This window comes from Bos grunniens, chromosome 8, assembly GCF_055505025.1.
Source record: "Bos grunniens cultivar Pamir isolate PY7600 chromosome 8, Bosgru_T2T1.0, whole genome shotgun sequence".
NCBI classification, from domain to species: domain Eukaryota; kingdom Metazoa; phylum Chordata; class Mammalia; order Artiodactyla; family Bovidae; genus Bos; species Bos grunniens.
In genome coordinates, this window is record NC_141172.1 from 107503335 (window position 1) to 107791692 (window position 288358).

General features: G+C 40.4%; 1 long non-coding RNA gene and 1 pseudogene across 2 annotated transcripts; both read left to right on the forward strand.

Moving 5' to 3' along the window:
* The first annotated feature begins 68343 nt into the window (after positions 1–68343).
* LOC147367887 (uncharacterized) lies at positions 68344–209334 on the forward strand. Of its 2 annotated transcripts, XR_015169342.1 has the most exons (3): positions 68344–68864; positions 166092–166546; positions 206339–209334. It is a non-coding gene; the product is annotated as an uncharacterized LOC147367887 (long non-coding RNA). The 2 variants fall into 2 exon arrangements; XR_015169341.1 differs by lacking the exons at positions 166092–166546; positions 206339–209334 and adding an exon at positions 91788–93646.
* LOC147367888 (5S ribosomal RNA) lies at positions 70460–70578 on the forward strand (annotated as a pseudogene).
* Positions 209335–288358: the final 79024 nt, after the last annotated feature.

A 288358-nucleotide genomic window follows, 5' to 3' on the forward strand; every position in this document is an offset into this window, starting at 1 on the left:
ATCAAGGAGTTTTCTATCCTTGGCCTCTAGCTGCTGCCTCCATCCCTCTCCCCTTGTGCCCTGGCCTTCAAGGAAAACATCAAGTTTAGCATGATAATGTAATTAAGGTCATAGTCTGCCTTCAGTCATCAATGTGCAAACGCTGTATGACTAATGAGATAGTACTAACAGAGTCTCCTAACCTGTATCCTCCAATGAAGCTGAATAGGCATGGTATCCTCAGCCCCTTTTTGACAAGAATGAAAATCTGTCCTCCCCTTCGGGCTTCTGCAGAGTCAGAAGAGTAAATAGCATCCGTGTGATAATAATGGGCATTTTCAGAACACGGATTTTAAGAAAAATGAACTTCATCCCTCCTGCCTCTTTCTTCAGCTGCACGGCCGTTTCCTTTCTGGAAGCTGCACTGGAGGATCAGGATGGGGATTCGGGCACCAAAAGGATACTGTGGGCTCAGAGGACGTGTAACCATTCATAAAGAATAGAGAGAGCAGATGCGCTGTTCCAGGGTATCTGGGTGGAGGGGAACCAGCCAGAGTCGGGAGACGGGAGCAGAGTTACAGTTCAACTGTGGTTCTGGGCTTGAATTCTCTCCATCTCCTGAAACATAGTCCTGTCTGCTTTCCACAGGGTGTTTTTTAACCTTGTGTGTGTGTGTGTGTGTGTGTGTTTAATCCCTTCTATGGACTGGAGATTAGAGTAATGACCACTTAGTAATGACCTTTAGCTGGCTCATGACATGCCATAACACAATACCTGAAGTAAGTAGTAAATAAATATTCGTTTTTGTCAACATCTTAAAATCATAGACCTGATCCTTTTGTGACTAATTCTGGGTAACAGGTTTTCTGCTAATTTTCACCCATAAGCCATATCATTGGTCTAATCATAACAATGATGTAACTTCATTCACCCTTTATACTACTGGAGAAAAACAAACTTAAAAACAGTTTCCTCTTCTGCCCTCACCAATATTCCATCTATAAATACTGTGAGTGTAGTATTTTAAAAAATGTGTATCATATCATATTTATCTCCTGCTTACAATCTTTCAAAGCATTTCCAGTGTTCTTAGAAAAAAGCAGACTCTTACACCTGACACAAGATGTCCTACACGATCCAGCTCCTCAGCTCATGCTGTTTTTCTTCCCTCTTGAGCCTCTAGCCATGCTTGTCTTTCTTTCTGAAACAAGTCACTCACACAAGCATCAATGAAGCTTCTTTCCCTAGCTAACTAGTGTGTTTACAGCATTTAAACATCAGTTATTCCAGGAAAGTTGAGTGGATACTCCCCTATCTGCTCTACCTCAGATAGTAAAGAATCTCATTTTTATACGATTCATTTATTGCATGTGTTTTTCCTTTACAGTGCTTGCCTAAGTTAAAAGTCACATATTGGTGTGATTATTTTGACCACCTTCAGTCCTTCTTGAGTGCATGAACCTTGTCTGTTAAACATGTTCTTACCTCTCTGGACCTGAAATTGCCTAGGAGGCACTGGATAACTGGTTGTTAAGGCAATATGCTTTAGCACCATTTTAAATATTCTGAAAATTGAAATTAAAATGTTTCAATCATCTGCTCAGGGTTATCCAGCCATCAGATGCTAGGATGTTAAATTGGTAACAGTGCTTTTTTTTTTTTTTTTTTCTTTGAAGGTTTAAAAGGAGAACTGAAATAGGAATGCAATCAAGCTAGAGATGAAGAGAAGGCAGAAGGGCTTCATATCCTGTATCTTTCACGGCAGACATTTTTAGTCACTCCTAACTGTTTCCCACTACACACAGATTGGTCCTTCTCAACACAACTAACTCTCCAACAACTAGTTGAAGCCCATTTGCTAATTCTAGCAAATATGTCACTGAGGTCTTTTTAATGGTGAACAATGATGCATAATTATTACACTACCCATGTGGCAGTGGAAACAGAAAGTAATGGATTAAATTTTGCAGATGCATTTGGATTCATTAGTTTTCCTTAAAACCCTCAAACCCGTATTATCTAGTACACCCATATGAATACATAACTCATCTTGGATAAGTAATTGAATACATTAGCAGTGAATGAATGAATGAATATAATTGGGTCATATGGAAATAATAGCAGTTTCACTCTTAATTTTGACATGAAATCTAAAATTCCAAGTGATATCAGCATCTGTTTTCTGATTCACGCTATAGTCAGTTGAGGGTCTGATGACACTTGGACGCCTATATAAAAATAGGACAGGGAATACAGAACGTTACAACTTCCCACTGATTCATTGGGGTTCTTTTTCAGGACCTTGTTCCAGGTCAGATTCCCCAACTGTTTTTAATGTCCTGATATAACACTGAATGGGGCTTGCCTCATAGCTCAGTTGGTATAGACAATCTGCCGAAAATGCAAGAGACCCAGGTTCAATTCTTGGGTCAGCAAGATCCCGTGGAGAAGGAAGTGGCAACCAAGTCCAGTCCTCTTGCCTAGAGAATCCCATGGACAGAGGAGCCTGGCAGGCTACAGTCCATGGGGTTACAAAGAGTCGGACACAGCTTAGTGACTAAACCACCACATAACACTGAACATGAGGGAAATTAAATGTGATGCTGTTACCTGGTCTTCCTGGATGTCCCAGGACACTCTGACTCTAACCACTGGACTCTACCCCTATTCCACTAGGATTTGCCTCCTCCCATCAAACAGAAACACTTCTGATCCACAGCTTAGCTCCTGCAATGTTTTTGACAGGTTATCCACTACTCGAGTTTAATCTGCCCCAGGTAGATCAAAAAGAATTGATATGAATTTTTTGATTGGATGCCTGTCTTTTCACTCTCCATCTCTTTACTTTTCGGCAGCTGAGGGGGATCCATCATGATAATTTCCTGTTATTAGGTTTGAAGTGTTTTGAATGTGAAATGCCTTTTCACTTAGAAAGAATTGATGCCTATAACTTGTAATGTGTTAGCAGTCTGGTAGAGTGCTTGACAGCCCAAACTGCATTACAGGTAGCTAATCCCATGGCTGAGCTCCATTAAAGAATAGATTGTATCTGTTAATACAGCCATAGAGTGTGGGTCATTGTGCTGAAAGGCAGTCTAGCTGCTGGGAGAAAGATTATTATGTGACTTTATTCTATTTTAAACTTGGAGAATGTATGGAAGATATACTAGTCATGATTGATTAAAGATACCAGAGGGGATTTTATGACTCTCCTAGTATGTGCCGGGCTTATAATTCCCACCAGGAAGAAAAATGTCCCCAATGGCTTAAACAAGACCAATAGCGAATATCAAGCTATGGACAGCTACCTAGTTGCTGTACATCCTTCACTTTGACTTCTCCCATATTTCATACTGTTCTTTAGAATACGACCCTGGTATCCTCTGATCCTTAACGCTTATTGATAGTGACCCCGAAGAAAAATAGACTTTCTGTTCCAGTATTGTGGCCCTGGTCTGATATGGGTTACTAACATTTTTTTCTAAAAGCCTAGAAAAGTAAGTACTTTTCAGTTCAGTACTGTCTGTAATCTATAGGCAGTGAGAATGTTGTGGTTCTTTACTGAGGCCTAAGAGCCGTGATAATGTGTCTGTGCTATGATTCATTAAAAATGCCCACCTTCAGCACCAGATGGGAGAGAGAGTGCCAGCATACAACATATTTGTCATCCTTGGTGTAGACAAACTCAGGCAGAGCTTAGTAACCACAATCTTTGGAGTAATTAAAAATATAGTCAGATTTATGGCTCTTGCTAAGTCATATAATCTATCAGAAAGTGTTATAGACTGAATGTCTGTATGCCCTTCAAATTCATTGCGGTCTAATCCTCAGTGTGATGGTATTTGGAGGTGGGGCCTTTGGGGGGTGATTAGGTCATGAGGTGCGGCCCTCATGAATGGGATTTGTGCCCTTATCAAAGACAACCCAGAGAGCTGTCTTGTCCCCTTCCACTATGTGAGGACTCCAATGACCGTGAGCCATGAAGCAAACACTCTCTAGCCACCAGATCTGCCAGTGCCTTAATCTTGAACTCCCCAGCTCCAGAACTGTGAAAAATAAATGTATGTCGTTTACCTCATCAGGTCTACAGTATCTTTGTTATAGCAGCCCAAGCAGACCAACACAGAAGGCCAGCTAGAGTATCTGAAGTCTGTATTATGAGGTAGGTCCCATTTTATTATGTTAAATGCAGTTTTTAGTAAACAGAATATTATTAAATGAAATTCAAAAGATAGCCCATTCAGCAGTCAGTCTTTCATTGAACAGGCATTTGTCTATTAATTCCAAAATTCCATAAGAGGAAAAAGAAGTGCTGACGAGATACCTAACCTTAAAGAACATATACATCATGGTGTGACACTAAATGCAGATGTATGGAATCATTTAATAAGCAGTCAAATGGCATTCAATTACCAGAATGTGAGTAATCTATGATTTCAAAAATTGCTTTATTATATCACCCACGCAAAATGGCTTCAAAGTGAACTCAGAGTTCCTTCAGGTGGAAAGGATGCTTCTCAAGGTCTATAAAGTACTTATTTCTTGTAAACGAGAGACTGTACCTTAGAATTTATCTAGCCCACATCTGATTTGTAGGGAAACTGTGTGGTCAGTGGAGATTATCATGTTTATCAAAAGTCCGCAGTTTTGACGGCAGATCAGATATCTGAATTCCTAGTCTAGTGCTGGCACTGGAAAATTTTTGTATTTTATTAAACAATTTTTAAAAACAAAATGTATCCAACTTTAGGCTTGTCCAGTTACTGAATAATCTGTTATTTAGTATTTTATCCTTTCAGATAGCCTGGTGTAGTAGATAAGAATAGAGGATAAGGATTAACATAAATGTAGCACTTCCATTTCATAGCCAAATAACTTTGGAGGAGTTCTCTGTTTTCCCACCTGTAAAACAGAGAAAACAGTACCTACTAGATAAAGTAATAGTGAAGTTTAAATGTAATAATGTATATGAAACCAATGTACTGAACACTAAATATCTTAACCTCTACATGCCATTATATCTCGTCAATTACAGAAAAGGTATGAAACATCATTGGTTAATTTTTTCTTCTCCAGTATGGAGTTTAAGCTGCTAGAATGATTGAAACTACAATTAAGATACAAATTGGAAGGGACTGTAATGTATCTTTATGTCCATTAAGTCTAAAGAGCAGGCTAATAAAAAAAATCATTCATTTTGCATTCATTATTAATTAGCAAGTATTGAGTGAGCATATTTTAAATAAAATTTAGTTCTGTTAGCTATAAGTTTTCTCAGAAAATCTTGCCTGTTAGCAATAGCTCAAGATAATTGTATTCTTGATCTTAAATGAAAATGACTCAAATGTTTGTTTCTAAACCAACTTAAAGCTGGGTATGATGATAACCAGCTTCTTTAAGTTGATCCATTATAGTCTGTTTAGTGTGATAAGAGAACCCAGTAGCTCTTCATCGTGTTTTCCCACTGCTCAGATGTCTTTCTCTGTCCTTGTCTCTCCCTAGCCTCCCTACACAAATACTGACAAGCCAATAATTAAGGTCCTCTAAGGACCTGGGTGTTCTTTGGAAAGAATGATGATAAAGCTGAAATTCCAATATTTTGGCCACCTCTTGTGAAAAGTTGACTTACTGGAAAAGACTCTGATGCTGGGAGGGGTTGGGGGCAGGAGGAGAAGGGGACGACAGAGGATGAGATGGCTGGATGGCATCACTGACTCGATGGACATGAGTCTGAGTGAACTCCGGGAGTTGGTGGTAGACAGGGAGGCCTGGTGTGCTGTGATTCATGGGGTCGCTAAGAGTCCGACACGACTGAGTGACTGAACTGAACTGAACTGAAGGACCCATTTCTTGCTTATGGGGCAAGGAACAAAAGTGAGAAGTGACCTGAACACAAATGAAACCAAAACACCTCATATTCAAACCATGCAATGAAAATCTAAGCATGGGGTTCTCAGACCAGTATTTTACAGGCTCAAAATTATAGCCATTGCTTTGTAATCCCAACAAAGAACCTTCCAATATGAAAGGAAACAAGTGGACACAAGTACTTGGATGTGGTAGGTAAATATTAAGACAGTGCAATGATTACACTCATAGTTTTTCTGTGTTTTGATTTTCTACTTTGATTATTTTTTTCTGTATTTCACAAATGCATAAAAATAGAACTATAGTTTTTATTTCATAGTTTAAGCTTTTGATCAAATGTATTTTCAGTATTTCTGGAGTATTTTCAACAGTTAGACATTAATCCCTGGAGAAGGGAATGGCAACCCACTCCAGTATTCTTGCCTAGAAAATCCTATGGACAGAGGAGCCACAGTCCATGGGGTCACAGAGTTGGACACAAACGAGCAACTAACACATTCAGACATTTATTGCGTTTTAGAATTCAATGTGATGTGCTTTTCTCCTGCACTTACTTTTTTTGCACTATTCATATTTGTCCTTCTGAGAGAAGGTTCACCTCTTCCTTTTGTAAGTTTTGTATCCAGGTGCCAGAAATTTGCTCTGAATCCTGCTCTAGATGTGCTCTGAAACTTGCATGCAGATAGACAAATAGCTCCAAGGTCAAATATTTGCCTCTATATCTGATTTTCTAAGGAAACACTCTGGAGTCTCCAAGGTTATGCTCCATCTGTTTTTCTGCCTGAATATTCTCCTCATCAGTGTGTCACTGTCCAAGCTGGAGATTATTTTCATTTGTTATCCTGGGCTTACTTTCATTGTCTGTGCCTGAGTCACCACTCCTGAAACATCCCTACTTTGAGGATTAATCCTCCACACTATTTCAGTTAGTCATTGTCTTCATATTATATATATATATATATAATATTTTTAAAAATCCCATTTCAATCATGTTTTCCTTTTTACTCTTTTCCCATTAATCATAATGAGGCTTAATTTCCATTTTTTAAAAAGGAAGTAAATAGTCATATCCCTTAAAGATTATACTAAAAGCTAGCTGATCCTAACTTTAATAATTATTAATAAAATGTATTGAGTGCTTATCTTTTTAACTTTATATTTTTCATTCTGGCTGCACTGAGTCTTCACTGCTACACGCAGACTTCTTCTGGTTGCAGTGATCAGGGGCTCGCGGGCTCCTCACTGGGGTGGCTTCAGGCTCAGAGGGCGCAGGCTTCAGTTGAGGTGCGTTGACTCAGTTGCTCCTTGGCGTGTGGAATCTTCCCAGACCTGGAATCGAACCTGTGACCCCCGCATTGGCAGGTGGATTCTTAGCCACTGGACCACCAGGGAAGTCCGTGAGCACTAATGACAAACACTGTACTAAGTGCTTTATGGCTTTTATGTCTTCTGATTCAAAATAACCGTAGGAAGTACATTTTTACCCCTATTTTTTTCAGATTAAAACAAAACAAACATATAAAAATTGAGTCTTAGAAATATCAGATCAGCTGCTCAAATTCATACTCTGAATAAACAGAAGAAACAGAACTGGAGTCCAGGTGTGTTGATGTTACAGCCTGGATGCCTTTCCACCAAACGTCCCCCCTTTTTGACCAATTTTTGTGGAATATGTATTTAAACACATGCTTACATTGAGTCAGTGAGACACAGTGATTTCTAGAGCAGAAGAATAAACAAAGAATAGTGGATGAAAAAGATCTCTTGTCCCCTGCGGGCATCAACTAGACAACCCCACCCATACTCACTTGGCCAAAAAGTCCATTACCCAACACAGAAAACGCTTTAGTCACCCCAGTATAATGATGTTAATGACATGAAAATGACACCAACCTAATGGCAGAAAGCAAAGAGGAATTAAAGAGCCTCCTGATGAAGGTGAAATAGGAGAGTGAAAAAGCTGGCTTAAAACTCATATTCAAAAAACTAAGATCATGGCATCCAATCCCATCCCATCCCTTCATGGCAAATAGATAGGAAAAGAATGGAAACAGTGAGAGAGTTTATTTTCTTGGGCTCCAAAATCACTGCGCATGGTGTTGCAGACACGAAATTAAAAGACTCTTGCTCCTTGGAAGAATAGCTATGACAAACTTAAACAGCATATTAAAAAGCAGAGACACCACTTTGCCTACAAAAGTCCGTATAGTCAAAGCTATGGTTTCCCCACTAGTCATGTACAGACGTGAGAGCTGAACAACAAAAAAGACTGAGCACCAAAGAATTGATGCTTTCAAACTGTGATGTTGGAGCAGACTCTTGAGAGTCCTGTGGACTGCAAGGAGATCCAGCCAGTCAATCTTAAAGGAAATCAACCCTGAATATTCATTGGAAGGACTGATGCGGAAGCTCCAATACTTCCTTCGGCCACTTGATGTGAAGTGCAGACTCTTTGGAAAAGCCTTGATGCTGGGAAGGATTGAAGGCAGGAGGAGAAGGGGATGACAGAGGATGAGATGGTTGCATGGCATCACTGACTCAATGGACATGGGTTTGAGCAAGCTCCGGGAGGTGAAAGACAAGGAAGCCTGGAGTGTTGCAGTCCATGGGGTCACAAAGAGTTGGACATGACTGAGCAATGGCAACAACAAGAACAATGTACTAGGAATTGTTAGAAGTTGCACACTTCAGAAATTTTTAAAAAAATAAACTGAGAACTTTACATGGCATCCTTCCTTTCTTGCATGTGAGAACTAATAGCTGTGCACATCTGGGATCTAATATTCTGTCTCAAGTGGCATCTTAGATCTGGAGATAGTGAATAGTGAAGTCACTCAGTCGTGTCCGACTCTTTGTGACCCCATGGACAGTAGCCAAGCAAGCTTCTCCGTCCATGGGATTTTCCAGGCAAGAATACTGGAGTGGTTTGCCATTTCCTTCTCCAGGGGATCTTCCCGACCCAGGGATCGAACCCGGGTCTCCCACATTGTAGGCAGACGCTTTACCATCTGAGCCACCAGGGAAGGCCAGATCTGGAGACTTAGCAGCAATCCTGAAGGGGAAGTCGTGGGGAGGCTCCTATGGGGACACTCAATGATTTCTTGGTCCATTCTGCCCCTGTTCTTTGTCCTCATCTCTTCTCATATCTTTGGCTTTGCTGGGCCCCCTTTTCAGAAGCTCCCTCACTGTACAGTTTGCAAACTTGCAATTTCACACTGCATTTGTCACCATAGCAACAAAAAAACCTACAGAGTGGAAAATGTGTCGAATCAGCCACCAGACTTGTGTCTTGCTGGTGTCAAGTCAAACGCATGGCTGCATCTTGGGTAATCTGTGCAATGGACTGGCATATTTCCGGAGGGTGTTAGACCCTGACCTCCAATTTCCAGCTGTCGCAATCTCTCCTTCCCTGACCTTGTTTGCTTCTGACCCTGGCTTGGTAGTTGGCCAAGAAGACTTTTTCCCCATCCACACTTCAAGTTCTGGTTTCAATAAACCTTCCTCTGGTGTACAAAATGAACCTAGGCTGAATTAATCAAGGCTTAAGAAGTAGTGTTTATCATCGTCTTGGTGTTGGTTGAACAGCATGTAAATAATTACATCTACATCTAAATAGAACTTAAGAGAGATATATATGCTAATTTTAATCAGGTTCTGAGAATGGGTGTCAAGAGCCAACTAGTTAGTCTGTATTAAAGGCCAAAGTCTGATGTAAAGCTACAGTGAGGTGTGGTGGCCACAGTCTAAGAAAGAAGGCCAATCTGACAGACAATTGTTCAAAATATCAGCCTCAGGTAAGGAGACAAAGTGCTCATGTTGGCACAGGGTTTCAAACTCAGGAAACAGGGAGAGCAGGCCCCTGTAGATGAGTAAGGCTCTCTCGTTTTACAATGCCCAGTGAGCTCCCATTACCTCAGGCCAACTTTGGGCCAGAGGCTAGGAGGATAATGGAAAGTAAAGGCTTTTCTCTGCAAGCATCCCTTCCGTCCACAGAACCAGATGTGACACTGCTCTCAGTTTCTGCAAGAATTTCCCCTTTTGCTCTACCTCTAAATCCCCTTTTCTCCATTTAGCTGAGTATGTAAATCCTATCATCCTTCAAAAAATCAGTTAATGATACATCTACTCTTGAATTCTTTCTTTACATCACTCCCAAAATTAAACAGAATGCCTGCCTCTTCTGAGCAACTGTAATAGTCAATCCCTATTTCTCTTCATATGTTGCTTGCTTTATTCTTTGTATTCAAGTTAGTACTCTGGTTGATGTGTGTGTGTGTGTGTGTGTGTGTGAGGGGGTGGTGTAATACAAACTTACACCCTGTGTGAGGGTGCATGTGTGTTCAGCTGCTAAATCGTGTCCAACTCTTTGAGACCCCATGGCCTGTAGCCCACCAGGCTGCTCTGTCCATGGGATTTCCCAGGCAAGAATACTCGAATGGATTGCCATTTCATTCTCCAGGGTATCTTTCCAACCCAGGGATCAAACCTGTGTCTCCTCCTTGGCAGGCAGATTCTTTACTGTCTGAGCCACCAGGGAAGCCCCTTCAAAGGGAGGGATGATATTCAGTTCACTCTTACTCCTATAGCTAGAGAAGTTCTAGTTGATTTTATTTGTATATGCACAGATGAAAACACACAGGTTTATACCAATGTTTAGAGTGTACTCTGGTGCAAATTATCTGGGCAGGATTTGTGTCTAATTTTCATTATTATGATGCTTTGAACACAGTAGATTCTTTGCAGATCTTTGTTAAATAAATGCTCTCAAATGTATGAACGAGATATTTTCCAGTGCATCTGAAGAAATCAGACATGTGTCCTGCTTATGTAGATAAATGCAAATAATTATGCAAATATTACTGAAAGGATTCAGAGAAGATGGACCACCACTGACAGAAACGACTCACAAATGTCCCCATTACTACTCTTTCCCAGAATCCTTCAGCCCACACTTGCCCAGTGGAAGCTCCATTGCTCTTTCCTGGAACAAAGATGATGGAGTGGCACACTACCTCTGGGGCTCCCTAAGGCCTTCTATCTAACTCTCTGCAGTGACCATGGCAGGAGGGACCTGTGCAGCCCCTAAAGGAGACCCTCCCAGCCAAGCACTGCTGACACTACTTCGTTATGAAGATGCATGGGTTGGCTGCTAGCTAATGAATGCCAGTGCTTGGAAGGATAAACTCGGCTTCTCCCTGATACAATTTAACATCGTATTTCCCTAATTTGAGCCTGATTTAGTCGCTGGGGTATTTGGATGCTTCTTCTATGGTGCCGATAGTTAATTAAACAGATGTTGCAGAGGGAATCATTAATTTTAGTGCCGCAGATGGGAGCGAAATGACTTTGTGAAGTTAATGTTTCAGCAAAACAATGGGCTTCTGTCATCAATTGGTATAAACTGAGTAAATTAAGAGAACAAGTAGAATAGGGTAGGTCGCTCAGAAGAAATATCAATTATTCATTTGAAGAATTATGCTTCTTTTTTGTCTCTGCCTTCCCATAAGGATAGAAAAGTGATGTCTGCAGGGAGTGGGTGTGATAGCAGGAGGAAAGCAGGTTGAAAAAGTCTAAAGCTTTAGCTAAGCAAAGATTTTTAACTTTGTCGGGTTTATTTTGTGTATGAGAGTGGATGGTTTAGGAATATGAACTGAGTCAGGTAAACCAAGAACATTTGTAACAAGATACGTTAGGGGAACACATCCCTGGAAGACAGACAAACAGTCTTATCTATTGCACCAATAATTATTCATTATTTCAGCAAATATTTATTGTTGAGAGGCACTTTGGGACAGAATACATGGCAATGAACATCAAAGAGCTATTTGCAAATCTTATAGTCATTCAGGAAAAAATGTATAGGTGCAAACTCCATGTCCTAGAATAGTTCCTCACACAAATTCATGTCTGTTTATCACACACATATGTGGGAAAGAAAAATAGCATTCATTGGCCAGCCTCCATGTGCCAGGAACATGTTTGTGTTGAATATCATTGTGAGGAAATTTGATAAATATATGAGAAAACTGAAAACTTGCATTCAGTAAGCAGAATGTCTTCCCAAAGTCACATGGTTATCATGAAGAAATTATATGTTAATATTGGTTCGGAAGTAAATCTTGCCCTTTAGAAACTTACATTCAATGAGAAAAGACACATTATGCAAGTAGATCTATCCATTACACAAGATTTAAAGTGACGCTCTATATAAATAAAACTCAGTGGAAATTCAAGGAGGAAGAGATGAACCAAGGACAATCACAGAAGGAATCATGAAAGAAGCAGCATTTAAGGTAACTGTTGAAGGATGAGTTTCATGTCAACATGACAGCAGAGGAAGAGGGCTTATGGGGGACATGAATTTCACCACGCTGTTTCACGATCAGGCACTTTCTTCTCATACAACATGCTGAAATTTGCATTTATCAGTCTAGTTTCCAGTGGTAGTCAGAATAACAGCCCTACAAAGATGTCCCTGTCCTAATCTCCAGAATGTGTATCTATGTGATGTTGCTTGGCAAAGAGGAATTACGATTACTTGACTGGCCATTGCTGCCTTTGAAGGTGGAAGTGTGCTGACAGCCAAAGAATGTGGGCACCCTCTAGAAGCCAGAAAGCAAGAAAATGGATTATGAATGCAGCCCCACCAACACTTTGAACTCAGCCCAGACTTCTGACTTTCAAAACTATGAGATAATAAACACATATTGTCTTAGGCCACCGAGTTTGTGGTATTTATTACAGCAGTGGTAGGAAACTGATACATTGACAGAAGAGGCTTATTTATTTTTTGGCTTTATTTCTATCAGATAAAACCTAGCTCCTTGTCTTTTCTGATCCAGCTTTTTTGTTAATGAAAGTACATATTACATGCAGCAGACCCATACAGTCCATTAATTTTTTTTCATATCTTGATCATTCATTCATTCCACAAATTTATCTTAGATTGCAAATGTATCTTATCTTAGATTTCCAGCAATAAGATGGTAAATGAAGTAGATGGACTCCCTTTCCTCCTGAAGCTTACATAGTGAAGAAAAAGATGGAGTTTAGATTCGAAACAAGGTGGATAGGCCTGTCATTTGCTGTGCCAGGGAAAATGGGAGCAAAAACCAGGCATGGGACACCAGCATATTAGTTTAATTTTATCTGTGATATATGAGATTCTAAGGTGCTACTGTAGATGCGTGTTTATGCATCAAAAGGGAGAAACGCACTGGAGACATAAATCATTGTACTTTGTCAGCTTCCATCCCAATTGCATTTTTAGCACAGATTGCGCCAACAGAACGGTACCATACATGACACCTGATGACCTCTTCTGTGGTCTGTGGGGTTGGCTCACACACATGATTCCTGGCTCCCTGAGCTTCACTGGCCAAGATGGGCATTATAGGGAAAGAATGATGGAAAGAGCCCAATGGTACAACATGATTACTTTGCTCTATCTCAGCGTGATGCTGAGCACACCAGCTGTGCAGGACCCATTCATGTGCCATGTCTCCAAGTGTGCTGATTAAACCATATGCTCGTTGATCTCGGGGGGCTCTGTTCTGTCATGGCACTAACCCAGCTGCGTAAAGAGGATTTGTTGCTGCTTAGTGTCTCGTGATGGGCCCACCTTATTATTCTTAATCCACTCTCTGTAATAATTGGTTCCAGGAATATACCAAACCTCAACTTAGATTGTGTTTTCTTTCTGTCTCTGATGGGTACACTGTCTATATGCATTTAATGGCAAATTTAACCAAACACCCAGTATTGCATAATGGCTTAAGTGTTGAACCCTGTGTCTCCCTGAAATTTTCAAGCTTTCCTCTAAAAGCATTTGGTCTAACTGGACCAATCTACAAAATCAGTCATATAAATGTACATAGAGATAGGATATATTTTTAGAGTCTATATAATACTGGGAATCAAAGAATGTAAGAATTCAAGTCTTGAAAAATGAAAATTGAGGCTGGTGCACTATTATAATCATTGCCAGCTATTTTTGTTTGTATGTGTTTGTTTTTTCTTTTTATATGGTAATTGTAGGATTAATTCACAGACAAGCTGCTACACATAAACTGGGAAGAGAGCTTAAAGGAGACAAATCATAAAGCAAAACACGGTAAAGTCCTTAATTAATTAGAGCAACCATGCAAAAAAGTATTGAAAACAATCTACAGGGTATCTTCTATTCCCTGAGGTAATTTCTAAATTATCAAAATTTATTTTCTTACCATAACTACTAAATTATGTTTTCATCATTACTTCTTTCATTGTGCAGTTCAGTTCAGTTCAGTCGCTCAGTTGTGTCCAACTCTTTGCTACTATTAGTCAAATAATTTTGGAAATATAAGATACTAATTAAATCCTCTAATTTTCCTCTTGAGGTTACTGAGACCCTAAAAGGGCATATAACTTGTCTGGCTCTTGTCTTCCAACAACATGGTAGACAAGATGTTCTGAGGGACCCTTCTCGTTTAGAAAAAGAAGGGAAATAAAACATAAGTTACATTAATAAAACTGGCTTAAAACACAACATTCAAAAAACTAAGATTATGACATCTAGTCCCATCATTTCATGGCAAATAGATGGGGAAACAATGAAAACAGTGACAGACTTTATTTTCTTGGGCTCCAAAATCACTGCAGATGGTGACCGTAGCCATGAAATTAAAAGACACTTGCTCCTTGGAAGAAAAGCTATGGCCAATCTAGATAGAATATTAAAAAGCAGAGAGATTACTTTGCCACCAAAGGTCAATTTAGTCAAAGCTATGGTCCAGTAGTCATGTATGGATGTGAGAGTTGGACAATAAAGAAAGCTGAGCATCTAAGAATTGATGCTTTTGAACTGTGTGTTGGAGAAGACTCTTGAGAGTCCCTTGGATTACAAGGAGATGCAACCAGTCCATCCTAAAAGAAATCAGTCCTGAATATTCACTGGAAGGAGTGATGCTGAAGCTGAAACTCCAATACTTTGGCCACCTGATGAGAAGAGCTCATTGGAAAAGACCCTGATGCTACAGAGGATGAGATGGTTGGATGGCATCACCGACTCAATGGACATGAGTTTGAGCAAGCTCTGGGAGTTGGTGAAGGATAAGGAAGGCTGGCGTGCTGCCATGGGGTAGCAAAGAGTCGGACATGACTGAGTGACAGAACTGAACTGAGGACAGAATTTGGATGCAGTGTTAGTGTTTTTTTGTTTTTGTTTTTCCAAAAGGTGGGTAATCCTTCCACAAATGTCCTGCTCCCCAGGACATATATAGCTGTAATCTGGTGGGAGGTGAGGAAAATGGGTCAAAGAGAGAAGTATCAAGTGTTTGAAGGCAGGTATCTAGAGAAATCCTATATTAGAATTACCAAAACTTGAATCAGCAGAGTGGTAGAAAGTTGACTCTGTCTTCCCATCAGTGGTGACTCTCAGTGGGAGAACAAATGTGCCCAGTTTGGGGCATACATAGGGTTGAGGAGAAGCAGATTTATACCTTCATCTGAAAGTCTTTTCAACACAAACACAACCAATAGCCTAATACTCTGGCAGTAGAAACAGGCTGTTCATGACAACCATTGCTAAGGGTCGTTTAGAGCCGTTTTATGACAAGACACCAACCACAAGTGAGGTTTCTAGGTCAGGATGAACTTTTGCCCAGGGGAATGTGAGCCCCTGTGAGAGAAGGTCTTTTCTCTGTGCACACTAAAGATCCACTCTCTGGTGAAGAAGAGGATACTCTATGATGATTATTTCCAATAACGTAGCAATACGTCTTGTTATAGTGCTTCTGCGAAGTTCCTGACATGTGCTAATGAGGACACGGGATGATGGACAAAGGGGTGAGTTCATTTCAGTCCTGCCACCAATACTTTGGTGAGTACTACTGCTCAGGAGGACCGCAGACATTAGAAGTGCTGCTGGCTGCAGTTAACCCGTCACTCTTAGGGTTACACTCCACGGTACAGGAGTCAGCAAGAAAGTTCGGCATCAAAATAGATTTATTTCTCATCAAAATAAATTTCATGAAGACACAGGTTAAGTTGGTCTCATTCATTACGTATCTTGCATGTTTAGCTGAGAATTTGGTGCATAGAAGGTAATCCTTTATTTTTAGACGTATAACATTGTAATCAGTTTACGAAATATTGGATGAAGTACACTGGAGGGAGTCCCAGCCTTAGCACAATGGGAAGACCAGGCTATGTTTGCAGACTCTCCCATAAATGTGTCTGTGGAAGGTGGTTAACCTTTTAGCACCTCACCATATTTTTCACTTATAAACTGGAGACTGGATACATAGTTCACCAGATTGCTTTATGAGTTTAGGAACCATAAAGTTCTCTACAGATATTAGGTACTCATAAGTTTAGCACTTATGCAGCACTGATTAAAGAAATAAAAATGAATAAATAAATTAAAAAGTAGATAATTTTTGAGTAGCCTCCAATAATACACTAGACACTTTTAAATATGCTTTACTACTTAAGCAGTAGCATTTCAAAATAAGTATTAATATCTCTTAATTATCAGGAGGAAAACAAAAGGCTCAGGCAGAGGTTGTGTTTACCTGGTTTCAAATGACTATGATGATTTCTTTCTCTTTACTCTATCTCACTGCCTCCCATCACATGTGAAAGGGCAGAGAACAATAATATGTCAGAGTGGACTTAATGGCTTAATTACATAGTACAAAATATAATGCTGGAGTTTGGAGATGAGGAAGAAGCATGATGCCAGGAAATGCAATAGGCAGTAAGATCTTAATGAATCTTTGCAAGATGGGTGCAGTTTGTTTGTTTTTTTAATGATTTAAAAGAGAAAGCCAGATTAGTATACATGAAGGCACCCATGAAAAACAGAGGCTGGCTTAAGTACTGGGAGAAATTCCATTTTCAGGCTTGAGTAAAGCCATTGCAGGAGGGTAAGAGAAATCGAATTTAATTGCTTTGCTTCCCCCAGATTATACACAGAAGGATTGAGTCGTTTGTGCACCAAGTGTGATTACTTTTCTGGGTTCCCTGATCTTGACCTTGAACAGGCAGGTGCTAGGGATGAACGTCAAAACTTATTCTTGAAGAAGCTGGAAGAAGCAGAGCCCACCACAGACTTTCTCACCACCACTGCTGTTGCTGCTGCTAAGTTGCTTCAGTCATGTCCAACTCTGTGCGATACCATAGATGACAGCCCACCAGGCTCCCCCATCCCTGGGATTCTCCAGGCAAGAACACTGGAGTGGGTTGCCATTTCCTTCTCCAATGCATGAAAGTGAAAAGTGAAAGTGAAGTTGCTCAATCGTGTCTGACTCTTAGCAACCCCATGGACTGCAGCCCACCAGGCTCCTCCGTCCATGGGATTTTCCAGGCAAGAGTACTGGAGTGGGGTGCCATTGCCTCCTCCAACAGCCCAGAGCAATTCATACAAATACTGGTGGCAGTGATGAAAGAGATGCTGGAATTCCAACAGTTGGAGTCACTTTCATATGTTTCTGAGTCAAGTCACTAAGCCATGTCCAACTGTTTGCGACCCCATGGACTGTAGCCCACCAGGTTCCTCTGTCCACAGAATTTTCCAGGCAAGACTACTAGAGTGGGTTGCCATTTCCTTCTCTAATTTTATATGGGTATTAAATAAAAATATTTCCACAGAATACCATAGAATTTGGGATATTCAGAAAGTACAAATGAGAGTTACACTGGACACAAGTTTTAGTGGCAGTTGTTAATATACTTGAACTCATGGACATTGTTATTACTATAATAGTTGATTGTCTGAATCTTCTCTTTATCCCTTAAATTAAACTTGCATTTTAGTAACTGTCAATTTTGGTTGTAGTAGTATATCAGAGTTACTTGAAGATACTTTTAAAAAACTATATAGACCATGTCTCACCCCTTGAGATTGTGGTTGAATGGATTTAGGGAGTCACGGAATCTAGAGATTGAAATTTCTCTCCTAAAATCCTAATGCAAGACCAAAGTTCACATCCAGTGGCATAGATCATACAAACACCATGATCCAGGTGGTCCATGAACTAATAACATTCTTTAGAGTTGAGAGGGCTTTTCTATCTCTTTTCTACAAGTCCTATCTCTGGCTCCACTCATAATTACATGAGTTTTTTTCAAAAACAAGTTCTTAGGCTTCATGCCCATTCCTATAAAGAAACATGGATTCTATATTACTAATAAACTTACTTTTTCATAATTTTATATCTATAAAAAAGTCATATAGCTAAAGAAGCACCCTTATACCCTTTACCCCAGCTTCTCCTAAATCTTAACATCTTACATAACTATGTTAAGTTGACAAAACAAGAAATGAAGACTGACATATCACTATCAGCTAAAATACAGACTTTATTCACATGTCACTCGTTTCTTCACTCATGTTCTTTTTCTGTTCCATTCAGTCCAAGACACAATAATTCATTTAGTGTACTCTATATTTTAAAGACAACTTTAAAGGTGATTTTGATGTAGTCTGTCCTCATACCAGTGTCTGTTACTTTCAACTTTATCCAAGCTATTCAATTTGGAGACAACTGAGCACATCCAGAGAGGACTCAGCGTTGCCTCAGTTAACCCATCTACGTGACAAAAGTGGCAAGGCTTATGAGCTCCCAGCTGTACCACCATTCCAGATGACCATGAAGAATTTCAAGGAATTTCAAGGGAATTTCAAGGAAGTCAGTGAAACCTTGTGAAAATAAAAGCAGTCACAAATCTCAGTAGAAGGGAAGAGCCTCAAAGACCTCAAAGAGCTTAGTGAGTCTTTATCTCCTTGGTAATCGGTTTGAGGAAAATTGCTTACCTTAGCTCTTTTACTAAATTACTGTATGAATGAATGAATAATCTAAGATTATGTCTGTGATCAAAGACTTAACCACACAAACACAAGACATGCTCTGTGCTGAACACAGCACTGGCCAAATCTATTTTCCACTGATTTTTAGAAGTGATCAGTGGTATAGCCTCTGCAAGCACAACAAGTGTCAATACCTAGAAAGTAATTTTAAAGATAGAAATCCTAATTTAGAACAAATTTCTCATGAAGTGAATTTTCCTTTCTCTGTAAATAGCAGTTTAATTTCAAAAAGCTATACAAATAATGTAAGGAGCTAGAAAATGGTGAAAGCACACCCTCAAAGATGCACATGTGCACACATACACTTACAAGCATGCAGCCTCTCAACCCTGAATAACAGATGACTGGAGGTGAGGGCCTTGTGTTCTCTGCTTATGATGCCTTAACATACCATGGCTGTATTTCATACTTGAACTTAATGTCTTTAGAACTCAGCTGGTCTAAATGATTGCACCTTGATGAAAATGTGTTTAATTTTCTTTTTTTCAAGGTATTGGACTTCTAACATTCAGCTGCTCAGCATAGCAATCAATGTTTCAAGCTATTTTAGGTATTAAATTCTGACCATTGTTAAGCAAGTATAATATAGCAAGGCAAAGAAGATAGAACATTATCAGAGGAAATTATATGTAACCACATCACCTAAATTTTATCTATCCAAGGTTTCTGTAGTTGGCAAAACATCTCCTGAGTTTTATAAGAAACTTGAGAAATTCTGTGGTACTTCCATTCTCCCCATGTCTGGCCTCATGTTTTCTAGAATCATACAGTTTCTTTGGAGTGGTAAAATAAAAAACCAAGAAAGATTTCTCCATTGCATCTACAAAAGTCCACTGACTGCTTATCATGTGCCAATCATCATGAGTCAGTCATCAGTTCAGTTCAGTTCAGTTCAGTCGCTCAGTCGTGTCCGACTCTACGACCTCATGAACCGCAGCACACCAGGCCTCCCTGTCCATCACCAACTCCCGGGGTCTACCCAAACCCAAGTCCATCTAGTCGGTGATATCATCCAACCATCTCATCCTCTATCTTCCCCTTCTCAGTGTCGTGCCAATCATTGTACTGAATTATTTTAATAAAGAGACATTTCTTTACCTACCTTTTGGAAACCTTTGGTAAACATATGTAACATCTCCCTGAATCTACAGAAGTTCTTAAAGGCTCTTTATATGAAATAAGAGGAGTCCACATATTGAAGGTCACCTCTCTTGACTTCCCAATTGACTTTTCACTCATACAAAGAAGAGCAAGAGGGTGTCTTGTTACAGGATTCAGAACAGGAATGATGCACGAGCCAAATACTGTCTTTGAACAAAAAGGTTAGTGGATATTAAGGCAGGGCCAGATTTAAGATTAGCTAGAAGGCAGGGTTGTCAATATGCTATGATTTGTTGTGCTTGAAACTTCTCCACTAATCCATGACCTGCTAAACTATTTTTCACCTTGACATTGAAAAAGTGTCTAATATCCTTATATTAATCACCAGGTAGTTAAAGTGTTTAGGGATAGATGGTAGATTAAAGACCTTCTAACCCAGCTCATTGATTTTACAGATGGGGAAATTGAGATCCAGAGAAAGGAAATGGCTTATACAAGATTATAAACTATTTGTTTGTGAGTTCAAACTATAACATAGCTCTCTCTATATTCATGATCAGTTTCTCTTTATACTCTCCAAGGTTATAGCTACTGAATAGCTGTTTTTACACTGATAATGAAAACTGATAAAGAAACTGATAATGAAAACCTTATAAATTTTTTAGGACTATAGTCTTGTAGTTCACCACAGAATCTTTATTTTAATAAATTATCCCAGGTGATTCTAACACAGTTGCCCTGATACAGGCCCACAACCAAGGGTGGGAAATGCCAACTCCAGTCTCCCTTATCAGATACTGGGTGTTGCAATCCTTTTAGGAATATTTTTTTGCATTTATAAATGTTTCACTGTGTACCAGAACTTAATTATGGTTACTCTGTTCCGTCACTCAAGAGTGTCCTACTCTGCAACCCCGTGGACTGTAGCCCACCAGGCTTTTCTGTCCATGGAATTTTCCAGGCAAGAATACTGGAGTGGGTTGCCATTTCTTACTCCAATGATTAGCATATCATTATTAGGATTCAAGATAGCTTTGAATGTTTGAGTTAGATGTCCAACTCTCCCTAAAAAGACCAGAACTAGAAAAGGCAAAAGGCACACCTAAAAATACAAGATCATGGAAATGAAATCAAGAAGACAAGTATTTTAGTTCAATCCTTTCTTTGACATGTGTCTCAAAGGAAATAAGAGACTTGTTCAAGATCACATAGTGATATTGTCAGATGTTGTATGTTTCTGCTAGACCTTCCATAACAAAATACCACAGACTGGGTACCTGAAATAATAGACATTTAATTTTCTCACAGTTTTGGAGACTTGACTTCAATGATCAAGGTGCTGGAAAACTCCATTGCTGGCAGAGTTAGCTTCCTGGCTTGGAGACAGATGCATTATCGCCATGTTTTTACATGACTTTCCTCAAGTATGTGCATGGAGATAGAGAGAGAGAGGAGGGAAAGGAGAGAGCGGGCTCTCTGCTGTATCTTCTTGTAAAGAGTCTAATCCTATTGGATCAGGACTCCATCATTATGACTTCATTTAACCTTAATTACCTCCATCTATTTCTGCTTTATTGACTATGCCAAAGCCTTTGACTGTGTGGATCACAATCAACTGTGGAAAATTCTGAAAGAGATGGGAATACCAGACCACCTGATCTGTCTCTTGAGAAATCTGTATGAAGGTCAGGAAGCAACAGTTAGAACTGGACATGGAACAACAGACTGGTTCCAAATAGGAAAAGGAGTACGTCAAGGCTGTATATTGTCACCCTGCTTATTTAACTTATGTGCAGAGTACATCATGAGAAACGTTGGACTGGAAGAAACACAAGCTGGAATGAAGATTGCCGGGAGAAATATCAATAACCTCAGATATGTAGATGACACCACCCTTATGGCAGAAAGTGAAGAGGAACTCAAAAGCCTCTTGATGAAAGTGAAAGTGGAGAGTGAAAAAGTTGGCTTAAAGCTCAACATTCAGAAAACGAAGATCATGGCATCCAGTCCCATCACTTCATGGGAAATATATGGGGAAACAGTGGAAACAGTGTCAGACTTTATTTTGGGGGGCTCCAAAGTCACTTCAGATGGTGATTACAGCCATGAAATTAAAAGACACTTACTCCTTGGAAGGAAAGTTATGAACAACCTAGACAGCATATTCAAAAACAAAGACATTATTTTGCCAACAAAGGTTCGTCTAGTCAAGGCTATGGTTTTTCCAGTGGTCATGTATGGATGTGAGAGTTGGACTGTGAAGAAGGCTGAGTGCCAAAGAATTGATGCTTTTGAACTGTGGTGCTGGAGAAGACTCTTGAGAGTCCCTTGGACTGCAAGGAGATCTAACCAGTCCATCCTGAAGGAGATCAGCCCTGGGATTTCTTTAGAAGGAATGATGCTGAAGCTGAAACTCCAGTACTTTGGCCACCTCATGTGAAGAGTTGACTCATTGGAAAAGACTCTGATGCTGGGAGGGATTGGGAACAGAAGGAGAAGGGGACGACAGAGGATGAGATGGCTGGATGTCATCACTGACTTGATGCACGTGAGTCTGTGTGAACTCTGGGAGTTCGTGATGGACAGGGAGGCCTGGCGTGCTGCGATTCATGGCGTGCAAAGAGTCGGACAGGACTGAGCGACTGAACTGGACTGAAACTCCTTAGAGGCGCCACCTCCAAATACAGCTCCTTCGAGAGTTATGGCTTCAACATAGGAACTTTAAGGAGACACAAACATTCAATCCATTACAAATGCAAATGCCAGTTTTATATTGGTATGAAAAAAGATAAGGATCTAGAAGTGAGAAAGCACTCCTTTATAATCATTCTTTACAGTATAATTCACAATGCAGTCCTCATTTGAGTCTGGGCTTGGAGTATTTCCTAGGTTAAAGCTACAAGTAAAGATCCTTCTGTTCTAAGAATTTAGGTGTATGGTAGAAATGAGAGTAAATGTGGAGGAGGAGGATACATGTTACTTATACTAACTTATGCAAACTTATGCAAACTGGTAGCACCACCTTCAGAGTCTATTCAGATAATGTCACATTCAGTTCAGTTCAGTTCAGTTGCTCAGTCTTGTCCGACTCTTTGCGACCCGATGAATCGCAGCACGCCAGGCTTCCCTGTCCATCACAAACTCCCTGAGTTCACTGAGACTCATGTCCATCGAGTCAGTGATGCCATCCAGCCATCTCATCCTCTGTCGTCCCCTTCTCCTCCTGCCCCCAATCCCTCTCAGCATCAGAGTCTTTTCCAATGAGTCAACTCTTCACATGAGTTGGCCAAAGTACTGGAGTTTCAGCTTTAGCATCATTCCCTCCAAAGAAATCCCAGGGCTGATTTCCTTCAGAATGGACTGGTTGGATCTCCTTGCAGTCCAAGGGACTCTCAAGAGTCTTCTCCAGCACCACAGTTCAAAAGCATCAATTCTTTGGTGCTCAGCCTTCTTCACAGTCCAACTCTTACATCCATACATGACCACTGGAAAAACCATAGCCTTGACTAGACGAACCTTTGTTGGCAAAGTAATGTCTCTGCTCTTGAACATGCTATCTAGGTTGGTCAAACTTTCCTTCCAAGGAGTAAGTGTCTTTTAATTTCATGGCTGCAATCACCATCTGCAATGATTTTGGAGCCCCCCAAAATAAAGACTGACACTTTTTCCACTGTTTCCCCATCTATTTCCCATGAAGTGATGGGACTGGATGCCATGATCTTCGTTTTCTGAATGTTGAGCTTTAAGCCAAATTTTTCACTCTCCACTTTCACTTTCATCAAGAGGCTTTTGAGTTCCTCTTCACTTTCTGCCATAAGGGTGGTGTCATCTGCATATCTGAGGTTATTGATATTTCTCCCGGCAATCTTGATTCCAGCTTGTGTTTCTTCCAGTCCGGAGTTTATCATGATATACTCTGCACATAAGTTAAATAAACAGGGTGACAATATACAGCCTTGACGTACTCCTTTTCCTATTTGGAACCAGTCTGTTGTTCCATGTCCAGTTCTAACTGTTGCTTCCTGACCTTCATACAGATTTCTCAAGAGACAGATCAGGTGGTCTGATATTCCCATCTCTTTCAGAATTTTCCACAGTTGATTGTGATCCACACAGTCAAAGGCTTTGGCATAGTCAATAAAGCAGAAATAGATGTTTTTCTGGAACTCTCTTGCTTTTTCCATGATCTAGCGGATGTTGGCAATTTGATCTCTGGTTCCTCTGCCTTTTCTAAATCCAGCTTGAACATCTGGAAGTTCACGGTTAACATATTGCTGAAGCCTGGCTTGGAGAATTTTGAGCATTACTTTACTAGCATATGAGATGAGTGCAATTGTGTGGTGGTTTAAGCATTCATTGGCATTGCCTTTCTTTGAGATTGGAATGAAAACTGACCTTTTCCAGTCCTGTGGCCACTGCTGAGTTTTCCAAATTTGCTGGCATATTGAGTGCAGCACTTTCACAGCATCATCTTTCAGGATTTGGAATAGCTCAACTAGAATTCCATCACCTCCACTAGCTTTGTTCGTAGTGATGCTTTCTAAGGCCCACTTGACTTCACATTCCAAGATGTCTGGCTCTAGGTGAGTGATCACACCATCGTGATTATCTGGGTTGTGGGGGATATAGCATAAAACAAATTTCATGGTACAGATGGACAGTGGGGAAATCACTCATCCTTGATGATTCTAAATTCTTACATCTATAACAGGAAATGTTTCTATTCTTTAGATTAGAACATGGCATTAGAAGTGACTTTCTATATGTATAGATTTCTGAGAAGATATTGTATAGTGATTAGAAAAATAGAGTTTTGGGGAAAATTTAATATGGGGTCAGGGCCAGTGACTTAATAGCAATGTGACATTTTGTGAGTCACTTAGTCTCTTAGTCCTATATTTTTGCCTATAAAATAGACTTATATCACTTCTTCACTGGATTATTGTGAAGGGTAATCAGATCATGTAAAGGGCTTAGCACACTTCCTGGCATCTAAATAGACAACCTGTATTACTGCTACTACTTCTACTATTACCACTGGTACTACCACTACTAATACTACTACTGTTATTACTAATGAACTTCCTCACTTTACCAAGTGCAATGCAGGATTTGGGAGGTTACAGCTACTTCTGGCTCTGTGTAATCAATATTCTTTTTACTACAGAGCAATAGAATTGATGCTCCCTGCCACTAGTTTGGCACCTTTTCTATGCCAACAAGCTTGGAATTACAAAATCCAAATGTACAAGAGCTTATATCTGAGCAGAGAATTAACAGCAATTAAATAGTTTTCATTGTGACACCTCAGTGGAAATCTGTCTCTCCAATTGATTTCTTCTGACAATTGGCAATGGTTGGGAGACTAAATGAGAATTTGCAGGGAAGGAGACAAGGTTACTCTTGGAACTCAGAGCAATATTTGAAGTTGGCAAGATATGAAACCGGCATATTTAAACCGGGTTGAGAAGTTGAGGAAGACTCCTGCAGGCAAAACCTATGACTGTCACATTTTAAACAAAAAGTGGAGAGATCTTTAGGGATACATTTAGATGTGAAGGAGTAAGCTACATAGATAAGAACTAAGGCTTTGGAGGACCTTTCTACATAATTTAGGCTAAGATGAGGTATGGATTTCTCATTTGTAATAGTGGGCTATTACTGTGCACTCCTTAAAGGGCTCTTGCAAGCATTAAACTATGCAGTCTATGCAAACCACAGGTCATAATGCCTAGAACTTTGTACAAGCTCAGTAAAGTGAACTCACTGAGTTTATTTTTACTCACATTATTGTTTTCTCTTTCTCCTCTTCTGTCTTCTTGCATTCCCACTCTCCTTCCTTCTCAATGTCTTTTTTTGAAAACCACAGTTGCTGGCATCCATATGGTGATAATCCTCATCTCATCCTCCTCACCAACCTTTAACATGTGTGGAGTCCGTTCATAGGCTGGACATGCTTCCTATTTAATGTTTATTATATTTCTTTAATATAGATATTCCACTGACACTGTTTTAAAGATTAATAAATAGAAACACAGAGAAGTGAAGTTACCAACACATATAACCAGTTAATAGTAAAATGTAGTTATTTAATAGCCATCTTGTCTTTAGAGCTCACACAGGTCTACATTTATTTATTTGTTAATGATTGCAAAAAGGTAAATTTACTATAAAGTTCTTTCTTAAAATCATTGCCTTGAAGGGTCTAGTTTCAATGTTGTCATCTAGCTATTTGGGTGATAAATTGAATATAATCATCACTAAGGTTCTAATAACCTATTTTTAAAAACTCTGACTATCTGATAGCCTAAAAATGCTACACAGAAGAACTATACAAAAAAGATCTTAATGATGCAGATAACCATGATGATGAGATCACTCACCTAGAGCCAGACATCCTGGAGTATGAAGCGAAGTGGGCCTTATGAAGCATCACTACGAACAAAGCTAGTGGAGGTGATGGAATTCCAACTAAACTATTTCAAATCCTAAAAGATGGTGTTGTTAAAGTGCTGCATGCAATATGCCAGAAAATATGGAAAAGTCAGCAGTGGCCACAAGACTGAAAAAGGTCAGTTTTCATTCCAATCTCAAAGAAGAGCAATGCCAAAGAATGTTCAAACTACCGCACAGTTGCACTCATTTCACATGCTAGCAAAGTAATGCTCAAAATTCTCGAAGCTAGGCTTCAACAAGTATGTGAACTGAGAAATTCCAGAAATTCAAGCTGGATTTAGAAAAGGCAGAAGAACCAGAGATCAATTGCCAGCATCTGTTGGATCAAAGAAACAGCAAGAGAATTCTAGACAAACATCTACTTTTGTTTCATTGACTACACTAAAGCCTTTGTGTGGATCACAATAAACTGTGGAAAATTCCTAAAGAGATAGGAATACCAGACTACCTGACCTGCCTCCTGTGAAACCTGTATGCAGGTCAAGAAGCAACAGTTATAACCAGACATGGAACAACTGACAGGTTTCAAATTGGGGAAGGAGTACATCAAGGATGTATATTGTCACCTGGCTTATTTAACTTATATGCAGAGTACATCATATGAAATGCTGGACTGGATGAAGCACAAGCTGGAATCAAGATTGCTGGGAGAAATATCAATAACCTCAGATATCCAGATGGTAACACTTGTATGGCAGAAAGCAAAGAGGAACTAAAGAGCCTCTTTTTGAAAGTGAAAGAGGAGAGTGAAAAAGCTGGCTTAAAACTCAACATTCATAAAACAAAGATTTTGGCATCCACTCCCATCACTTCATGGCAAATAGGTGGGAAAACAATGGAAATCATGACAGACTTTATATTGGGGGGCTCCAAAATCACTGCAGATCGTGACTACAGCCATGAAATTAAAAGACACTTGCTCCTTGGAAGAAAATTTATGACAAACTTAGATAGCATATTAAAAAGAAGAGACATTACTTTGCTGACAAAGTTCTGTATAATCAAAGCTACAATTTTTTCCAGTAGTATGGATGTGAGAGTTGGACCATAAAGCAGGCTGAGCACTGAAGAATTGATGCTTTTGAACTGCAGTGCTGGAGAAGACTCTTGAGAGTCCCTTGGACTGCAAGGAGATTAAACCAGTCAACCCTAAGGGAAATCAATCCTGAATATTCATTGGAAGGACTAATGCTGAAGCTGAAGCTCCGATACTTTGACCACCTGATGGCAAAGAATCGACTCATTGGAAAAGACCCTGATGCTGGGAAAGATTGAAGGCAAGAGGAGAAGGGGTGACAGAGGATGAGATGGTTGGATGGCATCACTGACTCGATGGACATGAGTTTGAGCAATCTCTGGAAGTTGGTGATGGACAGGGAAGCCTGGCGTGCTGCAGCCATGGGGTCACAGAAAGTTGGACACAACTGAGCAACTGAACAGCAAAAATGATGCTAACAATTTAAGATCAGGGCTTCAGTTCAGTTTAGTTCAGTTCAGTCACTCAGTCCTGAATAAGATCAGGGCTTATTCATTTACAAATATTTAAAGGAAGCTTACCATATGCTGGGCTTCCCTGGTGGGTCAGACGGTAAAGAGTCTGCCTGCAATGTGGGACACCAGGGTTTTATTCCTGGGTCGGGAAGATGCCCTAGAGATGGAAATTGCACCCCACTCTGGTACTCTTGCCTGGAATATCCCATGGACGGAGGATGCTTGTAGGCTACAATCCATGGTGTCCCAAAGAGTTGGACATGACTGAGTGACTTCTTTCTTTCTTTTTTAATTTTTTAAATTTTATTTTATTTTTAAACTTTACAATATTGTATTAGTTTTGCCAAATATCGAAATGAATCCACCACAGGTATACCCGCGTTCCCCATCCTGAACCCTCCTCCCTCCTCCCTCCCCTACCCTCCCTCTGGGTCGTCCCAGTGCACCAGCCCCAAGCATCCAGTACCGTGCATCGAACCTGGACTGGCGACTCGTTTCATCCATGATATTATATATGTTTCAATGCTATTTTCCCAAATCTCCCCACCTTCTCCCTCTCCCACAGAGTCCATAAGACTGATCTATACATCGGTGTCTCTTTTGCTGTCTCGTACACAGGGTTATTGTTACCATCTTTCTAAATTCCATATATATGTGTTAGTATACTGTATTGGTGTTTTTCTTTCTGGCTTACTTCACTCTGTATAATAGGTTCCAGTTTCATCCATCTCATTAGAACTGATTCAAATGTATTCTTTTTAATGGCTGAGTAATACTCCATTGTGTATATGTACCACACCTTTCTTATCCATTCATCTGCTGATGGACATCTAGGTTGCTTCCATGTCCTGGCTATTATAAACAGTGCTGCGATGAACATTGGGGTACACGTGTCTCTTTCTTTTCTGGTTTCCTCGGTGTGTATGCCCAGCAGTGGGATTGCTGGATCATAAGGCAGTTCTATTTCCAGTTTTTTAAGGAATCTCCACACTGTTCTCCATAGTGGCTGTACTAGTTTGCATTCCCACCAACAGTGTAAAAGAATTCCCTTTTCTCCACACCCTCTCCAGCATTTATTGCCTGTAGACTTTTGGATCACAGCCATTCTGACTGGCGTGAAATGGTACCTCATAGTGGTTTTGATTTGCATTTATCTGATAATGAGTGATGTTGAGCATCTTTTCATGTGTTTGTTAGCCATCTGTGTGTCTTCTTTGTAGAAATGTCTATTTAGTTCTTTGGCCCATTTTTTGATTGGGTCATTTATTTTTCTGGAGTTGAGCTGTAGGAGTTGCTTGTATATTTTTGAGATTAGTTGTTTGTCCATTGCTTCATTTGCTATTATTTTCTCCCATTCTGAAGGCTGCCTTTTCACCTTGCTAATAGTTTCCTTTGTTGTGCAGAAGCTTTTAAGTTTAATTAGGTCCCATTTGTTTATTTTTGCTTTTATTTCCAATATTCTGGGAGGTGGGTCATAGAGGATCCTGCTGTGATGTATGTCGGAGAGTGTTTTGCCTATGTTCTCCTCTAGGAGTTTTATAGTTTCTGGTCTTATGTTTAGATCTTTAATCCATTTTGAGTTTATTTTTGTGTATCCACAGCAAACATTATCCTCAATGGTGAAAAATTGAAAGCATTTCCTCTAAAGTCAGGAACAAGACAAGGGTGCCCACTTTTACCATTACTATTCAACATAGTTTTGGAAGTTTTGGCCACAGCAATCAGAGCAGAAAAAGAAATAAAAGGAATCCAAATTGGAAAAGAAGAAGTAAAACTCTCACTGTTTGCAGATGACATGATCCTTTACATAGAAAACCCTAAAGACTCCACCAGAAAATTACTAGAACTAATCAATGATTATAGTAAAGTTGCAGGATATAAAATCAACACACAGAAATCCCTTGCATTCCTATACACTAATAATGAGAAAACTGAAAGAGAAATTAAGGAAACAATTCCATTCACCATTGCAACAGAAAGAATAAAATACTTAGGAATATATCTACCTAAAGAAACTAAAGACCTATATATAGAAAACTATAAAACACTGGTGAAAGAAATCAAAGAGGACACTAATAGATGGAGAAATATACCATGTTCATGGATTGGAAGAATCAATATAGTGAAAATGAGTATACTACCCAAAGCAATTTATAGATTCAATGCAATCCCTATCAAGCTACCAACGGTATTCTTCACAGAGCTAGAACAAATAATTTCACAATTTGTATGAAAATACAAAAAACCTCGAATAACCAAAGCTATCTTGAGAAAGAAGAATGGAATTGGAGGAATCAACCTACCTGACTTCAGGCTCTATTACAAAGCCACAGTTATCAAGACAGTATGGTACTGGCACAAAGACAGAAATATTGATCAATGGAACAAAATAGAAAGCCCAGAGATAAATCCACGCACATATGGACACCTTATCTTTGACAAAGGAGGCAAGAATATACAATGGATTAAAGACAATCTCTTTAACAAGTGGTGCTGGGAAAACTGGTCAACCACTTGTAAAAGAATGAAACTAGAACACTTTCTTTCTTTCTTTACCGTATGCTAGCTACTCCTCTTGTTGAGGAGGATAAAGTAGGGAAAATAGAGACAACACACACATTACTATTGAACTTACATTCTAGTGGGAGGAAACAATGTACTAACAAGAAAGTTGGCAAACTCTTTTCTGTAAATGACCCAATAGTTTATGTTCTTTGAGTCATATGGTCTCTCATGCAACTACTATAGAGCAAAAGCTGTCATAGAAAAAAAATGGCTGTGTTCCAATAAAGATTTATTTATAAAACTTGGTGGCCAGCCAGATTTGACTTTGAGGCTATAGTATACTGATTCTTGAATTGATACAGAAATGAATACACAAAGTAAAGCAATATTAGTGCTAAGTAAATAATCACTGTTGGTAATGTCATAGACAGTGACTTATGGTGTCTTCTTTAGGTTGTAAGGATGGAGAGGATCTCTTAGAAACGTAAGCTGAAATTTTAAAAAATGAGAGAAGCAAACGTTAAAATTAGAAGGAAGAACATACAAGGAGAATGCAAAGTGTCTAGAGGAGAAAGTCCCAGAACCTCATAAGGAAGGAGAGTGAAAGAGATAAGGTTATACATGTAAATAGTAGACATAATAAATCCATAGGCTAGGTCAATAAATTATAATTTTATTATAAATTGATTGAGAGATCATGGAGGATTCTAAGAAGATGGTAGTGGTAGCATAGTCTTTCATTCTCTGTCAGTCATCACCTAAACCCCACTCCAGTACTCTTGCCTGGACAATCCCATGGACAGAGAAGCCTGGTAGACTGCAGTCCATGGGGTCGCTAAGAGTCAGACACAACTAAGTGACTTCACTTTCACTTTCATGCATTGGAGAAGGAAATGGCAACCCACTCCAGAGTTCTTGCCTGGAGAATCCCAGGGATGGCGGAGCCTGGTGGGCTGCCGACTATGGGGTCACATAGAGTCGGACACAACTGAAGCATCTTAGCAACAGCAGCAGCATCACCTAAAACAAAGAAACTAGATGGAAAAACAAAAATCACTGGACTATATTTTCAACAAAACTAAATGACAAGATATTCCCAGGTGTGCCAATCTATAAGCAAATTGCCAGAATCCATAGGACCTGTATAATATCAACATTTGTGTGGCAGAAAATGGGAAGCAACAGAGAACCAAAACCCAAAATAGTTGACAGATATTCATTAGGAACACAACAGGCCAGTCTGAGAATAGCAACTGAAGGTATTTTGGTCAAATGAAGACAAGGGGTCTTCAGAGCTTGAGCAAGTAATCAATGCTGAATTATTCACCAGCAGTTACATGCTTGAGTATAGTGACCAAAAGAGACCATGCCAAGACATATTGTAAAATTACTAGACTTTAAAAAAAATTCTTTGAATATCTAGACAAAGATATCAAGTGACTTATAAGAGGAAAAAAGTCATATTCAGACTTCCAACAGTAATGCTTTACTTCAGAAGAAAATGGGGTGATATTTAGTATTTGAAGATAGAAAAAGTGAGTTAAGAATTGTTATCCAGCAAAACTGACTCTCTCACGTAAAGAATGCAAACCATTATCAAGATGCAAGAACCAAGTAAATGCTGTTCTGTTGAGCTCTTCTTAAGGAATCTGCTAGAGAGTGAACTTCTGAGGACCAAAATAATTGGAAACACATTGGCATAGGTACTAGTGTGGAGCATAAAACATATACAGTTCACATTTGAATGACATGGCTTTCAACTGTGCAGATTCACTTTATGTGGATTTTTTTTTTCAATTAGTACATACTGTAGAAATATACAATCTGTAGTTGGTTGAATGCACAGATGCCAAACCTGGATAGGGAGGGTTGACTGTAAGATTTTCAACTATGTGGAGGGTCAGAGCACCTTACTTCCACTCTATTCAAGAGTCAGCTGTAATTACTTATAGACTTAAAATTATATGAGGTTTAGAATAATGGACTGCAGTATGTAATAGCTATATACTCAGACAGTGAAAGTATAACAATAAAAATTGAGGAGGTGGATGTGAAGAGAAAAAAATGTGACTTTTTTTAACCCTTAGTCATGGTGGTATTGTTATTTGAAGAACATTATACAGGTTATATGGGATAAACTAAATGAGAATAAATGAACTATTTTAATTATGTTATTTTATATATCCTTAAGGATCACGATTCTTGCTGTGCCAAAGGAGTGATGCAGATGCTATATGGAAGAAGTTAAGCTTTTAAAATGAAGCAAGCAGAAAAACAAAAAGGCCTATAATTTTAAATAGGATTGTAAATACTAGCAGCATTTTTATCCATGTCTATAAATACCAACATCTTTATATATATACCTATATCTTTTTTTTTCTTCAAGTTCTATCTAAAGAAAAGATATTACCAATGACCAGACTGTTCGTGATGAGCACAGAGAAAGCACTGACTGTGGTCTTGAAATATCACATTTCACTCAAAATATTTATTTACTTTTTGGCTGTCTCAGGCCTCAGTTGGGCACTTGAAATTTAAGTGGTACGTGAGTACAGTTGCCCCACGGCATGTGGGATCTTAGTTCCCAGACCAGGGATCAAACTTGCATCCGCCATTGGAAGGCAGATTCTCAACCACTGACTACCAGAGAAGACCCTAAAAATATATAGTAAGAAAATCTGGGGCAGCAAATTTTCTAGATGAACCTAGAACACCTTGCCACTCCAGGTATCCATGAAGCAGTCAAAGATCACTAAAGTCTCGTCAAACAGGGGCACGACTCATCACAAGTAAGATTTCATTGCCAAGCATGAGACAATTGAGCTTCAAAATGATAAGTAATTGCAAGTAATTGACAACTATCAAATATGTTTAAATCCAGGAGTTACAGGTGATATTTAAAACAAAACCAAACAACAGCAAAATGCAACTGGTCAAATCTGGCCATAATAGGGCACCAAATCTTTATGTAGAAAACTGGTAACTAAAGGGAAAAATTCAAATATTTATCTTACTTGTCTCTATAGTTCCCCTAAGAACTCTACCAATGGCTAACCACACAGTGAACAAGGGAGCATTTCTTTATGAAAGTACACTGACTATTAAATAAAGATGGAAATGAAATAATTTTAATATTAACATTTGGAAGCTCCTAGTGCATGTAAGGAGAAGGCAATGGCACCCCACTCCAGTACGCTTGCCTGGACAATCCCATGGATGGAGGAGCCTGGTAGGCTGCAGTCCATGGGGTCGCTAAGAGTCGGACACAACTGAGCGACTTCACTTTCACTTTTCACTTTCATACATTGGAGAAGGAAATGGCAACCCACTCCAGTGTTCTTGCCTGGAGAAGCCCAGGGACGGAGGAACCTGGTGGGCTGCAGTCTATGGGGTCGCACAGAGTCCGACACTACTGAAGCGACTTAGCAGCAGCTGCAGCAGCAGTGCATTTAAGGATCTAGACACTGAGCTGTAACAGCTGAGAACTTCTTAGAAAGAGAGATAGTAAGAGTGATGCCCCCTCCTGATGAAAGCACACATCACATCTTCTAGTTCTGCCAAAGGAACCAACAATGAACATGACCGGGATTGTGGATCCAGCTGCCAAAGTGAAGGGTGAAAGAATGGGTGACCTGTAACATGGATACGTGGTCAACAAAAGCCGGACTGTGGGGAGTTCTACAAGTTAAATTCCTTGGGTGATTGAATAGGTAAACTGTAAAGGAAAAAAAAAAAAAAAAAGAGTAGATGGTTGTGGTGATTATAGAGGATAGGCAAGACTAATCAAGGAAATATGATGAGAGAATATTAAACACATACACGTATAAGAGGTTTCTGTAAAACTCAGGAGAGTGGTTGCTTTTGGTTGAACGATTTATTCGAGTTAGAAACAGCCAGACTCAGAAAAGGAGTTCTGAGGTGGATGGCAAAGTTCTGTTTATGTCTTTGGTAGTAGTTATAAGTGTTTGCCTTACGATAATCCCTTAACCTTTATTTTTTGGGGGGTTGGTGGGGGAGGGGGGAGTTGGTTTGCATCTATTTTGTTTTACATGAAAAATATTTAAATGTAATATTTGTTCTTCTGAAAAGAGATTACTTTGAAGGGGAGCAAGGATTAAAAACAGGAACCCAGGTTAGGGAGCTATTAAAGTATTCGAGACTACTGCACGTGATGATGGAGAAGGAGTTTAGCAGCTTTCCCTGTAGCATTTCAGAGAAAGAGAGAAATTATTCGGGCTGCTTTCTTCTTCCTTGTAGAAAAACACTCAAGACATTGAAATGGGTGTGGAGACAGATGTACCAATAAGAGTTTGGGTCTTAAAGCTAAACACCTATATACCTAACTGATGCACCAGACCATGCCACTGGGGATTCTGCACACATTACGAGAAATGAGATAGCTACTTTTTCTTTTTTTTTTTTTTTTAATGAATAAGCACACTCTGATAAAAATCTTCACCAATCGGCACTGCTTTAACATGACATTTGAAAGTCATAATGGCCAGATTACAATATAATACTTTCAGGTATCACCTGCTCAGTTTTAAACCACTATTTATTAATTCATATTTGGGCAAGACCATTTCAATTTGGGGGAAAAGAGTTGGAAAAGACAGTACTTGTGGCTATTCCACAAATCTGTTAAGATAACACATATCTTAGGTTGTTCGCTACTAGAGAAGGAACTTGTCTTATTTACCAGCACTGCTTTGTAAGTACATGATAAATCGAATCAAAACATTAAATGCAAAAATCAATTGAATTATTACAAAATTATTATCTCCAAAGAAATGGCATTAATAACTCACACACCAAACTCACACATACTCATTTTTTCTCTGTAAGTGACAATGGAGCTTTATGATTACTATAGAGGCCAGGAAGGATGGGATGTGTTAAGGGTTAGGATGGGGAACTGAGAGGATAATAAAAATAAATGGGATACGAACCTAGTGGGGAAGGGAACAGAACTGAGTGCGACGCCATTAGGGAAAGTTACTTATCACTACTCGACCTTAACTTCCATGTTTGTAAAAGGGTGTAAAGCAGGCACGGTAATTGTGAGTGCTGAACTCAGAGTCTAGGACTCCACATTCCTTTGCCGCATAAAAGTTGCTCAGTAAAAGTTATCTTTTTTTCTTCTTTAGGGGTGATTTTATATGGCTGCCAGCTCTGAACCTAGCTGCCTTTTACATGTTGGCTAAGCCCTGAGGCATCACACGCTGCTGAGTGCTTTTCATTCAATGGGTCACTGTTGACATCGGGACTGACATTTCCCAGCACATCCTGTGTAACTGCCATGCTGATACCAACGTGACCTGAGTGGCTTCTGTAGTAATCCCTTTCCTCTACACAGCCACCTGCTGTCAGGAGCTGCCTGTGCAGAAGGAAACGATTCCCAGTCCCATCAGAGCCCTAATTAAAAGTGCGCTGAATTAAACTTGAATGCATGGAGAACAATTAGCTCTCTCTTTTGTCTCTCTATTCAAATCCATAATGCAGAGCAGCCAGGTGTCATGTTCAACAAATCTCCATCACTTGATGGCTAGAGAAAGGAATGGTGTTGGAAAAGCTCCAGAATTTTCCCCCGGAGGCCTATTCTGGCCTTCCTATCTTTGCAGGAACTCAATTGTCATGATGCTTCTGTTTGAATCCCTCTTTCTAAATGTCCCCTTCTCCCATCTCCAGCTTTCTTCTAAGAAAACAAACCTCAATTTAAGTCTCTTTATCACCACGTTCTTTATCAGGAGGTTTGCAAAATGTTTTCAACAAAATACCAAACATGCTTGACTGGGATTTCTTTCTTTCTTTCTTTTTTTTTTTTATGAAAACAGGATTGAAGAATCAAGCACAGACACCAGTTCACTGTATTGTTGTTTTAACTTTACATACATGCCTTAGTAGAAGGCATCCCTGATCTCTGCCATGGTAAACATAGTCAGCCTCTGTGTAGGCTGTGATATTATTTCTCCATGCACGCAAGCATGCATGCATATGTGCTAAGTTGCTTCAGTTGTGTCTGACTCTCTGCGACTCTATGGACTGTAGCTGGCCAGGCTCTTCTGTCCATGGGATTTTCCAGGAAAGAATACTGGAGTGGGTTGCTGTGCCCTTCTCCAGGGGATCTTCCCGACCCAGGGATTGAATCTGCATCTCTTGTGTCTCCTGCATTGGCAGGCAGGTTCTTTACTGCTAGTGCCACCGGGGAATCCCCTTTCTCCTTATATATACATCAATTATTCTACTTAAAATTCTTTCTGGCAACTGAGTGATCCTTCACCTTATACTAATTCCAGTAACTAGAATACCCCCATATGTGCAGGGGAACTAAATAAACTTCTCAATTCCCCAGTCCCTTTCAGACTGAGGTCCTTACTCAATCCCCCATCTCTCTCCATCCCCAAGGCCTGGAAAATTATTATTACTCTGGAAACTCCTGAGGAAAATGATCAGGAATTTAAAATTAAATCATAATTGCTAACAAATTTATTATCCCTTTGGAAAATAAGATCTTTGGAAAGAGAGACCCATAAGCTAGTGAAAAAGAAAAAGTACAGAGTTTTGACTATATAACATTCTGAGTTCAAGTTTTATGACTTATTATCCATATGAACTTTGGCATGTAACTTCTCTGTGTCTTAGTTCTTCTGCTTATAAAATTGTGAAAATAAATCACTATCGATACATGTGGCTGTTTTGAGGATTACTAATGACTAAAAAGCCTCTTGATGAAAGTGAAAGAAGAGAGTGAAAAAGTTGGCTTAAAGCTCAACATTCAGAAAACTAAGATTGTGGCATCTGGTCCCATCACTTCATGGGAAATAGATGGGGAAACAGTGGAAACAGTGGCTGGCTTTATTTTGGGGGGCTCCAAAATCACTGCAGATGGTGATTGCAGCCGTGAAATTAAAAGACACTTACTCCTTGGAAGGAAAGTTATGACCAACCTAGACAGCATATTGAAAAGGAGAGACATTATTTTGCCAACAAAGGTCTGTCTAGTCAAGGCTATGGTTTTTCCAGTGGTCATGTATGGATATGAGAGTTGGACTGTGAAGAAGGCTGAGTGCTGAAGAATTGATGCTTTTGAACTGTGGTTTTGGAGAAGACTCTTGAGAGTCCCTTGGACTGCAAGGAGATCCAACCAGTCCATCCTAAAGGAGACCAGTCCTGGGTGTTCACTGGAAGGACTGATGCTAAAGCTGAAACTCCAATACTTTGGCCACCTGATGCAAAGAGTTGACTCATTGGAAAAGACTCTGATGCTGGGAGGGATTGAGGGCAGGAGGAGAACAGGATGACAGAGGATGAGATGCCTGGATGGCATCACCGACTCGGTGGACATGAGTTTGGGTAAACTCCGGGAGTTGGTGATGGACAGGGAGGCCTGGGGTGCTGTGGTTCATGGGTTCACAAAGAGTTGGACACGACTGAGCAACTGAACTGAACTGAACTGAACTGAATGATTTATATGATGTCTTAGCTCGGTGTCTTAAGTGTATGAGAAGATGGTATTGCCAATGTGAAGGAGGTCAATCCGGCTAGAACCAAATATTCACACTGAGCTATTGTCTGGGAACAGACCTGAGGGGAGGACACATTACAGAATGAAGTAGAATGAAATGTGCAGTTTCTAACGGTGATACCGTGACTATAATAGTCTAATTTAATAACAACCTGGTAATATAAGTTTGTGGGAAGGTCATAGAAGTATTGGGATAAATGCAAGTTCTCTTAGAAATATTTTGTGTGTGTGCATGCTCAGTTGTGTCTGACTCTTTGCAACCCCGTGGATTGTAGCCTGCCAGGCTCCTCTATCCATGACATTTTCCAGGCAAAATACTGGGGTGGATTGCCATTTCCTTCTCTCAGGGATCTTCCTGACCCAGGGACTGAACTCATGTCCCCAGTGCATCCCCTGCCATTGCAGGTGATTCTTTACTGCTGAGCCACGTGGGAATCCCCAGAAATATTTAGTGCACTGTGCACAGAGCCCGGTTGCCACCACTCACCTTCGCATCACCCTAGTAGACTCTGCCATTTGATCTCAGGGCTCTCTCTCAGAGATTTCAGCGTATTTTCAGAATTCTTTCCAATTATGTAAATGGTCTATTACAGCCTCTCACCCACAAAGCCTCTCGTAGTAAAAATGTGCTCAGTTTTCCTGCTTCCAAGTTTCCTTGATCTGGAAATGTCATCTGCAGACCCTCAGCCACGCACACATCTTCCTGCTGATATGAATGACAGTTATGATGAACAGACAACCCTGCTTAAATCCACACAGCAGTGGTGAGAAACGTTTGTGCTTGGCAGCACACATTCAAACACTAGAATTTCTGTTGTCTCACTTGAAGGCACAAAAGGACTCAAAACAACACTAAACCAGTCAGTAACAATTACAGCATAATCACTACCATAGTATAACAATGCCTCACAGATTCATCCTAGAAAAGCATCCTCAGTTATTGCGCCATTCACTTGGTCACCCCTTGGCTCTGTTCTGTTATCTGAGGAGAACTTTACAGCTCTGCAGAACTTTCTTACAATCTTGAGACTTTAGCACATGCCGACCATTCTTTTTGCTGGTCTGGTGTTTTATTGCACCTCCTACCTCTTACTGGTAGCAAAAGGTGAACACTGCACAAACCTCTCAGCTCAGGGCTCCATCAGACAACCATCACCTTCATGATCTGTTTCTGCTGTTGAAGTCAAAGAGAACTGGAAATCAGCATCTGGAGATTCATCTGGGATGGACTTGCCATACACTGTGTGTTGTAGGGTACCATTTTTTACAAAAAAAAACAAAAAACAAAAGTCACCACTGTAAATCATGAAGGAAAGTTGGAGTGCTTAAGAGGGAACCATGCTTCAGGGAGCACTTCTGGGACCCAACAAACAAGAATAAAGCCTCAGAAGATTGTCAGGAAAATCGTAGCTATATGGGATTGAAGGAAAATTCCCCTTATCTTCAGTATTCATGAGAAAGAGGTAAAGAAACTTTCTAGGACAATTATGTAATTGTACACCTTGAAAAAGTGGTTAAAACTCTGCCTTCTAATCCAGGAAGTATGGGTTCAATCCCTGGTCAGGGAACTAAGATCCCGTATGCCACAGGGTGTGGCCAAAGAGAAAAAAGAAAGGTATTCCCAACACATGGTTTTCAGTGCGAAAGGGAATAATACAAGTGAAAAATGAAATACCTCCCTGAAAGAGTTAAAACGGAGGGGGAGGCCTTTCATGCTTTGCCTTCTAAGTACCATTAACCATTTTCTCCCATCAACTCCCTAAGACCCAACCACTCTACCTGTTTTCCAGGGAAAGTCCTTCTGTCTTATTCTTATTAGTGCGACACACACCTCGTGTCTTGGGTTGTTATGTCGTAAGAGTCAGCAGCCAGAGAGCATATAATACCCTTATTTATTCTACCTGTGTTCATCCAGCTTCAGTTATCATTAGGATGCTCTTCATTGCTGCAAACTCTGCATGCACTTTAGAGATGTTGCATAAGTGATGTCATGTTACTGGTCTGTTGCCTTATCTTCTCCCTGGAGCGTAGAGAGTCCTTTAGCTTCATATGTTCCTCAGTTAGTCTGGTGGTTTTCATATATTCATGAAATTTCTATCACTTTTACTCCCTTCTTGCTCTCTTATGTTCTTTTTTTATTTACTAATTTTTACTTTTGTTTTAATTTTCTTCATTGGTTATTATCATATAACCTTGTTATATGTTTAAGGTTGTCATTGTAATCACAGCTTCTCTATTAGTCAGTCAGTTTAGCCACTCAGTCATGTCCGACTCTTTGCGACCCCATGGACTGCAGCATGCCAGGTCTCCCTGTCCATCATCAACACCTGGAGCTTGCTCAAACTCATGTCCATCGAGTTGGTGATGCCATCCAGCCATCTCATCCTCTGTGATCCCCTTCTTCTCCCACCTTCAATCTTTCCCAGCAACAGGGTATTTTGCAATGAGTCAGTTCTTTGCATCAGGTGGCTAAAGTATTAGAGTTTCAGCTTCAGTATCAGTCCTTCCAATGAATATTAAAAACTGATTTCCTTTAGGATTGACTGGTTTGATCTCCTTGCAGTCCAAGGGACTCTCAAGAGTCTTCTCCAACACCAGAGTTCAAAAGCATCAATTCTTAGATACGCAGCTTTCTTTGTGGTCCAACTTTCACATCCATGAATGACTACTGAAAAAACCATAGCTTTGACAAGACAGACCTTTGTTGGCAACTTCTTTATAGTATAGGGCTTCCCTGGTGGATCAGAGGTAAAACCTCTGCCTGCAATGCAGAAGACCCAGGTTTGATCCCTGTATCAGGAAGATCCCCTAGAGAAATGGCAATCTATGCCAGTACTCTTGCCTGGAAAATTCCATGGGCTACAATCCATGGGGTCGTGAAGAGTTGGATGCGACTGAGTGACTTCACTTTCACTTTTCTCTGTAGTGTATCATGTACTGGGATATTCAAAGCACTTGCCTTAGAAAAAAAGAATCTTATTTTTGATTCTGCAGGATCTCACCCCTGGTATGAACTAGCTACCTGGATCTCTGTACATCACTTCCTAACTGAGCCCTGAATATAATCATCTTCCTGTGTCCTCTCAAATGCCTGCATGCCTGGTGAGTTTTCTTTCGGTCCTCAGCTGTTTTCTCATTATCATGTAAATTAAAGATATCAGAACCTAACCCCATGTCTCAAACTTGCAGTGCCTTGAAGATCATTCATAAAAGAAAAAAAAATTATTCTGGTTATCAAAATATGAAGTTATTTTATTCGTGCTATTATGACTGTGACATTATGAAGCAAGACTCTGAACGGCTTGCAGCTTGGTCCAAATACCAAAATCCTTCTTCCAAACATAAATCCCTTCTTCCATACAGCTCCCTCTCCCTGACCCATTCTTACCTCACCACTATTACCTAAGCAGCCTATATCTGCTGTGGTTCCCCAGAGGGAAGAAATTACCAGAAGATAATAATTTTTAAAAATCCCTCAAATCTTGGGTTTTCTTTTACTTTGGAGACCTTGTGGCATGCAACCTCTACCTTTTAATTTTAATACTTTTCTAGATTTGGGCATTATTCAACCTATCAGGACCTACAGTGTCTCTTAAGTCTTCTATATTGAGCATCAAACATCAGCCAACTATCAGAGTTGCTTGAACCCCACACATCAATTAAAGGAAAAACTAAAGGAGACTTAGGGTCTTACTGAGTTTAAGTTGCAAAATGAGGGAATGTGGGATAAAAGATGCTGCAGGAGAACTTCATGCTGAAAATGAGAGTACAAGAAATGTTAGGCAGAATTCTATTCCAATTTTTAAGTATTTAAGCAGTATATTCAGAGTAACGCTTTCAGTTCATTAGGGAAGTTGACCTTAATAAAGCCAGTTTCTAGCACTGACTCTTCCAGTGCATTCTGAGTTCAAGACTCTATTGTGAGCCTCTGGCCTTTGGCTGATTCCTAACCATGGGCTGCCTGATTCGGAAATGTACTTCATACCGAGTCTCTTGGAACAAGAATCATTCTTCTCCCCTGATACTTGTATTCTGTTTTTATTTAAATGCATATTGCTTTTCTTTTGTACACATTTTACTGCAGTCTTTAATACTCATCTTGCCTTTTTCTAGTTTATTTTCCCCAAGGCAGGATCTCTACTGGGTACCTCCTCATAGCGATGGATTTTGGGGTCCACTGAGAAGTAGAAGTCTAGAAGGAATGATTAAGACCTTTCTGGTGGAGGGAGCAGGAGATGACAGCCTTCGGACTGTGATACGTGCCTGATTCCTGGGGAAGGAGAAGGGAAAGAAAGGAAGACAGGAGTGGCAGGAGTTTTAAATTGCCCCATGGTTCCAGGAAAGATTCATCCAGGTCAACAGGAAGACCTTGAGCCACATCACGCACTTGATTAGTCTCTGTCTTACTAGCGTGGACCTTGTTTAATGCCCTTACTGCTCTCGGTCACTGGTGGGGATCAGCCCATGGCAAGCACGGTGGATCCTTGGGTCAGTGGCTGGGAGCATCAGTCTGTTATACTCCTTGTGCTAGGAGATCTGAAAGTTGCATTTTCCTATCTGCTACACTAGGTCAAAGAACAATAGTGGGATTTAAGGCATCATTATGAGATATTTTTCGCCCAAGGTCTTTTCTCATGACTTTTCCTATGCGATAGTCAATTTTATTCTGCCTCCTTTTCTTATTTAAATCTTAACTCAAATATCAATTTTCCAGGGGAGCTTCTCTGACCAGATCATTCATTGCTGTTCTCACTCTTGAACAGCTCAATACCCCATTATCCTGTTTTATTTTTCTCGTTGTCTGAATTGCTATTGGATATTATCCTATATATTTGAGTGGCTGTTTATTCTGTGTCTCCCCCACCCCAATAGAGCAGGAGTCTAGTCTGAATTGTTCCTTATTCTATTGCCAAAGCTTGGAAAGAGTTCAATAGCAATGCCTAGAAAAAATAAGGTGCCCTTTAAATACCGGGTTGGCCAAAATGCTTTTCCATAAGGTCATACAGAGAAACCCAGACAAACTTTTTGGCCAACCCAATATTATTGTTATTAAAATTCTTTTTTCTTCTAACTCTATTATTCATTGTGAATTTTTCTTCTTTAGACCATCTAAAACGCTGCAATCATCTCCAGTATTACACAACATTGTAGCCAGTATAATCAGGTCTCCTTCTCTTACTAGTGTGAACTAAGAAGGTTGCCTGCCATTATCAGTAGACAAAGGATGTGGCCATCAAGCCATCAGCTACTGAAGAGGCCCCCAGTTTTGCCCCCTGAGGGGATTCAGGGTGGGACAGAACCAAATACTGGCCTTAGATAGCTAAGGTGCACCTCAAAGGAATGATTTCAGTGAGCCCAGACTCTTGCATCTTCCCACACATAGAAAAGTTCTCAAACATTCATTTGAGATGTCTGGTTTTCTTTAACTAACAGTAATCTTTTGATACTCCAATTACCTGGCTTTTGTTGCAAAACTCCTATATATCCTGGTTCCTCCCTTACCTCTCCGAGGCAGTTTCTCAGAACTATCTGAGAGGCTGTCTTCTGGCTTAAGCTCTCAGGGTTATAAAGGATAATTCTCAACTTTAAGGTTGTTCACTTTTTTTTTTCCAGTCCACACTAGTCTTTGAACATCTTGAAAGTAAAGGTCATGTTTTATACTCCATATAACAGTGCATGGGGTATCCAGTAGTGCTGTTAAACAAGTGTTGATAAATGGCAGAAGGAACAAGGGAAGGTTCCAGGGTATGCAGCTTTCTCAGTCCATGCCATGTGCATAACGGCCCGTGAGCTAGTGCAGTACAACATGTACATTTGAGTATACACATGACTGTGGAAGAAACACAGCAGGAAAAGATGGGAAATGGACCTGAGAATGAGCAGAACAACTGTGAGCAAAGCCTGCAAGATGCCTTTTCTCTTTGCAGGAGGCGCATCCATTCCGTGATCAAACAGGAAGTACACAGTCAGGTGCGGAGAGGAAACCTGGTGTTTGTCTTTGTACTGGAGACAGGCCCCGAGGCCGCTGCCTGATCCTGGGGCCAGGGCTGGCAGCTGAAGGCTCCGGTATCCTTTCTGTGAGCACAACTGCTTTGTGCAGCGATCAAAGGCCCTCCCATCCCACATCCCACGCTTCAGTCACATGCCCCTGGAGAGAGAGCTTCCCCCTCTTCTTTCAGTCACTTGTGTTTCCTAGCAAACCAGGAGCAGTTGAGCCTGGCGGTTGAGATCCATCCTGCCACAATTTGTTGTTGACATTGTTCTCAGTTTTACGTTCCCTGATTTAACAACTATTGGCTTTCATTTTTTTTTAAAGGAGGGATGAACTGGGGCTCTGTGTTGATAAGGAGGAAGATTTGAGCCCCCGTATTTTCTAACTGCACTGTCATAGGCCAGTTACTTAACTTCTTGGTGCATCAGTTCTTATAGCCCCAGAGTTTGAATTGTAATACCCATCTCTTAAGATTTTCCTGATGGATATACAAGATTGTGTATGCTTTTGCAAACACAGTTTAAAGCCCATCCTCTGCTCAACATACTGGGATCCCCTGCACTGTCTCTGGAACAGCTCTCCCATAACCTTTATAGTTACCCGACAAAATGAATGTCCCTTTAGTGGAGGAGGAAGACAAGTGTCACAGCCCCACCCCAACCCCAATGCTGGTGCTTTTGTGCCACTGGAGAATACTCTAGGTTCTCTGTCCTAGTTGAGGTATTGCTTACGGAGGCAGTTATGAAGCAAAGAAAACCTTTCAATCTGTTTATCAAAAGAGCCTTGCAAGCTTCTGCTTCAAGGTAGGTGAATCAATTAGGTGGTATTGAGCGGGGAAAGTTAATCTGCATCCAAAGCATTTTACTGCACAAACAAGTTAAATAAAAAATCAAGTGCAGGCCAATTGACTTACTCCACTGTGGTTGGAACTGAAGGAAGAGGAACCATTCCGTCTTAACCTCTCCTAATTCTTTCTTACCTCTGCCTTAGAGAAGAAGCAGATGTCTTGTGGTAATAAGAGACTGGAGGGTCCTGACCTGTGACAAACAGGCAATGTGACTGATGCTTATTAGCTTAAAGAATTAAAGGCTCTTGTGGGTATTATTGGTCTTTTAGTGACTTGGAAGCACTTTTATCCAGAAGAAAGTGTGGGCCAGTGAGTTTATGTTACAGGGAAACTAATATTTCTTCCAAAGAGATTTTCTTCTCTCTGCATACACAGTCATCCCTTGGTATCCGTTGGGGACTGGCTCCAGGACCTCCATGGATACCAAAATCCACAGATGCTCATACCCCATATATAAAATGGCATAGTATTTGTATATGATTTATGCAATCTTCCCATTTACTTTGAATCATCTCTAGACTGCTTATAATATCTAATACAATGTAAATGCTATGTAAATAGTTGTAAATACAATGTAAATGCTATGTAAATAGTTTCTGGCTGTGGCAAATTCTAATTTTGCTTTTTGGAACATTCTGGAATGATTTTTCTGATAATTTTTGATCCTTGGTTGGTTGAATCTGTAGATGCAGAAACCAGAGATACAGAGGGCTGACTGCACTCTCATTAACTGGGGTTGCATCTTAGTGTTATCTCTGACAGCTCTCTCTTTGCACCCTACACCCAAACAGGCAATAATCCTGAAAGAGTGTGTTTTAACATATTAGTCACGTTTTCCCATTCTAAAGGCCTCCCCCATATCTACATTCTCATGAACTCTTACTCAGAATGTTCTGGGATTTTAGTTTAACTGTCTACTCCTTTTTCAATCTGACTCTCATCTCTAGCTCATTTTGTAGACTAAAACCTGAATTAGTCCTCGGCATGACATGCTGGAAAGAATACACAGCTTGGTGTCACAGACACTCCACGTTTTACCTCCACTTAGCTATTTACTGACATTGGGCAAGTTACTCAATCTTCCTGAGCATCTACTCATCTGTAAAGTGGGAATAATCACAACCCTACATCACAAAACACTTATGACAAATAAAAACGGCAGTTCATGGAAAACATTTAGTATAATGCTTGACAACCTAGTAAACACTCAATAAATGGAAGCTATTAAACCATTGTAGGAATTCATTGAAAAATGGCTTTTTTTGATTATGTCATTGTTCTTCTAAAACTCTAGCTTCCTTGTGAGCAGAAAACATTTCTGAATCATCTGTGTTTCAACACAAGCATGTGCAATGCAACACATAGGCAAGTATTCTTAACAATTCTGGGCTTCTCTGGTGGTTCAGATGGCTAAGAAGCTCCCTGCAATGTGGGAGATCTGGGTTTGATCCCTGAGTTGAGAAGATCCCCTGGAGAAGGTTACCCACCCCAGTATTCTTGCCTGGAGAATTCCCATGGTCATAGGATACTAACAGGTTAGAGGCCATGGGAGTCACAAAGAGTTGGACATGACTAAGTGACTAACACTTTTACTTTTTACAATTCTACCTGTTATAATTAAGGCAAAATCTCAACTTTACTGTTTATTTTGTAGCAAAATATAAATAGAGGAGGCATTATTTCTAGATGGGACAATATTGTAAACAAAGATGTGGAAATAGAGATCAGTGAGTAAAACATAGTGAACGTCTATGCAAAACATCCTGTGCAAAAACAGCCTGATGACCCCCAAATGATAATTTATGTAAGGAATCAATAAGATAGATATACTTTGGAAAGGGGTTTCAGGGAGGCTCCTAGAGGCCCCGGAATGCTAGGATATGAACACATGAGCACTGGGTGCTATGCAGAGTTTTGAGCAGGGAGAGTGATGAGATGCACTGGGCAAGAGAAACTGTCCACCCATTTAGGTCGGAGAAGGACAAGGCACAGTGCCTTTAGAGCTCAGAACAAATCACCCAATTCTATTTCCTGAATTGTTCATCTTCTATGAGGCATGATGAATGCTGACTTTAGACTCCTTCCCTTGGTTCTGCCAGCAATTCAGTAGCTTAATCTTTTTTCCAATCTCAGCTGTTGCCTAATAATCTGTTCCAGGCACAGAAATTTCATTAACTCCTCAATGATGTCCACAGGCTTTGACCATGGATTTCATCTGTTAAGCTGCTTTTATTTCAGCTACTATACAAATTACCCTCTGCCTGGGAAAAAAACAAGAAGAAGCAGCACACTGTTGGGCGGGTGGGGGAGCTACAAGAAAAAAAGAATGGCTGAAGCCCTTCTGTATTTCTCAAACAACTTTCCTCTCCATGAAAATAGATGTCCAGGGAAGAAATTGAATTTCAAAAGCAAGGACTCGATAATAGAGTGACCCCAAATTTTCTCACCGGTAGCTTAAGAGGGGGCCACTGTCACAACCAGCATGATATGTGATTGTCTTATCATCCCCAGAAAACTGTATTATATTTGGTAGAAATGGAACTGTGGCTGGTGCTGGAAATGTGCTGAATGCACACTGATTCCTACTAAGTCTGAGAAACCAGGAGATGAAGGGGTGGAGATGGAAAAGTGAGAGGGGGAATGGGAGGGCGAAAGGAGAGTTCTACTGAAGATCTTCTGCTTAAAAGTCTCACCATGTTGCTGCGCATGAGACTGGGATTTCAGGCATCAGTGGAAAAGGTATTTTTGGACAGGAGTCATACTTCATAACTTTCCCTCTGCGAAGCTTCTTCTAACTTGTAGAGCGGTTGCAACTTCTCCTGAATTCCTATGACATATTTACTTTTCTTGTGTGTCCCTTATCAAAATGCATCAGTTCATTTCAATTCATTCGCTCAGTCATGTCCAACTCTTTGTGACCCCATGAACCACAGCATGCCAGGCCTCCCTGTCCATCACCAACTCCTGGAGTTTACCTAAACTCATGCCCATTGAGTCGGAGATGCCATCCAACCATCTCATCCTCTGTCATCCACTTCTCTTCCTACCTTCAATCTTTCCCAAGCATCAGGGTCTTTTCAAATGAGTTAGCTCTCTGCATCAGGTGGCCAAAGTATTGGAGTTTCAGCTTCAACATCAGAACACTCAGGACTGATCTCCTTTAGAATGGACTGGTTTGATCTCCTTGCAGTCCAAGGGACTCTCAAGAGTCTTCTTCAACACCACAGTTCAAAAGCATCAATTCATCAGTGCTCAGCTTTCTTTATAGTCCAACTCTCACATCCATACATAACTACTGGAAAAATGCATCAAACCATTTGATTTACATACTTGTTTTTTCCTTCACCTTGGAATTCTTTGAGGGCAAAGGTCATGTTATATGAGGCTAATGCCAGTACTCAGGGACCAGAAATTCTCTAGGTATCAGCAGCCGTATAGCCAAGGACAGAAGTTCCTAATTGGTAACCAAGGAAACCAGAACAGTAAAAGATGGAGCCAATTTTGGATTAAATAGAATGATGTGTGTAAACTGAATATTACAGGATCTAGACATAGTACCTGGTGATGTGTAAGTAGAGCTGGGGTGTTTACTCTGTCACTTCAGTTAACACATTTGTATATAATTATTTCTGTTATTCTGCCATGTAGAAATTTAGCTAGACACTCAGAAGCTTCTAGGGGAAGAGACAGTGATTTAGGGTGGAGTGGGTATTCTTAATGGTTGTTTTCTTATTTGTCTGTGTTGAGAATCTGGTTGCAACTTTACTATCTCCCTCTAGGACCTGACTATATTATAATACACAAGAAGGGTAAAGATGCCAAGGAAAGACCGTAGGAGGTCCTCTCTAATTCTGGGTGATGTTTCCACATAGGCATTTAAAAGAGGCTGACCATGCATGACCTAATTTTTGCCTTGTTGACATGCCTTCAAAATATTTTTCATAACTAGTTTTTGGATCAGTGTATTATCTTAAAATGAAATGGCAGGCTACAAACATTTTCAAACAGGTGGTTTCTAAATTCTGTACTCAGTATCTTATACAAAAAAAAGATGTTCACCCTTTGATTATGTTGCATTTAAAACACTTTTTATATTTTGAAAGATACTTTTTATTTATAAGCTATAAGAATGTTTTCTAATGTATATAATGATCAATGTAGAGATGGATTAATTTAGTAAAGTTATGAATTGAGGGATTTCTCTATTGGATGGCTTTAATTTTATTTTCTTTGAAAAACATGGAGTCAGTTTCACATCTCCTATTTCTCCATATTTCTCTACAAAATACATAGGCTGGCACTCTTATTTCATAAATGGAAAAGTTTGAGGACCAGAAATATCAATCGACATGCTCAACATCATGAGATACCTATGATAAAATCAGAATTTGAAGATCCATTCTTTGTTTGAAAATGACTAGACCCCCAAACTAACATAATATTGTAGATCAATTATATTAAAAAAAAAAAAAAAAACTGTGGCAAAAAAAAAAAAAAGAGGCTAGAATCTAGGTCAGTTTTCTCAAAGACAGGTAAGAGAATGCCCTGGGAATTTTTTTTTTCAAGTATAACTTTCTACCCTAAACTACTACACCAGAATGTCTGGAGATGAATACGGAAATTTGTTTCTTTAGTATGCACAGAATGTGATTCTTCCACACATTAGAGATTCGGAAACATCCAAAAAAAGACAATAGCCAAAAAATTCTTTAGGGATATATTCTCCTTTTCTCTTAAAAAAAAAAAAAAGAAATTTTATTGGTGAGTAATTGAAAAATATAATTTTACATACATTTAAAGTGTACAGCATGATGATTTGATAAGCATATACATTGTAGAATGATCACCAAGATCAAGATAATTAATGCATCTATCACCTCACACAGTTAACATTTGCTAAATCTTGTGTGTGTGTGCGCACGTGTGGTACGAATACTTAAGATCTCCCAGCAACTTTCTACTATGCAGTCCTGTAGTCACCATGTATACGTCAGATCCTCAGAACTGCTACTTCTTTTTTTAATGAGTTTTTATTGGGGTGTAGTTGCTTTACAGTGTTGTGCTAGTTTCTTCTGTACAGCTACGTGAGTCAGCTATGCATCACATATATCCCCTCCTTTTTGGATTTCCTTCCTATTTAGGTCACCACAGAGCATTGAGTAGAGTTCCCCATGCTGTACAACAGGTTCTCATTCAGTTCAGTTCAGTTCAGTTCAGTCACTCAGTCGTGTCTGACTCTGTGTGACCCCATGGACTGCAGCACTCCAGGCTTCCCTGTGTACCACCAACTCCTGGAGTCTACTCACACTGATGTCCATCATGTCGGTGATGCCATCTAACCATCTCATCCTTTGCCACCCCCTTCTCCTCCTCCCCTCAATCTTTCCCAGCATCAAGGTCTTTTCCAATGAGCCAGCTCTTCGTATCAGGTGGTCAAAGTATTGGAGTTTCAGCTTCAGCATCAGTCCTTCCAATATTCAGGACTGATTTCCTTTAGGACTGACTGGTTGGATCTCCTTGCAGTCCAAGGGACTCTCAAGAGTTTTCATTAGTTCTCTGTTTTATATATAGTCGTGTATACATGTCAATCCCAATCTCCTAATTCATCCTACTCTGCCTTCCCCTCTTGACTTTCATAGGTCCATTCCCTATGTCTATGTCTCTTTTTCTGCTTTGCAGATAAGTTCATTTGTATCATTTTTCTAGATTCCACATATAAGCGATAGATATTATGTGATGTTTGTTTTTCTCTTTCTGATTTACTTCACCCTGTATGACCTACATGACTCTATTTCTGCCCTCTCCCATTCTCTGGCAACTACTATTCTAATGTTATGCTCCATTTCTATTACATTGACTTTTTAAAAAAAATTCATATATATGTGATACCATACAGTATTGTATCTTTTTCTGTATGGCTTATTTCACTTTGTGTATGTATTTGCATTGATTTATTTGCATTGATCGTCCATCTTGTGCTAAATGGAAGAATTTTATTCTCTTTTATGGCAGAATAATATTCAGTAATATTCCAATGTGTGTGTGTGTAACATTTTCTTTATTCATTAATCCATCCAAAGACAATTAGATTATTTTCATCTCTTGGCTATTGTAAATAAATGCTGTGTGAACATAGATATGCAAATGTCTCTTAAAGATACTTATTTTAATCCCAAGAATAAGATTGCTGGATCATATGGTAGAGTTTTTATTTGTTTGAGGAACCTCCATATTATTTTCCATAATGAAGTGAAAAGTGTTAGTCTCTCAGTTGTGTCTGACTTTTTGCAACCCATGGATTGCAGTCTGCCAGGCTCCTCTGTACATGGAATTCTCCAGGCAAGAACACTGGAGTAGGTAGCCATTCTCTCCTGTGGAGGATCTTCCCAACTTAGAGGTTAAACTTGGGTCTTCTGCATTGCAGGCAGATTCTTTACCTTCTGAGCCATCATATAATTTTACATTCCCACCAGTAGTGTATAAAAGTTCCCTTTTCTCCGTATCTTTGCTAATAATTATTATCTCTTGTCTTTTTGATAATAGCCATCTCACTGTGGTTTTGATTTGCATTTCCTGGATGATTATTGACCTTGAACATTTTTTCATATACATTTTGCTGTCTTCAGAAAAAGTCTATTCAGGTCTTTTGCCCATTTTGGTAGAATTATTTGTTTCTTTTCTATTGAGTTGTATGAGTTCTTTATATATATTGGATATTAACTCCTTATCAGATATATGACTTGTAAACATTTTCTCCCTTTCTGTATGTTGCCTTTTTAATTTTTTGATCATTTGCTATGCATAAGCTCTTTAATTTGATGTACTTTCACTTATTTATTTTAGCTTTTATTACCTGTGTTTTTGGTATCTTATCCAGAACTCTCTACTTTTGTAACTGCTTAACTTCTTTTTGTAAGAAAAGTCCTTAGCACCATTCCTGTTTCCACTCATCTGTGATACTAAGACTGATCCCAATTAGGATCTCTGCAAAACCCTACAATCCCAAATATTTTAGACTTGAGTTACTTCTCATTCTATTACCTCTATACCTTCTTCTCTTAAGGAAGTAGCATATAGCATAATGGTAAAACTCAGTTTCTGTAGTCAGCCAGAACCCCCACCTCTTCTACTTACTGAGAAAATGATAAACATATTAACACTGAACTCTTCTTCTAGATGTGAGATATGCCATAACTCATGGAAAGTGTACCATAATGGGGTGGTATGATTGGATAGATATGATTAACATTGAGATAAATAATATCAGTCAGACCCAGTGGTCACATTCATCTCTGAGCCTGAATTTTGTCAGATGGATTCTTGTTTTCATTTCAGTACTTGAAATCAGCTACATGAGTGTCCTCATTTTTCTCTAGTGCAATGGTCTTTCAAAATGTGGTGGTTAGAATACCTACATCAGAATCAGAATTGCTTAAAATGGGATCCCTGAGACTCACCCCATGCTATTGAATTTCTCTGGTGAAGTTCAAGAATCTAATTGCAAAAAGCTCCCAGTTTATCCTGATGCACACCATGATTTGAGAAGCCTTTCCTGTTCCAGAACTGAAGTCTATTGGGATCGTACAAGGTATTCCATCCCTCCACGATTTTAATGGGACTGTTTTTAGTTGTCTGGGTGTCTGAAACTCTCCTGCCTTTGCTTTCATTTTGTGTTTAACATAATTACCTAGCATCTTCTTTACTCAAAGTTGAAACCTTCAAAGCCGACTCTTCTCCTGAATTCCATCCTTTATTTACTGTCATTCATTTAAAATAGCATGTTTGCCTCCTAGACCATTCTTCATTGTATCACTTCCCCTCAGCATGCACAGCTCCTGGCTGGATGTGTCTGTTTCCTCCCGTTTTCATCAGTACATGTATTTCACTGTTTTGTTTTTTTCCTTCTTTTTCCTAGACGATGTCACTCATAATTTTAGAGGAACCTCTTTACTTCATTAGCACCCATGCCTTTCTGGTGGAACTTGACTCCACCTTTGGTGTCTGAGATGAGCCTGAATAGCTTGAGTGGATTAAGACATGCCATCTCCCTGGTGACTAGCTCAGGAATGACCACTGACCAAACCTGATCAGTGAGGAAAAAAAGAAGACACTGGGAGTGGGGAGAAGATTGATTTCAAAAAAGAAGCATATTCTTTTTTTGTGAAAATTATTGGAAGACATGCTATTTTTCCCTATGCCAGTGGCTTGCAATCCTGCCTGTATGTTAAAATTGCCTGATCAGGTTAATCTGCAGTGTTCAAAGAAATGGTTGCGCTTGTTACTTTTTTCCCTTCAGTGTGGTTATGCTATTCATTTCAAATTCAATAGGGACATTTTTTTTTGTTTGTATTCTATTTCACCTTTCTTCTCCATCCTTGTTAATAATTTTTGAGTATATGGTATATGAATGAATCCAGTACCAAAGGTGAAACTATACAGAAAGTTATCCCTAGAGAAATGCTACTACATCCACATTATGTTCCCCCAACTCTCACTCAGGCCCATTGGGAACCAATCTTATTAGTCTCTAAGTTCTCTCTCCTCTGATTTTTTTATGTACAGACAAGTAGAAATTTTTATTTCTCTTTCTTACACAAGGGGAACGTCTATAGCTATCTTTTTTTATTTTTGCATTTTGCTTTCTGTAAATGACAATATATCCTGAAAATATTTTCACTTCAGTCCATGGAGATTGCCCTCATTCCTTCTCAGCTGTGCATTATATCATTCTACCTGTAGATGTACCAAGGTTTATTCACCTCTTCTACTGTGTGACTTTTTAATATTTTATTACCAATATTTTAAAATTACAAACAATGTTCCAATGAACCAATGTATATCTACATATTTTATATATCTGGAGGATAAAATTCAGAATAAATTATTGGTTCAAATATTAAATGTCTCTTTTTTAGATATTGCCAAATTCCCATCCAAAAATGATTGTCCCAGTCTGCACTCTGATCAGCAATGTATGAGAGCATCAGCTTGCCCACAGCCTGGCCAAAAGAATGTGTTATCACACTTATGTCCACTTGATAGGTAAGAAATAGTTTCAAGGGCTTTCCTGGTAGCACAACAATAAAGCACTACCTGCCAATGCAGGAGATGCAGGGTTAACCACTTGGTCAGGAAGGTCCCCTGGAGAAGGAAATGGCAACCCACTCCAGTATTCTTGCTTGGAAAATCCCATGGACAGAGGAGCCTGGCGGGCTAGAGTCCAAGTAGTTTTTAAAGAGTCGTACACAACTCAGCGACTAAACGGCAATAATGATGAGAGGAAGTAAATATCCACACACAGCATTTTCATATATTTTTCTCTATGTCTGTAGTTATAATCTGTGAATACACATTAGAATTGCTGTGTGTGTGAGTTTGGTGTGCACATATGTCTTCTAACCTAGGAGCTCTTCATTGTATTTAGAAAGAACTGCTGGTAATTCTAATACACAGCCAATAGTGTAAACTGCTGCTCTGGATGATGCAGAATGAAGACATGGGTACAGAACTGCCACAGTCACCATCATCATAAGATGAAAAATCACTTGGAAAAGAAGCTGAGAGGGGAGAGAAGAGAATATTGACCCAAGAGAGTAACCTACGCATGAGTATGTGCTCAGTCACTTCAGTCGTGTCGGACTCTTTGCAACACTATGGACTACAGCCTGCCAGACTCCCCAGTCCAAAGGGTTCCCAGGCGCCACTGCTGGACGGGGCTGCCATGCCCTTCTGCAGGAGATCTTCCCGACCCAGGGACCGAACCCCCATTTCCAGTATTATAGGTGGATTCCTTACCAACTGAGCTACCAGGGAAGCCCCAACCTACACATACAGCCAGTCCCATCTCTATCCTTCATTTGCATAATTCAGTGGATTTTCCCCCAGAAGTCTATATATATATGTTTAATGTGTGATCAATAGTTTCATTTCCTTGCTTCAGTAGTTTTTCTTGCCTATAATGTTCCATGCCCTCTCCACTCTGCCTCCCACCGCATTTCTTTAATGTGTCTTAGGCGCTGAATAATCCATTATTGCTTCAGTTTAGAAACCCCTGCTCTAGAAACCCTTCTCTGCTATCCTCATCACCCTCTTCATCCTCTGTTGGGTTCTGTATTTCTTCCTTGCACTCTACCTACTAAAACTTGTACACGTGTGCTAAGTTGCTTCAGTCGTGTCAGACTCTACAATCCTACGGACTGAAGCCCTCCAGGCTCCTCTGTCCACTGGATTCTCCAGGCAAAAATACTGGATTGGGTTGCCATGCCCTTCTCCAGTGGTGTTCCCAACCCAGGGATGGAACGTGTGTCTTTTACTATGTCTCCTGCATTGTAGGTGGGTTCTTTACCACTAGCGCCACCAGATAGTAAGGATAGAGCAGAGCCATGTTGCTTTGCTACATCTCTTCATCTGTATTGTAAGTCCCTTGCATGCTTGAACTATTTTTTACCCATCTATGTAATAGAGGGAGGAAGGACTCAAGCTGTCATAATTTTGAAATAAGAAAATCTTGCCTAAAATAAGAAAATAGGTGTACCCATGGCTGATTCTTCTTGATATTTGACAGAAAACAATAAAATTCTGTAAAACAATTATCCTTCAGTTAAAAAGTAAAGTGGAAAAAAACCAATAGAAAAAAAAAAACCTAAGTAAAAATCTCTCTTTAAATATATATTTGATGATTATTAGTACATGGATACATCCATGTAACCATCACTGTAAGATAAGCAAGAGAAATATTTTTCAGTTCGTAGGTTCCCCCTGTGCCCTTTCTTTGTCAATCACCCCACCTTCTGCCGCTCTGGCCCCAAAGCAACCAGAGGCCTGTTTTGTGTCACTATAGATTAGATGTAACTTTTTTGGTTTAAATTTCTCAGAACCTGTCAAAATATTATCTGAGGAGGTTGTGCCACTTTCCATTTCTGCTGGCATGTGTGAGCATTCTAGTCGTTCCACAAATCGTCAGCAATTGCTATTGTCAGTCTTTTTTAATTTTAGTCATTTTAGCTAGTGTATTTCTTTGTGTCTTTAATTCTAGGACTTTACAAAAGTTAAAGGGACTAATTCAGGTGATTAAAAAATTGATCAAGTCTCTTTAGATGACCCAACCATCCTTTCTGTCTATATATGTGCAAGCTATTCTTTCTATCAAGACATCTAGCTTATTTCCTCTCCTCTTTAATCTGGGATGGCATTTGAACTGGTTTTGACCAACACATGGAGCAGAAGTGCTGCTCTTGTAATTCTGAAACCAAGACTTAAAAGGATTGGCAGCTGGAATTCCAGTTGAGCTATTTCAAATCCTGAAAGATGATGCTGTGAAAGTGCTGCACTCAATATGCCAGCAAATTTGGACAACTCAGCAGTGGCCACAGGACTGGAAAAGGTCAGTTTTCATTCCAATCCCAAAGAAAAGCAATGCCAAAGAATGCTCAAACTACTGCACAATTGCACTCATCTCACATGCTAGTAAAATAATGCTCAAAATTCTCCAAGCCAGGCTTCAGCAATACGTGAACTGTGAACTTCCAGATGTTCAAGCTGGTTTTAGAAAAGGCAGAGGAACCAGGGATCAAATTGCCAACATCTGCTGGATCATGGAAAAAGCAAGAGAGTTTCAGAAAAACATCTATTTCTGCTTTATTGACTATGCCAAAGCCTTTGACTGTGTGGATCACAAGAAACTGTGGAAAATTCTGAAAGAGATGGGAATATCAGAGCACCTGACCTGCCTCTTGAGAAACCTATATGCAGATCAGGAAGCAACAGTTAGAACTGGACATGGAACAACAGACTGGTTCCAAATGGGAAAAGGAATATGTCAAGGCTGTATATTGTCACCCTGCTTATTTAACTTATATGCAGAGTACATCATGAGAAACGCTGGGCTGGAAGGACAAGCTGGGATCAAGATTGCTGGGAGAAATATCAATAGCCTCAGATATGCAGATGACACCACCCTTATGGCAGAAAGTAAAGAGGAACTAAAAAGCCTCTTGATGAAAGTGAAAGTGGAGAGTGAAAAATTTGGCTTAAAACTCAACTTTCAGAAAACGAAGATCATGGCATCCGGTCCCATCACTTCATGGGAAATAGATGGGGAAACAGTGGAAACAGTGGCAGACTTTATTTTTCTGGGCTCCAAAGTCACTGCAGATGGTGACTGCAGCCATGAAATTAAAAGACACTTACTCCTTGGAAGGAAAGTTATGACCAACCTAGATAGCACATTGAAAAGCAGAGACATTACTTTGCCAACAAAGGTTCATCTAGTCAAGGCTATGGTTTTTCCAGTGGTCATGTATGGATGTGAGAGTTGGACTGTGAAGAAGGCTGAGCTCCGAAAAATTGATGCTTTTGAACTGTGGTGTTGGAGAAGACTCTTGAGAGTCCCTTGAACAGCAAGGAGATCCAACCAGTCCATTCTGAAGGAGATCAGCCCTGGGATTTCTTTGGAAGGAATGATGCTAAAGCTGAAACTCCAGTACTTTGGCCACCTCATGCAAAGAGTTGACTCATTGGAAAAGACTCTGATGCTGGGAGGGATTGGGGGCAGGAGGAGAAGGGGACAACAGAGAATGAGATGGCTGGATGACATCACTGACTCGATGGACGTGAGTTTGAGTGAACTCCGGGAGTTGGTGATAGACAGGGAGGCCTGGCGTGCTGCAATTCATGGGGTCGCAAAGGTTGGATACGTCTGAGTGACTGAACCGAACCGAACTTACTGGAGCTAGAAATTCACATGCTTTGCTGTTAGAAGCCCAACCCATATGGAAGTTACATCATGATTGACCAGATAACAGAACTCTCAACTAGCAAATAGCCAGCTCCACATCAGTAGGACTTCTCAGACATTCTTGCCCTGCTAAGTCTCCACTTGGCCAGACCCTGTGAACCATCCTACTGAATCCACTCAACTCATGGTTGTGAGAGATAATAAAATGACTGTTTTAAGCCACTGAGCTTGATGGTGTTAATGGGCTGTTTTAAGCCACTGAGTTTGATAGTGTTTTGCTAAGTAGCAATAGATAACCAAAATATTAGTATACAAAATGCTTAACCTAAGACTCATTTAATATTTGCCAAACGTTAATACACCCATTCATTCAAAAGGCATTCTTTGTATACTAAGCACTGTGCTAAATGTTACAGCACTGCCACGTGTCTTGAGAAAAATAAAAGGAGATTACTTTCTCCATTCACAAATGATAGCATTTAGTTATAACATTTAGGAATCTTTTGACTATAAGTCATGACCCTCATTTGGCCTTGATCAAGAGTCTCTTTATCCCAATCAGGCCTCTCTGAGAGCCTGGAATAATTTCCCTAGGCACCGACTACCATGAACCTTCCACACTCCCTCCTCTAGTGTAACCCTGGTAGGACCCAGGCTACAACAACACCTGCTGCTTAAGAAACAGTGGAAACATGACCTACTTCAGTCATGTCAGCAGAGATTTTGTCTTGCAACAGTTCATTCTTTGAGTAAATGAGGTGCAGTCCTGAATAGCTGAAGGATAGTAGATTGATTGCTGATGGAGCCCATTCAAGCAGCCCCATTCCCCACCACTCAGATCACCCACCATTCAGATCCCCCACCGCTCAGATCCCCCACCACTCAGCCACAGTTCACAGGCAGCTGTGACAGACTGAGTTCAGAAAGAGCACAGCAATTGCAGCTGCCTTGATGCCCAGAGCACAGAATGCCCTTTTGCCTCTTTGGAGAATGAAAGAGACAGAATGACCCACCATACCGCACTCTGGCTCTGACAATGCTCCTGTCCATCCTGTTCTCACAGCAAGGGACATGAGAGGCTCATTGATGGTTTGAGCTGGATGAGACCTACTGCAGCCCAAACTCACATTTACCAGATCCAAGGAAAAGGAGGCCCCAGGAGGTTAAGAGATGCTCTACTAAATCATACAGGAATTCGAAGCATGGCTCAGACCACATGTCAGGTCACTAGAATCTTAATCATAGGTCTTTCCTATTTGAGTATCCTGTCTCTCTGCTTCACTGGTGCTTGGGACTTTTTTTTTCCCCCTCCAATAACTGCTAATCCTTTGGAATAAATCTACGGTTTCCTCCAGAGTATAGATCTTAGAGACCAGGATATGTGCCAGGACCGTATCTAAAATCTCATCACCTTCCTGTCACTAGTAACCTCTCACCTAAATAAAATTCATAGTTTATTAATTCAGCAGAGTTTCCTGGGTGACTAATATATAGAAAATTCCATATCTACAGTAAAAATCAGTATGTGACAACTTTGTGTATGATAATCACTTAATTAAACATTCCAATGAAATGAATCCTGATTGTTTTCACGAAGCAGCATTAATTCATACAAATATTACAGAAGTCAGACAAAGTGACCTTAGTCTACAGCCTTGCTCTGGTACAATAGCATCAGCAAACAGCTGGCAGGTTGCTAGAAATGCAGGTTCTCAGGCTGTGCCCCAGGCCTGCTGAATCAGAAGATGAAGACGTTAATCATTCAGTTGTGCCCAATTCTTTGCAATTCCATGGACTGTAGCCCGCCAGGCTCCTTTGTCCACGGAATTTTCCAAGCAAGAATAGTAGAGTGGGTAGCATTCCCTTCTCCAGGAGATAGGAGATCTTCCCAACTCAGAGATTGAACCCACGTGTCCAGCATTGCAGGCAAGTTCTTTACCATCAGTCAGAATCTGCACTTTAATCAGATCCTCAGGAAGTTTGTACTCACATTGACATTTGAGAAATCTGAAACAGTACAGAGAAGCAGAGGAAGGAGGAATTATTCTGACTGATGTGATTAAGGAGGATCCTACAGCAGAGGGCAGCAGACTGATATGCTTATCAAGGCCCTTGGATCAGACAGACCTGGATTAAGCTGGAGGAAGTCGGCAAGTTACTTAAATGATGGGCATGGCATTAGTGCCTGTCTCCTAGGGAGCAAGAAAATACTTGTTATGTGGAAATAAGGTGGCTGTGGGAAATGAAGAAGTGGACAAGGGAAGGAGGGGCATTAGAATTAAATAATCCACAGCACTGTGGCAACGGAAGAGAATAGGTTTGAGTTTATTGTTGGCCAGGGGAAGCGATAATGCCATTAGCAAAGACAGAGAAGAAATTTCATCAAGTGGAAGATGAGAAGAAGGAGCTAGCATGTCTAGTCTTTTCTCTGGGAATTTTGACCCTCGAGTTTCACTTCAACATGTCAGTCTCTGAACTCCAGACAATGCGCAAAATTGAATTCAGTGGAAGTGGAGGTGGATTTCTTCCTCTCAGTTGCATTCCTCCACTGTGCTCCCCAGGGGTCCCTGAATATTTCCCTGAAATAGATACAGAGCAGCCCTTTAACTTCACTGTAAAAAGACTCCCTAAATGCAGCTCGATTTTTCACTCCACATAACATTTTGCTTTATGCACATAGTCATCTAATGTAAAGGGTAATTCGGGGTTGATAAATTAGCAGACAGGAAAGAGGCCTACCCAGAGCTCCAGTGAGCCGTTTAGCATTTGGTGAGCTCTGTAGAACTTCGGTCACTTCCCACACACAGAGGTAGTAAATATCCCTCTCCGGATGGTACTTGCGGAGAACGCCTCTGCATTTTGCTACTCTGTGAAGCGTATTCCTGTGAGCAGCAATCATTTCATGTCCTAGATTAGAACTTCGGAGCCATACTTCTGGGGGTCCTTTTAGTTCAGTGGGGAAACTATACTCCAGGGAGATGTCATGACTTCCTGGGATCCTTATTCAGCTAGTGATCTAAGTGAGTTATTTAGGTGCTTTTCTTTCTTTGTTTCTTTCTTTCCCGCATCCCTCTCTCCCCACTGCCTTCTCTGTCTCTGTTCCTCTCTCTCCTTCCATGACTTTTCACTGCTGGTGAAAAGTTAGTGATGTTGGATAAAAGTGAATGTGTTAGTCACTCAGTTGTCTCCGACTCTTTGAGACACCATGGACTATATATAGCCCACCAGGTTCCTCTGTCCATGGAATTCTTCAGGCAAGAATACTAGGGTGGGTTGCCATTCCTTTCTCCAGGGGATCTTTCCAACCCAGGGAAAGAACCCAGGTCTTCTACATTGCAGGCAGATTCTTTACTGTCTCAACCATTGGGGTTAGATAAATATAACTACAAAATTAAATCAAGTCAGGCTTAAACATGAAGCATGCATTGAGATAATTCTGTTTCATTCATTATTGAGATGCAGTAGTCTTTTTTAGTTGGAGAAGGCAATGGCACCCCATTCCAGTACTCTTGCCTGGAAAATCCCATGGATGGAGGAGCCTGGAAGGCTGAAGTCCATGGGGTCGCTGAGGGTCGGACATGACTGAGTGACTTCACTTTCACTTTTCACTTTCATGCATTGGAGAAGGCAATGGCAACTCACTCCAGTACTCTTGCCTGGAGAATCTCAGGGACGGGGGAGCCTGGTGGGCTGCTGTCTCTGGGGTCGCACAGAGTCGGACACGACTGAAGCTACTTAGCAGCAGCAGTCTTTTTTAGTATAGTTGATTTACAATGTCATGTTAGTTTCAAATGTATAGCAAAGATATATATATATACACATATACACACATATATATATGATATAGAATATTATATATATATATAATTATACCAGTTATAACTATATCAGTTATAGATATAGATCTATAATTGTCTTTTCAGATTCTTTTTCCTTATAGGTTATTATAAAATATCCAAAATAGTTCCCTGTGCTATACAGTAGGTCCTTACTGGTTATCTATTTTATATATAGTAGTGTGTGCATGTTAATCCACAATTCCTAACTTATCCCTCCCTTTCCTTTCCTTTTTGCTAACCATAAGTTTGTTTTGTATAACTGTTTAGGTCTATTTCTGTTTTCTGTATAAGTTCAGTTGTGAGATGCAATTGTCCAATTGTGACCCTACGTAATAGCTCATCTGGCTTAGGAACCGAGACTCCTACTCAGGGTTCAACTCAATATGAATCTATAGTATGATGTGTCTGGTCAAAAAAAAAAGAAAGAAAAAATAAAAAGGATCTCATATAAATATCATCTCAGATGAAGCTCAAGCTGCTGAGGGTGAAGGTTATACGCATTCCAAAGGACCTGGGTATTATGATATTAAAGTTTCTCCTGACTCCAGAAGTTCACTCCTCTGGGAAAATTGTTTCACTAAATTTAGCAGCGTCAAGCTGGTAAGTTGAGAAGAAACAGGAGATAAGGTGAGCTTTTTTAAAACTTGAAAATTGCATATGTGAGCTCTAAACTCAGCATCTTCATTCCTTTGTAAGGAGCTGGCTTTTGCATTAGGGCTCCCTGTGGGCCTGAGCTCTGAGGAAGGAAGCAGCTGCCTTTGAGGTGGCAATGGACTGCAGGTAGAGGAGGTCCGCCTGCCTTGCGGGGCCTGTGCTGGTGGACTGTTTATTGGATTCGTGATTGTTTTTTTACTTTTGATAACCTGTACAATCATTTTGCTGCCAAATTCCCCTTGTTTCAGGTTAACATACTCTGGTCTTTAGGTAATGCAGTGAGGATGCCAGACAAGATCGCAACAAGCCCGGCTTCATTTCTTTTTTAAAAACTTTTATTTATTTCCTTATTTTTGTCTGGGTTGGACCTTCATTGCTGGGTGCGGGATTTTCTCTCGCTGCGACAAGCAGGGTCTGCTCTCTACTTGAGGTGAGCAGGCTTCTCATTGCAGTGGCGTCTCTCGTGAGCATGGGCTTCAGTAGGTATGGCATGCAGGCTTAGCTGCCCCACAGCATGTGGAATCTTCCCTGAGCAAGAATCGAACCGGTGTCCCCTGTATTGGCAGGCACATTCTCAACCACTGCTGCTGCTAAGTCGCTTCAGTCGTGTCCGACTCTGTGCGACCCCATAGATGGCAGCCCACCAGGCTCCCTCATCCCTGGGATTCTCCAGGCAAGAACACTGGAGTGGGTTGCCATTTCTTTCTCCATCTCAACCACTAGACCACCAGGAAAGACGCTAGCTACATTTCTGTCTCCAACAAATTGCTGACAATGAGCCACTTATATTCTCTGCCTCTACTTTACTACTCACTGAATCGAGTCATTCCAGTCCCTGGCATTTGTGTAGAAGCTGACAGTTTTAAGTCACCTTTATGGTCATTTTTTTCTTCATTAGAATCTCCGAATTACCCAATGAAGAGATCAGGGTAATACTGATATAGATTTTTAAAAATCGTTTTACTGAAGAGGAAACCCACAGGATGATAAATCAAGTGCTTGCTGAAGGTTAGACTGCAATAAATGAGGAAGAATGTCCTTGAACTCAGAGTTTTTGACTTTCATCAAAAGATACAAAGTTTGAAAATATAACGTTATGCCTCTCATGCAAATATAAAGTGAACATATTATTTTATTTAACTTGTTAATAAGGGTGACAGTCAGATATTACAACTGGTTCAAAGGAAAACTCAAAAATATCACACATTATAATGCGATCAGAAATGCTGCAATCAATGTACAAGTGAATTTTTCAATAATTTCCCCCCCAAATGTTCAATAACCATAGCATGATAATCCATTGCATTCCATGGAGATAATTTCTATTTCTATAAACAAAAATTATTTGTATTACTGTTAGTTGTCTACAACTTGCAGGATTGTAAAATAACTCAAAGACAATGTGAGGCAGAGACAACTTTAATGGGTGAGCATCTTACAAAATGTTTAACAATAGCTTCCTAAACTCAAAATGTAATGTTCTCATTGTACAAATCCACACCCTAAAGAATAATCTTTTTTTTTCTCTCTGACCCTACAACTGATCATCCATATTTGTTATATAGATATCAATATTTTAGAGTTGTTAGCATTCAGGAATAGATGCGAAAATACTCAGGTAATTATCATATGGTAAAAAAATTTTAAAACATAATGATTAGCATTTATTGGGCACTTACTATGTACTGAGAGCCAATAGCATCTATTAATAAATGACTTTGTTTTTCTTATGTCATATAATCATCAAAGCAATCTTATGACATAGCAGCCCATTTTTCAGACAAGAAAACAATCATGAATACAGAACTTATACCAAGTATCCATTTAATATTCAGTAGAATAAGATCCTAGATTTTAATATTTTTGTAGTACTTAAATGAATCACATTATGCATAAAATACTTAACTGCCCTGTACTTGAATTTGACCATCTAAAACGGAGGTGATAATATAAAAATATAGTGCTATTAATGCCAGGAGGGATTCAAGAAATTTAGGAACAAAAATATTATATCAGCCTAAGAGTATATCACTAAGAATTATCTGTGAAATCTCCATGTGAAGTAAATGGTTTTCATCAATGCCTCTCATAGGACTCCTACCGAGAGACTGTTCTGGAAGAGAGGGGTAGGGAGTATATATCTCTATTTATAACATAAAAAGCACTCTCAATTAAATCATGGTCTTCAGAACTGGACAAAGATAACACTTCCTCTGAGCAATTTACAAGATTTATTTAAGCTATCTGAGCCTCAGTTTCTTCGTCTTAAAATGGATAAAGTACCATTACAGATCTCAGATGGCCTTGTGGGTTAAATGAGATAAAGTACTTAGGATTATGCTTGGCACGTGGTAGAATTCAACAAACGGAAATTTATATGATTTATTGTTATTGTTAGGCCCCCTGTGTTCAAATTCAGCATCCGCCTTTAATATTAATATTACTTTACATTTTAAATAATGACTTTGTCTGGAAACAATTTTCAGTAATAGATATTTGAGAGAGCATATTTCCTGACCCTGCCATCTCTCTGAGGATTCTCTTATATGCCCTCGGGGAGCTGTGCTTTCTCCATTGAGAATATGAGACTAGCTCTTCAAGGTCCCTTTGAATTTCATCTTATAAGGCAGGCTATGCATCTTGCCTCTGACATCAGAATACGGAAAGGGACAGGGCACAGTTTAATTCTGCTGCAGTAGGAGTAATTCTTAGCTTTTGTTGGGATGAGCAACTTGAGACAACTACTTTCTTGATTTGGAAAAGATGACTTTTAAATTGTTTAAATCAAATCTCTCACTTCCAAAAGTACCATTTATAAAGCATTATGAATTTAACCCGATTCAGCCCTTCATCTACCTTGTTTCAGGTTGTCATTGAACTATGGAGGGCATAGTTCAATGTGTCCAGGAAGGATGACGTCCGTCTCCTCCAGGGGCTCAATGTCTAGCTGGGAAGCCCAACAGTCACAAGGAAACAATTCATGCTAGATTCAGAAAGTTAACATTAGAAATTAAATCCAGAGGTTAAAAACTATTGGCCAGTAGGCCGGCTTGACCTGCATATATGTATATTTGATTTGAATTCTGTTGCAATCTTTCCAAGTTTAAATATAAAAATCGCAATTTTCTAAATTAAAATAAAAGTAGATCTCATAAGAAATTCAGAATTTCAGGTATCTCCCTAACATGGAGTTTAAAATCCTATCCAGCAACCATGAGTTATCTGTGAGCAGTAATAGTCACTTCTAAAAGGCTCTAGGGCTCTCTAGTTCACCATATCCAGTTTAAATTACTGATTTATCCTAACTACTCAGTCCCTGAGTATATTTGATCACGTGACCCTGGAAATAGTGACCCCTAAGGAGTATAATGTGTCCAGGAGAAGAGATAAATTCATTTCAACAGGGTAATGAAGCTGGGAAATTAGCAAAGTAAAATCTGAGCATCTCCTGTGTTTCTCATATGTCACATACATTTTCTCAATTAATTTTGCAATGACTGTCTTAAGTAGGTGGCACTATAACACTTTCAGAGATTATTTAAAAATAGCCTAATTTGCAGAGCTAAGATGTAACTCCAGTATAGCAGACAGAAAATAACCCAAGAAGATTTTATTTTTCAGTGGATATATTTGCTTTGTAGTTTATGTTAATCAGGACAGAGTAAGCTCTGCTGTAGTAATAAAACCAATATATCAATGACTCAACATACAGTAGTGGGCTCAGCAAACTCTAGGGCAATAAGCTCCTTACCTGAGGCAACCAGTGAACTCAGCGGTTTCTGTCTTGTGGCTTCATCATGGCAACAAGAGTTTCCCACAATTGCTACTGCAAGAGGAAAGGGGAGCTCAACCGTTTTGCATGGCTTTCACTGTCTCAACCTAGACATGTTACTTCTGTTCACAGTCCGTTGTTCAAAATTAATGGAATAGCCCTGTTAAAAAGCAAAGAGCCTGACAAGTCTGTGTGCCCAGGAAGGAGAGGAGGCTACATGTAAGTGAACATGAGTAATGTTTATCACGATCACCTTTAGCGAGTTACAGAAACTCTTGTCTCACCTTTGTTTCTAGGACAGGATAATAAAATCTTTCTCACAAGATTTTAGTGATGGTTTGAGATGTTCTTCATAAAGTCCTGTGTACAGTGGATGACTTCTAACAACTGATAAAGGCATCTTTTTGATTTGCTCAATCTGATAAACAGAATGAGAGATCCCAGTGCTTTTTCTGTGTGGAATTAGGCGGCTGAGTTGTAGCCTCAGTTCCAATACTGATGGTTAGTAGCTGTGGGAAAATCTCTGAAGTTTCATCCAAAGGGTGCAGGTATGCGTGCTAAGTCACTACAGCCGTATCCAACTCTTTGCAACCCTATGGACTATAACCCTCCAGGCTTCTCTATCCATAGGATTCTCCAGGCAAGAATACTGGAGTGGGTTGCCATGCCCTCCTCCGGGGAAGCTTCCCGACCCGGGGATGAAACCAGGTCTCTTACATCTCCTGGCATTGGCAGGCTGGTTCTTTACCTCTAGCACCACCTGGGCAGCCCTTATCTGAAGGGTTAGAGGGTGAAAATAGGCGATCACTGGGCTCCCCTCTGCTCCTATAGTCTGGGTCTCTCTATAGTTTCCTTCAGAACAACTGTAAATGTTGTCTACCAGCACCTTGCACAATCCTCTGACCCAGAGTTGTTCCATTGGCGGAAATAGAGACCAAAAACAATTTTCCATTTGAGGATTCTACCATGTAGGGTGTCCAGCACTGTTAGATAAAATAAAAATAAATATTTGAGGAAATAAGTGACTCCCTGTATTAGACAGCTCAGGCTGACATAAAAAATCCCATGGACTGGGTGGCTTGAACCGCAGATTGTTTTGTCATAATTCTGGAGGCCAGAATTTCAAGATTAAGTTGCTGTCAGGGTTGGTTCAGAGAAGGCAATGGCACCCCACTCCAGTACTCTTGCGAAAATCCCATGGACAGAGGAGCCCGATAGGCTGCAGTCCATGGGGTCGCTAAGAGTCAGACGTGACTGAGCGACTTCACTTTCATGCATTGGAGAAAGAAATGGCAGCCCACTCCAGTGTTCTTGCCTGGAGAATCCCAGGGAGGGCGGAGCCTGGCGGGCTGCCCTCTCTGGGGTCGCATGGAGTCGGACATGACTGCAGCGACTTAGCGGGGTCGGTTTCTGACGAGCGTGGCCTTCCTGGCTCGCCGACAGCTGCCTTCTTGCTGTCCTGACACGGCCTTTACACCATGTGCACACATGCCTGCTGTCTCTCCGTGTCCTTAGAAAGCCATCAGTCCTATTGGAGGCGGGCTTCACCCTTGTGATGTTAATTAACCTTTATTACCTCCTAATAGACTCTATCTTCAAATACACTTACATTAAGAGATAAGGCTTCAACATATGAATTCACAGGGGACATTATTCAGTCCATAATACCACCATAAACCATGATGATTGAAAATATGGCCCTAGAATCTGGACCATAAAAAATGCTTTAAAAGGATTCCCTTTTCTACAGGATACAGTGATTTTCAACAAAAAAGGCTCTACTTTGGGAGCACTTTCTTATCAAATTCTTATCGCTTCTCTTGGTCTCTGCTTCTTATCTGTGATATTAAGGTAGTAACGAACCAATGTATATGTTTTATCTCTAATCCAATCCAAAAGATTAATGGTGAAAACAAAAGAACTCAGATCATGTCTGGGATCAGCAAGAAAGTATTGTATGATTAACTACAGATGCTTTTATGGGCACAGAAAGTGACAAAATGATATTCACAAAAGTTATGTTTCTGAAATTTTTGTTTGAGTAAATTTTAAAGGGCCTACTGGCTCTAACATTATCACTCTATCAATGAGCACAGTCCCTTTTAGAAAGAGAGTCACTTAGACTTAGAAAATCAGAAAGTAAACAGTATTTGGTCACTTTTTCAAGTCAAGACCTAAAAGCAAATTGGAAGTAAATACTGGGGTCCTGATGCCCAAGGGGAGACCTTTGTCAGACTGAGTAGGAGACACGGTGAAGTGAAGTGAAAGTAACTCAGTCGCGTCCGACTCTGTGATCCCATGGACTGTAGCCTGCCAGGCTCCTCTTTCTGTGGGATTCTCCAGGCAAGAATACTGGAGGGGTTGTCATTCCCTTCTCCAGGGGATCTTCCTCACCCAAAGACTGAACCCAGATCTCCCGCATTGCAGGCAGATTCTTTACCATCTCAGCATGGTGATAACCTCTTAGTTAGATAACCTGAGCAGAGACCCTGCTGTGCGTTCACCAAAAGTTCAGCAAAGTAGGCCAGAAGAACTGCGCTGGGCCCACAGCCGCTGCTCTCCGTTAGATGCCAGTTACCAGGAGAACGCATGAGGGGGGAAAGCCTGATGCTTAAATGACAGAGCAGGAGTGATTTTTTTTTTTTTTTTTTTGCCAAGGAGCACTTGTACCATGTGGAGAGAAAACTATGGCTTTCCATTTGCTTTTAAATCATTCCCCTCATTACTGACCCGGACCAGCACTTTCACCCTAAGTAGGAATAGCAAATTGCACGTCTTTTGTTGACCTGGGAGGGCTGGGGCAGAGCGCCTGGCGATTCTCATTGCAACCCCCTGCCAGTGTTTATTCCTATCTCTTGGAGGAAAAAGGCTTGTTAGGGAGGACAATTAACTCATCAGCTACTATTAGCAGGGCCTAATGACTGCCAGGTTTTTCTGGGAAATCGCAATCCTCTCGCTGCCCTTCCCAGAAAGGACTTCCTCCTTCCGGGAGGCTGTTTAATCAGAACCACAAACAATCGTGAATCAGGGGAAAGTAGTGGTATGAAGCAGTGTCTCTCCTGTGGGGAACCCAGTGATTGCAGAGGAAAAGCCGAACAAAGCCTGCTTTCATCTCCCCGGGGCGTAGAGACTGACTTCCTTCCGTAGCGTGTGAACAAGCTGCTCTTCGTTTTCCAGATGACCTCTAGCGATGCTGATCTTGATTCTGCTGCCCATCCTCTTAGTAGTTATACATTCAGTCCACATTACGTAAGTATGCTTATATCCTTTATATTTAAGAATTGAGCGGGTATTTGTTCTGGCCATACATGCTAAACATTCTCCCCTCCCCTTATATTGCTTTCTCCAAGACTACCCCAGTAACCTAATTGAGTTCTTTTTTTTTTTTTCCCCAATTCTTACCTCTTTCAATCCATTCATCACAATGATAGCCAGAGTGATTTTCAAAGAACATTGCTTTGTCAGATCATGATCAGCAACTCTCTTGGAAATTTCCAGTGGTTTCTCACTGCATTTATAGTGAATTCTCAACTGCTTACCATGACCTCCCATGCCAGGCTTGGTAGGCTTGGTAGTGGAGCCTGCCCATTCTTCAACCCCGCTTCAAGATACCATTCCCCATACTCATTCTGTTCCGTGTGCCTTTTAAATCCTGGACGATAGAAAGTGTCTTCCTTTCTCAGTGCCTTGGTACATCCTTGCTTTGTTGAGAATCTTCTCCACCTGCTCCTTACTTAGATTCTACCCATTTTTCAAGCCTAAGCTTCAATGGCTCTTTTTCCATAAATGTCTTTTCTGATCTTCGTAGAGGTTGTAACAGTCATTTAGGGCTGTCATAGCAAAATACCACACCTTGGATGCCTTCAACAAGAGAAATTAATCTTCTTGCAGTTTTTGGAGTACAGACGGTCAGGGTCAAGGTGCTGATATGGTTGGTTTTTCCTAAGGTTTCTCTCCATATCTTGCAGCCAAAGCTTAGCCCATGTTTTCTCCTTCTCTCAGTGTCTTCATATATATACACATATTCTATTTCTGCATTTCTGTTATTTCTTCCTCTTTTTGTAAAATATTTATCTATGTATTTATTTGACTGTGCTGGGTTTTTAGTTGTGTCTTTGTGGGATCTTTAGTTGCAGCTTGGGGGATCTAGTTCCCTGACCAGGGATCAAATCCAGGCTTCCTGCATTGGGAGCATAGAGCCTTAACCACTGGACCACCAGGGAAGTCTCCTTTTTCTCTTTTTATAAAGACACCCATTATATTGGATTAGACCCTCATTCTTATGCCCTCATCTAATTAGTTCTATAAAGAGCCTATTCTCTAAATATTGTCACATTTGGAGTTAGGGCTTCAATACATGAATTGGAGGGGGACACAATTCAATCCATAATAGAGATCTTTCCTTATCTACATTCCCTATGAGATTATCTGTTATAGTACCCAGAGCTTTTCATTCAGAATTTTCTATCTATGTACTTTAAATTTTGTCATTATTTTACAGCTTACATTTAATTGTCTGTTTCTTATAAATTCCGCTAGATCGGTAAACTTAATACCCTTGTCACCGTTCTACCTCCAGCACCTGGGATAGTGCCTAGAACACAACATGCACCCAAATATTGATTAAATGGAAGAATAATTTGACTGTTCAGTCACTGGGCAGAGCCTAGGTCTGCTTGTTCATCGCCTAATCACCAATATTACAGCTGAGGCTATTACCTGTATCAACTTGAATGAAAGAGCAACTCGTTACGGGAAGCAGGCCCTCAATACTAGCACTCCTAACATAGTGTATTGATCAGGGTCCAGTCCGGAGATGAAATGAATTCTTAAATTGAAAGGGAGTCCACGGCTGTACCACCCTGAATGGGCCCGATCTTATCTGATCTCAGAAGCTAAGCAGGGTCAGGCCTGGTTAATACTTAGATGGGAGACTGCCTGGGAATACCGGGTGCTGTAGGCTTCAAAAAAAGAAAAAAAAAAAAAAATTGAAGGGTAAACTTTCAATATAAAAATTTATTAACTAGTAAATAAGGATTAGGGCTTCCCAAGCGCTGTTAGTAGTAAAGAACCTTCCTGCCAGTGCAGGAGATTTAAGACACATGTGTTTGATCTCTGGGTCAGGAAGATCCCCTGGAGGAGGGCATGGCAACCCACTCCAGTATTCTTGCCTGGAGAATCCCATGGACAGAGGAGACTGGCACATCTGAAGTGACAGCATGCAAATAGGGATTAACTGCTAAGAGGGGAAAAGAGAACTCTGAAGAATATAGTAATTGCAGAAAGAGGTGTCTTTGCAAAGCTCACCTCCAGTATCACAAAACCATGTTGAGAAAGGTGGGTTTGGAGTTGAAATAATTTGATAAATGTAATACTTACTGCTTAAGAACAGAGACCTGAGTATAGGAATATCTGGGTAAAAATTCAATGTAGGACCATAGATTTTGATTTCTAAATTTGGAGGGGCAGCGAACTCTTCAAAGGAGAGGTAGAATTAGAACTAGACTTTGGTAATCACATCAGTCTATAAGATGAATGGTTGCTGCTCTTAGTCACTGAGTCATGTCCAACTCTTTTGCAACCCCATGGACTATAGCCCACCAGACTCCTCTGTCCATGGGATTTTCCAAATAAGAATACTGGAGTGGATTGACATTTCATTCTATAGGGGTTCTTCCTGAACCAGAGATGGAACCCATGTATCCCACATAGCAGGGAATTATTTACCACTGAGCCACTGCGAGAGCTTTTTTATAAGAAAAATACATATGATAATAATGTTATGTGAAGAAAAATTTGATATAGATTTTAAAAACTAAAGACCTAATTCAAAGTAACTTAATTAGAACTTTTTTCCCACTAAAAACTGTTTAAGATAGGTCTTGTGTTAGTTAACTCAATGGCTCAATAAATTATCAAGGACACAGATCTTTTAACATATTTCCCCTTGGCCACATCCAACATGTAAACCTGTCTCCTTATAAAATTTATGTCCTGGATGCATTTTGTTTGCAGTTGTTCAAGTGATCATGTTGACTGACCGACCACTCCCAAAGACGGAAAAGGAATTGTCCTTTGCATGAACTTCTTTTTAAGAGCAATGATTTTTTTTTTTTTCCCCAGAACCTCTGCTTATGATCTTCTTGGCCAGCACCAAGCTCAAGGCTGTATTTAAACTAATAATTATTAAGGGTAATAGGACAGCCATATTGACTTAGACCCAACATGATTCAATCTTCATGGTGAGGTTGAGCATAATATTTATGGAACCACAAATGGGATTATTTTAGGAAATACAGGGATGCCTGTTGAATAGAAAATCAATAACATCCCTGCAATAGAAGAAGATTTGCCCAAGGAATAGAACTTGGTAAGGGCAATTGTGCCCAAAAGAAGAGTTGATGAGAAGACACAGGTATTGGAAGCTATTAGACTTAATGAGGGAGTGGTTGACCCTTGAACAACATAGGTTTGAACTGTGCAGGTCCACATAGATCAGGTCAGTGCCCCTAACCCTCGTGTTGTTCAAGAGTCAGCAGTATTTCAAATCACCCCACTTAGCTGGACTATAGGTTGTGAAAGGGGAGAGTGAAGCACAAGACTGGTAAGTCATTTGGAACATGCTTACAGTACCGCTGATGCCAAGCAGTGGTTTTGGATGAATGAGAAAACTTTGGAAAACAGATGTTCAATTTGCAGTTATAATTACTGTACATGTTAAAAGTATGATTTTTCAAGTCCTGAACATGTTAAAACAGATACAATCTCTTTTACTAAATTTGTAATTTTACAGAACCATACAAAGATCTATATGGGCTTTCCAGTGATTAAGTGGTAAAGAATCCACCTGCAATACACAAGCCACAGGAGACTCGGGTTCAATCCCTGGGTCGGGAAGATCCCCTGGAGGAGGGCATGGCAACCCACTTCAGTATTCTTGCCTAGAGAATCCCATGGGCAGAGGAGCCTGGTGGATTAGAGTCCATAGGGTTGCAAAGAGTCAGACACAACTGAAGTGACTTAGCATACATGCACCCATAAAGGTCTATATATAAATAAATAATAAAGTAAATATCAAGAAAATAAAAGAAAAAGCATTTAAATATTAAGACAAAAACATAATTTCACAACACTATAAAACTTGGGCCTGGGAATTTCCTGGAAATTCAGTGGTTAGGACTCTGCTTTTCCCCTGCAGGGGACACTGGTTCCATCCCTGGTTGGGGAACTAAGATCCATCGTGCTGTGCTGTGCTGTGCATGATGCAACCAAAATAAAAAAAAAAAACTGAGGCTAAAAAGAATACAATGATTTATTTTCCAAGCCAGTAAAAGAGAATTTTAATCAATGAATCATTATTTGATGAACATTCACTATAATTTTTCCAAAATTATACTCACTAGCATTTTAGCTTCTGTGTACGTTTCCTGATAAATGATACAGCTGAACTGTAGCCTGCCCTCCAATAAAAGATATAAACACATTGAATCAGTAAATGGGGCCTTATTTTGAAAAGGGATCTTTGAAGATGTAATTAATGTAAAGATCTTGGGAAGAGACCATGCTGGCCTGAAATCCAATGACAAGCGTCCTTATAAGAGAAAGACAGAGGGTGATTGGACACATGGACACATGGGCGAGGGAAAAAGTCATGTGGGATTGGAGGCAGAGATTAGAGTAATGGGTTTATAACCCAAGGAAGGACAAAGCTTACTAGTAGCCTCCCGAAGCTGGTAAAGAAGCATGGACTAAGCTCTTCCTCAGAACTTCAAAGAAACCAACTTTACTGACACCTTGATTTTAGACTTCTTGCCTCCAAAACTGTGAGAGAATAAATTCTTATCATTTCAAGACACCAAATTTTTGGTAATGTATTATGACAGCCTTAGAAAATTTTAATGACTTCATTACCCATTCATCTATTGATGAACACCTAGGCTGTTTCCCTACATTGGCAATCGTAAATAATGCTGCAATAAACATAGGGATGCACTATCTTCTAAAATTAATGTTTTTGTGTTCTTCAAATACCCAGAAGTAGAATAGCTGAGTCATAGGATAGTTCTATTTCTAATATTTTGAGGAATCTCCATACTGTTTTTACATCATGACTATGCCAATTCATAGTCCCACCAATAATATATGACAATTCCCTGAACTCTACATCCTCTCCAACATTTGTTGTTTCTCATCTTTGGGGTAAATAGCTATTCTAATAGGTGTAAAAGGATATCTCATTGTAGTTTATATTTATATTTTCCTAATTATTAGAGGGGCTTCCCAGATGGCTTAGTGGTAAAGCATATGCCTGCCAAGCAGGAGATGCAGGAGATGTGGGTTCAATCCCTGGGTTGGGAAGATCCCCTGGCATAGGAAGTGGCAACCAATTCTGGGATTCCCAATTGCCTGGGAAATCCCTTTGAGAGAGGAGCCTGGTGGTCTACAGTCCAAGGGGTCACAATAGTCAGACACGACTTAGTGACTAAACAACAACAAAAAACAATGAGACAGTGAACATCTTTTCATGCGCCTATTTGCTGTCTGCATGTCTTCTTTGAAAAAATGCTTACTCAGATCCTCTGTCCATTTTTTCAAATTGAGTTTCCCATTGTTGAGTTGTACGAGTACATTATACGTCTTGAATATTGACCCCATAAGGGATATAAGATTTGCAAATATTTTCTCAATTCCAGTACACTAACTTTTAGTTTTAATTATTATTTTTTTTCACTATGAAGAGCAGAAACTTCTTTTTGTTGTTCAATCCCTCAGTCATGTCCAACTCTTTGTGACTCCATGGACCGCACCTTCATCATTTCCTGGATCTTGCTCAGACTCATGTCCATTGAGTTGGTGATGTCATCTAACCGTCTTGTCCTCCATTGTCCCCTTCTCCTCCTGCCTTCAATCTTTCCCAGGATCAGGGTCTTTTCTAATGAGTCAGTTCTTCACATCAGGTAGCCAAAGTATTGGAGCTTCAGCTTCAGCATCAGTCCTTCCAATAAATACTCAGATTTCCTTTAGTTTTTCTAAAGTCAATCCTAAAGGATGACTTTTTTCCTTTAGGAAAAAACATATTTTCAACTTCACAGACCTTTGTTGGCAAAGTAATGTCTCTGCTTTTTAACATGCTGTCTAGGTTGATCACAGCTTTTCTTTCAAGGAGCAAGCGTCTTTTCATTCCATGCCTGCAGTCACCATCTTCAGTGATTTTGGAGCCCAAGAAAATAATGTCTGTTTCCTTTGTTTTCCCGTCTATTTGCCAGGAAGTGCTGGGACAAGATGCCATGATCTTAGATTTTGAATGTTGAGTTTTAAGTCAGCTTTTTCACTCACCTCTTTCACCTTCATCAGGAGGCTCTTTAGTTCCTCTTTGCTTTCTTCCATAAGGGTGGGGTCATCTGCATATCTTATCTTTGATGTATATATCTTTGAGGTAATCCCATTTGTTCATTTTTCATGTTGTTTCCCTTGCCATTGGGATCAGTTCCAAAATGACATTGATAAGATCAATGTCAATGATTTTACCACTTATATTTTCTTCAAGGAATAATATTATATCAGGTCTTGAATTCAAGTTTTAATCAATTTTGGGTTAATTTTTGTGTATGGTATAAAATAGTGGGCTAAAATCATTCTTTTGCATACAGCTGCCCAGCTTTCCCAACATCATTTATTGAAGAGCCTACTTTTTCTCAATTGCATATTCTTTGCTTCTTTGCCATAAGTCAATTGTCATAAATAAATATTAATTTTCCACATATGTGTGGCTTTATTCCTGGTTTCTCAAATCTTTTCCACTGATCTGTGTGTATGTTTCTCCGTAGGCACCATACTGTTCTGATTATTATAGTTTTACAGTATCGTTTGAAATCAGGGTGCATTATTTCTACAGCTTTGTTCTTAAGATTATTTTGGTTATTGGGGTCACTTGTGGTTTCACACAAATTTTAGAATTATTTGTTCTAGTTCTGTGAAAGATGGCATTGGATTGTTGATAAGAATTGCACTGAATTTGCAGATTGCTTTGGGTAGTGTGGACATTTAATAATATGAATTCTTCCAACCCCTGAACACAGAACATGTTTTCACTCATTTGTGTCTTCTTAGGTTTCATCAGCATCTTACTGTTTTCAGTGTACAGGTCTTTAATTTCCTTGGTTAAATTTATTTGTAGTTATTTTATCGTCTTTTATGAAATTGTAAATGAAATTGTTCTCTTACTTTTTATTTCTGATAGTCTGTTTAGTGTGTAGAAACACCATAGCTTTCTGTATATAGATTCTATATCCTGCGACTTCGCTGAATGTATCAGTTGTGAGAGTGGTTCGCTGGAGCGTTCAGGGTTTTCTATATATAGTATCTTGTCTCTGCATATAGTGACAGTTTTGCTTCTTCCCTTCCAATTTGGATTACTTTCATCTCTTTTTCTTGCTTAATTGCTATGGCTAAGACTTCCAACACCATGTCAAATAGTAGTGGAAAGAGTGAGAATCCTTGTCTTATCCTCAGAGGAAAAGGTTTCAGCTTTTTACTGTTAAGTATGATATTAGCTTCAGGCTTGTCACATGTGACCTTCATTAAGTTGAGGTATGTTCCCTCTGTGCCCACTTTGTCTTTTAGTTACTAGGGACTCATCAAAACTTTTATCTAAAGGAACCACACTGAGTACCTAACATGTATCTGATTGAACACTTACAGTTTAGGGACAGGATATACTACTTTTCATGAACACAATCTATTATTTTTCACAACAAAGTTACAATGCATGAACAATTTAATATAAGTGGGGACGTGTATCGCACTAGCATTCCAAGGATGTCTGTGTGAACGTACTTGAGAACGTATGGAGCACTGGGAATCGCAGTCTTTCTGTGCAGCTCCAAATATGCTATTACATATTTTCCGATTTTCTTTTTTTCCCCAGAGCAGAGTTAGTTTCTCCCATATGTGTCACTGCAACCTAATGAACAGGCCTCTGTGGCAAACATTATTAAATGTTAAAAAAAAGAAAAAGAAAAAAATTGTTGGAAGAAAGGGACCAGTCTCTCTCTTACTGGTTAGCTGTCAATTCTCCAGGGTTTCTTTCTCTTCTTTATAAGACTAAATATGACATAGCTAAGGACCCCTGCAGAGAGTAGGGGAAAAAAACAGATGGTATAGTTGGCCTAGGAAAGCAGGTACCACAGAAAATTTGAGCAGACTCTTGTAGTGTGAAAGAAATGATAAAACATGAAAGGCATGAATTTTAGAGAGACAGAATTCAGGCTCTGAAAGTTATTTAGTATTGGATAATCTTGACCAGGTGCTTTAATATAGCAGGCCTCACTGTTTCTATCTTTAAAATGGACATAATACCCACCCTCACAGGAGTATGCTGAGAATTAAATGATATGAAGATATGATTCTCTTGGTATATACTTCATCTATCTATGAAGAGGTTGGAGGTAGGAAAAAAAATAGAAAGGACACATTAGTGGTAACTCTTTCTATGTTTGGGTTTTTAAAATACAGTCACGTATCCCCGGACTCAGGGAACGCTACATCTTTTTAAAACTCACAAGGTCTTCTCCAGTCACACTTATACGAAACTAGAAGCAAACAAGACGGAACTGGAATCCCTAATTTACTAGTTTACAATAAAAGCTTAAGAAAGTCATTTTCTGTAGCTGAGCTGTGGTTTCTTTGTCTAAAAGGAGAAAGAGAATCCTTTAAGACTAAAATATTTTAATCATATTTAAGCTCATTGTGAAATCTCCCTCCTCCTCCTCCTGGCACTTAGAATTAAAAGTATGTATTAGTTCATAATAACTTTTTCAATATTTTCAGTTCTTTTTTGCACAGATGTGGTTCATCTTCCCATTCTGTTTTGAACACTTACTGTGTGTTCAACTGAACAAGTGAGTTTAATGTTTATAGTGACCTGATAAGGGAAAATTATTATCCTTACATTTCAAATGAGGAAACTGAGGCTTGAAGACAGAAAGTAGCTTTCTGAAGGTTTTGTAAGTAATAAATTGGAGTTAAGATTTGAAACCATTACTGTTCTCTGACTTAAAATCCTACACTTATTAGATCTGCATTCAATTTCTTTGATCCTTGAGGGCAGGCGCGCAGGGTCCCTCTTCTGTTTACCCTTGAATAGACAGACTGTGTCTTCCCATGAGGGCTTCCCAGATACTCAGTGGTAAGGAATCCGCCTGCCAATGTAGGAGACATGGATTGCATCCCTGGTTCAGGAAGATCCTCTGGAGGAGGAATCGGCAACCACTATAGTATTCTTGCCTGGAAAATTCCATGGACAGAGGAGCCTGGTGGGCTACAGTTCATGGGGTCGCAAAGAGTCAGACATGACTGAGCACATATGCACAACACCCCATGAGGAGAGGTGGAGGAGAAAAAATGCAGTAAGTAGCCTGATTCTACTCTTTTTTTTTTTTTTATAAACTGGGCTATGGTGGGAACTCAACATTCAGAAAACTAAGATCATGGCATCTGGTCCTATCACTTCATGGCAAATAGATGGGGAAACAGTGGAAACAGTGACAGACTTTATTTTTCTGGGCTCCTTTTTTTGGCTCTTTTTTTTTTTGGCTCTAAAACCACTGCAAATGGTGACTGCAGCCATGAAATTAAAAGACACTTACTCCTTGGAAGAAAAGTTATGACCAACCTAGGTAGCATATTAAAGAACAGAGATATTACTTTGCCAAAGCTATAGTTTTTCCAGGAATTGTGTATGGATGTGAGAGTTGGACTATAAAGAAAACTGACTGCCAAAGATTTGATGCTTTTGAACCATGGTGTTGGAGAAGACTCTTGAGAGTCCCTTGAACTGAAGGGAGATCTAACCAGTGCATCCTAAAGGAGATCAGTCCTGAGTGTTCATTGGAAGGACTGATGTTGAAGCTGAAACTTTAATACTTTGGCCACCTGATGCAGAGAGCTGACTCACTGGAAAAGACCCTGGTGCTGGGAAAGATTGAAGGCAGGAGGAGAAGGGATGACAGAGGATGAGATGGTTGGATGGCATCACTGACTTAATGGACATGACTTTGAGTAAACTTTGGGAGTTGGTGATGGACAGCGAGGCCTGGTATGCTGCTGTCCATGGGATCACAGAGTCAGACATGACTGAGCAACTGAACTGAACTAAACTGATGGTGGGAAGACTTTTAATAATTGGAATCATAAGAATATTGGGTTTGAATTCTGACTCTGACCTTGAATAAGTGACTCAGCTACTCTGAGCCTTTCTAAAATGAAGGAGGTAGCACCACATAGAACTTTGGAATCCTCATCAATAAAATAGGGTTGTGACAGTCCCTATCCTATAGACTTGTCTCCAAGATTTTTGTGTCAAAAACTTTTGATGTAAAAATCTTGGGAATGTGTCTGGAGTGTGGGAAGTGCTCAATAAATAAGTCCCAGATATTGTCACTGTTCATGGAAGCCTGGCGTGCTACAGTCCATGGGATCGCAAAGAGTTAGACATGACTGAGCCACTGAACAACAAGATATTGTTCCTAATGATTGTGAACGATACTTTGAACCTTCCAGACCCTTTAGTGTCTTGGGTTTCATGTCTTTTGATGTGTTTCAAAGCACTGCAGTACTTACGTTGTCTAGAGATTTTCAGCAGGGAAAGGAGGACTATTAATCTATGCCTGAAGAAATTGCATTTGTAGCAAAAAGCACAAATTCTGTCATCACCAGAGCTGGAGCTAACTCAGTAGCATATTGTCAGAGTGGAAGAAGATCAGCCATGTGGGGAAGTGTGTATTGCTCAGTGGTGTTGATCGCTGAGGACTTTGTGGTGGGTGAAACAATCAACTAGAATCAGAAGATGTTGGCCCGATTTTGTTCCTGGTGTTAACCAACTGTTCAGCCTTAGGCAAGTCTCCACCTCTTTGAGCTTTGGTCTTCTCATGGTGAAATGAAGGTATTAATATTAATTTCATAGGGCTTTTGTAAGACTATGTGAGAAGGTAGATAATACAGAGCCTGGCATACGTTAGGAATTTAAGTACTTATGGGAAATCAGTTTGCGATCTTTTATTTGCACTTAAGCAACTTCTGACACCTTTCCGAGAAGTCGAGACAATATGTTCACAGAAAAATAGAATTTTCAATTTGAGCAGCACTCTCAAGATAATGTTATCCCACCTTCCCCCATACTTTTCATTTACCTGTGTTTGTTCAGTCAAACATAGAATGTCTGTTCTGTATAAAACAGGGGAAGGGGAAGCAGAGCAGGGAGCATTCACCTTCTCTTTGTCTACCTGTTCTTCATTCCTTCCCAAGGGAAGGAAGCAGAAATCTTTCAGATTGCAAGAGACACGTAGGACCGTGTTCACAGCTAGACAGAAATGCTGTATATTAAACCATTATGCTCCATTTTACGCTCTTCTACCGTCTCCCCACCCCAGATTTATGTGATTGGTGTTATTTAAAAGGACGGATAATTTTATGTGGGGTCCAGGCAAGCAGGTTGTGCCCACTCTTAGCAAAACCACATAAGTTGACTGATCATAGCTTAGGTTCCTGTACTATGATGCTAGTCATATCATGATAAAGTTTCAAGATCTAGTGATTGGCTTACAGTCAGAACCCTATGGCCTTCAACCCGGCTCTATAGGAGCCCCATGTTGGAATGAACATGGCATGAACAGTTCCTTTAAAAAAATATGATTCTTATTTGATTGATCTTTATCTTATAACTTTCTTGAAATGAAAACTATTTGGCAACAAAAAGAATTAGGTATTTCTATATCCTCTAATCCACTGGTCCTCACTTGGGAGAAGGGTGGCATTTTCCAGTGTGTGATGATATTTTGGTTATCACAATTGGATGGGAGATACTATTGGAATCTAGTAGGTAGAGACTAGGGATGTTGTTGAACTATCTACATTACATAAGAGAAGATCCTTCAAATAGAGAATTGTTGAGTTGGCCAAAAATTTTGTTCAGGTTTTCCTGTAACATCTTCCAGAAGATATTACAGACAAACCCGAGTGAACTGTTTGGCCAATGCAGTATATACCTCAGAGGGTGCTACAAACTAACACAGAAACTTTACTAACAAATATCATGGATCCTACTTACCAGACATTTACAGTCTAGACCAGTCAAAGTTCTCAGAGTGTGGTCTCTAAGGACCACAGGAAAGTAGCCTTGGCATTCACCAGAAAGTCATTAGAAGTGCAAATTCTTGGTCCCTACCTCAGACCTGCTGAATCCTAGAATGTGCCGCAGAAATCTGTGGTTTATAAGCCCTCCATGTGCTTCTAATGTTTCTTAAAATGTGAAAACCACTCATTCAGGCCCTGATAAGTATGTAATGGTAAGTATGAGCAATGGGTAGTAACATTAAGAGGAGGAGTGGTAGGAAAAACTGGGATCAAATGGGTTATGGATTTAAACAGTTTTGAACAGCAGACTTAACTGATCCAAGTGAATTTTAAGATCACCAATCTAGCAATAAAGATGATACTTTTATGAGTCAAGAAAGTTATAATAACAGACAACAGAAATGGTGTGCAATAACAAGGAACTAAGTAGAAAGGTAAAACCTTTTTAGGATAAATACGGTAACATCTCATGTTGATTTTCATATTTTTGTATCAGCCACTGCACTAAGTCTTACAGAATTTGGGGAGGGGAAAGATACATTTTTACACAAGAATTCAGGGCACCTATGTCATGTAGACACACGCCTACAACTATGGGAAAAAACAGAACGAACTCTCATAAACCGAAGAGCCCAAGAGAGAGATTTCAAGCCTCACTAGTCTTCAGAGATCAGAAGTCCATCTCAAAGCCATGGTATATGGCCAAAAATCCAAGAATGAGGAAGACAAGAGCAAGGGGAGTGGGCTAATGTAAACGAGGATGTAGCAAAGGCAGGATTAGATGCTGCATCAATGTGTCGGATAGGAGCAGCATCTGGTATGCTTGCCCTAATCCAACTGCTTCCCATTTTAACTCCATAGTCCACTCTAGAGAGGTGATTATCTTGTTCACATTTTTCCAATGGCATACAGATGGATACCTCCAGGAAAGGGAGTTTTATGAGAATTACAATTTTATGAGAGGTTGTTCTTTTACCAAACTAAAATACCCTGGCTAAGTTGTCTGAGGATATTCTATCTCTGCGATCTGGATCTACATGGAATAAACTCCTTTTTCTACGCCCAGCCTTCAATTATTTAAAGCTGTCTTTCAAGTTTCCTCAATTTGTTTATATCAACAGAATATTCACCTTTAAATATTCCTCATGCTTCATTCATATTTAAATATTTCTCGTATTTCATTTCATATTTCCTTCCTCAATATTCCCCCACTATCAATTGAGTTGCTTTCCTTTGGATAGGCATCAATTCAATTATGTGATCTAATACCAGGCTCCCAGAACTGAACCCAATATCCCAGATAGAACTGTGATAGTATGGAAGAATGCTGCAATTATGTGCCCTATTACTCTGACACTACATTTCTATTAATGAGCCCAGGCCAGATACTTGGATGGTGACCAGAGTGTGATCTCTATTACCCATACCAGGCTTGTATTTCCTCAAAGGTGACTGAAATTTTTCAGAGACGTTGGAGACCTCTCCTGAAGCTGCATAATTATAAATTTTTTAAAATGCATTCAATTTCCTATGACAAGCTGGAAGTGTCTAAAGATGGCAAAGTGAAGGAGATAAATAGATTATTGATCGGACAGGCTTGTAATTCCTTAGTGAATTGGATTTAGTTTCTTCATTGAGTTCAGGTCAATGCAATAAATCTTCTAGAAAATCAATGCAACAGAGAGTCCTATGAGCTAGACTTGAAGACATTTCCCTGGCTGCTTCAGGGCTGGGAATGGTGGAAAATGATTCCATGGGGGAATCAAATACTGGATATGGGGAAGCATCTGAGTGCAGTCAAGAGACTTGGACATTCTTAAACTGACCACTGTCATATATGTGACCTTGATTACAAAGTCACTTCACTTTGATCATCCTATACATTACAATGACAAAATTAGACCATGCAAACAATTCTCTTTACTGCTTTTACTCCTCCGAGTGGAGAAGAGCAGGACAACTACTAGAATAAACAACTCCAAAATCTGGTGACTGGACACAATGAAAGGTTATTCTCATTATAACAGATATTCGAATGTGGGTTCTGTCTCATGCAGTTCATCCTTAAGCAGTTCACTGGGAGCTCAGGTGCTCTGGCTTTTCATATCTTACAGCTCTGCTGTTACACAGAGCCTTGACATATATTGCTTCCAACCTACCTTGACTAACAGATACTTACAGAAGGTAATGTAAAAATAGAGTGTGAAAGGGTGGATAGAAACAATTACAAAACCTTTTGAAAATGCATTCCAGCTTCTGAAATGAGCCCATCTACCTCCATATTTATAAAGAACCAAAAAAAAAAAAAAAAAACCCTTAGGAAGGCGATATTGACATATAAATAATTTCAGTTGGCTTACCTAAACTCCACCTCAGTCTCCAGTGAAACCTATTCAAAAGTCTGATACAAGTGGGTCACCAGAAGGAAAAGTTGAAATTTAGAGAGAAAAATGGTAGTGAGGGTGTTTAAACAGATGCACTGTAGATAATTGCATTTTAAAATTGTCTTTTTGGTAATTCTTTGTTGAGATGCTCCATTTGTTTTACCATATTTATCCACTTTATTTTGCATAGAAAGAGTACATGACTGTTTAAAGACTGTGGCAAAACTTATTCTAACCTGGCATAGTCACAAAAGGCGTTGGAAGAGGACACAAAAATAAATTGAACTTGAAGCTTTGAGAAAGTGGGAAGAAAACAGAGGATCAAGGTGCAGAAGAATGGAGCCAGACTGAGTAATACCCAATTTGGTAAACCCTTAACTTCTCAGGATATCATGAAGTCTAATGTCTAGAGTCCATAATATTTACACACGACTCACTCTTAAAAGCGTACAACAACATTCCAGTGAATTAACACAGAACAAGTTTACTTCTTATTCACATGATGATCCAATGTGAGTATTCTTAGTTCTTGGTGCTGAATTGGTTTCCTGTTGCTGCTCTAACAAATTACCAGAACTTAGGATCTTAAAACAACGTTCATCTGCCCTCTTATATATTCTGGAGGCCATATGCCTGAAATAAGTCCACAGGGCTGCATTCCTTCTGAAGGCGCTGAGCAATAATAGTCTGTGTTCTTGCCTTTGCTAGTTTCTAGAGGTTGTCTGAGTCCCTCAGCTCATGAACCTGTGTCACTCATTCCAACCTCAGTTTCTGTAGTCATATCTCCTTCTTACACTCTTGACTCTCCTCCTTCCTATAAGAATCCTTGTCATCAACCTGGGCTCACTCAGATAATCCAGGAGCATCTGTCCATCTCAAGATCCTCAATCTGAGCAAATCTGTGAAGTCCATTTGCCATAGAAGGTAACATATTCACAGACTCCAGGGATTAGGACATCAAGTCTTTGAAGGGAGAGGACATAGATGTCATTATTTTGCCTGTGATTAGGACCATGGCTATGGAAGGATTTGCCAACTTCAGTAAAAGGTTTCCAAGGTAGCCCTGGGTATCAACATCCAGCTGAAAAGTGGAAAAAAAGGAGAAATAACTGCACCTGGAAGGATTTATGCCACTGGACTGACAAAAACCTACAGTATGTACACTAACGCTTGCTTTCTTCTTTTCTTTCTGCTTATATGGAAAACTCCAAGTTACACGCTTTGTCCACAGACTTAAAAGAGAATTAAAAATTGATGGTGTTACCTAAGAAGGGAGCACAGAGAAGAGACAGTGGGAATGGGGAATGGAGAAGAAGAAACACAGGCACTGTGAATCATAACAAGAGGAAAATGTGCTTGGATTTAACGGTTTGTTTTCCCATATTTTCAAGGGTGACTGAGATTTTCTTACAGTGGCACCAGCAGGCTTTCGCTGCTTGTGGCCTCCCCAAAATAGATCCTGAGTACCCTGGAGCCCATCTGCAGTGAGAATCAGTTAGTGACACATGACAGCTATTCCTTGAAATGTGCTCAGTGAGTCACACAGCTCACAGCGGCTGTGCAGTGGGGCTTACTGGCCTGAAAATGACTTTCTCTCTTCCCTTCAACCCCCATCATCAGCTTGGGAAACTATCTTGGGATACATATGCTTATTCTTTTCTCTGGAATCATTATTGCAGTTGTAGCCCCAATGTTCAAATCCTTGTACCTCTCTGGAGAGAAGCAGTGTCACCTGGAATTGGCTGATCACATCACAGAGATCCAGGAAACCCCCAAAGTCTGCTGAGTGTTTAGCCTCCCAAGACTGTCTGGTAGATATGGTTTCTGTGATTTCTGTGACTCACTCTGTGTTTTGGAATGGTATATTCTGTTTTATCATTATTTAAGCATATTTGATTTGCACAATGTGCTTATTTGGAAATGGAGGCAGATATATTCGGCATGTCTAGGTCCCTTTCAATGAATGAATGATGTTCATTCTTTCTTTATCCACCCCTTCCCCCACTATCTCCAAACCTCTTTCTTAATAAGAGCTATGTGGAGGTGTCTGTTCACAAAGTAGATAATGAGGTCTGTCTACAAAAATTCTGACTCACCAGGTTCAAATCAAGAGTTTACGTTTCTCACTAACAACACCCAGGTTTATTCTAATTTTCAGGCAGCTTTTGCAAATACTACAGGTGTATTTTAAAAGGCAGGATGGAGTTTTGTGCCAGATATCTGGATTTAAACCAAAGCTCTTGAATTTACCAGTTAAAGCACATGGCCCAATTCCTTAAGATTTATGTATCATGCTGATAAATACGTCAGTTCAGTTCAGTCACTCAGTCGTGTCCAACTCTTTGCAACCCCATGAATTGCAGCACGCCAGGCCTCCCTGTCCATCACCAGCTCCCGGAGTTCACTGAGACTCACATCCATTGAGTCAGTAATGCCATCCAGCCATCTCATCCTCTGTTGTCCCCTTCTCCTCCTGCCCCCAATCCCTCCCAGCATCAGAATCTTTTCCAATGAGTCAACTCTTTGCATGAGGTGGCCAAAGTACTGAAGTTTCAGCTTTAGCATCAGTCCTTCCAAAGATATCCCAGGGCTGATCTCCTTCAGAATGGACTGGTTGAATCTCCTTGCAGTCCAAGGGACTCTCAGGAGTCTTCTCCAACACCACAGTTCAAAAGCATCAATTCTTCAGCACTCAGCTTTCTTCACAGTCCAACTCTCACATCCATACATGACCACTGGAAAAACCATAGCCTTGACTAGATGGACCTTTGTTGGCAAAGTAATGTCTCTGCTTTTTAATATTCTATCTAGGTTGGTCATAACTTTTCTTCCAAGGAGTAAGCGTCTTTTAATTTTGTGGCTGTAATCACCATCTGCAGTGATTTTCAGTTCAGTTCAGTTCAGTTCAGTCGCTCAGTCGTGTCCGACTCTTTGCGACCCCATGAATCGCAGCACACCAGGCCTCCCTGTCCATCACCAACTCCCAGAGTTCACTCAGACTCACGTCTGGCACTGTTTCCACTGTTTCCCCATCTATTTCCCATGAAGTGATGGGACCAGATGCCATGATCTTCATTTTCTGAATGTTGAGCTTTAAGCCAACTTTTTCACTCTCCACTTTCACTTTCATCAAGAGGCTTTTTAGTTCCTCTTCACTTTTTGTCATAACGGTGGTGTCATCTGCATATCTCAGGTTATTGATATTTCTCCCGGCAATCTTGATTCCATCTTGTGCTTCTTCCAGCCCAGCGTTTCTCATGATGTACTCTGCACAGAAGTTAAATAAGCAGGGTGACAATATACAGCCTACCCAAATCCAATTCTCAGATTATATCTTCTTCATCGCAGGAGACATTTGCACAAAAGACATGATAACTGGTATGTTTACTGAGTTTTATTCTACTGGGTATGCTTTGAAAATTTAAAAAGAAAAAAAAAAGGATTCACATTGTCTGAAGTAGTCAGGTGTATGCATGACAGAAAAGAATAACTTTAAAAATGATCTCAGAGAAGACATAGACTCTGAGCAGGCAAGCATTTTAAATTAGAGCAGACAGACATTCTCCCAGCGAAACTTTAAAGGACTCTCAGATCATCCAGCCATTGTTGGATCATCTTAGATCATCTGGCCACGCTCCCTGGTAGTGGCTATCTGGATTGATGGAGAAGGGGATGGCAGAGGATGAGATGTTTACATAGCATTGCCAACTCAATGGACATGAGTTTGAGCAAACTCTGGAAGATAGTGGAAGACAGAGGAGTCTGATGTGCTATGTGATACAGTCCATGGGGTTGCAAAGAGTTGTAGCCCTAGCAACTGAACAACAACAACATTGAAAGGCTGGTATTTCTAATTTCATTCACTATTATTTGAATTCCTTTTATTTACTCTATCCAGTCTCTACCCTTCTCAAGAATCACCTTTCAGACTCCTGTTGGACCATCAATGGATTTATCTCCCAGCCTACAAACCATTACTGACCACCGCTCTCTACCACGCACCTCTGATGGATTATACGGCATTGGCCCTTTCTGTTGACATTTTGGATGCTAGCTATTCTGCTGCTGCTGCTAAGTCAGTTCAGTTGTGTCCAACGCTGTGACCCCGTAGACGGCAGGCTCCCCTGTCAACACATATGTGACACTGGTCTGGACATTTTTCATGAATTAATCCACTCAATCTTCACAACGAATGCTATCATTAATTTCATTTTACAAACTAGAAAACAGAGCCATAGAAAGTTATGGAGTTGGGGAGTGAACTCTGGGAGTTGGTGATGGACAGGGAGGCCTGGCGTGCTGCAATTCATGGGGTTGCAAAGAGTCGGACATGACTGAGCCACTGAACTGAACTGACTGACACTTTACAGTACCAATCCTAAAAAAAAAAAAAAAAACTTAATTAAAGAGAGAATTGCTAATGTCCCCTGCCAATGATTCCCAAGATATCTACATTTTAAAAGAAGAGTTTATTAGTATAATGTAGGGATAAGTAATCATTTTAACCTAGGTAACCAGGTAATGATTTCTTTACAATGTCTTTTGGAGAGGAGGATCTTCCTGTTTAAACAATGGCTTGGGGATTTTTTATCCTTTTTGGCAAAGGGGTGTAACCATATGCCATATAACTCTCAAGTTATTGTTACACATGAACCCAAAGCTGCCTTATAGACCATCTAACTCCTTCCTTCAACTCATCTGAGGCAACTGCACTCTGCACATTACAAGCAGTTTGCTGGGATCATGTGATTGAAAGTATTTGGGGCTTCTGAAACCCGATCCTGCCTGACACCCAGGTGATAATGAGTCACTACCATTTCTGTTATTTTCCGTTCACAAAGCTCTGGGTGAAAAAAGCATTAGAATTTGCTGAAAAAATAGAAGCTTTCATCCCACATATCCAGTCCTCATTTCCCTAAAATTTTTCTTCCAAGAACAAAGAAGTAGCAAGGAAGACACCAGAAAAACAGGAATTTGAGACATGTGTCTGGTGAACAAAAAAGAAAATGCAGGTCAAAAAGTAAACACTGATGAAAAATTAAAACTCTGTTTTCTCTTCTTTTTCCCTCTATACATTGCTTGCCTATAAACAGCAAAGAGTTCTGAAAACACAGCAAAGCAACGCTCTCTGAACTAAGGCATCAGTTTTTGAAAAACATTATGCTATTATAAGACTAGACAATGAAATACAACATAAAGGCAAAATTACTGTGACAATCATACATATAATCATATATATATATATACACACACATATATATACCCCTCACATTCACATGTCTTTCTATTCTATTTGGATCTAAAAATTGGGAGCAAGAAAAACTGTAGCAGGAAAATTGAATTGAACAAAATTTCTGGGTCTAATCACAGGGCACATTTGAGATTGTATTTTCCATCAATCTTGGGACCATTAAACCAAACATGCAGTATTTCATTAATTTTATCTTAGATTCAGTTGGGAGAAGAATGCGGTTAGAGAGAGGTATGGTTTTAGAGTGTCTAAAAGGACCTTGATAGTATTTAAATTTTTTTAAGAAAGCGTCTCTGTTTGCCCGTCTCATTTCTCAGTCTCACCTGTTTCCATAGATTCTACTGGGGTTTGTACTAGAATCTCAGCCACATGGTGATAGAGATAGAATGGGATTATTCAAAATTCTAATACCAGTATCCACCAAGGTTCCTGACACATATGATATGATATGGTTGATACATGCTATATTGAATTGATTAATATTACATTGAATCAACCCATGTTAAATTAATTGAAGAATGCCTGTTAAATCTACATTCTCTGTCTTAATCATTGCCAACCTTGGCAGACAAGTGACTGCTTCTTGTCTATGTCTCAGTTCCAAAACTTAAATCCTTTCAATACATTGTTTAAATCAATTAAATCCCCCCAAATTCTTCCAGTGGCTGCCACTGCTTATCGAATAATCTCTAAATAACTTAGTATGAGCTTTAAGGGCCTATGAAGCCTTTGTTTTAAATTCATTTATTGACTTATTTATTATTATTGCTTCTCCTCAATTTTTACTGAATAGTATAGCCATGTTCAATTACCATTTTCTCCTCAACATACTGTTTTTTCACACCTATATATGATACCTATGCCATATATTTTCCTATATATACTATATATTTGTATATATGTCTTATGTTTGCAATTTTCTCCCTGGATGTCTTTCATATCTACAACTTTTAAATCCCTGTTCCTTCTTTACCAGTTCAAATACTACTTTATTGTTGAATATTTTCCTTCTTCTCTAAAAGGAAGACTAATTTCTCTTTTATCCGTGGTTCTGCAGTACTTCCTACTAAATTTTAGTGTAGTATTTTCATATTTCATTTTTTTAAAGATTATTCCATCTATCCTGCTGGACTCTGATTTCAGGAGAGAACCATGCATTTTAATCATCTTTACCTCCCCCATTCAATATCCATTATAGCCTGTGATGGACGGGTATTCAAATAGCCTTCTAATTCCTGAGAGGTGTATTTTAAAGCCAATGTTTACAGACTCTGAATCTCTTAGGAGTCACCCACATAACATACACAATTATTCAAGTTAAGCAAAGATGTTAACAAATAAGACAGTACTTGCCTCCTCTAAGGGAGCAAATGTACTCTTCCAAGGGATTGCTGCCCTATGGAAATGGGGCCATTACTGCTGTGTCTCCAAAAACAGCCAATAACTGAAGTTTTAGTTGAAATGTCTAAGCTTTTAGACAAATATGTAGGCCACAGTGGTCTGGATTCAGCAAGTGGACAGCCAATTTGCAATCCATACCCTAATTTATGCAAAATTGATTTTTGCCTGTATGTTATCCATGTAGTCAAGGAATGGAGCTTTTGAAATATACTTCAGATACTTTAATCACTGGAATCCTCTCTTATAGCTATCTATATTTTATTTTGCAGCAATTCATGTCTTGGTGTCTATTTGCATGAAAATTTTGTTTTCAGTACCCTCCTTTTTAAATTTATTTTCCCCTCCACCTCCCTCATGCTATCTCTCAGTTTGCCATTCTCCATCAGCTTATCTGCACCACCTTCCCCAAGCCCCTGAAACTCACCTTTCTTTATTCTTTACTATAAAACAAGAATAATAAACTAATTTTATAGGTCTGCCATAAAGTTTAAACAGAAGAGATATGCAAGACCCCCAAAGTGTAATGGTTTATATCATTCTCTCAATAAGTTAATTTTGTTCCTTTTGTCTCCATCATTTTTCTTTTTTCTCTCCCATTGCAAGTAAACGTTATGTGCCCTTGGCCTTAATCCATCAAGAGTCTTATAGGAGCAGAGCAAAGTGTAATCATTCAACTATTCATAAACAAATTTAGAAGGAAATGGCTCAACTACTCATCCTTTTCAATTGTGCATTTGAACCTTACCTCCAGAGTCCAGTAGAATAGACTGAATAATTTTTTTAAATCAATTAAATATGAATATGCTTCCCCATCTGGGGAAGGGGCAATATGATCAGAGTGCAGTTGTTGCTCTTACCTTTCTAATGTGGTTCTTCTCAGTCTCTGTGGCCCAGGAGATGCTACAAACTAACTCCAAGATTCTGAGATTTTCACAGTGGTGTCTTGTCTATGGATAGTTGCTAGCTGCCTTTCTTATGAGGGGAACCAAAGTCAGGAACAACCTGTGTTGCCACCTATGGTGACATCACTCCAGGTCTCTTTTTAAAAGTAATATTCTCTCTCACCTTTCCTTGTCTCTATCACTTGATTTATCTTTTCTGTTTTTAACTCTCTAGATCTCTTACTCCTTCCCTGCCCTTTTCTGTTTCTCCTGGTCTATTCTTAATGAATTTCTATTTCATTGCCTTCTGTGTAAGACATAAGAATTATGGCTAGTCTTTTTTTTTTTTTTTTCCCACTTGTCTCCTCCTGATAGACTGCAGGCAATATTTTGCACCTGAAAACCAAGCCCAACGCCTTCCAATGGTTAGTTTCCAATAAGCATTGATTAACTTAAATGGCATTCCTGAGGTCAGAAGACACAATTAGGCAGCCAGTTCAGATAGCGTGTGGCATTTCTGAGCTGTGGTCCAGCTCATGTTATTCTGAACTGATCATGCAAAGTAAAAGTGAACGTGTTGGTCACTCAGTTGTGCTCTGAGTTGTGCTCTGAGTCACTCTTGCTGATCTCACGGACTGTGGCCTGCCAGGTTCCTCAGTTCCATGGAGAAATCCATGGAATTCTCCAGCAAGAATACTGGAGTGGGCTGCCATTCCCATCTCCAGGGTAACTTCCTGATCCAGGGATTGAATCTGAGTCTCTTGCACTGCAGGCAGTTTCTTTACCATCTGAGCCAGGAGGGAAGCCCTTGGTCATGCAAAGTTAGCTTCAGTCCATTGCATACATTATTTTTTTACTTCTGTCTTTTGCACAATTTTCCCTGTCTCTGGAATATCCCACTTTCATTTTTCACCCCGCCTTCAGACTTGCTTAGTTCCCATTCTTCCCTAACTTTTCAAAATAGATGTTATCTTTCCCAAATAGTCTGCTCCACTTTGTCTAAATCCTCATTAAAGTAGAAAACCTGCTTGGTGCTTATATAATATTCTGAACCTTTATCACCACAGTCTGTGAACAAAACATGGTGCTATTAAGTTGTTTTTTTTTTTTTTTTTTTTTTCAGGTTTCCTTATTCCTATGAGGGAGTAAACTTCATGTAAATGTGGGTGTCAAAAAGGAGGTCGTGGTGGTTGTATTTGTTTGGAAATAATGCAAAAATGTTTCACATGTTTGGACTAGGAAGAATTTAAATATATCTGCCAAATGCATGCTGCTGCTGCTGTTGCTGCTGCTAAGTTGCTTCAGTCGTGTCTGACTCTGTGTGACCCCATAGACGGCAGCCCACTAGGCTCCCCCATCCCTGGGATTCCCCCAGCAAGAACACTGGAGTGTGTTGCCATTTCCTTCTCCAATGCATGCAAGTGAAAAGCGAAAGTGAAGTCGCTCAGTCGTGTCCAACTCTTCGAGACCCCATGGACTGCAGCCCACCAGGTTCCTTCCCCCATGGGATTTTCCAGGCAAGAGTACTGGAGTGGGTTGCCATTGCCTTCTCCAGCCAAATGCACGGATAATAGTTAAATTACTATGGTTGTGAACAGGTTGCTTACCTCTCTATCTGCAAATATACATCATATCAGATGCAGAATGATCTCTGTGATTGTTCCACTCACTTTCATCTGCCTTCAGATGAGATTTCTTGTATTAATAGAAATAAGTATTACTTAGTTATCTGTAGGGCTTCTTCATCACCCTGGATGCACCTAAGAAGTGGGTCCTGCGTGTGAGTATCTTCTGTCAGGTACATATTTTTGAAAAGGAGTTGAGAACTGTTAGATTAAACCATGTGGTTGAACTGTGTGATAGACATCCAAATCTCGATACATGGGCAGGAATGTGATTGGTGTCATGTGCCCTGAGGCCAAGGGATTAAGATTTTCTAAATGTGGCTGGGAAGGACAGATAATTAAGCGGGGGCTTTTAGGACTGATACACAGAAGTATCAGTCCTAAAATGAAAGCCTTATACAATTTATAAAACTACATGCTATTACAAAGTTTACCCTACAGAGGACTGTCTGTGCAGTGCTTCAAGTTGAGCTGACGGTTAAAGGTGTTTCCCTGCTGAGGCAAACCTGTAAAGTCTGGAAAAAGAGACCGGTTACTTGGATGCACAGATCAGCAGTGCAGTGAATTAAACATCATGAAGACTCAGGTAAACTCGGTGCCACAAAAAGAAACTAATGATGCCCCGTAAGTGGTGCTAAAGAATGGAGATCCAGAAACTGACAGGGAATTGAGAATAGTTCCATTAAGGAAGTTCAGGGAACTACAAGAACACACAGACAACTAGACAAAATTGAGAAAACAATGTACTATCTAGAATCTCCATTGCGTGCATATAAAATACATACAATGGGATATTATTCAGCCACAAAAAAGGAAATCCTTCTGTTTATAATAACGTGAGTGAACCTCAAGGGCATTATGCCAAGTAAAATAAGTCGGAAAAAGACGAATCCAATATGATCTCACTTAATTGTAGAATCTGAAAAAAATATAAGGAAAAAAAAAAAAAAACTCACAAAAACGTACAGCAGGTCGGTGGTTTCCCGGGGCAGGTGTCTAAGGGGGAGGGGTTAAAGGGTGACTATTCCCAAAAGTCAAAGGGTATAAACTTCAGTTACAAGACGAATACATTCCGAGAATGTTATGTTCAAACTAGTAGCCGTAGTTAACAACACTGTATTGTATAATTAAAAGTTGCTAAGAGACTAGATCTTAAAAGTTCTCACCACACACGAACCAAGAAAACCATAAATGCTTGAGTTGATGGATATGTTAATTAAGCTCATTGTGCTCATCGTTGCCTAATATATACATATATCAAATCATTATATTGTACACTTTAAACTTACACAATATTGTGTGTCAACTGTATCTCAATGAAGCCAGAAAAATACAAATAAACTAAAAAGAGAGCCAACCACTTCTAGTCAAAAAAATTATTCTTGTGTTAAAACGGCAGTAGTTGAGGCTGCAGTTTGATGAAACTTTTGTGACTGCATTTTGACAATAATACAAGACAGGTAATTACATTTCCACCAACAAGTGATACCACAAGGATGAAAAGCGACATGCCGCAAACAGCCAAAGAATAAAAAGGGAGATGATCTGATTATCCTGGTGCAAATATATTTCTATGAAAACTGTGAAGAGAAATATAGAACATCAGACCCACAGACATAAACTCCCTAACACTTATGTCAGCTTCAAGACTTAACGTTCATGTGTTGAATGGATGTTCATATACAATGAGATGTTCCCATATGTTTCCTATGTTAATATGAGGGAATATTCCATATAAAATAAAAAACACCCAAGAGATGTGCTTTCTTTTTTGAAACAGCTTTGTCAAGTTAAAAAAAGAAACCCAAACTATAATGCCAGACAATTAGTTTATATGTTGTTATTGGTGGGCTTCCTTGGTGGCTCAGTGGTAAAGAATGCCCCTGCCAAATGCAGGAGCCACAGGGGATGCAGGGTCAATCCCTGGGTTGGGAAGACCCCCTGGAGGAGGAAATGGCAACCCACTCCAGTATTGTCACCAGGATAATTCCATGGACAGAGACCTTGTCAGGCTACAGTCCAGGGGGTCACAAAGAGTCAGACTCGACTGAAGCAGCTAAGCAGACATAAGCACACTGTTTTGGTGAGTCACCTGAAGCATGATACTCAAACTATGGTAAATAATTTCACAACATAAAATGCTTTGTTCATTCATTCCTTCATTTTGTGCAGAGCAATTGGTCAGGCAAATAGGAGAGGAGAGGTGATTCCAAGAGGGAAAACATTGACAAGAATTAGAGAATGGATTGTTCATAGTAGGTTTTAAGCGATGGTCAAAGACCACATCACCACAAACTTGGTGTCTTGCTAAAAATCAAATTGCTTTTCCTCTGTGTTCTCTCTCTCTTGTTTTTTTTGGAAGGGAGAAGGGTTTTCACAAATTCTCAAGATGATTCTCCAGATATGCATATATCCCATCTCCCAACACATAGAAAACATTTTCAGAATCACAAACACTTGTGGTGGGGAGGCTGTCACGGTCACAGGTTGGTGGTTAGGGTTTTCTCGGAGCTTCCCTGGCAGGCCAGTGCTTGATCCCATAATCCCAATGCAGGGGGCACGGTCTCAGCCTCTTGTTCTAGAACTAGAATTCCACCTGCATCGGGGCATGGCCAAAACCAAAAAAAAAATTCTTCCCTAATCTTGCTAACTGCTAGTATGCAATATATCAGTATATGAATATCTATCTTTGAGCAAACTCTGGGAGATGGTGAAGGACAGGGAAGCCTGGCATGCTGCAGTCCATGGGGTTGCAAAGAGTTGGACAGGACTGAGCAACTGGACAATAACAATCTAGGTATCCATCTATCTGCACATATTATATATATATGTGAATAAGTATGGTGGTTTAGTCACTAAATCATGTCTGACTCTTGTGACCCTATGGATTATAGCCCAACAGACTCCTCTGTCAATGGGACTCTCCAGGCAAGAATACAGGAGTGGGTTGCCATTTCCTTCTCCACAGTATCTTCCCAACCCAGGGATCAGAAGCAGGTCTCCTGCACTGCAGGTAGATTCTTTACCAACTAAGCCACCAGATGAATATATATATATATATATATATATATACACACACATACATACACATGACAGGGATCAAGACCATTCCCATAGAAAAGAAATGCAAAAAAGCAAAATGGCTGTCTGGGGAGGCCTTACAAATAGCTGTGAAAAGACGAGAAGCAAAAAGCAAAGGAGAAAAGGAAAGATATAAACATCTGAATGCAGAGTTCCAAAGAATAGCAAGAAGAGATAAGAAAGCCTTTTTCAGCAATCAATGCAAACAAATAGAGGAAAACAACAGAATGGAAAAGACTAGGGATCTGTTCAAGAAAATCAGAGATACCAAAGGAACATTTCATGCAAAGATGGGCTCAATAAAGGACAGAAATGGTATGGACCTAACAGAAGAAGAAGATATTAAGAAGAGAGGGCAAGAATACACAGAAGAAATGTACAAAAAAGATCTTCATGACCAAGATAATCACGATGGTGTGATCACTCACCTAGAGCCAGACATCCTGGAATGTGAAGTCAAGTGGGCCTTAGAAAGCATCACTACGAACAAAGCTAGTGGAGGTGATGGAATTCCAGTTGAGCTATTCCAAATCCTGAAAGATGATGCTGTGAAAGTGCTACACTCAATATGCCAGCAAATTTGGGAAACTCAGCAGTGGCCACAGGACTGGAAAAGGTCAGTTTTCATTCCAATCCCAAAGAAAGGCAATGCCAAAGAATGCTCAAACTACCACACAATTGCACTCATCTCACACACTAGTAAAGTAATGCTCAAAATTCTCCAAGCCAGGCTTCAGCAATATGTGAACCGTGAGCTTCCTGATGTTCAAGCTGGTTTTAGAAAAGGCAGAGGAACCACAGATCAAATTGCCAACATCTGCGGGATCATAGAAAAAGCAAGACAGTTCCAGAAAAACATCTATTTCTGCTTCATTGACTAAGCCAAAGCCTTTGACTGTGTGGATCACAATCAACTGGGGAAAATTCTGAAAGAGATGGTAATACCAGACTACCTGATCTGCCTCTTGAGAAATTTGTATGCAGGTCAGGAAGCAACAGTTAGAACTGGACATGGAACAACAGACTGGTTCCAAATAGGAAAAGGAGTTCGTCAAGGCTGTATATTGTCACCCTGTTTATTTAACTTATATGCAGAGTACATCCTGAGAAACGCTGGACTGGAAGAAGCACAAACTGGAATCAAGATTGCCGGAAGAAATATCAATAACCTCAGATATGCAGATGACACCACCCTTATGGCAGAAAGTGAAGAGGAACTAAAAAGCCTCTTGATGAAAGTGAAAGTGGAGAATGAAAAAGTTGACTTAAAGCTCAACATTCAGAAAATGAAGATCATGGCATCTGGTCCCATCACTTCATGGGAAATAGATGGCGAAAGAGTGGAAACAGTGTCAGACTTTATTTTTCTGGGCTCCAAAGTCACTGCAGATGGTGACTGCAGCCATGAAATTAAAAGACACTTACTCCTTGGAAGGAAAGTTATGACCAACCTAGATAGCATATTCAAAAGCAGAGACATTACTTTGCCAACAAACGTTCGTCTAGTCAAGGCTATGGTCTTTCCTGTGGTCATGTATGGATGTGAGAGTTGGACTGTGAAGAAGGCTGAGCACCGAAGAATTGATGCTTTTGAACTGTGGTGTTGGAGAAGACTCTTGAGAGTCGCTTGGACTGCAAGGAGATCCAACCAGTCCATTCTGAAGGAGATCAGCCCTGGGATTTCTTTGGAGGGAATGATGCTAAAGCTGAAACTCCAGTACTTTGGCCACCTCATGGGAAGAGTTGACTCATTGGAAAAGACTTATGCTGGGAGGGATTGGGGGCAGAAGGAGAAGGGGATGACAGGGGATGAGACGGCTGGATGGTATCACTGACTCGATGGACATGAGTCTCAGTGAACTCCGGGAGTTGGTGATAGACAGGGAGGCCTGGCGTGCTGCGATTCATGGAGTCGCAAAGAGTTGGACATGACTGAGCGACTGATCTGATCTGATCTGATATATATGTATATATACACATATATATATGTATACACACAAAGACACACACATATATATATATATATATATAGCTCATAGTACTGAATGCTTTGTGGCCCTTAATAACCCTCCAGCTGTGGAAGGTTTTCCGTTCCAAAGTTTTCAACGTGCATTTTAAGATGTGTACTGTGAGAGTGTAACTTTGGAGCGGCATGTCCTGAACCCCAACCTAAAGAAACAGCACTTCTTTCTAACATTCTTCTCTGCCGTGATGTCTTCCTTGCCTCTCCTCTTCCAGAACATGCTTCCTGTCTTATGTAGTTCTTCTCCCCAAGGACTGCTCTCAGAATAAGTAAATACACCCATGACTCAAAGAGACAGACTGGCTACCAGACTCTTGGGGCATGATGAGAGAAAGGCACAGGCAGGAGAGGGAGAATTTGAATTTTAAAGCTTCCTCCCTTCCCCCTCCCTTCTGTGTTCTCCACACTCTGGGTGAGTGCCTCAGAGGGATTCAGCTCCAGGCTTGAGTTTGTCTCTGTCCTGACAACTTGACATTTTAATAATTTAAACCATTTTTATTCTCCCCAAACACATGAACCAATATTATTATGATTTTCCTTATTCCCTTTCCTCTTCCTTTAAACTATTAGCTACTAAAAGCCCTTCATGGCATGTCAATGTCCAGTGGAGTCTTTTTTTTTTTTCAATCCTTGGACACTGTCACTCTTCAGAATAATGAGGAGTGGATAGGGCCAGATGCTTTTCCTGTGTATCAGTATTAACTACAGGGAATTCTCATCACTTTGGAGGGAGGTGAGGTTGGAAAAGAGATGACATTTCATATGCAGAAGCCATTATGCTATTGTATCAGGATAAAAAGGAGTCAGAGGACCTTATGGCCCGGAGGTCAGAGAAGAAAACAGTGTTTCTAGACAAAAGATCTTAAACAAAATTCAGGAGATAAAATCAAAAGCCAATTGAGGATCCATCAGAGTTTCTAGAAATGATTTATCAAGTTTATAGACGTTGCTTATTACTGGTAAGTCATGTCAGTCATGTCTGACTCTGTGCAACCACATAGACGGCAGCCCAACAGGCTCCTCTGTCCCTGGGATTCTCCAGGCAAGAACACTGGAGTGGGTTGCCATTTCCTTCTCCAATGCATGCAAGTGAAAAGTGAAAGTGAAGTCGCTCAGTTGTGTCCGACTCTTAGTGACCCAATGGACTGTAGCCTACCAGGCTCCTCCGTCCATGGGATTCTCCTGGCAAGAATACCAGAGTGGGTTGCCATTGCCTTCTCCAGTGGACCTTCCTGACCCATGGATCAAACCCAGGTCTTCTGCATTGCAGGCAGATTCTTTGCTGTCTGAGCCAACAAGGAAGCCCCCTGAGAACATAAGGATGATAAATATGACCTTCGTCAGGCAAAACACTCCAGAGATTAAAAATTTATAGAAATTAAATGGTATATTTGAATTGAATGCTTCTCAATTAGTAGATTTTGTTTTTAAAGTATTCAACAACAGGGAACAATGGCAGAAGCAAGGAGATGCAAAATGGAATGAAGATTTTTCTAGCAGCCTTGAAAGTGAGTAATCTAAGGAGGGCTTCCCAGGTAGCTCAGTGGTGAAGAATCTGCCTGCCAATGCAGGAGATGCAGGAGACGCAGGTTTGATCCCTAGGTTGGGAAGATACCCTGGAGAAGGAAATGGCAACCCACTCCAGTATTCTTGCCTAGGAAACCCCATGGACAGAGGAGCCTGGTGGGCTACAGTTCATGGGGTCTCAAAGAGTCAGACATGACCGAGTAACTGAACATGCATGCCTGCGGTTGCATTCTCATCCTGGAGTCTAGGAACATCCTCTGAAACCTTGGAGAAATGACTGAACTTGTCCACATCTGCCTAGTTTCAAGTCATTAAAGACTGACAGTCTCAAGAAGTAGTCTGAGATAGCCCTCACAGAAGAGAGCCTCTTATATAATACACAGAAAACTAAAGAACAGGGGAAATGCCTTCTTAAGTGGGTTGCAAAGGCTTAAATCATGTGAGTAAAAATCTTATCTTGCACAAATTACTTAAGTAAAATTTTAAGGGTCTACTTTTTTTAGGCTGATGGTCTTCAAAGACATTTCTGGGATGATTGCCAACTTCTATTTCACTCTCACAGGTACAGACCCAACTAGTCGTCAGTGGATAACTTTGTTTGCTCACATAGTTAAACAGGTAAGGGGCTTCGCCTGTGGCTCAGTGGTAAAGAATCGGCTTGCCAATGTAGGGGATGCAAGAGATGCAGGTTCCATCACTGGGTTAGGAAAATCCCCGGGAGTAGGAAATGGCCACCCACTCCAATATTCTTGCTTGAAAAAATTCCATGAACTGAGAAGCCTGGTGGGCTACAGTCAGGGGGTTGCAAAGAGTCAGACCCAACTGAGCAACTAAACACACACACAAAGGAAAGTGAGGCTTTAGAGGGACTCTCTGGGTTCAATGAGGCTGTGAGGGAGGCCAAGCCAGGAATGTGGTCTGGAGAGGGGCTGGACTCGATTTATTCAGAAAAGTAAAAATCAGTGGCATGCATCCTCCTGTGGCTGAAACTAGAGCATAAGCAAGACCAGCGTACAAGGCAGAATGGGTAGGAAAGGAATGAATGGGTTATCCCTACCCCACAGAATTTCTCCTGCTTTATAAGTACTATCTGCCCTACCTTCCAAGTCAGAAAATCCTTGGCGACTTTCTCTCTCCCTCATTTGCCCTTATCCAATCAACCACTCAGTTTCATTCAATCATCTTTAACTTGCATGCCCTATAATTCACCTCTTCCATTCCCACTATCTTATCTGCACTGAAGGTCATTAACTCCTGCCCTCTCTTTTTTATTAAGAAAGTCTCCTTTGTGGTTTTTCCACTATCACTTTCCAATAACCTTCCCAGAAAAGTTAGTGCAAGAAAATTTAAGAAATCAATTGATACAGTATAAGATGCCCAAATATTTCTTACCTTCTCCGCTGTTGTCAGATGTAAATTTGTGTATCTTTCACTGAAGATTTTCTGATTGCATGTCTGAAGTAGCCACTGGTCTAAATGACCCAGAGCTATGGGTATAGACCAGTAAGGGGAGACAAAGCATTGTACCATGGAAAGAGTCCTTGCCTGGTGCTGGAAAGAGTTAGTGGATTTATTTCATGGCATATGCATTGACATTTCAGCTCTATCACAAGTTTAATTCCTTAGCATTTCACATATCCATGTATAAAGCGAGGATATTAATACTATGTTTCAAGATTACATGAGATAAGGACTTGGCATATTGTTCTGTATTGAATGTTTCATAAATTTGGAGTGGGGGAAGAGAATATATGGTTTATAAACCTGTTTGAGAACTCATGAGGGAAAGCAGAAAGACACCCATTCTGCTGATGCATTTTCTTTAGACTCCTAGCCCTACTGCATCAGTGTGTAAACGTGTAAATGTGTACATCAACCTTAATTCTTGTATAACTGGAAACTCTATCCATCCTCCTTGTTTCCCTTCTGACTCCTTTATTTCACCGCCTTCCTCTTATTACTGGGAAATTTACTGATGTTTTCTTTTTCATTCCTTCTTCCAATTTCCCTCTAGCCAATTACAGTCATAGCTCCCAAACCCACCCATCATTTTCTCAATGATCTTTATAACATCATAGATCTAGGGGAAGGCTTCAGACATTTTTTTTTTTTTTTATTGACTCCATTTTACAGTTGCAGAAACTGAAGCCTGAAAAGACAAAGTAGTTTTCCCAAAAATATGTTGCTATTTAGAAGCAGGAGCGAACCTAAAACTTAGGTGCTCTAAATTCACTCAGCAAATGCCCTTTTCTTTACATGAGGCTGCTTCTGAGTACTTCAGATTATTTGTTACATTATTGCTTCATCTTTTATCTATTCTTAATCCCTCAGTAAATTCCATTTGCTTTTGTTCACTCACAGCATACAGTATATATTAATCTTTTTGTACTGTCTGACCTCAGTGGTCATTACCTACCTTTGCTATAGGACTGCAAAAGTCCTTAAAATTCTAGGCTGATGTCTGAAGCTACCACACTTGTTATTACTATGGACTCAGTCAAAGATGTTAGTCTGATACTGACATAAATACAAAAAAAAAAAAAAATGGTGTATCTTTTCTCAACTTCAAAAATAACTTCAAAGCAACCTACATTATTGTGACATTCCCTGCAGGTTTGGAGACCATAAGATTGATGATATGAAATAAAAAAGAGGGGCTCTTTGGACCCTTCATTTTCTCAGTTGCTAGCATTATTTTGACAAACATTTTGTCATTATTGCTTAGCAGAGGAATTGGAGCTTGTTTTTTTATATCAAAATTATTACCTTCCCTGAATAATAAAAATCAATAAAGTCTCTTCTTGTGTGAAGCCTCCAGACAACCTTCTCTCAACGAATAATTAAACATTTGAATCAATTCCAGGACTAGCCTATCGTTCATAGCTTTATGAAACTTTGCCACCTGACCATCTTTGTCTGAAATTTGTTATTATTTAAAAGAGAAATAGCTTCTAATATGAGTTCTTGTGAAATAGAAACTATCGCCTCTATTTCATCTAAAGAGCAGAGCAAGGCAGGACTAATATTGCCCAGGGAAGAGAAACTGGTTCAGGCAAATCAAGACCTGACTTGAACTATCCCAGAAACCTCAAACTGAACTAAGATTGAACTCATTTTTTTAAGCTCAAACACTCGCAGAGCTTTCTGGAAAACAATGACAGGGGAATCTATTTAAACTGAGATTCTATAAAAGGAAGAAGAAAAGGTCATAAAATATGTGCATATGTGGCAGCAATGCTAAAAAAATACCAATGTAATAATACACACAGACTTAGTGTGGTGTCTGGGGACATTTTGAATTCAGTAAAATTAATGTCCAAAAAAACAGTTTCTCATTTTGGCCACTAACAACTCATCTTGTTTACAAGTCTTTCTATCTGAAAACCTGTCACTTAAATATTCACGCACATAATTTAATTTGAGGGACCAAATCTTTTCCGTCTCAAAACCTCCTCATTACTCTTAAAGCCTGAAAATCTAGACCTTACTACATATGCAACTTTGTCTTCTCTTCATTCTATTCTTTCCAACATCAGTCTTCTATTGGTTACTCAATGAGCCAAGCTGTCACCTCCCCATCACTAACCCTCAGAATATTTGCATCAGTGTCCACCTCCACCTGGAAAAATCTCCCACTCTTAAAAGCTTCTTAGTTAATATTCTTTATTTTTCATGTTTTAGCTTCACTGTGGCTTTTTCATGACCCACTTTACTCCTAGATTACTTATATATCTCGTAGCAACCTGTAATTTTTATCAAGTCACTTACCATAGTTTAAAATTAGCTACATGCTTATATAATTATTTTATTAATATCTGTCCTTCAATGGGCTGAAAACTAAGACAACGATATGTCTGTCTTGTTCATGTTATCATGAAAGACTATTAGATATTTTGAAATGTGTTGAATGAAAGAGTAAGTGAACTTCTTTTTCTTTGCATTAAAAAATAAAGAAGACAATGTAATAATTTGTCAAATATTGGATTTTAAGAATTAAAATATTCCTGGTAAATATGAGCTAACCCAAATCTCCTCAAATGTCCCCAGATAATGCCAACCATGGCCAATAATCTGATTCAAGTACCTAGGGATATATACTTTTCATATTTAGAAATGATTTATTTTATAGTCCAAAGAGAGATATTTTTATATTCTTTCTTTTTTTAGGAGAGGAGGTAGGGAGTTTTACACAACTATTGGAAAGAGAGGAAGCAAAAGTATGGGGCAGAAAAGAAAGTACAGTTATATAACAACAAGCAACTTATTTAGAATTCCTGTCCAATAGAAATGTATAGTTGAAATAAATTTTGGAAGTAATCCATTCCACACCCATCCACTTTTCATAGCTCCACCAAATTATAAGTTAAGGCTGTCAGTATGGTGTAGCAGAAAGAACCCCAGGACCTATTCTTTCAAAAGAGACCCACTGAGCATTTGCTTCAAGCCAAACACTGTACTTGACTCTGTGGAAACAGCAAGAAAAATTATAGTCTGAGTTATACATTAGGAAAACCACTTCCTATTTCAGATGAGTCCATTTATTTCTCAAAGGTTCAGATTCTTCATCTGTAAAAACAAAACAAAAAAAACCAGTGAATTACCTTGATTATCTTAGTTTGTAAGATTACTTCTCTGCCTCTAACATTTTCTATATCTATAATGTTAGGGTCTATTGTTTATTCATTCAATCACTCAACAAACATTTATTGAGCTCTTAGTGTAGATGTTACAATAACACTTTCAAGCACTGGATATAAAACAGTGCAAAAAGCATAGTCCTTGTCCTCGTAGAATTTGCATTTTATTGAGGAAGCCCATAATAAAAAGAATAGAGTATATAATAGATTAGAAGGTAAAAAGTACCACAGAGGGAAATAAGTAAAGAATAAAAATAGAGATCTCAGGAAGTAATGTATACAATTTAAAATAAGGTGACCAAGGCAGGCACAGAGAGAAGGAGAGATTTAAGCAAATATTGGATTGGCCAGAAGGTTCATTTGGTTTTCCCATAATTCTTATAGAAATATCCAAATGAACTTTTTGCCAACCCAATACATCAAGGGAGTATTTGTGACATATCTAGAGGAAGAATATTCCAGCCAATGGAACAAGTTCAAAGGATCAGGATACACATGTTCCTTGATTTTTAATGAACATTAAGGAGGTCATTGTTACTAGTGAGGAAAATGAGTTGGGATAAGAAAGGTTTGAATCTCAGGTCACTTGTGGTCTTGTGGACCATTGCATTCTTAGTGGCAGGAAGACTCAGTTGTTGGAAGGATTTGAGCAAATTATAAATTAATCTCATAAATTAATCTGAATCTCATTTTAATGAAATTAATCTGGATCCTGTGTTGAGAATTGATGAGGAGAAAGGAAAAATAGTTAGGAGGCTGTTGAAATGGTGCACAGGAAAAACCATAGCCTTGACTAGACGAACATTTGTTGGCAAAGTAATGTCTCTGCTCTTGAACATGCTATCTAGGTTGGTCATAACTTTCCTTCCAAGGAGTAACTGTCTTTTAATTTCATGGCTGCAGTCACCATCTGCAGTGACTTTGGAGCCCAGAAAAATAAAGTCTGACACTGTTTCCACTCTTTCCCCATCTATTTCCCATGAAGTGATGGGACCAGATGCCATGATCTTCATCTAGTCAAGGCTATGGTTTTTCCTGTGGTCATGTATGGATATGAGAGTTGGACTGTGAAGAAGGCTGAGCACCGAAGAATTGATGCTTTTGAACTGTGGTGTTGGAGAAGACTCTTAAGAGTCCCTTGGACTGTAAGGAGATCCAACCAGTCCATTCTGAAGGAGATCAGCCCTGGGATTTCTTTGGAAGGAATGATGCTAAAGCTGAAACTCCAGTACTTTGGCCACCTCATGTAAAGAGTTGACTCATTGGAAAAGACTCTGATGCTGAGAGGGATTGGGGGCAGGAGGAGGAGGGGCGACAGAGGATGAGATGGCTGGATGGCATCACTGACTTGATGGATGTGAGTCTCAGTGAACTCTGGGAGTTGGTGATGGACAGGGAGGCCTGGCGTGCTGCGATTCATGGGGTCGCAAAGAATCGGACATGACTGAGCGACTGAACTGAACTGAACTGAAATAGTCCAAGTGAGAGATAAGGGTGGTTTGGGTCATAACATTAGCAGTGGAGGTGGTAAGGAATGATTAAATTCTGGATATAACTTCAAATGTAAGACCAACAGAGTTAGCTGCCAAATTAGAAATGAGGTTTGAAAGAAAGAGAATACTCAGAATGACTTCATGATTTCTGGTCTGAGAATACAGGAATAGAGTTACCAATAACTGAGACAAGAAACCTCTAAGTGGAATAGTTTTGGAGCTAGAAGATGAGTAGATCAAGCATTCAATTTTAGATTTTCATATTTATGGATACTATTATCAAGTTAAGAAAATATTCAGTAGACATTATTATACATAAATCTAATGTTCAGAAGTAGTCTTCTCTAGTGGCTCACCATCCTAAAGGAGACCTGTCCTGGGTGTTCATTGGAGGGACTGATGCTGAGGCTGAAACTCCAATACTTTGGCCACCTCATGCGAAGAGTTGACTCACTGGAAAAGACTCTGATGCTGGGAGGGATTGGGGGCAGGAGGAGAAGGGGACGACAGAGGATAAGATGGTTGGATGGCATCACCGACTCCATGCACATGAGTTTGGGTGAACTCCAGGAGTTGATGATGGACAGGGAGACCTGGCATGTTGCGATTCATGGGGTCACAAAGAGTCGGACACGACTGAGCGACTGAATTGAACTGAACCAAGTGGCTCAATGGTGAAGAATCCATCTTCAATGCAGGAGATGTGGCAGGACCCATGGATTCAGCCCCTGGATCAGGAAGATCCCCTGGAGGAGGAAATGGAAACTTAGTCCAGTGTTCTTGCTTGAAAAGTCTCATGGACAGGAGAGACTGGTGGGTTACAGTCCTTGGGGTTGCAAAAGAGTTGGACATGACTTGGCAACTGAGCAACAACAATATTCAGAATTAAACAGAAAACTTAGACCATTAAGTATAGATGATATTCAAATTCGTGGGATGAAATTTTCATGGGAATGAATGGATACCAAGAAGAAGTTTAATATTAAGCCTGGAAATACACTGAAGATAAGAAGTCAGTGAGACGAAGAGGAGCTGGCAAAGAAGACTAAGAAGTAAGTAGTCAGTGAATGTGGAAGAAGAGTATGATGTTCTGGAATAAAAGAGAAGAATATGTATCAAAAAAGGAGCAGTGAGCACTTGTGTCAAATTTCATTGATAGCTCAGCATAACAGGGTCAGCAATTTTGCTCCTGTCTCAATCACCTGATTTACCAAAGTGTATGTCAGGGAGACAGGAAGGACCAATATAAAGGGAGGGGTAAAGACGAAAGCCGTATTATTCTTTAAGGACTTCAAACTTGTGTTCAAGCATTGACCGGTATTAGGCTTCCCTTGTGGCTCAGCTGCTAGAGAAACTGCCTGCAATGCAGGAGACCTGGGTTCAGTCCCTGGGTTGGGAAGATCCCCTGGAAAAGGAAAAGGCTACCCACTCCAGTATTATGGCCTGGAGAATTCCATGGACTGTATAGTCCATGGGGCCCACAGAGAGTCGGACATGACTGAGTGACTTGCACTTTCACATTGCTCAATATTGGATCAAATACTTGAAGTATGTTAATGAATAACATCCAGTGGCTCAAAGATTACAGTCTTAGCTTAGTGATTAAGAATTCACATTAGGATCCATACCAACTAGTTCTTCTAAGAGTAAAGACCAACCTCCATATATATGATGATATCTAATCCTCCTATAACATTCCAGGCATTATCCATGTGCACACTGAGAAACAGTTTTAAATGACGTGTCTCTCTTTGTGTGTGTATTAATTCACTTCAGTTGTGTCCAACTCTTTGCAACCCTATGGACTGTATTAAGCCATGCTCCTCCATCCATGGGATTCTTCAGGCAAGAATATTGGAGTGGGTTGCCATGCCCTCCACAGTTGAGTCTCTTGAAATCTCCTGCATTGGCAGGTTGGTTCTTTACCTCTAGTGCCACCTGTCTTTTCAATGTATATTTCAAAAGGTCATCCTCCAAAATAGGTATGATTTCTCTCTCTTTTTTAAACGATATAACCTTTAATTCCAAGCTAAAAATGTATAGAAGTTCTGATAACACATTTATATACATTTTACCAGGTGGTCCTAGTGGTAAAGAACCCACCTGCCAATGCAGGAGACTCAGGAGACATTCAGCTTCAATCCCTGGGTCAGGAAGATCCCCTGGAGGAGGAAATGGCAACCCACTCCAGTATTCTTGTCTGGAGAATCCCATGGGCAGAGGAGCCTGGTGGGCTACAGTCCACTCTTCATGCTGAAGAGTCAGACATGGCTAAAGTGACTTCGCATGCATGGTTAATTTATTAATTACATGACCTGATGTGTCAGGACTGGTGAGGCTCAATAAAAATATGAGATGGCATAAAAAATATTTCCCCTTGGGAGGTTCAGTTGGATGTGAGGGACTGACACTAAAAAGAAATATTACAAAAGTTAACTACAGGATAAACATCATGAGAGAGACCACTTGTTTCTCTTTCCCTGTCTGACTCTATGGCTTTCTCCACCTTCTCTCTCTCTCCCTCATTCAATAATTTTTTTTTTTTTTTTCTGATGGAGGGTTGCACTGCATGGCTAATGGGACTTTAGTTCCCTGACCAGGAATCAAATCTGAGGCCTCGGCAATCAAAGTGTAGAGTTCTAACCACTGGACCACTGGGGAATTCTCTCTCTCCCTCATCCAAGATTTCCAGTTATTTTAGGGGCCATCTTGGGAGGACCATTGTACACAGAAGAGACTTTGGAGTCCAACAAATCTGAACTGACTCTCACCCATGAGTAGTACAGTAGGAAACCCTCTCACAGGCAGGTCTGTGGAGAGTTTTGGAATCTCAGAAGGCAACATAACCAGAAAAAAAAAAAAAAAAAAGCCCACAGAATACATGCCTAACTGCAATTGTGGAAAAGAGAGCTTTCCCAGGAAAGGCTCTAACCTAACAACAGAACATGCTGCCTGGCCCACTCACAGAACAAAGGATTGAGTGAATACCAAAGGAAAGCTAGCCTGCTGTGTACCAGCCCCTATCCACCAGGAGGCAGAGAGGCAGCCAGAGCCAGAAGGCAAGGGGCTGCTGCAGTCTCGGTCCCAGAGACAGCATTTTCCACCAAACTGTGAGCAGGTTCTCAGCTGCTAACCACGTCTTCCTGAGATCCTGGATAGTTAACATCCACCAGGAGGGTCTTAGCCTGAGATCAGCTCTCCAGAGGAGACATGGCACACTTGAGACGGTGTTCTCAGGGCACATCCAGGAAACCAAGTGGCTGGGACCAAGGAGGTGATTAAGATGCACAGCTCACCTGGGACAGTGCACTTGCCAAGCACCTGGTCACCTGAGCTGCTCAGACCTGGGAAGGGCACAAAATGCCCAGCCCACAGAGACTGAGCCAGAACTGTGTCTGAGTATCTCTGTGGATGTACGTGTCAGCAGTGACCTGCCACGGGGGCAGGGCTCTGAGTGCAGCAAACCTGGGTATGGCATAAGCCCTCTTAGAGGAGATAGCCATTAACCCCAATCACAGAACCACCAGAACTTACCCAGGACTAGGGAAACAGACTCTTGGAGGGCACAAACAAAACCTGGTGTGCAGCAGGACCCAGGAGAAAGGAGCAGTGACCCCACAAGAAACTGACCCAGACATGCCCGTAAATGTCCAGGAGTCTCTGGTTGAGGCGTGGGTCAGCGGTGGCCTGCTGCAGGGTTGGGGGCATTGAGTGCAGTGGCAGTGCATGTATGGGACTTTTTGTAGGAGGTCCCCATTATCTTTATCACCTACACCATAGTTTGGCCTCAGGTCAAGCAACAGGGAGGGAACACAGCCCCACCCATCAACAGAAAATTGGATTAAAGATTTACTGAACATGATCCTGCCCATCAGAACAAGATCCAGTTTTCCCCTCAGTCAGTCTCTCCCATCAGGAAGCTTCCATAAGCCTCTCATCCTTCTCCATCAGAAGGCAGACAAAATGAAAACCACAACTGCAGAAAGCTAACCAATCTGATCACATGGACCACAGCTTTGTCCAGCTCAATGAAACTATGAGCCATGCCCTGTAGGGCCACCCAAGACCGACAGGTAATGGCAGGGAGTTCTGACAAAATATGGTCCACTGGAGAAGGGAATATCAAACCACTTCAGTATTCTTGCCTTGAGAACCCCATGAACAGTATCAAAAGGCAAAAAGGTATGACTCTGAAAGCTGAACTCCCCAGGTCAGTAGGTGCCCAATATGCTACTGGAGATTAGTGGAGGAATGAAGGGATGGAGCCAAAGCAAAAACAACACCCAGTTGTGGATGTGACAGGTGATGGAAGTAAAGTTTGATGCTGTAAAGAGCAATATTGCACAGGAACTGGAATGTTAGGTTCAGAAGTCAAGGTAAACTGGAAATGGCCAAACAGGAGATGACAGAGGGAACATTTTAGGAATCAATCAGTAAACTAAAATGGACTGGAATGGGTGAATTTATTTTTGTAATTTTTAAAAATTTTTTAAAATATAATTTTATTTATTTTTTTGGAGGTTAATTACTTTACAATTTTGTATTGGTTTTGCCATACATCAACATGAATCCACCACAGGTATACACGTGTTCCCCATTCTGAACCCCCCTCCCACTTCCCTCCCCATACCATCCCTCTGGGTCGTCCCAGTGCACCAGCCCCAAGCAACCAGTATCATGCATTGAACTTGGACTAGCGATTCGTTTCATATATGATATTATACATGTTTCAATGCCATTCTCCCAAATCATCCCACCCTCTCCCTCTCCCACAGAGTCCAAAAGACTGTTCTATACATCTGTGTCTCTTTTGCTGTCTCGAATACAGGGTTATCATTACCATCTTTCTAAATTCCATAGATATGTGTTGCTGCTGCTGCTGCTGCTAAGTCGCTTCAGTCGTGTCTGACTCTGTGCAACCCCATAGATGGCAGCCCACCAGGCTCCCCCATCCCTGGGATTCTCCAGGCAAAAACACTGGAGTAGGTTGCCATTTCCTTCTCCAATGCATGAAAGTGTAAAGTGAAAGTGAAGTCACTCAGTCGTGTCTGACTCTCAGCAACGTCATGGGCTGCAGCCCATCAGGCTCCTCCATCCATGGGATTTTCTAGAGTACTGGAGTGGGGTGCCATTGCCTTGCGTTAGTATACTGTATTGGTGTTTTACTTTATGGCTTACTTCACTCTGTATAATAGGCTCCAGTTTTATCCATCTCATTAGAACTGGGTGAATTTAACTCAGATAACTATTGTATCCATTACTGTGGGCAAGAATCCCTTAGAAGAAATGGAATACTCATTGTAGTCAACAGAAGAGTCCAAAATGCAGTATTTGGATGCAATCTCAAAAATGAGAGAATGATCTCTTCATTTCCAAGGCAAACTATTCAATATTACAGTAATCCAAGTCTATGCCCCAAACAATAATGCTGAAGAAGCTGAAGTTGAACAGTTCTATGAAACCTTACAAGACCTCCTAGAACTAACACCCCCCAAAAATGTCCTCTTCATTATAGAGGACTGGAATGCAAAAGTAAGAAGTCAAGAAATACCTGGAGTAATAGACAAATTTGGCCTTGGAGTACAAAACAAAGTAGGTCAAAGGCTAACAGAGTTTTGCCAAGAGAACGCACTGGTCATAGCGAACACCCTCTTCCAACAACACAGGAGAAGACGCTACACATGGACATCACCAGATGGTCAACACTGAAATCAGATTGATTCTATTCTGTTCAGCCAAAGATGGAGAAGCTCTATACAGTCAACAAAAACAAGTCTGGGAGCAGACTGTGGCTCAGATCATAAACTCCTTATTGACAAATTCAGACTTAAATTGAAAAGTAAGGAAAACCACTAGACCATTCAGGTATGACCTAAATCAAATCCCTTATGATTATACAGTGCAAGTGACAAATAGATTCAAGGGATTAGATCTGATAGACAGAGTGCCTGAAGAACTATGGACAGAGGTTGGTGTCATTGTACAGGAGGCAAGGATCAAGACCATCCCCAAGAAAAAAAAAATGCAAAAAGGCCAAATGGTTGACTAATGAGGCCTTACAAATAGCTGAGAAAAGAAGAGAAACTAAAGGCAATGGAGAAAAAGAAAATTCTACCCATTTGAATGCAGAGTTCCAAAGAATAGCAAGAGAGATAAGAAAGCCTTCCTCAGTGATCAATGGAAAGAAATAGAGGAAAACAATAGAATTCAAAAGACTAGAGATCTCTTCAAGAAAATTAGAGATACCAAGGGAATATTTTATGCAAAGATGAGCACAATAAAGTACAGAAATGATATGGACCTAACAGAAGAAGAAGATATTAAGAAGAGGTGGCAAGAATACACAGAAGAACTATACAAAAAAGATCTTCATGACCCAGATAACCATGATGGTGTGATCACTGACCTAGAGCCAGACATCCTGGAATGTGAAGTCAAGTGGGCCTTAGGAAGCATCACTATGAACAAAGCTAGTGGAGGTGATGGAATCCCAGTTGAACTACTTCAAATCCTAAGATGATGCTGTGAAAGTGCTGCACTCAATATGCCAGCAAATTTGGAAAACTCAGCAGTGGCCACAGGACTGAAAAAGGTCAGTTTTCATTCCAATCCCAAAGAAAGGCAATGTCAAAGAATGCTCAAACTACCGCACAATTGCACTCATCTCACATGCTAGCAAAGTAATGCTCAAAATTCTCCGAGCCAGGTTTCAGTAGTACACGAACTGTGAACTTCCAGATGTTCAAGCTAGATTTAGTAAAGGCAGAGGAACCAGAGATCAAATGACCGACATCCACTGGATCATTGAAAAAGCAAGAGAGTTCCAGGAAAACATCTCCTTTTACTTTATTGACTATGCCAAAGCCTTTGTTTTGCTTTATTGACTACGCCAAAACCTTTGACTGTGTGTATCACAAAACTGTGGAAAATTCTTCAAGAGATGTGAATACCAGACCACCTGACCTGCCTCCTGAGAATTGTGTATGCAGGTCAAGAAGCAACAGTTAGAATTGGATATGGAACAATAGACTGGTTCCAAATCAGGTAAAAAGTACTTCAAGGCTGTATATTGTCTCCCTGCTTATTTAACTTATATGCAGTGTACATCGTGGGAAATGCTGGGCTGGATGAAACACAAGCTGGAATCAAGATTTCCAGGAGAAATATCAATAAACTCAGATATGCAGGTGACATCACCCTTATGGCAGAAAGAGAAGAACTAAAGAGCCTCTTGATGAAAGTTAAAGAGGAGAGTGAAAAAGTTGCATTAAAACTCATCATTCAGAAAACTAAGATCTTGGCATCTGGTCCCATCACTTCGAGGCAAATAGATGGGGAAACAATGGAAACAATGAGAGACTATTTTGGGGGCTCCAAAATCACTGCAGATGGTGACTGTAGCCATGAAATTAAAAGACACTTGCTCCTTGGAAGAAAAGCTATGACCAACCTAGACAGCATACTGAAAAACAGTGACATTACTTTACCAACAAAGGTCCATCTGGTCAAAGCTATGATTTTTCCAGTAGTCATGTATTGGTGTGAGAGTTGGACTATAAGAAAAGCTAAGCACTGAAAAACTGATGTTTTTGAACTGTGTTGTTGGAGAAGACTCTTGAGAGTCCCTTGGAGAGCAAGGAGATCCAACCAGTCCATCCTAAAGGAAATCAATCCTTAATGTTCATTGGAAGGACTGATGCTGAAGCTGAAACTCCTGTAATTTGGCCTCCTGATTCAAAGTATCGACTCATTTGTAAAGACCCTGATACTAGGAAAGATTGAAGGCACGATGAGAAGGGGATGACAGAGGATGAGATGGTTGGATGGTATCACTGATGCCATTGACATGAGTTTGAGTAGGCTCTGTGATTTGGTGATGGACAGGGAAGCCTGATGTGCTGCAGTCCATGGGGTCACAAAGTGTCGGACATGACTTAATGGCTGAACTGAACTGAGTGAATTATTTTATTTCTTATTTCAACTTCCACATCTGCCATTTGACTGTTGTGAGGTATAAATGAGATCATTTGGGTAAAGTACCCAGGGCCTGAACTAACTTCCTGAACACCTTGAACTTTTCATTTGTTTATTTTATCATCTTCTCCAAAATTTCCTTTACCCTATTCTTAGAGTATCCTCTTGCCGTCTTATGAAGATGACTATCAATCCTTTATAGTCTTTCTTTAGTGACACTTACCCTCCTCCATATCTTACCATATATGTCTAGATATACTTCTCCTTTGCTACCAATGCACATTTCTCTGACCTCTGTAGTCCTCTACGTTCATTCCCACTTCAACTAACTTTTTGTCTATATCATTAGACTGTAGGCTTTCTAACACCGCCTTTTCATATGTCTCGCACTTAGTATAATACCAGCTGTTTATCAGTTTTCTTTTGGAGATTGATATCTTCATGTCATAATAGTGTCTGCAATCACATATACACAATTCATCTCCCTATAATATGCTTCTCTGTTAGAATTTTAACCATTCTCCTTTCTTGTAGCATGTCATTAATTCATAATTATTTTGTCTTCTAACGTCCTTCAAATCCCATTGGTATGAATTTGAAAAGTCTTATTCATACTATTTCTTTATTTTTTCCATTGACTGCACTATTCAGTTTATATTTGAAAGCAACATCTTTTCATCAAAACAGAAATGCTTTAATTTCAATCCTGAAGTTAATTACTTTCACAATGCCGTAGAATGATTGTGTCCCCCCAAAATTCTTAGGGCTTCCCTGGTGGCTCAGCAGTGAAGAATCCACAATCCATCACCCACAAGAGGCATGAATTTGATCCCTGGGTCAAGAAGATACCACAGAGAAGGAAATGGCAACCCTATCTAGTATTCTTCCCTGGGAAATCCCACTGACAGAGGAGCCTGGCGGGCTACAGTCCATAGGGTTGCAAAAGTGTTGGACACGACTTAGCAACTAAGCAACAACAACAAAATTCTTATGTTGACACCAAATCCCCAATGTGATGGTAGTTTGTAGGTGATTTAGGTCAGTAGGGCAGAGCTCTTAAGAAAAAGCTTAATGCCCTTATAAAGAGACTCTAAAGAGATCCTTTTTCCCATTTGCAATATAAAGTTACAAGGAAAAGATAGTCATCTGTGAACCAGGAAGCTTGTCCTCACAAAACACTGCCAGCACCTTGATTTCAGACTTCCAGCCACATGTATTTTGTCTGTTTATTGGTTATTTCAAAGTTCTACTGAAACAACTTGTATAGAATCTACTCCCTGACCGTATTATAGGAGAATCTTCCAAATAACTTAATTGCTGGAAAACTTCAATAGAAGATATAAATTGCCTGATTTAAATATATGATTGAAAATGGATCACAGATAACATAAACATTATATTTATCAATTCTGTCTTCTTAAAATCTTGGCATATGTTTTATGAGACAACCAATTTCTACATTCCCCAGACAATGACATATGGTTCCTGTGGTACCTATACAACATCAAGACTAAGAATAGGAACCAAGTGCTTGATAGACCAGATTGGAAAGTTGGAAATTTAGATATCCTCAGTGGAGTCAGCAGACACAGACTCATCCCCATGAAAGGAAGGTGAAGGCACATATCAATGAGTATGGAGTATATATAACCCATTTCCAGAGAGTCTGTGACCCAGTGGTACAGGAAATCCAGGTGGAAGTGATAGCCAGGTATATCAAAGAATAGATCTCATATGAAGATGAGGAACAAGAGGGAAAAAAAGATAAAAAGATAAACAAATATCCAGTTTCAAAGACCTAAGACAGAATGAATAATTAACATCTTTAAATATAATATAGAGAGAATAGCAGGTGCTCTATATGCAATATCCATTTTTAGTTTCTCTAAGGTAGAAATAATCAGTCCTGTTTTCCAAAAAAGAAAACTTGAGTCTACATTAGGTTAGGTAACTTGCCCAAGGTCACAAAGCTAGCAAATATTAATGTAATATTCAAATCCAAGTGTCTGATTCAAATTCTAGAAGCACACCACTACCTGGCATGTTATACGGGCTCAGATTCAGGCACGTAAGAGCAAATATGTAATTGAATTCAGTTCAGTTAACTTCAGTTCAGTCGCTCAGTCATGTCTGACTCTTTGCCACCCCATGATTGCAATATGTCAGGCCTCCCTGTCCATCACCAACTCCCGGAGTTCACTGAGACTCACGTCCATCAAGTCAGTGATGCCATCCAGCCATCTCATCCTCTGTTGTCCCCTTCTCCTCCTGCCCCCAATCCCTCCCAGCATCAGAGTCTTTTCTAATGAGTCAACTCTTCGCATGAGGTGGCCAAAGTACTGGAGTTTCAGCTTTAGCATCATTCCTTCCAAAGAAATCCCAGGGCTGATCTTCAGAATGGACTGGTTGGATCTCCTTGCAGTCCAAGGGACTCTCAAGAGTATTCTCCAACACCACAGTTCAAAAGCATCAATTCTTCAGCACTCAGCCTTCTTCACAGTCCAACTCTCACATCCATACATGACCACAGGAAAAACCATAGCCTTGACTAGACGAACCTTTGTTGGCAAAGTAATGTCTCTGCTTTTCAATATGCTATCTAGGTTGGTCATAACTTTCCTTCCAAGAAATAAGCGTCTTTTAATTTCATGGCTGCAGTCATCATCTGTAGTGATTTTGGAGCCCCCCAAAATAAAGTCTGACACTGTTTCCACTGTTTCTCCATCTATTTCCCATGAAGTGATGGGACTGGATGCCATGATCTTCGTTTTCTGAATGTTGAGCTTTAAACCAACTGTTTCATTCTCCATTTTCACCTTCATCAAGAGGCTTTTGAGTTCCTCTTCACTTTCTGCCATAAGGGTGGTGTCATTGGCATATCTGAGGTTATTGATATTTCTCCTGGCAATCTTGATTCCAGCTTGTGCTTCTTCCAGTCCAGCGTTTCTTATAATGTACTCTGCATATAAGTTAAATAAGCAGGCTGACAATGTACAGCCTTGACATACTCCTTTTCCTGTTTGGAACCAGTCTGTTGTTCCATGTCCAGTTCTAACTGTTGCTTCCTGACCTGCATATAGATTTCTCAAGAGGCAGGTCAGGTGGTCTGGTATGCCCATCTCTTTCAGAATTTTCCACAGTTTCTTGTGATCCACACAGTCAAAGGCTTTGGCATAGTCAATAAAGCAGAAATAGATGTTTTTCTGGAACTCTCTTGCTTTTTCCATCATCCAGCAGATGTTGGCATTTTGATCTCTGGTTCTTCTGCCTTTTCTAAAACCAGCTTGAACATCAGGAAGTTCACAGTTCACATATTGCTGAAGCCTGGCTTGGAGAATTTTGAGCATTACTTTAAACTTAAGATGGATATCCATCAGAAAGATAAAGCATAAACCCAGTTATTAAAAGCAAGCCCTATTAGAGCTAGAATCCAATAAAACTAGCTTTCTATGTAGTCTTCCAAATGGCTGAATTAACATTCCTGAGCCCTTCCACGATGAGGCTGGCTTGTCCTGGTCCTCTATATGTGGTCAAGCATATGTTTTTGAAAGCCAAATTATGCAACAGAATAAAGAGAAGTTGAAGGTAACAGGGTTCAGGCGAAGCATCACATGGAGTAATTGACCATGGAAAAATTAGTTCCATCGTTATCTTAATCTTATATCCTAAAACATCCCCTGCTAAACAGCCAAATTCTGCAAAATAAATATACTTTGGCTGCAAATGAAACATCTAATTGGCTTTTACTGGCTGATATTGAAGCATACTTATTTAAAGATTTATGATCAAAACCCACAACAAAATTAAGAAGCCTGGATGTTGTATTGTTTATACATAGGGGTGGGCTGACTGGGAGAAGGGGATGGTCTGGATAGTGAGTTCTGCCACATTCTAGTACTTTTCACTTGCCCATCTCTGAATCCACTTAATAAAAGGTCACCGGTGATTGATAATTGCTACCAACTTAGAGAAATTAGAAATGTTTTAATGAACAGAGAAGCTGAAGGACTTTACAGTCAGGAAGTGTATCATACCGGGTTCATTCTCCAGGCATTCTTTGCTTTATAGAGTAGCTGTGCCCTAGTCAAGTGAATTAAAGGTAATTTTTTTTCCCATTGGCTCCCTTTTAAAAATCCAATCTCAACATGCCAATCCCTGAGGGCTTAATGGGTAAGGGGTTCACGTGGTAGCTAGCTTCATAGGTTGACAATATCTTAACAGTGACAGCCCTTGGGGATCAGCAGGATGTAAAGAACAGAACAAAACTGAAGATTCAGAGAACTGAGTAACAGTTTGCCACCCTCTGGCTATATGACCTCGAATGATTTTATTCTCTGAGTCTCAGGTCTCCTCACTTGTGAAATGGGACCACATAGAACCACTGATCATTATGGTCCATCTATGCTTAAGGTTTCTTTGCGTCCTGCCCCTTGGTTCTGAAATCCCACATGCCCTGTGAATCATATACTGCTGCATCATATGTTCTGATGTTAATAAGAGGCTCTGGTGAAATGAGTTTTATAAAGGCTTAAACAACATTGAACAGATTTCTGTGTAGATGTTCCAGTGTCTTCAATACACAAACAGGTATAATGGCTCACAACAACTCAGAGCAAAGTTTTTTTTTTTTTTTTCAGAGATCTAGCTCATTCTCAACTTTTCCCTATGCCCTAAACTCTCAGCTTTTTAGACAGTGCAAATTTCCTGCTTATCATTAGGAAGATCAATCGTATTTTCTGTCCTGAATGTGGGAAACTGGGACACAGTCAAACTGGGACTCTTTTCCTGAATGGTGCTGATAAAGGTTAGGGAACTGCGGCCATCTCCAAGACAGAGCAGTATGGTTCAGTCCACTTGCATCAAAGAAGTTTGGTGTGTATAAAGAAAAGCGAGCATAGTGAGAAGCTGTGCCCACCCAGAGAGAAACCTGCTGTCTGCAGGTCCTCTTAGTGCCTGGCTCTGGACCACTGAAAAACCTAGCAGCCCCTTTTGCATTTGAGTTCCCTGCCCAATCGTCTATCATATTTGTAATCCCCTTGGCCAAGGCCAGTCAGGATGTTTTTCTGTTTCTGGAAACCACTACTCTGATTTAGATAACGATAATATGACCAGTGAACCTCTTCATGAGCTATCAACAGGATTAAGTCTCTACAGAACATCCTACATACAGGCACAAGATATTTCTTTATCTGAAATAATTATTGATGATATTACTGTACTAAATATAATCATAATATAAGCTGACATATATGCCTAGAACTCATTATGTTAAGGAAATTGGTTTTTTCTACTTTTTCCCTAGATATTTATGTTACTAATTTTTTTAAGTTACTATGGTAGGATACTAACAATATATCAGGCTTGGTACTAGACCCTGCATGAACATTATTTAATTTAAACAATTAGACAATGGACTATTATTACTCAGCCACAAAAAAAAGGAATGAAATTAGGTCATTTGTTGTGATGTTGATGGACCCAAAGTCTGTCATACAGAGGGAAGTTAAGTCAGAAAGAGAAAAACAAACATTGTATATTAATGCATATATATGGAATCTAGAAAAATGGTGCAGCTGGACTTATTTGCAGGGAAGGAATACAAACACGGATACAGAGAATGGACGGGTGGACACAGGCAAAAGAGGGAAGGGTGGGCTATATTGGAAGAGCAGAATTGGCACATACACACTGCTATGTATAACTTAGATAGCTAGAAGGAAGCTTCTGTATAGCACAGGGAGCTCAGCGAAATGCTCCGTGATGACCTAGATAGGTGGGACGAGGTGGGGGGAGGCGGGAGGGAGATCCAAGAAGGGGGCTGGCTATACGTGTGTATATATATATAAAGACACATATATACACACACACACACATACATAGAGCTGATTCACACTGTTGCACAGCAGAAATGAACACAACTTTGTAAAGCAATTATACTCCAATGGAAAAAAAATAAAACAAAAAGACTCAGTAAAAGAAATATCCCTATCCCCATTTCAAAAAAATAAGAAACAAGTATTCAGAGAATTTACTTATTTGTGTAAGGTCTCACAGTTACTAACTGGCAGAGGTGGGTTCCTAACTCAGTTAGTGTAGCCCCAGCATCTCTCCATCTTTATTAAGTGGTGTCTTATTAATTTGCAAAGGTACATCCTCATGTGTCCTTTCTCTTCTCTCTGCCTCATGTTCTTTATGGATTCTCTCCTCTCTCCCCTCTTCCTCCTTGTCTATCTTCCTCCTGCCCCTTCTCCTTTCCTTGCTTTGCTAGAATCGAGCATTTCCCAGGCTGCCCCCAGATATCTTACATGTGATCTCCTCTGCTTTTGGAAGTTTGTCTTTTCTGGTCTCCCTGCTCCTCCTCTCACCCTGTCCCTGTTCTGACTTCGTAGTCTTTGCCACCTCTGCCCAGCTTCTGAGAGTGCCTCTAAAAAGCTGCATTTGTCCCAACACATTCTGAGGAAATGTACATTTCCCATAAGGCCCCCGTTTAATTTTTATCACCAGCACCACTAAAATAACTGCTCTCAATGCAGTCATCCAAGACTTTTCACAGCCAGCAACTCTCTTCCTTTACTTCCTTTGCTTTTTTAAACCTGTCAGAGAAAGGTGTTCAGAAATATTTCATTTTGTTGCTACTCAGAGAAGTGATTTTCCATCTTCACCATTTTAGGACTGTGAGTCAGTGCTGAGAACAGACTTGTGATTTCTTTAGTTTTGTTCAGACTAGAAAAGGCACAGAGCCTTGCACATGCCTCTCCTCTCCAATAAAACATTCCTAGTGTTTGATGAAGCTATCAAGACTGCCTTACCTGGAACCCCAACCCTTCAGCTCTGTTGTTTTTAACATTCTCTGGAGTCTTGCTATCACTGGGAAAAGGTACACTATCAAACCTTATATTAGACTCTCAAGAACACGACAAATGACTCGAAGTAGGGCTGTCACAGGACCAAACACCTGCCACCTGTCACCACCAAACATCCACCCTCCTGCTCTTTAAAGGACTATGGCACTACCAACACTATTTATTTTACTTTGCATAGTCTTTCAAAGTTTTAAATAGCTTTCACTCTCATCTAGGCACCAGAGATATGAAGATGAATGATATGAGACCCAGTTCCTAAGGAATTCACATTCCTGTTTAGAAGGTCGACATCTGGAAGGATTGATCATAAAGCAACGTAGGAAGAGCAATGATATAGAAACAAAATGTAGTAGAAGGGCACCACAGGGAGAATAAGTTTTGCCCTCCATTTAAGAATTCATCTCATTCATAAATTGGGAATTATAATACCTAATCCACAGGATTGTTGGAAGATACAGTTGACTTCATGTGTACTGGAGAGTGGCACAAGTCACATCATCTAGTGACTTGTGGTTTGTAGGTCTGGGAGCAAGGACACCATCAAAAGAACCATTGACACATTTCAGGAGAGAATCACTGAAGGTATGAGAAAGGGAATTGACTGTAGACTTAGTAAGGGATCATCAGTAAGAGGGACATGATGTCAAATTTGTGTGAGAAATGATCTTGACTAAATGTTGGGGCCAGGGAAGAGCTGGGCAAGCCTTTTTAAGGAGTTGATTGCATTGGTTAGGTCATAGCTGTATCCAAAGAGCTGATGGCTTCTGGCTGATCTACACAGAGTGAGCACAGAGCCCTCAGAGATGAGTCAGTTCGCTTTGTCACTCTTAGGGTTCATTTCTCATCTCCACCACTTTTCCCTCTTGCCTTTGGCAGATTTGATCTCAGAATTCCACTTTGCACTTCTCCTGTGAATTGACTTCCCCTCTCTGGGCCCGCTCTGTTGTCTGAAACTTAGCAAGACATGCCATGGCCACCGTGTAAGACAGTCAGCTGATCAGAGCTCAGCATGACCCACCACTGGACTCACAAAGCCTTCTGGATCTGACTGCACTTCCCACAAGGCGAAGATCTAACATCCTGCTTTGTGATGCTCTTTTAGAAAGCCAAAGGATAAAGTATACTATATAAAGTCAAACTCTTTTCTCTTGTAAACTGCATTAAAAAAGAAAAAAACTTTTATGTCCCAAAGGTTGGATCTGAATCAAGGTCCAAAATAGCTCTGGCAACATTCATGCAAAAGGCAATATACACTTATTATATTTAATATATTTTAACATAGTCTGGGTACATTTACTGCTTGCTCAGATGGTTTTTGTGTGTGTGTTGACTTTTTTTTTTTTCCTTTTGAGTGGTTTTAATATGCTCTGACAGCAGAATGAACAAAAAGAGGAGTGGAGAAGAGAACTTTGGCTTCAGCAGTACCCATCTTTCAGGTGTTTGCTCTAAATTTTTTTTTATCCGAGAACCACGCTATGGTAGGGAACTAACCAGAAGTGCAGGAAATGAGTAGATTGTCCTTGAAATCTGCAGATTGGTGAAGGGTACAGTCAGAGGACAGTCAAGCTCAAGAGCTACTTCAGAGATCACAATCAAAAGGGTAGGCGCGCTTCCTTTATTTTCGTGTCGGTAAAATACTTTTCACATATCTTGGTGAGGCAAATTTTATATATGAGAAAAATAAGACCTAAAATTATAAATATCTTTCACAATGTTATGCATATGATAATTTTGTAAACCAGGATGATGAGCAATTTGTGTCTTCAAATTTCTTTAATTACTTGAGCTCTTTTCACCCTATCATATGACTTCTAGACCCCTCATTCATTAATTTAATCATCCATTCCTTTAAGGGTTACAGTGTTTCTGTTATGTGCTACGGTAACACCTGGTGCGGTTTTGAAAAACTTGGTATGTGTTCAGTGATGTTGGAGCTTCAAGTCTGGTTCCACCAATGAGGAAACTAATGCTTAGAATAACTGAGCTGTTTTCTTTCACAAAGCTAATTTGTGGTAGAGCTGGGACTTGGCCGGGTCTTTGGAGAATAAAAAAGAAAATTAAAAAGTTGCCTGTAAGTCAAAATTGCATGAATGGCATCCCATTTCTCATCAACTTCCATTATAATGGCAGAAATGTTTTATATTCACTTCTGATTGATTTCCAATGGGCCGTGGCCCTGAACACGTAACTGTTTCTCATTCCTGAAACGCCCTCCTCCCAGCCAGATTCCTCTCTAGTAGATGATTTTTAAACAAACTTATTTGTTAAAAGGAAATCAATATTAGGGAAAAACACAAAATTGAATGAACATTTTCTGGTATAAGTCACAGCCTACTTTATTTTTTTATCAATGTGCCTGTGTAGATGGGGAAAGTGTGGGAGGCTTTCTTATTTTGGATTAATCTGTAGTGTATCTTGCCTGCTCTTTAAAAATATTTTTATGGAAAGTCATGCTTATAAGTATAAATAAAATTATAGCAGTACATATTTCTATTTACATGTAGATTCTCTGTCTTAGTAAAATTGCAGAGAAAACAATAGAAACATAGAATAAGAAAACTGGGAGCAATTTTAATCAGGTCTCACATTTCTTAATTTTTGGAGATCAAAGCTTGTTTTAAAAAATTGGATTCATTATGTTTCAATAAAAAGATTTTTCTGGTTTTGCTTTAGTTTTTACAAAAATATATTAATGAAAATAGCACATGCTTTCTCTAGGAAAATCCAGTATACATACTGGTTTAGAAAATATATGTAATATCAAAACATCCAATGGTTCTCTAGGGTTCCATGGTCTTCCTAAGTAAGAACACTCCCTACCCTATGGGCCCTATAGAGCATAGGCTCTGCATATTGGATTCAATATCATTTCTGAAAGTACCCAAAATTGTGCCTGGCTCATCACGATGTTTCATAAGTTTATATTAAGTGATACAGGGCTTCCCAGTGGCTCAGCAGTAAAGAATCTGCCTACAATTCAGGAAACAAAAGAAATGGAGGAGACCTAGGTTTGATCCCTGGGTTAGGAAGATCCCCTACAGAAGGAAATGGCAACCCACTCCAGTATTCTTGCCTGGAGAATCCCATGGACAGAGGAGACTGGTAGGTAGTTAGTTAGTTCAGTTGCTCAGTTGTGTCCAACTCTTTGCGACCCCATGAACCGCAACACACCAGGCCTCCCTGTCCATCACCAACTCCTGGAGTCCACCCAAACCCATGTCCGTTGCGTCGGTGATGCCTTCAGTCTATGGGGTTGCAAAAGAGTCAAACAGGACTCAGCGACTAAACAACAACCGTGGTCATCACATTAGAAGAGACCATGTTAGTCACTTAGTCGTGTCTGACTCCTTGTGACCCATGGACTGTAGCTTGTCAGGCTCCTCTGTCCATGGAATTCTCCAGGCACGAATATTGGAGCGGTTTTCCCTATGTGTTACTTAATCCAGCACATTCTCTTTCATATTTTACCCATGAAACATTGTTCCCTAGAGAAAACATACATAGATCATAAATATATAGATGGTAAAAGTAGAAGTGTTCTGGGTGAATTCTGGAGTGGTACAAAGCCCAGACCCTTGTTCATTTCCCCTTGCCCCAATTTGTAAAACCTGTGTTTGAGGAATTCTTCTTTTTACAGATGAAAGAAATAGAGGCGCCAGTTTGTTAGTTAAGGTCAGACAGCAAATAAATTACAGAGCTGAGATTCTGTTCCAGGCAGCCTTAATCCCAAATGGTGATTCTTATTCCAAGCATTTCCAAGTGCTATAAATACAGTGATTAATATTTTTAAGGGATTTGTGATAGAAAAGAAATCAGGGAGAATTGTTGCAATGGATCATGATATGTTATAAAACGATACATCTCTTCATCTCACATCCCTACTCATTGGCTGATCCTGTTGGCTATACCCTCAAAATCTGGTCGTGTCTTCCTACCTCCACCTCTGCTGCCCTGATCCAAGTTATCTTTCCTTCTCACCTGGATAATCACAGTAGCCCATTAACTGGTCTTTTTGCTTTTGTCCTTACTAACCTACAGTCTGTATTACTCACCATACCCAGAATAATTATTTTTAAGATTTAAGAGAGATTGTGTTCCTTCTCTGCTCAAAATCTTCTAATAGCTTCTGGCTTCAGTCAGAGTAAAAAGAATTTAAATTAGCAGTAATACCTTTTACCACAGATACACAGATGACACCACTCTTATGGCAGAAAGTGAAAAGGAACTAAAAAGCCTCTTGAAGAAAGTGAAAGAGAGTGAAAAAGTTGGCCTAAAGCTCAACGTATAGAAAACTAAGATCATGGCATCTGGTCCCATCACTTCATGGGAAATAGATGGAGAAACAGTGGAAACAGTGTCAGACTTTATTTTTTGGGGCTCCAAAATCACTGCAGATGATGACTGCAGCCATGAAATTAAAAGATACTTACTCCTTGGAAGGAAAGTTATGACCAACCTAGATAGCACATTGAAAAGCAGAGACATTACTTTGCCAGCACAGGTCCGTCTAGTCAAGGCTATGGTTTTTCCAGTGGTCATGTATGGATGTGAGAGTTGGACTGTGAAGAAGGCTGAGCACCGAAGAATTGATGCTTTTGAACTGGTGGTGTTGGAGAAGACTCTTGAGAGTCCCTTGGACTGCAAGGAGAGCCAACCAGTCCATTCTAAGGGAGATCAGCCCTGGGATTTCTTTGGAAGGAATGATGCTAAAGCTGAAACCCCAGTACTTTCGCCACCTCATGCGAAGAGTTGACTCATTGCAAAAGACTCTCATGCTGGAAGGGATTGGGGTCAGGAGGAGAAGGGGACGACAGAGGATGAGATGGCTGGGTGGCATCACTTACTTAATGGACATGAGTCTGAGTGAACTCCGGGAGTTGGTGATGAACAGGGAGGCCTGACATGCTGCGATTCATGGGGTCGCAAAGAGTCGGACACGACTGAGCGACTGAACTGAACTGAACTGAATACCTTTTAGAATCTATCCCCTGACTACATCTCCTATCTCAACACTTGTACATTCTCCTTCTGACTCTGCCACAGTGAACTCTTGCCTATGGTCTCTCGGACAGACAGACCAAACCATCCCACCCTGGCAATTGCCCTTGTTCTGTCCTCTGCTGATATGCATTGAATACTTCCCCAGATCTTTATGGAGCTCACTCCTTGCTTTAATCAAATCTCTGCTCAAATATTACTTTCCTAACATGACCTTCACAGACTTCCAGATCTAAACTTTCTAATCACAATCCTCATCCTAGCTAATCTTCTCATTCTGTGAGTGTGTGTGTGTGTGTGTGTGTGTGTGTAGGATTGTTCTGTAGAGCAGTTTTAAATTCTCAGCAAGATTAAGAGGAAGGTACAAATTTTCCACATGATCCCCTGCCCCCATACAGACATCTCCTCCTCCATTATTAACATCCCTCACCAGTGTGGCACATTTGTTACAATAGATGAACCTACAGTGACACATTATAATTACCCAAAGCCCATTGCTGACATTAAAGTTGATTCTCAGTGTTGAGGTTTCTTTGGGTTTGTTCAAATGTATAATAACATGTATCCATCATTGTAGATACATGTTAATTTACATAGTGGGCTTCCCTGGTGGCTTAGATGGTCAAGAATCTGCCTGCAATGCAGGAGACCTGGGTTCTATTCCTGAGTTGGGAAAATCCCCTGGCAGATGGTATAGCAGCCCACTCCAGTATTCTTGCCTGTAGAATCCCCATGGACAGAGAAGCCTGGAGGGCTAAAGTCCATGGAGTCACAAAGAGTCAGACACGACTGAGCCACTCAGCACACATCACTACAGTATCACACTTCCCTAAAAATCTGTGCTTTGCCTGTTCATTCTTTCTTCTCTGCCCTCACCCAACCCCTGGCAACCACTGATCTTTTGTGGCCCTTATAATTTTGCCATTTCTTGAATGTCTTATAATTGAAATTTCACACCATGTAGCCATTTCAGATTAACCTCTTTCACTTAGTAATGTTTGTTTGGTTTCCTCCATGTCTTTTCATGGCTTGACATCTCATTTCTTTTTTAGCATCTAATAACATTTCATTGTCTGGATGTACTTGCTCATTTATCCATTCACCTACTGAGGAGTTTCTTGGTTGCTTCCAAGTTTTGGCAATTGTGGGTAAAGCTGCTATAAACACCTGTGTGCAGGTGTTTGTATAAACATAGGTTTCCAGCTCCTTTGAGTAAATATCAAGGAGCATGATTGCTTTATCATATGGTAAGAGTATGTTCAGTTTTGTAAGCCGCCACACTGTTTTGCAAAGTAATTGTTCCATTTTACATCCCCACCAGCCACGGATGAGGATTCCTATTACTGCACATTCTTGCCAGCAGTTGGTATTGTCAGTGGTCCGGATTTTGGCCATTCTAATATGTGCGTAGTAGTGTCATTTCCTTGATGGTGTGTGATGTAGGACATCTATTCATTTTCTTCTTTGTCATCTACATATCTTCTTTGGTGAGGTGTCTGTTAAGGTTTATGGCTCATTTTTTAAACAGATCATTCTTATGGTTGAGATTTAAGACTTTGTATATTTTAGGTAATCATTTCTTATCAGATCTATCTTTTGCAAATATTTTCTCCCAGTCTGCAACTTACCTTCTCAATCTCATTTGTTTTCTCTTTCTTAACTGCACCTATCATTACTGGTCATTTCTGCGAATTTCTCCATTATCTTTTTCCTGAACTCAAGTTTAAGCTCCTTGAGGGACTTTGATTTGTCCACAGCAGCTGTATTAGCAGTGCAATGTCTGTCTAATGCACACACACACACACACACACACACATATATAATATACATTGTCTAAATACATATATATATGTATTTAATTAACAAGTTAATTATGAATAAATGATAAGTCAAAGTAGACTTATCATATGCATATAAAGTTATATGCAAGCTTGGAATTTTATAATCCAAGAATGTATGAGCCAACGCATTCCTCACAATAGTTTTTGAAGTTTTACAACTCATTTGAAAGCATCTTGTTGTCCCCAAATCCATCTGCCTCCTAAGATTGCCTTGGGTCAGATGCTTATTCTCTCAGGCAAGTCAGACACTGATGCACCCCAGCTCTTTTCTGGTGAAAAATGTATTCACAGTATATTAATATTGCCAAACTTAAGACTTGTTCATGTCTATCCATTCATGAAAATGATTTGCACTTTGAGGTTCTAAAAACTGGAATGGACCCCTGGCTTTGTACCTGGATGATCTGTAAAACTTCTCTGAATCTAAGCATCCTTGATTTGTAGAAGAGGTGGAACATTTGCCCCAAAGAATTGCCATATTAAATATAAAAGTATTTGAAGCACTGCTTATAGATTTCCTGTCAATTGTCCCTAGTATACTTAGGGAGGTGGGGAAAATTCTTTTATAAAATCACACTTTTATGCTTCTAGATCCAAAAGTATTGAGGATGTTAATCAGTGTCAGGACTGATTTTCAATGGCTTGGACAAGTGGATTTCTACTTGTCCTCTGGGAAGCTCCTTCAAAGTCTAATTGACCGCATTGTCAGGACACGTTTCTTAATATGTGGACAACATTTTTATTTCTGTGTTCCATCCTCTAATTTCTATTTATACCTCCGTGGGGCAACATTAACAATCTTTCTCCTTCTGTGTATATGCCCTTCAAATATTTATGTTGTTACTATGTCCCTCCTTAGTTATGCTCCGTCTATGCAGGCAGTATTTAGTTCTTTTAATCTTTCCTCATAAATCAATCCCTCCAGTCCTTTAACCATGCTCCCTGATGCTCTTTGAATCTCTTCCAAATTCTTGACAGCTCTCATGTGTTGAGATGCCCAGAATTGTTTACAGTATTCTAGGTGCTGTCTGATCAGCCTCACACTGAGCAGCTTTCTCCCCTTGATGGTTCTTGACAGCTTGCCTCCCTGCTTGCAGTTCAAGGATGCTGTTTGGAGCCTCCAGTCACCATTTAAACTTGCAATATCTTTACCCACCATTCATTGCAGGCATCTTTTAATGTCTGTTACCATTCCAAGCAAAGATTATATGATGGCAACTTTTCAGAACTGACAGGTAATGATCGTGAGTGTCAATATTTAAGGCTGTAGACACTGGAGAGAGCTTGATTACAACATGGACATTAAGAGTCCTTGCTCTGGTTGAAGACTGCCTAGAATTGACTCTCAGCCATACTGTGTCTTTGCTGTCTGACCTTGACTAATTTACCAGCGCCTCAGCTTCTTCTTTAAAATGAGAAAGAATGTCTATAAGATTCCTCTGAGACACAAGTGACATGATTTATATAAGAGCTTAGAATAATGACAGATACAATGGAAGTGCTCAACAAGCAAAAGTTTAACTGAGGTAAATTTAGATAGAATGTACTTACCCTGCCTATACAATTATGAGCTTTTGGAAATGTATACTCCTGTGTAACCAGCATTCCAAGATATTTTCATATTCTCAAATAGTTAGGCCATGCTCTTTTCAGTAGATCCACCCCCCTCCCCAGAGATCCACTTATTTGATTTCCTTTAGCATAGCTTGTTTTTTGCCAGTTCTATAAATTCATTTGAATGGAATCATAAGTGATGCATTTTTGTGTATCTGTCTTCTTTTACTCAGCATAATGTTTCTGAGATTCATCCATATCATTGGCTGCGTCAGAATTTTATTTCTGAATGACATTTCATTGCATGAATAGTACACAATTGCTTTATTCAATCACTTGTTGAAGAATTTATAGTTTTCACTTTTCCACTATTATAAGTAATGCTACAGGGGATGTTTGAAAACAATTTTTATTGAGTTGTACTTAAAATATAACATTATATTAGTTTCAGGTGTACAACATAATGCTCCAGAATTTGTACACATTATGAAATGATGCATATCCATCACCATATAAAGTTGTTACAAGGTGTACATTATAGCTCCACGACATTTATTTGATAGCAGAAGTTTGCACTTCTTAATGTCCCTCACCTATTCCATTGCACCCCACTCTCACTTGCCTCTAGCCATCACCAGTGTGTTCTCTATATCTAAGAATCTGTTTCTGTTTCGTTGTATTTGTTTGTTTTTAGCTTCTACATTTAAGTGAAATCATCTGCTACTTGCTTTTCTCTCTCTGACTTATTTCACCTAGAATAATGCATTCCATGTCCTTTTGTGTTGCCACACATAGCCAGATTCCATTCTTTTTTATGGTTGAGTAATATTCCTTTGTGTGGTGGGGTGGGGAGGGGAGAGAGGGAGACATTGTCCTCATCCATTCATCCATTAATGGCTACTTAGATTGCTTCCCTATCTTGACTATCATAAATAGTGCTTCCATGAACATAGGGATACATATGTCTTTTCAAATTAGTGTGTTTATTTTTTTGGGGGGGGGGGGTGTAAATACCCAGAAATGGAGTTGTTCGATCACGCTGTGGTGTGTGTTCAGTGTTTTGAGGACTCTCTGTACTGTAACTGCAACCTGCACCAGTTTGCAAGCTCACCCACAGTGTGCTGGGGTCCCCTTTTCTCTGTGTCCTCAACAATACTTGTTGTTTCTTGTCCTTTTGATAAGAGCCATTCTGACAGGTGTGAAGTGGTGTCTCATTGTGGTTTTGATTTCATTTCCCTGATGATTAGTGATGTCGAGTACTTTTCAGATGCCTATTGGCTATCTACTTGTCTTCCTTGGAGAAATGTCTATTCATATCATCTCCCCATTTTTAATTGGGTTGTCTGTTTTTATTTTATTCAGTTGTATGAATTCTTTAGATATTTTGAATAGCAGGGCCTTATCAGATATATCATTTGCAAATATCTTCTCCATTCAGTAAGCTGGTTGTTTTGTTTTGTTGATGGTTTCCTTCACCATGCAAAAGCTTTTCAGTTGTAGTACAAGACTTTTTTGATACATTTTTATTTCATTGCTGCAGGATGGGTCTGCATACCCAGTGAAGCAATTGTGAGGCAGATTTTGGTCAGCAGGATACTATTTACTACCTATCCATCATCTGCCTTGATTTTTTAAAAGTGAATATCTCAGATCCCTTGGTATCAATGCCAACTCACAACACTGTATCCAGCATCTCTAGAAAATTCTGGCTATTCTTTATTGTCAAAGAATGTCCCCAAATAGTACAGTTACTCTAGTATATAGGATATATATATATATATATATATATATATATATATATAGTTCATAGGTAGTGGTAGACTTTTAAATGTTTAAAAATCTGATTTCCAAGGGGAAACTAACAAAAATTTTAAAAATAAATCCATGGTTATAGCACTTGCCAATTTCCATGGTATAAACTTCCTACTCACGGCTAATCAAAGCAATCATCACCGTGTCACTGAACAGAGTTGGGAGGAGACATGAGCTATTTGCTCTTGATGGTGGTACAAGCTAGATTCAGCGCAGGACTAGCTACAAGTTCATTTGAAGGAAAAATGGAAAAATGCTTATTGCAATATTTTTAGAGTGTTATAGGCTCCCTATCTTCCCTTCTTTTTTCGACCTCAGACCAGACACTGAATAAGTGATCATGATTTCCTTTGCAGCTCCTGATGGAGTTTTCTTATGGCCAGCTCTTAAAAGTTTTTGGTTATATAATCAAGAAATATGTTTGTGAGTTTCCCATTTATATCGGTCCTAGAGACATTATGGTTTATTAGCCATTTCCACAAATCCAAGGTGGTTAAAACCCTTCCGAATGTTAATTTGACCTTGCTCCTAATTATGGTAAGCCTACCTTGTGTCTGGTGAAGGTGAAACCTCATGTTTTCTGTACTAAAATTCATCAATTATTGAGACTATGGGTCCTAGTTCCAAGATAGTACCTCCTAATCAACACTGACCAACAGAGTACAGCCAGCCATGAATAAAATAAGAAGCGAGTAGAGTGTATCAGTGATGTTTACACATCATTCCCTTTAGCACATCTCTTAATTTTTCCTTGTGGGAAGTATTCCCTGGGCTTTCTTTGGTAACGTTTGATAGTTTATTTGGTAGGTTTCCATTCTTATCTGATATATCCTTGCTAATATGTTTGCTTACATGGACTTTCTAACTTTTTTCTCAGTATTTTGATAAGGTAGCTCTGTCATATCTACCGCATTTGCCATAACCTATGATTGTATCTAAGCTTCAGTGATCCATCCTTATAGTTTAATAAAGTTGGCTTCAGATGTCTTTTCTATGATGTTAAACTCCAAATTCTGGGCATGTTTCCATATCAGCAAATACCAACTTTCTCTGATCTAGCCTTATATACCATGCTCAAGATTCACTTCCTAGTTGTCCCTCTACATTCTGAGTATGCATCAGTCAGCTTCTACTGTTCTTCTTGTTCAACAGGCTATCTCCTCCTATATGCCATGGATACTATTCTAAAATATGACCCTAGCCACTCCTGAGGAGAAAATGAGAGGAGATGGGAAAAAAATATCAAGGAAGATGATTACTCATGGTGATAATTATGTTAGATGTTATGTTTGAATGATCTCTAGGACATGCAAGTCTACTTTTCTTTAGCAAGGACAATGAAGCTATTTTTTACAACCTGGGGAGTAAATGGTCATCTAGGGACTTCATTTTTTCAGGAGCATTGCCTAGATATTTGCTTTCCAAGTCTTTGAATGCCGCTCTTTATCGAAGCCTTTACTTAGCATTACACCTAATGGGACTAAATATTCTGTCTTCTTTGTAGTTCTTTAGAGTGGCTGTATATTTAATATCATGCCTGATTTTCATGATGGTCTGCCCTCTGGCTGCTAGAGATGAGAAAGTCACATTAACTTCCTTCCTTATTACTCTTTTTAAAGAAAGTTTTGATTTTTGAGAAAATCATCAGCCCAACTTCTGTGTTGATAATGAATCAGCCTCCTCTAGATTAGAAATACTGCCATGGAGATATTCTGGCTTCCACATGACACCCTGAGCTGACAGTGATTAAATTAAACCTACATTTTTTTTTTTTTAATCCCTCGAGACCTCTAGGGCATTTACCAAAATATATCCAATTCCATCACCCTTATAATTACCACTGTCCGCATAGCTTTCAAGGGCTAGAACTGTTGCATGCAGTTCTATATCTGAATGCTGCCAGACACAATGTTCTATCTATATCTCATTTCAATTCACCACAGGTAAGTCTTGGTAATTGGGATGCTATACCATGGCATGGGTTATCACCACCTTAAAAAGCAGCAATCAGCCCCTTGTTTTTATCTGACTAGTGATCATTCCAATTCCAGAATACCATCCTGAGGCTTATTTTCTAGAACCACTTCTATCCTTCAACACAGATACTGAGAGAGTGACTTGGGAGCAGATCATTCATTTGGGAGACTATACCAGATGCACTGGCAGGGCGAATGGAGGAACAAAATAGGGAGGATAGAAACAAAGTATGCATTAATAATTAAGTTACCCCTGTGAGCTACTGGAGCCTTTTGAGTAACTTTGTAGAATGTGCCTGAGTTATCCTCCTAAGGGATGGGAAGCTGGGCTACTCTCTCCCATCTCTCATTGCCTAAGGGTTGCCCTTGGGAGCATTAACTCCTTGACATTTCCTGGATACTCTGATAAGCCCTGCCTCTAAAGAAAGGCAGGCAAGAAGCAGAGCAATGAAGGCACTTGAGGAAGGATGCTCTAAGTAAGCATCATTGTCCATGTCAACCGCAGATGAACTTAAACGGAACCAAGGGATGAGTGGGCATCAATGGCTATCTGCAGTAAATGAGATATGTGTGTTAAATCTCATGAGTCTGACACGTGATAAATACTATTATCACCATCATCAACATGATTTTTACTATTATCTGTGTTTTTACACTGTATCTATCTCCTTTATTTAGGCTACACACGCTCTAGAGGAGAATTCACATTGTCTTTATCTCCATGTCCATGAAAATGCTTGGCCTGAATTTTGGTACAGAGCAAATGCTTAGTAAACATCATTTGAAAGTGTTTTGATGGAGATGGAAGGAGGCAGGGGCACCTAGTTTTTAGGACAATGATAATCTTGTTGTTGAAAAGTATGTGAAGTATGGTTAAGCAGAAAAAGTTCTGATGGTGGGGTTGAACTCCAATGTTACTTCAGGTCTTGACCATAACACCTCCTAGCCAGGTGACTGTGGGGCAGCTCCCAAGCCAAAACTCCCTTATCTGCCCCACAAGAAGGATCGTTTTCTCTGGAATTCCCTGGGGGTTCCGTGGTTGGGCCTTAGCCTTCTTGTGCAGGGTACACAGGTTTGATCCCTGGTCAGGGAGCTAAGATACCACATCCCTTGTAGCCACAGAATCAAAGCATGAAACAAAGTGATATTATGACAAATTCAATAAAGTTTAAAATGGTCCATATCAAAAAAAATTTTTTAAGCATTATGTTCTCTTTACTGGTGGGCTGTGGGGACTTTAGCAAAAGGGGGAGTGTGTGTACACAGCCTCATCTGAGCTTCCCTCCTTTTTTCCTCTCTCATTTAGTAAGAATTTGACCAAAGCATTACCCACATTTTGAATTCTGTGCTGCCAATGAAGCAGCTTTCTCAGAATCAGCCCCTTCTGAGCATGGGTTTTGGAATCAGAAAAATCTTGAATTCCAATTGCAGTCCTTCCACCTATTAGCCTTGTGACTATTTGAACCTCACTTTCCTCACCTGTAAAACAAGAGTCATGATATTATCTACCTCACATGAAGATCCAGTGAGATGCCGTATATCGTGTTCCTCTTAGAGCTCGGAGCATCGCACACTCAAGAAACACTTGTTGTTTTGCATCATTTACCTCTTGGCGTGCATCACTCTTCCACAGACCTTCAGCATGGACAAGTCCTCCTGGGGATTTTGTTTCTCAGTTTCCCCAGCGACTTAACAATGGGGTCTTGTCATTAGTTTCTGCTCAGTTTGATTCTATTTTGGGGGAATATTTCTTGGCACTTGGCAAGAGCAACTTTGGTATCCCTAATAGTTGCCAACAGGTAAAGACTGAGAGGCTGGCAAACAGGAGAGAGAACAATTAAAAATATAAAAAGAAAAGAAAATTAAGGAACTTTTGTGTATAGAAAGGTTAAGTGAGTAGAATTCATTTATATCTGAGTTATTATCTGTATCTCAGATTGTTTTTAGTAAAGATTTAATGCTGCTTACAATAAAAGTTCCATAAATAATTAAATTATTAAAATAGAAGTAGGAAAAAAGGGTCAAAAGTAAATGAGTACATAAATATACCAAAAATCCTAGACTAATACAATTAATATAATAGACTTTTTGCATTGGTTATTTGGTGATCAGGAAAACTTGCTAGAAGGAACAGCAAATTATTATCTAAAGAACTCCCAAAAGCAGAGGACCTTGGTTTGAGACCTAGCTTTCCACCATTGAGCAGTGAGTTCTTGGGCAAGTTACTGTGCCAATCCCGCTTGGCTTCCCATGTGTAACAAGGTTGTTGGAGCTATTCTTTTTCAACATTTTCTTGGTAACTTATTACTTTTATTTCTTCAATAAATATTACGCAGGCCCCTGTTTATCCATAGATAAAGCTGGCAGTTTGAAGATGACATAAGGTTCTTCTCTCTCTTTTACAGATGATGGTAACCACAAAGTCATATTCAGAGACCCTCAGTTAGAAAAGCACTGGTCAATACCATAAGTCATTCCTTCACCGTTTCTGATAAACAATATATATTTACATACCCTTGAGAAATAGACTCACAATAGATAATACATTCACTCATTTGATCAGGAAATCAATTGAACAGACTCAAAGAGCCCAAAACAAACATCTTAGGTCTCCTGCCAACTAGTAATGGAGCTCAGTCACTACGGTCGTGTCCGATTCTTTGTGACTCAATGGACCATAGACCTCCAGGCTCCTCTGTCCATGGGATTTTCCAGGCAAGAATACTGGAGTGGGTTGCCATGTCCTGCTCCAGGGGATCTTCCGCATCCAGGAATCAATCCCGTGCCTCCTGCATTGCAGGCAGATTCTTCACTGCTGAGCCACTGGGGGAGCCCCCTTATTTTTGCAGCTCACAGTAAAGATAAAACATTGGTTAGGTGATATAAAAGGTGGTAGGAGCTATATAAAAAGATCATGGATGCTGTGTGCCAGGCATCATATATATAATGAAAGACAGTGTGAAAGTGAAAATCTCTCAGTCACGTCCAGCTCTTTGTGACCCCATGAACTGGAGCCTGCCAGGCTCCTCTGTCCATGGAATTCTCCAGGCAAGAGTACTGGAGTGGGTAGTCATTCTCTTCTCCAAGGGATCATCCCTGCCTAGGGACAGAACCCAGGTCTCCTGTATTGCAGGCTGATTCTTTGCTGTCTGAGCCACCAGGGAAGCCCACCATATGTAATACAGGATACCAAAGAAGGAAGATCCATGGACTTTTAATAACAAGAACTTTAAATTCAATGCAGTTTTTTTTTTTTTTTCTCCCCCAGACAAAGCATAGCACTTTGTCACTAAGAAACAGTTGACCAGCATTATTTCTGGAAGTACTCAGGATGAACATCAATCCAGGGTAATGCCTGCCCTAATAAGTCAAGATGTTCACTTCTCAGAAACAGGGGACAAGTATGAAGACACATTTCTGCTGCAGCACTGTGATCTTTCCAAACTCGGGCACCCCAGTCTTCATCGGTTTAGCGCTAACAAACACTGCCAGGCCTGGCACATGGGACTTAGTAGGTCGCTTCTGTTTGTTTGTTTTTATTTTTGCTTCTCTCTAAATAAATAAAAAAAAGAAAAACTTTTTCAGAATTTGCAACTTCTGAAGAGCAGCACTGTTATCATCAAAAATACCTGAGACTAGAAAAAAGAGATAAGCATCTTTACACAAATGAGCATGAAGAGGACTCCAAATCCTCTATAAAAAAAAGGTAGGGCACTGACAATGTGTGGAGATGTGCTTTTGAGTAACCAGGTTGTCAAAGATTTGAATAACCAGAAACTGAAGTATAAACAGGAACTGAAGGAGGACTTCCCTAATGGCTCAGCAAATAAAGAACCCTCGTGCAATACAGGAGAAGCAGGGGGACGTGGGTCAGGAAGATTCCTTGGAGGAGGAAGTGGCAACCTACTCCAGTATTCTTGCCTGGAAAATCCTATGGACAGAGGAGCCTGGTGGACTATGGTCCTTGGGTTTGCAGAGAGTCAGACACGACTGAGGGCAGACAAGGATGGCCACACACGGTATGACATGAACACCTGAGACTGCACCTTTTTTAGTAGCACAGACACAAAACGATGTAAAAAGAAGGGGAACAAAGGTGTTCACTCATAGTTAGCTAGACAACCAAACACAAAGCACACAGCAATGCTAGGTGTGTGTACATTGACGGTGGAAACACTTAAGTAGTTGACCTCACTAATTTGGTCATTACTCCACAAACATTCATTTAGCACCAACTCTGTGCCACATGCTGGAGAGCAGCGGGGGTTAAACAGGCGGGCGGCACCATCACCCTGTTCTGGCTGCCGCTGTGCTGCTGGGTGGAACCTTTATCAAGTGTCAGCAAGGGAACCTGGCATTTATCAGGGTGGATACTGCGCTCTGCTCGCTCTGCTGACAGGGTAGATTCAATACATGTCATTCCCACTGCGCTTAGATGTTTTAATGGCTTGCTCTTTCTTCTCTCTCATCACCCTGGTGACTTTGTCTTTCTTTCCTCTTCCCTTCTTCCCATCCCCCATGGTTCTCTTTTCAGATTTTGATTTCTCATTTGCACTAACCTGCCTAGGTGTGTGACTTTGAAGACATTACTGACTCAGTTTCTGCACAGACATCCATAAAATGCTGGAATCCACTAGATTATCCCTGAAGTCTCACTCAGCTCTCTTGTGCCAAAATTGTAAAATTCTTTTGTTTTTAGATTCTGGTTATTTTCTTTATTATTATTATTTTTTTTATTGGAGTATAGTTGTGTTACTTTCTGCTGTAAAGCAAAGTGAATCAGTTATATGTTTACATATAGCCCCTCTTTCTTGAGCCTCCCTCCCACCCCACCCCTCTCCCACCCTTCTGGGTCATCACAGAGCTCCCAGCTGAGCTCCTGCTAGGGTAGGACAGTTTGAGACAGTAGCATGGGAGTATAATACACTCCCATGTGTAAAATAGATAGCTACTGGGAAGCTAAAAACGTGAAATTCTTGCTTCTTGGTCTGATATAGCTTGCAATTCCTCCCAAACAGTAGAACCTAAGACAAGAGCTTTTGTGGATGTAATTTATTTTGGATCATTTGATACTATGGAAATGAGTGTAGGGCCTGGAAAATTTACACAAAGGAAAGGAGGGGGAAGGGTGTGGACCACAGGATTTGAGAGTTAGGGAACTGAGAAATGGAGAAAGAGGGAAAGCAGCCAATCCAAAGCTGACTTGGACTGGTTTATATTGAGCAGGTAGGTTACTGTCAGGGGAAACTGGAGTTCAACCCTTCTGGTGATGTTCTGAGGAGCTGTCCGGAATATGCCTCTGAAATATCTTGAGGCTTGACAAAGGGAGTGTGTATCCACAAGCTCCTGCCTCCCTGGTCTAGGGTTACCCCAGGAAGTGCTAACACTGTCAGTTTGTGCAGACACACCAGAGTGGCTGATAGGGCTTCTTCATGAGATTCTTGTAACTGAGGTAGAAAAGCCTTGGGAGAAAAAACAGTAGCTACACAGTACAGCTGAGATCAAGTACTGTTAGCCTACACCTGAGTACAGCTGGTTGCTATAGCAAAGGCCAGAGAAAAATGATGGAGTAAGAGAATATGAAAGAGAAAACTGCATATGTGTCTGGCACATGAGCCAGTGCCTCCTCAATATCGCCCAGGTGTCAGTATCAAGACATTTTAATTTGTCGAATCAGTTTTACCAGGTAAGTCCCAAATTTAGACATCCAACATTTCCACAAATGCACAAGCTTGTTATTGAAGAGGGTTCCATTGACCATTCCCTCCCCAGTTCTCACTGAAATTGATGGTTATTATCAAAGAATGTCTGCGACGTGCGAGGCAGTGTGTGAGGTACTCTACATCTACTACCTCTTGTAATCCTCAGATCAGTCTGGTCCTAACAGGTTGAAACAGATACCCCTACCTTTGACAAATGAGAAAACTGGAGCTCAAGGGAGGAAAATGGTTTGCCTTAATTTGTATAACTGATAAGTGATTAAACTGGGACTTTATTCCAAATATATCTCTAAAGCACATCTCCATATCTCTGTATTTCTGACACTACAGAGCTGTCCCGAGGAGCTGGAACTCTCTCTGTGGTCACTCAGGTTTAGGATTGGGTGTGTGTCTCAGTTGTAGGTTCACAGTCCTGCTTGGTCTTGAATGTCAGTTTTCCTGGCTTGAGCCTTGACACCCTGCTGTTAGGGGGCGCACACTGACTGAAACCGCCCACCCTGGCCAGGCACCGTAGTAACTATTTGCATGAGTTGTTTTACGACAGGAGGTCCTGTAAGGAACACAGAACTAACAAGCCACCACCAAGCGGAAGAGTTCAGGAAAGGTCAAAAGGTGGCACCGCATGTCCAGCCGCCTCCCAGAATCCTTCTCTCTGGTGTCCATCTTGGCTGAACAAGGCAGGCACCACCAGGAAGGACTCTGAGTCAGAATGAGTGGCCAAAGACAACCCAGAAACTAATCCCATCACCATAAAACCCAAGACTGTGAGCCCCTTGGAGAGCAGTTCTCCTGGGTTCCCTTACCCTCCTGCTCTCCACCCGGGTTTTCCTTCCCAATAAAGCCTCTTGTCAGCACATGTGTCTCCTTGGAAATTCATTTCCAAGTGTTAGACCAGAGCCCACTTTCGGGCCCTGGGAGTGGTCCCCCTTCCTGCAACACTGCCTATTTACTTGCCGAGAATCTAGCTGCTTGACCTCATCTACCAGTTAAGACAGAGTTGATGGCAATACCAGCTTGGCTCAAGCCTCCCCAATTTTGATTTCTACTTTGGTTCATTGGAGGGCAACCAAGAGTGGAATCAGAAACCCAGACTAACCCTTCTATATTCCCTGGTCTTTCTGTTGTCTTTTTTCTTCTGTCATGTCATTTTCCTCTTTCCATCATCTTGTATTCATTGGCAGAATAAGATAAGGCACCCCAGAGAACAACAATAGTTAAACTGAGAGATATAATCAACATGATTTAGAATTCATCAGAGAATCAGCAAATCTGATATTTGAAGGGAAAATAGAAGTCTCATGGTCTTTCTCTGTGCCCATTCCCTCTGTCAGTGTATCTCTCCCTTCTAAAATTTCTTGACGGTGGATCTCCCGGTGCCCTGGAAAATTATAGTTTACCTGCCTCAGTTACTCCCCAAGAGGGTCACTTTGTGCAATGCAATTCTCTGTGCCCTGCACCAAGAGTCTGAGTTGGATCCTAGCTGGCCTTCCTTGAGAAAGAGGCAGTGAGAGAAAGGAAAATATTGTGGGGATTGGGGATCTTTTCCAATGTGGCAATATAAAAACCTAGACAGGAAGAGCAAGCATCTTCAACCCACCTTATAGCATGAGAAAAAAACAAAAACAAAAACAAAAAAGTGCAGATCTGATGAGAGGGAGGAAGGAAACACTTAAATTAGGATCAATAGTTACAGTCGGAGAAAAATTTCAATCAACCCCGCATCTCAATCCCAATTATATCCCTGCCTACATCCCCACATCATGACCACCTACATCCCTGCCCTTTTACTTATTAAAGCTGTTCAAGTCATTTTCTGTATTCATTCCCCCCTTGATGGTATCTTTTCAACTGGAATTATCCTAACAGCTATATCTGGGCTGTGTTTTTGGTGACATGATATTTTTTGCCTCCTGAAATTCTCTCATTTCCCTGTAGATCTAAATGTTATAAAGTGTTTCCTTCTGTTGAGCTAAAAGCAGTTTTCCCCAAACTTCTACTCATTGGTGCTATTTCTACCCTTTGGGACCAAATAAAGCCAGTAAAATATCTCTTTTTAATACTTTTTGCTCAGAAGGGAAGGACGCCATCTCTGGTCTTCTCTCTACTGCATGCAGCTTTATTTCCTGAACTAAATGCCCCCAGTTGCATTTAGTATTCATATGCCATAGTTTGGAATGCCAGGGCTATTCTGGTCACCTCCTACCGGTTACACCTCAAATTGTTCATCTCTCTCTCTCATCTCCAGATTCATGTGGCTCAGTATAGAATGATATGGATATGTTACCTCTTGTCTCTGGGTTCTTCCTTCCATTATTAAAGTTTCCATGAACCCAGACAAGTGTGTCTGTGTGTGTTTGTGCATGAGTGTGTGTATGTAGGCGCGTGTGCTTCAAAATGACAGAAAACAAGGGCCCTTTGAATTTGGACAAAGATGTAAATGAAAGACTCTCTTCCATGTGACTCCAAAGTCAAGCTGATACCGTGCTGCACACTGCTATTATGTTTGACATCAGACATGGCCCAGCAGGGGAGAGAAATATGCTTCAACAGTTAGATGATTATGTTAATGCAGACTGGGATTTATTATTATGTTTGTCTTACTCGGGAGTGAATCTGATGTGATTGCTGTTGCTGCTTCCCTGTTAGGTAAGGAAGGCTGAAATGCATTCTCTCCAAGATCCTCCGGGAACCGGCAGCTGGGATTGACAGAGAGAGTCACTGGGTGTCACTGTTGAGTCATCAGAATGCAGCTATCTGCCTGTATGTAGAAGTCTGACTCCTTAAAGATGCTGGGAGCTGGAGGTTTGGGGAGGCTGCCTGTCCCCTTCTATTCAGCATCTCTTCATTAGGGTCAAGATAGATCTCCCCTTTCTCTGCTCCCCCCTGAGAAGTATCAGGTCAGATGAGCCCATGTCACTGTGGGCCTTAGCTGCCTCAGCTACTGCTTAATGAGCTGCTCTGTCCTTGATCTGCCTGGTGATGCTGCAATAGGGGTCTGCTTTTATGCTTCAGTGCAGTCTGTAATGACCCCCACCAGCAGCCAGCCGAGGTCTTCCCCTCACGTTTGGAACTTGCAGAGCCTTACATCTCTCGTCACAGCAGACAAACCCTTCCATTGCACAATTAGAGTTTGTTCCAGACTCAGAGACAGTGATTCCCATCTCAGCAAAGAGTCAGTGGCACATTTCAGTTTTTATGGGGATGCTGCTTCTAACAGAAATAAAGACAGGTGGAGTTGTAGTCTCTGTATGCTGAAGGGTGAGAAGAAAAATCGACCAAAAGAGAGAAAAGTCCTGAATGAGGAGGCTCAGAGACCCAGCAGCCTTCTTCCCAAGAACTGAGCCTGTTATTGCCCTGCCTGATCCACACACAGGGCGTGAATTTGTATTGCCTCAGTGACTGATTGTCCTTAGGAAGATGGTTACTCAAGGCCTTTGGCAGGTGCCCCCAATCTTTTAGGAGTATTTTTAAGTGCCGATGCCAAAGTCCCATATCCCTAAAACTTTTTCTGGGTGTCTGAGGACAGCCCTCGACATCTGTATAATTTCCATATGTTATTAAAGCATATCCAGAAAACACTCTTCCAGGATTAATCTATGCATTCTTAAGATTGTGAAAAATTAAAAATAAAAATGTTTGCTTACCCTTGAATTAAATTCTGAGCTATGTTCGAAGAGATCCTTCCAAAATGCATGTGTGGCCATTCTGTTCTCCCCGCTTAAGTTCTCCAGTGGCTGCTCAACATGTTTAAGTTGAGACCGGACTCATCATCCTATTATTTAGGTCCAGCCTCACAGGCACCTGCTTTTCCCAGATCAGCCCATCTTCCATCCAGGCACTAACTGCGCTGCCATCCTTTATGGCGGTGGTTCCCTACTTGGCTGCACAATGAGATCACCTTGGGAATTTAGAAAAATTGATCTGCATCCTACCCCTAGGAATTCTGTTTTAATTGGTGCAGGAAGGAACCCAGGCATCTGTGGTTCTCAAAGTTCCCCACATGATTCTAAAGGGACATAAAATTTGAGAATCACTGTTAAGTGATATTCATCTTCCTAGAACACGCATCTTTTCTTAGCCTCCCCTGACCTATAACCCCATAGCTGTTAATCCTTCTTGACTCAACCAATGCATCCTCCCCATGATGAAGTCATCTCTGAACATTCTCCCTGGCCAAATTAAAGATTTTTCTCTGAGATTCCATAGAAACTTATGCATACTATGAGATACTGCATTGGAAATATCTGTATGGGTTTTTTGTCTATTTGTTTGTTTGTTTCTAGACTATAGGCTCACCTGGGGAAGCAAATGAAACATGTTTGTCATTATGTGTCCAGCTCACAGCACAGAGCCTCACACTTCACTGGTGTTCAGGAAGTATTTGTAGGACAGAACTGTTGATGATGGAGAGTGTTGTTTCATGAATGAATAACCAAGGATAATGGTAATGTCCAACATGGATCAAGAATTTACTATGAGTATGGCTGTATGCAAAGTGTTTGTATAGGCATTACCTCATTTGACACTCCCAACAGCCCCACTGGGAAGAGTGATCTACATTTTACAGATGAAAGTACTCAGGTGTAGAGGTGTTAAGTAGATACCGCAGCAACGATTTGAAGCCTGCTCTGCCTGGCTCCACTTTTAGTTACACTTCTGATTGCCTCCAAAAATAGAATGGGAAGCTGTTTAACCAGATTTTCTCCTGGTAGGTTTTATTGGGCTCTTTTTGCCAAGTACTATATATTAGCTCTTTAAATGCTTCATCCTATTTAACCTATGCCACAATTATATAAGTCAGTATTATCATGTTTGTGCTAAGTCACTTCAGTCATGACCAGCTCTTTGCAACCCAATGGATTGTAGCCCTTCACACTGCCCTGTCCAAGGGATTCTCTAACCATGAATCTGGAGTGGGTGGCCATGCTCATTAATACCATTCAATTGATAAGTAATCAAGTCTAAGAGAGAGACAAAGTTCAAGCAAAGCCTGATGGAATTGTGGCAAGTGCTGGGTGAATAATTCAGCACCCAGAAATATTTATTGCTCATTCTGTTACAGTAGCCTCATAATTAATGAGGAAGGAAGGAGAAGGGATAGAGAGAATAAATGAATGAATTCGGGGCCACCACTTTGATGAGAACAAAATCCCTCAAACACAGCTTTCTTTATCTCTGTTCCCCAAACCCTGACCATTTTTCCTCAAAGGGTCATTAGGACAAAAACATAAAACGACTTTTCTTTCGAAAAGAATGATCAGTTGTTCTGAGCCTACCAAGGATATCTGAAGTAGAACCAAATTTTTATACTGATGCCCTTGTAATTCCTTCCTCTAGAAAATTAACCCAAATGTGAAAGCCCAGGGGTTTTGCTCCATCTTTTTTCCTTTTTCTCCCCTTTTTTAAAAGACAGACACGGTAGGCCAGCAGAAGTGCTTGAGGAAGGTGACATTGCACAGCTGTGGCCAGAACCCAAGTCTCCTTACTTCCAGTCCAGTGTTTTCTCCCACTGGCCGACTCAGGGATGAAAGGCAGCATTGTTAAACATGATATATATTTTAACAATTACTTGGAGTTTTCTTTAGTTGTAAAGTACTCTAAGTGCCAAACACAAGGTATTTTTATTGCCTCTTGCTACCACATAACAAGGCCATTTGCTCTGTGGGATCCTGGCAGTAGGGATAAGTAGGAGCAGAGGTAGGTGCAGATTCCTTTCCCTCCTTAATGTGAACAGATGGGACATGGATACTGTCTGCAAAGAATTGTGAGCTGCTGTCTCCCTGCTGAGGGAAGACAGGCTCCTTTGAGAAGGAGTGGAGGAGACATCCGAAGTTCCATAGATGAGCCCTGAATGAGGACAGGTCAGGCTTTTCAGGACCTAATCAAACTTGTGAGAAGAATGTCAGGTTGAGAAGCAAATCACTTCTCGTGTTCCCAGGGGCTACAACGTTAGGAGAGCTGATCAAACCCTTCTGTGCTTAGGTGGTCCCACATGCGAGATGGGAGTTACATGTGCTGATCTGCAAACACATTAAGCAATTGCATGCACTTGCTCAACGGCAATTCTTTCAGTCTATTCCCTGGCTTTGACCGCCAACAATTTTCTTATCCCGGAGCCAGAACAGCGTTGCTGCTTTATAAATCTTTCACTGATTTCCCAGTAGGAGGTCATTTTTCTTCCTCTCTTCACTGTAGTGTTTTCTGTATGCATTTGTTAGAGCTCTTATTTGCGTATGCTTTTATTTTGATGAGCTGGCGGTAATCTATCTCCTCCACTGGATCATCTAGTCCTCCTGGATAAAATCTCGGTCTTGACCACACCTATTTTTTTTCCACAGCAGAATCTCACAATTTATCCTGCATAGAGAAAGTGCCTATTCAACATTGACTGAATTAATTGTGAGTGTAGATGCGTAGATCATGGCCCACCTGTGTTCTACCAGATGTCAAATTTTACAGCTTGGGCATTTTAAATGTGGGCATCTGTTTGTGGGTTATTTGAGGGAATAGCTGGAGAATTGTTTGAAAATGAACCATACTATTACAGAGTACCTGGAACCAGAAGTCCTAGACATAAGCATCAGCACAGGGTTTTACAGCCTTATGCAATCAATTCACTTTTCTGTGTCTCAACTTTCTCACCTGTAAGCTGGGGATCGTAGGACTTCTGCCTATTTTATAATATTATTGCAAAGACTGGATGAGTATACATTTAAACACATGTTATAAATGGCATAGTATTATAGATGGGTCAAGATTATTATTTTTACTAATATTGTAATTATTGAAAACATATCATAACCATCTAAATTTTCCTGGGCTCTAAATCACCATAATTCTTAACTCCATGGATTTGTTTTAGAAACAATGGTAAATGAGAGATAATTAGATTAAAAGAAAATGATCATTATTGCTTATATGTGAAATTTAACAGATATAACAAATTAGTGAATATAACAAAAAAGAAGCAGACACACAGATATAGAGAGCAGACTAGTGGTTACCAGTGGGGAGAGAAATAGGGGAGGAGCAATATAGGGTTAGAGATTCAAGAGGTATAAACTACTACGTATAAAGTAAGCTATGTTTGTCCTAATCTCCCAATGTCCATTCTCTTCATCTGCATCGCTCTTCTTGCCTTGGAAATAGGTTCCCCTGTGCCATTTTTCTAGAGGCCTCATAAATGCATTCATATACGATATTTGTTTTTCTCCTTCTGACTTACTTCACTCTGTATGACAGGCCCTAGGTCCATTCACATCTCTACAAATGACCCTATTTCATTCCTTTCAGTGGCTGAGTAATGTTCCACTGTACATATGTACCATGTCTTTATCCATTCATCTGTCATCTGACATTTAGGATTGACGTACATAAACTGCCATGTGTAAAATCAGTAGCTAATGGGAACCTGCTACAAAGCACAGGAAGCTCAGCTCAGTGCTCTGTAACTCGATGGGTGGGATGGAGAGGAGAGTGGAGAGGTGGGAGGGAGGTCCAAGAGGGAGAGCTTCTTGGACATAGAGCTGATTCACTTCTCTGTGCAGCAGAAACTAAGGCAACATTGTAAAGCAATTATATTCCAATTTAAAAAAATCACCAAAAAGGAAAGAAAATAACATAAATAAGTCATAAGGATATATCATACAGCACAGGAATATAGCTAGTATTCATAATAACTATAAATGCAGTATAACCTTTAAAATTTGTGAATCACCATATTGTTCACCTGTAACTTATATTGTTTATGAACTATACTTCAATTTTTAAGAAAAGAGAATTAAAAAAAGAGAGAAAAGGAAAAGGCAATAATGATGGCCTCCTGGGAAATCCCAATGGAACAAAGTCTCAAGTCTGAAATCCCTAGAGACAGAAACAACATATGTTGGCAATTTCAGGTGACCTGTTGACCGCTGAGGAATAATGGCAGGGGAGATAAGAACGGAACTGGAGGTAGCAGAACATTTCTCTTAAGCTTCTATCAACCCTTGCCTCCTCACAGCGATCTGGAGTCTTTTGATGTCCCTGCCGATGGCCCTATCTTCAAAGAAGGCTTTGTCATTTCAGTTACTTTCAATCGTGCTCTGAGAACTTGGGTTTGGTTACAAAGAAAAACCAGAGAATTGGCTGTGTAATGAAGTTTGAACCCTGCTTCTTTTTGAATATGACTTTGAGGAATTTATTTCTGTTCTGTGAACCTGTTTTCTCATCTGTAATCTGCAGGTACAAATAAAAACATTAACTGGCAGAATAACCGTTGACGTGTTCTAGCTCTGCGTCTTGTTCACAGCCGAGGACACTAAAGCCTAGGACACTAAAGCCTAGGGAGCTTACACACCTTCTTTTGCCTTTTGGGGCCTTTCCTTCAGTGGCTCAAATGGTAAAGAATCTGCCTGCAACGCGGAGGCCTCGGTTCGATCCCTGGGTTGGGAAGATCCCCTGGAGAAGGAAATGGCAACCCAGTCCAGTATTCTTGCCTGGCAAATCCCATAGGCAGAGGAGCCTGGCTGGCTACAGTCCTTGGGGTTTCAAAGAGTTGGACATGACTGAAGGACTAAGCACACATTCCATATAAAATATTTTAAGTATATTTTAAGTGCACTGAAATAAAGATATAGTCGAGGCCATGAATCATCTGGAAGAGGTGGACATCTGGACCTTGCACCATACGAGGCAGAAAAGAATTAGATGTCTGTTGCGTGTGGGTGGGCATCAGAGACAAGACTGGAGCAGTGAGAAATATATTGGGATAAGTTAACGAAGAATGAAAATGGTCTTGTGTAGAGCAGAGGATACTTCTGTGGCTAATTCATGCTCTGTGTTTGCTAAAACTTTCCTTGCCTCCAAGTCTGGACCAGAGGCAATCATCCCCAAATCATCTGGACCAGGATTTGGACAGAGGTTTATTGGAATCCAAAGCCTGTAATTGTCAACTACAAAGTATTACAAAATATCAGTTGTCATTGATATATATTGAGAGCTCCTGGGTTTTGAAAAGAGAAAAGTTCATTGGCCTGTGTCTCCAGAAGCCTCAACAGAAATGAGACATTACTGATCATTTTTGACACCCCAAGTGAATCAAGGAATAGATATCCTTCCCTTGAATTCATGAGGACACGGAGACAAGGAAAGTTTCAGCAAACACAGAGTGTGAAGTAGCCACAGCAGTATCCTCTGCTCTACACAAGACTGTTTTCATTCTTTGTTAACTTATCCCAATATATTTCTCACTGCTCCAGTCTTTGTCTCTGATGCCCAGCCACACCCAACAGACATCTACTTGTTTTCTGCCTCTCATGGTGCAAGGGAAGCAGGTGAAATAGAACCGGCTTGGAGACAGGACTGTGTTATATGTTGTGTGGGGCCTAGGCACTTTTGCCATTGTGTGAAAAATGCTCCATAAAAAAAAATATTTTTTAGTGTATTTTATGACTACATTGATATAAAGGTGGATAAAATTCAGGCTAAATTCATCATTATAAATTCATTATTATTTTTTTCGATTTTAAGGTAAACCAAAATTAAAACATTTTTACAGTTCCCTAGAAGGGTCTTGAGCTTCCCTGGTGGCTCAGACGGTAAGAGTATGCCTACAATGCAGGAGACCTGGCTTCAATCCCTGGGTTGGGAAGATCTCCTGGAGAAGGAATTGGCAACCCACTCCAGTATTCTTGCCTGGAAAATCCCATGGATGGAGGAACCTGGTAGGCTACAGTCCATGGGGTTGCAAAGAGTCGGACGTGACTGAGCGACTTCACTTCACTTCAATTCAGAAGGGTTTTAGGCTATAGACACTGCACCTACTGTACCTAATGGAAACTCGACCATGAGTGAAGAGTTTGGAAAACAAAATATCAAGGAATATGAGTCCATTTCCAGACACTTTAAATGTTTGACCTTGAATAGATGTCAAGAACTCTCTGTTTCCCAATTTCTATCTTTAAACTAGAGGAGAATATCTCTTGACTTTGCTGGATCAAGGACTAGCAAGTAATATATATCAGTCTTTAGAACAGTCTAGGTTCTCACTAATTTCAGGGTCCTGAGAGTCCAGGTTCTTCTAACGGGCCAGCCTAGACTGTATAAAGAAAATGGGTCTTTTGGGGTCAGACTAAAACAAACAAGAACCAAAAATTATGTTTTAAAATCATTATCACCATTTTGAGGTTGAAATTGAAAAAAAGGGAGATGAATTCATTCCTGCTTCCCTGCTAAGGCACACAACTAGGAACTTTACTCTTTAGTCATACGAATTCATTTGGGTAAAATCATTCAACCGGTCACTAGTTCCTCTAATTATACTAGACTTTTCCACATGGATATAGGGAGAGACATTTGACAAATGTGTCTTGCTCGAGTCCAGACACATCTTATCTACTTTCTCTGGTCTAGTAAACTTAATATAGGAGAAAATGAGGTTAGTTTAGCACATTAGCAGCTCCAAAATTTCTGTATGGAAAGTAGCAATCAATTTGGAGGGACCATGTGAAAGAGACTCCTTCTAAAGCTGTTTACAGAACATGTACACTTTATTTCTTCATGAAAATAATTACTAGAGGAAATTAATGAAGATTCTGAGAAGGCTAAGAGACTAAGGCCCTTTTAGGACACCTCCAAGACACCGCCTATCCCCAGTGAAATTATACTCAACTCTAGGGACCACTGCTTTTCCTTGAGTCATCTCCAAGCCCAGCCCCAGATAACTAAAGATAACAAGATGGACAAGACATGCCAGCTCTCTCAGCAACCTCTCAACCTTTCCATTAACTTATTGTTCTAGAATTGTGCTTTGGGTGGGTGCCCACTCAGTCTATATTTCACCAAAGGCATTTAATTTATGTGTTTTGAAAATAAGGACGTATGTTCACACTGATCCTCCATCTCCTCTTTGTATCTTCTAGTTCATTTTCCTTGATTCAGCAAAGAATATGGTGAATAGACAGTTCATGGTTGATAGAGGTTTACATATATATAGTATCCTCCTTGAAAAAAAATTTGATAGTGCTATGGGCAAGAGAAAAAAATGTGAGTTTGGATTTACAAAATCTAGACCAAATTCAGATCCAGTAGTAACTGGGTCATTTTGAGAAAGCAAATTCCTCCCAGAGTTTTGTCATCTGCAAGATAGCTTAGTAATAATTGTCTTAGCTACCACAGAGGGTTTTTGTGAAACTTCAATGAGATTTTGCTTGTGGATGTACTTTAAAGCCAGCCAAGTGGTATATTTTATACAAAGTAGGGAGGTGTAATTATTGCTATCATCACTATATACCTTCTATCTCCATGGCACCAATTACCTGGCAACTAACCTGATTTTCATTCTCTCTGTCCCACAACCTCACAACATGAACAACCCACAGGCATTATTTGTACCTCCTGGAGAAGCATCTCTGTGATTTCTTTGAAGGATCTTTATTTGCATTTGACTGCTACTACCCTGGACAGAAGTTGACTGCTATTTATCCTTAAGATACCATTTTTCTTTCTTTCTTTCTTTCTAATTCTTTTAAACTGCGTTATTTGAATGGATCTTTTAAATCAAATAGTTGTTTTATTTTACACATTTGTCCCTGTAGAACAGCTGCCAGTACTAACTGCAATAATGGAATTCTAACATCAGAAAGAATGGCATTTCTGGGATGGATATCTACTTGTGAGGAGGAGGTGGGAGGAGAAGAAGAGATGGAAACATTTCAGATGAGTACAGTTCCATTGTCTGTATTTTCCTTTTCACTGATGTATCAGAAAAGAAGGCAGGCTAAGGTCCTATAAAATTAAAGGGACCCAAATATGAAGGAGAAGTACCAAATTGAGCTTTTGTTGGAAATGGTTGAGGAGGAGGGGAAATCACCTTTCAGAGCTTCAAATGCTTTCATAAAGTTCCCTTAAAACATTTTCACTGACTTCTTTACTTCTCTCCTTTTTAAAATGTAAATCACATCTTAAAGTTTTTTTTTAATATGATTTTGAAAAAGCATTCACAAGTTTATTCAACGAGAACGCGAGAGAAAAACAGACAAATGAAAACACATTCTTAGATTGACAAGATTTGTTAGTCATAAATGAAATCATGCAAATGAAAACACTATATAAACTATAGATGTAAAAGTTTATCAGTCAAGTATTGATTTGTTGAAGCTCTTATATGTGTGATAAATGAAAAAGCAAATATAAAGTAGTATTTGACATGCAGTAAATGGCAAGTAAATAAATATTAAATTCACTTCCCTTTTGTTGACAAGATAGCTTCACTTGGGTCTCATCTATGGGGCAAGCTTATATTAGAGGGGGAAAAATGTCTATTTGTTGCTGCCAGACTTTTTTTTATTGAATATATTTTGCATTAAGGTCACAATGATTGATTGTGTCCTAGAAGCTGGCAGTTTTTCAGAATGGACTTGTAAACTTGTTCATCTCATTTTGTTTGGGAATAGGTATCAAAGGTCTTAAAAATTCTTATTTTCCCTTTGACCCAATAATTTTACTTCTGAGAATATATCCTGAGATAATACTAAACTCAGAGGAAGTTTTATATACTAAGATGTTTACCACAACCTGATTCACAAGGAAAACTCATGAACAAATTTCATACATAACAATAGATGAATGATTAACTCAAGAAATAGAACAGAAGCGATTGCTGACTCACGCAGCTGTGCATCACCAACCTTTGGCACAATGCTAATGGACATTCAAAACATACTGGTGAAATTGAATACTTTTTACAATGGAACCAATTGTGAAGTTATGCTGAGTGAAATACGCCAGTCACAGAAGGACAAATACTGCATGACTCTGCTCAAGTGAGGTATTTGTGATAGTCAGATTCATAAAAGCATAGAGTGGAATGATGGTTTCTAGAGGCTGGGACAGAGGGGAGTGGAAAGACATTATCCAATAGATATAAACTTTCAGTCAGGTGAGATGAGCAAGTTCTAGAGATCTGCTGTGCAGCATAGCACTTATAATGAACAACACTGTTTGTGCACTGGAAATTTTGTTTAAACTGTAGATGTCAAGTTAGGTGTTCAAAAAAGGAGGGCATTTGGAAGCTTTGGAGATGATGGATATGTTGGTTATCTCCATCATGATAATGGTTTCACTGATGTATGCATATGTTGATACCATCAACTTGTATACACTAAATGTATACAGTTTTTGCACATCCATTATAACTAAAGTAAAGCTATTTTAAAAATGAAAATAAAGGTGTTTCTGAGCAGAGTCAAAATGGTGAAGTGGGAGGACTCAGAACTCACCTCCCCCAAAAAACACACCAAAAATATATCTATGTGTGGAATAATTCGCACTAAAAACTAACTGGAAACTTGCAGAAAGACCTGTACAAATAAAGCAAAAGATCCACATGGAATCAGGTAGGAAAGTGACAGAATCATGTCAAGACCTGCGCAATCTGTATGAAATACCCATGGCATGTGTTTTTACTGAACTAGAACAAATAATCCTAAAATTTGTATGAAACCATGAAAGGCCTTGAACTGCCAAAGAAATCTTGAGAAGAAAAGAACAAAGCTGGAGGTATGCTACTTGATTTCAGACTATACTACAAAGCTATAATACTCAAAATAGCATGGTAGTGGCACGAAACCAGACATGCAACAGAACAGAGAGCCTAGAAGTAAATCCACCTGTGTATGTTCAGTTAATCTAGGACAAAGGAGACAAGAATATACAATGGAGAAAAGACAATCTCTTCAATAAATGATGCTAGGAAAACGGGACAGCTACTTGTAAAACAATTAAATTAGAACACTTCCTCATGATATATAAAAATAAATTCAAAATGGATTGAAGACTTAAATGTAAAACCTGAAACCATAAAACTCCTAGAAGAGATCATAGGCAGAATATTCTCTTACATAAATTGCAGCAATCTTTTTTTTCTTTTTTGGAATTCTCTCCTAAGGCAAAAGAAATTAAAGCAAAAATAAGCAAATGGGACCTAATTAAACTTAAAAGCTTAGGTACAGCAAAGGAAACTATTGACAAAACAGAAAGGCAACCTACTGAATGGGAGAAAACATTTGCAAATGATAAAGCTAATTAAAGGTTAATACCCAAAATATGTAAACAACTCATAGAACCCAATATAAAAAAAAATCCCTTAGAACCCAATTTTAAAAATGAGCAGAAGAGCTGAATAGACTTTTTTTTCAAATAAAATATATATATCACCAACAGATACATTTAAAAATGCTCAAAAGTGTTAATTATCAGAGAAATGCAAATCAAAGCCAAAATGAGATATCATCTCATACCTGTCAAAATGCCTATCATCAAAAAGCCTACAAATAACAAATGTTGGCAAGAATATGGAAAGGAAACGAACCCTTGTATACTGTTGGTGGGATGTAAATTGGTGGAGCTACTACGGAGACACAGCACGAAGTATACTCAAAAACCAAAAACAGAACTACCATACCACCCAGCAATGTCACAGTTCATGGTTCAGTATATATCTGAAGAAAAAGAAAATACTAATTCAAAAAAAATTAATGAACATCAGTGTTCATTCAGCATTATTTACAATAGCTAAGAAATGGAAGCAACCTCAATACCCTTGAAAAGATGAACAGATAAAAAAGATATGAATGGGTAATAGTCATACAAAAGAATGAAATGCTATCATTTGCAACATCGTGGATGGATCTAGAGAGTATTATGCTTAGGGAAACCAGCCAGACAAGAAAGACAAATGCTCTTTGTTATCACTTACATATGAAATCTAAAAACTAATAAAAACAATCCAACCCATATAACAAAACAGAAACAAATTCACAGATATAGAGAATAAACTGGTGCTTACCAATGGAGAGAGTAAAGGAGGGAGGGGCAAATCAGGGGTAGAAGACTGAGATACAATTGCTATGTATAAAATAAATAAGTAACAAAAATATACTAAATAGCACAGAGCACTATAGCCATTCTTTTGTGATAACTTTAAGTGGAGTGCAACCTATTAACATCAGTATGTGGATGGCATTACCCTTATGCCAGAAATTAAAGAGGAACTAAAGAGCCTCTTGATGAAAGTGAAAGAGGAGAGTGAAAGAGCTGGCTTAAAACTCAGCATTCAAAAAACTAAGATCATGGCATCCAGTCCCATCACTTCCATGGCAAATAGATGGGGAAACAATGGAAACAGTGATAGATTTTATTTTCTTGGGCTCCAAAGCATTGCAGATGATGACTGCACCATGAAATTAAAAGACAAACCTAGATAGCATATTAAAAAGCTGAGACATTATGGTTTTTCCAGTAGTCATGTATGGATGCGAGAGTTGGACTATAAAGAAGGCTGAGTGCTGAAGAATTGATGCTTTTGAACTGTGTAATTGGATAAGACTCTTGAGAGTCCCTTGGACTGCAAGGAGATCAAACCAGTCAATCCTAAAGGAAATCAGTCCTGAATATTCATTGGAAGGACTGATGTTGAAGCTGAAACTCCAATACTTTGGCCACCTGATGGGAATAACTGACTCATTTGAAAAGCTCCTGATGCTGGGAAAGATTGAAGGCATGAGGAGAAGGGGATGACAGAGGATATATCACCGAGTCAATGGACATGAGTTTGAGCAAACTCTCGGAGATGCTGAAGGACAGTGAATCCTGGTGTGCTGCAGTCCATGGGGTTGCAAAGAGTTTGACACAACTGAGCAACTGAAAAACAACAAATCTATTAACATATTGAATCACTGTGTTATACACCTGGAACTAATATGATATTGTAAATCAACTATACTTCAATAAAAAAAAAGAAACCACCCACTGTCACCGAATACAGCCTCTTCCAATTTCTGTTAATGTACACCAGCTTGGCAGTGGTTGACTTTCATAAAAATGATATACATGATAATTTACACTTTGGAAGAAAGATATTACTAGGAGTTTTTCACAACTAGAAAAAAGTGAATCTTATTGATAATTTATATTAAAATGGAATTCATTTATCATTTAATTTAAATATAGAAAAAGTATAATATAGAAATAAATGTACTAGGCCACATTATATTCTATTCTATGATTGTAATAAATATAATTTTAAAATTTAATGTATTAATATTATTACATTATAATTTTATTAGATATAACACTGAAAATAAAAAACCCCAAATGTTTATAATTTATCTGCCTATTGTTCTGTGTCTTCTCAGTGTTTTAAAGCAATGGACAGTTATTAGATCTATGATGAACAAAAATATAATGCAGGTTATATGAAAATGACTTCTGTTCTTCTTAATGTCTGCAGAGGAGATGCTGGCAACGTCTCCTTGCCAGGTGGGCTGTGGTAGTGAGGTAGGAAGTCTGTTGGTGATCTCTTCCTTGTCTCTCCCATCTTAGCCTTCTCACAGGAATTTTAAGTTCTTAAAGGGCAAGAGGGCAAAATCTACACTATACCTCTGTACAATGATGGTTTTTCATGGTAGCTGGTTTATAATAGGTTCCCAATAAACATTTGCTGCATTAATTAATTGGTAGATGCTTCTGAAGATGCACTGACAAAGGTGGTCAATTCTTGATTGAATAATGATGATAACAATGTCATAGTTGGAATGTAAACTGGTACAACCAATGTGGAAATCACTATAGAAGTTCATCAAAAAATTAAAGACAGAAACTACCATGTGATCTGGCAATTCCCTTCGTGGGTATATATATATATTGGAAGAAAATGAAAACACTAATTTGAAAAGACACATGTACCCCAATAGTAGTGTAATTTACAGCAGGCAAGATATGAACACAAGTGTTCAAGAGACAAATGGATAAAGTGATGTGGTATACATGTATAATACATATATATATATATATATAATGAATATTACTCAGCCATAAGTAGGAGTGAAATATTGCCATTTGCAGCCACATGGGTGGGTGGGCTTGGAGGGTATTATACTTCGTGAAATAAGTTAGACAAAGACAAACACAGTGTGTTTTCACTTATATATGGAATCTTAAAAGTAAAAGAAGTTAATTAATATAACAAAACAAAACAGAAACTCTCACAAACGCACAGAACAAAGTAGTGCTTATCAGTGGGATGAGATGGGGGGAAGGAGCAAGAGAAGATAAGGGATTAAGAAGTACAAACTGCTAGGAGGGAATGGCAACCCACTCCAGTATTCTCGCCTGGATATTTCAATGGACAGAGGAGTCTGGCGGGCTACAGTCCGTGGGGTCTCAAAAGAGTCAGACATGACAGAGATTAACATTTCATTTGTACTTCATATGTAGTATAATCTGTAAAAATATCAAATCACTATGTTTTATATCTGAAACAGATATATTGTAAATCAACCACATTTCAGTTAAAGAGACAAATAAAAAATAAAACACATGAAAAGAAACAACATAAGAAAAATGTATGCTCACCTCGTTATTTAAAATTTTTAATCAAAATCTAAATTTTGTATTTAATGTACCTTTGCTCACTCTATTTCATATTATAAAAATAATGTCACTGTTACTCATATAAACATGTATAACCAGTTAGCTAAATTTTCTCTTTCAAATTTTACTTACTGAAGTAATAATAGCAACTATGTGCTATATATGATATTTCTCTTGGGTCATAGGGACCTATATGCAAGCATTTGAACACATTTGAGATTTTTGTTTGCTCATTTAAAAAAATGCATTGAAGTCATATTAGACTCACAGATATCACAACTATAGGACAGGGAGGTTCAGTGCTCTTCCCACCTGCTTTCTCAATATAGTGACCTTACATAGCAGTGATGGTGAAGTCGCTGTCATATCCGACTCTTTGCGACCCCATGGACAATAGCCAACCAATCTCCTCTGTCCATGGGATTTTCCAGTCAAGAATACTGTAGTGGGTTGCCATTTCCTTCCCCACGGGATCTTCCCGACCCAGGGATCAAACCCAGGTCTCCCACATTGTAGGCAGACTCTTTACCATCTGAGCCACCAGGGAAGGCCTTACATAACTAGAGTAAACTATCAAAAGCTGGAAACCTCCATTGACTTTGTGCAATTTTTATCACCTTTGCATACATGCATGTGTGTGTTTGTATTTCTGTTAATGTGTGTACAGCTCTATGCGATTTTACTACCTTCATAGATTCTTGTAATCACTACCATAATCAAGACAAACAAAGTTGCATCACTACAAAATTCCCTCAGCTACCCTTTGATAGTTAAACCTACTCCCTTTTCCCTTCCTGATCCCACCTCTAAGTCCTGCCAACCACACATCCGTTACCATCTTTAAAATTTTGTCATTGTGGGAATGTTGCATAAATGGAAACATATATGTTAATTAATTTTTAGCAAGTAGCACCATATTATTCACATTAACCTGTATCTCTGTTTTCCACTGCTTAAAAATAAATCCTAGACACTCCTATAGGTCAGCACACATGTTAGTAATTCTTTGCCCTCTAATTTTTTAAATTATTTTATTTATTGATTTTTGGCTGTGCTGGGTCTTTGTTGGTGCGTGGGTTTTTGTCTAGCTGTGGTAGGCAGGCTTCTCATTTCGGGGGCTTCCCTGATAGCTCAGTTGGTAAGGAACCCACCTACAATGCAGAACACCTGGGTTGGATTCCTGGGTCAGGAAGATCTCCTGGAGAAGGGATTGGCTACCCACTGCAGAGTTCTTGGTCTTCCCTCATGGCACAGCTAGTAAAGAATCTGCTTGCAATGTGGGAGACCTGGGTTCGATCCCTGGGTTGGGAAGATCCCCTAAAGAAGGGAATGGTTACCCACTCCAGTATTCTGGTCTGGAGAATTCCGTGGACTGTAACAAGTCCGTTGGGTTGCAAACAGTCAGACATGACTGAGAGACTTTCACTTTCACTCTTGTTGAGGGCGCTGGGCTCTAGGGCACATGGACTTCAGTAGCTGTAGTTCCCCAGCCTCTAGGGCACAGACTTAGTAGTTCTGGCAAATGGATTTAGTTGCATGTGGGATCTTCCCAGATCAGGGATAGAACCTGTGTTTCCTGCATTGGCAGGCAGAATCTTTACCACTAAACCACCAGGGAAGCCCCTGCCCTCTAATTTTTAATATATATAGAATGATAAATAGGGCTTCCCTGGTAGCTCAGCTAGTAAAGAATTCCCCTGCAATACAGAAGACCCAGGTTCGATTCCTGGGTCAGGAAGTTCCCCTGGAAAAGGGATAGGCTACCCACTCCAGTATTCTTGGGCTTCCCTGGTGCTTCAGATGGTAAAGAATCTGCCTGCAAGGTGGGAGACCTGTGCTCAATTACTGGGTTGGGAAGATCTCCTGGAGGAGGGCATGGCAACCCACTCCAGTATTCTTGCTTTGAAAATCCTCATGGACAGAGGAGGCTGGTGGGCTACAGTCCACGGGGTCCCAAAGAGATGGACACAACTGAGCAACTAAGCACATAATTATAAATAAATACAATACAAAATTTAACACTATCAGAATCATATCAAACAGTTTTTTAAGTATGGTTTCTATGTGCTCCTCCTCTTTTCTTTTTCTTCAGATCAACTCTTCCTAAGTGCATCCCTCAACTAAGTAACCATAGCAACATTTTGATGTATATTATTATGTATTCTTTGCCATAGTCATCATATAAATATATATATATATGTACACGTATATATATCAGAAAAAAGATATGATTACACACACACACCAAATGTAAAAAAGCAGAACTACAAAATAATGTAAATAATATAATTTTATTTATTAAAAATAAAAGCTACTGCTCTTATTGATTATAAAATAGAATCATAATATATACTTTTTAGCATCCTGGTTTTTTCCAACAATATCGCTCAAAATATCCTCCAAGTCAAATGTTACAATTTACAATGTTACTTCAATTGCTAAATACTATTCTAAAGTTTGAGCATATATTACAGTGTGGAATGATGTACACCTTCTCTAATAATGAATGAAATTTTTGTTTCTAATTTTTGACACTACCAACAATATTGAAATAAGCACAGTGTATGTATTATATACGTGTGCATGTGTATTATATATGTATATATGTCATATATATATGTCTATGTGTGTGGAGAAGGCAATGGCAACCCACTCTAGTACTCTTGCCTGGAAAATCCCATGGACAGAGGAGCCTGGTGGCTGCAGTCCATGGGGTCGCTAAGAGTCGGACACGACTGAGCGACTTTACTTTCACTTTTCACTTTCATGCATTGGAGAAGGAAATGGCAACCCACTCCAGTGTTCTTGCCTGGAGAATCCCAGGGACGGGGGAGCCTGATGGGCTGCCGTCTATGGGGTCGCACAGAGTCGGACACGACTGAAGCGACTTAGCAGCAGCATGTGTGTGTGTACATGTATAAAGTGATAGAGAATTCTATTGCAAGTAACAGTTTACCACAAACTTGGAGGCTTAAAAAATGCTTTTTTCCTCTTGCTGTTATTGAGATCGTAAGTCCTACAATGGATTGACAGTTTTTGCTGAAGGCTGTAGGAGAGAAACCACTCTCCTGTCTTTTTCACGGTTTACCTCCATTCCTTGGCTGATAGCCTCTTCCTCATATCACTCCAATCTCTTTCTCCCACCACCAGTCTTCTAATTACATCTCCCTTCTGTAAGGACCATTGTGAATACACGGGACTCACACAGATAATCCAGGATCGTCTCCGCATCTCAAAAGCCTCAATTTAATCACATCTGCAAAGCTCCTTATACTATGTCAGGCATACTTATACTATTGTATACTTATACTGGTTCCTTATACCATGTAAGGCAACATAGCCACACGTCACAGATTAGGATATGGACGTCCTGGGGCATGGGAATTATTCTGCCTGACACAGAGGCAGATGTTCATATTTAATTTCCAAAGGACAAATTCACTGGAATCTCAGTGAAAATGTTCAGTTGAATGGTGTGGAAAGTTGTCTTATTCAATCTCTTCCTTGCCATACATTGGGTGTAAGTGCATTTTTCCACCTCACTGACTTTAGAGTTAATATGATATGACTTTAAGGGGGTAAATTCTGGATACTTTCTTGATTTTTTTTTCTTATATTATAAGAATAGATCCTCAAAAGCAGTTGCTTCTTGAGTCTAATTCCCCAAAAGAGAAAACTCCAACAAAACCCAGCTATGGAGCCACAGGTGATCCACCAGACAAACTCTAGTAGGGGAAGCCTCATACTCTGTAGTGTCCAACTCTTTGTGACCCCATGGACTGTAGCCTGCCAGACTCCTCTGTTCTGGAATTTTCCAGACACAAATACTGAAGTGGGCTGCCATTTCCTTACTCCAGGGGACCTTCTTGACCCAGGGATCAAACTTATGTCTCTTGTGTCTCCTGCATTGGCAAGTGGATTCTTTACTACTGTGCCACCTGGGAAGCTCCTGTAAAAATCATATACATGTAAATTACATATATATATATATATGTAATTGGGCTTCCCTGGTGGCTCAAATGTTAAGAGAATCTGTCTGTAATGCAAGAGACCCAGGTTTGATCCTTGGGTTGAGAAGATCTCCTGGAAAAGGGAATGGCTACCCACTGCAGTATTCTTGCCTAGAGAATGCGATGGACAGAGGAGCCTGGTGGGCTACAGTCCATGGGGTCTCAGAATCAGACAGGACCGAGTAACTGAGAATGCATACATAATTAGAACATGTATATTACAGTTTTATGCAGAATAGTTTTACTTTTAATCTCCTCTCTTTTTTTTTTCTTGGTCATGAAATTTACTCCTATGCTTAGAATATCTTGAGATACTTTTGTTTTATTTATTTAATCTTTTATTTTTGTATTTAAGCTTCTAAACCATCTGGAATTTATTTTTTCTATGATGTGAGACAGGCTCCAACTTAATTTTCTTCCAGATGGGTAGCCAGTTGTGCTAGCTCATTTTAGTTTAATCATCCTTTCCCCCCACATTGAAATGTTGCTTTTGTTACATTTTAAATTCTCATATAAATATTGTGACCTCTTTTTGGATTCTGAATGTATATACTTTCTGTCATGCAATTTTCTAAGTCCTAGAATTATAGCATGGAGCCAAGCAAAGGCCTCATTTTCCTGGAGTTTATATTCTAGTAGAAGAAAGTAGAAAATAACTAACTAAATCAGTCAATTAACCAATCAATTTTTGATGTTAATAAAATAAAGCAGGAGATAAAAAAATGAAGACAGGTAGTCTTTAGAGAGTGTCCAAAGACTTATTTATTCATAAAATAACTCTTGAACAGAAACTTGAATGATGCTACAGAGCTGTGTATATATCTATTATCAGAGTATTTGAAACAGAGGAAACAGCAAATGTAAAATCCTTAAAGAGGAGAGTGTTTGGCGTGCTCTGTCTGAAAACTAGCAAAGCTAACGTGGCTGGATAATGTGTTGGAATCAGCCTCCTCAGAGACTAATTTATTTTATATATTTTTATATTTGTATCTCAATACTAACGAGCATTGATACAATTCTGTGTTGGTTATTGGACTGTTAAAATATTAGTAAGGCAAGTCAGTCTTCACTATCCTCCTTTTGATACTTTTTCTTGGATATTGTTTAGGACTTTATATGACTTTTAAGATTATTTTATTGAATTATCTTTTTCCTCAATAAAGGAAGAGTAGAGATAAATACTGGAGAAGGCAATGACACCCCACTCCAGTACTCTTGCCTGGAGAATCCCAGGGACAGGGGAGCCTGGTGGGCTGCAGTCCATGGGGTCGCTAAGAGTCGGACACGACTGAGCAACTTCCCTTTCGGTTTTCACTTTCATGCATTGGAGAAGGAAATGGCAACCCACTCCAGTGTTCTTGCCTGGAGAATCCCAGGGACGGGGGAGCCTGGTGGGCTGCCGTCTATGGGGTCGCACAGAGTCGGACACAACTGAAGTGACTTAGCAGTAGCAGAGGTAAATAGCTACTTAGGTAGAAATTTAGATAGATTACATTTACATGCAATTAGTCTAATTGGAATTGGCATAATTTTTATATTAATTGCTGGAAAGTTGACTATAGTATTAAATCTTTCCATCCATCCAAGCCATGCTATTCGCTTCAGGAATTTTTATTTTGTGTTTTCCAATAATACTGTTTAGGATTATATATATCTTATTTCTTTAATGTTGAATTTATTTCTAAAATTTAAAGTTTTGGGCTATTTAGATTATTTCTCAATTTCTTTTTTCAACTGAATTTTGCTAGAATAGAGATAATATATTTATTTTGTACATTTATTTTATATTCAGTCACCAAGCAAATTCTCTTATTATTTTCATGTGTCATCATTCTGATGGATTATCTCTGTATATAACATTCAAGAGGAGATGGTTAAGTATCTTCTTTTCAAATTCTTTACAAAAGTAATTTAATTCTCCTGTTTTTGAATATTTGCTAGAACATCTAAGGCATGTTGGAATATTAATGTAGATAGCAGTTATTTCTTCCAGTGTCCTGATATTTTTTGTATTAAATAGTTTTTATTCAATTTGTACTTAACTATAATTTTTAAGAATGGGTTTTAAATTTATTAAATGCATTTTCACAATCTTTTGATGGAGTCAGCTAATTTCCCCTTTAATATGGTGATGTAGAAAATTAGGTATATTTTCAAATGAACCTCATAGTCAAAGAATAAACCCTACGTGGTAATGCTTTTTGAAATTTTAAAAATTATTTCTAATTAATTTCTTCTCTATGCATTTATTTTTCTTCTTTTGAAATTTCTATCCTCCGTGTACTAGATCTCCTATATGTCTTACCTGTTACTTATAACTGCATTCTTGATGTTCATTACTTCATATATTATCTTCGTGCTTTGAAATACTTGTTTTCTATTTGATCTCTGTCCCTGTCTTCTTCCCTCCCTCCCTTCCACTCTCTCTTATCTCCTTCTCTCCTTCTTTTTTTTTTTTATTAATTACTAGAAATATGACCCTTTGTAGTATTAAATCTTCCCATCCACTAAAAACCAACAGGTTTTATTTTATATATTTCAATAGGCTTGTAAATGGTTTACAATCTTAAAAGACTATTGATTACAATCTTAAAAGAATGCATATACTCTTTAATGATGTTTTAGTTGTTTAGAGTGACCTCTTTCTCCTTTAACTCTGTATTTTGTTCCCTGATCTTCCTCTCTATCTAGCTGCAAGCCCTGCTGGGTGTCTTGTTATGGTCCTTTGACTGCTCCCTGGAGCAGTGCCAAAACTTTTCTGTGGAGCTTCCAAAAAATAACACCTTGACTGTAGAAGTCTCATGAGAGATTGAAGGTTCAGGAGGTAGTCCATGAAGGCCCTGATGAAGTAGTAGGGTGTAGTCCCTCTATTCCCTGGTCTCCTGTCTTTGTACTTCAAGTCCTCCTGCCCATGAATGTCAGGAGGTGGAGCACGCCTACTGCAAGCCATGTGAACTTCCTCCTCTGAAGGGTCACGGTTCTTCGTTCTGTTTTTTAAAATATTTATTTATTCATTTGACTGTTTCACATCTTAGCTGCAGCCTGCAGGATCTTCAATCTTGGTTTCAGCATGTGGGATCTTTAGTTGTGGTATGTGAACACTTAGTTGGAGCATGTAGGATCTAGTTCCTTGACCAGGGTTTGAACCCAGACCACCTGCATCGGGATTGTGGGATCTCAGCCACTGGGCCACTAAGGAAGTTCCAGGTCATGAATTTTGATAGGTCAACCATTTACCAGGATTCTCCACTAATCACTAGGCTTTCTTTTGATTGAAAGGGAAAGCTGTTCTTCATATTCAATTTCATTAGGATTTCAGCAGAAGCTAAGATTTTCAACCTTTTTTAGGTTCTGCATATCTGCTTGTCCCAGCTCTGCTCAGCACAATAGCATGTTCAAGGCACCATTTTTCTAGAATCCTCTCAAGGCTTAGTTTGGCATCAGTGAGCCATGATGGAAACCAGATCATTTCTGGAAACAAAGCATCTTTGATCTCATCTTTGCCTATTGATGAGACACTGATCAAATTTATTACTGTTAAATGTCTGTACATGTATCATCATTATATTGTTATTTAAATTTAGAAGCATCTTTCTCTTTCCTAAAGTTATGTATATTCTTATGGACATTATCCAACCCTTTCATGAATTAAAAAAAGAGGAGGAAAAAATGATGAATTATTTCCTGCATGTATATACATCATTAACAATCATCTCTCTTTGGCATTCTTTAAAATATGTATAGCTTCTAAGATTCATGACATCAATTACTTGATCTCCATTGTGATCCAATAACATAAAGGTATATATATATTTTTAAATAATCAACATTCATGAAATGCTTATTACTTTGTGTGTGTGTGTGCTAAGTCACTTCAGTCATGTCCGACTCTGCGACACCATGGACTGTAGCCTGCCAAGTTCCTGGGTCCATGGAATTCTCCAAGAAAGAATACTGGAGTGGGTTGCCATTTCCTTCTAAAGGGGATCTTCCAAACCCAGGGATCAAACCCACATCTCTTGCTGCTCCTGCATTGCAGGCAGATTCTTTACTGCTGAGCTGCTGGGAAGCCCATAGTACTTGGTAGACATTATATAAAATTTATCATGTTTCAACATTAACTCTTTGGAAAGCCACTATTATTATTGGCATTTTATACATGAGGAAAATAAAATATAGGCTTATATTTTACTCTAAAATTTCAAAAAGAGTAGTCCAATTGCAAAGGCATGTCTAGTTAGTGGTGGATCTAGAAACTCACTCCCCTAGAATTTGATTTTAAAGTGTGTACTCCTAACCACTGTGTAATCATATAGGGTAAATATTACCATTAATATTTCCTGGTCAAGAGACTGGTTGAATACGTTGACTTGCTTGCCCATAATCATTCAGCAAATAAAAGGTGAAGCAGAGACCATAAATCATGTCTTCTCATTTTACACATGTATTTCTTTCCAAAAGTAATTGCAGTTTCAGACCATGAATTTTAAATCATTATACCTAGGCTCAAGCACATATTTATTAATCAAAATAGGAACCATTACAATCAACATATTTTTGCCAACAAGAAATAAGTTTGATTATTCCTATAGCATAAAAATTCACGCTTTGGGATTTGACAAACTCTTGGAGAGCATTTCTTCCTCCTGCTGGTTGTGGAAGTGTTTTCCCTCCAAAAAGTTGCTGATATGTTTGAAGAAGTGTCAGTCGGTTGGCTAGAGGTCAGCTAAATGTGGTGAATGAGGCAAACCTCGTAGCACAATTCATTCAACTTTTGAAGCGTTGGTTGTGCCAAGTGCAGTCGGGAGTTGTCATGGAGAAGAATTGGGCCCTTTCTGTTGACCAATGCTGGCTGCAGGCGTTGCAGTTTTCTGTGCATCTCATCAATTTGCTGAGCATACTTTTCAGATGTAATGGTTTCACGAGGATTCAGAAAGCTGCAGTGGATCAGATCAGCTGCAACCACCAGTGGCCATGACCTTTTTCTGATGCAAGTTTGGCTATGGGAAGTGTCGTGGCGTTTCTTCTCGGTCCAGTCACCGAGCTGGTCATTTCCGGTTGTACTATAAAATCCACCTTTTGTCACATGTCACAATCCAGTGGAGAAATGGTTCATTGTTGTGCATAGAAAAAGAGAAGATCACACTTAAAAATGATTTTTTTTTTTTTTTTTGGTCAGCTCATGAAATACCCACTTATCGAGTTTTTCACCCTTCCAATTTGCTTCAAATTCTGAATGACTGTAGAATGGTCAAAGTTGAGTTCTTTCTTTTTTTTTTTAATGTATTAATTCACATTTTTTTAATTTTTATTTTTGCTTTACAGAATTTTGTTGTTTTCTGTCAAACCTCAGCATGAATCAGCCATAGGTCAATGTTGAGTTCTTTGGCTATTTCTTAGAACAGAATCAGCTTCAGTGATTGTTCTCAGTTGGTCATTGTCAACTTCTGATTCCCAGACACTGCACTCATTCAAGGCTCTTGTTTCCTTTGCAAAACTTCTTAAACCACCACTGCACTGTACATTCCTTAGCAGTTTCTAGGCTAAATGTGTTGTTGATGTTGCGAGTTGTCTCTGCTGTTTTACTACCCATTTTGAACTTGAATAAGAAAATTGCTTGAATTTGCCCAACACCATTCTCATAATCTCAAATAAATATAAAATACACAGCAAGTAATAAGTCATTAACAAAAAACATACAGAGAGAAATGAGCATTAAATGATGTTTAACATAAGCACATTTACTTAAGAATGTATTCCAATATCAAACTGCAGAGTTCAACAATGCAAAGCTACAATTACTTTTGCACCAATCTAATAGAAACTGATCAGTTAGCAATTATATGGACACATTCAAAGGTATTATAATACCATTTGCTTTAGCCATGGGTAAACCAAAGAGATTCATGCACATGTTTCTTATGCATTTTACAGTATAACTATTTTTAATTGTTCTCACTGCTGCTACAGATTAATCTAATTATGGCCACTGCTTTTTAATTTCATTTTGAAAATTTGTTCTAATTTTTGTATAAATTTTGGCAACATAAAAGCAAATTTGGTGGCAAAGCTTTTAGAAAAAGGAAGCCGATTTCTGATAAAGATATTATAAAGAATATGTTAACAAAAAACAATTAAAATAATTTCCAAAATTTAAATTGAGTTGTTTCAGAAATGTTAGTTCAAGTCGATGAATATTCATTGAGTCCTTCTGACATGCTGGGCACAGAGCTAGGCACAGCAGGAGAGAGAGAGAGATCATAAAAGCAGTTCCTGCCTTTGGGGGGCTCTAATTTAATGGGAGAGACAGGCATGTAGACAGTCTTAATATTAGCCAGGCCATTATAAATGTTATAACAAAGGGACTGAGAAAGTGCAATTGGAGTATAAAGGAAACAGATATTAACTCCAACTGGGCAAACTTGAGCAAACAAATAAACTCCACAGCTGGTGCAATAAAATGTGATTTCAGGGAAAAAAATACTTTAGTTTTAATTGCTTTCACTGTTATTAGGCAAGTTGCCAAGAAATGTTTTCTTCAATATCAAGTAATATCTCAAGAGTATCACTTTTAGAAGCAAAGAATATACCTTCATAGTTAAACTACTCATTTGAAGATTTGAGAGTAAAATACTCACCCTGACAATGGTTAGTTCTAATAATCTATTTATTTTTCAATGATGTAAACTCTAGACAAAGGAAGTAACTTTCCAAAGTTTCTATATGATAAATAAATCACTGAGCCATAAAAATTAGGGCACAAATCACATGACTTCTAGGGCAGTTGGTTTCCTGTTTCACTGTGGTTCTCCTGGCTTTTGTGTCTTTGCATATCCTTCCTTTCAAAAAAATATCCATAAGCCATTTTTCTGTTTCTCTAGGTTCCTTCATTGTTAAGATCAAGTGGACTTCTCTTTTTCGAGATCATGAAGAGCACTGTGAAAATGCAGTTACTGGGAGTGATGTCAACATCATGGCTGAATAAGATGTCCTTCTCCTGGCCACCCCTCCACAACAACAGTTTGGCATCAGTCCAAAACAAAAGTGCATTTGTAGGAGCTGTGGGATCTAAAACCACACACCTAGGAACCCAGAAAACTCTGACCCACCTGTGAGTCAGACGATGGGCATACAGACTTGGGCCTGACTGTGGATCCTGCAATGGCCCATGGACAGGCTTCAGTGTCTCCCAACTGTGGTCCTGGAGCTCCTGGAGATCACTGATGTGGATAATCACTCACAACCAACAGAGTCTTTAACAGAATCCAGGTTTCCTGTTGAGAAGTTCCAACATAACATTAAAGCCCAAATCACAATTTGGGATGCACAGGAGAAGGTAAGATGAACAATTGGACTTTAATCCACTTGACCCCTCCACCCAGACACACAGCCCAATGCCAGGGAAGACCTTTTGGCCTGTGATTTCTCCTGCAGGGGAAAGTGGGAGTGTATGAATGAAGATGGGGCTTCCCAAGCTATGTGGAACTTGGACAAAGAGGCCCATTTCTTAGATCCATCTAGAGAACAGGTTCCCCCTTGCTATGTGAAAGGAATCCTATGAAAACTTTGTAAGCCAGAATAATGTAAAATTCAAAATTGATTACAATGGGCTCTGAATATCCTCACAGGGATTGGTTTCAGGACTCCCTCATAGGGGTACCCAAATCCACAGATGGTCAAGGCCCTTATGAATCAGATCAGATCAGATCAGTCGCTCAGTCGTGTCTGACTCCTTGCGACCCCATGAATCGCAGAATGCCAGGCCTCCCTGTCCATCACCAACTCCTGGAGTTCACTCAGACTCACGTCCATCAAGTCAGTGATGCCATCCAGCCATCTCATCCTCTGTTGTCCCCTTCTCCTCCTGCCCCCAATCCCTTCCAGCATCAGAGTCTTTTCCAATGAGTCAACTCTTCACATGAGTTGGCCAAAGTACTGGAGTTTCAGCTTTAGCATCATTCCTTCCAAAGAAATCCCAGAGCTGATCTCCTTCAGAATGGACTGGTTGGATCTCCTTGCAGTCCAAGGGACTCTCAAGAGTCTTCTCCAACACCACAGTTCAAAAGCATCAATTCTTCAGCACTCAGCCTTCTTCACAGTCCAACTCGCATGACCACAGGAAAAACCATAGCCTTGACTATACGAACCTTTGTTGGCTAAGTAATATCTCTGCTTTTGAATATGCTATCTAGGTTGGTCATAACTTTCCTTCCAAGGAGTAAGTGTCTTTTAATTTCATGGTTGCAGTCACCATCTGCAGTGACTTTGGAGCCCAGAAAAATAAAGTCTGACACTGTTTCCACTGTTTCCCCATCTATTTCCCATGAAGTGATGGGACCACATGCCATGATCTTTGTTTTCTGAATGTTGAGCTTTAAGCCAACTTTTTCACTCTCCACTTTCACTTTCATCAAGAGGCTTTTGAGTTCCTCTTCACTTTCTGCCATAAAGAGTGGTGTCATCTGCATGTCTGAGGTTATTGATATTTCTCCCAGCAATCTTGATTCCAGCTTGTGTTTCTTCCAGTCCAGCATTTCTCATGATGTACTCTGCATATAAGTTAAATAAACAGGGTGACAATATACAGCCTTGACATACTCCTTTTCCTATTTGGAACCAGTCTGTTGTTCCATGTCCAGTTCTAACTGTTGCTTCCTGACCTGCATACAAATTTCTCAAGAGGCAGATCAGGTGGTCTGGTATTCCCATCTCAGAATTTTCTACAGTTTATTCTGATCCACACAGTCAAAGGCTTTGGCATAGTCAAGAAAGCAGAAATAGATGTTTTTCTGGAACTCTCTTGCTTTTTCCATGATCCAGCGGATGTTGGCAATTTGATCTCTGGTTCCTCTGCCTTTTCTAAAACCAGCTTGAACATCAGGACGTTCATGGTTCATGTATTGTTGAAGCCTGGCTTGGAGAATTTTGAGCATTATTTTACTAGCATGTGAGACCAGTGCAATTGTGCGGTAGTTTGAGCATTCTTTGGCATTGCCTTTCTTTGGGATTGGAATGAAAATTGACCTTTCCCAGTCCTGTGGCCACTGCTGAGTTTTCCAAATTTGCTGGCATATTGAGTGCAGCACTTTCACACCATCATCTTTCAGGATGTGGAATAGCTCAACTGGAATTCCATCACCTCCACTAGCTTTGTTCATAGTGATGCTTTCTTTTTATTTATTTATTTTTTTTTTTTTTAAATTTTATTTTATTTTTAAACTTTACAATATTGTATTAGTTTTGCCAAATATCGAAATGAATCCGCCACAGGTAAACCCGCGTTCCCCATCCTGAACCCTCCACCATCCTCCCTCCCCTACCCTCCCTCTGGGTCGTCCCAGTGCACCAGCCCCAAGCATCCACTACCGTGCATCAAACCTGGACTGGCGACTCATTTCATACACGATATTATACATGTTTCAATGCTATTCTCCCAAATCTCCCCACCCTCTCCCTCTCCCAGAGTCCATAAGACTGATCTATACATCGGTGTCTCTTTTGCTGTCTCGTACACAGGGTTATTGTTATCATCTTTCTAGGCCCACTTGACTTCACATTCCAGGATATCTGGCTCTAGGTCAGTGATCACACCATCATGATTATCTGGGTCGTGAAGATCTTTTTTGTACAGTTCTTCTGTGTATTCTTGCCATCTCTTCTTAATATCTTCTGCTTCTGTTAGATCCATACAATTTCTGTCCTTTATCGAGCCCATCTTTGCATGAAATGTTCCTTTGGTATCTCTGATTTTCTTGAAGAGATCTCTAGTCTTTCCCATTCTGTTGTTTTCCTCTATTTCTTTGCATTGATCACTGAAGGCTTTCTTATCTCTTCTTGCTATTCTTTGGAACTCTGCATTCAGATGCTTATGTCTTTCCTTTTCTCCTTTGCTTTTTGCTTCTCTTCTTTTCACAGCTATTTGTAAGGCCTCCCCAGACAGCCATTTTGCTTTTTTGTATTTCTTTTCCATGGGGATGGTCTTGATCCCTGTCTCCTGTACAATGTCACGAACCTCATTCCATAGCTCATCAGGCACTCTATCAGATCTAGGCCCTTAAATCTATTTCTCACTTCCACTGTATAATCATAAGGAATTTGATTTAGGTCATACCTGAATGGTCTAGTGGTTTTCCCTACATTCTTCAATTTAAGTCTGAATTTGGCAATAAGGAGTTCATGGTCTGAGCCACAGTCAGCTCCTGGTCTTGTTTTTGCTGACCATATAGAGCTTCTCCATCTTTGGCTGCAAAGAATATAATCAATCTGATTTCGGTGTTGACCATCTGGTGATGTCCATGTATAGAGTCTTCTCTTGTGTTGTTGGAAGAGGGTGTTTGTTATGACCAGTGCATTTTCTTGGCAAAACTCTATTAGTGTTTGCCCTGCTTCATTCCGTATTCCAAGGCCAAATTTGCCTGTTACTTCAGGTGTTTCTTGACTTCCTACTTTTGCATTCCAGTCCCCTATAATGAAAAGGACATCTTTTTTGGGTGTTAGTTCTAAAAGGTCTTGTAGGTCTTCATAGAACCGCTCAATTTCAGCTTCTTCAGTGTTACTGGTTGGGGCGTAGGCTTGGATTACCGTGATATTGAATGGTTTGCCTTGGAAACGAACAGAGATCATTCTGTCGTTTTTGAGATTGCATCCAAGTACTGCATTTCAGACTCTTTTGTTGACCATGATGGCTATTCCATTTCTTCTGAGGGATTCCTGCCTGCAGTAGTAGATATAATGGTCATCTGAGTTAAATTCACCCATTCCAGTCCATTTCAGTTCGCTGATTCCTAGAATGTCGACATTCACTCTTGCCATCTCTTGTTTGACCACTTCCAATTTGCCTTGATTCATGGACCTGACATTCCAGGTTCCTATGCAATATTGCTCTTTACAGCATTGGACCTTGCTTCTATCGCCAGTCACATCCACAGCTGGGTATTCTTTTTGCTTTGGCTCCATCCCTTCATTCTTTCTGGAGTTATTTCTCCACTGATCTCCAGTAGCGTATTGGGCACCTACTGACCTGGGGAGTTTCTCTTTCAGTATCCTATCATTTTGCCTTTTCATACCGTTCATGGGGTTCTCAAGGCAAGAATACTGAAGTGGTTTGCCATTCCCTTCTCCAGTGGACCACATTCTGTCAGATCTCTCCACCATGACCCGCCCATCTTGGGTTACCCTACGGGCATGGCTTAGTTTCATTGAGTTAGACAAGGCTGTGGTGCTAGTGTGATTAGATTGGCTAGTTTTCTGTGAGTATGGTTTCACTGTGTCTGCCCTCTGATGCCCTCTTGCAACACCTACCGTCTTACTTGGGTTTCTCTTACCTTGGGTGTGGGGTATCTCTTCATGGCTGCTCCAGCAAAGCGCAGCCATTTCTCCTTACCTTGGACAAGGGGTATCTCCTCACCGCAGCCCTTCCTGACCTTCAGTGTGGGATAGCTCCTCTAGGCCCTCCTGCGCCTGCACAGCCACGGCTCCTTGGACCATATCTCCCTCATGAATATGGTGCAATATTTTTACATAGCTTACACACATCCTACTCTACACTCATCTAACACAATATAAATTCAGTGGGCCCTTGGACAATATGGGTGTGAACCTTGTAGGATCACTTACATATGAATGTTTTATATCCTCACATACAACGAACAGATTTTATAGGACTGACTAGGCTTCCCTTGTGGCTCAGCTGGTAAAGAATCCACCTGCAGTGTGGGAGACCTGGATTCGATCCCTGGGTTGGAAAGATACCCTGGAGAAGGGAAAGGCTACCCACTTTAGTATTCTGGCCTAGAGTATTCCATGGACTGTATAGTCCTTGGGGTTGCAAAGAGCCAGACATAACTGAGCGACTTTCACTTTCACTTTCACATTCATAGTGAAAGTATATTTTTTGTGCAGATTTTCAGCTTTTTGAAAGCTGAAACTCTGACTTCTAACCTCTCCATTGTTCAATTTTTTTTTTTTTTTGTAAAAATTGAAATTCTTTGCAGATTTCTTTCAATTAGCAAAAACAGATACTAATGTAAGTGGCCACTAAAGTAAAGTGGTTTAAAGCAAACTTTAGAAAACTGGGTGGTACCTGAGCTGACTTGTGAGTTGAATGACTGGGAAACAGGAACAGTGGGTAGTGGCAAATAAGACTCTGGGGAAGGCATTAAGTGGATGTGGAGTCTACTGATTCCATCATGGATCCTCAAGAAGACTTCCTGTTGGCCACGGGGAACACCTCACTCATGAATCCCACCCCCAACTGGCCCAAGATCACTGTTAGCTCTCAATGCACCTCACCCACACTCCTTATCCTTTGCAACTGGCTCTCAATGTGTGATCCCAATGGCAAATTGGGAAATTCAGCCATTTGTGACAATATGGATGGTCCTTGAGATCATTATGCTAAGCAAAATAAGTCAGATGAATAAAGACAGTCAGTTCAGTTGCTGAGTCCTGTCCGACTCTTTGAGACCCCATGAACCACAGCACGCCAGGCCTTCCTGTCCATCACAAACTCCCAGAGTTTACCCAAACTCATGTCCATTGAGTTGGTGATGCCATCCAATCAAATACTGTATATTCTCTTATATGTGAAATGTAAAAAAGGCCAAACTCATAAAGACAGAGTAGAGTCATGGCTGCCAGGGACAGGGAGTGAGGGGTGTGGGGAGATGTTGGTCACAGTTATACAAGGGTCCAGTTATAAGGTGAATAAGCTCTGGAGAATCTAAACTACAGCATGGTGATTATAGTTAATAAGACTCTATTATATATTGGAAGTTGCTAAGATGTTAGATCTTAAGTGTTCTTACCATTTAAAAATGGTGATTCTGTGAGATGATGTAGATGTTAACTAATTCTACTATGGTAATCTTTTCCAATATATAAATGTTAAGTCATCACACTGTACACCTTAAACAATGGTGTGTGCCAATTATATCACAGTAGGACTGGAGAAAAATGCAATCATTGTCCATGCATTATAGACCATGAGGTAGTGCCTCTTTTATATTTATTTCTGCTCCAATGAAGTGTGTTCTATGGTGATTACTAAGGGGGTGGTACAATGCCAGATAGTCTGGATTCATATTATAGATACACCACTAGCTTTAAGCAAATTACTTAAAAATCTTATTGTTTCTGTTTCTCTTTAAAATGCTGAGAATAATAGTGCCTGCCTCGTAGTTTGTTTAAACTTTGACTGATCTGAAAGATGTAAATCTTTCAGAACAGTACTTTGAGCATGCCCAAGCCTGGTGCAAGCATTTGTGCTGAGTGGCTCGGTCATATCCAACTCTGCAACCTCGTGGACTGGAGCCCACCAGGCTCCTCTGTCCATGGGTATTCTCCAGGCAAGAGTAAGGATAATCTATTATTCATCCTATGCTTGCCTTCCTCACTTCAGAGGCAAATTGGTAGAAGATGGTAAAGGATGATAATGAACATGTATTTACGGAGAGTCTGATGTCTCATTTGAAATATCAGTTCAGTTCAGTCACTCAGTCGTGTCTGACTCTTTGGGACCCCGTGAATCGCAGCACGCCAGGCCTCCCTGTCCATCACCAACTCCTGGAGTTCACCCAAACTCATGTCCATTGAGTCGGTGATGCCATCCAACCATCTGATCCTCTGTCGTCCGCTTCTCCTCCTGCCCTCAATCTTTCCCAGCATCAGGGTCTTTTCCAATGAGTCAGCTCTTTGCATGAGGTGGCCAAAGTATTGGAGTTTCAGCTTCAACATCAGTCCTTCCAATGAACACCCAGGACTGATCTCCTTTAGAATGGACTGGTTGGATCTCCTTGCAGTCCAAGGGACTCTCAAGAGTCTTCTCCAACACCACAGTTCAAAAGCATCAATTTGAACTTTAAGACCAAAATTTAATACCTTGGTGTCAACTGACTATTCACAGGGACCTCATGCCACTACCTTCACTTTCAAACACATGAGGAAACTGAAGCTCAGAGAAGTCACATAACATACACTGATGATCCACCCATGCTGGGTGGACTGTGGGATCTTAGTTCCCTTATGAGGGACTGAACAGGGGCACCTGGCATAGGAAGACGGAGTCCTGACCACTGGACCCACCGTCAGGGGTATTTTTATTTTTACGTTTTATGCTTCTAGATGTACATATACACACTGTGTCTTCTTGATTATATGTGTGTCATATATAATAAAAAAAACTCTAATATCAGATACCAGAATTCAGTCTAGTGATCTTTTAACCTAGAAAGATGGGTTGGACTAAGTGATTATTTCAATATGTAAGATATATAAACATATAGCTATCAATTGTTTCTTCACGGCCATATTTCTTGCCTCTCCTTAATCTCTATATTTTAACCATGCTTTATTTTTTTTCATTCCAAACCTGGAATAAGTCATGATCTACCTGACCTAGTCATACACATCCTTACCTTCTGCATACTTCAGTCCTGCTCATTCTTTCCCAGATATACACACACAGAAGTAACTGCTTTTCTCCTTCATTTGCCCAACTGGTTCCTACAGCTCTTAATTCTTACCTTCAACCTCAAATTCTCCAGGACACGTTCTTTTTCTTTATCATTTTCATTCTGTTTAGATACGCTTCCTTTTTTTCGCCACATTGCTTTGTATCTCTTCATCATAGCATTTATCAAGTTGTATTGTAGTTATCTAAATATCTATATCTTGTACTAAAGTACAAGCTCCTTGAGCGTTGAGACTAAGCACATCACATTTACTGTTTCAATTTTGCCTAGTTCCATTCCTCAAGGAATATTTGATGAGTGAAGAAATGAAAGAGTGAACGAATGAATGAAAAACTGTTGGTACTCATTACACTTACATAAAAACGGCTATATCAAAACCTCCATTATTTGATTCAAATAATATAGATTTTAAAACTTATGGATTTAAAATGATTAAAAATAATAAGTGACCACCTTTAAAAGCCTAGTCTCAAATATAAGCCCATTTGTCATTTTCAGCATCCATATTGCCCACGATTTGCTTACCTTGAAGTAGAAAGGCACTGAGGTGCTATGATTAGGAGAGAGCTTGCATTCAGAGATTTGTACATAATTCATAGTTTAAGTTCTGCAAGTTTGCATAATAAATAGTTTAAATACTGCAGCAACAGAGCTGGAGAGGAAATTAGGATTCTGAATGAAAAAGTTAATTATACCTCCAAGGATTTTTTTTTTTTTTGCAGTACATTAAAAACAAGCTCAGAAGAGGATAATTTAGGCTAAAAAGAGACGGAAATGTGGAAGATTATGGGAGTGGTGATAACTGACAAGTTATCTTATTAAGTGGGGGTAATTAGAGTAAATTAATTTTGAAATTATAGCAGTGGATCCTAGATCAACAATAATGTAAATAATTTACGACGCAGATGATCTTGCAGCTGGAGTCAGTTCTGTCAGTGGAATCTGTTCTTAACATTATTGGCCATTTTCTCCACTTCAACCATTCTATTCAGATAACAAAGCAGGATATAGTTTAAAACTGGAACCCCACCCTTTCAGCCAGGTTGCCAAAACAAATCAAAGAATAAGAAATACTTACCAAAGGAAGTAGCTTTTCATACAAAGACATCATGGGCTATTCCTGCATACATTTGTATGTTTATTCATCCACCCAACTGAGATTCTATTACTATTACTGCTACTAAATAGTATTAATAAAGTTTTAGAGCTTAATATGTGTCTGGGTACTGGGTTGAGCGTTCCACATGCATTATCTTGTTTATGTTGATAGCCCTGAGAAATGTGCACAAACATTAATCTCAAACTAAGAGCTCAGAACAATGAAGCAACTTGCCCACGAATGCCTAATTAATAAGATCTTTGGTCTGAACCCTAGCAGGCTGGCTCAAGAGCCACACTCTAAGCTACTATACTCTGTCATGCATTTGCCTTGTGCCAGTGTCAAGGGCAGAAGCTTTCACTTTGAGGTGTTGTGATTTGGGAAATAAACACAAAGGGGAAAAGTCCAACTTTAAAAATCTATATTGGAGTGTAGTGAAGAAAGAAAGATTAAGAGGCAGAGGGTCTGGGCTCCAATCTTATTTAAATCTTGACATAGCTACAAACACTTGAGTTCATTATATAACCTAATTATCATTATCTCAATCTGCAAAATAAGGCAGATAAGAAGGTATAAGTTAGTAACAAGGCATGCCAATAATACTTTTGAACTAAGATGCTGGAGATGACTCTTGAGAGTCCCTTGGACAGCAAAGAGATCAAGCCAGTCAATCCTAAAGGAAATCAACCCTGAATATTCATCAGAAATACTGTGCTGAAGCTGAAGTTCCAGTACTTTGGCCACCTGATGTGAAGAACTGACTCAGTGGAAAAGACCCTGCTGCTGGGAAAGGTTGAAGGCAGGAGGAGAAGGGGGCAACAGAGGATGAGATGGTTTGATGGCATCACCAACTCAATGGACATGAGTTTGAGCAAACTCCAGAAGACAGTGAAGGATAGGGAAGCCTGGTGTGCTGCAGTTCATGGGGTAGCAAAGAGTTGGACACAACTGAGCAACTCAACAACCACAAAACAATACCAACAAAGGTGACAACTCACTCCATTCTCAAGGAGTGCTTCCAGTCCTTTCCACGTAAGGAGAGCTATCTCTGTCCACACACCCTGCTGAGAGAATGGCCCCAGAGAGCCTTGGCCTCCGCCTTGGAACTGGCCCACCCAGCCCACTCCATTCTTTGCTGCCACTGCTGCTCTGGGTGGAGTGGCCAAGTCACGCACTAGCCAGTAGAGTCTGAGAGCTTAGTAGGAAAAACTCTGCTCAGAAAACCCAATCCCTACTCTTGGAAATGTGTACTGGGAATTCAGATTAAACTAGGCAGCTGAAACCTTGATTTTTCTCCCTCTATCAGACTACGGCCGATTCATCAGCAAAAACTGGCAGCTCTTACTTCAAAACAGACTCCAAATCGCCCACTTACCACTCTATCTGCTACTACCTTCATTGTAGCCATCAACTTCTCTCACTGGAATCATTCCATCGTCTTTTGCCCTTGTCTCATATAGATATTTTTGCAACATAGCAGCCAGAACGTCTCTCTACTGTTCAATAGCTTCTCGTCCTACTCAGAGTAAACTAATGTTTTTTTAAATAGTTTGCATAGCCCTGTACAACTAGCGTCTCCGCCTTCCCTTTTTAACTCAATTCCCTTCTACTGCTGCCTTCCCTGTTCATCTCATATCAGTCACTCAGCCTCTTTCTTCCTTAGTATCCTCAACACCTACTCCCAATGGGATGGCCTTTCCACACACTTTTTTCTCTCTAATGCTCTCATAGGCATCTGCATGATTCACTCATTATCTTACCTCCTAAAGGCCTCTGATCACAGGTCATGTTTTGAATGAAACACTTGCTCTGACCACTCTGTTATAAATGGTAAGGGCCCACTGAAGTGAAGTGAAGTCATGTCGCTCAGTCATGTCTGACTCTTTGCGATCCCTTAGACTGTAACCTGCCAGGCCCCTCTGTCCATGGGGTTTTCCAGGCAAGAATACAGGAATGGGTTGCCATTTCCTTCTCCAGGGATCAAACCTGAGTGTCCCGCATTGCAGGCAGACTCCTTACCCTCTGAGCCACCAGGGAAGTAAGGACCTACTACCACTCAGGTAATCTTTCATCCCCCATTCTTGCTTGATTTTTCTCCCTTCCTTGGATCATCTTCTTTTTAAATAATTTATTTAATTATTTGGCTGTGCCGGGATTAGTTGTGGCATGTGGGATCTAGTTTCCTGATCAGGGATCAGACCTGGGCCCCCAGCATTGGGAATGTGGAGTCTTAGCTGCTAGACCACCAGGGAAGCTCTGCTTGGATCTTCTTCTGATCTATTAGAATTTTTACTACCTGCCTCTCCTAAACAGAATGCAGAGTCTCTATGGGTGGGGGTTATTATCTGCCTAAGAAAACACTGTATCACCAGCATGGCAGACACTGTAACATGACAAATACATGTTGAATGTTGGTTCAGTAAGTGAATGAATACATGAACGAGAGTTACAATTGGAAGCAAGGAGACCAGTCATGAGAGGCCATTATCAGTCCATGGTGTTGGTGAATAGAATCTAGCAGGTAAAAGTTAAGGGTGCAGAGACTCTAAAGAACAGAATAAGGAAACAGGTGAAATACCTGCAGCAATCATGTGTTTTGGAGGGAGGGAACCACAGATTCTTGCTCTGAGATCCAAAGAACCACATAATGCTCAAATTTCAGTGAGTGTGGCCTTCATCGTCATGGCTTTTAATGGTCTGAGCACCTTCAGAGTAATCCTTTCTCTGTAGCCCAAATTAAAAGCCACTTTTTCCATGAAACCTTCTACTCTCACCAATCTTAGTTAATTTGTCCCTTTTATTAGCTTTTATTGCATTATCATAACTCATTGCAGTAATTATCACAGTCTAGAGGATTGTATTTATGACAATGCTTCTCTGACTTCCTGACTTCTTATGAAAGGAGTCGAGGCTACATGACTTTAAGAACATTAAACCGGAGGGACCAGAATTTAGGACTTTCCTCTCTGAACAGTATTCTTTCTATTACTCAGATTCACCAGGTGTTCTTATCCTTTGAGGCTACCCTAAATATGAATCCAAGCAATAAGATTCTCAGTAGCAATAATTTACCCCTAATCATCTAACAGTGAACGAAAGCTTACCAGTAGAGTTAAATGGAAACATAATCTTCCCTCAAAAACTCTGAAGTCTTCATCCACCAAGTCCTAAGAGGTATTTCTAATAGACTTGTCAACTGGAAAAAATTAAACAATTACAACAACAAGAAGCAGCAATCATACTTCAGGACTGAGAACAGCCTTTCCGGTTGTTATTCCAGCTCTTAATTGTGCTCTCCTTGGTGAAACCTTCCAATTCTAACCTCTGTTTGTCCCTGCCTTCAATAGCCTCATCCATGAGTAAGGACTTGATGAGCCATCAACCAGTGGTTTTGTCCCCATGGGAGCCAGGAAAAGCAGGATAAATCCTGAAAAGCAAAAGTACAGTGTATACCTCAAACTCTGCCTCAAGCAAATGAGCTTAAAAATCATGATATTTTCCAAATTCTGGGGTCTTCCGTGAGCCCAAATATCCAAAGTTTCTTTCTTTTACCTATGATACAGTCAGCACTTATGTTGTGACAATAACACTGTGAGGCTTTGGTCTATGTTATTTCATTTAACACACAGCAGTGAGGTAGGCATTGAACATGAAATTGTTAGTCCAGCCTGTGAACTAGGCTGTCTGGTCCCAGAGTCCATGCTCTTGATCACCAGGATTAGACATTAACCATGAACTTCAGCAGACTTGGCTGAATCAAGGACTTCGATGTTTGGTCTTAATGAACCTGGCTTTCCTTTGCTAAGTTCTCCTAACACAAGTGGTCATAACTGAGTTTCTGTTCCACAGTGATCAGACTACCCAGAGTTTGGATTCTTTTGTGCTCTCTTGCTGGGACTCTTCATAATTTATCTTCATACTTACCTTCATAATCTAGGAAATTAACACTGGCTCCAACTGAAACCTAGACTGTAGTGTTCCTGTGGGCACTGTGATGTGAACTGCTCCCCTTCTGCTTCCTCGTGCCCACATTACTCCATAACCCATGTCATGGCCTAGGTTGCATCTTATTTATTATCTTATTAAATATCATCATGGATGTGTCAATAAGTAGGCTTGGAAATCACATATAAATCAGTTTACAATATTGTCTTTGACTGGGTTTTTTGGATGATATTATCTGACCCCTCTTCTCCTCCTTGAACTTCTAGATATCTCAGTAGGCTGGTGTGTCGCATGGCTTGCCTAAATATGACAAAGGCCCACCAAGGCCCAAAGGAAAAGGATGCCGCAAAGCTCATCAGAGGCATTTATCAAAGCAGCTTCAAACACAGACTCTGAACCCAAATTACTTGAGTTCAGAACCTAGACCCTACCACTTGCCACCTGCCTAGCCTGGCACATCATTTAATCTCTATAACCCCTACATTCAAGATTGCGAAGTCTCATGGAGTTGTCACTAGAATGCAATGAATTCTAGTGTGTAAAATGCTTCATATGCTTGTCTGATATATGTAAGCACTGCAGGATCATGATTGCTCATGTTATAGGAGCACTTGTGAAATTTAGGGTCCAGGACCAGGGATCAGAAGTTGGAAGATTTGAGAATAGGAAGCAAAGGATTGAGCATGTAGGTGGGGAATGAGAACCCTTTCTTGCCAATAGGTGTATCCGCTATGCAATTCTCACAAGATATGTGATAGAATTATCTCCATCTAAAGGGCCAGAGGCAGGCAAGAGCCATCTTTGTGTCTCCAAATTTTACTGATTAAATTAAATGAGCAGAAATATTTCTCTTGAATAATCTGGAATATTGAGATAAGAGGTCTAGGAGAATATTTTGTTTAATCACTTGCTTGCATATTATTAACGGGAAATTAATTTTCTAAAGTTAATTTTTATAGAAAAATATGTTTTTATTAATGTAATATTTGAAGCATACAAAGAGATGAAATGTATATGTAACTAAGGAAGAATAATAATAAAAGTGACACTTTGTTACCTACTACCTAACGTCAGACTCAGACAGCACCTTCAGTTTCACTGAAGAACTCAATGTGTCCCATTCAGATCCATTTTCCCTCCCACCTCCCCAGAGGTGATTTCCATCCTGAATGGTATATTTATGATTTTCTTATATTTTTTAAATATAGACTGACTGTGTACATACCCCAAGCTTATTATCTAGCTTGTGTTTTTTAGCTTTTAAAAAAATGGTATCATATTATAGATAGCCTTCTGAAACTTGCTTTCATTTTGATTCAATATGTTCTGTTTAAAATTCACCTGTGTCACTGAACATACCTGCAGTTCATCACTTTTTCACTATTATATAATATTCTACTATGCGGGACCATGTAAAAGAATATTCCTGGTGGAATGATTAACAGCACAGATTCAGTTCCTCTAGGCCACCTACATTTTCTTTGATTAGAGTGATTTTTTTTTTCTTGAATGTTATCTGTCATTACTGACTGTAGCTAGTAAAGAAGGGACAATAGGAAGGGAAGCATGAATAAAAAAATAAAAAGAAACAAGACAATAAGCCATGTTGGAAAAAAAAAAGTCACCCACATTTTTGCAATGACTCATATCCAGTTGCTTTTTTGGCTTCCAGGCTGCTCTATCTCTAAACCAACTTTTGTAATTGGCATCAGAGTTCTCTGCCTGCATTCAGATCTGTGCTGTGCTTAGTCGCTCACTTGTGTCTAACTCTGTGATCCCATGGACTGTAGCCCGCCAGGCTCCTCTAGCCATTTGATTCTCTAGGCAAGAAGATACTGGAGAGGTTGCCATACCTTTCTCCAGGGGATCCTCCCAACCCAGGGATTGGACCCAGGTCTTCCATGTTGCAGGTGGATTCTTTACTGTCTGAGCCCCAGGGAAGCCCATTCAGATCTGAGATCTTGGTTAATATTTCCCCTACCTTGAAGGCTCCATGTTTTCCTTTCTGCTCTGCCCCAAAGTATATTTACATCTTATGGAAAAACCCAAATGAACTTTTGACCAATCTAATGAAGCCCGAGTTGCTGGTCCTGCCATCCTGGCCCATACAAGCCCCATGGCAATATTCCATTTCAGTCTCGTCTCCAGCTATGACTTCCCCCACCAAATCTCCTTCTGGCCTACTCTTTCTTTGCTAGACCAAACAGGAGAGCCACCACTCCCCAACACCCCTGAACTTTTTCTGTACCTTTCCCCATGCAATTTCCTTTGCCAAAAATGCCTTCTCTTTTCTTTGATGGAACAATAAATGCAAGTTATTATTCAAGACTTCACTTTAAAGTCACCTTTTCTGTGAAGTCTTCCTGCTGCTAAGTCGCTTAAGTTGTGTCCGACTCTGTGCGACCCCATAGACAGCAGCCCACCAAGGCTCCCCCATCCCTGGGATTCTCCAGGCAAGAACACTGGAGTGGGTTGCCATTTCCTTCTCCAATGCATGAAAGTGAAAACTGAAAGGGAAGTTGCTCAGTTGTGTCCAACTCTTAGCGACCCCATGGACTGCAGCCTACCAGGCACCTCCATCCATGGGAGTTTCCAGGTGAGAGTACTGGAGTAGGTTGTCATTGCCTTCTCTGGAAGTCTTCCTAGGTCACTGGAAAAAAAAAAGCTAATTATTCCCTACACAGTGCATCCATAGTAATTAGTGAGGTGTTCGGCACTTACTCATTTCTTTTCCATAGTGGTGAATATGCTCATTACATTTTGTGGACAGAAAGTCCCATCAAATCAGGGACCATGTGCTTTTTCCTATTGTATCCTCCCCACAGCCCCTCATCCCCACTCCTATCCCTGCCTCACGGCCCCCATCTCAGTAGCAAATTCAGGGCCTGATACACAGGAAGGGCTAGTTGGTGTTTGCCAAACTGAGTGGAGCAAAGACCATAGAAACTCATTCCCAGGGGCTGTGTTTAGAAATCACAATGATCTTTTCTGATGACTGCATAGCAAATTGGATTTACCTTTTCAATTTTGCATTATTCTTGTGTTATTGGGATTATGATGAATAATAAGATAATAACAGCAATTAGCCTCTGGATGACTAATGGTCCCATAAATTGATTTTGAGCAATCAATTTGAACATCTTCCTGTGGCCAAATTAGAATAGGGTGGGCCACAGAGTGTTCTATAAATGTTCCTGAGAGTGAAATTGGTAAAATTATGTCCAATGAATACTGAAGGAGGTGTGGAAACTCCCTAGAGTTTGGGAGTAGGAGTGAGGAGAAGTTTAGCAAATTTAGCTGTGTTTCTGGAAAGTTGCACCCTAAAGAATCAACATAATTTGTTCCAAAAGTTTGTTTGAAAGTTGGTTATTTTAAGTTGGTTTTAACATGGAACTAAAGTTGTAGGCTGCTGCCGCTAAGTCGTGTCTGACTCTGTGTGACCCCAAAGACGGCAGCCCACCAGGCTCCTCCATCAATGGGATTTTCCAGGTAAGAGTACTGGAGTGGGGTGCCATTGCATTCTCTGAGAGTTGTATATTGTGGGTTTAAAAAAAAATTATTGGAGCATAGTTGCTTTACAAAGTTGTGTTCGTTTCTGCTGTGCAGCAAAGTGAATCAGCTATATACATACACATATCTCTTCTGTTTGGATTCCCATCCCATTTAGGTCACTCTAGAGTCAGAGAAGGTAATGGCACCCCAGTCCAGTACTCTTGCCTGGAAAATCCCATGGACGGAGGAGCCTGGTGGGTTGCAGCCCATAGGGTCGCTGAGGGTCAGACATGACTGAGTGACTTCTCTTTCACTTTTCACTTGCATGCATTGGAGAAGGAAATGGCAATCCACTCCAGTATTCTAGCCTGGAGAATCCCAGGGATGGGGGCGCTTGGTGGGCTGCCATCTATGGCGTCACACAGAGTCGGACACGACGGGAGTGACTTAACAGCAGAGCATTGAGTAGTTCCCTGTGCTATACATTAGGTTCTCATTAGCTATTTATTTTATACATAATAGTATATATATGTCAATCCCAACATTAATGCACATATGTGGAATCTAGAAAAATGGTACTGATGACCCTATTTGCAAAGCAGAAATAGAGACACAGAGATAGAAAACAAGCAGATGGACAGCAATGGAATTACTGGTATGCTGTGTTTTGAGTTCCCCCAAGGTTGCCAAAACCTATTGAGTCTGTAAATGGCCTGAAGTATACCTGGCCTTGGCCATACTTCGTTACACAAAGTCACTGAGGAGAAATGCCTTCATGAAGACATGGTCTGTGCCACACTGGACCCTACCCTGAACACTTCATCACCATGGAAGTGGGTCTCACCTAACACCAGGAGATGAAGGCTGGAGATGAAGTTCAGCCTTCTGAATCTGATGTCTGAGTTCCAACAGGATTGGCTTCTTCTGATGTCTGAGTTCCAACAGGATTGGCTAGAAGGAGGAAAGAGGTAAAAAAGAGGGGAGGAAAGACGATGCCATTTGGGTGCAAAGAGCTGTTATGAGCAGCCTGGCTTCCCACTGGTAAAACCTTCAAGCTCCTCTCTGAGGTTCCCTCTGCTTTTTGTTAGTCTTTCCCTTTTTTTCTTCAGACTTTGGAGATTTCTTCACATATTGTCACAGTTTCTGCCATTCTGGTTAGATAACTTGTTTTCCTGGCCCTGAACCAATGCAGAGGTAGCCTTTCATTTGGGAAATAAAGGGAAAGCATTGTAAGTAGTTCTACCTCACTGCACAGAACATAGGAGTAAGTTCTGAAGAAATATTGACAAATAGGCATAGCATTGAAGAGTAGATTAATGTTAGAGAGAGGAACAAACATGAAAATCCATCGTGACAAGTTCTGTAGACACTCTTACAGAGCCTAAATAAGTGATTAATTTTTCTCAGATGGTATCTGAAGAAGACTCCACAAGGAAGGATGCATTTGATCTGGAAAGTATTTAAACCCAAATGTTCACTGAGAATTCCTGATCCTTGAGATATAGATGAGACTAGTTTGGGTCCCAAATTCTGTGCTTTTTCTAAATCAAAAACTCTCATGACATTTTTGCAGGTTTCTGAATAGGACTGTGTTCATAGTTTGAACTCATAGCTTTCCCCTTCAAGAGTCATCTCAGCATCACATGCCTGATGCCCCATACCTGGAGACTGTTCTGAACTGTGTCAACTTGTACATTCATCTTTATCCTTTTTTCATTTACACACCTACCACTCATGTATATCCACTTTTTAATATTAGCATTTATGTGCTCAGCTGCGCTGAGTCTCAGTTGCACCACATTGAATCTTTGATCTTTGTTGCAGCAACTGGTTGTTCCTAGATGTGTCACTGAGAAATTAAACTTGTGGACCAGCTATCTAGAGCTGAAGAGGAAGACCTAGCCTCTAGACAGAACTGAGGACATGACATTTGAGTGGGCTGCTGGCATTTAGGCCATGACCATAGGATCCGTCAGCAGCGGTGGTAGGAAAAGGGAAGAGCTGAAATAGCCAAGAAGGAACAACCCTCCCGTCCTCCTTCGCCTTCCTCTTGGCTTCCAGTGAGCTTAGCAATTTCATGTCTATTTAGCTGTGATGTGAGAACTCTTAGTTGCAGCCTGTGGGATCTGGTTCCCTGACCAGGGATTAAACCCAGCCCCCCTGCATTGGAAGCCAGTCTCAGCCACTGGACACCAGGAAGCCCCTATGTCCACATTTATGTGCAGAATATTTTACTGAAAATTCAGGAGCTGAGGAGAGTTTTATGTCACAATAACGCAAACCAATAATACCTAAACTGAGCATTAGAAGTTCTTGGTATAAAAGTCCTTATGCTGGTCCATCCAACAAAGTGTGCAAGCCTCTCACCACTCCTCCTATGTCACTGCCTCCCTTCCCCACCTCTTCTCCACACCTCATTCTTCCCAGATGCCTTCAGGAATGTCCAAATCACATTTACTCTATTTTGCAAGATAATTTGGCTCTTCCTAGTCGCTACTCCTAGACTCCTTTCCAAGCCTACCTTTGGTACCCAAATTCATTAACATTATCTTCCTGTTTAGAATGTATTTATGAGTTATAGAGTAATTACTATGTAACATGGTTATGCTAGATTTAAAACTAGTTCAGGTAACATGATGACTGGATTTTTTTTTTTTTTTTCCTGTAAGTCGTTCAGTCATGTCCAACTCTTTGCTACCCCATGGACTTTACAGTTTCCAGGCCAGAATACTGGATTGGTAGCCTTTCCCTTCTCCAGGGGATTTTCCCAACCCAGGGATCTAACCCAGGTCACCAGCTGAGCCACAAGCGAAGCCCAAGAATGCTGCAGTGGGTAGCCTATTCCTTCTCCAGTGGATCTTCCTGACCCAGGAATCGAACCAGGGTCTCCTGCATTGCAGGCGGATTCTCTACCAACTGAGCTGTTAGGGAATCCCAGAAAATTTTTAAGAGCATTAATTAATATGCTTTTTGCCTACCTAGAAACTTATCATAATTTCTTCCCTTAGTCTTGCACCAGTCCTTTACCCAGCATGCACTCCTCGACCTCATCCCACTCAATTTGGGTGACACTATAGTTATAGAATACAAAAGGCATAAACTGATTCAGACCTAAAAATAAATACATGCATGCATAATGAGTCCTCACACACACACACACAATCACCCAAGACTAGATAAGAGTCTATAGATTCTTAGGGAAGAGAGGAGAGATGAGGAACAGGCAGGCACTGTCATCCAAAAGATTTCACTGTTTTGCCTGAGCACGGTGCTCCTGTCACCAGGACAGAGAGGCATGTGGACTAAAGACCATGACAGCTCTGCTCCAGTAGCAAGCCCACACTTCACCTGCAGTGAGGAGCTCTGCAGGAGGACCTGTAATTGCCTTCAGTAAATCTGGCATCATTGTCAAATGACCAGTGGACTGCTGCTGATGCTCTGATATTTTAACACCCCCACCATAATTATCATGCATGGACAACTATCTTCCAACAGCAGGATAATTACAAACTTTAGAAATGGAGACTGAGGCCCTGAACACCTAGGGTTGTACTGGTGATGCAGAAGCAAGAAGCTCCTAGCACCATCCCCTGACCTCAAGCCACTGTTCCCTCCAACACACACAATTAAGACTGAACGTAGATAAGCCAAAGCCAAGTACCCCATTGAGTTAAGATACTAATGAGATATCACCCCTTTGAGTGTGGGGAGGGGTGCTTGTGGGGTGGGGGACAAAGTAGAGAGGGATCAGATAGATACTGGTGGTTCCTAGATGTGTCACTGAGAAATTAAATTTGTGAGCCAGCTATCTAGAGCTGAAGGGGAAGAAGTAGCCTGTAGACAGGATCGAGGACGTGACATTTGGGTGGGCTGCCAGCATTTTGGCTATGACTATAGGATCCATCACCAGCAGTGATGGAAAAAGGGAAAAGCTGAGATAACCAAGTAGGAACGGCCCTCCCTTCCTCCTTCACTTTCCTCTTGGCTTCCAGCATGCTTAGCAATTTTATCACATATGCATTTGTCTCACCAGATGCCACCTTTAAAATATTAATTTTAATGGCTGATTGAATGTCTACAATATCCCAGGATATGCTGTGTGCTTTGGGTGCCTTCTCATATATCTTGTTTGATCTTCACTTCGACCATAGGACATTGATATTTTCTTCCCATTTTGCAGATTAAAAAAAAAAAAACACAGAGATCAAAGATATGAATTGATTTGCTTAAGGTCACAGAAGTAATAAATGTCAGAACCAGGATTTAAACCTGGTCTTCTGATCCTGAGTTCATGATTCTTTCCACAGCAGCAATATATTCCTGAAATATGAGATCCAAAATGGATGTTAGAGATTATTTCAACCAAAAGTGACAGATATATTCTAAATGATATGCCAACTCTAGTTGTTTTAGCCTACCCGGAGTGTGTGCTGAGAACAGAGGAAGCATCACAGGCTCAGTGGGGAAAGTACCATGATTGATTCCCCGTGCCTCCTGAAGGCCGCCAGGTCTGGTGCTTTCCCATCTCAGCTTAGTTCTCTTCCCCCATTTGTACAGATTGGAAAATTGATGCTGCAAGATTTAAGAGTTGCCCACAGGCACACGGCATGATATTGGCAGAGCCATGGTAAGTTCTCACTTCTCCTGACTCTGTGCCTGATGCTCTCAGCCTTGCCTTGGTCCTTCTCCTGGAGTCCTCATGGGAAGCCTGCCAAATCACTCCTTCTCTCAGAATCTCTTTCTGACCTTGTTTCTCTGTCTCATATCAAATATTCACATCATCTGAGCAAACTGCTTTGAAGAGGAATGCGATGTGAAATGCTAGCTTGTGATCATCAATGAGATTTCTCAGTCAAGGTTTTTGTTGAGCAATTGCTGAGAGGGACATGTTACAAGTGATGGATGAGCACGGAGTTCGGTCTTGGGACTGGATGAGCAAAAAGGAGAATGGTCAAGAGAGAACCAGAGCCAGCTCAGCATTTAGGAATAGGCTGGCGCTAAATTTTCCTGAACAGTTTTGATCTGATCAGCTCAAAGCACGATGAAATGGCTCACTGGTGCAAGGAAAATGATTGCAGGATTGTGTTTAAATTTAGTAGAAACAACCCGAAGACCACAGTCATATATTGAAATGGCATCCGTTTCATGGGGAAGAGAAAGTGCATATATGCAAAATGAAGTGGAAATTTGAAAAATCTATTCCAGATAATTCAAACAGAAAACTAACTCATGGGTTGTTGGGAAATTAAGTGAGAAAATGGTCATATATAATTTGGCTAGAGCCTAGCAAACAATAATTGCTCAAAGAACAATAGACAACAGTATTTCCTTAATGAGAAAGGATTGTAGGTATGTGTGCCCGTGACTGTGTGTGTGCACACATGAATACAAGTGTCTGTGTGTGTGTGTTGTCCTCTTTGAATCATCTGCTTGACTAACTCTATTATATTATCAACTCACTCTATATCTGTAAATGGAGACCAAACCCACTTTGAACTGGAATGCCACATATCACTTTCTTCTCACTGAACACAGACATTTTCTTAAATCTTCTGCTGTTCATGAAACGTGACTAATGAGCATTATTAGACTAGAGTCACTGTTCCTGAAACTAAGTCACAGAGAAGCTATGTGATTAGCTCAAGTCACACAACTGTTGAATGGCTGGGCAATGATGGGGAACAGAGTCTTTTCACTCTCAACTCAGAGTGCTGGGCGTCTTCTCTCCTTTATATTAGGATCAGGATTATTCTGCTTCTCCCACCCTTTTTCCTCCCTCTTCTCTTTTCTTTGTGTCTGTTTTACATTTCTTGTGTGTGTACATTCGTGCTCAGTTGTGTCTGACTCTTTGCAACCACATGGACTGCAGTCCACCAGGCTCCTCTGTCCATGGGGTTTCCCAGACAAGAATATTGGAATGGCTTGCCGTTTCCTTCTCTAGGAGATCTTCCTGACCCGGGGATTGAACTCAGGTCTCTTGCATTGCTGGCAGTTTCCTGTATTTCAGTCGGATTCTTTACCAGTTGAGCCACCAGGGAAACCCTTTCTATTTCTTACTCTAATGAAAATCAACAGCTATTTCTAAAGTTTCTTTTGTGTGTTCACTATGATCTCTGGACCATGAAGGAGGCTTGGTCCATATCAATAGCAAATGCTTGCAATTCCCTACTCTCTATTTTTCCTATTGACGAATTTTCTCCAAATCACCCTTGCTCCCTTGTATAATACAGGAGAGGATAACTCTATCTGGCTCCAGGAGTAAATCCAGAATACAGAGGGTACTCCTTGCCTTGCTAGGAATGTGCTCAGTGGGGATCATGGGATCCTGCTTTGGATGATAAGGGGAGGTCTTCTCAAGCTTTCTGGGAAAGGTTTTTGGCCAAGTTGTTCTCTTTATTCTGTTGAGTGCTGGAGCATCTGGATGGGAAGCTAAAATGGTAGCTATCTTGTTCCTAGAGGGAAGACAGTATTTAGCATTTGAGGACTGAAAACTCCAGGCTTCCTGGTAGGTAAAGCAATTTCCCATTTGAGTTGGGATTTTCCCTAACTACTGCTTGGACTCTACCATGAAAAAATGCCCTAAAGAATCTCTGAGGTTCTCATTACATACAGGCCGTGGTCACTAGCACACCCTCTGAGTTCAGATTCAGAGTGGAATATCATTTCCACCCTCTTTCTGGCTGTACAGTGCTGGGAAGTTAGTTAATTTCTCTGTGTTTGGGTGCCTCCTTTATCCTTCCTGGCCTATTGTCCTGACAGCACATATCACCCTCTGACATACTGTGAATCTTACCGTATATGTGTCTATATTTATTATCTGTCTTTTCCCTATTTGACATAAGCTCCATGAAGGCAGGGATTTTTATCTATTTGTTTGCTTCTGAATGCACAGGGTCTGGTATGTTGTACAGGGGTAATAAATAGTTTGCTTAAATAAATAATTAATGAGTTAATTAACACGACAGAGTGACAGTTATGTCATAGGATTGTCACGATGACAAATTTAGATAACATACATAAATATTCCTAAACTGTCAGGCATGTCATTATTATAATGAATAAAGACAACCACTTCTCCAAGTATTGGCATAATATCTGTAACTAGTTCAAAGATAAATATTTATTGAAAGTCATCTGTCACATCAGCGACCCTCCAGAGATAATAAACGTTTGTCATTGTAAGCTATTGATACTAAGTTTAGGGGTGATTTGTTATATAGGATTAGATAACTAATACGCTTTCTAAATCCCTTACTCCCCCCTCCTTTTCTCCCTGCCCTGCCTCGCTTTCCTCATCCTCAGTTACCCTTTCGTTGTTGCTCAGTCGCTGAGTCATATCTGACTCTTTGCGACCCCGTGGATTGTAGCACACCAGGCTTCCCTGTGCTTCACTACCTCCCAGAGCTTGCCCAAACTCATGTCCACTGAGTTGGTGATGCCATCCAGCAATCTCATCTGCTGTCGCTCCTCTACCCAAATTTTAATTTTCATTCAACACACATTTATTTGTGCCTGTTACATGCAGGCATGGTGTTAGATATGAGCAGAACTGTAAGACCCATAAGATTTCTGTGATGTCAAATGCCTCATGGTTCAAGATGTTTCTCTGGACTTATCTGAGGATTCTCTGGACACTGGCTCCTTGGATTTCCACAGCACTCCCAGTATGAATCCAGCGGCTTGGCATTAAGTTTAAAGCCTTCAATGAGGTCTAGAAGTCCAAGCTTCTAATATCCATGGATCCCTTTGATGAGTATGGAATTTCCAAATTCACATGGATTATATCTCCACATGAACCTATTTGTTTCTCTCCTAATGCCCATCAGAACAAGACCCAGTTCCCCTCAGTCAGTCTCTCCCATCAGGAAGCTTCCATAAGCCTCTTATCCTTCTCCTTCAGAGGGCAGACAGAATGAAAATCACAACCACAGAAAACTAACCAATCTGATCACATGGACCACAGCCTCGTCTAACTCAGTGAAACCATAAGCCATGCTGTGTAGGGCCACCAAGAGGGATGAGTCATGGTGGAGAGTTCTGACAAAATGTGGTCCACTGGAGAAAGGAATGGCAAGCCACTTCACTAGTCTTGCTGTTAAGCCCCATGAACAGTATGAAAAGGCAAAATGATAGGACACTGAAAGATGAAATCCCTAGGCCAGCAGGTGCCCAATATGCTACTGGAGATCAGTGGAGAAATAACTCCAGAAAGAATGAAGAGACAGAGCCAAAGCAAAAACAACCCCCAGTTGTGGAGCTGCCTGGTGATGGAAGTAAAGTCTGACGCTGTGAAGAGCAATATTGCATAGGATCCTGGAATGTCAGGTGCATGAATCAAGGCAAATTGAAAGTGGTCAAACAGGAGATGGCAAGAGTGAACACCGACTGATGTTCATTCAAGAGTGAACATTTTAGGAATCAGCAAACTAAAAGGGACTGGAATGGGTGAATTTACCTCAGATGACCATTATATCAATGACTGTGGGCAAGAATCCCTTAGAAGAAATGGAGTAGTCAACAAAAGAGTCCAAAAGGCAGTACTTAAATGCAATCTCAAAAATGACAGAATGATCTCTGTTCATCTCCAAGACAAACCATTCAATATCACAGTAATCCAAGTCTATGCCCCAACCAGTAATGCTGAAGAAGCTGAAGTTGAATGGTTCTATGAAGACCTACAAGACCTTCTAGAACTAACACCCATAAAAGATATACTTTTCATTATGGGTAACAGGAATTCAAAAGTAGGAAGTCAAGAAAGACCTGGAGTAACAGGCAAATTTGGCCCTGGAGTACAGAATGAAGCAGTGCAAAGGCTAATAGAGTTTTGCCAAGAGAATGCACTGTTCATAGCAAACACCCTCTTCCAACAACACAAGAGAATACTCTACACATGGACATCACCTGATGGTCAACACTGAAATCAGATTGATTACATTCTTTGTAGCCAAAGATGGAGAAGCCCTATATAATCAGCAAAAGGAAGATTGGGAGCTAACTGTGGCTCAGATCATGAACTCATTATTGCCAAATTCAGACTTAAATTGAAGAAAATAGGGAAAACCACTAGACCATTCAGGTATGACCTAAATCAAATCCCTTATGGTTATACAGTGGAAGTGAGAAATAGATTCAAGGGCCTAGATGTGATAGAGTGCCTGATGAACTATGGATGGAGGTTCATGACATTGTACAGAAGGCAGGGATTAAGAACATCCCAAAGAAAAAGAAATGCAAAAAGGCAAAATGGTTGTCTGAGGAGGCCTTACAAATAGCTGAGAAAAGAAGAGAAGTGAAAGGCAAAGGAGAAAAGGAAAGAAATATCCAACTGAATGCAGAGTTCCAAAGAATAGCAAGAAAAGATAAGAAAGCCTTACTCAGTGACCAATGCAAAAAAATACAGGAAAACAATGGGCTGGGAAAGACTAGAGATCTCTTCAAGAAAATTAGAGATACCAAGGGGACATTTCATGCAAAGATGGGCACAATAAAGGACAGAAATGGTATGGACCTAACAGAAGCAAAAGATATTAAGAAGAGGTGGCGAGAATACACAGAAGAACTATTCAAAAAATATCTTCATGACCCAGATAACCACGATAGTGTGATCACTCACCTAGAGTCAGACATCCTGGAATGCAAAGTCAAGTGTGCCTTAGGAAGCATCACTATGAACAAAATTAGTGGAGGTGATGGAATTCCAGTTGAGCTATTTCAAATCCTGAAAGATGATGCTGTGAAAGTGCTGCACTCAATATGCCAGTAAATTTGGAAAACTCAGCAGTGGTCACAGGACTGGAAAAAGTCAGTTTTCATCCCAATCCCAAAGAAAGACAATGCAAAAGAATGCTCAAACTACCACACAATTGCACTCATCCCACATGCTAACAAAGTAATGATCAAAATTCCCCAAGCCAGGTTTTAACAGTATATAAATTTCCAGGTGTTCATGCTGGAGTTAGAAAAGGCAGAGGAGCCAGAGATCAAATTGTCAACAAACACTGGATCATCAAAAAAGCAAGAGAATTCCAGAAAAACATCTACTTATGCTTATTTACTATACCAAAGCCTTTGACTGTGTGGATCACAACAAACTTTGGAAAATCCTGAAAGAGATGGAAGAACCAGACCACCTGACCTGCCTCCTGAGAAATCTGTATGCAGGTCAAGAAGCAACAGTTAGAACTGGACATGGAACAAAATCAGGAAAGGAATCTGTCAAGGCTGTATATTGTCACTTTGCTTATTTAACTTATATGCAGAGTACATCATGAGAAATGGTGGACTGGATGAAGCACAAGCTGGAATCAAGATTTCCGGGAGAAATATCAATAACCTCAGATATGCAGATGACACCACCCTTATGGCAGAAAGTGAAGAAGAACTAAAGAGCCTCTTGATGAAAGTGAAAGAGGAGAGTGAAAAAGCTGGCTTGAAACTCAACATTCAGAAAACTAAGATCATGGCATCTGGACCCATCACTTCATGGCAAATTGATGGGGAAACAATGGAAACAGTGAGCGACTTTATTTTTGGGGGCTCCAAAATCACTGCAGATGGTGCCTGCAGCCATGAAATGAAAAAACGCTTGCTCCTTGGAAGAAAAGTTATGACCAACCTAGACAGCATATTAAAAAACAGAGACATTACTTTGCCAGCAAAGGTCCGTCTAGTCAAAGGTATTTTTTCCAGTAGTCATGTATGGATGTGAGAGTTGCTGCTGCTGCTGCTGCTAAGTCACATCAGTCATGTCCGACTCTGTGTGACCCCATAGACGGCAGCCCACCAGGCTCCCCCGTCCCTGGGATTCTCCAGGCAAGAACACTGGAGTGGGTTGCCATTTCCTTCTCCAATGCATGAAAGTGAAAAGTGAAAGTGAAGTCGCTCAGTCGTGTCTGACTCTTAGAGACCCCATGGACTGCAGCCTACCAGGCTCCTCCGTCCATGGGATTTTCCAGGCAAGAGTACCGGGGTGGGGTGCCATTGCCTTCTCCCTGTGAGAGTTGAGCTATTAAGAAAAGTGAATGCCGAAGAATTGATGCTTTTGACCTGTGGTGTTGTAGAAGACTCTTGAGAGTCCCCTGGACTGCAAGAAGATCCAACTAGTCCATCCAAAAGGAAATCAATCCTGAATATTCATTGGAAGACTGATGCTGAAGCTGAAACTCTAATATTCTGGCCACCTGATGCAAAAAAAAAAAAAAAAAACTGACTGATTTGAAAAGACCCTGATGCTGGAAATGATTTAAATTGGGAAGAGAAGGGGAGAACAGAGGATGACATGTTTGGATGGCATCACTAACTCAATGGAGATGAGTTTGAGCAAGCTCCAGGAGCTGGTGATGGAGAGGGAAGCCTGGTGTGCTGCAGTCCATGGGGTTGCAAAGAGTTGGACATGCCTTAATGACTGAAGTAAACCTAAGTCATAATTTCTTTTGCAACAACAATTTCATATGCCAGTAATTCCATGTTTTTCAATGTTTCCTTCAAGCTATGCTTTGACTTGTGTTAACTTATTTAACACAGTATAACCCACTGTGGAAGATCCTGTATATATCCTGTATTATATCCCTTAGAAAGAAAGCAAAACAGAAGCCTACATAACTTAACCTATGTAGGAATAGGTAGAATCAGAAACTGAACCCGAGTTTCAGATACCAGTTTGTAGGCTACACCTTCCTTTATATTGTCATGTAGCCCCACACTCCCTGTGACAGAAATCATCAGACAGTGCAAGAGGAGTGGCTGAGAAACGTAGGAATCGAGAGTTTAATTCTGGCTTCTTTCTCTAGGACCTGAGTGAGTTTGGCCAAATCACTGAATTTACTGAATTTCAGTTGTCTCGTTTTTAAAATGGGAAAATGTCTACCTTGTGTATTTCCCAAGATTCTTTGGAGGTTCAGCCCGGGATAATGCATGTGTGGGAACTACATGAGAGTATGTATGAGTATGTATGAGCATGTATTATGACATGAGAGTGAACTCTTTATTCACACAATTAAAATCAAGGATATCAAAAGCGAGGGGACCAAAGTATACCTATGGCTGATTCATGTCGACATATGGCAGAAATCAATACACTATTGTAAAGCAATTATCCTCCAATTAAAAATAAATATTTTTTTAAATCAAGGATAAATCTTTCTATGCTCTAGATGCTATTGCAGGAACTGGGGATGCAAGGCTTAGAAATTCCCTGCCACAATGGAGCTTATACTCTGGTAGGGAGGAGGTAGGTATGAACAAATGGGCAAAATAAAGATATCAGAAAGCTAGAAAGTTTTTTGTATTATATTAACAATAACACATCAATATCAACAACAACAACAAAAGATATATTGATGTAAAATATATTTTTTCTAGGTTAAAAAAATAAAACAGCACATTCAAATATCCTGAGGTGGGTAAGTCCAGGATGTTCTTTATATTTGATATGCTTCTGGATGGAAGAAATTTTCACAGACTGAAATATGGGGAAGTTAGGTTGGCTTATAAATGATTTGACTTGAATTTTATATAAATATAACAGCCTGTTTTGTGGCCTATTAAACATACATTACACGTCTGCTTTAACCATTAAGGAAAAGAATGTATTTAGCAAGCAAAATGGAGTAACTGTGGTTCAGGCATCCAGAATAGAGTCCAGTGCCCACTGTGGATGTGGTCTCAGACATGTTCCTGCATCACTGAGAACTTGCATTTTCTGGACTGGATCAGACTCAAGGACATCTTAAGCCATTCTTAGAACAGTATCTGCTAGCGGCTGCCAGCTGCCGCCTTATGGCCTCAAGGTCTCCGCTTGTCACTAAGCAACCCTTTTGGTTTCCGATCAGTCCTTGTAACAAGCACCTTTACTGCTTGCCAGCTCCAATTATAATTCTTGACAAACTAATGGAATTTTGCAGTTTTTGTCTGTATAAACTTTCCCCTTTTCCCCCATTTTGTAGTCAGCACAATCCAAGTGCTTCTTGAATCTATGCTTCCTGGGATACAGTGCTCCGTTCACTCAGATAAAACTCTTCTCTATTCCTTTTATAGATTGTTTACTGATTATTTTTGTTTATCGATTGTTGTTTACTTATTGCTTATTGATTATCAACACCTGTTACACATCCAACTGGAGATAACTTGTAGAATTGAACATAAAAAACTGGAGCTCAGGAGAAACATCTTGACGGAAGATGTACATTTAAAAAGTAATTATTGTAAAATGACATTTAAAACCATGGACTAGAAATCCCTAGTAGCCCAGTGGTTAAGACTTGGCGCTTCCAACTCAGGGAGTGCAGGTTCAATTCCTGGTTGGAGAACTAAGATCCTACATGCTGTGCAGTGTGGCCAAAAAAATAAAATAAAACCACGGACTAATTGAGATCACCAAAAAGGTGAGTGTAAATAGAGGGGGACAAATGAGCCCTGGAACATCTAATGTTTAGAAAAGAGAAACAGAGACCCCAAGAAAAAAAATTAAGCATTAGGTGATGTGAGAAGAAAAATAAAGGGTGTATATCTTTAAATTAAGTGAAGAACACATGCTTCAACAATGAGGAAGTAATAACTGAGTAAAATGTTGCTACTGAGTCAATTAAGATGAATATTAGAAATGGAATATTAGATTAAGCCATACAGGCTAAGGGAACCTTGAAAAGACCAGTGGTGTTTTCATTGTTATTAAACCTAGTAAGTGGAAAGAATGCTGAATTTGGAGACATGGCACTTGGTTTCAAGTAAAATTAAAAAACAAGAGACAAAGTATGAATGCTTTCCTCATAGGCTGTTAGGATGATCAAATGATATAATGAAGCTGAACATACTTTGTGGAACATGAAGAGAAATACCAATGTCAATTCAAATTCATCAACGTCACAGGGAGTGTGTAATCATTAAGTATATGTAACTATGTAATTTTATATTCTCAAAGATCACTCAACCACAGACCAGCCCCAACACACACACACACACACACACACACACACACAGTGTATGTACACAGATTCTCTCAATAATACTAGAGACTGAATATGTATCATGAAGCTCCAGAAGGTTTAAAAGTTAAGCCAGCCTGTTGCAGCTTGGGTGCTGCTGACATTACCAGACAGCATTAATTTAATTCCACTCAGTTATGCTTTTAAATTTGATTTGAGAAATGTGTCGTAAAATGCTATTGAGAAGTGCAGTGCTGCATGCCTAAGCAGGCTGGGAGCCTGTGTCTGTTCTGGGAATCCTTGAGGGAAACAGATTGCATTCGGGTTGAGCCTCTGGACTTTAGGGAGCTTACTGTTTGCTGGGATCCGGTGATGGAGGCTTGCTAATTCCGGATTGCTTGCTGTTGAGAGGGGATCAGAAGCAACACATCACTCTCTGCTGCTGCTGCTGCTGCTAAGTCGTGTCAGTCGTCTCCGACTCTGTGCGACCCCATAGACGGCAGCCCACCAGGCTCCCCCGTCCCTGGGATTCTCCAGGCAAGAACACTGGAGTGAGTTGCCATTTCCTTCTCCAATGTATGAAAGTGAAAAGTGAAAGTGAAGTCGCTCAGTCATGTCCGACTCTTAGCAACCCCATGGACTACAGCCCACTAGGCCCCTCCATCCATGGGATTTTCCAGGCAAGAGTACTGGAGTGGGGTGCCATTGGCTTCTCTGACATCACTCTCTAGGAAATAAGAAAAGAGCTTGCAAAGACTAAGTGAAGGCAAATGAAAAATTATAATATTAACAAAAAACAGGGATAGTGTATAATACCATGCATATACAGGAAACTGAATTTGTTTTAAAGCTCTTTAGCTCACTTATTATTTGGGGTCATCAGGAGTACCTTCTGATTTCTCATCTCTGGCCTCAGTTTCTCTGTACTTAAGCTGAAACTGACAGACCGTTTCAGTCGTCATCAAAGAGAGAAAAGATTCCTCCAAGCCCACACACAATGATCCACTGGGGTGAGGGAAGAAAATTCTGAAACACTGTTTCGTTTGTTTCTAGTGCATCTTCTAGAATCTGTATGCTTTGTGTGTCTTTCTGGAATGTACATAATACAGACGGCAAGTCAATACAGACCCAATTCGATATTGTATGTGTCCTCCCTCTCTATTTACGTCTTGTTTATATTAGCTGACCGACTGATTAATTTGTATATTCTGATGGAGATAAGTAATCAAAATAATTTAGAGAATACTTGCCTGATTGATCTCTCAGAGCTTTTACAGCTTTATTTTTTTAATGATTTTATGGTCCTGAAATGAGTTTTTCTAATCATTGTGATTATCTTAAAGTAGTGAAATGGTTGTTTGACTACTGAATGGACAGCTCAGCTTTTGGCTTACTGGAGATTAAGAAAAGAGCAACTCCCTTTATCAGGAACTTAGTGAAGGTGGTAAGCAGTGAGGGCTAGCTTAGTTTCCCTATGTCAAGGATATCTGAAGTGAAACCTTATATAAAATCCCTGAGTGGTGGCAGTGTGTCTCAGCTATAGCCTTGGGTCTTCCTGTCATGAGGTGTAGGAGCTTGGACTAGTCACTTTCCCATTCCGGCCCACATGATCCAATCTGCAGATTGAACTTCAGACTTGCCCTCGTGTAGATCTTGGCCCGAAGCTGATTTCCTGAGCTAGGTCTTCCCTGACCCCTCTCTCTAAGGTGTACTTCTTCCCCTGCCTGCAGGAACTCTTCCTTGTATGCCCTACGTTACTTTCCTCATTGAACAATGACTATCTCAACTTGTCTATTATTTTGTTCATATGCTTATCATCTGTCTTCTCTAACTAGAAATGTGAGCTCCATGGAAACCACAGGGAGCAGAGGAGATGTACCAGGAGGCAAATGAAGTTTAAGCTGCAGAACCCCTAGGGGTTGCATTAGCAATATGATCATGTTTTTCGTTTTTTCTTTCCTTCAGATTTTCCAAAGGAAAACATTGCATTTTATCATTGACCAAGACTGCCATCACTTTTTGCATGGACTCTCCCCTCACTGGGCTTCCCAGGTGGGGCAAGTTAAAGTCACTCAGTCATGTCAAACTCTGCAACCTCATGGATAATACAACCCATGGAATTCTCCAGGCCAGAGCACTGGAGTGGGTAGCCTTTCCCCTCTCCAGGGGATCTTCCCAACCCAGGGATTGAACCCAAGTCTCCCACATTGCAGGTGGATTCTTTACCACCTGAGCCACCAGGGAAGCTCTCAGGTAGTGCCGGCCCTATAGAATCTGCCTGCTGATGCAGGAGACTAAAGAGATGCTGGTTCGATCCCTGGGTTGGGAAAATATCCTGGAGTAGGAAAAGTCAACCCACTCCAGTATTCTTGACTGGAAAATTCCATGACTGAAGGAGACTACAGTCTGGACTGACAGGCTACAGTCCATGGGGTCGCAAAGAGTCAGACACAACTGAGTAAGTGAGCATATACACACTTCTCTCATTAAACATAACTTCGTGTCCACTGATGTGGGCCTTTTGGCACCCACACAAAGGGACTTTTAATTGGGCATAAAGTGTGTGGAGTTTAGTGGGATTTGTTTTTGTGTAGTTTGTCATCTCTTCTGTGGCTACTTAAGCTATTGTTAGCAAGATTTCACAGATTAGTAAGAGGCAGGAGAAGATTCAAATGGATATCTGCCTGCTTCTGATATTGAGGTCTGTATTGCACTTCATCTCTTTTTGTTAAGTTAGTAATAAAACCACACATGCCTGTTTCCAAAATTTGGAAGTATGATGATATGGCTCCAGTCATTTGCCAATACTTAATACTTTTCCACACCTACATTCCTGTCTTCATTAACCATTGTTGTCCAGCTTCCTCAAAGCACTCTGTCTGAATTAACTTCTTCATTCTGTTAGACCATTCCTTTGTCCATTTCTTTTATTGGTTAGAATTGCCTGACCATATCAAATTTTTGAGTGTTCTTAGTTCTTCCTGATTTGACATGAGTACAGACATCAACAAAGTTAGTATAAAATTTGTAATATACCAATCCAATGTGGTCCTTGCTCATAAACTGGTTAATGAGTATTATTAATGCAAACAATATTTAAGATACATCACTGCATGCTGCTTCTGCTGCTGCTGCTAAGTCGCTTCAGTCATGTCCAACTCTGTGCGACCCAATGGATGGCAGCCCACCAGGCTTCCCCGTCCCTGGAATTCTCCAGACAAGAACACTGGAGTGGGTTGCCATTTTCTTCTTCAACGCATGAAAGTGAAGAGTGAAAGTGAAGTCGCTCAGTCATGTCCGACTCTTCGCGACCCCATGGACTGTAGCCTACCAGGCTCCTCCGTCCATGGGATTTTCCAGGCAAGAGTACTGGAGTGGGGTTCCATTGCCTTCTCCGACATCACTGCATAAAGGACCTTGAAATTCTCTGAAATCTTAAGGAAACCTGATAGTTTTCTCAATATGACATCAATGCTAAATATTTACACTAATTTTCAATAATGAGTAATGAAGATGAATGGACTTTTCAAAATGCCAATTAAAAAAAAATAATAGCACTAGAGAAATAAAACTGAATTAACTTTCTACTCAATAGAAAATAATATAAAAATAATATCATACAAAAATATCAAAAGTATACAGATAAAATATAGACAATAATAGAGAGGTCTGTTATGCAGGTTATTAAAAAATATCATGTTTTTCTTGCTTTTGTGAAATACACGTCAGCATCAGCATTGTCAGCAGATTAACATTATAATTGTTATGGCTTCAATTTTAAACAAAGATTTACTTCCGTGTCTACATTTGTTCTTGTTATTTCTGTATCCTTTTCTTAAGGGTGGGGAAGGGGGTTCCAAACTTTATAAGCTACAGACCCACCAAACATGGTCTGCCCTGGCTAGAAACTTGTGTTTTTCCCTAAAGCCTCTGTTCTCAGCTCTTAAAATCAGGACAGAATCAACAAATATTTAGAAGAATCACAAGATGTTCTCTAAGAATCCCTTTTCAACTTGATTTGCTGTTTCTCTTGAGAACCATCTGATAGAAACTCTGACCTTTATTTCTTAGAGGCAACTGAGAATTACTCCAGGGAGATCTGCTCCTGGTGAGGATTATGGAATCCACTTTTAACAAGCACCCCAGTGCATTCACAGGCCATACTCTCTGACCCTCTGAAGTAGGTTCTCCAGACTCCAGTTCTCCAGACTCCAGCCACTTCCTGTGACACAGAAAGCTTCCCCGGTCTGTCTGACCTTCCTGTCTGATGCACCATTAGGGCTTCCCTGTGAGTAGCATATCCCAAAGGTTCTGGCTCCCAGCAGAAAAGCAGGTCACATGCCGATCTTCCCTGTAGTCATGGCCCTGTCTCCTAACACTACACCCTGCCCAGAGTCTGGCTTGCCTCTTTGCCCCATGAAACACCTCACAGATTTCTTGTCCTAGGTTGATGGTCTTGATATCACTCAGTTGTGTCCGACTCTTTGCGACCCCATGAACTGCAGCACGCCAGGCTTCCCTGTCCATCACCAACTCCCGGAGCTTGCTCAAACTAATGTCTATCGAGTCGGTGATGCCATCTAACCATCTCATCCTCTGTCATCCCCTTCTCCTCCTTGATATGCAATACTGTATATCCTGCTCCAATAGCTGGCAATTCACTGGGGGGGATCCATGAGGATTTGTTATAGCATCCCTCTGTAGGAACAGAAGCAACAAAACATAAAGCCAACCAAAATCTTTTCCTGTTCATTCTTTGCAGAATAAAGTTCATACTCCTAGCATGAAAATCAATCTTCTTCCTTATCAGGCTTCACCTACCAGACCTGCTGGATTTTGTTGTTGTTTAGTCTCTAAGTCATGTCTGACCCTTTGGGTCTCCATGGACTGTAGCACACCAGGCTCCTTTGTCCATGGGATTTCCTAGGCAAGAATACCAGAGTGGGTTGCCATTTCCTACTCCAGGAGATCTTCCCAACCCAGAGATTGAAACTAGATCTCCTGCATTGCAGTCAAATTCTTTACCTGGTCTGAAACACCAGTGAAATCCTCAGTAATATATTAAGAAAAGTATTATTATCTGTGTTAGGTGAGTTGACTTTGGTTGTAAAAGAATTCACAGAAATATTAGCAAGAGAAAAAAAAGAGAGCTTTTACTCCCTATCCAAGAGAGGAAAAGGTCCAGACACATAGAGTGGGGTTGGCCCTGAAAGGGGGGTTTGAATCTTTTATTGAGTTTCAAAAGGCAACGTGCAGGCAAAGGGGATGGTCTCGGGCTTCCCAGGTGGCACTAGTGGTAAAAAAAAAAAACTCACCTGCCAATTCAGGAGACATAAGAGACATGGGTTCGAGCCCTGGGTCAGGAAGATCCCTCCTGGAGAAGGTAATGGCAACCCACTCCAGTACCCTTGCCTGGAGTTTCCCATGGGCAAAGGAGCCTGGTGGGGCTGCAAAGAGTCCATGGGGTTGCAAAGAGTCAGACACGACTGAAGCGACTTAGCAAGCCACATGTGTATCTGGGCTGGCAGAACTTCTATAGGGTATGTTTTTTTAGAGAAACAGACCTGCTGTCTTCAATAATTTTGCAGTCCTTGAGGGTCTGAAAGAGACTTGATAGTGGCCCTTGACAGGCATCACTCCACTTTCAATCATGTTAGATGGGTTTACAACTTTCATCTTTGCAATTCAAGAATCTTCCAAGCATCATCATCATCATCATCACAATAATAAAAAATCTATAGAGTATTTTCTTGGTGGCATGGACTGTGTTAACCAGTATAGAGGGTTTTATGTCATCTTAAAATGGCAGGTTATTTTATTGTCCCAACTTTACAGATGATTAACTGGTGTTTAAAGAGGATAAATAAATCACTCAAAATCATTCAGTTAATAAGGAACAGAGCCAGGATTTGAACCCAATTTTGAGTGACTCTAGAACTGGTATACCTTATAGCTATGTCTTGCTTCTCATTTGATTAAGAAAGTCAGAGAAATACGCTTATTGTCTGATTTGTATTTGCTCTCCCTTCTCAAAAAAGTCCCATCTCTGACCTTAGGTGTATAACATGTCCCCGTCATCCTATCTAAGAACTACTTGAGAATTCTTTGCAGTTTTTATTTGCTCTTTCTCTCCATCTCCATGCTTCTGACACCAGAGGAGTTACATCTTTCTTGCAGTTTCCAATCTCAACCAGCACAGAATAAGGCTCTTGGCTCTACAGGCCGACAAACTAACCCTGGCATAATGAATGACCTGCGGCTTCAGAATGCCTCTGGAATGCCAAATGACCAGAGCTCCATGCCTCTGGAATGTGGAATGGCCCCAGCATTAGCCAGGTGACCCACAGCTGCACGCTGCTGGAATGAGAAACAGATTCTGACTCATAGAATACCAAGTAGCTGCTCAAGGAAAAAGCAATGGATAAGCCTTCCTGCTGAGGAGAAAAAAAAAAGGTAGTGATTGACTTTGCTGCCATGAGATAACAATCTGTTAATACTAATGACACCTGAGCCTGAATCGCGGCCACCTCCGTGAACTGCCTGCTGAAAAATTTCTGACCCTCCTCAAATCAGTGAAGCAGATCTCTCACCATAACTGGAAATGTGCTCCCCTCATCTCATGCATCCCGTGCTTTGCCAAAGAGAAGAAATGGAAATCTTGTTTCCAAAACTCATTTCCCAGTGCATTAATTTGGACTTACAAAGCTTCTGAAACCCCTTTAGACAGCGCTGGCATCTACAAAGTTCTTTTTGGAGAGTGCAATTCCCTGGTGAGGGAGGCTGGACCCCTCCTGGAAGTTGCCTGCAAAGGAGAAAAGGTATAAGGATTTTTGCATCCATCATGCTCAGTATCTGGGATTTTAATGAATCACTCTCCTCCTTTTTTCTTTATTGCTTTTTTCAGTGCCATTCCTCAGTGAATTTTTTTTTTCCCCTCTCTCTTTTCCATTGCATTTCAATGCATCGGTTTTAAAAGGAGTATTTGCAAACTGAGCTTTAAAACTCCAGGGCACTACATCTCCTGAAAGCTTCCCTCCTGGTGTCTGTTGAACTTGCAGGCTGGTCTGTAATACCCCTAAGCCGAAGCAATCTGCCCAACACCCCACCCTCACCCTGCCTGCCTAATGCAGGAAGATAAACTTAGCATTAAAATTCCCTACACTTTGGCAAATGAGTACCCAGGAGGCTGCTGACTCAATCAGGGCTTGTTTTACTTACAGTGTAGTACTGAGAAAAGGCCATAAACTCCAGCCTGACAGATCCATAATGCTCATTTCAATATGCTTTCCCTGTGTGCGGGCTTACTGATGAACTTTCATATTCTGCCAACAAAATATAACAAACATATTAACGATGTGTGGTAAATTGCCATTGGATATACTGGGTCCTGGTGACGGAAATAATTGTGAGTAAATGAGATTGTCTGGCTGCCTGATACCACTTTGGGAGGCCAAGATGAGGTACGGTCCTGAGGGATGTGGGCAGAGAAGGAGGGGACCGTCAGCTATAGAAGGACACGGATGCCCTTCCCCAGGCAGATGGGCCATTGAAAACCTAAGGCAATAGCATGTCAGAGATAGAAAGGACTGTAGATAGTGTCTTGTTAAACTCATCTGACTTGGATTAAAATCAAGACCCAAGAGGCACTCAAAGAGAAGCCCAAAGCTGTAGAGCAAGTATGAGATTCCTGAATCCCAGACCAGTGTGCTTATCATTGGTGCATTTGATTTGTACCTGAAGCTGTCTCAAGAGAGCTGTTTGTGTTGTTCAGTAAGTAGCCAAGTCTTGTCTGACTTTTTCGGACCCCATGGACTCTAGCACACCAGGCACCTCTGTCCTCCACTTTCTACTGGACTTTGCTCAAACTCATGTCCATTGAGTTGGTGATGCTATCTAACCATCATAACCCAGTAGCATATTGGACACCTTCCGACCTTTGGCGGGGGCAGGGGGGTTCATCTTCTGATGTCCTATCTTTTTGCCTTTTCATACTGTTCATGGGATTCTCTAGGCAAGAATACTGGAGTGGGTTGCGGTGCCTCCTGCAGTGGACCATGTTCCATCAGAACTCTTCACTATGACTCGCCGTCTTGGACGGCCCTGCACAGCATGACTCATAGCTTCATATAGTTATGCAAGTCCTTTCACCATGACAAGGCTATGATCCATGAAGGGGTCTTAAGAGAGTAGTTGGACAGAAAGAATATAAGAAATACCCCAGTGACTTGAGTCGGCTCTGCATCCCTACATTCATCAGGAGTAAGATACACTGCTTGACTTGGCTTTCTCTTTCTTGACAGTGCTTAACCTTTCTTTTGGGCCCATTAAAGGACTCTAGGGGTGGTTTAAGTCAATATGAGGTAGTTTTTCTCTACTGCAGACTCAAAAGGACAAGTATAGTTACCCTACAATTCTCATCAATTTTGAATAAGTCATAATATTCTGACTCCAATATCAATATGTGGGTTTTTCCCTCTATGCCACCAAGTAATTATCTAACACCAGTTAAGTGTCCTGCAATTCAACTCTATTCTGACACTATCTACTTGGAGATAGCATTAGATTCCATATGGTAAGAGCTTAGCCCCACAAGACTACCTTCTATATCAGATGTCAATGTCAAAAACCAGGTTGTTATGTGACCTTCTGACCCACTGGTCACTTGCTGCTAAGTCACTTCAGTCATGTCTGACTCTGTGCGACCCCATAGACGGCAGCCCACCAGGCTCCTCCGTCCCTGGGATTTTCCAGGCAAGAACACTGGAGTGGGTTGCCATTGTCTTCTCCAATGCGTGAAAGTGAAAAGTGAAAGTGAAAAGTGAAAGTGAAGTCGCTCAGCCGTGTCCGACTCTTAGTGACCCCATGGACTGCAGCCTACCAGGCTCCTCCATCCATGGGATTTTCCAGGCAAGAGTACTGGAGTGGGTTGCCATTGCCTTCTCCACTGGTCACTTATTTCAGTGTAAATTTAAGATTTCAAGCTTTTAAAAGATTTTGTAAACCATTTTTAAGTAGACATAACATAAAGCATAATTATTGTTGAAAAGTTTACTAATAAACTTTTATCTTACTTATGGGCTATCCTGGTAGTTCTCATGGTAAATAATCCACCTGTCAGTCTCCATGGACTGCAGCCTGCCAGGCTCCTCTGTTCAAGGAATTTTCCATGAAGAATTCTGGAGTGGGTAGCCATTCCCTTCTCCAGGAGATCTTCCCAACCCAAGGACTGAACCCAGGCCTCCTACATTGCAGGCAGATTCTCAAATATACATAAACATATAAACAGATGTCAACAGAGATATTATAGGTTTGCTTTAAACATTCAGCTATTAGGTACAATAATAGCTTGTGCTTCCTCCAGCCCAGCATTTCTCATGATGTTGTCTGCATATAAGTTAAGCTTAGTTAGAAATTTTAAAGATCTTTCATAGGTCTAGTTTTCAAATTTGCCTTTCCTTTACAATTTTTGCTTTTACTGATAAGAATTACATTGGTTGTTGGATGAGACCAGCATCTTTAAAAGTATCTAGAAAGAATGCAAGGGTTAACTAGAAGGATTTTTCTTGTCTAAGTCCACATCTCTTATGAGATCTGCAAGCTTTTGACATGAAAAATGGAATTTGGGGATTGGTAAAAAGGATAGGTGGACTCTGAATTGTTTCTAGAGCCATATTTCTGTTCTTGTCATGTCAATATATGGCAAAACCACTACAATGTTGTAATCAGTCTCCAATTAAAATAAATAAATAAATAAAAATAAATTTTAAAAATGCCATCTCAAATCACAACAACAACAACAACAACTTGATTTATAAGACAAGGATGATTGTTTTTAATTCCTCAAAGAACTGAATCACAACCCAAATGTCAAGAGGCTGACACTCTGACAAACTACATTATCTCCAATTCACTTCTTTCTATCAGGAAGATCTTCAACTAAGATGGAAATCAGAAGATTCTAGTGTTCTAGGTTTAGAGCTGTGTGCCTCTGGAACGACTTAGCAAATACGTTCACAAAAGCTTCAGAATTTTTTTTTCCCCTTTCCCTCTGGGAACAGAGTTTCATTCTAGCTTAGGAGAAAAGGCCTACAAAAAATTCCTATTAGGTTGTGAATATCAGCTTTCAATTTGTCCAACTTATGACCATAGAGGTACTAAAAAAAAAAAATCCTTTTAAATATCTTGTCATGTTTCAGGGACAAACAGCAAGCATTCCCGGCAGGATGAAACAACCCCATGGACACGAAAGACATGGACAGAGAAGCTACAAAACATACTACCCTCCGAAGATCCAGCACTGCCTACAAAGATAAGCAAAAGAAAAACAGATGTAGACAATTTCCTCGAGAGCTGGCCACAGTTCATAGGATCCTAGCTGCAAGTGGAGTGCAACCCAAATTTCTGTCCAGCCATATTTTGGCGGCCCCTCCAATATGGTAGTTACCAAGCCAAGTTCTCAGGACACAAAATAAGACTAATAAGAAGGCAATAGCCTTCTTAATAGAAGGAGAGAAAGGAGAGCCAACCACTGGTTACCTGAGAGCAAAGTCATAAGCCGAAATGCAGAGATCTAATTTCTAGAGTTGTTTGTTTGTTTGTTTTTCCCTGCCATTTTAAATCTGGAGAGGAAGGGACAGTATACAATTATACTTCTCTAGACCAGGCCCCACAGATAGGGATCTGGCAGAACTGACAAGTGAGAATTCTTACCCTTTGCCAGCTTCTGCCAGTTTTCCCAAGATGTGGTCTGCAGGCTCTGCAGTGATTGGAGTGCCCAGTAGGTCTCATTCTGGTCCCTAGAAACTGTGCAGAAGGAAGCATAATTTTCCCCTCTACTCTATGGGGAGTGCCTGAGACCCCCCTTCCTCTCCAGCCCCTTATAAACAAATAAGCTTGTCTAAGACAGTAAACGTTTTTAACTTCTAGGACTTTCCTGGTGGTCCAAAGGTTAAGTACTCCAAGCTCCAAATGCAGGAGGGCCTGCGTCAGATCCTTGGTCGGGAAACTAGATCCCTAGACACTGCAATTAGGACCCAGCACAGCCCCAAAACGAAAACAAAACAGAACAAAAAATCTTAGGGAAAAAAATAGTTTCTCACTGGGGCCATTGAAATTCAAGATTAACTTCGGTAAAGCTAATTAACTTTTCAGTCGTAAAATTTTATTCACTAAGACCTTACACTGGACCTAGTGCAGCTTAAGTCAGACCGCATCTGAACCCAGACCTAGTTCATTTTTTTTTTAACTTTATATTTTGTATTGTGCACGCATGCGTGCATGGGAAGTCCCTTCAGTCTTGTCCAACTCTTTGCGACCCTATGGACTGTAGGCCGCCAGGCTCCTCTGTCCATGGGATCCTCCAGGCAAGAATACTGGAGCGGGCTGCTATGCCCTCCTGCAGGGAATCTTCCCGACCCAGAGAGGAACCCACGTCTCTCGTGTCCCGCATTCGCAGGCAGGTTCTTCACCACCAGCACCACCTGTACGCCTCCTGTTTTGTACTCGGGCGAAGTCAATTAACAAACCCTGCTGTGATAGTTTCAGGTGAATGTCAACTAGTTCCGTTTCCTGCCAACCCAAGCTGACCCCTGACCCCATCCCACTCTAAACCCAGTCCGGTTTCTAAGGTGGGACCACTCTGACCCTGGACTCAGTCCAGGTTTTAAGTCGAAACCACTGTAGAGCCGGACCCGGTCCAGTTTTTATGTGGGACCTGGTCTGGCCCGTTTCCGGACTCAATCCAGAAAACGCAGTGTTCCAAGAAAGTCTGAAAGCTCCTCGGGGAAAAGCTATGGGCCCGGGGTCCAGCATCCGCGAGGGACTTAACCCACCACATCTAGAGGCAGGGGAGAAGCAGCCGGGATGCAGCGAGCTCAAGGAGCCCCAAGGTGCCTGCGCCGTGTTGCTCCTTGCTTCTGGGGGCTGTCAGGGCCTCCTTTCGTCCCCTCTTCTGTCACCAGAAGTGTTGAGGAAAAGGAATGCATATTTAAATGTTTAAGAGTGTATTTGTGCAAAAAATCTGTTCAAATTGGGCAGCGTCTAATCTAACAGAAAGGAACTCCTAGGAGTTGTACAAAATGAAAGTCTTCAACAGGCAGAAATGAATAGGAATAAGAAGGTTACATTAGGCAAAAAGCAGGTTTGTTGTTGCCAAGTTAGTTTCCTTTAGTGGATGGCAGGGGTCTTTCTGGGAGATGACTTAATTGGTACTGATAAGGTGAGTCCTGACTAGTTTAACATTCCACTTCCCAGGGACCTGAAACTGTACCTAAATTAAGTCTCGGTTTGGCAACCTGGAGAAGGAAATAACAACCCACTCCAGTATTCTTGTCTGGAGAATTCCACAGACAAAGAAGCCTGGCAGGCTATTCAGACCATGGGGTCTCAAAGCGTTGGACACGACTGAGTGAGGCAACTCACTCACTCGGCAACATGGGGCTGAGCATAAAGGACTCCATTTTGAGCCTGTTGTCTTGATTTTAACCCTTCCTTCTCTATTCCTTCCTTCTTTCCAGCTCTCTTTTCTTTAACAACTTTTTACTTAGTTGTCTCTTTTTAAAATGTTTCTTTGTTATTTGAAAGGGAAATCCAGATTGATTAAAGATGAGATGTAGAATATTGGTATTTTTAAAATGGATCAACAAGGACCTCCGTACAGCACGCGGGACTCTGCTCAACGTGATGCGGCAGTGTGACCTCTATACAGCACGCGGAACTCTGCTCAACGTGATGCGGCAGTGTGACCTCCATACAGCACGCGGGACTCTGCTCAACGTGATGCGGCAGTGTGGACGGGAGGGGAGTGGGGGTGAGAATGGGTCTGTATCTCTGTGTATATGTGTGTGTATCTCTCTCTCTCTCTCTCTCTCTCTCAAATGCTGAGTCCCTTTGCTGTTCACCTGAAACTCTCACAACATTGTTTGTTAAATCACTGGTGATAAAAAGAACCTGCCTGCCAATGCAGGAGACTCAGGATATGTGGGTTTGATCCCTGGGTCAGGAAGAGCCCCTGAAGTAGGAAATGGCAACCCCCTCCAGTATTCTTGCCTGGAAAATCCCATGGAAAAAGGAACTTGGCGGACTACAGTTCATTGGACAGCAAAGAGTCGAACACAGCTAAGCACAGCACAGTACCCCCAATACAAAATAAAAAGTTTTTTTTGCTTTTTTTTTAAAGATGAGATGTGAAAAATGAAGCCCTTTTAGCAAATATGTACATCATCTCCTGGTAGACATTGGTGTTCAAAAGAGAGCCAGAAGATAGAAGGAAAATGTTTAGCTCTTGTCTGCCTACCCCCAGCCCCACCAAAAAAAAAAAAAAAAACCACACCAAAAACTAAGAGCAAAGACAGCTGGAAAAACAAAGCACAAACTTGGAAAGCATTCCTTACAACCCAAGGTAAAATAAAGGTTTAATATATTCACTTAGTTTTAGGAACTCAAGAGCATAGCAAAGCAGATGTGATTCCTAACCTTTTGTGCTATGCAATCCATTCATTGTAACACAGTGTTCATACCCAGTGATGGAAAAAGAAAGGCAGACAAGGGAGCCCAGAAGGGCACCTGGTACAGCTGGGTGGAGGTGAGATCGGACACCGTGTTCCTGAGGTGACTTGTAAGCTGAAACTGGAAGTGCTGACGAGAGCAAAGCAGACTGGAGGCGAGAGTGGGGCTGGGGGAGATGCCAGGAAGAGCTAGAGGTGAGACAGAACTTCAGTGTGGGGAGCGCCAGTGGTGTGCTGTGAAATAAATTAAGAAGCTCAGAGGGTAGAAGGGAGCTATAAGATGAAGCCATATAATGGGTTCGAAATTTATTCTAAGGGCAAAGACAATTGAAAGGAGTGACATGGCTGAATTTGGCTTTGGGGAAAGAATTATACGGCTGCAAAAATTATAAAGGCTACTGATAATCACAATATTTTATTGATCTCATATTTTTAAATAAATAAGCTCATAAATCAAACAATGGAAAATGAAATGGCTTCAAGGATACTTTTTAAGAGTAAGTCTCAAACCCCAAAATGAATCATCCCAGGGGCAACATAAGGAGAGTTGCCTACATCTAGTGTAACAGAAGAAGATAGATTTGGAAACACAAAGCTCTGTACATAGTAGGTGCACAATGTATATTTGGGGTTATGGCACGCTAAAGTGCAGGCGGCTGCGACGGGCACGCTAAGCGCTGCCGAGAGGAGCTACCCCACGTCCAAATTCAGGGGCAGAAGCCAGGAGGACCCCAAGCCTGAAGGGCAGTGGCCAAGAGGAGTTACCCTACGTCCGAGATCAGGGGCAGTGGCCGAGACCGCCAGATTGCGATGGCGCAGGAACTGCCGAGAGGAGCTACCCCACATCCGAGGTCAGCGGGGGCGGCCGAGAGGAGATACCCCGCATCCAAGGTCAGGGGCCGCAAGGAGAGGAGTTACCCCACGTCCGAGGCCAGGGGTGGTGGCCGGGAGGACCAACCCCACACCGTGGCTGCGCGGGCACAGGAGGGCCTAGAGGAGCTATCCCCCATTGAAGGTCAGGAAGGGCGGCAGTGAGGAGATACCCCTTGTCCAAGGTAAGGAGCATTGGCTGCGCTTTGCTGGAGCAGCCGTGAAGAGATACCCCACGCCCCAGTAGGTGTTGCAAGAGGGCATCAGAGGGCAGACACAGTGAAACCATACTCACAGAAATCTAATCACACTAGGACCACAGCCTTGTCTAACTCAATGAAACTAAGCCATGCCCGTGGGGCAACCCAAGATGGGCGGGTCATGGTGGAGAGATCTGACAGAATGTGGTCCACTGGAGAAGGGAATGGCAAACCACTTCAGTATTCTTGCCTTCAGAACCCCATGAACAGTATGAAAAGGCAAAATGATAGGATACTGAAAGAGAAACTCCCCAGGTCTGTAGGTGCCCAATATGCTACTGGAGATCAGTGGAGAAATAACTTCAGAAAGAATGAAGGGATGGAGCCAAAGCAAAAAGAATACCCAGCTGTGGATGTGACTCGTGGTAGAAACAAGGTCCGAAGCTGTAAACAGCAAGATTGCATAGGAACCTGGAATGTCAGGTCCATGAATCAAGGCAAATTAGAAGTGGTCAAACAAGAGATGGCAAGAGTGAATGTCGTCATCTAGGAATCAGTGAACTGAAATGGACTAAATGGGTGAATTTAACTCAGATGACCATTATATCTACTACTGCGGGCAGGAATCCCTCAGAAGAAATGGAGTAGCCATCATGGTCAACAAAAGAGTCCAAAATGCAGTACTTGGATGCAATCTCAAAAACGACAGAATGATCTCTGTTCGTTTCCAGGGCAAACCATTCAATATCACAGTAATGCAAGTCTATGCCCCAACCAGTAATGCTGAAGAAGCTGAAATTGAACGGTTCTATGAAGACCTACAAGACCTTTTAGAACTAACACCCCAAAAATATGTCCTTTTCATTATAGGGGACTGGAATGCAAAGTAGGAAGTCAAGAAACACCTGGAGTAACAGGCAAATTTGGCCTTGGAATACAGAATGAAGCAGGGCAAACACTAATAGAGTTTTGCCAAGAAAATACACTGGTCATAACAAACACCCTCTTCCAACAACAAAAGAGAAGACTCTACACATGGACATCATCAGATGGTCAACAATGAAATCAGATTGATTATATTCTTTGTAGCCAAAGATGGAGAAGCTCTATACAGTCAGCAAAAACAAGACCAGGAGCTGACTGTGGCTCAGACCATGAACTCCTTATTGCCAAATTCAGACTGAAATTGAAGAAAGTAGGAAAAACCACTAGACCATTCAGGTATGACCTAAGTCAAATTCCTTATGATTACACAGTGGAAGTGACAAATAGATTTAAGGGCCTAGATCTGATAGATAGACTGCCTGATGAGCTATGGAATGAGTTTCGTGACATTGCACAGGAGACAGGGATCAAGGCCATCCCCATGGAAAAGAAATACAAAAAAGCAAAATGGCTATCTGGAGAGGCCTTACAAATAGCTGTGAAAAGAAGAGAAGTGAAAAGCAAAGGAGAAAAGGAAAGATATAAACATCTGAATGAAGAGTTCCAAAGAATAGCAAGAAAAGATAAGAAAGCCTTCAGTGATTAATGCAAAGAAATAGAGGAAAACAACAGAATGGGAAAGACTAGAGGTGTCTTTAAGAAAATCAGAGATACCAAAGGAACATTTCATGCAAAGATGGGCTCGATAAAGGACAAAAATGGTATGGACCTAACAGAAGCAGAATATATTAAGAAGAGATGGCAAGAATACACAGAAGAACTATACAAAAAAGATCTTCACAACCCATATAATCATGATGGTGTGATCACTGACCTAGAGCCAGACATCCTGGAATGTGAAGTCAAGTGGGCCTTAGAAAGCATCACTATGAACAAAGCTAGTGGAGGTGATGGAATTCCAGTTGAGCTATTCCACATCCTGAATGATGATGCTGTGAAAGTGCTGCACTCAATATGCCAGCAAATTTGGAAAACTCAGCAGTGGCCACAGGACTGGAAAAGGTCAGTTTTCATTCCAATCCCAAAGAAAGGCAATGCCAAAGAATGCTCAAACTACCACACAATTGCACTCATCTCACACAGTAGTAAAGTAATGCTCAAAATTCTCCAAGCCAGGCTTCAGCAATATGTGAAGCGTGAACTTCCTGATGTTCAAGCTGGTTTTAGAAAAGGCAAAGGAACCAGAGATCAAATTGCCAACATCTGCTGGATCATGGAAAAAGCAAGAGAGTTCCAGAAAAACGTCTATTTCTGCTTCATTGACTATGCCAAAGCCTTTGACTATGTGGATCACAATAAACTGTGGAAAATTCTGGAAGAGATGGGGATACCAGACCACCTGATCTGCCTCTTGAGAAATTTGTATGCAGGTCAGGAAGCAACAGTTAGAACTGGACATGGAACAACAGACTGGTTCCAAATAGGAAAAGGAATACGTCAAGGCTGTATATTGTCACCCTGTTTATTTAACTTCTATGCAGAGTACATCATGAGAAATGCTGGACTGAAAGAAACACAAGCTGGAATCAAGATTGCTGGGAGAAATATCAATAATCTCAGATATGCACATGACTCCACCCTTATGGCAGAAAGTGAAGAGGGACTAAAAAGCCTCTTAATGAAGGTGAAAGTGGAGAGTGAAAAAGTTGGCTTAAAGCTCAACATTCAGAAAACGAAGATCATGGCATCCGGTCCCATCACTTCATGGGAAATAGATGGGGAAACAGTGGAAACAGTGTCAGACTTTATTTTTTGGGGCTCCAAAATCACTGCAGATGGTGATTGCAACCATAAAATTAAAAGACATTTACTCCTTGGAAGTAAGTTGGAAGGAAAGTTATGACCAACCTAGATAGCATATTGAAAAGCAGAGACATTACTTTGCCAACAAAGGTTTGTCTAGTCAAGGCTATGGTTTTTCCTGTGGTCATGTATGGATGTGAGAGTTGGACTGTGAAGAAGGCTGAGTGCCGAAGAATTGATGCTTTTGAGCTGTGGTGTTAGAGAAGACTCTTGAGGGTCCCTTGGACTGCAAGGAGATCCAACCAGTCCCTTCTAAAGGAGATCAGCCCTGGCATTTCTTTGGAAGCAATGATGCTAAAGCTGAAACTCCAGTACGTTGGCCACCTCATGTGAAGAGTTGACTCATTGGAAAAGACTCTGATGCTGGGAGGGATTGGGGGCAAGAAGAGAAGAGGACGACAGAGGATGAGATGGCTGGATGCCATCACTGACTCAATGGACGTGAGTCTGAGTGAACTCGGGGAGTTGGTGATGGACAGGGAGGCCTGGCGTGCTGCGATTCATGGGGTCGCAAAGAGTCGGACACGACTGAGCGATTGATCTGATCTGATCTGATCTGAACATTCACTTTACGCGGATTAAGCACCCTGTAAGTGAAGAACTTAACGCTAACCCCAGTCTCTTACTTCATAAAGCTTTTATCCTGCAAGAAAGAAAGAATTAGTAACAATTGGAGAAAAAGTAGTGTAAATGACATAGACTTTCCACATAGTCAAAATGGCTTAGAAACCTACAAAGAGTAACCCATTAATGTCTAAATTGTGAGTAATGTCAATCTTTAAAATAGCTAGAAAGGTTTGGATGGATGTGAAAGCTCACACAAAATGAAAGAACTGGATCGTTAACTGGAATTGAAAGTATCCACTACACACTTAAGTACCAAAAACGAGTGGTCTATTATGCAATTCATTTAGAAGTAAGCATTTTATAAATGTTACTATTCTGCCAAAGTTTATCATAAGGCTGGCTTCATTGGATGGTATCAGTTGAGGTTTGAGCTTAGCTATAATGTACGAAAGATGATGCTGTGAAAATGCTGCACTCAATATGCCAGCAAATTTGGAAAACTCAGCAGTGGCCACAGGACTGGAAAAGGTCAGTTTTCATTCCAATCCCAAAGAAAGGCAATGCCAAAGAATGCTCAAACTACCACACAGTTGCACTCATCTCACACACTAGTAAAGTAATGCTCAAAATTCTCCAAGCCAGGCTTCAGCAATATATGAACCATGAACTTCCTGATATTCCAGCTGGATTTAGAAAAGGCAGAGGAACCAGAGATCAAATTGCCAACATCCGCCGGATCATGGAAAAAGCAAGAGAGTTCCAGACAAAACATCTATTTCTGCTTTATTGACTATGCCAAAGCCTTTGACTGTGTGGATCACAAGAAACTGTGGAGAACTCTGAAAGAGATGGGGATACCAGACCACCTGAGAAATTTGTATGCAGGTCAGGAAGCAACAGTTAGAACTGGACATGGAACAACAGACTGGTTCCAAATAGGAAAAGGAATACGTCAAGGCTGTATATTGTCACCCTGTTTATTTAACTTCTATGCAGAGTACATCCTGAGAAACGCTGGACTGGAAGAAGCACAAACTGGAATCAAGATTGCTGGGAGAAATATCAATAATCTCAGATATGCACATGACTCCACCCTTATGGCAGAAAGTGAAGAGGGACTAAAAAGCCTCTTAATGAAGGTGAAAGTGGAGAGTGAAAAAGTTGGCTTAAAGCTCAACATTCAGAAAACGAAGATCATGGCATCCGGTCCCATCACTTCATGGGAAATAGATGGGGAAACAGTGGAAACAGTGTCAGACTTTATTTTTTGGGGCTCCAAAATCACTGCAGATGGTGATTGCAACCATAAAATTAAAAGACATTTACTCCTTGGAAGTAAGTTGGAAGGAAAGTTATGACCAACCTAGATAGCATATTGAAAAGCAGAGACATTACTTTGCCAACAAAGGTTTGTCTAGTCAAGGCTATGGTTTTTCCTGTGGTCATGTATGGATGTGAGAGTTGGACTGTGAAGAAGGCTGAGTGCCGAAGAATTGATGCTTTTGAGCTGTGGTGTTAGAGAAGACTCTTGAGAGTCCCTTGGACTGCAAGGAGATCCAACCAGTCCCTTCTAAAGGAGATCAGCCCTGGGATTTCTTTGGAAGCAATGATGCTAAAGCTGAAACTCCAGTACTTTGGCCACCTCATGTGAAGAGTTGACTCATTGGAAAAGACTCTGATGCTGGGAGGGATTGGGGGCAAGAGGAGAAGGGGACGATAGAGGATGAGATGGCTGGATGCCATCGCTGACTCGATGGACGTGAGTCTGAGTGATCTCCGGGAGTTGGTGATGGACAGGGAGGCCTGGCATGCTGTGATTCATGGGGTTGCAAAGAGTCGGACATGACTGAGTGACAGAACTGAACTGATAATGTACGAACAAGGCTAATTAAGGGCTTCCCTGGTGTCTCAGATATTAAAGAATCTGCCTATAATGCAGGAGGCCTGGGTTCGATCCCTGAGTTAGGAAGATGCCCTGGAGAAGGGAATGGCTACCCACTCAAGTATTCTTGCCCGGAGAATTCTATGGACAGAGGAACCTGACAGGCTACAGTCCATGGGGATATAAAGAGTTGGACACGACTGAGCAAGTAACATTTTGCCTCACTTTCACAAGGCTAATTAAAGAGTTGTAGAGTCTGAATTGGATCAACAGGCACAAACACAGCTGTTAAGGGATGAGGCTACATTGTCACAATAGGTGAGAGAGGATTTCAGAAATAACTCATAGAAGGTCAGTTAGGAGCATACTTTATGGTTATCGGTTCAGTGATCTTTTTATCAACTATTGACTCAGCCATTAGCAAGTTAATTTACTGACTACCTACTATGTACCTGACACATAATTTTGGGCATGAAGATAAACAATGTTTTCCCACCTTCATGGAATTCTCTCTCTATTGAGAGAGACACATGATAAAAGAATAATAAGAATAAAATTTCAAACAGTGCAAGAAAGAAGATAAAATGCAAGAATAGGATGAAGATGGAAAAGGGGCGTATGGCAACCATGAGAAAACCCGGCTCAGATGTCCAGATGCCCTCCAACATTTACACAGAGGCCACGCTTCCCGAGGCTAGTCCTGGTCACTGACTCAGCTTGGCAGGGATTCCTTCTTAGGACTGGGAGATGTTTGAATCCTCTGACGCACGACTTTGGCCCAAGTATTCCCTCTATGGCCATGACAACTTCCTTTAGAATTTAGCAGTTTAGGATGCTTTTATCCAAACGTCTTTCCTTCCCTCTCTCCTTCCTTCAGAGTCAGAACTGTATTCCTGTGATAATTTTTCCAGCTTTTCATGGGAGGATCCATCTCCATTTTTCCTCAGAAGCACATCCCTTGATAAATTTCTTGCGTGTTTAATTCTGTCTTGACACGTGCTTCCTAGGAGGGCTCAGTCTTAACAGAGTCCTTTAGCTAAGCTGGAGAGCAAACTAAGAGGAATCAATATTAACAAGAAAAAAAAAAAAAAGCTATATGATGACAAGGATGTTGTATAAAGTACCAGGAGGAAAATATTTCAAGCGGAGGGGACAGTTACACAATTACAGTTAAATGCCCTAGAGAATATACTCAAGTGACAGAAAGAAGGCCAGTGTGAAGAGCATGATGGGAGTGGGGAGGGTGTTACTAGCTCACAGTAGTTCTAGGAAGTTTATATGAGCAGAAGGCTGCAGCGTCTTCTGAAAGTAAACTCTGAAAGTTCACCGTAAAGTATCTGAACGCAAACACCTATATGGAGTCAGAGGTCTGTTCCTGTCTTATTAGTTTTATAACTCTGTACTTTTAGGAAAGACATAGCTGAACCAGAGCAAAGAGTGGTAACTGACAAGTCATGAGAATAACTGTAGCTCAGAGTCTGTGGTCAAGCTTGAGGATGGCACTCCTGGTGTCCTCTGGAGGCTTTAGGGTATTTTGCATTTGTTGGCTCTCCTCTGATGATCCTCATCTCTCTGTCCATAAATTGCAAAGCAGAGTCTCACCCGGGGGGTTGCAGTTCTGGGGCTATGACCTGAGCATAGCTGCAGTCTGTCATTTAACCAGCCTTTGATTAATACCTGAAATTGGAGGTTGGCACAATCATAAGATGAAGCTATAATTTCAGGACTCCATGTACATCACAAGGAAGATAAATAAGCAAACAATCTGTTTCTTCCTCTCTGTGTTCTGGACCTTAATTGACTGAGCATCAAAGGCAAGTGCTGGAGAATCAGACAGGGAAATGAGGTGTAATGGGGGATGTGTCTGCAAATCTATATTTGCATATACTCAGGTCTTTATATTTTTGCAGTAGGAGGACATCCTCTGCTTATTACATTCAAGAACTTGTTTCCTCTTCTGTAAAACAAAGCAGTGATACTGCCAGACACACTTGTCTCATAACAAAGCTGTTGGGGCATCTGAGGGAGCTTAAATAAGAGATTAAATTGCAAATGCTTATCATTTTCCTTTCCCTAACTCCGTAAGAAAAATATCTTTCCCCACTCATTTACTTAATATATTTCAACCCCTAAGGTGAATTTTGCCTTCATTGGCCCATTTTATGGTATTAATCCTCATATAAATCCTGGTATTATTTCCTGGTATTATGATGAATTTAGGTAGGGGTGAGCTAAAATATACCCAAGACAGGGGTAAAATATTGGAAGAAAATGGGATAAGAAAGATAAGATCTATGCATCCTGGAAGAAAAAATATTCCCTTTGATCCTCTTCAAGGTCCTCTAGTAAATCTTTTAAATTGTATAATTATCTATTATTGCTTCACTATATATATTTCTTTGAATATAATACTGTGTCAAGATCATATCATGTAAATTCAAGTTTTATGAGTTACAAATAAAATTATAAAACAGATGGGAAATTATTTTAGTGTTATAAGAATGAGAGCAATTGCTATCTTGGGAGCTAGCATGTTTGATGGTAAATTTTAGACTTTGGATCGGATAATAAGTTCAACTCCTAGCCCTACTACTTAATGATTTTAGAGACTTGGCCACTATGAGGCGTTTCCAGGAGGAATTTTAATCACCAGTTTTCTCTTGGAAGAGCAAATAATATAAAAATTGCTTACTTCCTAAGTCTGTGATGCAGATCACATCTTAGTATGTGAGTTGCTTTGAAACTAGAGATCACTGTGCTGCTGTTAGCCTTATGTATAGATGCACATAAAAACTCTTGAAATGTTCTTACTCTTGGCATATTCCTAAGTTAAATAACATTTTATATTTTTCAGTGCTAGTTTTACTTTTTATTTTTTCCTTATCTTGGTTCTGTATTCAAAACTACACATGATGTTAATAATAAATGGTCAGCATTTATATAAACACATGAACCCATCTCTAGCTACATATCTGAAGTCTCTTATTTTGTAGTTAGGAGAAAATAAAGAAAAATTCAATTGAAAAAGAGCTGAAGAGATCCATGGGGGAAAAAAACACGGAAAGTGATGGAAAATGGGTGTCCCCCAGAATCTGAGCTACCCAAAACACAAAGCATTGGAGAAGGCAATGGCACCCCACTCCAGTACTCTGCCTGGAAAATCCCATGGATGGAGGAGCCTGGTAGGCTGCAGTCCATGGGGTCGATAGAGTCGGACACAACTGAGCGACTTCACTTTCACTTTTCACTTTCATGCATTGGAGAAGGAAATGGCAACCCACTCCAGTGTTCTTGCTTGGAGAATCCCAGGGACGGGGGAGCCTGGTGGGCTGCCATCTATGGGGTCGCACAGAGTCGGACACGACTGAAGTGACTTAGCAGTAGCAGTAAACACAAAGCATTAGTGTTTTGAATACCAGGTGCTATAAGCATCTGTATCCTTCCCAAATTCATTTATTGAAATCCTAATGTCTAGTGAGATGGTGTTAGGAGATGGGGTATTTGGGAAGTGTTTAAGTCATGAAAGTGGAGTACTTATGAATGAAATTAGTGCTGGCTTGTATAAAGAGACTTCACAGAGCTCCTTCTGCTCTGTGAGGACATAACAAGAACTCTGTGACCCTGAATAGGGCACCCTCATCTTGGGCTTCCAGCCTTCAGAACTATAAAAAAAAAAAAAATTGCTTATAAGCCACCCACTCTGGTATTTTGTTGCAGCAGTCTAAATAGACTAAGACATCAAAAGGAGCCAAAATTTGATGCAGAACTTGAGAAGAGCTGTCTCCTCCTATCCCTGACCTTGAGGATCTGTTCTCAACTCACACCTTCTGTCAGCAACACGAGGCCACACTCCGTTGGTGGAAAACAGCAGCAGAAGGCAAAGCTTCTTCTAGTGCAGGCAAGAGTGGCGATAGCTCAAGAGCCTGAGCAGAAAAGAAAAGCCGCGAAAGGTAGCACATAGGGGTAAGTGCATCTCCTGGACCACTCTGTGTGCATACGTGAGGCACCCTTTTGAAGACCCATTTGAGAGTGAGGCCTTCATGTTAGTGCTACTTGGGTGATATTTATTAGTTCCACAGACTTCAGGGCTACACTTGAATATAATGTATCTGAGAAGTGCTGCATAGGAGAGAGAGAAAGAGATAGTGGAGGGAGGGGAAGAGAGCAAGAGAGAGCTAGTGAGCAAGAGAAAGGAAATTATGGAAATGCAAAGAAATACGAGATTAAAGGGCCGTGACAACTGCGTTCAGAATTACTAACTGTCAGATGCAAATGTCAAGCACTGCCACGTGTCTGCGTGTTGAGGGGTGTGCATGAGCACGGACACGCACGCTCTCAGTCGCTCAGTTGTGTCCAACTCTGTGGCTCCGTGGACTGTAGCCTGCCAGGCTCCACTGTCCATGGAATTCTCCAGGCAAGAATACTGGATTGGGTTGCCATTTCCTATTCCAGGTGATCTCCCCAACCCAAGGATCAAACCCATGTGTCTCCTGCATTGGCAGGCAGATTCTTTACCACTGAGCCATGTGGGAAGCCCATATATATACTTATTGATATGTTACAAATAATATACAATGATAACATTATACACTTAAATAAATTACATTTTAAAGTTAGTTACATTTAAAATTCAAATAAATTTAAATTTAAAATAAATTTACAGATAAATTATAAATAAGTAGCATATTGTTATATATATGTTATTATATATACATATGTGTGTGTACATAAACACACATACATACACATAGCATACATACATAATCATTTATTTCCCACAATGTTCCTGAGGTGGGTATATATTAGTATCCACATAATATCCTGTCTCTTGAAAGCTGAGACCTGGAGAGACTAAGTAACTTGCCTAATGATATATTGTTACTGAGTAAAGCATCAGGGCTATGAATCCCAGAAATCTTTCTCTTAGGTTCAGGCCAAAATCTTTATATTCTGCTGCCTGGCCTCAAGAAAAGAGTTGTTTTGTTTGTTTTAAGCCAGATCTTGAAAGATGAGAAATGTGGTGATGAGGGCTTCATCTAGCGGAAGGAATGCCGTGGGCAGAAGTGTTTAGAACATGTAATAGAGTGGTGGAAGGTAATGCTAAGTGGCTCTTGGTAGACTACACAGGACAAGTGGTTTGAAAACTCAGGATTCTTTTTTTGCAGACTGTCATCTAAGGCTCAAGGGATTATGTCATATGGTAGTAGAAATTCTAATGATGAAAGCTTTCATCAGTTCTTACTTTAATTACACACGATGAGTTTGGGAACCCTAGCAACTCACAATGAAAATAGTCAGCTATGGTAGCTGTTGCTCTGATGTTTTATCTTCTCACATTTGCATTCCCCAGAGTGATGTCTCTGGACAGAGCTAGTGTGCCCAGACAGTGAAGGTAGCTTCCAACATCTAATATTTCCCAGGAGATCAAACTCTTGTCTCTCATCACCTCTCTTCTGCCTGCTGCTCTGAGGAGTCCCTGCAACCATTTGTCCTTGAACAGAGGTTGGATCATCTTCTCTCTTATTCCCTCAGCACAGGATTCAGGACTTTGAGGCAATATGACAACATGTGACTGGCCACGGTTCCAAATGGCCCCTCTCTGTGGACTCCTTGTTTTCACACTTTCTGGGCTTAGGAATGTTTCTCCTTTGCAAGGGCAGATGCCAAAGACTCAAATTTTCTGCCAACTTAGTTAACAAGCACTTATTGATCACTTATTGAGTACAGAATGCTAAGTGAGTTGAATTGGAAGATGCAAAATAAATAACAAATATGGTACTTGTAGAAATATAGACACTTATAGGAGCAAAAATCATCCTTGGAAGAAAAGTAAGGTGGTTATAATTTAACAAGATACAAATGCAAAATGGTTTCTTATATTTCATTATTATTATTCTGCATCATTTCTAATGATGGGACCAAAGGGAACTGTGATACCTAATGGCTCCTAAATGCTGCTCTTACGATGGCAAACACTCAACACAGACCCACTGAAGCCAAGAGCATCATGCGACCTGTAGTAAAATCAGTGTGGGGTTGAGCAAAGCAAACACATGTTTACTTCTCTGAACTGTGGAGGGTGATAATCATTCCTGCATCACCTGTGGCTCAGACTTTAAAGACTCCTGATCCAGATCTTCTAGGATGAAAATCTTCCATTTTGTTTCATGAATTCAGGATTAAGAGGATTTTTAGTAGAAGTCTAAGATGTTGACTCATTGGAAAAGACTCTGATGCTGGGAGGGATTGGGGCAGGAGGAGAAGGGGACGACAGAGGATGAGATGGCTGGATGGCATCACTGACTCGATGGACGTGAGTCTGAGTGAACTCCGGGAGTTTGTGATGGACAGGGAGGCGTGGTGTGCTGCGATTCATGGGGTCGCAAAGAGTCTGACATGACTGAGCGACTGAAATGAACTGAACTGAAGATGTTTTAGTGAAGTGTTTGGGTAGAATGTATATGTGTGGAGCAGTGCAGTATAAAAATGATTAGGGCAGCATTGATCAAGGCCAGTTTCTTATAAAAGTGTGTTTTAAATTCCTTTCTGTGAGTAGTGAAGGGTGTACAATAACCCAAAGATGGGAGGGCATTCCAGGAAACATTCCAGAAAATCTTGGATTTCCTACAGGCTAATTTGGATACTGGGCAGGGTTAGAAGATTTAAACATGAAGGCAATAACAATTACCTATAAAAGATATGTAATTGGCAGATAAAGGAAGGCCTTAAATATTTGGATGATATTTCTCAATTAATCATATTTACAAAACTAGATAGTTATTCAGAAATTAACACTGGTTCCAAAGTAATTTAGAATGACAAGTCAAACATGTTTAATTAATAGATGTGAAATTATTCTAATCTCTTCTGAGAGCAGACGAGAGACAGTTAAAGAACAAGGCTGCTTTCTAACTAATCACAAAATACGATGTCTTTTCTGTTGAATAAAAGGAATCAGAGCTTCAAGTTAAAGGAGAAACAAGCGAGACAGTGGTGAGGGTGAGAAATGGAAAAGGGAGAAAGGAAGAAGCTTGAAAGAAAGTATAAATGGAAAACAAGAGGGAAAATACAAAAAGGTTCAAATGGGGCAGAGGTGATGCCAGATTTAGACATAAGCTTTGAAAAAGACCCTGTTCCAAGAAATTGTGAGCTGATCTGAGCTATCTTATCTGGAGAAGCCACATGTAGCGTTTTGGAGCTTTTGAGAAGTTGCAGAGAAGCTATGAAATTGATAGATGTATCTCAGCCATACATCCCATTTCTCCTTTCAAATTCACCATTGGAATAATCCACTCTTCCTTCTGCAGGGAGAGTGAGATGGGCTTAGAGGGAGACCAGAAAGTAGGACTAGTGGAGGCCCCTCCACGGAGAGGCCCAAGACTCTGCCAATGACTGCCTTGCTAGGTCTTTCTATGGGCTGATCAGCTTTACTCATCGTTTGCTCCATTGGTTTGAGTTGGAAGGGAATGGGAACCAGGACCAAATACTAAGAAGTTCAGGCTTTATGGACTTGGGTGCCACAAGAAATTAAAAGCTGGGCTCCAAGAGTATTTAATGTTGTCACCTTTCCAGTCCTGGGTTCATGCTGCTCTTTGTTCTCCTAGAAATCAGTTAGAGGAAGTGCTTGCTGCAGAACGCTCACCACTGAGTCAGGGAATGGGATCTATATTCTATGGTCTGTCAGGAGATTGACACTGAGACCTTGGTGTCATCCTTGATTCCCTGCTCCCACATCCAGTCAGTCTCTAGGTTTATCCTCCTTTCAAATTATTTGTTCAGTCATCTCCACCTTTAATATCTATGTTCTTGTCACACTGTCACTTTTACTTACCTGGATCCCTGTAAATGCCTCCTGAGTGGTCTTTTTATCTCTATTATCATTTCCCATCCTTAATCTCATCTGTATAATCTGACCTTTCTGCAGCCAGGAAAATCTTTCAAAATGCAAATTGGATCACATCTTCCCTCTGCTTTGCTGACCATCCAGTGGCTGTCCACTGCAGTCATGTACAGACTGCAGGTACCTCACAATGGGCCTGCATAACCTGGCCCACTGCTCCCAGCCAACTGGCTAACTGATAGATTTTTTTAAATACCTGTAGCTTTTAACTCTGATTTCCTGCCCTCCCCCTTGCAATCAATACTCTAACCAGGTTCAATTGCTCTCCTTTCCTTGATTATGCAAGCTGTGGTTTCCTTTCTAGTCTTTTGTACTTTCTTTCCCCTTCTCTTCACACACCCGTCCACCTCCCTCCACCCTTGTCTATTTATCTCAATCATTTCCTTCCAAAAGTCTCCCTGGCCGCAGGAATGTGTTAAGTGCCCCTGTAACGTTTTCACATTTGCCCTGATGCTTCTTCTCTTCTACACACTCACACCCTGCAGCGAGTGACGGAGTATCAGACCATGTTTGGCTTCCTCCTCATCATGTGTCAGAATTTAGCCCAGTGTCTAGCGCAAAGCCAGGAATTAACACTTACACATGACTTTAATATATTTCTACCAGGCATTTCACAAATCCTCTAATGTCTTGTAGATAAGCAAGGATTTTATGTCCAAATGAATTGCTAGTTAAATTGATATCCCTTAAGAACTCTCCAGGGGAAAAAAAAAAAAAAAAATATATATATATATATATATATATATATATGAAGAATATATACACAAACATATACACATATATTCTCCCAAATGCCAAATGCAAGTGACTTTAAATATGTCCTGAATGTGGGCTCACCTTATCTTACAGAGTTAATGAGATGTGGTTTATGGTGTAGTTACAACATGATGTTACATGTTTGGGGGAGAAATGGGGTACATATCATATAACAATATGAAAACAAGTTTCATTTAGTTCACTTATCTCGTTACCACAAGAGCCAACTGGAATAAGTAGAAAAAAGAGGGGCTGCTTTGACATCAGTGTCACTCAGACTCGGGTTCAGACCCATACACATCCCCTGAAAAGCCTTAGGTCAGTAATTTAAGCTTTCCTAGTCTCAGTTGCCTCATTTGTAAATAGGAATGAAAACACTTCCTCCAAGAACTAGAGAAAATACGCCTGTATCACCTAGTAAAGCAGTTGGCATGTAGAATTTTTAAAGTTAATAAATATTCTAAATGAAAGTGGAGTGAAGTGATGCAACATAGCTTATTTTTTATTCAACGTGTTTTTATCAAGTTCGCATTGTGTGATAGGCATTTGACTAGACTGGAATACAAAACAACTGTGTCATTCCACCCTTAGGAAGCACGGGCTAAAAAATGACAGGAACGGTGACCTGATAGCCTGGAGTGTGGTGTGGCGTGTGCCTTAGTGCGGGAAGGGCACTGAAAAAGAACTGGAAATCTCACTAATGGCAGGTGTTCAGGCAGTATGGGGATATGATACCATCATTGCATTGCTGGCCGTAGAACACATGGGTAAGGCATTCTGGAGAATATTCCAAGTTACACCCAGTCAAGTTCAGTGTTGGGGTAGTCTTGTTCTGCAAAACTTCTCTGGGTGTATGTTCAAAAGGAATCTTCATACATGTATATAAAGGGATGACTAAGAGGGTGTTCGTTGCAGGGTTGGGTGGAAGCAGTGTAGAGCCTCTACTTGGAGCAGTAGGCAGCCGCACATCACAGGCCATCAAAAGGGCTTGTGACATGGGATCCCAAATGTACAGCAGCAGCATGTGTGGGTTTGGAATACAGAAGAAACAGAACGAGAAACACAACTTGGCATTTATGTATGTGTGTGTTAGTTAGACCGGAGAAGGCAATGGCACCCCACGCCAGTACTCTTGCCTGGAAAATCCATAGATGGAGGAGCCTGGTAGGCTGTAGTCCATGGGGTTGCTAAGAGTCAGATACAACTGAGCAACTTCACTTTCACTTTTCACTTTCATGCACTGGAGAAGGAAATGGCAACCCACTCCAGTGCTCTTGCCTGGAGAATCCCAGGGACGGGGAAGCCTGGTGGGTTGCTGTCTATGGGGTTGCACAGAGTTGGACACGACTTAAGCGACTTAGGAGGAGGAGTGTTAGTTAGACAGTCATATTCAACTCTTTGCGACCCTACGGACAATAACCCGCCACACTCCTCTGTCCATGGGATTGTACAGGCAAGAATACTGGAGTGGGTTGCCATGCACTTTCTCCAAGGAATCTTCCTGACCCAGAGATCAAACCCGGGTCTCCTGCATTGAAGGCAGATTCTTCACCATCTTAGCCACCAGGGAAGCCCAACTTTTCATTTACATACATTAAAACCATATTAACTACAAAATAATAAACAAAAACTAGGTTACTAGGGTACTAGGTTAAACACATTAATCACCTATAATGTGAGGAAGGAAATGGGGATACAGTGAATAAAATAAATAAAATAATAGTGGGTCCTCGTAATGACAAATCATAAAAAATTGTTATAAGGAATATCCACCGGGGGGGAACAAGTAATAACACATAATTTTTCTTAAGGTTAGGGGGAAAATACCACAGAACAGCTTTCATTCTTTTAACAAATATTTATTTTTTGCTTCATGTTGTCCACTAAGAAAAAAACAGATTACAACATACTACAAATCCCTGAAGCTAATAGCCCTTAGACTTTTGTAGTGGTGAGGCAGTCTATAAAGAGGTACACAGATTAATACACGCTGTGGCTTCATAGGGCAGAGAGGTTACGGAAAAAGGGAAGGGAAGGAGTTAGTGATTGTAAGGAAAAGCAGGGCATACTCAAAATAAGGAAGCCAACAAGGGTCTGTCCAAAAAGGTGACATTTGAACAGAGATGTAAAGAAAGTCTGGGAAAGACCCATCTGAGAATCCAGGCAGGGGAAGATAGAGTTCTGCTGCCAGTTCCAACAGGGAGCAGGGGGTTCCCCCAAACCAGCTGGCAATGCTCAGACACTAGCTGGATGTCATACAACTCAGCTCAATTCTGACAGTACCTGGCGATAGCATCAGATCCCATAAGTTGGGAGCTCAGTCCTGCAGAACTGTGCTTCCACCCCTAATTCAGACACCAGCAGCAAGACTTGGTTCTCACACACTGGCTCCAACCTGTTTGGCTCCACTGGCACCCAACCCCCATCATTGTTGTCGTTCAGTCACTAAGTCTTTTCCAAAAACTCACCTTATTAACATAACCAAAACACCTCTAATGCTCTCTTCCTTTAGGATTTTCTGAGGTCTGTGCTCTGAGCTTCCTTGAGGATGGAGACCAAATATATATTTCTTACTATTAATTGCAATACCACAGAGAATAAATACAAGACTACTAAGGCGTGGATGGGTGAGCAATGAATGAGTCCATGGTCCTGAGACAGAAAGAAGGCCAGCATAGTGACAGTGTAAAGAAAAGAAGAGTTAAAATAGAAGGCATTAGCCAGACCGTGTAGACGCTCAGAGGGAAGGTAGTGGGTTTATATATTATTCTGCGTATTATGAAAAGTCAGTTTAGAGTTTGAGCTGGGCAGTGACAAGATGGGATTTCTTTTTTTAAAAGAGTTCTCCTAGGCTCTTGTTGGGAACCCTTTGGGAGGACAGGGTCTAGAATGAAAACAGGAAAGTCAGGCAAGAGACTATCTCAGTCATCCAGACTGGAGATGATGGTAGTGTCCTTGGGTGTGATCAGGGTTGCCATGGAAGATTCCTCTTTTTTTTTTTTTTTAAGTAGATAAGCTCAGGAAAGGACATTTAATTTATTTTTTTAAATTAATTTATTTATTTTAATTGGAGGCTAATTACTTTACAATATTGTAGGGGGGTTTTGCCATACATTGACATGAATCAGCCATGGGTGTACATGTGTTCCCCATCCTGAACCCCTCTCCCACCTCCCTCCCCATCCCATCCCTCAGGGTCATCCCAGTGCACCAGCACCAAGCACCCTGTCTCATGCATCGAACCTGGACTGGTGATCTGTTTCACATACGATAATATACATGTTTCAATGCTATTCTCTCAAATCATCCCACCCTTGCCTTCTCCCGCAGAGTCCAAAAGACTGTTCTTTACATCTATGTCCCTTTTGCTATCTTGGATATAGGGTCATAGTTACCATCTTTCTAAATTCCATATATATGCATTAGTATACTGTATTGGTGTTTTTCTTTCTGGCTTACTTCACTCTGTATAATAGGTTCCAGTTTCATCCACCTCATTAGAACTGATTCAAATGCATTCTTTTTAATGGCTGAGTAATACTTCATTGTGTATATGTACCACAGCTTTCTTATCCATTCATCTGCTGATGGACATCTAGGTTGCTTCCATGTCCTGGCTATTATAAACAGTGCTGCAATGAACATTCGGGTACACGTGTCTCTTTCCCTTCTGGTTTCCTCAGTGTGTATGCCCAGCAGTGGGATTGCTGGGTCATATGGCAGTTCTATTTCCAGTTTTTTAAGGAATCTCCAAACTGTTCTCCATAGTGGCTGTACTAGTTTGCATTCCCACCAACAGTGTAAGAGGGTTCCCTTTTCTCCACACCCTCTCCAGCATTTATTGTTTGTAGACTTTTTGACAGCAGCCATTCTGACTGGTGTGAAATGGTACCTCATTGTGGTTTTGATTTGCATTTCTCTGTTAATGAGTGATGAGCATCTTTTCATGTGCTTGTTAGCCATCTGTATGTCTTCTTTGGAGAAATGTCTGTTTAGTTCCTTGGCCCATTTTTTTGATTGGGTCATTTATTTTTCTGGAATTGAGCTGCATGAGCTGCTTGTATATTTTTGAGATTAATTCATTGTCATTTGCTTCATTTGCTATTATTTTCTCCCATTCTGAAGGCTTGAGGAAAGGACATTTTAGAATGAGGGGCACAATTAGAACTGGCTCAGATATATGGTCTTTCCAGGTCATTTAGGGCATAGAGTAAATGGGGGAGAGAGGAAAATACAGATGCAAGAGAGACTGAGGCCAGTTTAGGAAGAACTGGTTTGATAAACAGGGGTATGGACTCTGTCCTGCAGGAAATGAGGCCACCGGGGAATGGGCTGGTTCCCCTCAGCTTTCACAAGATAATCATAGGACCCTTGTAAACGATGGTTTAGAAGAGGCAGAAGGCAAGAGGTGAGCAAACATAAACTAAAATCGTAGGAATTTATAAGGATAAGAAAAGACATGTTCATATAATTAAGTATCTAAGATATTTTAACATTCTGTACAGTGGATATGGTGATTATCTCTACTGCATCGGTTTCTTGTACCGTTAAATTAATTAGTGCATAAAAGTTGCTGAGAGTAGTATCTGACACATATATTAGCTAATATTTATATGCTGTAATAACAGTATTTCTGTGTATTTTTCTATGCACCAGTACCATTTCTATGTACTTGGCGCTGCAGAAGTGACACAGAAGACTATGTAAACATTCATCCTTTGGCTGGTGGCAGAAATTATTACAGTAACTAGGGTCCCAGCTAACTTAGAGCACACCTAAATGCCATAACGGTGGCACACAAATACACACAGTGCTTTGGGGGCTGATCTGGAGGAGAGAGAATGATTTAGAATCGATCAGGTAGAATGCATTTTGGTGGGGGAAGAGGAGCATTTGCAAAGGAACTGGATGAATAGGAATGGCACAGGCACTTTGAGAGAGCAAGATATGGTATGGCAGGGTATCAGGTTGAGAACATGGTCTTTGAAATCTACTGGCTGTGATCGAATCTTGGCTGTGCCCTGTCCAATTTTATGATTTAGGTCAACTCCCTCCCTCTAAATCTCAGTATCCTCATCTTGAAAATTGTACTGAAAATTTTATGTGTCTTATGAGAAATCATATGTATTTCATCTGTGATAAAAAAATAAGGTAAGAGCGGGTGAAATGCTTAGCATGGGACCTGGTGCCCCTTAAGAGAACAACACATATTGGTATTATATTTTGCTTATTGTTATGATCAGACATCTCAGTGCAGAGCATTACGAGCATCTGCCCACTGATTTTTCTTCATTTGAATGCTAAGTCTTTTACCCTGTGTGCAGGGCAAATCCTGGCCTGACATTTGCATTCTGTTGCCCTGGTTTCCCCTGCCTTTGCCTCAATGTCAAAGAAATCTCCCTTTCAAATTAAAGGGAGATTTAATGTTCTTAAGCATAGCTGCCCCCTCTCGTCTTAAGAGTGTGTGGCATTTCAAGTGCGATTTGCAGACTTTCAGAATGGAAGATGCTCTAAAGCATTAGCTCCTGTGGCAATGAGTTGGTGTCTGTTTTCCAAACCACTGATGAATCAGAACATCTGCATTATATGTGGGGATGTTCCAAAATTGTACTGTTCACACAAGTGTTTCTGAGTTACAAACACTGAGATGGAGATTTTTTTTTAAGGCAACACAATCAGCTTCCCTCATCTTCCTGTCCCCACGCCTCTGTCTTCACACATTGAGACAAATCAGATGTCTCTGCCCAAAGGAACATTTACACGTGTCTGTTAATGCAATGTTATAAACTATCAACACAGAGTTCGGGAGAGCATTAAATATTTAGTTCGACTCCCACACATTGTTGTGCAGAATAAGCTTAAATGACCCCTGGAGTGAACAGCTTACTACCTTTTCCGGCCTCCGTTTCTATTTTTGGATTGTATGACTACTCAAATGTTCTTTTAATTTTATACTGATCTTAAAATGTGTCTCCCTGTTGCTTATATCTATTTGTTGAAACCCAAAGTTCTAGTCTTCTTTTATTTTGAGCCTCTCAAACATTTTAAAAGCCTGAGCACATCCTTGAGTCTGTCTTGTCTTAGAATTCTTGCCTGGCTTCCCTTGCTCAACCGTCTTGTTCTTCTATAAAATGCTCACTTACTGTGCATTTGGTCAATTACTGTGGCCCAAACTGGGTGACGCTCAGGCACCACTCGCTCATTTCTTTCAGCTACCCGCAGGAGATAGGAAGTAGAGGCAGAGGCAGCTTAAGTGACTTGTGTAGCTCAAACAAATAGTACAGGTGTAAATGGAATTCCAGTCCATGGCTACTTGACCCTGTCGTGCACAGTGCTGAAAAATACACTGTACTGTCCTCTCATCCTCCTGTTATTGAAACTTCTTGTGCAAAACTCAAAACAGAACTGCTGCAATACTCATAATACTAATCTCACTATTTTAGCTTGCAATAATTGCTACGATTTATTGAGAGCTAGAAGAAGGAAAGGGCAATGCCCTCCAGTGTTCTTGCCTGTAGAATCCCATGGAGAGAAGAGCCTGGGGGGCTACAGTCCATGGGGTTGCAAGAGTCTGACACTATTTAGTGACTAAACCACCACCACCGAGAGCTAACTGATCTAGTACCTTGATTATTCAGTTCAGTTCAGTTCAGTCGTTCAGTCGTGTCCAACTCTTTGTGACCCCATGAATGGCAGGACGCCAGGCCTCCCTGTCCATCACCAACTCCCGGAGTTCACCCAAACTCATGTGCATCAAGTCGGTGATGCCATCCAGCCATCTCATCCTCTGTCGTCCCCTTCTCCTCCTGCCCCCAATCCCTCCCAGCATCAGGGTCTTTTCCAATGAGTCAACTCTTCACATGAGGTGGCCAAAGTACTGGAGTTTCAGCTTTAGCATCATTCCTTCCAAAGAAATCCCAGGGCTGATCTCCTTCAGAATGGACTGGTTGGATCTCCTTGCTGTTCAAGGGACTCTCAAGAGTCTTCTCCAACACCACAGTTCAAAAGCATCAATTTTTCGGCGCTCAGCCTTCTTCACAGTCCAACTCTCACATCCATACATGACCACTGGAAAAACCATAGCCTTGACTAGACGAACGTTTGTTGGCAAAGTAATGTCTCTGCTTTTGAATATGCTATCTAGGTTGGTCATAACTTTCCTTCCAAGGAGTAAGTGCGTCTATTAATTTCATGGCTGCAGTCACCATCTGCAGTGATTTTGGAGCCCTAAAAAATAAAATCTGACACTGTTTCCACTGTTTCCCCATCTATTTCCCATGAACTGATGGGACCAGATGCCATGATCTTAGTTTTCTGAATGTTGAGCTTTAATCCAACTTTTTCACTTTCCTCTTTCACTTTCATCAAGAGGCTTTTTAGTTCCTCTTCACTTTCTGCCATAAGGGTGGTGTCATTTGTATATCTGAAGTTATTGATATTTCTCCTGGCAATCTTGATTCCAGCTTGTGCTTCTTCCAGCCCAGTGTTTCTCATGATGTACTCTGCATATAAGTTAAATAAGCAGGGTGACAATATACAACCTTGACGTACTCCTTTCCCTATTTGGAACCAGTCTATTGCTCCATGTCCAGTTCTAACTGTTGCTTAAGCAAAAAATATTAAGAAGAGGTGGCAAGAATACACAGAAGAACTGTACAAAAAAAATCTTCACAATCCAGATAATCATGATGGTGTGATCACTCACCTAGAGCCAGACATCCTGGAATGTGAAGTCAAGTGGGCCTTAGAAAGCATCACTACCAACAAAGCTAGTGGAGGTGATGGAATTCCAGGTGAGCTATTCCAAATCCTGAAAGATGATGCTGTGAAAGTGCTGCACTCAATATGCCAGCAAATTTGGAAAACTCAGCAGTGGCCACAGGACTGGAAAAGGTCAGTTTTCATTCCAATCCCAAAGAAAGGCAATGCCAAAGAATGCTCAAACTACCGCACAGTTGCACTCATCTCACACGCTAGTAAAATAATGCTCAAAATTCTCCAAGCCAGGCTTCAGCAATACATGAACTGTAAACTTCCAGATGTTCAAGCTGGATTTAGAAAAGGCAGAGGAACCACAGATCAAATTGCCAAAAAATGCTGGATCATCAAAAAACCAAGAGAGTTCCAGAAAAACATCCATTTCTGCTTTATTGACTGTGGCAAAGCCTTTGACGGTGTGGATCACAAGGAAGTGTGGAAAATTCTGAAAGAGATGGGAATACCAGACCACCTGCCCTATCTCTTGAGAAACCTATATGCAGGTCAGGAAGCAACCTTGACTATTACCTCTTACTTTTTTAACAGCAACTTTGAGATGTGTTCATTTTACAGATGAGAAAACCAAGGCACAGAAAGACTGAGTCACTTCCCCAGAGTCATGCAGCTGCTGAGTGGCAGAACTAAGATTCAAAGCCTGAAAATCTGCCTTAAGAACCTATACTTCAAAGCCTTATGCTATAACCCTATCTTTCCAAATCTTGCTGTTTATATCATCTTGCATCTTGCTAAGTCGTTTAAGTCGTGTCCGACTCTGTGTGACCCCAGAGACAGCAGCCCACCAGGCTCCTCTGTCCCTGGGATTCTCCAGGCAAGAACACTGGAGTGGGTTGCCATTTCCTTCTCCAATGCAGGAAAGTGGAAAGTGAAAGTGAAAGTGAAGTAGCTCAGTCGTGCATGACTCTTAGCGAGCCCATGGACTGCAGCTTACCAGGCTCCTCCATCCATGGGATTTTCCATGCAAGAGTACTAGAGTGGGTTGCCATTGCCTTCTCCATTATATCATCTTAATGCAGTCTAAATCTACATATATTTGCATCAGCAATATCAGCGTCTCACTCATGATGCCTGCTGAACTACCAATGAAATGTGTATGTATATGTGCGTGTATGTGTTTGCTTTGTTTTATAAGAAAATGTCTCATGCTGTTAAGCCCTGTCTTTCCAATACTGTAATTATCCATGGGGATTTTTGCAGGCCAACCATTTATTCCTATTAAAGGCCAGATTTAGGGATTCAGTCCATTGACTCAGCCTGATGAGACTTGTTTTATTCCCTCTTTGATCATTCCGTACCTACTTACCAAACATTGTGCCAATTACTAAAATGATAAACACATCTTTTAGCCTTCATCTAAGTCATTAACAAAATCTTTTGCACGAGAATGAATTCATATATTCTTAGGGAAGGGATCTTTAGAGTTCTATGAGGTCTTTTTTTCCTTAAGCATTTGACAGATACTTATTAAACAACCACCATGTCACAGGCATCCTAGGAACTGTGGTAAATGCAACTTTCAGCAAAAATAAACTATTTCTTCATAGTGTTTTCAGCACACAAGTTGGGGAAATATATTAATCAGATAATACAAATTCATAATAATTATCCCCAAAAGGTGACAAAGGGTCAATAAAAATTGTTTCTCTGAAGAAACAATGGTTTCATAGTGACCTAAACAATGAGCTGAACTAACTAGGTAAGCAAAGGGGACAGGCTGGCAGCGTCTTTAATAAATTGTCTCTGGTTACAGGCGACCTTAATCTGGTGAGGCCATTGCTTACTAGGATGTGGAATTGACAAAGACAGAGCATTGGTGTCAGAATAAACCTCAATATTCCAGCTCACAGTTGTCCAAGCTCGGTGCTTTGTATGATGCAGGTTTATATCATAAATTAATAGTGCCCTCTTCTCTTATAAGTTCCTGAAACTACACTTGGGAAATTCTGAGCGAATCAAAGCTAAACTATTTTCTTAGCTGTAGAACTTTTCAGATCCCTTATTAAATTTAAATATGTTGTGAATCACCAAGAAGGAGTTATATAATACGGTGTTTCCTAAACTTATTTGACTATTTTTTTTTCCTATGCCCCAATTCTTAACTGTTTTTCTAGTTTCTAGAATGCAGTTTGGGAAACAGTGACCTATTTCAACCCAACTGCTCAACCTCCAGTCCTTGAAGTCTTTCTAAAAAATTCCTATGAGATGATTGTTGCCATTGTTGAATAGCTTCAGTGAATGGGAAATACACGCACCGATTTTTTTCCAGATAAGTGAAACACTTGGTGCTCTGCTAATTGCCTTGGCCCTGTGCCTTCCTCTTATTGCCTTCGTCCAGTCTGTTGGTACCAGAGGCACAGAAATGATCCCTGTGTGTTGTGACTCTCAGGAGAACTGTTTATTCCGAAGTTGAACACTAGGGTGGGAAGAACCATTAGAGCCGGGATTAGTCATATTTTACTTTTATAAGAAAGCCACTTGATGCTTTACAAGAACCACTTTCTAAACTTCATTAATAAATAAAAAATAAAGAGCCTGCCTATGAATAAATGATGAAAGTGCCTCCCTTGGTAATTTTTTTAAGTTTCCAAAAATAGTTCCAATCTTCATCTACAAACTTAATGCAGTTAGAAGAGCCACTGAGAATGTCATTACGTTGCATGTTTGTCCATAGAAGTGGAGAGGCAGAGGAAACCCTATCACTTGAGACATAAGACACCTTTGAATGTGTAGAACACTTATTCAATGCAAATTATTTACAATTTTCTTGATTGCTGTGGAATGAGTATTATCAAAAAGGGGCAAAGTTTATAAATGAAAAGTGCAGAAGAATCAGATGGCCTACTTGAGTGAAGCTGATCACTTTAATATGCTAATATAGTGTCATTGTTCCTAGGATATGTTTCTATTACTACTCATATATTACATTAAATTGTTTACATGTCTTTCTCACTAATAGCCTGAGAGGATTTTTAGATCACGGCTCTGTCTGGTTTAACTTTGTAATCCTAATGCTTAGCCTACCTCCTGAAATAAAGTAAAGATTCAAGAATTGCTTGTTAATTTTATTGCAATGAATGCCATATTCCTTCCTATACTTGTACCTCTAAGACCCAGTAGAGTTTCAATCATGAAAGTTGAACAAAATCACTCTTCATGGTGTTACAAGATCAGTGGGTAGGTTGAAAGCAGACTTTGTGTGGGAGATCTGCACCCAGGAGGTTTGTAAGCATTGCGAGTGACCCCCTCCACCAACCCCTTATGAAGCTGGTGGTTACACATTGATGAGCACGACACTTCCTGTGCTTCATGCATCTGCTCCCCAAGTCCCCTTCCTTTTCTCTTGCTCTCTGATGCAAGCAGTTGGGGGATCTTGTGGGTTTAGGGCTTGCCTTTTCAACCTTGACTAATTCTGTGTCTGACTCTAAAAAGAACCTGACTCTACACATCTCTTTCTCTTCTCTCAAATTTTAGTGGAAGAAAGTCTCATTCAGACATTGGCTTTAACTGAAGGAAATCGATTTAGGCTGGAATCTTGTCCTTAAGGGCCATAGCACGGTGCATAGAGAAAGGCATGGATTTCACGATTGGAGTCAAAATCCTGCCTCCACCTCTTCTTTGTCTTTGAAGGAATTACTTAGCCTCACTACTCCTCAGTCCTATAGCCTGTGAAGGAGACAATACAACAATCACACAAATTTACTGTGAGGATTATACGAGATCATGTATCTAAAATCATCGAATAGTGCAGAATAGGTAGACGATAAACATAGCTATCTTATTACGCCATGTTTTCCTTTTAGGATTAAAACTGGATCTTTACTCCATCAGCAGCACATCTGTGTTTAAATGTGAATTGGAGACAAAGGACCTCGACTACATGCCAGGCTTTGCCACTGAAGGGTTGTATGATCTGGGCAGAGCTCTCTGAATCTCAGTCTTCCCACTTGTGAAGGAGGAAAATGATGTCTCACTTGCCACCCTCATGGCACAATTGAGAGAATCAAATGATATAATAAATCTGAAAGAACTTAGAAAACAAATATGAGAATGCCTACCAAGAGGCAGCTTAAAATATGCATGTATCATTAACAAACATTTCCACTTTTTAGGAATTTAGCTAGAAAACAAATTCTTGGAAAAAGAACACATACAGGATATTCATAAAGAGGGTAATTGCAGTGGTATTATTGATCAGAAAATTAAAAAAAAAAACACTAAATACTCAATGAGAGGGAATTCGTAAATGAATTAAAATACATTCACATAGCAGAATGGTCTGCGGACATGAGAGTCGTTTTATAATAAACCTGGAAGAATGGATACCACACTGTTTCCAGAGAAGCCGTCACTGCCTTGATGGTAGGACTCTTGGTGATGGTTCACTTCTTTGCATGTTCTAATCACTCTGTCATTAATACGCACCACTCGTATAACAACAACAGTAACAACAGTAAAGGCTTTAGAAGAATATTAACATTATATGGAGTCCACAACATATTGTTAAGTAAAATATTACTTATAATAATAAATGTTAAAAAACAAACAAACAAACAGTACCCAGAGTACAAAGACTATAGAGGCTCCAGTGTGTGAACCAAGAGGCTCATGTGTTAAAGACAGTATATTTTTTGCATTTTGGCCTCTTAATGTTCATGTGTTGAGTATATATTATTTTGATAATTAAGGGAGAAGTGCTAAAATACAGTAATGAAATACGGGGGGGCTGATTTTTATATTTTGTCATTATTATCATTCAGTCAGCAGAAGTCACCATTTAGACAGAGACACTTTTCTGATCGTTTCAGAAAAGCTGATATTCTACAAGGAAACTCTAAAAGGATCATCCCTCAGACATCTTCAGTCTCATAGTTGTAAGACCTTACCCCACACCTTGAAAATTATCTGTATTCTTTAGTGTTTCTCTTTTTTATAGTAACCGGGAGTTCTTTTTTTTATATTAACTGGAGAGAAGGAGAATAACTCAGTAAGAAATTGGACTTTTCAAGTCAAAGCAACTGTTTTTCCTCCAATTTCAGAAAAAGAAACTTCCTTCCTTTGGGCACTGCCATTCTTATATGTTAAATGCAGTAGTGAAGAAGACATGGCCAAAATGCTGGGGAGAATGCATGTTTGTGTTTGGAGGTGGAAGTCGGCAGCTGAAGGGCGGGCCTGATCTCGAGTGTTGCCTCGGCCTGCAGCAGCTTGGAGCAGGACTTAGGGTTCCCATCTGCCTCCTGCCTTAGGCTTTATGTGAATGCTACTGAAAGGAAGTGTTCCATACATGCTTCTTAAACGGGGATGTGCTTAGTAGACCTACTCATACTTGACTCTGGCAAGGTTCTCCATGCAGAGGGGCCAGGCTCCAGAAACTTTGCACTAAGTAATCCTACTTCCTGGCTGCAGTTTATGGATCATGATGGAGACACATGTTCCAGGGTGATTCACATACAAGTAAAATTCTCAAGACATGGGTTCTATGCAAATTCAGAAATGTAGTCATAGACTTGGCAATTTCCTTAAGAGAAGATTCAGAAGAGATATAGTTGCTGGGTCCCGGGAGCTCCACTGACTCCTAACACCTAAGGCCTGAATGTTCTATTACATCTTTCCTTTTGTGAACTATCCCACTTTCCTTCTAATAAATTACCCCTCTTTTATTCAAAGCCTTTGTCTGTATGGATCACAATAAACTGGAAAATTCTGAAAGAGATGGGAATACCAGACCACCTGACCTGCCTCTTAAGAAACCTATATGCAGATCAGGAAACAACAGTTAGAACAGGACATGGAACAACAGACTGGTTCCAAATAGAAAAAGGAGTACATCAAGGCTGTATATTGTCACCCTGCTTATTTAACTTCTACACGGGGTATATCATGAGAAACCCTGGGCTGGAGGAAGCACAAGCTGGAATCAAGATTACCAGGAGAAATATCAATAACCTCAAATATGTAGATGACACCACCCTTATGGCAGAAAGTGAAGAACTAAAGAGCCTCTAAAGTGAAAGAGGAGAGTGAAAAATTGGATTAAACCTCAACATTCAAAAAACTAACATCATGGCATCCAGTCCCATCACTTCATGGCAAATAGATGGGGAAACAGTGGAAACAGTGGCTGACTTCATTTTTCTGGGCTCCAAAATCACTGCAAATGGTAATAGCAGCCATGAAATTACAAGAAGCTTACCCTTGGAAGGAAAGTTATGATGAATCTAGATAGTATATTAAAAAGCAGAGACATTGTCAAGGCTATGGTTTTTCCAGTGGTCATGTATGGATGTGAGAGTTGGACTGTAAAGAAAGCTGAACACCAAAGAATTGATGCTTTTGAACTGTGGTGTTGGAGAAGACTCTTGAGAGTCCCTTGGACTGCAAGGAGATCCAACCAATCTAACCAAACCAATACTAAAGGAGATCAGTCCTGGATGTTCATTGGAAGGACTGATGGTGAAGCTGAAACTCCAATATTTTGGCCACCTGATGCTAGAGCTGACTTATTGGAAAAGACCCTGATGCTGGGAGGGATTGGGGCAGGAGGAGAAAGGGACAGCAGAGAATAGGATGGTTGGATGGCATCACCAACTCAGTTGACATGGGTTTGGGTGGACTCTGGGACTTGGTGATGGACAGGGAGGCCTGGCATACTGCAATTCATGGGGTCACAAAGAATTAGACACGACTGAGCCACTGAACTGAACTGAAGCAGAATCGGTTTCCATTGCTTATAGTCAGTTTAGTTCAGTTCAGTTCAGTCGCTCAGTCGTGTCTGACTCTTTGCGACCCCATGAATCACAGCACGCTAGGCCTCCCTGTCCATCACTAACTCCCAGAGTTCATCCAAACTCATGTGCATCAAGCTGGTGATGCCATTCAGCCATCTCATCCTCTATCGTCCCCTTCTCTTCCTGCCCCCAGTCCCTCCAAGCATCAGGGTCTTTTCCAATGAGTCAGCTCTTCACATGAGGTGGCCAAAGTACTGGAGTTTCGGCTTTAGCATCATTCCTTCCAAAGAAATCCCAGGGCTGATCTCCTTTAGAATGGACTGGTTGGATGTCCTTGCAGTGCAAGGGACTCTCAAGAGTATTCTCCAACATCACAGTTCAAAAGCATCAATTCTTTGGTGCTCAGCCTTCTTCACAGTCCAACTCTCACATCCATACATGACCACAGGAAAAACCATAGCCTTGACTAGACGGACTTTTGTTGGCAAAGTAATGTCTCTGCTTTTGAATATGCTATCTATGTTGGTCATAACTTTCCTTCCAAGGAGTAAGTGTCTTTTAATTTCATGGCTGCAGTCACCATCTACAGTGATTTTGGAGCCCATAAAAATAAAGTCAGCCACTGTTTCCCCATCTGTTTCCACTGTTTCCCCATCTATTTCCCATGAAGTGTTGGGACCAGATGCCATCATCTTACTTTCAAGAATGTTGAGCATTAAGCCAACTTTTTCACTCTCTTCTTTCACGTTCGTCAAGAGGCTTTTTAGTTCCTCTTCACTTTCTGCCATAAGGGTGGTGTCATCTGCATATATGAGGTTACTAATATTTTTCATGGCAGTCTTGATTCCAGTTTGTGCTTCTCCCAACCCAGGGTTTCTCATGATGTACTCTGCATATATGTTAAATGAGCAGGGAGACAATATACAGTCTTGACATACTCCTTTTCCTATTTGGATGCAGTCTATTGTTCCATGTCCAGTTCTAACTGTTGCTTCCTGATCTGCATACAGGTTTCTCAAGAAGCAGGTCAGGTGGTCTGGTATTCCCATCTCTTGAAGAATTTTCCACAGTTTCTTGTGATCCACACAATCAAAGCTTTTGGCATAGTCGATAAAGCAGAAATAGATGTTTTTCTGGAACTCTCTTGCTTATTCGATGATCCAGCAGATGTTGGCAATTTGATCTGTGGTTCCTCTGCCTTTTCTAAAACCAGCTTGAACATCAGGAAGTTCATGGTTCATGTATTGCTGAAGCCTGGCTTGGAGAATTTTGAGCATTACTTTACTAGCGTGTGAGATGAGTGCAATTGTGAGGTAGTTTGAGCATTCTTTGGCATTGCCTTTCTTTGGGGTTGGAATGAAAACTGACCTTTTCCAGTCCTGTGGCCACTGCTGAGTTTTCCAAATTTGCTGGCATATTGAGTGCAGCACTTTCACAGCATCATCATTCAGGATTTGGAATAGCTCACCTGGAATTCCATCATCTCCACTAGCTTTGTTCATAGTGATGCTTTCCAAGGCCCACTTGACTTCATGTTCCAGGATGTCTGGCTCTAGGTGAGTGATTACACCATCGTGATTATGTGGGTCGTGAAGATCTTTTTTGTACAGTTCTTCTGTGTATGCTTGCCACTTCTCCTTAATATCTTCTGCTTCTGTTAGGTCCATACCATTTCTTTCCTTTATCGAGCCCATCTTTGCATGAAATGTTCCCTTGGTATCTCTAATTTTCTTGAAGAGATCTCTAGTCTTTCCCATTCTGTTGTTTTCCTCTATTTCTTTGCACTGATCTCTGAGGAAGGCTTTCTCATCTCTCCTTGCTATTCTTTGGAACTCTGCATTCAAATAGGAATTTGGCTTATAGCCAAACCAAGGTTAACTAATGAAATGCCTGTCTTTCCCCTCCCCCCACCCAAGAAGCCATCAGTTTGATGAAGAACGTGAGATTCCTCACCTTAATATTAAGTATGCCATTGATAATGGACATGAATGCACTGGTCATGGTTCTACTTTTAGGAAACATTGAATAGAATGGACACTTAAAAATCTGAAATCAATCACTCAGTGTTGCTTGAGAGGGAATTATTGGAATCAGGGATATGTAGCAGAAGAAGAATCTGCATGCATTAGGTGCGAACCTGAATTGAAATGGAATTGGAAGACAAGGGGAAATGTGGTGGTTGTGAGAGACATAGCTAGATTAGGGCCTGAGGTTTTGTATTTGAGCTGAGCAAGTAGGGAAAATTGTTATGTTACACTTTGTAAATTATATATATAAAAAATTAGTTAACGTTGTTCTAATATTTCCATGTCCCACATGTATGTTATTTCTGGACCTAATCTAATGTCTGCATGGGGACTCTCCAAAATCTGATTCTCACATAGGCCACGCCATCTTCAATTATCTCTAGGTACACTGAAAATTTATCAGAGATTCTTGAGACAGAATTAAATGTCATACCTGCTAATTATAAAAATAAATGCAGGTGAGAGATCGTTTATGTCATGGAATTAAACTGATGACTTTAAATGCAGCATGCTCATGGAGGTTTGGAAGTGCTGATTTGGGACCTACCGGATACGGGAAATCTATCAGAAAATGCAGGCAGAGAAAGCCGTGTTTGTGATGAGGAAAGATTGAGAGCTGGTGACAAAATCTGTTGAGTTGAGAACACCTCGCCACTTATGATAGTTAAGATAGCTTGCCTTGCCTTGGGCTCTTTATTTTAATGTAGATGTGTGAGCGTGAGTGGGTGATTGAGGGAAATGGAGAGAGGTTATGTGTCTTCACAGGGCAAGATGGCAATTGAATGACTACCAAACCCATCCCCTGTGATGTTAATATACGCACTCATCGTTCTGCCCTCTTTTCTAGCAACAGTAAACAACATTTGTCACTTGCAATAGACTACTTTTCACTTCTGAACTGATGGTGAACCGACATTTGTATTTCAAGTACCAAAGCTCAGGCTGCAAGAGCAGGAGGAACCAGAAAAGATGTATGCAGTGGGTGGAGAGAGAGAACAGGACACGGCTCACATGTGCAAACAGGCAGATCCTTCATAAGTCTGGCCTCCATGACAGGAAATGGCCTAATGCCTCATTAATTCCCGCAGAGATGACGATGATATATCACCCCCTTTCAATCTGAAACTAAGTAATGCATTCCAAAAAAACCTAATTTGCACATGTTTAATGCGTTCATTAAGCTATTAGTCTTTCAACAAGAGATTTAATAGCAAATTAGCAATTCTTTTAAATAATAAAAAAAAAAATCACCCCCTCTCCAAGTCCCCAGTTAATACAATTATTTTGTATTTTGAGCAAAATGGGCTACAGGAAAAAGCACTTGGTGCTAGATTGGGGGTGGGAAAGACCGTGTTGAGTTCTTCTCCATTATTACACAATTAGTCACCCTAGGGCATTATTTTCTTTGAATGACAAATATTTCTGGGGAACATAAAGTCTATTGGAAGTAGATCTGAGAAGGTCAAAGACAGAAAATAATCTAAAAGGGCTAATTTTGTGAACTGAATCATGAAAAACAAAAAAATGGCTCACCCTAATCATAAAGTTTGTGGAACAATGAAATTTACTTTGGCCACCATTCAAATATCAACATTGACCTAATGTTCACTTGAGGGGCTTGCCTGATGACTCAGACTGTCAAGAATTCATCCGCAATGCAGGAGACCCAGGTTCCACCCCTAGGAAGGCAAGACCTCCTGGAGGAAGAAATGGCAACCCACTCTGGTGTTCTGGCCTGTAGAATTCCATGGACAAGAGGAGCCTGGTGGGCTCCAGTTCATGGGGTCACAAAGAGTCAGACACGATTGGGTGACTAACACTTTCATTGTCACACATTTTCAACATTCACTTAGCTCCTTTTACATGTTGGGCACTGGGCGAGGAGATATAAGAGGTTTAACATAAAGAAACAAATAGCATGTATTCTTTCTCTCAGTAAGATTTTGTTGAATATCAGCTGTGTGATGTATGCCATGTTGAACAAGATGAATAAATCATGGGCTCTTTTCTTGGAGAAGTTACAGATTGTTGACTGAAAAAAAAATGCACAGTCTAAAAGTTGAAAATTATGCTTTATTCGGTGGACAAAACTGAGGACTTAATCCCAGAAGACGCTCAGATAACTCAGAGGGACTGCTCTGAAGTAAAGGAGGAGCCAGTTACACAGGAGATTTGCAACCAAAACGAGGTAGTGGGAACATCTACAAGATTACTCTTAATTAAAGAAAACCAAACACCTCAAGTTAATGAATTTAGTGCTTTTCTACATATGGGAAGTTGCAGGAGTCTGGTCTAATTGAAATAATTCCTTTGATATGCACTTCAGGTCTCTAGAGCCAGTATCCCTTTTTGCTTGTTTTTTCCATTCTGAATTCCCTCAAGGGCACAGCTGGGGGCAGCTACAGAAGCTGATGAGTCAGTAAACAGCATCATTTGTTTACTGATAAGGCAGGCCACATTCGTCTACCACAAGATGAATTTGGAAGATAAACACATAAGCAAGAAATTCATATTTAATTTGCTAAACCTTAAAAAATATAGGAAAAGACAAAGTGCTTTGAGAGCAAAGATGAAAGAAATTTTAACTCAAATGGGAAATTTAGAGAAATCTTTATAAATAGAGTGCAGTTGAAGCTGGATTGGCACGCATTAGACGTGAAGAAAGGAGTGGAAAGTGTACTCCAAGCAATGACAGCACGGGAAAATGCATAGAATGAGGAAAACATAGAATGCATGATTTCAAAAAGGGACTTTGGCATGCCTTCTGTCTTAGTCAGTTTTGGGCTGTGACAGTGTAGCATATACTGTGTAACAGAATAACGTAGACGTGGTGGCTTAAATAACAAGGGTTACTTCTAACAGTCCTAGAGTCGGGGAAGTCCAAGATCAAGACACTGGCAGATTCAGTGTCTGGCGAGAGCCCTCTTCCTGGTTTCCGGGTGGTTGTCTTCTCCCTGTGCTTCATACGGTAGAAAGAGAACTCTCTTTTATAAGGGCACTAACCCCATTCATGAAGCCTCTACCTCCATGACCTACTTTTGTCGCCAAAGTGCCACCTCCTAATATTATCACATTGCAGGTTAGGATTTAAGCACATGGATTTTAGGGTGATGTAAATATTAGGTGTGTTACAGCTACTCCACTGGACATTACCCATATCCTTTCCTCTGTGGCTTTCAAAGCATTTTGTTATATGACTTTTAATCTGGTTCTCTAGAGAAGCAGAGATGACATGGAGAATATATTGATGAGTGTCCACAAATAAATTTATATTGCATTCTGAAAATGGGCTCTGCCAAACAATATAACTATTATGCTCCTGTTGAGAAGAAAGTGTTTTTCACTTTCAGTAGTTAACTATCTCCGGGTAAAACAAATTCCAGTGTATTCCATTAAACAAATATGGGATTTCACAGCAGTTTCGACAAATATGGCTCGAGGACATTGCCTCATATTCTTCTATTCCCACCCTCATAAAATTTCCTATTTGTATCATCCATGCACATTATGTGCTTTTTTTAATAGGCTATCATATTGCATGTATTCTCTCCCTTAAGTACATGTCTTCAAAATGAACCCAATGAAATTTTCGTTTTGCTTTAATGAATTATATTTAAAATTAAAATCTGGAGTAAAATATGCTGTATTAGTCAATCTATTTATAGCGCTGTTCATTATTCATCCATCAAAATATACATACTGCATTGGCTCACAGAAGATCCTTAAATTATTTCTGAGAAAACACTTTATGCTGATTGACAATGGCACAATACTCGTTCTTAATATTATTCCACGTCTGACGGATTTTTCCAACCATGATAAACTTTGCAAGTTCTTGGCATAAACTTTGATTTGTCACCTTGGGAACCAAAGAAAGAAGATATAAATCTTGAAAAAGCTAGAAATCCATCTTTTCGGAAAAGAGTAAAGAATCAAATGAGTAAATAACATCAACATCAATATTCGATGTCTATGTGCAAACCCGAGCCTTGAAGAACATCTGTCTTCCTGCCACTAATGATTTTGCTCCAGATGTAATCCAAATATGTTTGCAAATGGGGAGCAGAGGGCTTAGCACAGTTTACTTTGCAAGCAGTTAGTGGTTATTATAGCAATTTTTTTGGTTTCTTTTAAAAATATATATACATTTCAAAAGTGATATGGCACCCTGCACTGATGTGTTTGAAATGACAGTAAAATAAATCTAAAATTGCCTTTGGCTTAGCTTTGCTGTTCATCTTCTTAAAATGAGAGACGATATGGTGTAGTGGCAACAATGTGGGTTTTGGAGTTAAGATAAAGTATCACAAGTAGAGAGTATCACAAGTAGAGACATGAACAGACTCACCATTTATGCCTCTGATTTCCCATTGGACTTTGTAAAAGCCATTAATAATGGTAACAACAGTGAGGTATGCATTGTAGAGTAGGTATTCTACTAAGTGATTTACATAATACATCTCTTTGTAGTCATCATGTTTTCGTCGTTCAGTCGCTAAGTCATATCTGACTCTTGGCGAGCCCATGGACTATAGCCCACCAGGTTCCTCTGTCTGTGGGGTTCTTTCAGCAAGAATTCTGGAGTGGATTGCCATTTTCTTCTCCAGGGGATCTTCCCCATCCAGGGATCAAACCCGAGTCTCCTGCATCGGCAGGAAGATTCTTTACCACCGAGCCATCAGAGAAGCCCTATACTCATCATAGCTGCCCCATAAAGAGTGTGACGCTATAATTCCAATGTTCAAAGTAAGAACACCAAGGCGTAGTGAGGGGAGACGATTTTCCCAAAGACCCAGACCCAGAGCTAGAGAGTGCTCAACTCAGAGCAGTCACATTCTACCCTATTTTCTTGAGCACTAGGTCTGAGACATCACAAAATGCAGGTGACTAAACAATATAGTAACAACACAAACAGGTTGAAAGAAAGCCAAAGTCACTCAGTCGTGTCTGACTCTTTGCGACCCTGTGGACTATACAGTCCATGGAATTCTCCAGGCCAGAATACTGTGGTGGTTTGCCTTTCTCTTTTCCAGGGGATCTTCCCAACCCAGGGACTGAACCCAGGTCTCCTATATTGCAGATGGATTCTTAACAGCTGAGTCACAAGGGAAGCCCAAGAATACTGGAATGGGTAGCCTATCCCTTCTTCAGCAGATCTTCCCAACCCAGGAAATCGAACCGAGGTGCATTGCAGGTGACTTCTTTACCAACTGAGCTATCAGGGAAGCCCAAACAGGTTAGGTGCTTACTATGTGACTGCCCCAGCCCTAAACACTTCCTAATTTTAATTTCATAAATCCTCACTAACCCGAGGAAGATCCTCTTATGGAAGAGGAAAGGCGAGGTACAAGAAGTTAAGCTCTAGGCCATAGAGTTATTAATTATTATGACAAAAATATGAATCTAGGTATTCTGACTTCAAATGACACTTTTTTAAACTGGTAAGGTCCATCTTAAGTACTTGTTGAATGAATGGATACATTTTCCCTTTCCTAGTCCTAATTCTTCATTGCAAAATGTCTGTGATTACTAATAGCTCCCAGTGTAATGAAATATATAGATCACAATTTTGTGAAGGTAAACATCATTATCATGCCCTTTATGAGGGTAGGATCAGCATTTATGCATCTGGGAGAGTGTTTGGTAGTGTTGTCCACTCCACTCATTCAGGAAAGGGTAGAGCAGACAGTTAATCCAGGCTTAATGCTCCGTTGCTCACCTGCTCCATGTTGCCTCATCTAAAGAGGACGGTCTTGTTAAAAGCTCCTTATTTATTGGATGTTTTGTCATTTCAGACTTGTGCTGTTCCTAAGACCACCTGTTCCTTCATTTATTACAACTTAGAAATAAATAAATCCAATTTAGCGTTAGGCAGGGGTAGAGGGTAGAGAGCTGAAGCACTGGGTTGTTGAGAAGATTTCTAAAAGCCATTTGCAGCTTGCAACCTAGAAATCACAGCCTGAGAGACTTGACACATTGAAATTCAAATGTATCTTTCTGGCAGCAGACTGGGTCCTGGGAAGCCTGAGTCTGGGTGAGCCGAGAAGTAATGAAGCCCTGCTTCTCATGTCATTGACTCTGGCATTTCAAGCACCACATTCATAACCGAAGACGCAGACTGCTAGGTCCCTCTCTACTTCACTAAATTGCAAAGGTTCCGCGGGGGAATATGGCAGCAGGGATGAAAGAAAAATAACGTTCCTTTTTCCACTGTACAAGAAGGAGGTGCTGACAGTGTTTATTCAAAAGAGTAACCTCTGGAAATGGTGCTGGGACATGGTGACATTATGTCTAGTCATACTTCAGTAAAGACATCCAGCGTCCTAGAGGGTGCAGAAATAGTGTTGCTATTATGGCATTTTATTTATTTATTTATGTTTAGAGTAAGCAGTGAAGAAATTCAGGTCTAAGAAAGTTCTCCCATTCCCACCTCAATTCCCTCTGTGTAGCAGCTTGGAGCTTTGGTTGCCGTTAACAGAAACTCAGATGCAGATTAGATTAGATTCAAAAGATTTAATGGATTCCATGATAAAAAAAAAAATCCCAGGATACCAACTTCAGACATGTTGGATATAGGAATGCAAGTAATATAATGAAGATCCACGATTTCCCTGCTAATTGTGCTGTCTCTGCTTCCTCTGTTTTGACTCTATTCTCTTGGTTTTGTTGTCCCACGGTCCCTATATTGTTTCCAGGGTCTCTCAGGGCTGCTGCTTTCCTAGTCCCTGTCCACGTAAAACTGTCCCAGAATTAAGTCCCTTTGTTTCCGATTGGCTTGCCTTGGACCATGTGTCTATATCTGAAACAATTTTGCTATTGAGCTACAGTATTTGATTCCCTTAAGCCACCCTTGGAGTTATAGATAAACTCAAACCTCAATGGAACATAAAATTCAAAATGCAGGAAAGATGCCTATTTATTAATAAAACCTGGGATTTTTACAAAAAAATAATAAAGGGGTGCTAGGTAATAAAACAAGACTATGTCCAATATACCTACTCTTCTAAGACCTCAAGAAAGTAATGACCAATTAATTTCTAATCAGTCACAGAACTGAAAGAAACTTTACATCTTATCTAGCTGAGAGATTGCAAATTCATAATTCAAGGATTCAATTTACCCCAAAGATATCTTTTATATGACTTGTAAAGTTTGTTTTTATTATAATTTGAGTTAATATATAATATCTTAAAAACAAACAAAAAATCTATATATTTTGGTTTCTTCTAAGAAAATGGATGATTAAACATCTCTGAGCCAACATTCTACCTCGGCAATTATCAGCTAAAGTTGAGCAGTTGCTTTCTTCTTTAAGCCAAGGAAAGATGCTCTAGATTACTGCCGTCTGAAAAATGTAATAAACTACTACATTTCTCTATAAAAAGGGAGAGGTTAGCATGAGTGGTTCACATGTATCAAGAACATGAAGTAGACTTATACTTCAGGAAAGCAAAGAATAGCCCTAAAAGTTTGATAAGCAAACACTTGATACAATTTGTTTAGATTAAGGAAAGTAGGCTTTTGCATTGGAACTCTGGATCAGTTTCATGTACCATTCTTTTACAGATGGTGAAATTACGATTTAAGATGACAGAATCTTGCTAAGAAGCTATAATAAGTAGTGGGTCCAGATCTTCTGCCTCCGACCTTTACCTACCATATAAACACACACACACACACACACACACACCACACACACACACACATTGTGTAGAAACTTGGGAAAATACAAAAACATTTTTTAAGTTGTAAAAGGAATGTAAATATTTACAGAAAATAACTCGCCTATAATCCCAGACTCTAAAACCAATAAATTAATGTTTTACATTTTTTTGGACAGTTTTAAGTTAATACCAATTATTTTACACTGCGATTGTGATTATGTCTGCAGAAGTACTCTGTGCTTTGCTGAACATCTCAAAAGCATTTCTTTATTATATAGTGTTCATCATTACCAAATATGTATATAATAGCCTAACAGCAAATGTGCTATAATTTTTGTAATCATTTGTCTTTTTTTTTTTTGGACATTCCTCAAACTGTTCTTGCTTTATTATTCTGTCTTCTGCTCCAATCTCCCAGTTAAATGCACAGGCAGTCCTTTCCAGAACTCCGTCATCTTCCCCAAGTCTTCAGAGAAACAGGGAGTGAGCAAGCTTGAGGAGGAATTCATAATGGATGGGAGACCTTAACCTTGGTTTCAGAAATTGGTAAATTAAGAAGAAAAAGTGAAAAGAAAAGTTTCAGATTGGCCACAGGCAAAGAAGTATAAAGGTATAATGTTTCATTTTAGAAATAGCTCCATATGTTGAAGAGGAATTCAAATATATTAAGCCAGTTCCTGAGGCTCCCATAAATGGGAGTACAGAGGAAGTTGGGGAACAGGCATGTTTTGGTCTAGGACTCAAGCAGTTTGTCCAGTATGCCTACTCTCATGCGTGTTTTCCTCTGTGTATTGGCTCTTCTGCATTTTTTGATGGGTTCCATCCAGTGAGCCCTGGAGAGGGTGACTGCCGGTCTGCTTTGCATTCTTCTGGTATCATAACAACCAAAGAAAGAGATATTATTTCTAGGCAGAAGAGTCCCAGGGAAGTATGTTTGGTTCCTCAAATAAGTATGGTTGTCAGAAAGGTAAATATTCATTCATGTAGTTAATTAAAAATATATATATATTATTTGTTTCTTTTTGGCTGTGCTGGGTCTTTGCTGCTGAGCCAGGGCTTTCTTTAGTTGCCGGGAGTGGGGGTTACTTTTCATTGTGGTGCTCGGGCTTCTCATTGCTGCGGCTTCTCTTGCTGTGGAGTGTGGGTTCTAGGTGCTCGGGCTTCAGCAGCTGCGGCCTGCGGTAGTCGTAGCTCGCAGGCTCTAGAGTGTGGGCTCAGTAGGTGTGCATTTGGGCTTAGTCGCTCCATGGCGTGTGGAATCTTCCTGGACCAGGGATTGAACCCTTGACCCCTACATTGGCAGGCCAACTCTTCCCTGCTGTACCAGGGAAGTCCTGTTTGATTGCTTTGTTCAGATTCATGTCCTGTGATCACTTTTATGATTTGAGGGTATGCAAGGAGATCCAACCAGTCCTTCCTAAAGGAAATCAGTCCTGAATATTCATTGGAAGGACTGATGCTGAAGCTGAAACTCCAATACTTGGGCCATCTGATGTGAAGAACTGACTCATTTGAAAAGACCCTGATGCTGGGAAAGATTGAAAGTGGGAGGAGAAGGGGATGACAGAAAATGAGATGTTTGGATGGCATCACCGACTCGGTGGACATGAGTTTGAGCAAACTCCAGGAGTTCGTGATGGATGGGAGGCTGGAATGCTGCAGTCCATGGGGTCACAAAGAGTTGGACACGATTGAGTGACTGAACTGAACTGAACTAAATGAATTAGCAGAGGAAAGAGAAGCAGAGAGAAGTAGGCAGGTATCTGAAAATACTGCCTACCAACTAGTTCAAACCTGAAGTGACAAGAATGAGTTAACTTTTGAGGGGGCAGGTGAAAGCGAAGAATTAGAAATGGGTGGGCCATTCAGTAAATGTTTACTGAGTCCTTAAAGTGTTGTAAACTCCATTACATGGATTGAAAGATATGCAAATGAACAAAATGTCATCCTGGCCTGAAAAAAATGGTTTGCTTTAGGAAGCAACAAGAGGGGAAATGAAAGTGCTACCAACTAGGTCCTAAAGTGTCAGCTTCAAGTGTGATGAAAGGCAGTGCTGGGGAAATTCTGCTTGGGCTGGGATAGTCAGGAAAGCTTTATGAGAGAACTAAGCCTTTGAAGGACGAATGACTGGATATCACATGGTAGCGACACGCACAGTGTGTGGTAAAGATGAGAAAGAGACTTAAAACTGGAGTAGTGGGGAAAAGGGCAGGAAGTAAGTTTAGAAAAGCGGATAGCACCCATTTCCAGTGACCCTCAAGTGTGAGACCCAGGACGCTGAACGTGATTATTTTTCTTTGGGCTTCCCAGGTGACGTTAGTGATAAAGGACCTGCCTGACGACGCAGGAGACATAAGAGACAAGGGTCCGATCACTGGATCCAAAAGATCCCCTAGAGGCGGGCATGGCAATCCACTCCAGTATTCTTGCCTGAATACCCCATGGACAGAGGAGCTTGATGTGGTCACAAAGAGTTGAACATGACTGAAGCAACTTAGACACATGCATGCCTTTAAAATATTTGACCCCAATGTTTTTGAATTATTTTTTAAATTGTATTATGTTTGGAAAGTAGAATGCACCAGGATGAGAAAAGTTAAAGGCATTATGTTTTGTAACATCTTATAGAAAAACCCAACCAAACTTTTTGGCCAACCCAATATACTCATCAAGCATACACTGTAAATGAGCACAAAAAATATGAAAATAGGTTTAGCCATGCTAAAAATAAAGAGAGAAAGAGAAAGAAAGACATTTATCAAAAGATTCATAATGCCAGGTGTTTATCAAGGATACAATCAAACAGACTTCCTCATACACTTCTTTTTTCCTGAGGGTAATTCCCTAAAGAAAAATAGAGCAATACAGATTAATGTTAAATATGCATATCATTTAAATCAAGAATTTTAATTCTAAGCAACTATCCTAAGTAAATACTGAAGAGATCACTGGATAAGTATGTTTGAAAAAAACATTCTCTGAAAAATGAAAACAAGCAACATAACTAAAATTGAGTTATAAATTTAATAAATGATTTGAAACTGATTCAAATATTAGGATATAATATTGGAAAATAAAGTGGTTATATGTAAAAATTAATAAAATATATTGCATTTTGAAACCCAAAGTTTGAAAGACTGTGTACCAAACTGAACAGTGACTGTCTAAGGGATTGAGGAGTGAGAGCATAGCATGATTTGCTGCTGTTGTTCATTACTAAGTCATGTCCAACGCCTTGGGACCCCATGGACTGCAGCACGACAGGCTTCCCTGTCCACTGTCTCCCGGAAATTGCTCAAACTCATGTTCATTGAGTTGGAGATGCCATCCAACCATCTTATCCTCTGTAGCTCCTTTTCCTCCTGACCTCAATCTGTCCCAGCATCAGGGTCTTTTCCTAAGTCAGGTCTTTGCATCAGGTGGCCAAAATATGAAGCTTTAGCATCAGTCCTTCCAATGAATATTCAGGCTTGATTTCCTTTAGGATTGACTGGTTTGATCTACTTGCTGTCCAAGGGGTTCTCGAGTCTTCTCCAGCACCACAGTTTGAAAGCATCAATTCTTGGATGTTCAGCCTTCTTTATGGTTCAGTTCTCACATCCATACATGGCTATTGATAAAACCATAGCTTTGACTAAAATAATTTGTATTTTATGTTATCTACAGTGATGACTTTAAAATATTTTATTTAAAAAATTGCTTAATTTGAAATCAGCAAAACGTGCACATATAAATTTAGCTAAAAGAGAGGAAATTCTTAAAGAATAGGTAAACCAGGCAGAAACTGATAAAATGACTAACTAGAAAGAAACCATGAAAACAAGTAGAAAGCATGGGGGAAGAGCTCAGTGGTAGAGCATCTGACGCAGCACAAGTGGAAAACAGCCTGGCTGTCGAAGTCCAGCAGTTATGGAAGCAATTATCGAAAGAATGCGAACACTGATTTAGAGAACTGAAGTAAAGGTTCCACTTGACAAAGTACGTCTGGTTGATCTATTTGGCAGATATCAAACTGTGTATCAAATTATTCTATGGAAGAAATGAAATAGAAATATTTGACTATGCAATAAAGGTAGGCTGAGCGGTAGGAATGCTGGAAAAAATCAAAATTTGCGTTTGCAAAACATTAATTAAGCCATTAGGATTCATATCACAAAAGGCACTTGCTATTTGTGAAGAGTCACCCTGGGGATCTTTTAAAAAGCACCTGTTTCTAATGCAATTAAGAAGCAACTACATTTACAAACCTTTCATTAGCCCGAAGCTTGTCATGACCACTGCAGCTGCGTGAATAGGGCTCATCTGTTGTTTCCTGTCCGTGTCCCCGTAGTTTCCACTTGGCTGTGGCCTTGAGGACCTGGTGGGCGTTCAGTACTAAATCTAAAATAAAAATGGGATGGTTGACATTTATATGGTGAAATTGATCCATGTAGACAGACACTCTGAATAAATCAACCTTTAAAACTCATAAAATCTTATTTTGTGTAATATTCTGTATATTCAGCAAAATCAGCTTTATAATGCACAGACTTTTAAAACTAGGAGAGCCTCAGACTTCAACTTAGTTCAGTCTCCTCATTTTATATCTTCAAGAAATAACCCAAAGGCATTAGGAAACTTGTCTCCTACGGCCTTTCCCACTTGTAGAAGATGGAGAGCTAGAGCCAAGTCCCATAAGTCTGAATACAAAGTCTTCTCACCAAACAATGTTTGAACTACAGCATTCCTTTCTTACAGCTTTACTTTGATAAAGGTAGGGCAGTGATTGCTTTTACTCTTAGTTTCCGCTATGAATGACCAGTGACTACTGATTACTCCAGTAAAGGGCTTGTTAAATCTTTCCCTGATCAGACACACACACACATACACACACACACACACACCATAAAACAAATTTTGCATCCATAAAGTCAAATTTTCTCTTTGAACTGAAGATAGCCCTCCTATCTTCTTTAAAGTGCTCACCCATTTCCACATCTTCAATAATTATCTATCTGTATGTAGATAATACTCAAAGATATGCATCTCCATCTCTGGAATCTCTCCTTAAACTTCAGCAATGTATTTCTAATAGACGTATGCTTCTTTCCCATTCTGGTGAAACACTGAAGCCAACACAGAGAAGCCCTGAGGTAACAGAAGGAAAGAGCTTGAAGGTATCTGGCTTTCTGGACTTATACTTGAAGTAAGCAAAAACTGGCCCTGACCATTCTGTATTTTGGCACCTAAAGCCATTCATACTATTTTTAATCTTTAGTTAAAACTGAGCTCCTGCTCCTTACATGGCTGACTGTGATACAGTATCGTCTAATCTATACATTTTTAAAAGTCTATCAATCTATCGAATTCCAGCTGTATAAAGATAAGAACATGCATTTTACAAAGATGGTCACAATGATCTCTCCCATTCCACATGTCCTTCTGCGGGGTGACTTGACAATGATCCTATTAAGAGCTTATCTTCACACACTTGAATACGGGTGATTGTTTTGACAAGTAGAATATGGTGGAAATGATGCTGACAGTTCTAATGAGGCCCTTAACTGTTTAAGTGACTTTTTCCTGCTTCTTGGAAGCCAGTCACTCTGTAAAAATTGTGACAACCACCTTGTTGTGAGTAGCCAAAGCTGGGAAAATTATCTTATATTAAAATGTTCAGATGCCATATGGAGAGACAGAGGCAGACAGAACGCCACGTCACTCTAAGGTTCCAGACAAGAGCATTCTGAGGCCATCGTCTTGGAAGTGTACCGTTCAGCCTCAGATGCCTCGCATGGATCCCACGTGGACCACAGACAAGTTGCCCAACCAAGCCCTTCCATATTTCTGACCCACAAAATCTTGAGAAAAGGCAAATGACTGTTTTACAGTACAGAAAGTTAGACAGTAATTTGTTACATAGACATAGAACACTAGAACAAATTATGTGGACAAAATCATGTAAACAGGAAATAACAGAAACTGTTCTGAAACTCCCGTGGTCATGTTTAGATGTGAGAGTTGGACTGTGAAGAAGGTTGAGCGCCAAAGAATTGATGCTTTTGAACTGTGGTGTTGGAGAAGACTCTTAAGAGTCCCTTGGACTACAAGGAGATCCAACCAATCCATCCTAAAGGAGATCAGCCCTGGGATTTCTTTGGAGGGAATGATGCTAAAGCTGAAACTCCAGTACTTTGGCCACCTCATGCAAAGAGCTGACTCATTGGAAAAGACTCTGATGCTGGGAGGGATTGGGGGCAGGAGGTGAAGGGGACGACAGAGGATGAGATGGCTGGATGGCATCACTGACTTGATGGACGTGAGTCTGAGTGAACTCCGGGAGTTGGTGATGGACAGGGAGGCCTGGCGTGCTGCGATTCATGGGGTTTCAAAGAGTCGGACACGACTGAGCAACTGAACTGAACTGAACTGAATGCTACAGGAATAGATACAGGGTGGGTTTGATTTGAGGGCCCTCTTAAAAGATAAAGTGGTATTGACAATACTGTGCACAAAGCCTTGACCCCCTGAACATTGTGATTGTGGAGGTGATGAACATGATCTGAGCTATGAGTTTAGTGTCCAGACTCCAGAAATGGAGTCTCTGATGTTTGTCTCTAATCCTGCTCTATCACGTATAAAATGCTGACCTTAGGAAAATTGGGTTTGTCCCGCTGTTTCAGTGTATTCATCCACATATGATAGGGACAATAATGTTACTTACGTCATGTTGTGTATTATGAAGACTAAATGAGCTATTATTTATGCAGCCCTTAGATCAGTGATCTGCATGTAGATACATTATCTTCGTGTTGGTTAAGTTTCTAAAAATGTTATGCAGATACCTATGGATGCATAGGTAGAATACATTCTTTTTGTTTTTTCTTTGGTGTGTGGGAGGAGGTTAGGGGTAGCTTTTCACTGTAGTGTAATATGCACATCACGTGACTTGCCATTTCAAGTGTATAATTTAGAGGCACCAAGAGCGGTGGCACCGTTCCTCACCACTCATCTAAAGAGCTTTCTCACCCTTACAAACTGAACATCTGTAGCCAATAGACAGTAACTCTTTATGCTCTCTACCCTTGGTTTCAGTTCCTGGTAACCTCTATTCTACTTTCTTTCTCTATGAATTTGACTACTCCAAGTACCTCATATAAGTGGAATCATACAATATTTGTTCTTCTGTGTCTTACTTTACTTGGCATAATGTTTCAAATTTCATTTATGTTGTAGCAGGTATCAGAATTTCAGTGCTTTTAAATCTGAATACTATACTATTCCAGTGTATGTTTGTATATATGTGGCTGTGTGTATATATGTATTCCATTATATATATATATATATATAATGCATTTATGTATATGTGACATTTTATTTATCCATTGATGGATGTGTATTATTTTCACCTTTTAGCTTTGAGAATAATGTTACTATGTATATTGTTATATAAATATCTGTTTACATCCCAGCTTTCAATTATTTTCAGTATATAACCAAAGTGGAATCATTGCATCATAAAGTTTAAGTTTTTTGAGGAATGGCTTTACTGTCTTCCACCATAGCTGCACCATTTCACATCTCCACCAGCAACATAAAACAGTTCCAATTTCTTCCTGCCAATGGTCCTCGCCAATAGCTGCTATTTCCTTCCTTCTTCTTTCCTTCCTTTCTTCTTTCTTTCCTTCTTTTGGATAATAACCATCCTAATGGGTAACAAGTGAACTTCAGTTAAGGTTTCTTATATTCAGTTCAGTTCAGTTCAGTCGCTCAGTCGTGTCCGACTCTTTGGGACCCCATGAATCGCAGCATGCCAGGCCTCCCTGTCCATCAGCATCTCCCGGAGTTCACTGAAACTCACATCCATCGAGTCGGTGATGCCACTCAGCCATCTCATCCTCTGTCATCCCCTTCTCCTGCCCACAATCCCTCCCAACATCAGAGTCTTTTCCAATGAGTGAACTCTTCACATGAGGTGGCCAAAGTACTGGAGTTTCAGCTTTAGCATCAGTCCTTCCAAAGAACACCCAGGGCTGATCTCCTTATATTAGGTCATGCCAATTTGAGGTTTGAAGAATAAGTAAACTGCAGCTAGGAAATAGCTGGGGGAGGACACTGGGAATGTTCTGGGCAGAACTTACAGCCTGTGAAAGACCCCCGGCAGCAGAGAGGGCATTGGAAAGTCCATTTATTTGAAAAGGCTTTGTGTAGCCAGAGGGACAGTGGGGAGACTGGTGAGAGACAGAGACTGAAGAGAGTGTTTCATGAGTTGGCTTGTGTTCCCTCTTCTCCCTCCACCAAAACAGATAAGCGGAAGTCTTAAGCTCAAGTACTGCAATGTGTGACAATATATGGAAGTATCATTAGTGTAGATGTAATTAGTTAAGATGAAGGAAGCCTACTGCAATAGGGTGGGTTCCTAATGCAATATTTCCAATATCCTTATAAGAAGACAACTATGTGAAGACAGACACTGCGAGAATATCCCATGGGGCGGGCATGGAGGGTGCGAGGGTTGTATCCATAAGCCAAGGATCCTCAAAGAAGACAGGAAATAACCAGAGGCTAGGAATATACTAGTAAGGATCCCCCTACAGGTTTCAGGGGAACATGAGCACCCTGCTGATATCTTGATTTCAGATGTGTAGTCTTCAAATTGTGAGAAAATAAGTTTATTTTAATATGTTGTTCAAACCACTTGATTTGTGGTACTTTGCTATGCCAGCCCTAGGAAGTGAATACATCATATAACAAAGGCTAGGAGTTATCCTAACAGAAATGATGTGCCAGTGGAAAGTGCCAGAGAGAAGAGAGAAAAGCTGGTAAGGATAGTTGAGAGGCTTTCGGCAGGATTTGAATAGGAGGATTAAGAGAGCAGAGTCTGATAGACATATCGCATTGATGGGAGATGTTTAGCCAGACAACTAACCAGGACTCAGTCAGGATAGTAATAAAAACCAAAAGAGAGCGATAACGAGAGAACGGGGGCACGCGTTTACTCCGGGCTCGGTCTCCGTCAAACACCGAGTTAAACACTTAGGAGCGAATTCGTTTCGCTTGTTTCATGCGCATGCACTCAGTCACTCAGCCGTGTCTGACCCTTAGCAACCCATGGACAGTAGCCCGCCAGGTTCCACTGTCCATGGGGATTTCCAGCCAAGAAAACTGGAGTGGGTTTCCATTTTCTACTCCAGGGGATCTTCCAGACCCAGGGACCAAACCCGCATCTCCTGCATTGACAGGTGGATTCTTTAGCCACCTGGGAAGCTCCATAAAATACATAAAATATATATATAATCAATATATACTATTAATTTTAAACATATAAAATCTTGAAACCTGTGTGCACTGGTATGTATCTACATGGACACAAGTTCTGAAGACCTTTTAATGGATTTATGCAAAAATTAACTACTTTGAGACAATGGACAACAAAAAGGCTGTTTTCTTCTGCTGATCCCTGACAAAGCATTTTAGATTCAGTGTTTAACTTATGGAAAGATATACAAACAGTTAAAAACACTTGTTTCATACAACATTCCTATAATGTAACTACTATTTTTAATATCTATTATTATAATGAAGGGAGTCTTAAAGAAGAGAACCGTCCGAGGAAGTAGAGGTTAAATTGTTCAAGACAAGAGTCTAACTAATACAGCTTTTCTCCAGAGCCCATGGTCTGAGTTACTTGGCTGTATTTACCTCAATCAGAAGGGGCAGTGTTAGAGAGAGAGCATGAAACAAGGGAAACATTTCCATGGAGTAATCAAAACAATTCTTAAACCTTAGACGATCAGGTGAAGGAGTAGCTGATGCTGTGATCTACACAAAGAGGAATGTTGACGTTTGGAGCAGGTGCCGTCCAATGAAGGAAACTGAGTTCCTTTTAGTCAGGGACAGAACACAGCGTCGTGTCCCCAGGCCTGAATGAGCTTGGTCACTTCCTCTGAACGCTGCCCCCATCCAGTCTCAGTCACTGCGTGAATGACACACAGCTGCGTTCCCTGCCTGAGTTCCAGGAAAGCATCTGGAAATAAACAGCACTTAGCTCTGCGGCCGAAACAAAGGCATTGTTTCTTTAATAACACGGCTGTTTGGAAACCATCTCCAGCCCTACTTCAGAAGCCAGGCTGTGCCGACCCTGACGTGATGTAGCTTGCTCAGTTCTGCTGGGCAAAGGCCCACGTGGGAGCTGTGTTGGGCACCTAACGAGAATGGAAAATACGGCTTGGTGGTGACTTTTGTGAGCCCGTTAAACTGCAACAGGCAGAGACTCGTTTAAGAATGCAGGTGGCGGACCCTCTGTTTATGTATATTGTGTCTGTCTGTGTGCACACACAGGTCACTGAACTGCAGCAGGACTGGCTGCTGTCAGCCGTGTGTGCATGTCTGCAAGCATGCTGTCTGGAAACCCAGCAGAAGTGAAGCTCTTCCCAACCAGTGTAACAACGAGAGCATATTCCGAATTGACATCTGCTGATATTTACGCTGCGCAGGTGGCGGTGGTGTGGGGAGGCGCTGCTGTTTGCTGCTGTCTGTGCTTAGTCGCTCAGTCGTGTCCGACTCTTTGTGACCCCAGGGACTGTAGCCCCCACCAGGCTCATCTGTCTCTGGGGATTCTCCAGGCAAGAATACTGGAGTGGGCTGCCATGCCCTCCTCCAGGGGAATCTTCCCAACCCAGGGATCAAACCCAGGTCTCCCACATTGTTTATTAAACACAAAATAAATGTTTGGCACATTGTTATCTCACTTCCTGTATACACATCAGGATATGCTGTATATGCAACAGTTACAAAGCTTGTCATGAAACAGTCAACCACAGGACTTCAGAGATACACAAAGTAAACATTAAAGTTGTTCGTGAGTCTAGAGTCGGTTGGTCAGTTCTGCTGTTCTGAACTAGACTTGATGGGGCTCACACAGTAGATGGTCAGCCCTGTGTTGGCTAGGCAACTTCCCAGATCTTACGAGGACTTCCTCACGTGTATGGAGCCTTGGCAGCAACAACTGGGCTGACTCAACTCTGCTCTTCCTGCCTCCTCATCCAGCAGTCTATCCCAGCATGCTTTCCTGGGAAGGATGAGAGGTAACAGAGGAAGCTGAACCACATAAGCACGTTTTGGAGTCATTGCTTGTCACATTTGTTACCCCTTTGTTGACCAAAGAAAATCACATGGTCAAGTCAGAAGTCAGAGTTGGACAAAAGTGTCCCAGGGTGGGAGGGGACAGCAAAGGGTGGGAGGCAGGAGTAGCTTTAGTAGGATCCATTGATGCAATTTATGTACCACAGCATACTTTTCCATTTAATCCTCATAAGAATTCTATAACCAGTTTAGAAATGAAGACACTTAGCTATTTAATGTCCCATCTTATTTAATATGACACAGCTATGAAATTAGGAAGCCAGGACTTGAAGTAAAGATAACTCTTGTCTGTCTGTTTGTTTGTGTTGGTTTGTTCATTTCCATTACATGATGGGAACTAGACTCCAACAGAATGAGGGCAGGGACTCATGAAAATGAGGGGTGCCGTGGTAGTCCAGTGAGCTGTAACTAGGGGAATGGCCAATAAGAGGTCATACTGCGAAGTCTGAGTCAGCTGTGGGTACAAGAAAGATGTGAATTTCAGTTGGACAGCCAGCAAGAACCTATCTAGAGTACTGCTATGAAGGAATAACAGCAAGTTCCCTGGAAGAAGAGTTTTCAGGATCTAGGAAACAGGAAACACAGCCAGGCAGTTGGGAATCAGGGCTGGGTTTCAAGTCAAGGAGATAACTAAGCACGAGGAAGGGAAACCTAGTTTAAAGCTGGTCATTGACTTCCCCTTGCCTTTTGTATGGAATTCAACATCCTTGACATGGTCTCTGATATGTTCCTCAGGTTGACATCATTTTAGACCGTTCTCCCTGTCATTCTCCTTTCCCAGATTAATGTCAAATGTACCATGTCCTTTCTCACCTTCTGGCATTTACACATCATTTCCTTTTTTTTTTTTCCCTAACTTTTTACACTTCCTCTATTTGGCTAGCTCTTATGCATTTTTTAGTTTTTTATTATTTCAGATTAATTAAATGTTATCCCCTCTAAGACACCTCCAGAGCACCCTGTACTTCTTTATTTGCACATATTTGTTTCAGTCTTTGTCTTTCCTCTAGAGCAAGGGTTGGCGAACCTCTCCTGTAAAGAGCCAGATACTATGTCTTATATCCTTTGTGGGCTACATAATCTCCAATGTTACTACTCTGGTGTCATAGAGTGAAAATTGTATTAACAGTCTGAAAGTGAATGGGCACATCTGTGTTCCAATAAAGCCTTATTTATAAAAACAGATTGTGGGCTGAATTTGATCCATGGGCTATAGCTTGCTGTTTCTTGCTCTGGAGTGTAAGCTCCATGAGACTTGGGAGTTTGTCCACGATGTTCACCACTGGGTCCCAGTAACCAGCTCAGAAATGGTTCACAGTCGATGCAGAAACCCCTTCACGGAGCATAGCCTTGTCCTGGTGAAGGGGCTTGCATAACTCAATGAAGCTATGAACCATACCATGCAGGGCCACCCAAGATGGACAATGCCCATCGAAAGTAAAGATTAGACTCTAGGGAGGGTCTGGATGGGGGAATCAAGTACAGCCCTTGACTCATCCAAATGTCTAACTAGTTGTATTTATTAGATTTGCATAACTGTCATAAAATTACCTCAAACTTGATGGCTAAGAACAATGAAAATACCTTTCTGTTCTGTTCTGCAGGTCAGAATTTTGGCATGCAATCTCAGTGGGTTAAACTCAAGGTGTTAGCTAGGTTGTCTTCCTTTCCAGACACTCTTGGGGAGCATCTGTTTCAAGGTCACCTATGTTCCTTGGTCCATGGGTCCCTTTCTCCAAGTTCACAGTCCACTCTCTCTGACCGTTTTCCATCCTCCTATCTCCCTCTCTCACCACAGTCATGAAACATTCTTTACTTTTAAGGATGTATGTAATCAGATTAGACCCAGATAAAAATGTGACATTTAATAATCAAAGGACATGATTTAAAAGCTCATGTAAATATCCAATTACCACAAAATATCTAAGATTCTAAACAGACAATTTTACAAAATTGGCTAAGTGAGCATTGAATGAGGACCCACTATGTTCTTGATATGTTACACATGGTGCTGAATATTTTCCAGCTTTATTGAAATATCATTGGCATATAACATGTAATTCTAAGGGGTATAATCTGTTGGTTTGATACACTTAACATATTGTGAAATAATTGCCACTGTAGCCTTAGATAACACCTCCATCTTGTTATAAATTACCATTTCTTTTTTGTGTGGATTTAAGACTCTTAGCAATTTTCAAGTATATAACGCAGTATTATTAACTGCAATCACTGTGCTATATATTAGATCCCTGGCTTACTTACAACTGGGAGTTTGTACCTTTTGACCAACATCTTTCCATTTCCTCCACCCTCTAGCCTTCGTTAAATGTCATTCTAGTCTCTGTATTAACGAGTTTGACTCTTTAAGATTCCACATATAAATGATACCATATAGTATTTGTCTTTCTGTTTGACTTATTTCATTTAGCATTATGTCCTCAAGGACCATTCATGTTGTGGCAAACAGCCTTATTTCCTTCTTTCTTTTGGCTGAATAATAATCCTGTGTGTGTGTGTGTGTGTGTGGTGTGTTTCTATGTATTTATCTATTTATCCATTGACAGACCCTTAGATTTTCCCCATATTTTGGCTGTTATGAATAATACTGCAATGAACATGAGAGTACAGATCTATTTGAAATCGTGTTTTTGTTTCCTTGGAATATAAAGTGGGATTGCTGTATCATATGGCAGTTCTGTTTTTAATTATTTTCAGGAATCATCATTATACTGGTTCCCTTAGGGCTGTATCAATTTATATTCCCACCAACAATGCACAGGGGTTTGCTTTTCTCCACATCCTCACCAACACTTTTTTCTTGTCTTTTTAGTCATAGCCGTCTGTGTGGCTGAACCACACTGACTCCACTTGTCTGCTCCATCTCAGGACCTCAGCCCTTCCCTCCCTTCCCTTTCTGCATGGCTGAGCTTTAGCCTATTCACAAGGAATGTGCCCAGCCAGATCAGTTTCTTATCAGCATCTCCCCTTGCCTTCATCTGATATGAAAACTGGAAGAATGTCTTTTGCTGAGGAAGCTGGTTAAGCCCAGAGATCCTTGGAAGGGAGGAAATCCCTTGGTTCCTCCTAGTGCGGAGGTGTTTCTCCCTTAGTGAAAAGTGAGTATTAGTCACTCAGTCGTGTCCAACTCTTTATGACCCCATGGACTGTAGCCCACCAGGCTCCTCTGTCCATGGAATTCTCCAGGCAAGAATATTGGAGTGGGTAGCCATTCCCTTCTCCAGGAGATCTTCCCCACCCATGAATCAAAACCACATCTCCTGGATTGCAGGAGGATTCTTTACCATTTGAGCCTGTCAGACTCTATTTTTAGCTTTGGCCCCTTTAAATACCCCTGTAGCCTTTTCTGTGGTGAAAGTGTAGCTGGGAATGCCTCAGCATCTTAGGTCACCCAGCTGCAAATTACTCAAGGTAAACTTCATAACTGTTCTTCATGGAGCTGCCTGCTCTGTTGTTTGGTCTCAAAGCTCCTTCTCAGCTCAGAGGATATTATTCATTATCCCCACCATCCAACATCATTCTAACAGGTATGAGATGATATCTCAGTGTGCTTTTCATTTGCATATTCCTGGTGATTACTGAGGAAGTGCATTTTATCCTAAGAATCCACTCCAGTTGATTGATGATGGTCTCCTGGAAAGGCGTGTTGAGAAATTTTCTCAGACCTCATGAAAACGTGTTGTACTTGATTATAAGTATCTGGACACTGAAAGAGGCAGTCTGTCTGCCTGCTGTGATTTTACCATTCTTGACGTATTTAGGAAATTATATTAAAAGGAGAAACACGAGTTGCCTAAATTCTGGGATTTAACTCCTAAGAAACCTGGACTATGTTTCAAGCAGGAAAAATTGGCTTCAAATCTCAGTTTCTACCTTTGTTATGACTAAGACTTTATTATCATCACTGACTTCTGTGGGTCTCTGTTGTTTCAACTGGAAACTGAAAATAGTAGTAATTCCTGCCTCACAGCTCTGTTATAAAAGTTTAATAAGGTCATATCTGCTAAGTATTTAGCATCAGATAATTGTTCGGTAGATATTGGTTATCCCAATTAACTGAAGGACTCACAGCACCAGGGCAGCAGAGAAAGCACCAAATTCAGACATTCTGTTTGCTCAGGGGTAGCTTAAAGGTATTTACATGACAAAAGTAAGCCACAGAAGGAAATCGCTGAGAAACTAGAGTAAGCACATTGATAAATAGTTCTAAGTAAAAGCAATTTTAGCCTAAAACCCTAAGGCTGTCTTCTCTTTCTCTCTCTCTGGGTGACTGTCAAACCCCAGAGATACGGCTTCTTACAGCAACAGACTTAGAGATAAATCATGCTCTGGATGGGCAGTAACTACACTTGAATTCCAGGTGGGTGGACTTGCTGTCAGAAAGAAGCACAAGGAGCCTGATGGACTTAATGCAAAAGACAAATCAAGGTGTGAGTGTGTGTGCACATGTGGGCGCAAATGCATGCGTGTGTATGTGTGCATACATAGTTCAAGGAAAACAGGCTTATCCTCAGAAGATAAATCCTGCCCTGTCTTTCCCTGCTAGTATTTATGAAGTCAACCAGGCACTTTTCCAATTCACTTCACTCCCCATTGACCATTTATCCCATTTACTGGATCCTTGGGGAGCTCCAGAGAGCACAACCAGTTGTGCCCCTCACGCCTAGGACTGACGACTGTCTATTGAGAACCTGAGAGCAAAAGCTCCTTTCACATCTATTATGAAGTAGTTCTTTCTTTCCACTGACTTCTGGTGGCAACTGCCCTGAAAGAACAGCTTAGGAGAGATATTAGTCAATTTGTGAGATTTGAATTTGAAACAAAGGAAATCAAGACAAGTAAAAGCCCTTACTTCTGAGATTAAATATTATACTTTTGACATACACTCTTAATAATTTATCAAATCAATGAACACTTTGTTATTTGTAATAGTTCTCTGGATTTTATGGTGTTTCCCTCATATACATAAACCAAAAAAAAAAAAAAAGCACAATAACCCTGATTCTAGGTAGAACAGATTCTATTACACGCATTTAATGGATTAAAAAAAATTATAACATCTCTCTGAATATCCAGACAGTACTTTCTACTGACTTTCTTTTCTGAATTTGCTCTTGCTATATGTGACTCCCTTGCAACCAACACAGCCTTAGCAATGAATACAAAGCATTTAACCACACCCCTGGCATTTACTTCATTCGTTAATATGAATGAATCACTGCAAGAAGGGGTTATCAGTGGTTTTAAATTTAGGGTATTAAAGCCTTCCTGAGTGGGTATGGAGATGTGTTGGGATGTGCATTTCTGTATGAATGTGTAGTATTTAGCCGGAAATCAGTGCTTGGGGACCAGGGTTGCTAAATACCTGCATCGTGGTGAGAGTACAGTACAAGCAGGAGTAAGCCTGCCAAAATCTTGTTTCTCAAGAGTCAGTGGAGCAGCATATGAAAAAGATGTTTTGGAATCCTGATATATGGCTTTTCAACTTGAGCACTCTAAGTTACAGAGCAGGGTCATTTGTATTAAAAAAAAAAAAAAAAATTAGCCCAGAAGATAAAAGAAAAGGTCAGACTATAAAGTCCAAGGAAAATATATACTCAGAGTAATTCCTTGTTAAAGATGTTAATTATAAAGTTCATAGAGGTCAACCCTCACACATTAACACCGGTAGCGGTAAATTAGAACATTCTGATTTTAATGACTGTTCCTGGCAATGTTATTTTGGGTTTTGTTAGTTTGGTGGAGTGTGTGTGTGTGTGTGTGTGTGTGTGTGTGTTTAGAAATTAAAGGTCAGCAGAATAGCTGGAGGGAAGGAGAATTTATTCAGATCCTTATGAGTACACCCTTGGAAACGTATTGTGGGCATTTTCTGTGGCTACAGCATCCTGGAGGAAGAAAGTACCGTGGTCTCCATGGTGGTGGGCAGTGAATTTAAAGAGTGATTTAGGGCCTGCCCAACCTACATGCAACAGCCTCTCCACAAAGCTTAGGCCAGGCAAAGATGTTTCTCTTTTCTCTGTCATTCTCTCTCTTCATCCAGCAGATGAGGGTTTCATAGTGGAATAATTCAAAGTGAAAGAACCCATGGGTAAGGCAACAGTAGCCGTCGAACGTTCCTTAAGCCACTTGATCTCACTAGAGTATCCACATATCCTATCTGCCTTTTTGCAAATTCCATGCATTTGACTAGACTTAAATCTTTCTCTCCATTCTGCTTTTCTCCTGTTCCTACATCCTGATAGGATTATGTAGCATTTCGTCAAGCACTACAGTGGTGATTCAGTTGCTTAGTTATGTCTGACACTTGCGCCCGACCCCGTGAACTGTAGCCCACCAGGCTCCTCTGTCCCTGGGATTCTCCAGGCAAGAATACTGGAGTGGGTTGCCATTACCATAAGTTTTAAAATAGGCTTTTATAGAGTCTGCATCAGAGTCTCAAGTCAGAACATGATTAGTCCAACACTCAGAATCTCATATCCCTATATTTACCATTGCCTAAATGGAGAGTGAAAAAGTTGGCTTAAAGCTCAACATTCAGAAAACGAAGATCATGGCATCTGGTCCCATCAGTTCATGGGAAATAGATGGGGAAACAGTGGAAACAGTGTCAGACTTTATTTTTTGGGGCTCCAAAATCACTGCAGATGGTGACTGCAGCCATGAAGTTAAAAGACGCTTACTACTTGGAAGAAAAGTTATGACCAACCTAGACAGCATATTGAAAAACAGAGACATTACTTTGCCAACAAAGGTCCATCTAGTCAAGGCTATGGTTTTTCCAGTGGTCATGTATGGATGTAAGAGTTGGACTGTAAAGAAAGCTGAGCGCCGAAGAACTGATGCTTTTGAACTGTGGTGTTGGAGAAGACTCTTGAGAGTCCCTTGGACTGCAAGGAGATCCAACCAGTCCATTCTGAAGGAGATCAGCCCTGGGATTTCTTTGGAAGGAATGATGCTAAAGCTGAAACTCCAGTACTTTGGCCACCTCATGGGAAGAGTTGACTCATTGGAAAAGACTCTGATGCTGGGAGGGATTGGGGGAAGTAGGAGAAGGGGAAGACAGAGGATGAGATGGCTGGATGGCATCACTGACTCGATCGACATGAGTCTGAGTGAACTCCGGGAGTTGGTGATGGACAGGGAGGCCTGGCGTGCTGCGATTCATGGGGTCGCAAAGAGTCGGACACGACTGAGTGACTGAACTGAACTGAAGTAGTTGTATATAGAGTTAAGGATATTGCAATTCCTTGCCTTCTCCACAAAGTACAAAGTATATATTTTTAAAAAATTAGTATTGATATTTATTGTAACTTTTAAATATGTGTCTTCAATAATATATAGGGCTTCCCTGATGGCTCAGCAGGTAAAGAATCTGCCTGCAATGCAGGAGGTACAGGAGATGCAGGTTCCATCCCTGGATCAGGAAGATCCCCTGGAGAAGGAATGGCAATCACTCCAGTATTCTTGCCTGAAAATTCCCATGAACAGAGGAGCCTGGTGGACTACAGTCCAATGGGTTGCAGAGAGTCGCAACTGAGCGACTAAGCACATGTGAAACACAGCAATATATGGTATAATGTGTTACATATATTAGGTCCTCAACAAATGCCTTTGCCATAAGTAAAATCTCTTTGAATATATGCTTCATTTGACCAGGAAGTCTTATAAGCTCAGGTACTAAGCTAGAAGCTTAGTCAATAGAGGAACATTCAGTACTGGTAGAGACACATTTAGCCCAAATGATGGAAATCAAATGTTATATCTGTTTGCATTACTTAAAGCATTTCCAATTACAGAAGGAAAAAAAAAAAAAACAATGGATAAAACTGTCACATACATTTCAATGCAATAAAATGGTATATACTCTACTTTTATCTGTGTGTACATTTTTTTTTATTTTCTGTGATATATTCTGGACTGGTTCGCGTGGTTTGTAGGAATCAAATTCTGTTTGGATCCTTGGACCAGCAATTAATGCCTTGCCATACTCTGGAAAATCACATTCAGTACCAGGGACAGAGCAAAATTGCTCCTTTCTGAACTACAGCTGTTTCCTGAATTATTTTTTTCTCCTGCTAATACATCCAGACACACGTCTGTTTCTTAATTGCAGGAGGAGTTGTTACAAGACATCTTGAATTTTAACAACCTATTTTAAATGAAGGAAATGGACTAAAAGCAGACTAGGGAAAACTTTAAGTATTTTTCCAGGATTCAAAAATTAACAACCCAGAAGTATGTAAAGACAAACATTGATATTATACAGATGAACAAATGGCTGGGTTGGGGAGAGGAGGGATCCGTCATTAACAAATAGAGGATATCATAGGACAGACTTATCAGAGAATGGGAAAATGAGCTGGACAATGTGGTCGTAAACACACCAAGACATACTGGAGGAGTTGAAATTTACATTTAGGATGGGAAAAAGCATTTTGAGAATTTGGTCTTATGGATGGAAAAGGAAGTCCCAATGTTTTCTAGGAAAGAAATAACTAATAATACCAGAATTGTGATTAGCTCATCTTTTTTCAAACAAAGAGGGAATTTAAAACAATTACACAGTGTTTTCATAAAGCCTTAGAATTATAAATTATAAAATACTACAGATTAATGTCACCAACATGTGAATTGATGATCAAAACGGATCATTTTTTAAGATTGTATCTTAGGACTGTAATGGGTCTTTCTTGCTGCACGCAGGCTCTCTCTAGTTGCAGTGAAGGGGGTGGGGGTACTCTCTGTTGTGGTGTGTGGGCTTCTGCAGTGACTTCTCTTGCTGTGGAGCTCAGACAAGAGCTCTGTTGCGGACAGATGAGTATAGCTGCTGCTCATGGGCTCTAGAGCACTCTCTAGTTGTGATACACAGGCTTAGCTGCTCTACAGAATGTGGGATCTTTTCAGACCAGGACGAAACCAGCGTCCCTTGCATTGCAAGGCAGATTCTTGACCACTGGACTGCCAGGGAAGCCTTGAAATGTATAATCTTCATCTGTACTGTGCATTTCCTATGGAGAAGGTAGCCACTTATTTTTAGACTTCTCATCTCTTTATGAACACCTGTGTTTGTCAAATATTTATTAAATCTCCACTATGTTTTAAAAACTTCAAGCGGCAATGTCCATCAGAGTGGCCAAGACACAGTGCACATCCCATGGGAACTCCCAGCTGCTGAAACATGAAGATGGTTGTCTTGATCAAGAGCAGGGCATGCGCTGCGGAAAGGAGTTGAGCAAATACTGGTTTTCTTGGTTAGTATGTATTACGTACAAAGTGCATATTTAATCTATTTTCACCGTGTTCTGTCATCTCCATTTGCACACGTGAGTAACCTTCTAATGTTTGCATAAATATCCTGCTTCCCACTAAAATATAATTTTTTGTTCTTAGAGCCCTGCTTTCTGGTAGAAGTATATATATATATATTTATAGCTATCTATTTCACATTTAATGTATGTTTATTTTGGTTATGATGTTAATAAACGGCAGTGGATTATTAGAAAAAAATATCAGTTGAGGCAGCAGCTCACTTTATAAAAATATGAAAAAAAATGTATGTTTTAGTTCTTCCTCGTGATTTCTTCTAAGTATCTTATACTTTTTATGAAGCCCCAAAACCTTATATTCAAAGAAATACTGTGATTCTATAAAGGTTTATATTATCACTTTTGATAGTAGTCATAGTAACAAATAACTGAAAATGCTACCTGACCATTATGTGTAAGATATAGTACTAAGTACTTTCCTTGGTTTATCTCACTCAATTTGTATTTAATCATCACACTTAGTGGAGATATATATATATATATTTTTTTTCTTCTATATGTCATAGATCTGAAAACTGAGACTTGAGAAACATGTCATTTGTCCAAAGTCAAGCAGTTGTTATGTATGTGTATGTTTTTGTACTTTAACAGATACTTTTGTTGTATTTACTATTTGCCAAGAATGGTTTTAAACAAGTTATGAGAATGAAGTTATTTTGTTAGTATTTTTATTATATCCATTTTATAGATGTGGAAATGGAAGTTTCATGAGGTAAACTCCCTGTACCCAAGACCACACCTTACAAAGGGATGAAATCAAGATTCGAATCCAGACAGTCTGACTTCCAGGTTCACTGTTTCAAATAACATCCTAAGGCTTTTGGAAACGGGACTTTATTCCTTCAAACTGTACTTCTCAACTATTTACTGCTTACACCCATCCTGAATATCCCTTTTAGTGAAGGGGACTTTGAACCCTCACTTTATTTTGTAAAATGATTTTTCTTTATTAAATCCACTTCTCATTTCTTTAGAGACTTAGAAAGCCACTTCTTTACTTCCAGAAGCACTTGCGATCTCGATTCAGTGGTTCTGAAATCTAAAGGGCGATCAGGGCAGGGGCATCCTTGTCTGCCATCAAAATCCAAGCCCTCTCACTGCTCTTCCCCTGCCACACACACAGCTACACATCTTACCGTGTACTTTTGTTTACAATAATCTGTGCCTCCTGCTTTCTGAAATATCCCTTGACTCTTACTTCTGTGCCAGTTATAACCTCAACTCCATTATAAATGTCTCCTTTATGTCAGAAACCTTCTCACAGAATGTTCCCTCACCTTCTTTTGTTTCTGAAACCAACTCTCCCCTGACAACACTTCTTCTTTGAAGCTGGTTTATTAGTTCTCACCTTGTGGTCTCTGAGGTGATGTCACCAGTCTCTAACTTATTTTTGCTTCTATTACAAATCTTTCTCTTGCTCTCTTATAAAAAGCTCTCCTTTGTGTCTCACAATCTCCAACTGTACATTCTACTGATTAATGAATACTTTTAGTGTCTTATATAAGTGACCTGTCCCTCCCCAAAATGCTCAAATGTTTTTAAAAAGATACTTGTGTCCCTAGTTATGAATGTATCTAGTCTCACAGTATCTGCATAGACCCTTTGACCAGAATCCTGGTCTCTAAGCCCCTCTTACTACTCATTAATATCATACACTGACCATTGTTTCACAGCACACACCATATAGGACCTGGATTCTTATCTTCCCCTGAACTCTATGTCTCTCCTTCAGTATGGAGCTGGATCAGCAATATAACCGTACTGCTCTCAACATTTCTCAACCTCTTTGAATCATACAACTTTCAAAATCACTTCGTTAAGTAACTCACGTTAGAGCCATTTTCCAACAATACCAATATTTTTGATCTCTAATTATATATGAGATTCAATAAACAAACCTTTTAATGTGATATAATAGACAGTGTACTAAGCAGCTAACATCTATTAACTCTTAATCTTCATCATTAACTATTAATACTTCCATTTTTAATGAAGAAAGGAAGCCAAGATTGTTTACATTACTTGTGCAAGTTTATGCCTCTATATATAGGATAGAAGGCTTTCCCAGCAACTCAGTGATAAAGAATCTGCCTACTATACAGGAGACGCAAGAGATGCAGGTTTGATCCCTGGGTCGGGAAGATCCCCTAAAGGAGTGCATGGCAATCCACTCCAGTATTCTTGTCTGGAGAATTGCATGGACCAAGGAATGTGGTGAGCTACAGTCCATAGAGTCACAAAGAATCAGACATGACTGAAATGACTAAGCACACACACACATATAAAATGGACGCTGGTATTTAAACCCTCGAAAATGTGGCTGTAGGGCTCATGTTCTCGACGATATGATTATTGGGCAAGCTTTGTGGTCGAATGAGGAATTCCCGTATGCAGAGAAGTCAGTTGTGTTATATATACAAACAACTTAATTGCCACTGAATGTAGTTATAGCTATAACATACAACCTAAAATACAGAAGGTAAATATTAGTCACCTTTTTTCACATTATTCAGAGCAGCTTCATATAAGGATTATTCTGAAAAAAAAAAGAAGGTAGCAGCAACTGTTTAGACACTGAAGAATATATTTTAAGTGTTTGAAGATTTTAGATGTGCATAATTTAAATTTTCAAGTCTAAGTGCAAAGATTATACATACTACATCGTATCTATGCCAATTGAAAATTCTCATCCAAGCTCCATTTGTTGAGAACCTGAAACTCTGAGAATGTTTCCTTTGACAAAATCCCAACAGCTCTTAAATCATGTATCTTTAAGAAAAGTGAAAGAGAAGGGACACATTGGAGGCATGAAGGGGAAATACCATTTTGAGAGACAGAATCCCCAGGGAAATTGGACTGTTCACCTAAAATGAATTTATTGGCCCCTTGCGATGCCCACCTCGCTAAGTCCATGTAGTGTTTACTCTGTTCTTTTATTCCTTGTCCCCGGGAGGAAATTTCGTATTGTGCTTGCCTTTTCAATGATTTCAAAACTTCTATTCACTACCTACTCTTTAACTGCTTTACCTGCTTCCACCTGATCTGCCATCTTGAAGCACCACTTTATCCTGACACGTTTTTTTTTCTCCCACAAAGTCTCTCACATAGCCCAGAGCACCTAAAAACAGTTACTTTGCCTGGCATTTAAAGCCCTGAAAATCATAAGATTCGCAACACTGTCCAAATGTTTCACTAGTACAGAATATGAATTTGCCATCAAAATAAGACATTCATTTTCTATCTTTGTTTACATTGTTAATCAAATTATCAAAGCAGAAAGGCTTTTTTTTTTTTTTTTTTGCGTATATTCTCTTCTACAGAGCTATGAAATTTCATAATCATCTGAACTCTTGACAGGTTACAACTGGATGTCTTCAGCTTGCTGCTGTTCAGTTACTCTGTTGTGTCTGATTCTTTGTGACTCCATGGACTGCAGCAACACCAGTCTTCCCTGTCCTTCACTATCTCCCAGAGCCTGCTCAAACTCACGTCCAGTGAGTCGGTGATGAAATCCAACCATCTCGTCCTCTGTCGTTTCCTTCTCCTCCTGCCCTCAATCTTTCCCAGCATCAGGGTCTTTTCCAATGATTTGGCTCTTCACATCAGGTGGCCAAATATTGGAACTTCAGCATCAGTCCTTCCAATGAATATTCAGGGTTGATTTCCTTTAGAATTGACTGGTTGGATTTCCTTGCAGTCCAAGGGACTCTCAAGAGTCTTCTTCAATACCACAGTTCCAAAGTATGAATTCATTGGCACTCAGCCATCTTTATGGTCCAACTGTCACATCCATACGTGACTACTGGAAAAATCATAGCTTTGATTTGATGGACCTTTGTCAGCAAAGTGATATCTCTGCTTTATAATATGTTGCCTAGGTTTGCCATAGCTTTTCTTTCAAGGAGCAAGTGTCTTTTAATTTCATGGCTGCAGTCACTATCTGCAAGGATTTTGGAGCCCCAGAAAATAAAGTCTGTCACTGTTTCCATTGTTTCCCCATCTATTTGCCATGAAGTAATGGGACTGGATGCCATGATCTTCGTTTTTCGAATGTTGAGTTTTAAGCCAGCTTTTTCGCTCTCCTCTTTCACCTTCATCAAGAGGCTCTTTAGTTCCTCTTCGCTTTCTGCCATAAGGGTGGTGTCATCTGCATATCTAAGGTTATTGATATTTCTCCCGGCAATCTTGATTCCAGCTTGTGCTTCATCCAACCTAGGGTTTCACCTGATGTATTCTGCATTTACATTAAACAGAGTGACAACAACAGCCTTGACATACTTCTTTCCCAATTTGGAACAAGTCTGTTGTTCCATGTCTGGTTCTAACTGTTGCTTCTTAGCCTGCTCACAGGTTTCACAGGAGGTAAATAAGATGATCTGGTATTCTCATCTCTTTAAGAATTTCCAGTTTGTTGTGATCCATACAGTCAAAGACTTTAATGTAGTCAATGAAGCAGAAGTAGATGTTTATTTTCTGGAATTCTCTTGTTTTTTTCTATGATCCAACAGATGTTGGCAATTTGATCTACGGTTCCTCCGCCTCTTCTAAATCCAGCTTGAACATCTGAAAGTTCTTGGTTCATGTACTGTTGAAGCTTAACTTGGAGAATTTAGAGCATTCAAAATCAGCTTAGAACTATATATTCTGAATAATAAATCTGTCTATATAGCTGTTTTGTTTGTATACCCACTTCCATGATCCTTGTCAGTGTCATGCAAGATTGGTTACTTTGATGTCTTCCTTTGGTGAATGAGGAAATGTGTCACAACACTCACCCAGTTATCCTGAAGATTAGAACAACCAGAGTCTAAAAGGCATCCAAGAGTATCTGATATATAATGATTACTGTGGGAGGTATTGCTATTTTCATGCTTAATGTTGTGGTTGTACTATGTCCAATCTGTAGTCCTTGGCCATAACCAACAACACATGCAAACATCTTTTGTCCCTCAATCTTTCCTGTTTGAACAGTATCTCCTGCACTCAGGTGTTCTGGCCAAACTTAGATATTATCTTGAGTTTTCATTTTTCCCTCACTTCAAAAATTTAAGTCACCAACTCCTGTCTATCACAACTTAGAAAAATGTCTCAAGTCCATTTGCTTCTCTTGTTTCCAACTTGTTCCACCACCTCACTGCCATCCTCCCCTCTCACATGGACCACTGCCCTGGCTCACTAACAGACTTCTGTTTCTACTCTTTTCCACTTCTTCTCATGAAACAGCCAAAGCGATCATTTAAAGTATGTTTCACTTTAGAAAATTCATCTGTTGTTTTTTGTTGTTTTTAGGATAAAACCTGTACATGTTACTATGGCCCGGAGAAAGTTCACTGTTTGCTTCTATGTATCTTCAGCTTTGTTGCATTGCCATTGTCCCTGGATCCCACTGGATATTAGACTCATTAACCGCCCCTCTCTCCCTCTCATGTGCAAGGTCTCTCCTACATCTGAGACATTGCATATCATGTTTCCTTTGTTTGGAAAGTGATTTTATACACTCGTTAATATATCTGCCCAATTTTCATTAAGTTCATAATTACATGAGCTCACAATCATATCCAAACGTCACATAAAATGCCACCTCAGAGAAGATTTGTCTGGTCATTCTATATAAAGTGGCCTCTATCCATTGTGCTTTCTCATCCCCTTAGTTTGAGTTTTCATAGAACGTAGCTTAACAGTAATGATCTTGTTGATTTACAGTATACCTTTTAACATACACCTTCCTCTCTGGAATATAAGTTCCATTAGGGCAGGAGTCCTATCTGTCTTGCTCATGACTACATCCCTACCATCTTGTCCTCAATGAATATTTATTGAGTGAATGAAAGACTCATGTGCATTTTTAAGAAAGCATTTTTTATGCCATCCAACTGATGAAATAGTTTCTTATAATGTGTGATGCATTAAAATCTCCCCCACTTTTAACTTATAATTTACTTTCTTATTCCTCCTCTAGATCTAAATCCCCTGATAGCATAGGCTCTTCATATTTCCCACTGAAATATGAGAAACACATGGTCTCATATATCATGGTGTTTAGTAAGTGATTAATCAGCAAGTGAATGGCCTGTGCTTGGAATATGGTGTATGTCATCATCCAACTGCTCATTTAATCAACACCTATTAAACACAGTCTACGTTAAAGAAACAGAGAAACAGGAATGTTTAATAAGACAGACATGCTTTCTGCTTGTGCCAGGAAGCTTGTAGTCTATGGCAGGGTTTCTCAGCTCTTGCCATTTGGAGCTGGGTCATTCTTCAGTGTGGGGTGCAGTCGCACATGTTGTAGGTTGTTTGGCAGCTTATCTGGCCTCTGTCTACTATTTGTCTGTAGTACGCCTCCTCACTCCCAGTTTTCACAGCCGAAAGCATCTTTGGGCTTTGCCAGACGTCCCCTGGAGTGTCAAATCACCTCTGGTGGACAACCATTGGTCTAGTAAAAGAAACCTATGTTGCTATGTAAGCAGATATGTGTGTAACCACAAATTGTGACCAATGCTATGGAAATAAGAGTACAGACTGAAATCTTAGAATATAACTAGGGAGACTGACTTGAAACTGGTGGGTGGAGGTGGTCAATGAATTCAGTGTTACTGGTGATATCCTGCGGCACGAGTAGGATGGCAGGTAAAACGCTGGAAGAAGAAGGTTTTGGGCAGAAGGACCGGCATGTGTGGAGGTCCTGAAGCATCACACAGCTTGGATCGCACGGGAGAACTGGCTCGTGCTGACTGACGTGTGAGGTAGCATGAGAGGGAGCCGGGAAGTTGCAGGCAAGGCCGTGCAGGGGACTGAGAGTCATTAGGAATTCAGGATTCTATCATAAGATAGGTATCACTGGGTTTCCCCAGCGGCTCAGCAGTTAAAGAATCTGCCTGAAATGCAGGAGATGTGACAGGAGCTACAGGTTCGATCCCTGGGTCAGGAAGATCTCCTGGAGAAGGAAATGGCTATCCACTCCAGTATCTTGCCTGGGAAATCCCATGAACAGAGGAGCCTGGTAGGCTATAACCCATGGGGTCGCAAAGAGGTGGACATGACTTAGCAACTAAACAGAATCATAAGATTAAGAGGAAGAAGGGAAAGTTTTAAGCAGCAAGGGTGAAGTAGGGGCATCCAAAATAGAATTGGATTTCTAGAAATGAAATTCTGTGATTGCATAATGCGGAAGGAGGCTATAGAAGTATTAGGGTGAGAGAAGATAGTGACTTGGTCTGGAGGAGTCGTGTTGGACACTGAAACATGGATGGTGGATAAAATCACCTTGGCTTGTGTGGATGCAAAGTGGCGAGGGTTTACTTCCCTGGGGAAAGTACCCTGTAGTGGAAGGCGTGCTGTGTTGGGAACACCAAGGTGAGGTTTCCTTAGGAAGCTCTGGTTCGTGTTCAGCAATGTTCACACTTCTTTAACACTCAGTCCAGCTCCTGAGTCAGCCGACAGGTTCCTGTCTTGCAAAGCTCACAGATGGTCCCCTGTCTTTCTCCCATCTGGAGAGCCCACTCCTTCTTCTCCTGGAGGTGTGAGCATGTGTGTATGCGCTCTGTGTGGAATGGGGAGTGGGGAGAGAGGAGGTCAAGCAGAATGAGTCCTGGAGTCTAGAGACCTGAAGTACAGAGGATCACAGAGGATCATGGTGGGTTGTTTCCTCTGGCCGTCCACCTGCCTTGCGTGGTATGTTAATTAGCAGTATGGGTGCAAGCTGACAGCTTTGGGAGGAAGCGGTAATGCAGTGGGAGGTGAGGGAAGACAGTCTTGCTGGGGAAGTTGTTCCTGACTTATAAATACACCTGCTTATTACGGTGCCACCCGCTTGTGATTTCATAGTTAAGGGTCTGCTCGTTGTCCTCATCCAGATGCCTTGCTTTCACAGAGTCCTAACACAGCAAAAGAAATTCACTCCAGCTTCCGATGCAGCATGCCAACCAAGTCCTGTTTTCAAACATTAAAAAACAGAACTGATTGGATTCTCATTTACAAGGAAATAAAGACAAGTTACTGAATTAGCTCTGCTAAAGATAATTTATAATGTTTTTGTTTGTTTTGAAGCACAGAATGTAGTGTCTTTATTGGAATGGACACCAGCTATCAGTTGCTTCAGCCCCCTTGTTACAAGCTGGGAGCAGTAAAGCTCACTATTGAGAGTTTTTCTTTTTTTTCATTTCTTTTCTTCTCTCTCTCTCTCTTTTTTTTTTTTTTTTAGAAAATGCCTTTATTGATGTGTACATCCATCCAACAGTCATTTCTGGTACAGTTGTTTAGCCTTGAGAACTGGACCAGGAAAGGAGCAGGCAGAAAAAAAGAGTATGTCTTGGAGTAGGTGAAAATTTGGAGGGATACAAATTCAATCATCCCAACCACGATAAAAAACAACAACAACAACAAAAACAAACAAAAAACACAACCAAAGCCAAAGGCAGAGATGTGTAAAGTATTGTGGGTGTCAAAGAGGAAAGTGACGAGCATCCACAAAGGGGAAAAAAAGATTTAAAAGGGGAAAAAAAGATTTAAATGAGGGAAAAAAAGGGAAGGTGGGAGGAATCCGATTCTCTTTCTATGTTATTGAACCCAAAGTAACAATAGTGAGGACCAATTTGAATTTTCCATCTGCTTTGATGAAGAAACTTAACTTCTAATTTCAGAGAAGTTGTGGGGTTGGAAGTGAGTAGGACAGAATTCAGGTCTCCCTCCTTCACTCTCCCCCAGAAAAACAGGTCAGACTTAAAAAATTTTTTTCCTTCAATATAAGCCAGTCAACCCTTAGAAATTCCATGGATAGAGGAGCCTAGTGGCTATAGTCTATGGGATCACAAAGAGTTGGGCACGACTGAGCAACTAAACCGCCAGCACCACCCCTAGAAAGAAAAGGGAAGCCACTCTAACTGTTACCAATTATTTGAACTTAGTTTATATCCAGGATCTTTCTGATATTCCATCAAGGGCTATTTTGAGAGAAAAAAAAAAGATTTTTTTAAAAAAATTAAGAATGTTATATCCAAGAAATCTAGTGAGGCTTAGGGAGGAATATTTTAAAGTTTGAACATTAGGCAAGTACTCAAAAATGAGAAAGTAGCCCATAGCTGGGATGGCTATCCACAAAGAAATGAGCATAGAGGTGGCCTCAGAATCTCTGGAAAGTCCATGATTTGAGCTTAGCATCTTTCTTGGCTCCACATCCTTGTCAACTGGTGGCTCCTCTCACATGAAGCTAGGATGTTTGCAACTCAGAAGTCTTCTTCTTTTTCCTGTTAGATATTTAGACTTCACATATGAACAGCTCATTCAATTAACATCAGTCTCCCTTCGACTCCAACAACCAAGAGGGAAAATGATATCCAGTCCATGAGCTTTACTCTTATAGCAGCCATGGTCTATCTTGTAAAGAGGTCTCCGTATAATACCCTTAAAGATGACAGTGGATTAAAGGGAAACCTTGGACTTCATCTGGGTGAGAGCTCCCACATTTGAACTTAGGCTGAACTGAGAATGCCAGAGAACCTGAGGCAGTGGGGAAGGTTAAGGTTATTGCAACTATTAACATCAATCAAGTTCTTATTATGTGCAAGGTACTGTGTTCCTCATTACATGAACTATCTTATTTAATAGCATTAAATTCCCTTTTTATCCTAATCATATACTTAAGACAACTGAGACATAATGAGAATAAATTTTCTCAAGGTCATATGCCTACTTGGTAGTAGCAATTCAAATTGACTGTCCAACATCAATATTTTTTTTTCATTGTCTTTGCTGTAACTTATCTTTCCAGGATCATTATATGTTTTTTATAAAATGAGAAAACTGAATGTCCTTGTGTCTTATTTCTTAGTCTTTGTTATAAGGACTTCTCTTTTCCTAGTACAGCCTTTTCCCAAAGTGTTTTCCTTAGAAGAGTCATTCAAAGGGATTTTAATAACCATTCTGTTTGAGGCTGGAGTAGGTAAAAAGATATCTGTGATCAAAAAAGTTTAAAACATGGTAGCGTAAGGGATCACATTTTGTAGCTAAACATTTAAAATTCTAAAGAGAATTGAACATCTACAGATGAGGTAGAGGCTGAGAATGTAAAATGTAGCATTAGCAAACATATTTGAGTCCAAAATACAGAATCATTTTTAAAAATCGTTTTGTGCACTTATTTACTTGCTGTGGAATACATCTGGGGACAGACTGGGAGAAAGGATCAAGTCCGCATTTACTAGCCCAGCCTATAACCACTTTTCCTTCAAACTCCAGCCCCAGCTGACCTCTCTTGCCCTGTTCTTCACTTTGTACACAGATGCACACACCAGCATAGCTCTCCTTCTTTTATTCCCAGCTCTCCCCAACATAGATCACTTAGGACCTCTGAGTTCCTTGAAGACACTGGTCTGTCTATCACGCTCAAATGTTTTCACAGAATGCAGCCTCTTCCTAGATTGCCTTTTCAACCTTCCCTTCCCACCTCGGTACAAGTGTGTATTCAGCTGTCTGTGTCTCTACTCAAATGCTAGCTCCTCTTGAACCCACTCCCAAGAAAAGTTTGCCACCTACCTCAGCTCTTTCCTTTCCCCAGCGTGCATTTCCTTACATCTTGGTGTAACATGCCAGCAAAAACCTTAAGTTTGCTGAGAATTAAGGGCTTGGATTAACATCTGAGCTCCTGGGGGCTCTTAGTCCAGATCCCACATACCTTCTGGAAAGCCATTTCTACATATAAATGCACTGGCATGTTACCAATGCTAAGGATGCAAGTGAAGTCTAATTAAATTCTCATTTTCTCATTGCCATCAAACACAGGACACTTTTTGTAACCCTATAACCCACCTAATATGATCATAGCTGACCTGTTCCCCAAATTTAATCTTGTCCATATAACCTTGTCCCAAGCCTAATGCTAAACTAGACATTATATCACTAAACCAATCCCAGCCTCATAACCCATTGGCCCATTAATATACTTCTAATCACTCCTTTATAAAACATAACTCACCCAAACAACCCTATAACCTTTCTAATGGATTCAGAACCAGCCAATTACCAAATTTGATCTCATCTGCATAGTTCCCATCACCTCTTAATGAGCTCTAACTGGCCCTGCAAGTTTCAGCATTAACAAAAGCTATTCCATTCAATTTGTGGCCTTTTATTTGATTTTTTTTTTTAAAAAAAAAACATCAAATACGGTACCATTTTTTAAGTCCATTTTTTTCCCATCTCATTCAGTTCTCTTTTTTCCTGCTTGAGAAAATTAGAATATTCCCTGCCATTATAGTTCATTATCTTTCCCAAAAGAGTTTGAGAGAAGTTATATAAAATATATATATATTTTCATGTTCTGCCACTGCATTTACATTCTCCATTGGATTTAATGAAGGCATTTCACGTATGGCTGAGGGCAAGCCCTGAATTATTTATTTTAGCGGATGCTTATAAGAAACGCACTTTAGGGTTGCGCATGGACCCAAGGGCCTTTCCATATGGGATTGGATGAACTGAACTCAGAGTATTCCATGAGAAATGTTTCTTCCACTTAGTTACCATAACAAACCACATAGAGCTAAGAAAAAGAAGAAGAAAAAGCAGATGGCGAGTTAGTACCGTTGCTGAAAATTCCGCTTTCCTAGAATTTGAATTAAAACTACGGACTCCTGCTTATGAGGATGGGGGCTGCCATGGGCTCTTTTTGTTCATTTATTCATGTGGCAAACGTTTATTGAGTGCCAACCTTCTGTTAATGGGGCTGGGCGGACTCAGGGCAGAGAATTCTCACTCAGCTAAATTTGTAGCACATCTTTATGACTTGACTGTGTTATTTATCATCTCTGGATTTTGTGGGGGTTTAGGTGCATAGATGTAAATATTTGATCATTTGATTACACACATACTGTTATATAGTAAATTAACGTATAAAAAATTCAGCCATGCAGCAAACATTTATCACTTTGCTCAGCACCCTGAAAAGAAGGTTATCAACCTCATCCACTTTCACTTGAGGGAAGTCATGCTGAGAGAGCTCAGTAAACTTGCTCAAGACCTCACAAGGGAGTGAAAGTCACTCAGTTGTGTCTGACTCTTTGCAGCCCCATGGCCTATACAGTCCACGGAATTCTCCAGGCCAGACTACTGGAATGGATAGACTTTCCCTTCTCCAGGGGATTTTCCCAACTCAGGGACTGAACCCAGCTCTCCCACATTGCAGTTCTTTACCAGCTGAGCCACAAGTGGCTGTGGCAGAATTTGAATCCAGGTCTCTCTGACTTAAAAGCCCAAATTCCTTCTCTCATATCATACTACCTGTCGAGCAGTGATCTCAGAGACATTCACCTATCTATTCCAAATCCCTGATGTCATTACTGAGGAAACTCAATCCAGAGAAGAGTAGTCATTTGCTCCAGGCTTTACAGCTACAACTGTACACAATCTAGAGAAATGTGGTTTCTTTGGAGAAGAAGATGGTTGCTCTCTATACACAGCATCCTGGCAACCAGAGGGTTCTGTCCATGAGCACAAGAAGAAGGCCGAATACCCATCACCCAGCCCAGCACATGGCCCTTCTGGCACTGGTTCACCGAGGCATAGGCCTCCCGAGGGAACAGCACATTGTTCATCATGCTGGCCCAGCCTCCTTATGCTTAGATGTGAAGAACCACACATCAAAATTAGCATTTGTGCAAATGATCACACAATTCCTTCAGGCCTGCTGTGCCCCCTTAATAGGCCTATCTTTCAACTGTGAAGTGACAGTCAGTGTTCTTCCATAATCTCATTTTTGTTATGTTGGCAATACAGAAACCTTCTTTTTTTTCCTTCCACTTGAAGCCATGGCTATCAGCATGAGATGGTTATTGAATCAGTAGAGGGGAAAAAAAGGATATTTTAAATTATTACCTATTCTTAGAATAGGAACATCTTTGATATATTCCAGAGTAAGAATAAAAAGGGCTTCCCTAGCGGCTCAGTGGTAAAGAATCTGCCTGCAATTCAGGAGACCACCTGCAATGCAGAAGACACAGGTTCAGTACCTAGGTCTGGAATGTGCCTTGGAGAAGGAAATGGCAACCCACTCCAGTATTCTTGCCTGGGACAGAGGAGCCTGGTGGGCTACAGTCCATGTGGTCACAAGGTCGGACACGACTTAGCAAAACCACGACCACCAAGAATTAAAAAGTCCATATTTAAGACTGCCTTCTTGAGTAGAGTCTCAGGGAGTTGCTGACTGACTTAAATAATTCCACCTTTCATTGTTCAGGGGACTATGTGTGCATGCTTAGCTGCTTCAGTTGTGTCTGACTCTTTGTGACCTTCTGGACTGTTGCCTGCAAGGCTCCTCTGTTCATGGGGATTCTCCAGGTGATAATACTGGAATGGGTTGCCATGCCCTCTTCTAGGGAATCTTTCCCTCTGGAATTGAACCTGTGTCTCCTGCAGCTTCTGCATTGCAGGCAGATACCTTACCGCTGAAGCACTGGGGAATAGATGTTAAACATTTCAGTTTGAGAAGATTTTAGAAATCAGGCAACTTAGAGTTGATGTACAGTGTGGTGTTAGTTTTTGTTGTACAGCATAGTGAGTCACTTATACACATACATATATCTACTCTTTTGTAGATTCTAGTCCCATATAGGTCATTCAGTTTAGCTCAGCCACTCAGTCATGTCCAACTCTTTATGACCCCATGGACTGCAGTTCACCAGGCTTCCCTGTCCATCACCAACTCCCAGAACTTGCTCAAACTCATGTCCATCGAATCGGTAATGCCATCAAACCATCTCATCCTCTGTCATCCCCTTTCCTATCTTCAATCTTTCCCAGCAACAGTGTCTTTTCCAAGGAGTCAGTTCTTCGCATCAGATGGCCAAACAATTGGAGTTTCAGCTTCAGTATCAGTCCTTCCAATGAATATTCAGGACTGATTTCCTTTAGGATTGACTGGTTTGATCTCCTTGCAGTCCAAGGGACTCTCAAGAGTCTTCTCTGACATCACAGTTCAAAAGCATTAATTCTTCAGAGCTCAGCTTTCTTTATGGTCCAACTCTCACATCCATACATGACTACTGGAAAAACCATAGTTTTGACTAGATGGACCTTTGTCAGCAAAGTAATGTCTCTGCTTTTTAATATGCTATCTAGGTTGGTTATAGCTTTTCTTCCAAGGAGTAAACGACTTTTAATTTCATGGCTGCAGTCACCATCTGCAGTGATTTTGAAGCCCAAGAAAATAAAGTTTGACACTGTTTCCACTGTTTCCCCATCTATTTGCCATGAAGTGATGAGACTGGATGCCATGATCTTAGTTTTTTGAAAGTTGAGTTTTGAGCCAGCTTTTTCACTCTCTTTCTTTCACTTTCATCAAGAGGTCATTACAGAATATTAAGTAGATTTCTCTGTGCTATACACAGTAGGTTCTAATTAGTTGTCTAGTTTATACATAGTAGTATGTATATGTCAATCCCACTTACCCAATTAAGATTCTGCCTCCTTGAATCAATATTGGAAACCTCTGTCTTCCATTAGCTGGTTCCTCTTCTGTGCCTGTAGAAATAAATGCGATCACTCTTCCAATAAAAAATACTTAAACTATTTGAAGATATAACCATGACCTCATTTTCAATGTATATTAGGCAACTTTAATAATTTTTCCTCTCTATTAAATGCTCAGTACACTCATACAGTATCAAGCAAGTTACCAGAGTATTTTGTGCATGAGAATGAATTGTGTACGTGGATAATCTGGAAGAAACCCCCCTTCTGTAACTACATGCCATCAGGCAATGTTCTAGTTGGCTTGGAGCAGTCTGTAATTGATAGCATTAGAGAAAGTATCCGTGTAACTTCCTCTATTTAAGGACATGTTTTGGAAGTTGTTTCAAACTTACAGATATTTGCGACAATAGTAGGAAGATAATGTTTTTAATTCCCTGCAGTGCGTGAGAGTCAGTTGTGAACACAGCATCTGATCGCCCTGAGAACACGGGTGAATAAGTCCTATGAACACAAGCTTCCTCCAGCATCACTGCAATGCAGCCTCCAGAATGAAGACATTAATACTGATACACTACTAGCACCTAAATTCATAAACCCTTTCCAAGTACTCTAATTTCACAAACTCTTTCCAAGTACATCTAATTTCCATAAATGTTCTTTGTAGCAGAAAGGTCCATTCCAGAATCCCATGTCACATTTAATTGTCATATATTTTTTGTATCCTTCGATCAAGACCAGTTCCTCAGCTGACCTTGTCTTTAACGATTTGGAGACTTTGTAATAACACAGGCCAATTAGTTTGTGGGCTGTCACTCAATATGATTGCTTGGTATTTCTTCATAATCAGGTTTAGATTATAGATTTTCAACAAAAACATAAAATTGGAGACTGTATTTTTCTCACTGTATCCTAACAAGTGGTACACAGTTTCAGTTTGTCTGACTGGTGACATAAACTTTGATCACCTGATTAAGATTGTGACCACAGGTTTCTTCACTGTGCAGAGCCTTCTGTAATTAATAAGTATTATATGAGACTTATGTAATACTTATTTGGTTAATACTTAATTGGTTTTTCCAGTAGTCATGTATGGAGTATTTAATGAGAGTATTATAATAATATATAATTATTATATTAATAATTATAAGTATTATTTTGAGACTAACAAATTTCTGTTCCATATCTAACTCTCACCCACTAGTTTCAACATCATTAATGTTGGTTAGAGAAATTAATTCCTATGCCTACCAAATGGCAATTTTCTGTCACCATTGTTTCTTCTCCATTTATTAAGTGGCATTCTAGTACAAGAAAAGGTGTTTTATTCATCCCATTTATTTATCTTATTAGATAAATAAATCTAGATAGATAGACTCATGGGTTCTTATCTTATTCAATGGGTTATAATCCATCGCAACCTCTAACTAAGCTGGCAGCTTAGGTTGTTGCAGTGAGAGGTCCTTCCCCCCGGTTTCTGTGTCCCTTTTCAATCCCAGTTGTACTTTATATTTCCATTGTTTGTAGTACACCAAACTGTATCAGGCTTATCTCAAACTTTAACACTTACAACCCCGTGAAATCAGCCATATTTCTAAGGATTCCTGGTTTCTTTCAGTACAGAATAGTTTATAGACAAAGATTTGGGTGCCAGATGTGTTCATTGTTGTGGGATGTCACTGTTTCCAGGCCCTCTCAGTGGACAGAACTAGGATGTGTATGTAAATAACCAACATAGGTTATGTATGTACATAACTGACAAAGAATATACATGTATATAACAACAGACAGAGGATATGTAGGCATGTAACTGACATAGGGTGTGTATATGTACAACAGACATTTGGTATGTGTGTGTGTGTATAGAAGACATAGATACATATGTATGTAACCACTTACATACACATACATACTCCCACTAGCCAACTTCCTCACCCATTCAGGCTCCAGGACACCTCTTAAGCGTTGATCTCCTTCTCTGAGTGATGCAAACTTTGACACATCTCACCTCATGGCTTTTGCATTAAGTGACTTATGAGGGAGTAGATGAAGGGAAACAGAAGGAAGGAAAAGAAGGGAAGGAGGGAAGCTGGAAGGAAGAAAGTATTTTATTCAAGTTTAAAAAGTAAAGTGTTAGTCACTCAGTCATGTCCAACTCTTTGCGACTCCAGGGACTGTAGCCCTCCAGGGTCCTCTGTCCACAGAGATTCTCCAGGCATGAATACTGGAGTGGATTGCTATGTCCTCCTCCAGGGGATATTCCCGACCCAGGAATCAAACAGGGGTCTCCTTCATTGCAGGCAGATTCTTTACCAGCTGAGCTACCAGGGAAACCCTTATTCAAGCTTAATTTTACTAAAATTTCTTCAAGAAACAGACAGCTTGAATAGTTTTTGACAGAAAAAAAGTAGAGATGAACCACTCAATAGTCTCATGCTGAACACAGGGGCTTTAAATTAACCATTATTACAGTTTATAATAAACTTTTGGCTGCCATTGTGCTTGTTTCATGAAGTGTGACCTAATTTCAAAGGGATCTTTCCCCCTATAATACCCTGGTGTCCTCCAGATAACTGCCACGATATGTTAAAAAAAAAAAAAAAAGCAAAATCTGACATCTCTGCAAAATCTGACATCTCTGCAAAATCTGACATCTCTGTGAACTTTGCTCTTTCTAAACTTAGTCTTGGAAATACTTGTTTGCCAGTGCCACTCTTAAAATGTGGCTACATAAACTGCACCCGTATGTGTGTGTTTCTCTATGAATAATGCAATGCTATTATAACTATTTCGACACTACTGTGAATCCTGTCCTTCCTAACAATATGACTGAGTATTGTATTAACAGCTTTATGTGTGTAACAGAATGTTAGAATGGAAGTTTTGACTGAGGCATATTCTAAAATGAGCTTCTAGACCATGAAGCAAACACTGCAAAACAGTGGATAATAATCTGACACCTTTTCAAGTCCTGTTCCTCATTGAGGTTACAAGACGGTCATCAATTGGGGAGTGAAGACAGAGTTCTGGAAACCAGTACTGTGTACGCATTGAGGGTGCACTTGGGGAGGGTGCCCCTGTTCACATCACACCAAGACATGGCCCTTTAGGAAAACCATTTGAAGAGCTTGTTGAATATTCTTCTGGCATTCTAATGTCTGAGTCATAGCTGAGAAACATGAAAGCCAAGAGCCTAGATAGAGTGATTACAGACAATTGTGGTTTTGGAAGTAATGATCCTTCCTGTCTGGTAGAGCAGAGTATATACGGTCTTTACCTTAAACCAGATATAGGCCATGCAATAAAGAACACTGGTTTGGAGTTGTCTAGAACTGTCTAAGAGGTTTTCATGGATGGGTATGAGGACCCCAGTGTAGCTGAAGACTGTGGGCTCAGTTTGAGCAGCAAGAGGTAGGTTGACAGAGAGATGCATCACAAAAATTCAGGTGAGAATTACTGCAAATCAGGGGTAGTAGAGCCAGAAGGACCCATGATGGACACAGATAACATGAAACGTCTTTCCAGCACAAAGAACCCGGAAACTGTGTCTCCAGCCAGTGTCAGTCAAAGAGAAACTTTTCTGCTTGCTCCCTTTCCTCTGCTCCAAACTTTGCTCTGATCCCAGATCCCAGGGCTTCGGAAGGAATGTAGCAGATGCTGCCCACCTACCCTTCTGCTTCTACAGGGTGTGAAACAGAAGCATGTCAGAAGGAGGGGGTGTGGGAGAAGCTTTACTTTTATATCAAGCTCCAGGTTATGAGGATTGTATGGGGCAGGGCATATTAATTATTAAATTGAGACAGAGTTTTATAACTTAGTTACCTTACAGCTTTTTCTGTGGTAACTAGAGTAGATGAGGTATCCTGAGTGCAGGGAAGCACCTAATATACTGGATGAGATTGGCAGTTGCTCTCTGGTTACATCTCCTAAGACATCCTTGATCGATGAAATATTAAATATGCATCTTTGTGTCTTGAGTTCATAGGGAGACACCCTAGTTTTCTAGATGAGGCAAAGAACTCTCAGACAGGCAAATAGCTTTTACTCAGAATCACACAGCTCTTTAGGCAGAAGAAGGATTTGAATGTATGTTTTAACTAGTACTTAAGTCCAAGTTCTTAACTACTGGGAGCTTTGTGAATTTATGTCATTCATGCAGAGATAAATATGAGGACACTTCATCAAGCTTTGCCATGAGGAGTTGAGGCAGAAATCCATGAGACCCAAACCCTGTAGAAGCTGAGAAAGCCCTCTCTTCCTATGAATAGAAAATAACAAAAACAAACAAGAGCCACTGATGAACCTAATAAGGAAATGTTCAACAGATTAGGAACTCTAAAGCTAAATACTGTATTTATAGATAACATATCCTGCTGCTGCTGCTGCTAAGTCACTTCGGTCGTGTCCGACTCTGTGCGACCCCATAGATGGCAGCCCACCAGGCTCCCCCGTCCCTGGGATTCTCCAGGCAAGAACACTGGAGTGGGTTGCCATTTCCTTCTCCAATGCATGAAAGTGAAAAGTGAAAGTGAAGTCGCTAAGTCTTGTCCGACTTAGCGACCCCATGGGCTGCAGCCCACCAGGCTCCTCCATCCATGGGATTTTCCAGGCAAGAGTGCTGGAGTGTGGTGCCATTGCCTTCTCCAACATATTCTGAGTATC